The sequence below is a fragment of the Rhinichthys klamathensis genome, unplaced genomic scaffold (genome assembly GCF_029890125.1).
Source record: "Rhinichthys klamathensis goyatoka isolate OS25496 unplaced genomic scaffold, OSU_Roscu_1.1 h1tg000004l_1, whole genome shotgun sequence".
In the NCBI taxonomy this organism is placed as follows: Eukaryota; Metazoa; Chordata; class Actinopteri; order Cypriniformes; family Leuciscidae; genus Rhinichthys; species Rhinichthys klamathensis.
The window spans coordinates 3757052-4045409 of NW_026606557.1; the positions used below are offsets into that span (position 1 = coordinate 3757052).

Genomic DNA, 288358 nt, shown 5'->3' on the forward strand with positions numbered 1-288358 from the left:
ATTATTGTCGATCATTTCCTAAAGGGTTAGTTGCGTTACGTTGAGTAGGGGGAGGCTGCAGACCTGGAGCCGGCAGATATACGCCCCTGACAGTTTTACGCCCCGGCAGTTTTAGGACCCTGTTGTTCCTGATGCGTCCAGTAGAGGGATATACTGCGAAATAACATCATTAAATCGACGCTTAATAACCCGTCCATAGACTTGACAATTTTGTGTTTTTTGTTAATTTAAATATAAACGTTATAGTGTAGATCTGCACGGATTAAATTATCTGTTTAACAAAAAAACAAGGGGGGTAAACGGACATCAAAAGAGATTGAATTAGGGTACACAAATCAATGCAATATTACATTTTGTCAATATAAAAACATGTAAGGTTCTTTACAACAGACTCAATGATATTATTTGTTTTATAAACCTTTGAGTTTAAAGGTTCTGACATTTTCTTAAAGGAAGAAAAAAATGAACTTTATATCAGAGGAGAATATTCTAGAATCAGGATTACTTTGAATGGTTCTGTCTTTATGAAGATGAAACTTGCCCAGAAGACAAAGTAATAATACCATATAATCAAGTTTAACATCGTTAGAATTAAAATTTGACAAAAATAGATTCTGTCATTTGTATGTTAAATAATCTGCTAAAGTTATTGTTTTTTTAGCAATGATGCAACATTTATTATTTATAAACGATTAGCTCGATAGAGCTAGGGTAGGTAGATATCAATTCATTTATATATCAATGGATGGGTCTATAATGTATTTTGACAGGTTTCTGTTCTATCTGGCTTAAACTTAGCTAACCACGTGTAGGTTTAGCTTCCCCTATCTTCTCTACTCAATTTAAAATTAAAATTTTAATTTTCTTTTGTTGCCTGTCTTTAGCTTGGCCTCTTCTGGTAAGACTCTGTTTACTCCTTGCATTAAAACATACTCCACATGGTTTATAGAGCAATATTACAGTAGATAATGGAAATATGTGAATTTTTTTTACAGTCTATGGTGTGAACACACAAAAGACACATTTATAATAGGTATGTAAATCTCTCTCTCTCTCTCTCTAAGTAAAGAGTTAAACTGCACACTCACTCAAATACGTTAAAACACATTAAAAACTTTCCCCATATGGTTTGAATGGTTTGAGTTGTTTCTAATAAATGAGATGATCTAATTATCTCATTTATATCTTATATACATTTTTTCTTAAAATAGCTTACTGATCTGGACTCAAATGTAGGGTATGTGCACTTAATGTGGGTTTAATCATACTCTGTCTTTACCAAGTTCTCTTTAACTTGGATCTCATAAAGGTGTGTTTGCTTTAGCTACTTAAGGAAATACACACACACACACACACACACACACAGGGACAAGGTCAAATTCACCATGGATGTCCTTTTTAACTTTTTTAATGTTTCATTTTTTAATGTTTCATCAGTGAGCAGCAGTTAAAGAAAAAAAACAGTAAAAGAAGAGTGGCAAACCATAGGGGAGTCATCATAATTCATAAATGGTGTTAATAAATATTTTTTTGTGAACAACAATATTGTCTATATCTTCTATATGGCCCATGGAATTTTAGAAAAGGGATAAATTGTGTTTGTCTTCATAAAATGCTGTGTAGGACACTGTTTTGTAGCTGTATGATGACCAATAGAATAGTACAGCAGATATTTCATCGAGGATCCATATTATTACACGGTACTGCATGTCTAATGGGCTAAATATGGTTAATATCTAAATGTGACTTTATATAAATTCACAAAAACATATTTCACTCAGTCTCCTGTATATAAAAACCTACGGTGAATTGGCCTATAACTGCGGTAGGTCATAGCATCACCTGTCATAACACATAGTTGATCCAACTATATTTTTAATTTTTCAATTCACAAAAACAAATAGTCTTCTGTAGGTTGAGTGAAGAGAGTGAAGCCCAACTGAATATCTACAGAAAATTTAATCCGTGGAGATCTACACTGTAACGTTTATATTTAAATTAACAAAAAACACAAAATTGTCAAGTCTATGGACGGGTTATTAAGCGTCGATTTAATGATGTTATTTCGCAGTATATCCCTCTACTGGACGCATCAGGAACAACAGGGTCCTAAAACTGCCGGGGCGTAAAACTGCCAGGGGCGAATATCTGCCGGCTCCAGGTCTGCAGCCTCCCCATATAGGTCACGTTACGTTCTATCAGCTGCTGCGCGCGCTGATCGAAAATGAAGCGGTCTAAACCCTCTGGTGCACAGGGACGAAAACGGAGAAAGCAACAAGATAAAAAGAAAGCCCAGTATAGAGGTAAGTCTTCTCATCTCATCCATTAAGGTGTCAAATGTTCTGGGCATCGGGACAACCGGGAGATTCCCGCGGGCCCGACGTGCTTTTTGGGCTGATACATACATCTCATACTTTTATTTTTCTATTTTAGTCTTAACGGCCCATAAAACTCGTACATCGGTGACCCATTCGTTTTGTTTTGTTTGGCTTAATTGGCGGCGCTGGGTTACTTCCAAATATATAACTTACTTTCAAGTAAATTTGTACAATAGCCTACTCATGAAAGTTTCCTTTATTTTTCAGTGCATTTGTTTTACAATATAGCCTATGGCAATTACTGTCATGGGATTAATATTATATCTATTATTATGTAGTAGTGTAATGTAGACAGACACTGTAATTAAAAGAGGTTTGAATTTTTCTTTGTTCAATTTGCACACTGAATATGGTTTGGAGCTTTTAGTTTTGAACTCTCAAAGTGCACCAGATTGATGAATTTAACATTAAAATGCACAAAATTTTCTTACGGGGAAATACCCCCGAAACCCCCTTAACCTTGTAGCAGCCCATAGATTGTAATAATAGTAGGCCTATGGTGGTAGTTGTAATTTATCTACTAAAAGTTATTTATGGTCAGATAAAATATAGTTGTACAATGCAACTATGATACTATAAATATCCTTGAACGTTCTTTGTATCATTTGTATGAACAATTTATTGTTTAAGTCTTTGAGTAACTATAAGAGCATGTTTAGTTTAATAAATACTTATCATTTTTTAAAGGGAGGGGGGGGGGGGGGGGGGGGGGATTTGATCATCAAAGATCAGTGGCAAAGACATTGGTTAATAAAGTGAGATTAAATCAAAATTTTATTTTATTTTAATAAAAAAAAAAAAAAAAAAAAAATACATAAAGTATGTTTGTGTTATTTAAAGTCCCCCAGTGGTGAAAATCAAGCTTTTAATGTTGTTTATATGTGTTGTTTTTAATATGCTTTAAGACAAACCATGTGCAAATTCATAAGTCGACATCATTGCTGAGTATTTTCTCTTTAAAACTGAACCAAAGACAGTCTCATAAACACGGTTTGAAATCGCTGGTGTTTCTGACGTCACACACTATCTTGTAACCAATCAGGTCAACGTTTGATCGTCAACGATCACAAAACACAGTTTGGAAAATGGATTCATGATGTACTCGCCCATTATAGCAATTTTGTTAATTTTGAACACAAAAAAAGTTACGGACTGCAGTTTTAAAATAGCTTAGAATCAGCACAAATCTGTTCATTGTAAAACGATTCAGTCATAAAGTATGAACACTGTGGAGCAAGCAAGATTCATTTTAAAACACAGTTTAAATTGTAAGAGATTGAAAATAAAATGGATTGATTTATGGTAATAACCCTGGTTATGGTAAAACACACTCAGATTATTAGTTACAGAAATCTTGTGTTTCATTAATGCATGATTGACAAATATGCAATTCAAATACATAAATCTTAAATTTAGGCCTCTATCCGCCGGTTTCCCAGACATGTTAGAGCTGTTTTAACTAAAAGTATCTTGCACTGACACATCTTAAAATAAATCAGTGCCATTGTTTTGTCTCAAGTCTACTTTTTTTTTTTTTTTTTTTTTGGCACGTTTATAAAAGCTACTTAAAGGAGAACTCCGGCGCAAAATGAACCTTTGGTCTAATTACACATTGTTACCTAGTCAACCGTTATCTGAGATTTGTTTTCATGATTATCGAATGTAAATAGTTTTATCTCTAAAAACAGTTTAGCCTATAAAGCTAGTATAATGCTAGTATATTGGGCATAGTGTAATGACAAATAAAAATCGCTTGTTAATACCACTAACAAGGCTCAAAATAGCCCCACACTAACACGGTAGCATAATGAGGGTCCCTACCTTCAAACCGAAGCATTGAGAACTTTGTCAGTGTCCAGACAGTTTAATAAGAAGATATTTTATACATACAGTCAACTTCGCGTATACAGGCAGAAGCCATCTTTGAAAAACAGTCTCTACCAGTCGATCTACGAACGCCGATCCAAGCCTGCTGTTTGGCTCACCTTATCACAACTTATAGCTCGTTCACATCTCACCAGCGCACTTGGATCGGCGTTCGTAGATCAACTGGTAGAGACTCTTTTTCAAAGATGGCTTCTGCCTGTATTCGCGAAGTTGACTGTATGTTTAAAATATCTTCTTATTAAACTGTCTGGACACTGACAAAGTTCTCAAATGCTTCAGTTTGAAGGTAGGGACCCTCATTATGCTACCGTGTTAGTGTGGGGCTATTTTGAGCCTTGTTAGTGGTATTAACAAGCGATTTTTATTTGTCATTACTCCATGCCCAATATACTAGCGTTATACTAGCTTTATAGGCTAAACTGTTTTTAGAGATAAAACTATTTACATTCGATAATCATGAAAACAAATCTCAGATAACGGTTGACTAGGTAACAATGTGTAATTAGACCAAAGGTTCATTTTGCGCCGGAGTTCTCCTTTAAATGTCCTAATTAAACTAAGACCCTAACCAGGCCTATATGTGAGTGTACCAGAAGCAGCAGGACGTGCAATTCATTACTTGACCACTGGATGGCAGCAACTACCAAGTAATGTCCCTGAAACATGCTGTGTTACCGTAGCACTACTTGATACACAATAGGATGCAATGTGAAAAATTCCAGGCTTTCCTCTCACTTCTTTACATTTTCAAAGTTTAGTTATTCCTTCACAAAGCCAAATCATCCTCAGCCTTTTATGTGAGGAGTAGGCCTACAAGAAGGAGGTGTTTCATGTCCTGAAACGGACCCCTGTAAACCCGCGTCCCCGCCGAACGGATTAGACGACAGGATGACGGAGGAGAAAACTGCTGTCTCCAGGCAACAGCTTGTGGCGCACCGAGGCTATATCTCATGTAAACAAAACTGAGATGTCGATGTCGCATTCATCCCCTATATTGCCTCAAAGCAGGTTGCATTTCAAAAGGAAAAAGCATTGTTCACCTTTCCTCTGAAATTAAAAAGCTCAAACGCTCAAAGCTGATATTTCGCACAGAAGGGCGTAGTAGGGACTGAAAGAGACTTGCATTAGATTTCGACGTGGCCATTTAGGATTGAAATTGAAATGTCTCCATCTTCACGTAATTCATAAAGGTCATTAGCAATATGCGGCCCTGCTCACCCTATAATTGCATTTTCCAATATAAGATCTAAATTACTTTTGCAGGGCAGCGCGCATTTGAATTTCCCTAGTACAGATTAAATTTCACAAGGAGTGTTATTTTGAAGAGTTTAGTGAATTTATGAATGGGATTTGAGTCTGATTTGGAGCGCGCACGCCGTGACAGTGAGAGATTAATATACAAATTATGTAAACAGGTCATGCATATTCATCTGACAGACAGGTGGCTTGATTGTGTAGCGTTTGATTAATATTACTTACGAGCTACATTTACATGTGTCATCAGCCCCGAGGGTGATTTTGCAAGCAATTGAAAAATTATAGTTCTATGTTTATTCAAATATAAGAACTGCATTTATTCTTTCTTTGGTCAAATTTACACTTTTAGTCAAGATTTACAGTATAATGCCTAAATGAGTCATTCGTAAGTAGGCCTATATAAAGTCACCTTTTTTGTGGAATATTGCAGTGTTTTTTATAAATGATTTATCCGTACACGTCATTCTTTTTTCATTTTTTATATTAATTCATGTGCCCTCGTAATCTTTAATCAAAATAAATCCCCTGCAGATCTTCTCTTCTCTTCGTTTACCGGCGCGAGGGCGGGGCAAACTGTCACTCAAATGAAATAAACCAATAGCAAACCACAACCATCCAATCAATTCCACATGGACAAACTCAAGCCCCGCCCTACATTTTTCTTGTTTAAGAAGTCATTTCACTTATAGCCTATGTCACAATAGGTAGAAAACACTATCTAGTTACTATTACTTTAAGAGCACATGCATTTGTTGGCCCGAATTAGCCAGTGTTTATACAATACTGGCTAAATTATTAATTTAAAGTCAATTAAAAATGGTCCAAACTACCAATATATTATTATTCCCGATTAAAAGAAACTAATTCAGATGTGCCTAATTATTCAAAAACCATTTGTCGCTAATAATTGACATGGTTGAAACTCTCGATACTGTCAGCAAGTCTGGTCTGCTGTGAGGTTGTGATTTTTAGAGCACGAGTGAGTAGATGTGTTTTCATTACCACAGATTACCAGAAGGAATTATATTCAATAACATAGTATACTGTAGTGTAAACAATTATATGATCAATAAGTTATGACAACGTGTGTTTTTTTTTTACATTGCTTTAACTCATCAAAATAAGTTAAGCAATTTTCAAGAAAAAAATTAAGTTCAATGCGAGTTGATTGACACTGCAAAGAGCCCCTCAGACACCATTTTTAATTTGTTGTAAAATAGGAAACATAATGTAAACAGACTGCTGTGTGATAATGAATATGAGCCGTAACATTTTTTACTTTTACTTAATGTTTTTGTTTCACATCTTTACAGAACATGGAGTAAACAGAGATGAAAGTGAAAAATCATATATAGCAGAGGTGTTTGTGTTACTTTTGCTCAAGTTTTTATTTGACTAAAAGTAATATAAAATACACAGTATCTGTGTCACTAAAGAAGCCAATATATAGCCTAGCTTTAGTGGTTTTCTTGTGATTTGAAGCACTTGCCGTGTATCTCCACTAGATGGCGACAGAAATCAATAAAAGACAACTGAAGTCAACAGACTTGTATCGTCTGACGTAGCAACGCCGCAGACATGCATTGCACAGCCACAGATTAATTCACATTTATGAAGCGATCTGAATCTGCGTCGTTGAACTAATGGATGTTAATTGACTGCTAACAAACCACTGCACAAAACCAGCACCAAAAGTAGCATTAATGGTAAGTAGGCCTATTCAAGTCACTTGTATTTAGTCTATTATACACCGTTTACCATTTGATGAAACTATCATAGTTTGTTCAATGAAGCCCAGGCCTAACAGGCCTATTGAAGTGTAGGCTGACAACAACACGCGAAATGGTGACTTTATTATTTTAACATTTTTGATAATTTTGCAGCAATAGTATAATAGTACAGTACTACTAGTCAAAAATGTGCACACACATTAGGCCTACTATTCTTTTTAAGTCCCTTATGCGCATCAATCCTGCATTTAGGCTATATTTGATAAAAAATACAGAAAAAAAATTATTACAATTTAAAATAATAGTTTTCTATTTTAATATACTTAAAAAAAATATCATTTATTTCTGTGATGCAAAGCATTATATCCATATATACATATACCGTTCTCTCTCTCTATATATATATATATATATATATATTTTTTTTTTTTTTTTTTTTTTTGACCCCTGCCCCTGAGGAACTCTGCACGTCCCTGCCCTGGTTAGAGAAGAGTTTGAGTCAGGACAGTTGTGTATCACTGTGTCACCGCTAGATGGCAGCGCTTCTGTTGTATCATTTCAGCTGTGTTTACTTGAGCTGGCGGAGTAGTAAACATATTCTCATACATCTGCCGATGAATGACAATATCATGAACGGATAAACATGTCAGAAATTAAATGTTACATTAATTTAACTCTATGAACGTGACATTGAGCCTTTTCATGTTATACTGTAGTACAAAGGCAACACAAATCCGGATGTCCTATGTCAAGAGGTTGAATAGTTTAGATGAGCCTACCTATTGCACTAATAGCTTAGATTTAGCTCTACCTCAGTACAGCCGTGTCTTCTGGTGTGTCTGAACCTCATCTCTTATTTTCATGCACACCAGCGTTTAAACCTTTCCCACCGCTTGTATGAGCATCCCTCCTGCCCAACAGTGATGTTCAAGACCACTGTCCTCTCGTCTCTATGGTAACAGTGAGACACCCTCTCCCTCAACACACACGCGCACACACACAAACACAAACAGATTGATCATGTGCTCATGAGAGCATCTGACCCAAAGACCCCCTCTCTCTCTCTCTCTCTCTCTCTCTCTCTCTCTCTCTCTCTCTCTCTCCCTCCCTCCTCACCCAGCGCTCATTAACATGATTCCTCTGTGTCAGGCATCCATTCACCGTTAAAGTAACCTAAATGGAGGAGAAGAAAGCGACAGACATTCATTAATTGCGGTGTGGGGCTTCATTAGTGCGTCCCAAAAAGAGGCATGTGACACAATCTCCCCCTCAACAAGCCATTAATGAACCTGTGTCTAACTGCAACATTACTATCTATCTATCTATCTATCTATCTATCTATCTATCTATCTATCTATCTATCTATCTATCTATCTATCTATCTATCTATCTATCTGTCTATCCATCTATCTATCTGCTGGTCTGTCTGTCTGTCTATATCTATCTGTCTATCATCTGACCATTTCTATATCTATCTATCTATCTATCTATCTATCTATCTATCTATCTATCTATCTATCTATCTATCTATCTATCTATCTATCTATCTATCTATCTGTCTATCCATCTATCTATCTGCTGGTCTGTCTGTCTGTCTATATCTATCTGTCTATCATCTGACTATTTCTATCTATCTATCTATCTATCTATCTATCTATCTATCTATCTATCTATCTATCTATCTATCTATCTATCTCTCTGTCTATCCATCTATCTATCTGCTGGTCTGTCTGTCTGTCTATATCTATCTGTCTATCATCTGACCATTTCTATATCTATCTATCTATCTATCTATCTATCTATCTATCTATCTATCTATCTATCTATCTATCTGTCTATCCATCTATCTATCTGCTGGTCTGTCTGTCTGTCTATATATATCTGTCTATCATCTGACCATTTCTATCTATCTATCTATCTATCTATCTATCTATCTATCTATCTATCTATCTATCTATCTATCTATCTATCTATCTATCTATCTATCTATCTATCTATCTATCTATCGAGAATGTAGTGTCATAATGGAATTTATTTACTTATTTATTTGTTTTTTAGGAGAGTGACCGCTCCAGTCACCGTTGAATTTCACTGTATGTAAAAAAGGAGCCAGGAAATTCTGCTATATTTCTTTTTGCGAGTTTTCTTTTCTAATGAACTATTCCTTTAATAATTTTAAATTACAGTAACACGAGCAATAACAGAACGAGAATGGTTTTGCATTCTAAAATCAGGAATGATTGTCCTCTGTAAATCAGATATTTTTTTTAATAATAATAAAAAAAAATATTTAAAAACAAATGTTCACTCCACTAGAGAATATATAAGGCTGCATCCTCATCTAGTATTTACCCCAGTGCCTGAATGGATTTCATTTGTTTACTGTGAATTTTATTTTATTTTATTGTATCTCATTCTTTTTTCTTTTTTTCTTTTTTTTAAGTGTGACGCCAAAAAAAAAAATCTAAAGCAAAACAAGAGTAGATTCCATTCAAAGAATTGTATGACTTGATATTCTAGACAGGAAATCTGCATGTAAAATATCAGTCTAGTCGTGCGTGTTCAAGGTCGCACAGTGGCGCATTTCTGGAGAGAAATGAAATCCCAAATCAATCGGAGAGAAATACTGTCAGGCGGTGTCAGAGCACGGTCAGAAACGCAGAGATCTAGTCCTTTAATATAGACCGGTTGTTTAGTGTGATAGTTGCACTTCCGACTGAGATGAATGAGATATGAAGGTTGTTGTGCAGTGATATTGATGACTGCATTCTGGATTCTGATTTGACGGTTGGTAGAGAGACTATAAAGAAGTGGACTTGCAATTAAAGGCAGAAAGGTATTAGTATGCTGGGCTTATTTTTATTCATGACACAATCTGTGACACACACACATACACCTTATCTTGTCAGTGAACACACACACACACACACACACTTTCATAGTCACTGGCACTCTGCGTCATAAAAATCTCTCCAGCCTCAGTGTTTCTCCCCGGAGGAAAACACCTCGGGAGATCTCAGTTATGTCTTTTAAGTATTTACTTTATCTCAGATGTTTATCCTTAAATGCCTTATTAGTAAAAATAGACCCAAAGGAGATTTGTTAAGGCTTTTAACATAGCCTTTTAACATAACATAGCTCTGATCATTTGGTCTTTCATGTTAATTTTTTTTATTTTTTTGTGAGAATTTTGAAATATTTAACTTCCCTTCTGAAAAAATAAGAACACTTTAAGTACACTATTTTAAAACCAAATGTAATGACACTTAATGATAAGTGTCTGATGATAATGATAATTGACATTAAATGAAAATATATTATAGGTTAAATTATTATTAAATGCAATTAGTTGCACTTAATAGTGTTTTTTTTTTTTGCCAACTTAAGTACATCTTTGTATGTAATTTCATAATTATTTGTATTGTTTTTAAAATATATTTAAGGTGTACTGCCGAATGTACTGACAAGCATTTATGATAAAATAAAATATACTTTGTATGTAATTTCTACTGAAACTTGTATATATATATACAGTATTTTTAAATACACATTAGCACATTTAAAATATAGTAACTTTATAATTATGTAATATTTAATAACACTACAGTTAAAATTATAATCAAGTACTTTACATGTGCATTAGTATGTTGGTTGACTTATGACAAAAGATTTTTAAAACAATGATTTAAAATGTACTTGAAAGTAATATTTTGGCATTATTACAAAGTACTCTTTTAAAAAGTCCCATTTTCTTTCAAATATACCTTATATTCACATTCAATACAATTTAATTTTCACAAGTGACTGAAAAAAAGCTGAGCACAGTTTTACAATTTTTATTAAACTCTATCTTGAAACTTCAGGAGACATGAGAGAATAAAGATAACATGAAATGTCTTTAAAAGATGTATTTCCTTTTGAAACAGGAAGTTTATCAAGAGGTCATCCCTTAAAAAAACACATTTTTGTTCACATAACAGCCTTGAAACAAGTTTTGCAACTGGCTTTTGCTAATCAGTTGCAGGTGATAAAAAGGGGAGGTACGTTCTCCCTCTAGAGATCACCTGATTGGGCAATAATTTGCATACGCCTGTGAGTGCAGTATGAGTCATCGGCCGAGTACCCTAGCATATAAATGACCTCAAAACTCCCATTTAGATTTCACAGGGTCTCCATTTGTCCTCTGTTCAATTCTCAGAGCTGTCAAGAAAGAAATAATTTAAAAATATTCAAGAGATCTCGTTTGTGATCTTTATGGCTCTATCCTCATCTAAGTGAACTCTTTCAACTCCCGGCTCATCCACACCACACTCTCTTTCTCTTGACGCACACGGTGCATTTCGCCGCTCAGATGCGAGATCGCCAACCTGTGAGACAGCCTTTGAAGCTGACATCTTTCCCCTCCATCTCTGTCCTCTCTCTCTCTCTCTCTCTCTCTCTCCCTCTCTCCCCGCTAGAGCAGGTGGTCTCCCCCCTTCACAGATCAGCATTCACACACACATTCGCTGGCTTGCGAGCCCCCCTGAGCTAATTCCATTATACATTCCGTCTGGAAGTAAGAGAGGACTGCCCTCTAATTGCTTTCTTATCCCCCTGAGCCCCCTTTCTCTCCTTTACGCTCGTCTCTTCTCCTCCAAACAGAACCCCCAACCCCGTTCGGTCCACCCCCAGCCCCCGCCCCGCTCCGCTCCGCTCCGAACATGGCTGCAAAGGGAAGGAGGAAAGTGAAATAGAGCGAGAGAGACTAGGAGAGAGAGAGAGAGAGACAGGGAGAGAGACGAGTCTGCCACTGACAGGGAATATCTGCCATTTTCCGCGTTGCAAGAGGACCTGATCCAGAGGACCGGGATCCAGGCACAGGCACCGCCGCAGGTAGAGACGCACGCTTCTCCGCATTTAAGGCGCTTAATGTCAGTGCGAGCGGATGGATGGATGGATGAGTGCCTGGGACTGAGCGCTGCTGTGCGCCTCCAGAGCCGCATGCATGGGGACAGGGGGGCGTGTTGGATAACAGGCTGCACATGTGTTTGCCGTTGCGCTCAGAGTCTGATCTGAGTTCAGTTTAGTCCTGCACTACTCCCGTTCCGAGTATTGCAAGATAAACTACGGCACTGATCTCAAATCTGGCAACTCTTACTAGCAACAGATGCTGTACAATTATGTTTGTGTGTTGTGTTGGCGTCAAAACTGTATTTGGTAGCCTATGTGGTACGAACTCATACACTCCTAAAAAAAAAAATCAAGGCTCCAAAATAATATTTCTAAAGAGCATGTATTCACTATAAAGTGCACTGGAATGATTCCATGGATGTTAAAGGTTCTTCGTGGAACCGTCGATGCCAATAAGAAATCTTTATTTTCAAGAGTCGATGTGAGTATTTAAATATTAAAAAGCTCATTTTTAGTATTCAATCTAAACGTGAAACACGTGCAATTTGTCCATGGGTCCGCTGAAATGTGAGCTATATTTGGAACCGAAATCAAAAGCAACGCAAAACTATGACGTGCTCTTGTGTTTATATCGAAGACGCATTATGCAAATGAAGAGTGTGTTGCGCTTTATATGAAAATGTGTTTGTGTGATTCTACGAGTAAGATTTAGTGGTGAAAGCATCGTATCACTCATATCCATGGATCCGCAGACGAAATGTGTGAGGCAAAAATAAAAAACAACACAAAACTTCAGCGTTTAGGCTATTTCAGACTTGACATGCACGCGCATTATATGCAGTGTGTGTTGCGCTTTATATGAAAACTTGCGTTTATGTGATGGTTTTGTGATTGAGGTTTTCCGGATAGCATTGTATCGCTCGTATTGGTTTGTTTACATGCGTTTCGAGGGAATTCGTCGTGTTTTCCGTGTGTGTTGTTTTGCATGCATCATGTCCTTGATCAGGGAAACTCAGGGGTATAAGACAGCTCTAACCTATTAAACGCTGCACTGAGACTGCAGTGTCACAGCTGACTGATATTGATGCTCTGGACGGCCCCTCTCCGCAAGAATCCATTTAGAGACGTGTGTGTGTGTGTGTGTGTGTGTGTGTGCGCGCGCGCAGAGGGAGTGTGACTGACAGGCGGAGAGCGCGCTGTGTGTGTGTGTGTGTTGGTATGTGTGAGATGGACAGATACGGAGTGGAGAGGTGAGATGAATATGAAGGCGGGGAGAAAAATGGAGGGATAGCATGAATATATGAGTGAATTACAAAAGAGGAAAAATTGATACCAACATCTGCAATAACATACTAGACGCATCTACTGGAGAGAGAAAAAAAGGTCGCAACTGTATTCCCAAGGTTAAGAGCGTCACTCTGCATGTAAAATAACCCAAGACATCAGCAGACTATATCATGTGCCAAACGCTTGCTGGGGGAGGCGTATGATCACAATCTTCCATCACAGTATATGAGTCATATTATATTATAAATAAATTCCAGTAAAAATATGAGATAGAATGCCATATACAATTTGTAACATTTAATATTATTATATAATGTTATATTATTTAATAATATTGCATAACTATATCATATCACTGACTATTTTTGGATGATCCAGTAAATTAAATATTTCACAAATGAAAGATACTTCATCTTATTTGATTATTTTCTTTTTGCATTTAGAACGGGATGAATGCAAACCAAAATATAACTGTAAGCTGCCAGTAAAAAAAATATATATATATATATATTGATATATACCTATATTTACCTTAATCTATTTTTATTTTCCATTAAAATATTTAAACATCATTCGTATATGTTTGATATCTAAACAAGATATATTTAACTGAGAAGCTAAATATTCTGACATTTCAAAAAATATAGTTTACCTTTCCTACTCCACTGACATTAATGTTCTTATTTTAAATTACAAACCGTACTATTTTTGTTATACTTATGCTTAAAATGAAATTAAATACATATAGTTGAAATAATAATAAATAAATAAATCTTTTCAGACTCCAATGACATTCTTATTTTAGACACAAACCTTACTCTATTTTTACCTTGTGATTTAGGCTTAAAATAAAATAAATATAGTTGAAATAAATAATAAATAAGTAGTTTTAAGGATTAAGTTTTCTTACTCCAATAACATTATTTTAAGCACAAACCTAACTCCAATTTACCTTATGATTTATGCTTATAATGAAATTAATTAAATCAAATAATTTAAATAAATAATAAATAAACAAATGCATTGTTATAAGGATTAAGTTTTACACGTCTTACTCCAATGACATTCATATTTTAAACATGAACCTTACTCTATTTTTACTTGATAATTTATGCTTTAAAAATAAATAAATAAATACATAAATACTGGAAAACAAGGAAAAAATATAACGATTAAGAAAATGATTTTGCAATGCAATGCCTATTTTTTTTAGAAAATCAAATGAAAAATACCCAGCAAATAAAAACTTGATGATGCAAATCAAAAGATCAGATTATCATAAATGAATATTACTTGTGGTTTCAGAGCAAACCCAGCTTCACAAATAAACACGACACAGAGCTAAAACTGACATTATAATGACTCTGAACTCTGATTGGATGAGCCACATCAAAGCTGTTCCAAAATAGCTGATATAAACACTTCCAGCGAATTCTATATTAATGCGGCAAGTTGTGACGTTGCCCTGCAACCATAAACCCTAAACCCTGCTTCACGTTTCTGCCCTTAAAAACAAGTTCTTGGCCATCTTGACTGACTCTGTATTTGTGCAGTTTTCCATATTTTCTCATTGCTCTCATGTGTGAATAACATAACGCAGTCCTGCCCGTGTAAATACAGCTACACCGCTCATGCAAAACCTGTAAAAGCTGATAAATCATGTCTACCGCCGCACAGTATATACCATCACCTCGCCCAGCCCTACATGGTGCTATATCGTATTTTGTCAGTGACTATAGTGTTGAGGCTGATGCAATCCACTGAAACTGTCACACACCTGAGGGTCAGTCAGAGAACAACCATGAAAAACAGAACAAGAGAGAGAGAGGGGGGTATCGGAAACCGTCGGCTCTTTCAAGAATAGAAGGTGATGGGGAAAGAAATTAGATAGAGGCAGTGGGAAAGAGTAGACCGAGAGAGAGAGAAAGAGAGAGAGACGGATATGAGGTGAAGAGAGGAAAGACAGCACCCCTCCCCCTTCCGCTGTTTTCTAGGTGCGAGAGTCCTGAGCAACAATCTGGCACGGCTCAAAACAGATCCATAAGGTCAGGACGGGGCAGAGCGAGCGAGGGAGGAAGAGAGGAGAGGAGCGACGGAGGAATTATTTATCTCCAGATGCCGCTGTCTATGCAGCACTGGGCTCAGCAGTCTTTGCTCCGAAAGAGCGGAGAACAGGAAAGGAATGGATGAAGAGAAGAAATCAAACAACAAACTGGACGGGTCAGGGGGTCAGATGCGTGACACCGTAATGAATGGACGCCACGGGAACGTTTCACGAACGCGCCAGGCTCAGACGCACCAGAGATGTCTTATAACCGTGATGTCTTATATACAGTTGAGTGTTTGAAGTCGAAGTGTGTGATTTCTGCTCTAGTAGTGGCAGTGTACAAAATAATGATTGTTTCCTAAAAGGTTTCCTGGACACTCCCCCCCATCTGCCATTGGCCAATCAAACAGACAGTCCCGCCCTAAACTCAAAGCATTGGTTGGGTCAATGTGCACCACTTACATGATTTTATATAATATTATATAATATACATTTTTCAATTGTAGTCTCACTCGAGGAGAGGCAGGCTTGAATTTCGGCATGGGATTGCATGTATTGCACATCATTTTGCTCATTCCCACAGTTCTTGTGCAAAGTGCGCTCACATAAAGCCACCTCTCAGTACTAAATTGAGTTCTTTTATCGCTGCTTATTGCGCTTAAACAGTCAAATACACACAAAATCATGTCAAAATGCCGGTCTTGGTGAGTATTCACGTAAACACAGTCAGTTGTTTTAAGTGAACGTAAACAGTTGAGAAGGAAAACATATGCGTAACAGTATAATAGATCGGTGTTGGCTCTTAAAGTGACAGCAGCCTAATATGTCTGCTGCCAAATTATGAGATAATATTAAAAATATCTATATGGCAGCTTTCCCCCATGGTATCGATGTCAGAATTGTGGCCAGTGAAAATACTGAGTGGCTTGTAACTTTGGAAAACCACTAGCGACAGTGACTGGTGACCAATAAAGTTAGTCAAGCCCTGTTTGTACGGGTAATAAGGTAAAAATGATTCTTTCTCGGCACATATTGTTGGCTAAAACCTGTTCACACCAAGGACGATAACTATGATAACCATATTCTCAATATAAAAGAACTGCAGAGTTTATGCCACAACTGTAACAATAAGGCACAGAGAAACAATGTTGCTGATATCACTTTCAGAAGAACGCTTTTTTTCCCAGCTGATTAACGATAAAAATATTGACAGCCAATCAGAATCCATGCTGCTTCAAAGACCTCAAGCATTTAATGCGACAGGCGACAAAACTGCAGCACGAGCTTATTATAAACAGAACAATGTCGTCCACTGCTGTTGACGCTAATATAGTTATCTTTATTGATATCTTTATAGTTATCGTTCTGAGTGTGAACGGGCCTTAGTGTGTGATCTGGCTTGATCTCTCGTTTTCTGGGCCATTAATTTTGGATGTGCATGTTTGTGTAACTGTCTGTGTGTGGCTGTGCGTCAGGACTCATGCCCTGCTGTTGCTGTTTGTGTGCGTGTTTACACCCCTCATTTTCCACGTGTGTCTGAACATACACATCTGTGAGTGTGTGACGCGTGGCGTTGGTGGCATGCTGCACGTTGAAATCGCTTAGATGTCATCCTGCTCAGTGCGAAGGTCATCTAGCGTTTCTCCAAATAGATCCAGCCTTCATTTCCACTCCACAGCCGCTGTATTTACCAGTCCACTGGCCCAGAACGCTAGTGCACACACACATGCGCACACAAACACTCCTGCTTCCTGCCACGCCTCACTACTGACAAACCGATCGCTGAGAATCGAGTCCTTAATAAAAATTAAAAAAAGAGCCATTCATTTTGAGCTTAATTTGTTATGAAGGACGTATGTTTCCAGTGCTTTCCATGGCTTTAGTGTTTAGCGCAATTGTACTGAAACTGCATCACTCACGTGGGCAATACATGTTTGAGTCCAGTGGTTTCTAGGGTGTGAAGTGTTATCACTGATGAGTTGAAAGTATTTAATAATATTTTATTTTTTATTTTTTATAATAAAAATAAAAAATTGTTTAAAAAAATTCAAACTAATTTTACTGTGAAAACTGAAACAGAAATACATTAAATCGTTATGACCAGAGCTAAGTAAAATAAATGTAATTTTTAAAAGTTTATAGTTTCGTTTTTTAGAAAATATGAATGTAGCCTATATTGTAAAACTTTCCATTAAACATGATAATGCCACTATAGATCGCAATAACACAAGACTTTGACGATCATTTAATTTAATGCTGTTAAACGTTTTTTAAATGATACCAGTTAACTTTGGCAGCCCTAAATGAATAAAACAATAGTAAAATATTCTTAACAAACTTTAAATAATTATTTGTTTGTTTAAATAAAAACCCTGAAAGATAAATAAATAAAACATCTTAAAACGAAAACTAAACAAAACTGAAAATTCAAAAATCAAGCATAGCGTTAGTTGTGGCGGGTCACGTCAGTCAAGCTCGCATCAGCTGACTCTCAGCTATTTCCTATCACAGCATCCATAGATAAGCTCCTTCAGTGTTATCAGCAGCTGTCGTGTTTCTCAGGAGCCAATTACCCTCCTCCATCCCCAGCTCCTCCTCTCGTCAGTCAGGATTGGCATTCTGATTCCCCTTTGAATCAGACTAAATTCTCGAAATATGTTGTACATTAAAAATCTTGAATGAATGATATCTGCATATATTCATGCTGGTTCTGTTCTGTTTACCCTACGGGGGGTTATTGCTACTCTGCCTGCTCTTATCCATGCTAGGCTGCATGGATGCGCAGGGAGTTCTTGCCCAGAACGGAACCATACCGCCAATGCTAATGCTAATTGTCAATCGTATTTGATGATAGTGGTCCTGGCAGAACTGACTGGTTCAATCTGGTTACTAGGGTGTTCTGGTAGCTAGTGTAACCCCTCCGGTTCTACTCGCACTGCTCCGAGTGAGTTTCGAACCGCCGTTTCCTTGCTAACAAGGACGCTAATGACCACAGCCGCTAGCGTCAGTCGCCAATGCGCCTCCTGAGGCCAGGGGAGTGAGGTTTACACACACAGCTCTTACTGGCTGGCCTGAGTTAAACTAGGGTTACTCAAACGTCTCTCTGATATATTCCAATACATGAGTACAGTCCTTCCTTTAATGCAAGTCTTAGAGAGTTAAAATAACAGCACCCCTTCCTCAACAAGCCACGCGATGTGAGGTTCATCCATGTCCATGGCACAAATAATAAGCTGTTAGGGTTTAATATTTCGGGTTAATGGTTTAGAACAAACCCCTAACCCTAAGTATGAGCAACAATTATAGCCATGCATTACCAAGGACAGTAATAAGTGGAAAAGGGCATAGAAATCTTTGCATGTATGGCAAAGCTCAAATGTACCGGTTCAGGTGGGAACGCACAGGTTCAAGCCTCCGCAGAGACCGAGTGAAAGCATTTGCATGTGATTTATTTGTGTCCCAATTCTGACTGTATATGATCCATACCACATCCCCTCAGGAGAGACCAGCTGCACAGACCAATTTACCACCTAGCATCAGCACATCCCGGGCCACGAGTGTGCCGCACTATCAAGGGCACCTACAGGTGTGCGAGATCTCCAGTAGCGTTGTTCGATCTCTTCCGGAGTCCTCAGGGCAACGAGGGCGATTGCGTGGGATTTTTAACGACTCTCAGCGGCCGGTGGTAACAGATGAAAGGGGGAGGGAGGGGGAGGGGGAGGGGGAGGGGGGGGGGGGAGGGGGGGGGGGGGTGATTTTAAGCCGTACTGTTGCAGATGATTTTTTTTTTTCCCGTGATCACAGCAGCACAGAAGCGTTTGAAAAGTTCTGCGGCCTCAAACAGCCGTTTGAATTATATAACCGTTAGAAGGAGGGCGACGGCGCATAGTCTAACGTTAGCGTCAAGGACCGCACAACAAGGTACTATAGTCAAAAAGGGGTCTGCTTTTGAAAAGGAACCAAAAACTAATCCTTTCATAGCGCTACAAAAGCTGACAACTGTGTTGGTTTGATTTGAGAAGATCTCAAGGCTTGTCTTCACTAGCAAACACGATTAGTTCACTGTCTATAAGGATTGCTGCGTCAAACAGCATGTGTGTGTTGAGTTACATGCGTCTTTGTGTGTGTGTGTCGGGGTTGGCGAAGGAAAGAGACGAGCTCTTGGGGGACAACGTGTATCGGGACAGTAAAGTGGGCCATGAATACACATCTCTGTCTTAGATTTGGAAAATGCTGCAAGCCTCTTTAATAGTACAAAATATATACAGTAATTTCTCTGTCCTCTCCTCATTGCACATGGCAATAATCCTTTTCTAAATTTAATTTTAAAAAAAAATCATAACATTACATTTACTTGAGAAGCAAAATTGTGCAAGATATTAAGACCTGTTTTGTAAAATATAGCTTGAATTAAGAATGCATCTAATACAGTTTAGGGAGGTTCGTGCTTAAAACACACACAAAAAACAACGCCGACAGACAAGACACAGCAGGTTTCTTTTGATATGAAACAAAGTCTCAGCTTTCAAATTCTGTCAATTTTATTACAAAAGTCTGTTTTGACACTCTTAAATGTGGCATGACAGATCGCTGTAGCGGCACGTGTCGTGAACCGATCATCCATTCCTTGTTACCTAGTTAAAGCACCAAATAATCATGAATGAACATCAGAAGGTATGTTGAAAGAGACAGTACAGCTAACTGTATCATGTCTCGTTCGATGAGTGTTTCAAACGTGGAAAGACGTGAATAAAACAGATTGTGAACAATGTCACGTGAAGCCATTCAATGACCTAGTTACCTCATTATAAACCTCATTATATTAATTGAATAAGAATGAATTGTTAATTATAACCTTTAATGATGTTACTAGCAACTTAGGGTACGTTTACACGACAACGATAAGCTTAAAACTGAGAAGTACTTTCCTTTTGAGTTTTCCGCGAACAGACGACACCATTGTCAAAATCTCTATTCACACGGATCTAAAAACGCTGTATTCTGCTGCCAGGCCATTAGATGGCGATGAAACACTATAGACTGAACATGTAATACGCATGTGCGTGACGTCATCGTCTTCAGAGATTCGCGTTTTTGTTGTTTACACGGAGACCGTTTTCAAAAACGTGCATTTTGAAACCCGTTTTCAAAACTTTGCGTTTTCAGGCACCCAAAACGCCGTTGTCGTGTAAACGAATGGCCAAAACGCATAAAAAAGTTTTCCTTTTTTAGTTGAAAACGGTGCCTCAGTTGAGAGAGATTTGTTTCCCAGACAGCAACATAGGCCCTGTCCCAAATGGCGCACTTCATGCGGACTTTCGGTCTCGTGGACTTAAATTGCGCGTGCTCGCCGAGTCCGTAGGCCGTCCCATTTAGCATTTTAACGCTCTGAAGTGTGCTCAGCAGCGCCCCCTTTGTACCCTTGAAGCGGTCTTCCGCGAAGCCCGCATAGATGCAGGCTCCACGCACTTTAACTACCCAGGAATCCTTGCGAAAGGCCAATCAGACAACAGATAGGAGGAGATTTCGCTCACGGACAATTGTTAACATGGCTGAGAAGAGAATATTTAAGTGTAATTATCATTACGGTTTTTATGACAAGTTTATACAAACATTATGATCATCGACCAGTGGTTGATGTCTCAAACATAGGCTAATAATAGCGAGCTGAATAATACGATCGCATTATGATTCATTAAATAAATAGAACAGGATGTCAGGGCTTTACTGAGTCATATGTAAACACAACAACAATAGGCAGCATATTTCCCCGAACCTGTAGCTCCTGTCCATAACCACAATCCGACCGTCTTCCTGTTTCCGGCGTGACGATCGAGTCTGTCCCAAAAATACCTCTCAAAGCGCCCTCGCAGACTCGCGCTAAGGGCCCTATAGGTCTGCACTACATGACGTCATCGAAGTGTGGACTCTGAGGAAGTCCACAAGTCCGGAGTGTGCCATTTGGGATCGGGCCATAGTGTCGGCCCAGATCCGGCCCACATCTGGTACGCATTGAATCCACACGTACCAGGTGTGGGCCGGATCTGTGCCGACACTATGTTACTTTCTTGGTACCTCGAGAAAAATAAACATGTAGGCCCTACTGTACCTGATCTTTAGCCAAATGTATCGGTATTAAATCAAAATCAGAATCGAATCGCAAGAATTTGCAGCCCATGTATTTGGCTTTCAAAATCCACTTGGCTAAAAAAAACAAATCTGAGAGAGCACGTCTGAACTGTGCGTGGATACACAGGGCACCACCAGCAGCGGAAAACAATGCCCTCGGCACTTCACCGTCGGCAAAGACAATGGGTGCCCTGCGCCGCCGGCGCTGATAATGGTGCAGGCACGCTGCTGGCACACACACGCCGCGTCAAAACAGAGTGAAAGAGAGAACGAATGGGAGAACACTGCAGATGAAGGGACGCAGACACCAGAGGTGCCCAACCCACTGCCTGTCTGTCTGATGTGTGCGTCTGCGGCCGTGTGTGTAATTATGAGTGCGTGTGTAGGCTGTAGTGCTTCCATCGCCTGGGAGGGCCCGTCAAAGCGGACACCACGAAAGCTGGAGTGACAGAAACACACCCCTCCTCCACAAAAACACACGCATGCACAGGCACGCTAGCCGGCCAGAGAGCACACTGTCACGCCGCAGACTGCTCCCGGCCGTGTGACGCTAACTAGCCGCGCTTCCATTATTAATGTCAGTCATACTCCGGACACACTGGCGGCGCAGTTAGCCTGTCTGTACTCATCCGCGCACACACAAGGACACGCAAACATTCTCCTCTGCGTCTCGGCTTGCCTCTAGACTGCTAACACCCGCGTCCTGCTACAGGCGATCAGGGTGTAGAGCGCTGCACACTGTCTCTGGGCTTTTGTGCGGAGAAGTAGGCTATGCTCCAAAATAGCATCCTACCATACTACTCGTACTATTTGCAGCATTACAGAGCTTGCAGAGCTTGGGATTTGGAATAACCAAATAAGCTATTTGCCAAAATGTGCAGTATATAATAGTAGGGTACAACGGGGCTAAAGGCACACCGAGGTAAAAGGCTCCTTTGATTGTGTTTTCCTCTAAATCACTAGATAGCACAAAAACTTTTTTAAAGGGATAGTTCACTTTGAAATTAATTTTTGATGTGTTTTAGCTTACCTCAAGGGCATCCAAGATGTAGGTGTCTTTGTTTCCGCAGTAGTTTCAATTTTGATATTTTTAGGTCAAACCGTTCTTGTCTGCCAGTCATATAATGCAGGTCTATGGTCACCACCTCAAAGAGCATGCAGAGAAGTCCAAATTAAACATGATTTAATGACTCATAAATGTAAGTACACATTGATGGCCTAAGACACGAAACGAGCGGTTTGTGTGAGAAAACGAACAGTATTTATATCGTTTTTACCTCTTGCAACCACAGCCACGTCCAAGTGATCTGAGGGCGCGGGCGCTTCGGTCTGCGCAAGCGCCGGAAGTGATCTCTCGTGCGTGTACGTCACTCATTGTTTACACAGGGATTTCGGAAGCGTTACCTTTCACTGTGAAGATCTACACATATTAAGATATACAGGAAATCGCAATGGAAGACGATTTCGATATATCAACAGACAACGTTGATTTTTTTCCGCAACCGCGCGAGAGATCACTTCCGGCGCTTTCCGGCGCTTGCGCGGACAGAAGCGCCCGCGCCCTCAGATCACTTGAACGTGGCTGTGGTTACAAGAGGTAAAAACGATATAAATACTGTTCGTTTTCTCACACAAACCACTCGTTTCGTGTCTTAGGCCATCAATGTGTACTTACATTTACGAGTCATTAAGTCATGTTTAATTTGGACTTCTCTGTGCATGCTCTTTGAGGTGGTGACCATAGACCTGCATTATATGACTGACAGACAAGAACAGTTTGACCTAAAAATATCAAAATTGAAACATCTGCGGAAACAAAGACACCTACATCTTGGATGCCCTTGAGGTAAGCTAAAACATACCAAAAATTAATTTCAAAGTGAACTATCCCTTTAAGTTGCACGTGGAAATGTGTCTGATCCTTGAAAAACACGATCGCGATCAGCAGCGCAAAGTTGATTCTGATTCTGTTAAAATGTTGTAGATTTAAGTGGCAAACGAGAAGCGCCGAAATTATTGAATATATTTCGAGACAAAGGTCTTTTTAATGATTTTCAGTTTTGTTCAAGGTAATGAAAGCAACAGTTATTCAATATCGGAAGAATATGTTGCTGTGGGGTATTTGGGGTAAAAAGCGCTCCTGCTGTTTGGGCGAAAAGCACAATAATTAACATGATCATAAATATCTGGCTGACTTTTCCATTTGTTGTCATGACATGGTTAGATTCACATGGTTAATATCATATATTATATTGGGTGTCTACCTTAGAGAAAATCACCATATTTATAATGAAATCATTTTTTTTTTAAATATGATATTAATCATATCATATAATAAAATGATTTAATGTTACTACTGTAAATCAATATTAAATTATTATGGGATCTCATTCAATGCTTTCAGAATCTTTACTTTTTGAAATAATTTTGTTTTTGTGTTTTAAACATATATTTGTATATTAACATATTTTAATGACAGTATTTTTATTTTATTGATCAAAATAAACAGAAAATAGTGCAAACTTTGTTGTGTGATTGTTTTGAACAAGTATTAACTTAGACATTATTAAAAACATATTATTTTAGCTAAAGTATTTGTATCGATACCGTGTGCCTTTTGCCCCGTGCTGGTGAGCCTCCCTCGCCACCTCATACATTTATACGATTTTTAAACAAAATAATGTTCAATACAAAAATATTTTTCTGCAATCATACGGGAGGAGTGAAAAGCACATTTCTTTTCATAAGGTGTGGCTTTAGCCCTGTTGTACCCTATAGTGTATAATATACAACAAAGCGCATTTCATACTAACATACTACTATTATCATTTTTGTAGTATGAATATTGTGTATGAAGGGAGGTTGTATGCATGAAACACCCAAATAACCTTCAACATTTGCTAAAATGTGCAGTAAAGAGAACATAGGGCTATTTTAAGAGCACCATACTAACATACTACTCACACTATTTCTGCATTATGTACAGTATATTGCGCATGAAGAGAGTTTGTATGCATGGCATATCAGAATGACCTATTTGTAGAGGCCTAATATACAACAAAGCACATTGTAAATATGTTTGGAATTGCATACTAATATACTCTAATTATTTATATTGTGTATATTGTGCATGAAGGGTGGTTGAATGCATGGATTACCAAATAACCTACTACATTCGCCAAAATGTGTAAACTAGGGGAGCACAGCTATGGTTAGAACTGCATACTAACATATACTCCTAATGCTTCTCCAGTATGTATATTGTGAACAATTTTCTTTATGCAAGAAAATCCTAGATGACCTGGCTGCTACATTTGCCATACGATGGCTATGTTTAGAATAGCATACTGTACTAACACACTACTCGCATTGTGCATGAAGGGAGTACTACCAGTTTGTATGCATGGAATACCAGGATGACCTACTACATTCACTAAAATGTGTAGTATACAGCAGAGCACATTGAGGCCGTGTTTGGTATTGCATACTAACATTTACTATTATTTCTGCAGTATGCAGAGACCCATTTAATTCCAAGATGCGACACCTTTCACTAAATTAAGCATGCAACATGTGACAATAATAGCATACTTCTGTTTGAACTGTTTAGTTTATTGATGCACAATGCATACTAGTGTTCCGTTCAAAACTGTCATAGACAAGCAGGAGCAGCAGCAGACATGTAGTGACTGTGATTAATCACAGCATCTCTCTATCTCTCACACACACACACACACACACACACACACACACACACACACACACACACCTTTGTAAAGGACAGATGAGAGTATGCCATAGTGTTTTCATATGCCTATTTTCATAAGCCAATTCGTACACACGCACAGACACACACTCGGGATGACTGTATATATCATGCACACACACACACACACACAGATGCATCTTCAGAGTTAAAACGCATACACATACAGAGCAATCTAAAAAGACGCGCATTCATATTCAAACACACACAAGCACTACAGACAGCTGTATGGGCGGGGGAGGTAGAGAAAGCGGACGAATGGATGAGTGTGTGTCTGTGTGTGATTATGTGAAGAGAATGTGCTCTGTTGATAGATCCCCATGTGTGTGTGTGTGTGTGTGGAGAGAGGCAGACACAGCATTACCATGGCTGCTGTGAGTCATACTGAAGCCACACAAATCAATACTATAATCATCAACACAAACATCGTGTTCTTCACACTCATGTGCGCCCACATAAACACAGTTCAAATAAAGGTTCTTAGGTTCTACAAAGACCTTTGACTGTACGGTTCTTTGGAGACATACGTTGTATGTGCTTCAGATCAGTGTATTTGTTTGTAAGTTCTTGAAATGAAAATCTCTTTGTAAAATGAGTTTTAGTTCTAAGAGGAACCATAAAGCATAGCAACATGCTAGCACGAAGAAATGCCCAGCAACCACCTAATACACACCGACAACCACATAACAATGCCAACATCATGACATGCAAAACGCACACATATATATATGGATGAAATATACCTTATGTAATATACCAGTAACACTTTACAATAAGGTCTCATTAGTTAACATTAGTTAATATATTGACTAACATGAACTAATAATTTGTTACAGTATTTATTATTCTTTGTTAACATTAGTCAATAAACATACAGCTGTTCATTGTTTGTTCATGTTCGTGGTCAAAAGTTTGCATACCCCTTGCAAAATGTTAATTATTTTTAACAAAATAAGAGGGATCATACAAACTGTGTGCTATTTTTTTTTATTTAGTACTGTCCTGAATACGATATTTTACATAAAATATGTTTACATAATAGTCCACAAGACAAAATATAAGGAAACATGGTGCGTTAAGAGCCGCGGGGGTGAAAACTTTTGAACAGGATGAAGATGTGTACATTTTCCCGTTTTGTTTAAAGATCATCATTTATTTTCATTTAGAACTGCTAAAGAAGATACTTGCATGTTTCCCAGAAGACAAAATATATGCAATTTTACCTCCCAGACAGCAACATAGTGTCGGCCGAGATCCGGTACGCGTTGAATCCACGTGTACCAGATGTGGCCCGGATCTGGGCCGAAACTACTGTATGTTGCTGTCTGGGCTTGATCTTCAAATTCAAAAAGTTTTCATTGAATGCATCAGTGAATGTTTGAACCTTTTTAATAGTTGCGTTTGGGTCCCTCAGTTTGAAAAGATGGATCTCAAAATCATACAGTCACTGCTGGAAAGGGTTCAAATATGCAAAGATGCTGAAGAATTTGCATTTTTCTGAGGAACATTGAGCAGTTTAACCTCTCAGGACAAACAAGGGACTCAAGAACAACCATCACAAAACAAAAAAAACATTTGTGGGTCATCCAGGTAACGACACAGTATCAAGAATCAAGGGTATAAAACTTTTGAACATACCAAACATACCATTTTTATCAATTCAGCAATTTTTATTATTTATTTATTTTTGTCTTGTGGACTATATGCAAACATCTTTTAAGTAAAATATCTAATTCAGGATAGTACTAAATAAAAAATAACATGCATTTTGTCTGATCCCTCTTATTTAGCAGATTCTGAAAGGTAGCATATATACAGTAATGGTCAAAATTTGCATAGGCCTTTATATAAAGCCTTCAAAAAAAAAAAAAAAAAAAAATGTATACTTTTATGCAGCAAGGAAGCATTAAATTGATCAAAAGTAAAGTAATTTATAATGTTACTATTTAAAAAAAAAAAAAAAAGTTCTTTTCCAGACAGCAATACGGTGTTGGCCCACATCTGGGCCACATCTGCACATGTGGAATCAACGCATACCAGATGTGGGCCGGATCTGTGGGCCTGTCTATTCATTGAAGAATCCTGAAAAAAAAAAATGTATCACAGTTTCCAAAAAAAAAAAAAATTAAGCCACACAACTGTATTCAATAACCAGAAATGTTTCTTGAGCACCAAATCATTATATTAGAATGATTTCTGAAGGATCATGTGACACTGAAGACTGGAGTATGATGCTGAAAATTCAGCTTTGATCACAGGATGAATAAATTACATTTTAACATATATTAACATAGACATTTAAATTGTAATATTTCACAATATTACTATATTTTCCGATATTTTTTGATGAAGTAAATGCAGCCGTTGTGAGCGTAAGAGACTTCAATGCTCAAAAAGCACTGAATGCATTGCATGTTGTGTGTTGATTTTGTTAGCCGTCTTCACACACAAGCTTAGTCTGATTTCTACAGCGCGGTCAACGTGAGCTCGGCAGCCTCGCAGCAATTTACTGTGTGTGTGTGTCTCCTTTTTATCTCACACACACACACACACACACTAATAGAGCAGAAAACAGCACCTCTGCCTTCCCTCCACGTCTGTCTATTTTAAAACCACACATCTTCCCTTTCACCCTCTCTGTTTGACCCTTTTGTTTCCATGTCCCCCTTTCTCTTTCTTCATCTCATTTCCCCCATTTCTATCTATTTTTGCGCTAACAATTTCTCTCACGTTTCCCGTCTCTCTCTCTCTCTCTCTCTCTCTCTCTCTCTCTCTCTCTCTCTATCTCTCTCTTGTGCTCTCTCTATGACCCTGTCTCGCTCTCTCCCGCTCTCGTTCTCTCGTCTAGCTGCCAATTTTAACACTAAGCATCTCTCATGTGCATGCGCCCCACCATCCCTCTCTCTGATTCATTCCTCTCTTCCTCTAGCACTTGTCACTATCTCTCCGTTCTAAATGTGGCTCTGAAACCCTATCACCCCAATACGGCACAATAATTTATTCGGTGTTATGCTGAGAAGTGCGCGCTGGTCTCAGAGCAGAGGTGGCTGATGGGAATAGAGGTCCAACACAAAGCAGCTGATCTCAGCGCAGCTCCAAACAACAAAAGACTGACACTTTCTCTATGAACAACATGGAAACGGTGCCTTAGTATCAGCAGCTGATCTCAGGGCAGCTGTTAAAAAATGTCAGTTCTGTCATCGTTTACTCGATATCTTATGGTTCCATGACATTATTTTTTAACATTAAAGATATTTAGAAAAATGTCGGGGTCCAAAAAGCATTAGACCCATATTTAATGTTTTGTTCCACAGATAAAGTCATACAGGTTTGGAAGAGTGAAAAGATGACTGAAACATTTTTGAATGAAACGACAACACGCAGAAATGTTCTTTAAAGGCATATTAATAATAATAATAATGATGGGCGGGGATAAATCATTTGGTGTATAAAAGTAGGCCTATATCATAGTATAGCCTAGTAGAATCGGTTATAAGTTGGCTTCATTATGTTAATGAAAAACCTTCAAAATACTGTGTGTGTGTGTGTGTGTGTGTGTGTGTGTGTGTGTGTGTGTGTGTGTGTGTGTGTGTGTGTGTGTGTGTGTGTGTGTGTGTGTGTGTGTTGTGTGTGTGTGTGTGTGTGTGTGTGTGTGTGTGTGTGTGTGTGTGTGTGTGTGTGTGTGTGTGTGTGTGTGTGTGCGCGCGTGTGTGTGTGAGAGAGAGAGAGAGACAGCTCAATCTCATTGCTCTCATTAGGATTTCAGGATTTCACGCTTCGTTATACTCTTACTTTCTCTTTAATTATGTCACTTAAGAGCAGTAGCGTTCAAGCCTTTCTTCCCCTGCGATCTGACATTAACATGCGCCTCCACACACTCCACTCGCACAAGCAAATCAGCAGCTAAAAGCAGCACAAAACAAAAGGATAATGTCATTTTCTAGGTCTCTCTCCGTCCTTTACGTCTATAGCCAGCTGCGTCTCGTCGCCATTAGCGCTCTGTCCTCCCCCCATTTTCCAAGCCACCAATTCCCAGAGCCGAGACTGAACCCCACCTCCACTCATTCACGCGCTGTTTTTATCTATCCATCCTCCTCCCACCTTCATCAATCCAGTCTCCATGCCGCTGAGAGACCAAAGTCACAGGAACGATCATGCCACACACACACACTGTTATTTTGCTCGTGAGATGATGTCTGAATGGGGGGGTATTATGGTAAATTGTTGCACATATGTGTATGTTCGATGAATTTGCTGTACCTTCCGTTTATGTTTTACGGGAGCAGAGATGTAGTGTGTTGTACCAACGCAAACGCATTCTCATCCCAAGGCGTCATATACTGACGCTTTTGCCAAAGCGTCTACATCCAACGCACATGGCACCCTTTAGCGTCAATATAACACTTAGACCACTAGAAGGCGCCTTCTGGCCCATATATATTTTTGCGTCTCATATTGACGCTAAAGGGTGCCATGTGCGTTGGATGTAGACGCTTTGGCAAAAGCGTCAGTATATGACGCCTTGGGATGAGAACGGGCTGGTTGTACATGTTAAGTGCGCAAACACTGTAAGTGTGTGATGTATGTGAAATATCTTGCTCTATGTAGGCTAAGTCGCTTCAGTTAAAGTATCTGCGCTAGTATCTTGATGACGTTTGTGTGAAGCAGTGTGTGTAGGTAGGTCTGTGAGAGTTGTTGCACACAGATTCACACTCAAGCAGCCTCAAGTGGAGCTGTGTGTGTGTGTGTGTGTGTGTGTTTGAGAGAGAGAGAGAGAGAGTATGACGGAAGTATATGTATCCTTTCCACTCAGAAATAAATTGCAGATATGAATATATAAATGTACCGTTTACAAACAGCCATTCAAGTTTTGTTGAGTGAGATTTAGAGATTTCTTGTGAGATTGTGAAACAAGACTCAATATTGTTGCCTTTTAATATGAATATGTTAGCCATACTGTTATCTTTAAGCTAGTGTGCTCCAAAACAATGGCAAAATTTGCATTTAGAAAATATAACCATTCAAAACTCAGTCTCTCACTTCCGCCAATATGGATCAGTGATTTTGATGACATCACTCTGCACTTCAGATTTTCTATCCAATCAAATGCTCTCTAGAATCTGAAGCCCCGCCCACTACACTATAAATAGACGCTGAATCTGCGGCTGAAATCGGTCACTTGTTCACACATTTACTGTTTTCTACATGGAGAACGAAACGCTATTGGCAGGGGCTGTTCGATATCCTGTTTTCCCGTTTCATTGGAAGTCACGTCAACACGTTGAATAATCTTGCACGTTTCACGGCACTTCAGTGGGCCTGTTTTTTACTTGACTCCCACCTCCCTCTCTTCCAGAGACAGTCTAAAGGTGTTGTCACCTGGACGTCCAGCGGCTGATTACATTCCAAGTGTGAAACGCATGGTTTGCAGCTTCATGTTCATCTTCGCTTTTCTCTTGACCTGTTCACCCGCTTTCCCTGAATAGAGGGGTGCAGAGAAAAGGGACGAGTGGCGCATTCACTATTGTGCATTACATCACATCTGAATCTCGGTCCGTTTCTACCTCTCTCTCTCTCCTCCATCCCATTGATTAAATCACTCGATTTTCCTGGCAATACACAATGACACTGGCACTTTTAAATATGGAGATGAGGTAAAGAGGTGGACCACTGTGAGAACGAGCCAAGACTGAGAAAGAGAGAGAGAGAGAGTGAGTGAGATGGAAAAAGGTGGGGGGTTTGTTGTTGTGCATGCATGCATCAGACATTAGGAAACATAGGAAAATACGCTTCCCTGCCTTTGTGGAACAAGAGCCGCGATGACATCACTTTCCTCACAGTCGAGAGGTAGAGCGAGACAGATAGAGAGAGGTACGGGAGGGAACAAACCCACTTTAAGTGTGTCTCCTCTCTCCACACCCTCTGCTCCTCACATCAGTAATGGAGGTGATATTCGTGACAGGATTCTGGCTTACAGACTCTCAGTTCAGCCTCTGAATCTTTACGCAGTCCTTCCTCAATATCCATCGCTGACAGAACCAAGGTCACGGTCGAAATGTGTCTCTCTCTCACACACACACACACACTTTCCTTATAGAGTTTCTGAGCTAAGTCCATCCTAGTCTTAGCCTTAGATGGCACTCACGGATTTTTATATGATAAATGAAAGCAAGAGCTTTCTCAAAAGCGATCAATTACACGCACAAGTTTAGTAAGACTGGTTTACAAGGTACCATTCTGCTAAATGCATCTCTGAGGAACAACTTAAGTTTGATAAAAATGTGTGATGTTGATGTCAAATCTTTGACATTTTTGTAATTGCAAGTAGATGTTTTTGAGCACACCTAAAATGTACGTAAAAACCAAACTAACTGTGGCCCCGCCTCTTCCTGTTCAAGTGTGTGATTCTTGGCCAAAAATAAATTGCAAAGAGGACCAGACTTTTTTCTCATATTCAAACGATTATGCTACGCATTTTTGAAAGGCCTCTTGACCCTTGCGGGAAAAAAAGAAGTGCACTTAATTGTAATTAATGTGTAGAGTTTAATATCTTAAAAAAAAGTATTTTTAAAAACCTGTACTTGGAAATAATATAGAGTTAATGAAATAAAAGGCCACTTAAGTTTACTTAACGAGAGTATGGTGGGTTGTTTCCGCCAATGAATAAAAAAATAAAAAAGGTAATTGTGACTTTTTCTGACAATTCTGACTTTTTTTCTCCGAATTGCGTGATATAAACTCGCAATTGTGTGTAATAAAGTCAGAATTGCAAGATAAACAGTTACAATTATCTTTAAAATTATTTTATTCCGTGGCGGAAACAAGCTTCCATAGAGTACGCTTTCATTACTATATTTCTTAACACACCCAAGTCAACTTTTATAAATTGCACTTTGTATTAATGTCAAATTGAAAGTTTTACTTTAAATTTTAAATCACTTGTCATGTTTTAAAGAAGTAAGCTACATATGCTATATTTTGATTTGTTGGCTAAGGTGTGTAAAGAACTTGATAGAGACGCACTATTAATCGTTAAAAGATCACAATGTCGATTCAAACACCCACGCGATCTTATTCTTAAATGACAATGATTCTTCTGTCTATTAAACCTTCGACAAAATCACAGCGAACATTCAAATCTGCACTGCCGCTGAGCCAGAGAGAGCATTTGTCATATGAAACAGTGTCACAAACAGTCTTTCCAACCACACAGTATCATTATTTCTGTAAAAAATATTCATATTATCACAGAAATACAGGGATAAAAGTTTACAGTTTGGGTTTAACTCTGATGTCTGTGGTAGCGATCAAAATACAGCAAACTACCTTTTGAAACTAAATAAAGATTGTATTGATTACATCATTACACCAGTAGGTGGCGACAAGTGACTGTAAAAATGTGTCATTGAACCATTAATTCAAGAGATTTGTTAAAAAAATGCTGATTCATCCAGTAATAAAACAAGTGCATTTATTAATGAGTGATTGAATCATTCATTCAAAACGATTTAAAAAAAAAAATCATTCAATTTGACTGCAGCAATTAATATTTTGTCAACACCTCTAGTAAACTACATGTTATTTTGTTTAGTTGTCTATTTAGAATCGTGGGAGAATAGGGATCTTTATTTGAAACCAAAAATTTTATTAATTTATCCAGAATCGTGCCACTCAAGTACTTGTATAGGGAGTTTTCAGGGGTGTCTGATTCAATATTACATTTAAAGTTGATTTATTAATTGCAACTTCATAACAAATGTGTGATTACAACTGTGCATTTCAATAGAAAATACATCATAAATGCTTGTTGTCAGTACTGTCAGGATTCAGATAGTGGGAGTGATATTTATTAACAGAAGACAGTGCAAGATAGGGTGAGGCAGGAACAGTCCAAACAGAAGGGTCAACCGGAAACGACAGGACAGCTGTGGGTGACCGCCGAAACCAACTCCCGAGGACGTGACCAGGCCAGGCAGATGGTTGTGGTGGAGACAGGGCAAGGAACCATGAAGCAGAGATCGGATACTTGCTGCACACAGACCCTGAACCAGTCTAACAGCCAAGCAGAAGGAACCAGCAGGCAGGGAATCTCGGGAACCAACACAAGACAACAAGAGATTACAAAAACAAGAGCAAAATAAAAACTGGCAAAAACTAGAACACCAGAAAACAATAAGAAACTAACTGGAGCATTAGCAAAGGAAAAATAAAATATATAAATGAATAACTGGAATTAGTAAAAAAAAAAAAAAAAAAAGACTGCAACCTTAACGACAAGCTAAAGAGAAAATAAATAAAAGATTAGTTAACAAAGGCAAAAAACAAGAGGTGAACCAAAAATAAAGCTTGGAAGAACTAGAGCATTTGACTAAACATCAGGAACAAAGAAACTGGACCAAAGGAAAATAAATACAAAGACACTGACTGACAAGCTGAGCGATAACACACTCATGCCGAACCAGCAAAGACATGAGGGAAAGAGGCACGATATAAAGGGAACAGCACATGAGGATCAGGTGAAAACAATCAAGCAAATGAGGACTAAACAAGGGTGCGGAACCAGAGCAGGACATGGCAAACACAAAGACAAAGCCATGTGCTGACACACAACACACACATAGAGACATGAAACAAAGACATCACAGACAAGAGGCAGAACCCTGATTTAGCAAGTCACTTTAACCATATTTCAAAGACAATAGAAGTCATTATGCAATATACAAATCTAACTCTATTTAATATTGCTAATAACATGTAAAAACATTACATTTGTACTTAAGAATGGCCTATATTCTTTTAAAGTGTATTACTTCTATAGTAAGTCAACTCTTTGTAAAAGTATGCTAAAGTGTACTTTTTTACAAGCTAGTGGATGAACACCTCCTTTGAGTTTGGTCTTATTTTTGCATTTATATCAGACTTCTTATAGTAGCATCTATGTTTATTTAACCTAGCCTTTTACTCAGGCGACAGGTCACCCGTTATATTTGGTATTCAGGAGGTGTCAATGGGAGACGACAGTGTGATGGCGGTGATATGAGACTTATTAGTGGGAGTGTTTGTGTTTAAACTGCCTCCTCCTTTGCTGGAGCAAAAGGTAATTACTGCAACCCTACTGCACTGCGCTCCCAAACACCACACACACACACACACACACTACCAGTGCATGTCTATATGTGATTCAGTTTTAGACACACTGTCAACATGACACCAGCCAGCCTGCTTACCCAACATCAATAAACACACCCAATCTGGATCGATTGTCAAAACTGAAAACAGGAAGGGGGGGAAAAAAAGTGTCCTGCTGAAAGAAAAGAAAAAAACGAATAAGTAAATGGCGCTTTGCTAGTCTGGTTCAAGCTGGTCAAGATGGTCTCTCAGCCTGTTTTAGTTGGACCAGACTGACCAGCTGACAAGTGCCTAAAAGCAGTCTAAAGCCTCGAAACACACCATGAGCTTAACCTTGTGGAAAAGAAGTGTGCTTAATTGTATTGAATGTGCACTTGTAGTGTACTTCAAATCTTTTTCTTTTTTTTTGTTTAAACGGTACTTTCAGTTTATAATATGAATGTGTACTCAAAGAATGCACACTTTCATGAATGTTTCGTAACACACTTAAGTACATAGAAAACACATGAAAAGTACTTGATTTATAATTTTAACTGTAGTGTTATTATTCAATATTACATTTAAAGTTGATATGTTTTAAATGTTCTAAATTTCAACTTCATCAAATTTGTAATTACATCTATATATAAATACATGACAAACAAGTTTCTGTAGAAATGACATTAAAGTCAACTTTAGTTTATCATAAATGATGGTCAGTACATTGAAAATAAAATAAACAATCTTAAGTTAAGCTATTTGCATTTATTATAAATTTTAACTATAATACTTTTTTTTGTAAATAACATGCAATTATGCCTGAAAATATTCAGTTTGCACTTAAGTATATATTTTTAAGTATTTTATTTCAGTAAAACTTAAAGTATTCTAGAGTGTACTTCGTTTTCCCAAGGTTTTATTTTAAGTTGTTTTCTATGCAGTTTTGTTGTTGCGCACAAAGCAAATTAGCATACTACTAAAAAAAAAAAATACCAAAATATATTTAAAATACATTTCTTTCATACTAAGTATACTACAAATACATTTACATACTGACATATCACTTACTGAATTATAATTAAATTTTATTTGGAGTACTTCTTTATTGCACAATGCACATTTGGTATAATATCACTATCAGTAAGGATAGTATGATCTCTATAATATCATTCTTAAAATGCAAGATATTTAAAGTGTACCTGAAGTATACTTGCATTAGTTCCACTTTAGCACAATCAAATATGCTTAAGTTGGACCTCAGCGCTACATCCGGATAACTAAAGCGCATTAAGTACAAAATAGCTTGTTCCAATTTAGCCAATTTAGTACAATTGCAGGGTATTTATATCAAGTACATAAATATGTACATGTATTTGTAGTATACTTAGCATAAAATACATGTATTTCAAATACATTTTAGTATCTTTATCTGAATCTGCATCAAATGCACAAAGTTGCTCATGCGCTGTGACCTCCATATCGACCTTTTGAGACTCGCAACGCTCTCCTGTGGAAATCTGATTGGTGGAAGAATAATTAAAAATATGAATAATATTAACGAGGCAAGCCTTGCCACGGGGCTCACAGAGGAGGCTGAAAATATATCCTAAGTCATAAGAGCAATGTGCCAGCTTATTGACTTATGCCTGATCCAGCCTGCCTCAGAGCTGCGGCTGCTGTCTGCTTTATTGCTGTTCACCCCTCCTTCCCCTCTTGCAGATATTACACGGAGAGAGAGAGAGAGATCACAGGGGAGATGAGGCTGTGCGGCTTGGATGGATGGACAGATGCATTGATAAGGATTGCGAGCGCTACGGCACCAGCACTGAATGTCCAATCGCTTCTCCCTCCCTCTGTCGAGTTCCCTCTCATCTCAGTGGTCTCACTCCCCTCTCACCTCCTTTGTCCTTGCGCACGGCTGTATTTCTTACGCTGTATTTTTGAACAGCTTTAACATCTAATGTTGTCTGTTGAATAGGTTTAGCAAAGCAAAATCTAAATCTTTCCAGGCAGCCCCTACAAAATCCCTTACTGGGGGAGACGGTGAACTAAACCACTAGGCTAGTTTTATTCAGCAGGGTTGTTTACTTGGAATTTGGTCAGGTTAATCCTAAAGATAGATGGGATAGAGGAAGCTGTTGAAAAATAAACTTAATTAAAAATATATTCTATGAGAACAAGTCTTGTTTCAAAATGTTTAACTAGTTGCTTTTCAGCGTTTTGAATAAGAATATATCAAAATTGCCCCTGCTAAAACCAGCCTAAGCTGGTTGGCTGGTTTTAGCTGGTCTCCCAGGCTGGTTCATGGGACACTTTTTTTTTTAGCTGACCAGGCTGGTCTTAGCTGGTCAAGCTTGGAGACCAGCTAAGACCAGCCTAGATTGGTTTTAAAGTCCCCCCTGTGGTGGAAATCAAGCTTTTAATCTTGTTTATATGTCTATGTGGTGTTTTTAATGTGCTTAAAGACAAACCATGAGCAAATTCATGTCAACACCATTGCTGAGTATTTTCTCCTTAAAACTGCAGTGAACCAAAGACAGTCTCAAAAACACGGTTTGAAATCGCTGGTGTTTCTGACATCACACACTACCTTGTAACCAATCAGATCAACGTGTGATCGTCAACCAGTGGATCTCTGAGCTGGTGTGAGTGAGTGGAGGCGGGAGATCGATTACTCATTTGGATATCAATAGGACCGTATATAGTTAATGAGGCAAGGGTTTGAAGTTACATTCAAGCTATTTTAAAGGTGCATTGCGCACCTCTCTGAGTTTTTGCAGAACTATGCCCCCCCCCTGGCGACAAGCGAAACTGCCTTACTGTCTTTGTCTTGCGTGGAGTTTGCGTTGGGGTTTATGAACTACAAGCCGGTCTCTTTGAATCCATCTTCTACTTTTGTCGAAAGTTGACTGAAGTTTTGTCGCTCGAGTTGTCTTCGTTGATACGGAGAATGGCGGCGAATACACAAACCTGCCAGACATAGCCAGGGGAGCGTGAACGCGCATGACGTCACGCCCAGTCTCACGTTCCGGCCCGAATCCCTCTTATTTATTTTACTGTACAGGATTATAGAGGCAATCGCAGTGATCAGAGAAGGGCTCATTTAGCCCATCAGGCAATTGTTTAAGAATGTATGGGTTAGAAAAACGGGTATTTTTAACATGAAATGTTGCGCAATGCACCTTTAAGCCATGAAAAACATGTAAATGTCATTTTGGTGATCAAAGATGTGTTTTAAGGGGTACAATAATTGACTACTGGGCGACTTTAACATTTTTTTTTTTTCAGCAATGCCCAGACCCCCCTACAACAAATTATTTTGTAAACATGTCACCTTTTTCACCTCTTTTGTGAGTTTGCAGTTCTGTACATGGAAACCGAGCCAGAACTACTGATTAATACAATGATTTTTGTAGTGTTATACCTCTTTCCCGTCTCTGTTCTCCCCTCTCAGTAGTCTTGAGTGCTCTCTAATGTCTTCATGTCCATTAGAAGGTAGGTCGAGGCATCATACTGACAGCTATTTCGCTTTTGTGCTCCCGATCAAAACTGCCTCCATTTTCTAGGCGAGAGCGTGGCAGGAGAGAATTAGAGGTGGTTTGGGATGTGGTAGTGATGTTCAGGTCTGGACATATTAAGCCATAAAGCACTCAGTAGGTGTGTAGGAGTGGGTGGACATGGCTAGCAGCCACCGTTGAGACTAAAATGTTTACCGTTTTGTTTAGTAAGTTTTTTCCGTGACATCAATTTGATCAATTGGCGACAATTTGTTTGGTTTGCAATATGCTTTTTCCTTTGAAAAAAAAAACAGTGACATTGGCCTTGAAACCTGTTATTGTCTTGCCTCTAGGACAGGCAGCTCAAAATGAGCTCGCCGGTTGCCATGGTTACCTCCCCAGAGATGCGAGCGCGCTTGTTTATCTCTGGCCAGTGTGCGCGCTCAAGCCGCTCGGCGCGGGGGCAGGCGATCTCGAGCAGATGTGAGCGCTCAGCTAGAGGGAGCGATTAAAGCACACAAAATCAGCGAAACACGTCAATATGCGGCGCTTTCGCCTGCATTCAAGCGCCGCGTTTCCGCGGAAGATCAAAATAGCTCGAATTAAAAGATAACGAGAGCGACGAGCTTCTGTGTGCCAAGACGTGCTCTGTCAACACCGCGTGTGATTCAGCTTCAGCCACCGAGCGTGCGCGCACGCGAGCGCTGACGCACGCAGCCCAAAATAAGCGGCGTATAAAAGGAGGATGTGAAGTGACCGCAGTCTCTGAGCGCGGAGCCGCGCATCTGTCTGGAGGCGATAGATGTCAGATGTCGGAGTGTGTAAGGAGTCACGGGTTTGACCAAGCACAAACACTCACGTTTCTGCACAGATCCTCTGGTGCTTTCAAAAGACGCATCGCAGAGAGATAATCATGATGAGATGAAAGATGCCACGGATGGGAAGGAGAATGCCTATGATTTAAATGTTTATGTATGAGCTCTCCCGCTGTTTATCCTGGATTTCAGTAAGTAGTGTGGTACTGTGTGCTGCAAAATAAGAAGGTATTTTTATATAAAGGCAAGAAAGTACCGGTTCACTGCCGTGCCGTTCGTAGGCATAAAACAGCTGAAAGAAATGCCCTTCTGTTTCCTTCTGTCCCCCCAGTTTTTTTTTTTTTAGACAAGTACCTGTGAGGTTAGCGTCAGAGTCACCCTCCTAAAAATAACCGGCTTGCTGCACGGCAGGTCCTCCCTCAGGAACAACAGAGATGTCCTGCTGTGGCCCAGCTCTTCACTGCTGCCCTAATTCACACACTCACACTCACACACACACACACACACACACACACCATTCCATACTGTACCCACACACACACACATCCTTCCATATTGTACCCTCTTTCACACACACTCACACCATTCCGTACTGATACACACACACATCATTCCGTACTGTGCCCCCTCACACACACACACACACACACACTTGCACACACACACATTATTCTGTGCTGTACCCACTCTCTCACACACACACACACACACACTTACACACATTCGTACTTTATCCCCTCTCTCACACACACACACACATCTCACACTCACACACTAGTGAAATTGGCATCAACAGCATTTTTGTAGTTCATACAACTTTTAAAGTGTTCAGAGCTCCGAAGAGGGTAAAATGTTCAGTGATCACCTTTACTTTCAATCTTTTCTTAAGAACAATTGGAATGCAGTCACATAGTCTTATAAACACTTCTATGATACTGTTTTTTGGAGCTTGACAGAGGACCTCAATCAACTTTCATTTTATGGAATACGCCGCCAAGATATTAGAGAATTCACTGCAACACTTTAGTTTAGGGTCCTATTCTCACTATTTCAACTTTAGTTAGTGTGTAATTTTGCTGTCGGAGCATAAAAAGATCTGCAAGGTTACAAAGCTCAAAGTCCACTCCAAAGGGAGAGATTTTATTAAACAGAATCCACTTTCCAAGAACTACAACGAACGGCTCGTTTGGACTACAACTCGATTTCATAATGTTCCTCATTTAAATAATCCCCGCCCACGGAATACGCAAAAAAATGGGACAAGGCCTGGCTGAGCTGCATTAGAGAAGAAAGTGTTGTCGCTATGTCAAAGAGACACTGTTTTTTCCACAACATTTACAAAACTCATTTGTTTGACCTTCCTAAGGCTGATGAACTTAAGAGTGGTTAAAATAGATTTTAAACACTGTTCCTGATTATAACATGCACATTTTATGGAGAACAGTTTGTTTTCTGTTGCCTTGTAAGATGGTTCACCGGCGCTCCTTAGGAACATTAGCCATAGTTTTGTGATCGATTACAGTTTGTATCATCTTAGTTGTCCGACAAATATCATGATTAAATGGTGGATAACATCGTGTCTACAATGTATAGTAAAATTACGAAAAAACATACCACTCTGAAACTTCCTGTGAAGTCCGTGCTTGCAAAGTCTGTGCATGAAATCCGTCCCGCACGATCCTCTTGTTCGTTAACATTGTCAGGGTCTGAATCGGGCTCGAATTGGTTTGAAATTGAAGCCATCACTAATATTTACACTAGAGAAGAACTCACAGTTATGAAGGGGCGGGACATTTCCTGAACACGTGCTACGAGCTGCCAATCACAACACACTGGGCCAGCTAACCAATCACAGCACATTTTATATTTCAGAAGGAGAAGCTTCGTTGAAATCGGCGTGTTCGAGCCAGACTGGGGAGAGAGGAGCTGTAATAATGTAAAATATGTGAAAAATAATGTTTTTTGAACAATCAAGCATGAGAACATGTTCTAGTACACCCTAAAAAACAAAACCATGACTTCGTAAAAGGGCATAATTGGACCCCTTTAACTAGTTGCTTATTAGCATATGCATGTTACTAGAAGATTGGCTGTTTATTGGTACTTATAAAGCACATATTAATGACTATAAAATGACTAATCCCTTAATCCTATCCAATACCTAAACTCAATATCTACCTTACTAACTATTAATAAGCAGTAATTAAGAGTTTATTGAGGCAAAAGCCGCAGTTAATAGTTAGTTAATAGTGAGAATTGTACCCTAATCTAAAGTGTGGCCGAAATTACATATTTTGGTGAATTGCTTCTTTAACAATTGTATCGTTTTCTATACTCTTTCTCCTTACCCTCTGATCTTGGCATCACATGCTCTGTTTTATAACCTCTCCAAAACTCTCTAACAAACGTCCATCAGCCTCTCCGAGGTGTTATGGTAGTTGTCAGCCGAGTTACCACCTCGCCTCACAGACCCGTTTAAAAGCGTCCGGCACGACGGTCAGCTTGTGGCGTCTTCATGCCAGGTGGGCGATTCACTGCAGATGCCACATGATGTAGCAGCCGAGCTAAAGTGGGCAAGCTTGGCACCAGCTCCAGCCTCTGCGCCCGGGCGGTGTCGTTGTGGAGCCAGAGAGGCATCAGTATTACACGCTTCCTTGGTTCATCCCCACAGACGCGGGCGACTAATTGCACAAACTGTGCCAGCGCAGATGAGGAGTGATTTGGCGCTGATGGGATGGGCTAATACAGGCAGGCTGGAGGTAAGGAAGAAAATCAATGAGCTTGAGGGCTGAGAGAGAGAGAGAGCCACTCGCAGACAAAGTGTGAGCCCCTGTATGCCTGATGGAGTGAACACACACATATGAAACTCTCAGAGCTACTGACCTCACAGGCACAAGTGGATGTGTCACACGTATCTGCATTTGCATATTATTTATGAGATTACGTATAATTATTTGCGCTCCTGGAAATCAAACTCACAGACTTTGCTGTTTCTGGAACCTGCAGCATTGAGTTTTCACTTTTTTTTAATACTTTCTTTTGTATCTTCTGCCCGGTACACATTGTACCACAGATGAAAGATGACCAATCATGGCGATTTCTGTGGTCGTGGCTCCTAAACGTTGGTCCTACATCATACAGTGAGAGCGGTTCACAGACGGCCGTCGTCACGGTCTTGTGACCAAAGATTGCCTGCGATCATTTTCTGACTGTCAGACATTTAGTATGATCATCTCACAGTGTGTTTGCTGCTACGGCCTACGTCTACTGACTAGCCAATAAAAACGCAACATGAAACTTAAAACTACTACCTCGAGCTCCATTTGCAAAATTGGCATGGCAAGTTGGACTCTTTTCCCTTGCCATGACTGCGTCATATTCTCCTCTTTCGCTTCCTCCTCTTTTTTCAGCGCACATCAAAACCACAATTGCCAAAGTGCGATTCATCTTCCTCTATTTGTTCACCAATAGCACATGGCGATGACGGTTTTCAAAAAGCTTTTCATTTTTAAGAACATGAAAACAGCTTATCAGAAGGAAAAACGGTAAGAAACACAAAAATGTGCGTCCGAAATCGCATACTGTCTGATTAGGTACTACATTTGACGAGTAATGACAGTTTTATATGAAATCAGGACATGTCCACCATGTTTTGATTGTCGTGTGACCTACGGCGTCAGTTCCATTGTGTTGCTTCGCCGCCATTCACAACTCCAATCCCGTGGCCTCATGGGATAGTAAAGTGAACATCAGATGATGTGCACTTCAGAATCTCTGTGTAATCCAGTTACTTTTCACCTACTGTTTATGAACAGTGTGAATTCGGGAGTACTGTAGTATGTCCGATTCACAGTGTTCATAAAACAGTAAAATGGACAGTTCCAGTCATGGCTTCTGATTGGTCATTTTAGACATGCTAAAATATATGGTAACAGTTAATAATGCAAAAGTAAGGAGCCCCCCTAGTCCCACTTTGTCAAAAAAATTTATTATAACTATCTCGTGGCCTCAAGATAAGTAACTCGTGGCCTCAAGATAGTATCTCGTGGCCTCAAGATAGTATCTCGTGGCCTCAAGATAAGTAACTCGTGGCCTCAAGATAGTATCTCGTGGCCTCAAGATAGTAACTCGTGGCCTCAAGATAGTATCTCGTGGCCTCAAGATAGTATCTTGTGGCCTCAAGATAGTATCTCGTGGCCTCAAGATAAGTAACTCGTGGCCTCAAGATAGTATCTCGTGGCCTCAAGATAGTAACTCGTGGCCTCAAGATAGTATCTCGTGGCCTCAAGATAGTATCTCGTGGCCTCAAGATAGTATCTCGTGGCCTCAAGATAGTAACTCGTGGCCTCAAGATGTTCACCACAAGATAGTATCTCGTGGCCTCAAGATAGTAACTCGTGGCCTCAAGATACTATCTCGTGGCCTCAAGATAGAGATACTATCTTGAGGCCACGAGTTACTATCTTGAGGCCACGAGATAGTATCTTGAGGCCACGAGTTACTTATCTTTAGGCCACGAGATAGTTATAATAATTTTTTTTGACAAAGTGGGACTAGGGGGGCTCCGTACAAAAGAACCTTTCACTGTTATAGTTTACTAAGCTATATGACTTTATTATATAGCACTTTACTATATGGAACTTTAATAAATGAGGCAGTAAGGCTCTCCAGACTGTACTGTATTGTGCATTCAATGCTTGATTTGTAAATACTGGAACCAGAACAAGGACTGGTCAACTGATCAAGCAGTTTTGAGGAGGTGATAAATCCCGCATGTGGGGTTGGGAGATGAGGGAGTGTGTTTATTTCCAATCAACACTACAAGCAAGCATCCTAATATACCAACCTATCCCACTATAATCAACCGAGCTGATAGAACTGGAGCTGAACTGGCAGTGCGGTGTACACAGCTTTGTCAAGCTTTCCTGCATTGCAACGCCCGCTTGTTGGTTAGATTGAGTATAGCAGGTGCATTGATTGCATTGCCACAGTAGTAGTGAGTGTCCTAATAACTTGCATTAGCGTAAATGAATATGCAAATAAGATTATTCTGCAAGCAAGGATCATTATTTTCTCCTCTGAGGATTTAATATACACAATACTCTTAAGACATACTCAGAAAACAGCGTTCGTATGCATAAATGCCAAGATGTGAGACAGACAGACAACACATATGATGGCACATTTTACACAAGTCGCGACTTTTCTTCGTACTGTGACGTACATACGATATGCAGTGGATTATCGAAAGGAAAACAAAACTATCGTAAGGTCTTGGTTCAGTCAAGTCCGGCATACATTCCAACAGAGAAGTCTGCCATTTTACTGATGAATTAAAAATAAAATAAAATTACAAGATGGAAAAAACAAACAATCGTTCGCAATGAGATCAATATAATGCATTTAGAAAATACTAAAGATGGGTGAATTTCCATTTCACGCCAACTGCATCATTGCCTTTTGATTTACATGTTTAACCCTCTGGGGACTAAGCCCTTTTTGGTCCGTTTTCTCTATTTTTACATTTGGGCTTATAAACCATATGTAATGGAGATGGAATACTATGTGTTTGGTATACATGGATTCAGAAGACCCTAAGCTAACATAAGCATGCATGTAATGTGTTTATAAAGGAAGTATGAGTGAAAAATGTACAATAAACTAGAGAATTTCCAAAACGGAAATGAGATTTTTGTCATTTATTATTGAAAATCATACATCACACAAAACTAGTGAACAGTTTTTTAACAAAAAATATATTTGTCAAAGCCTTTGCTTGACAGACATGTGTAATTGTTAAATAAAATGTGTAAAGAACAATGAAAAATGTAACTTTATTTACAAATAGTCCCAGGCGTTTTTCTTAGAATTTTCTAAGCAATGCTTTCTCCTCGTCACTCTCCAGTAATTGTTGCAGAGTTTGTTCCACCGTAAATCGTTTACTGCATGCCATCATAAAAGTGCTAAAACAATAAATAATGCTATAATTGTATGTATATAAAAATATATATATTATAATTGTTCTGTCTCTCTCTCATATTTCTCTGATAATCCGCTCCGTAAGCCTCCGTTCGCTCTCTCTCCTTCTCTCCATTCAAAGCTGTTTGCGTCATATCCCTAACTATATAGTACCACCCCTTGCAAGGCTACAGAGTCCTCTGATTTGCTAGATACATCATGGTAACCTTCCTCTGATTGGGTAAGAAAAATATTTCTCCATCGGCAATTTTTCCATTGGTTGTTGCTTGTGGAATCTGCCAAACAACATCGATTTCATTGGCCTTTTACATTATGGTATTGCGCAACAAGGAAGTGTGTATATTTACAAGCCGGGTAAGTTATCACTGTTTTCAGCGGAATCTGAGGAAGACGGTAAAAAAGACCGCACCTCTCTATCATTAATAGTTTTTAAGATATTTACACATTTGTAAAAGTATGCCATTTTGGGCGGTTTCGCCCAATCCGTCCCCAGAGGGTTAAGGAGATATTATATGAACACAGAACAGGTCTTAGCATCAATATATGAGGTCATATGAGGGTGGGGATCCACTAAAACATGTATCTGACTTGTTAAAGCCTTGGTTGTGCCTAACAACACTCTTTAGTTGTGACTATTCACAATATCGCACTCCCTCTCATGCCTTATGGCGTCATTTTCATCTGAATCACATCAAAATTGTGCACAATATATCAAAGCACATTTACGTGCGATTGTAAGGTTTATATCCATGGCTTTTTACCATGTCTATGTCTGAGCTGGGGGAGGGGACACATCCGTGCTGTAGGTATTGTGGCCGCGGCCCGTGTCTGTAGGGGGGACTTGAGGCTTCAGAGCGAATCAATGCGTTTGAACTGAGGGATTGCAGCGGATAGGCAGCGCATAGCCAGCTGGAGCACGCACACCCACGCACACATGCATGCTGTCAGCCCGCCGCTCCCTCTCTCCCTTCACTGTCACCACCTTTCTTTCATGCAGACAGGACCGAGAAAGAGAGCATTTTAATGGAGGTCTCATCTGAGCTCTCTGAGGTGTTAGCAATGGTCAGTGAGATAGACAGAGAGAGGAGGCACCTATGACAACTGATGAAAAGGCTTCTCTCTTTTCCGATCTATTCTCAATGGAGGAATGCATATCTCTCGCACACAAGTCCTTTCTTTCACCTCATATGTATGCAAATCAAGCATCCTATGCAAATGGGACAGGCAGGCGAGGAAAGGGGGCTTTCAAACCTGCTGTGCCTCCAGCTTCCAATCAGTTATTCATGACGCACACGGCGGAGTGCACCTGAATCCACGGGTGAATGGAAACCCTGCTGCAGTTCCGCAGTCGGCGCCACGCCGCTCACCTCGTCGAACCGGCGATGATCGGCGTAGCTTCTGCCAGTCTTTGCATTAGTTGCTGGCATCTGCATCTGCTCCACGCCCTACAGCGGCACCATTGTCGCACCGCGGCCCTGAACTTCCTGCGTGTGATGTTAAGCTGCTTTCTCAGGCACGGCTGTTTGCGCCTTCTGGTGAGAGACTTAGCAGGCCGACGGCATCATTTGCTTTCACGCTTCAGAGCCACAACTCCCCCCACCCACCACCTCTACCTCTCTCTCTCTCTTTCTCTCTCTCTCTCGCATATGCGAGGATGGGGATCTTGTGAGGGAGAGAGTGTGTTCTCCTGCCTCAAAGCTCTAAGCTGTCAGAGAATGTGTGTGTAGACGTGACTCTTGCGTGGCGCCGTGTCAAAGCGCCCAACACAGGCGAATGCCAATGCCGTTAAGAGACCTTCATCTGAGCTGTATTCACAAGACCAGATTTGCATGGTCTGAATACACACATTTTGTGTATTCACTACTTGATCTGAATACACATATTTTTGTTGTGAATTAAAAGCCTGGTTCACCACCCCAAAAAAATGGAAATTCTGTCATCATTTACTCACCTTCATGTCATTTCAAAGACTTTATCACAAAATGAGATCATTTGAAGAATGTTCACGCTGCTCTTTTCCAATGAAAGCATACAATAACGGAACGTGCCATGTTTGAATATGCAGGAAAGCGAATGGTTATCAGTTATATCAAATACATTTTTGGTCTTTGCCACATGCTAAGGTGTTAAATGGCTTCGGAAGAGCTTCATGATCCCTAGTCATGCAATGCCTTTGTTTTATGGAGAAGAGCAACGTGAACATTCCTTTTGGGCTTTCTTTTCTAACCTGTCTCGTTTTTGTTCCATGGGCAAAAGAATGTCGCACTTGGTTTTGAATGAACTGAGAGTAAATGATGACAAAAATTATCATTCCTGTAACCATTCGAAGCACCAAGACGTGCATCATGAAAGTCACGCATAAATAATAATGTGAAGACAGTTACTGATTGTTGCTTGGGGTAAAAATACCTACAGATTGATGGTACTTCTCCAAGGAGACTCAGCTGTGATGATCTACTGGTAAAAACACCCAAACAGCAGTGAGTCAGGAGGCTGCAAGCCATACACTGAGCCGCTGAGTTAATATCCTAAAACAACCTGTCATGCACCACACACACATTTATCACCTAGAACACATGTATGTGCAGAGACAGCCCTAGAACAAACTACTACACACAAGCACACAACCCTCCCCTGAACACAAACAGGCATTCAAACACACTTCATCTCAGCCACAAACCCTCACAGCCGCTATTGGTATTTGGTAGAGTTGACAAAAATTACAGTGAAATCTCCAAAGCAGCTAGACTAAGGCCTGAAACAAACTTCACACAAATAAGCAAATTCGATTTCATACTTTATTGAATTGCAGAATGCGTCAGAGCACAATTTCTAAAATGCAAGTAGCCATTGCATTCTCATCATTGCCACAAGGGGCACTGTTGCAGGTCTTTGTAAAATATCTCAAACAACAAAGCAAGTTATGCTCACAAACTCTTGAAGTGTCTGGTTTAATGTTATATTATTCTGTTTTTCTTTCAAAGCTCAAATTTGAGAAAACACTTTTTTTGTGATGATGTAAGGGTGAAAAACAAGCAAGGCTCACTTTTTGAATGGGTCTTGAAATGCTTGAGGGAGGTTTTACACAACAGGGTAGGGTTGCACCAGCCGTTCATAAGTTCTTTCTTAAGATGGTCCACACTAGAGGCTTAGTAACTACTAGCCAGTTTGTAACTAACTATGTACTTTATTCCGTTGCACCATTTGTTCTTAAGGCAGAGTGTAGCTAGTAGTAATGCGTAGTCACATAATATTACGTTTACCCTCAATTATCCAATAGCAACCTTCAAATACGTGAGCAGAAGTTGTGTTGAAATGCTGTGAATTTCAGTTTATCCTTCACTCTAACTTCTTTTCCCTCCCGTTACTAACGGTAAAAATAAGTTTCCTTTAAAGGGATAGTTCGGCCAAAAATGATATTCAACACATGCATTACTCACCCTCAAGCCGTTCGAGATGCATATGTCAATCTTGTTTCAGACGAACACATTTTCAGTTATTTTAGAAAATGTCTTAGACATTTTCTAAAATAACTGAATTTTAGAAAATGTCTTAGACATTTTCTAAAATAACTGAAAATGTGTTCGTTTGAAACAAGATTGACATATGCATCTCGAACGTCTTGAGGGTGAGTAATCCATGTGTTAAATATCATTTTTGGCCGAACTATCCCTTTAAATACGATACTTAATCATGGATAACATAAGCGTTTTTATATGTAAATAACATCCAGAAACTGTATTTGAAACTAAATTTATAAGGATAAATAAATAAGAAATGACATAAGAAATGACATTTATTGATTATGACTGATTTTATTTGGCATGCACAACACGGACCGATGGGACAGATGCACACAGCGGCGCGCTGTTTAGGACGGGTTCGTGTTAAAGAGCCGCTAACAAAGTAATCTTTTCACACAATGTTCTGCAAGTGTAAATGTCAGAATTATCATATACAGTATGTCTAAAGAATTGAAGTCTGTCAGGTAAAAGAAGTTATCATTGATGCAGTTCAGTCTGTCTGCTATTTCATTCCAACCGTTACTCCTGATCGGAGGCTTTCATAAATATTTAGTTCATACGTAGAGTTGTGCTTTAACTAAGTTTAATGGTGCAAAGCGAAAATATTTAGTAGTGCGTAAGTTGTAACTTAGTGTCCATTTGCATCAAAACTAGGCTAAGTTGATATTTACGCTTAGTTGGTGCAACCGGCCCCCGCTGTCAGATGTCAGATCAGTGACATCAATTATATTTCTTAATACAGATCACCGCGCGCACACACACACATTTATGCACATGAAATTTTGAAGATGTTTATGAGATCTGTTGGTGAAAGAGAGAGAATACTTGCACAAGGACTGCGTTAAAAGGGTATAGAGGGCGGCAGAATGAGACAGGCAGATGCGAGACAGAGAACTGGAGTGCTATTGTGTAGACTTCACCCAGGTGCAGGGCACATCGAGTCAGACAGAAGCCACAGCTGACTGCTCCATTTTCCAAGCAGCACGGACACCACTGTCCTCTATCCACTCAAAAGAGGAGAGAGAGAAAGAGACATTTTCCCAGCAGGAGGACATGACCTTCAGTCTATCCCTGCACCCAGGCCCTTTATCTCGGAGTCGAAAAACACAGCCCTCTTTAAACCATGGCGCTTCGCTCAATTACGTTGCAGGTAATTTGTGTGGTATTGGGAATTAAAGTTTAATTAGGGCGACTGGAGTAATTTGGGCCTGGGTTTAATATAATCACGGTGAACTGGCTGCTTGTGAAGTGCCCTGATGTCAGGCTGAGGTAGATGAGATCCAATGCCGCTTTTCATCAACAAAGAACAAAGAATCCCGTCTCCCCCAGCCCTCTGCTGGCTTGGCTGAGATCCACCGGCACATTTTCACTCACCCATCCCTGTCCACACTCCCCCACCACACACCCCTAGCAAACAGCGGCGCAGAAGGTTTGGACAGAGACGGCAAGAGAAAAGGAAGACAAGAGAATTAAAAAGAGTGTGAAATAAATATGCCAAAGCCAGCACGTCCCTTTGTCTTAGACCTCATTCGCAAAGCCATGGACTCTCTGAGCATCAGAGAAAGCATTTCTGACAGAGCAATCGAATCTGTGGACACTTTTCAAAGAGCAAATCCTCTCCTCCACCACCCACCCCAGGCTCGGCAGGATAGAACGGCTTGTGCGCTCTGTCAAAGAGCATGTTGTTGCGTGGATGTGTGCATTTGCGTTCAGAAGGAAGTAAACACAGAGGCGTGTGGAGGAGGCGGTCAGCATTAGGGTCTAAAAGAAGCCAAACAATAGATCCCAAACAGGATTCTATAAGACATTGTGAGCCTCGTCCCAGAGTCAATTTGATTCCACTAGACGAGGATGCCAAAAAGAAAAGAGGGGGGAGAGAAATCAATGACAAAAGTGGCTGGCAATAACAATCTCCATTCCATATTCAACCATCCATCCCATCCTTGTCTTCTATCTCATTCCCACTTTGCCTGCAGTCTATCCCTTCACCCTGCTCTGATTTCATCCATACTGTCAGTGGATTGCTGAATGAGAGGCTTTTAGTGTCAGCCCATCTGGACTTTCAGAGCTAGAAAATTCCCCTGCTCATTCCTCAGGTAACAGGATGGTGGTTGATAAGGCAGAGAGTTGGGATGACATACATGGAGAATGAATAGACCGGTAACATCAAGGGCACCTTCCAAGAATCGCCCGAGGTTCAGTCGCAAAATAAAAAAAGACAGGCACAACTCTGCTACCCCCCAAACTTTGTCACGTATACTTCAATTTGTTTTCACCCATTTCTTCTTTTCTCCTTTAATTGTATTATAATGTCCTTTATTTCACATCCTTGACATGGCAACCTTGAATTGCAGCCAGTTCCATCACTCATCCTGCATTTACACCAACCTTAGAGCCAGAGCCAAGTGAGAGTCCATGTCAGCTGTCATTGCTGGAGAAGAGCGGCACTCTTTCTGACGGTTCTCTCTCCGAGGGGTGTGAGCCGAAATTAAGATATGCTACGCAAAATAGTTAAAATTGGCAAAATCTTGTGGCCTAGCTTCAGGGAAGTTCTGATATTTTGCTCAGACAGAGTACCATGACTGATATGTCCTTCCACTAAAACCACCTGTCTGACGATTATGGCAGGGAGGTAAACAGTGGGCTGATAGAAATTAAAGAGTAGAAAGCTGCCCCAAGGAAAATGCGATGGGAGTAACACATAATGGGCTGAGGTGTGTGGAGAAACATCGACTCTGTCTCAAAATGACCAAATGTAAATTCTGCATTTTGGGACATCATAGGCATGGTCACTGTGATTTTGCCAAGTAAGGCATGTTCCCGGATCAACATATTTCGTTGATCCGGGAACAACATTCCTGTCTGAAAATTTAGTCCTAACCTTATCCCAACCCCTAAAACTAACCCTACCCATAACATATCCCTAAAACCAGAGGGAAATGATAGGTGAATAACATTGATGTAGAAGCACCTAACCCTGGTTGCAAGCCTAAACTTGACAAACGGTAAAATGTGATTGGTTGATTTGAATGTTGTTCCAGGATCAACAAAGATGTTGATATAGGTACATGTTGTACTTGGTGAAATCATGCTCATCTTACAGTTCCAGAGAAAGCTCTATACCTAAACGGCATTTTTCACCATACAATTTGGTCAGCAGAGGTAGTGAGTTGTCTATGCAAACAACGTGTTTGGGCATCATAGCCTCATGCCAAATATTTTGGCATCAAAAGGTGCACGTACTGAGCTGAGCTAAGTAGCAGCCTTCGAGACAGCATTTTTGGGAATCATAGAAACACTGAGCCCCAATATGTGTCTAGGTAGGCAGCTTACTTGGTTTTGAACCATGGCCTTTGTCTGTCACCACTCTGCAGCCCCTGAATGCAACAACACACAGCGTCGTCTCAAGGTCACAGCCAGCGTGTCCTCCGCTTCAGGGTAGAAAGGTTAATCTGTAGTTAAGGTGGAGCCAAAAATTGGACTGAGCAGGGGTGTGGTGCAGAGATATGAAACAGAAAGAAAAGATGTGTGAAAGAGATATCGGTAGCGTGAGTGACACTGCGACCGCTTCGCATCATAAATTAGCCGAGCTGAAGAGGCACAGAACAGGAACAAGCGCAAAGTGGCGTGCCTCACAGGGAGAAATAAATGACTGTGCCCTTATTGAGCGCAGCAAGGCATATAGCATTTCAGGCCAGTAATGTCATTGTGCCTTTGTACCAGCATTATTGATGAAGTCTGTCTCAAAGAAAATAATCCCTCGGCACGCCAGCATTTGAGACTTCTCATTCCGTCTGAAAGATCAATGTAAGCGATCTTCGGGACGGAAAATGCACTGGGAGAACGAAACGCAGCGAGCGTGAGTGCGGGCTGGGGTGTCGAGAGAGTGGCCACAGCGGAGCGCTACAGCCGAGAGAGGCTGAGATCAAAGCTGAGCGCTGCTTCACTGGAGCGCAGCACTGGGAGACTAGAGTCTCACCTGCCGCAAAACCTCCCTCTCCCTGCATCTGCTGCATCTCACCCCTCTGCTCTGCTAATGCCCTCTCATGCACACGCAGACCTGCCGAGGAATATCAATCAGCCCCGCACCCTAATTTAAAACAGCTCTTTCTTTCAAAATGTAGAGTCGCAATTCCCCAGATAATACTATGTGCCTGGTTATATGCGCACATACCGGCAGTAGCTGTATCGGTCGTTCTCTGCATCTGAGAATAGAGAGATGTTGTGCGCCATCAGCAGTCGGCATTTATGTTCCTTTAGTCTGCCACAAAGCAGCTTAAAGCCTATCGTGCTGGTGCAAACATGCACTTCAATCTTATTTAGGTTTTATTCGGGCATTAGGGCTCTCGGAGAGGAGCTTTAGACTTGATTTACCTGCGCACCAACACCACACATCTTTCGCTTAGTATCACACACTCTAATGCACGGACAAAAAAAATCGATCACAGGGAGAGGGCTCTCACTATGCCTTACCCAGCACCGTCTCTGAACAGCTCTCATTTCAGACCCCTGAGGTGTGATGCCTTGGGCACCGCTGGCACAGATGAAATGGGCACCAGGCACCTCACTGCAGGGAGGGCAGGTTTGCTTTTTCACTCCTCTTAGCGTCGTCATGCCAACGGTGGCAGGTTTTAGCATTTAAAGGGCACTCTCTGCAGCCTCGTAATAGAAGAAGCAGTAAAGAGTATTCTGGGGGAAAAAAGTGTTGAGTGCAATTCGAAGCTAATTGGGGTATTTGTGTCTTCTGCGCAAGTCATTCAAAAGCATCGCCTGCTTCTGCAGCCAGACGCATCATCACATTGTGGATATTATGACTCATGATTTTCGAATGATGAGGCTGTCAGTAAAAAGGCATTTGAATTATGTGGGACAATGCCACATCTGAGATGGTTTAAGTAATCCTAAAAAAAGATTTATAAGCAGTCATATCTTTTTTTTCACTGTCTACTGACACAAATGAAGTATAGAGTAAACTCTTTAAAAATGTGTAACCACAGTTTAAAACTGATTTGTGAGTTTATGTTATAATAAACATATGAAAAAAAACTAAAATGTATAAAAACTACACCAATGGTTACTAATAATCTTACATTTCACATTAATTAAAGAATTTGTGTAAAAAAATAGATATTTTTAGTCATTAATTAGTGTGTGTGTGTGTGTGTGTGTGTGTGTGTGTGTGTGTGTGTGTGTGTGTGTGTGTGTGTGTGTGTGTGTGTGTGTGTGTGTGTGTGTGTGTGTGTGTGTGTGTGTGTGTGTGTGTGTGTGTGGAGTTTTATCTTTTTTAGGCCATTAATCACCATTTTAAGGGGATTCAGACCTTCGATGCCTTTAAAATTAGCTATTTTTTATCATGTGTTAATGTTATGATGCTGTCATAGTTTTCAAAACAAACAAAAAAGTAATAGACCACCAAAGTGTGCCATATGGTGTACATGAAAATGCTTGCAGCAAAGGAATTTTATCGAAAATTATGCAAGGGACATTTGAACTAAATTGGAAAATACATTTGTAATTAATGTAATCAAATGCTTAATGTAATAGATATGCGTATTTACTCTGTGTTGGAGGTAACCAAAACCAACAACTTTTGAAATACTGTGAAGAAAAACTGAATGTTCTGGACATTCCAGGTGCCCATTGCGGATAATGCCTTTAACCCTCATTTTCCGGATACTACTGTTTCTCGGTATGGTTCTGTTCTTTCAAAGGTCAGTAAAAAGCCGCAGTGATGTCAATCAAAATGACATCTCAAAGAGATAGACTTCCCGCCTGGGCAAGACAGACAGTCCAGTTGAAAGCCTCCGATCTGATTAGCATCTTTCATTCCAGTGTGAACCATTCAATGCAATATGAGCCATCTCTGGAAAACCAACACTCTTGTATAAGAAATGTATAACCCTAAATTATCTCTAGAACATGATATTTGCATGTAATGCCATTTGGATTCAGGTTATGAATTACATTTTAACTAAACAAACGCATCTAACTTGAATATCTGTGAGCGGGTCTTGCAGGAAACAGATTTTGGTCCTCAAGATCAGTTCTTGTCCTTAACGGACTGCGCTGAAATTAAATCGACCCCCTACCCTGACCTTCACTCCCACTTCCTTTCCTTCTTCCTTGGCATCTTCTTTCCTGACTCGATGTTTGCTTTGGTTGAAAGCTCCTTATGTGCAGATTGTCTTTCTTGTGCCTTGTGCCCCTCAATCTTATAACTAAGCTGTTTTATGAAGGATTCAGAAAATGCCAGAGAGCATGTTTATTGGTTTATTATTTTTCAAACCCATCAGTGTGAGAGTATTTCTTCACCTTTTTCTAAAACAAGGAATTTGTAATAATATAGCTCTTGACTGTGCTCCAAACTACAGCCTTCATAGAGCCTTCAGCATAATAAGTGACTGTAGTTAACATGTAGTTTGGACAAAGTTGCCTTAGATTTAATGCTAAAATGTATTTGAGATATTTCCCAGAGACCTTTCCACATTCCCTATACAATCCATAGTAAATGCATAATTGAGTCAGATGACTGTCCAACGCTCGATCTGAAAGTGAGAGTTAAACAGGCCTTTAGAGAAAGAAAGTTTATTGACTGCAATTGACGTAAACACACATGCAGATAGAACAGAGAACACTCTATTTATACATACAGTCACTACGTTAATGAATGATTTTGTAGTGATTTTAGTAGTAAAAGTCTCTTGGGGAATTCTGCCTCAAAGTACGTAGAAGCTCATTGAGCTCACAGCTGGCTTAAACATACCCCTCCACAGTCTCTTTTTCTGCTTCAACAAGCTTCAAAAATACAACATGGAGGAGAATGACGACAAACAACACCTACAAATCAAGTAACGGGAATATAATTTGTACCTATGTATCTTTTTAAAGTTGTCATTAATTCGCACCTACTTTACAGCACTGTGGAAGTAAGTTTGAGACACATTGCCATAGATTTTTGACTCATTCTGGATATGGGCCAGTCCATGCTGGTATGGTAAGCTCTACAGTAAGGGTGTCTTTGTCATTATTTGGTACCCCAGGAGACAAATTCTGCCCTCTCAGCAGACCTAGAAAACTTACTGTACCTTTTAGACCACGCTCTCAACAGATCTCTGGCTGTGTCAGCAACATAGCCACACACAAGTCTTTAATCAGCTGCACACAGTGGATCTGTCATGCAATATGTTCAAGCAGAATGATCTGAATGCCAATGATTCTAAAAAAAAAAGTCTTTGTTTTGCAACAAATTCAATGTGGGATAACTTAAACATATTAATGCACCTGTGCAGTTGCAATAATATGTGAAAGGGAAAGCAAGATCCATCATGTCACTTGCTCACTCTGGCCAGCTTGTACATTTCACCACATACTGTATGCATTTTTAAAGGCTTAAAACATAGATCCCGAGTGGTCTTATTTGGGTCACTGTGTAAACAAGCAGAGCAGCAAACAAGCAAAACTGAAGCAGTAGTGGATGGTGGGGCCTCTGGGGAGGGTGCTAAGAGGAGAGCACGTTGCTCTTGGGCCTGATGGCTTCAGACAGTGCGCTAGTGAGATGAATAATGTGTGTGTCTGATGGGACTGGGCGGCCATCCCTCGACAGGCCTACAGCACTGGAGTGGAGAAATAGAACAGCCTCCATCTATGCCTACAAAACACACACTTGCAACTTTGAAGTCATTGCTGAGAAGAGAATATTACCTGAATATCACATTGCCTACTGTATCAAATTACTGAGCAAGATATACGCAAATAGCACATGTCGAAAACAAATTCTGAGTAACACTACCTATAATAGATTCCTCTTATTGCACATGCACAATATTGAATATCATTTATTTTAATGAAACACTTCATGAGCCAATGATAAAATGCATGGTTTGTTTGTATGCATGGTCCTTGTGAATACATGTTTTAAAACCATGTTTGAGGAAATTAATAATAATGTAGCTGCACATATTATCACAGAGGATGAAACCACCAAAATGTGGAATAGATAGCTCAGATTCCTAGATTCAATATAATACAATAATGATTGATTGCAGCTGCAGTAAGGGAGAGTACAATTTTATAGTGCTCGTTGAGAGATGTGATTTGATTTTATGAATGATGTGTACATTATAATGTGATTTGTTTTAGGACAAATACAGCAATAAATTCAAATTAATTGAATGAGAGAATGATCACTGATAAGAAAATGAAGCCACTAAGCACAGCCTCTCTCTTTATATCTTTTCTCTCTCTTTCCAAAGAGCCCCCTAGCCGGAGTCATGCAGTCCTTCAGAGAGCGGAGTGGTTTCCATGGCAACCAGCACTGCTACCAGCAGGAACCCCAAGAATTATCGCGCCTTGAGAGTTATAGACATCATCAGAGCCAGTCCAGACAGGGCTATGAGCCACACTCTCTAGCTGCTGCAGGGTTGTCAACAGCGGGAGCAGGTTCTAAGGACTGTTATGGACAGCAGACCTATCCCGTCTACACCAGCAGCAGTGCTACTCAGACTAAAAAAACATTTAGAGGAGCCAAAACTCCAAACCAGCACATGCAGGCTGGCTACAGCAATCACTTGGGCCCTGGATACACAGCCCAGTATATTAGTGAAGGTCACTTGCAGCAGAAATGGGATGAGTCAGCTCAGATGACCCAATTTGAACAGGACATGGTGGGACGGCTGGAGTCTGGGGTCAGTGGGTCATCCCAGTACCTAGAGCAGAACATGCTAGCTATCTCTCAAAGTCAGTGCCATCTCCCCTCCCAGTCCTCTGCTACAACCTATACAAGTCCCCATCAACAGGGCCTCCCACCCAATCCAGCGCCATCTCCTTTAATGTATCCACAGGGCCACCTCCATTTCCCTCAGCACTCGCAGCCCCCTTCTTCATCTTCATCATCTTACATGGAGAAATGTAATACAATGCCACATGGCTACAAAGGCTATGGTATACCAACTAATGCACAGTACGGACGACAACTCAGCAATCACAGCAGTCTAAAGCAGAGTGGATACAGGCCTCAGAATAATTATGGTTATCAACAAACTCCATCAAGATCTGGATTTGAACAAGGCTCCCTGCAGGGAATGTCTGGTACACAGGAGAACCTTCAGAAATTCCAGCACTACAATCAGCCCCAGCAAAACTACTGCATTACAGACATTTCTGTAAGGTCACCAGAACAATACTACCAGACCTGCAGTCCAAGTTCCAGTCATTCACCTGCAAGGTCTGTGGGAAGATCTCCCTCATATAACTCTACACCATCCCCCTTAATGCCAAATCCTGACTCATTCCAATATGGCCAACCTCCCATTAATCCTGGAGCTTCCTCGTCCACAAGTTTGCAAGACCAAAATATGTTGATGCCTCCTAATACCCATTCATCACCCAGTGTGAACCAACAGTCCCAGAGCTATTCTGGCTCCATGAAAGAACGATTCTCGGAAAAGCTCCTCTCCAACCCCAGTTTGTGGAGCCTCAATGCCCTGACATCTCAGGTTGAAAACATCTCTAACAATGTTCAGCAGCTGCTGCTGTCAGAGGCCCTTATGGCTAACAAAAAGACCAGCAAGCGAAATCCTCCAAAAAAGGGAGAAGACTATAGAGGTCAGTTAAAGGGTATGGAAGAGTCATCTTGTCCTGATAACCAACATGGTCCTCCTCCACCTGATGCATATAGCATTCCCAGGTCCATGACATCAGAACTACAGGAGGGAGGATACTCTAGCAGCACTGAGGACCAGATGGACAGGAGCTATTACTATTTTGGTCAGGACAAAGGTCAAGCACACACCCAGACACACCCGCGTCTCAGCCTTGACACAGTGTCCACTTGTTCCTTAAACTCAGCTGATGATGTATCTGTTAGGTCAGGTGACTCAGTTCGAAGTCTCCAGAGTGTAGCCTCTGAAGATAATCTCAACTGTGACCCCAGAGTACAGAGAGTATTCACTGGAGAGGAGCCCAACAGCTCTCTCCGTTGCATTAGAGATGAGAGGTCTCCCATCAGTGTAACAGCTCCAAGTCCTATGAAACAAGAGAGTAATTCACCACCAGACATAAAGCGTTCAGAGAGTACTCTAAAGGAGAACTTTGAGGAGTCAGCATGGACTGAGAGGATGGTTGATGAAGAGGAAATTGGACAAAGAAAGATGTCTGCAGACCATGAGTGCAAAGGAGACGTCACTGAAAAGCAAGAGAAGTGGTTGGAGGATGAGAAAAGTCCTTCTTTATTTCATCAAATAAATAAAGCAGTATTAGAGGAAGGTTACTCATATGAAACAGAAACAAATATCTACCAAGGTCTGCAAAACAAATACAGTTTAGATAAAGGAAACTCAGAAGAGATGGACTGTTTTTCTGAACTTAATCACAAATGTAATGAAGGGACAGAAATAAAGTCAGAACATTTCAAATTAGAGCCACAGACCACTGTTGAAATGCTTGTGAAAACATCGCCCAGCAATTCAGGCACTAATCTGTATTTTCCAGATAAAGAAGAAAATTCAAAGAGTGAGAATTCAGTAGATAGCCTCACGTGCACTGAGGGACCAGTGGACACCCTTGAGGAGCAGCCGTCTGTCTTCTCCCATAATTCCACTGAGGTGAGAGATGAAAAGGAGAATCTGACAACCTCAGATGAGGTCATTAATAATAGAGCAAATACATCTGAGGAGATGGGAAACATGCCACAAGTCAACACAGAACCTGCAGAAAGCTTTAACCAGGATGCACCACACAGAGGCAGTGAAAGGAGGTCAGCCATATGTGACATTGCACCTCAGCCTCACACTGCCAAGAGTGGCTTCTCAGCTCTCAATGAGAAAACAACACCTTTGGCTCAGGCTAGGGATCATCACATCGATCGTAGTGATGCAAAGGTACTGGAGCCTGACTCTCCTCAGTTGCCAGGCAAGTCAATACTGCACTCTGCACCATCTTGGGCTGACACCCCACCCTCTCCCAAGAAAGGGGATGAGGATATGGAACCAGGGATAAGCTGTCCCAGTGCAGTGACTCCCTCAGCCAAACCAGAGCCTTTGGCCCCATCTGCACATACGAGAATGTTCGGTAAGAAACATGCACGGGGCAGAAGGAGACCAATGCATTCAAGTGTAGGAATCAGAAGGCAGTTAAGTGTAGAAGGAGACAGTGCTCTACCTTCTGCCCAAAATCCCAGTATGCCCTCCAGCAAAAGCGCTCTTATTCCTGATCAGATGGAAACTGCCCACCAGAATATAAGTAGTCAAACACAGAAACTTGTGACAGAGAGTTTACCATCGCGGATGTGCACTCGGTCATACGGTTCACAAAGTAGCCCAAAGGTCTGCCCTCAAGAGAGAAGGAAACCAGGTCCAAAGCCTGGTCCAAAACCAGGTTCAAAACTAGGTGTGAAGCCAGGTCCAAAACCAGGTCCAAAGGCTGGTCCAAAATCAAATATAAAACCTGGTCCAAAGCCTAGTCCAAAATTAATTTCAAAACCTGGTCCTAAACCTGAAGTTATGCCTAGTGTAAAACCTGGCCCCAAACTAAATTTAAAATGCACAGGGTCCACAAAAAATGCAAAGCCTGGCCCAAAACCTGGAGTAAAGCCAGGTCCTAAACCTGGTCCAAAATCTGGTTCTAAACAAGTCTCAAAGCCTGGGGCTTTAGCAGGAGAAATGCTTGTTCCAAAGCCAAGTCAAACCACCACAGAGTCAAAGCCAATTGAGGGGTCAGTAACTAAAGGTCCAGGTAGACCAAGAGGCATCACCTCCAAGATAAAATCAATAAAAGGAAATGAAAATATTCAGATTGACCATACAAAAGACCATACCAAGGAAACGCATGAACTTATTTTGCAAGATATGAGCACAGGATTAACTACGGACACACTTGTTGGTGTGGTGGACACCACTAAGGATGAAACTGTGGGTTCCACTTTGGAGTGCACTCTAGAAAGCAGTTGTGTAAAGTCTTTAGCAAGAGATCAAAAGTCCATGGTGCTGAGATCACGAAAACAAACAAAAGAAAAGTTGACTGAAGATAAGGAGCAAGAGAGTGATAAATCAAATGAGACACCTTCAGAAATGCTCTTGCACTCACAAATACAGAATGTTACTGTGGATCAGTCATGTAAGACCGAATCTTCAAATCTTGAATTACCTAAGCAGAAGGATGTATCTACAGAATCACTTCAACAACCAAATCAAGAGATCGTTTCCATCAAAAGAAAATACAGTTTACCATCATCAGACCCCAAAAAGAGGAAGAAAGGTGTGCAAGAGATTCAAGTGAAGACACAGCAGCCCCCATTAGATACAGTCACAAGAGTCTGTATTGCAAAGGGAAAGCGAAAGAGAGGACAACAGTTGCAAGCAGAATCTGTAAGCACCACTGTATCCGCTGAAAACCCTCCCACCGATGACATAAGTGACATGCCTTCTTTACCTCCTCAGTGTCCCACTAAAACCAAATATTTGCCTCCTCGGAAAGGCAGGGGACTTAAATATGAGGCAATGGTTCAGAAAATCACATCCCCAGGGTCCAAAAAGCAACCTTTAAATATTCAACCAGATATTGTACCAGATGAATCAACATCAAAATCAGTGCCACAGGTACCAGAGCCGAAGGAGACAATGAACGCCTCTGAGGTGACTCACGTGGAGGGTGAAATAACAAGTACAAGTACACAAGAGACCCAAAACACAGGAATTCAAACTCCAAGGAAAAAGAGGAGAACGTGGGCCACCGTAGAGAGCAGCGATGCACCAGATGTAGCCCTGGAGGCCGGGAGCCTAGTTATCAACACACCAAGACTAGCCAAACAGAGAGCCATTAAAAACAACCACGAGATGCATTTGAAGCAACGAAAGAGGAGAAGAAAAGGCACTGAACCACAAGAAAGCATACCCATTGTTGAGAAACAGGAGCCTAACCAGACTGTTATATTACCCCCACCTCCACCCTCCTCCTCTTTACCAGAAATAGGTGAACAGACACAGTATGAGGAGCAACCAACAGAATTTAGCTTACCACAAATAAAACCCAAACGAGGCAGGCGGCCATCACTCAAAAAGAGACAGGAGGAACTCTCAAGTCAAACAGAAGATGACAAAGTAAAGGAGAAAAAAAAGGCTGCCCCGAGAAAAAAGGTTCTGAATGTCCTCAAAGTTGTAGTGCGGAGACCAAAAATCAAGACAAAATGCAGCAATGATCTCCCCCCAACAGTGAAGGGGACATTATCAGACTTGCATCTAGCACTAGGAGATGGCAAATGTTCTTTCAGACCATATGTACACATTGACAGCCCTTTGGAGCTAGCATCTCTTTGTACCATCATCAACAGGCCTGAGGAAGAGCAGATGCTCAGCCAGGCAAGAAAAAAGAGTGCAGCTAAAATGAAAAATCTAGTCACTGTTACCAAGGCAGTATCAAACTCCTCAGTAATGCTCCAGGGGCCCTTAGTTAACAAAAGTCTAATTGAAAGGTGTCTAACATGCTGCCTATGTGGAAAGCCAGCAAATTACAGAGAGCTTGGGGACTTGTGCGGCCCCTATTATCCTGAGGACTGCATACCACGAAAAATGCTGTCTTCAACACACAGGAATGATTTCAGGCAAAACAGCAACTGTGCAAATGAGACAGAGGTCAGATGCATCGCAGAGCAGATCAACTCACAGAGTGCATGTGCGAAGGACGCCTATCAAGATAGTGCAAATGAAGGACACAGCTGGCATCCCAGGAGGGGGAAAAGGGCAATTAGGGAACCGTTAAGATCCCGCCCCACCTTGCGGATGAGATTCAAAAGACTGCTGCTGTTGCAGAGCAGACTTAGTGGAGCTTCTCCCCCTGCTGGTGAGGAGGGCAGTGGATCGGCTCTGCAGAGATTGCAGATGGAGGCTGAGGCGAAAGAGCACTGGGCTCATGAAGCTTGTGCTGTCTGGACCACAGGCATAATCCTGGTAGCAGGCAAACTCTTTGGGCTGAAGGAGGCTGTTCAGAAATCTGCAAATACAGTAAGTGTTTCATTTATATTAAACACCCTACATTAATAACTTCCTGAACTGTTAAACAAAAAAAGAGACAAGAGCACATCTCAGAACATGTTTGGAATAGCATACTCAGAAATAGCTATATACACCACATTGTATCCCACCACAATTCAACTGGAAACAAAATCAACTGTGATATCACCGTGACTTCATTCTAGACACCAACAAAATACTTTTTTTGGTTTTTTTTTTTTTACACATAATTATGTTAAAAATTCGATTCGATACACTACTGTATGAAACAGTATACTATTTTCATAAATTCGTACTCATTAAACAGTAAGCATTATATTAAGGTTCCATTCTAAACAGTGTAATAGAACATTGCTATTAATACTGATACTTATAAAATACTTTGAGTCTAGTGGCCACAGCATTATATTAGTTATACTATATTATCTGCAACTTGTGGTGGCTCAGGGGGCTGTGAAGGAAAGAGTCGATAATTTAGAGAGAAGCTCCTCAGGCCTTCTGTCTCATCACAGAAATGCTCCAGGTGCCAAGGGGAAGGAGCTTCCATCTGCTGCAGCTGGAAGAGCTGTACTCAGAGGTACCATTATGTCTGCGCCAAAGAGATGGGTAAGAGTTCTGACATATTGAAATGTGCTGTTTGTTTGTCTACAATATTTACAGTCCATCCAATGACTCCACCCTCCACATGAAACTCTGTAGAAACAAAACAGGGTATGCAAGCATGTCGCTCCGTGTACCGTCTGGTCATTTGATTTTCTACTTAAAGCTCCAGTCCGTAACTTTTTTAAGTTAAAAATAATCCAAAATAATTATATTAAAAAAAAACTTATTCTGCCAGTGGTCAAAACTATCTGCTTGCCATAGCTAGATTCAAAACGGTTAGCTTGTAATAATGATTTTAATTCCAGTGGTACTGGTGGGTTTCCGCGGGAAATTCGAGCATGTCTTTGCGTAATTACGTCACACCCGTACACATAAAGAAGGAGTTTCGGCTCCTTCGGCTATACTGCGCGTGACGAGATGTTTAGATGTATAGGCTTTTCTCGCAGCACTTTACATTATTAAACTTATGGCATCCAGGAAGATCCAAACAACAATCATCAGTGTCAACTGGAGATTCAGCAGTTATAAAACCCAAAAGACTTCGTACTTCGGATTTAAGGTGGCTAGAGAAAGAGAAAGAAACCGTCTCATGCGAACACAAGGATTTAACATCGGCGGGGCTTTTGAAAAGTGCGTGAACTCCGTGTTTTGAAGGGGTTCAAAACGGAAGAAGAGACGGCTTTTTTCTGCTGAACAAGTAAGACATTTCAATAGTTCAATCGTGTAACAGTACGTTTTCTTAATTCACACAGTTATGGAGTTTCCTTTGTTGTGCCTTTCTCGTTTTGCTATTATGGAGAATATGAATTCTGAACTACACAGGTAACCATAAAACACATTAAATTTAACATTAGTCACGCAATGCTGATGTTGTTAACATGAATTTGAGAACAAAGTAGGCTATAATTTGCACGGTTGCTGTAAATCGCGTTGATTAAATCTAACGAAGCTTATCATGTCGAATGCTTTTCCCCCCGTAGTTGGTCAGAACAAAAATGGATGTTACTTACTTGTTCAGAAGACATTTTCTTATGAAAATTCTTATGTTGGTCAAACTTTCAAAAAGTGAATCTGTGATTCTGTATGACAGTAGGCTATCCACACAGCGCGGTGACTGACAGCACCACTCGCCTCAAAGCACTGTGTTCATCCGCGCTGTTTCATGCCGATTTACAACCCACGTAAAGATGATAATTCCGCAAATCACTGCAGTTACAGATTTCGAACAGAGAGATGGCGACAAAGAGGAAAAGTTACGGACTGGAGCTTTAATAATAATACAATTTAAGCTTTTCATATTTTTGTTCATGGGTAAAAAATGAGATTATACTTTAATATTTATTTCGCATGTGTGGGTGGCCCTTAAATGCCCCTTCTCAACTCATTCTGTCTTTTGTATACTACCTTTCCTATCACGCAGAATAAGAGTTCATCTGATATACTGCTCTGCTTATTAGTTACAATAACGTTTCTTCATACTGTTTGGCTGTTGCATATATTTTTTGCCAATAGCCTACATCTTGTTTAGAGCACAACGACACACTTCTCTTGGAGGAGCCGGCATGATCCCTTGCATTGTCTCCTCCTCCAAAAGAAAACAGTGGGAAAAAAAAACATCAAATACTCTGTCATTTTTGGTCATACAGAAGAGAGTAAGACATCATTGGAAACTGTAAAGTAATTGTATACACTCACAATAACGACAAAACGATTTTGTAAAATAAAGAAAACAATGTGCTCTTTCTGCCGTCTCTGTCTCCATGAACAACTTTCTGAAACGCGTCACAAAAATGAACCGAAACTCAGCGAATGAACCTCACAGACATGTGCCTGTCTATAGAAAGTTTGAAATTACTACATAATGTTCTGATTATGTAATCCGTATGAAACCAATGAGAGGAACAGTTTGAGCTGATTATAATACCCAGCAGACTATTCATATGGTAATCACCCATGTGAACATGTAAACTATAGGTGGGTGATCGCCATCACCTCGATAAATAAAATCACCAAGCTTCATCAGGTTATCTGTTTTACGTTTCATCATTTTTGGAATAATTCACGCTGGGAATAAGCCTTAAATTTACCTCAGAGGAAGAACGAGATGCGATGCACGGCTTGATCCAGAGGTACTTACTTTTTTAATAAACTTGTACACATTCCACTAGTTGGGCTTTTCCCTAACTATATCCTACATGGAACACTGAATCGAAGGCATACTTCCATAATATCAACTTAAGGTATGGCAGGAAGTTTCTGACAAACAAGTAAAAACAACCAATGATACTTTTTTAAGTTTTTCTGTGACGTTTAGTTGTAGGTAAACCTGACAATGGTGCTGATAGAATACATTTTTTTTATTAAGTACTTCACCTAATTAACCTCTTTCGCTTCAGGCAAACATGATGATATCTACTTTACTTACTACAATTCTTGGGACTATTTATTCCTTTCAAGCACTCAACTGGAAGTGGCAGATATCCTCAGCTCTAGACAATATTAGTCTAGACAATAGTCTGCGAATGCTCTGTGGCGTGTCATCCGAGGCTGGAACTAGATTCCCTCCATCATGCATTGCTCTTTTCCATCAGAAATTGCCATCATAGAAAGTGGTGGTTACACCACTGGAGATGGGTCTAGTCAGAAACAAAAGTGCAAGCTGATCTTATATTGCGCTTTCAATGGGATTTTCTAATTTATGCCTTTGATTCTTCTTTCTTTTCTTTTTCCAGGCTGCACGTTTCAAGAAGAGACCTTCTCTATTAGATGTCCGGATCACAAGGTAAGCACACACTGGTGAATTGGTTTTGCACACAGCAACGGACATCTGTGATCTAAAAGACACCCCCATTGTAACCATGAACTTCAGTGTCCTTGTAACACTCTACCACATCCATAACAACAGCAAGGAGTGAAACTAGACAGCAGAGCACAGTTCCTCATCAGCACCATCTCTGAGGGCAACAGATGAGCCCTCAGCATATCTCACCCTTATCTGTCTGCTATTGACTGTGCAGCTCACTACTGACAGCCGAAATTAGTGAAGGGATGTGAATTAGACATTCTAGGCTCTCTCAGTCTCCTAGTTCCCCTTTAGGAGCCACAGACATTCAAGAGAAGAAAAAAGGAGACATTTAGAAGTGCTGCCTGATGATTATTACTGGATCTCTTTTACACTCAATGTCTTGGCTCTTGCATGAAGCAGAGAGCCATCCCAAAAACATACCTCATACTGATTTTGCACATCCCTAATCCTAAAACGGTTCTTAGAATGTTAAGGAACAGTTCCAGTTGTGTTTCCACTAGAGCTTGGTACGGCACGATTACAAACCGTTCTCGGCACGGTTGTCTAAATGGTCGGCTGAACCGTGCTGGTAGAATCCGTGAAGTGACGTCACAACTCAAAATTGGTCACTTGTCTGTTGCCTGGCTTCCAGTTTCTCTGTAGCTGGCTAAGCGCTCTATTTGAGCGACGTAAACCACAAAAATTAATAATCAAATTAAAAGAAATATCTGACCATTCTCCATAACGCGCTCGCTACACATCTCATATCGTGAACTCTTGCGTTACAAAGGCAATGACTGATGCTTTTGTATTAGATTCCAAAGAGCGGCCATTGTCAGCCCCACAGTGGGAAAATGAAACGGTAACCGTACCAGCTGGCCCGGATCGGCACGCAATGGAACGGTTACGCAAACGTTCAGCCCGACGGTGGAAAAGCGGCTTATGTCATTGTCCATCAGGCAAAAGAATCTGAATTGATTGGAAAGTAATAACATTCCCCTCCTCAACAATCCACATCATTATCACTCATATTCGTAAAACAATACGGCAAGGTTTAATACTTAGGGTTTGTATTAGGAAATGTAGGCCTTTTAAGCCAGGATTAGGCCTTAGTTCAGTTATTACATTTAAGTAGCTTTTATAAATGTGCTTTAGGAAAATAAACATTACTGGTGTGCATCTTGAGACAAAACAATGGCAGTGAGATGTTTTAAAGATATGTCAATGCAAGTAGCTTTCAGTTAAAACAGCTCAAACATGCATTTTTAGTCTAGAACTAGGCTTAAAACTTGTCTGTGAAACCGGGCAAATATTAGAAATGCTCACCTTAGCTTAGTTTCACATGCCTCTTCGTTCTTATACTGTTGCATTTGCTTGTGCATTCGCCACCTACAGGCAATCTGTGAACTACAACTGAGGTAGGTCAGGGAGCGAGAAAGGAAAAGCGATAGACTGAACAAGAAAGACCGAGAAAATGGGCATGGTAGAAAGTGAGAAAGAAAAATGATATTCAGCAGCTTCCTGTCTGAGACCGTGAGGCAAAACCTGGATGGAGATCAAAACACCCCACCCTCCTCTCTCCAGCTCTACCCCTCCCTTCCTCTTTCGCCCTCCCACGACAAAGGGAGAGGAGAACAGAATGAGAGAGAAACAGACAGACAAACAGAGCAGAGGAGAAAGTTCAGAACAAGCAGAGCACACATCAGCAGGGGGATCTAAGGGCTTTAGGTCTCTGGGATGCCAATTTGCCGCTTTAATGAAAGCGAGCGGTAGAGATACCACCCCCGTCAAGGTCTCCTAGGAAATCTCCTCCTCCTCCTCTTCATCTTCCTCTTCTCCTCTGTGCACACACGCACTCAGCGGCGAGCTCTCTTTTAGGTTCACGTGGCTTGAGAACATGACAACAGCAAAGCAGCATAGGCAGAGCTTTAAGTCAGGCCGAAGAGGGCAGCACAGCAGGCAGGGCAAGAGAAGGCTACCGTTCTTTGCCCTGTTCTTGCTATTTGCATTTCCTCAAGGAGATATTCTAGCCAGGCAACAAAACAAAAATTGTTACATTTTTTAGTGAATTTAGGTTCTGCATCAGAGCCGTTTTGCCATTGTTACTGAGAGTCGTCACGCATCTCATATTAAATTGGGTGCTCAAAAAAAATCAACACAGATGAAAAACAGTTAAATATATATATATAAAGACAAGGCCAATCACAATTCAGTATGCAAATGGTTGTAAGAAAAAGGACACAAAAGCAAATGTTGCAATGAAGTCATAGCAGACATTCCGTCAATGTCAGTCAAGAGATTATCTTAAATTAAAAATAAAATAAAAATTTAAAGTTCACATTTTAAAACTGGAAAAGCTGCCTGTACATATATGTAACTTCAAAGCAGATCATGTGAAGCACATCCAAACTTAACTGAAAATGGTGTTAATACCAGATTAGTAAACAGATTCTTATCTAAGTTAAAGGGAAATTCTCTCATTAATTACTCACCCTCATGCCATTCCAAACCCATAAGACTTTCATTCATCTTCAGGATAGAAATGAAGATCTTTTTAATGAAATTTGAGAGATTTCTGTCCCTACATTGAAAGCTGCGCAACTACCTTTATGACGCTTTAAAAAGTTCATAAAGAGATTGTAAAACTAATCCACATGAATTGAGATGGTCCTCACTGCAGAACATGAAATCCACGGGGAGGAGTCGGATCCAGATCCAACTCCTCCCACCTTACATATACCTAAACCTACCCATCTCCGCCCCCTGATCCCTAAACACACCCCTAATCCTTAAACCCACCCCTAATCCTACCCATCTCCACCTCTTGGATCTTGATCCGACTCCTCCCCGTGGATCTTATGTACTGCATTGAGGTGCTACTGGATGAATTGAGCGGTTTAGTCCAATTTTTCTTAAGAGACTTGATCGCTTTATAGGATGAAAATATTTAATTTAAGCTTTTATTCACAGATAAACATTGAACAGCGAACATAAACAAAAGCTCAACCGAACCTTGACAAACTGGATAAGCGAGAACAGACCTCTTCAGGAAGCTCAAACGTGCTGCGTAACACAGAATGAACCTCATTGGTTCTTGCTGAAGCTCAAAGGTGCAACACGAGCACGAACCTCATTGGTTCTTGCTGAAGCTCAAACATGCTGCGTAACACAAGAATGAACCTAAGTTGTTTTCACACATCAAACGAACATGCTTGAGCTTCAGTTTACCACAACTGATGTGTGAGTTGATGAATATTTAAATGTGAATAAAAGCCTAAATTCATTCTGTTCATCACAAAGCGATCGAGTCTCTTCAGAAAATTTGGACCAAACGTCTCAAATCATATGGATTAGTTTTACAATCTCTTTTTGAACTTTTTGAAGCGTCAAAGTGGTAGTTGTGTAGCTCATTGTGTAGGAGGGACAGTAATGGCGCTTTTCCACTGCATGGAACGGTACGGTTCGGTTCGGTTCGGTACGGCACGCTTTGGCGCTTTTCCACTGCATGGTACAGTACGGCTCGGTTCGGTACGGCTCACTTATGGCGCATTTCCACTACGGTACGGTACGGCTCGCTTCGGCTCGCTTTAAATGGTACCTGCTCTGTTGAGGTTCCAAGCGTACCGTACCGATACTAAATGTGACGTGAAAACACTACAGATCACTGATTGGTCAGACAGACAGAATCGTCACTATCAGCGTCATTGTATTTGCGACACGAGACACTAAACCCACTAGATTTAAATAGCCAGTAGACAACAGCCACCGCTGTAGCACCTGTTTTAAAACTACTTGCTTGACTTGCTTGAAGAAAAAAGAAAGAAAGAAAACTTCCATAAAAAAAGAAATGGCTGAATCGTGGACGAAGTGCAGACGTTCGTCTCGTTGGTTGCCGAGGAGCGGATAGTCCGACTATAATCCCACCCACTTTGAAGCGGTACTAACTGCAGTGGAAAAGCAAACCGAGCTAAAGCGAGCCGAGCCGTGCCGTGTCGAGCCGAGTCGTACCAGCAGTGGAAAAGCGAAGCGAGCCGAACCGTACTGAGCCGTACCGAGCCGTACCAGCAGTGGAAAAGCGCCATAAGTTCTCAGATTTCATCAAAAAGATCTTCATTCGTGTTTCAAAGATCGAAAGAACGAAAGTCTTGCGGGTTTGGAACGACATGAGGGTGAGTAATTAATGACAGAATTTACATTTTTGTGTGAACTGTCCCTTTAAGCAGTTCGCGCTGAACTAAGACGTTTGTTTGCAACACGAGAACGTGATGAATATCAATGCAGTCCTGCCTAACAAACACCGTTACCAGGGCTGCGGTTAAATCGCGCTGTGAGAGAGATACTGATTACCAGCGCTTTAAAGCAGAAGGATTAGTTCAGAGATCAGAGAGAAAGCGAGAGATTGGACCCAGAGCAGAGGAGGGAAAGAGAACGAGAGCAACAGCAAGCTGCGGAGGAGGAGAGATGCATAAAACAACTATAACATCCATGTCAGCGCAATTAGGATAGGAAACGGTCCTGCAGTGTTATTTTCGAGAGCGGGCCGGCTGAAGATCCCAACTCAGGGCAGCTTATATTATATTAAACATTTTTGTAATTATTATTATTAGTTAATATTATGTAAACTAAGTTAATTTAATTTCAGCAAATTTGTGTGTATCACATTTTTCGTCATTATCAGCATTGTATCAACAACCATGGTCTTACGTCAGTCATCCGATAATTTTTGGTTAATATCTTGTTATGAATAAATAAATCTATAATGACGTGCTTAGCATAGCATATGCCAAGACAATGAACAGAAGGGAAATAACAAGCTAGTTAGCCATATTGCTCTTGTGGTAAGTAATCAACTTTTCATGAAGGAGGCTCATTTGGACATTTTAAAACATCTTTTCAAATGTTGATATTATCAGACTGATGTTGAAATGATCAAACAGATGGAATGTTATCAAGAGGGAAAAAATTATATCAAATCATCAACGAATTCATTAAATCCGTTACTTATACCTTCTGTTATTTGTGCTGTTGTTTTCCCTCCAAAATAATGCCACTTCCTGGAGGATGATGTCATGTTAGTTAAAGGTATATTACGTAAGATTCACAGGATGGAAAGTAATATCAGGGATGCAAAATGACTGCGGATTAAAACAATATTCCCAAGTAAACATGTTTTGTTTGTAGCATTTCCATTCGAGTAAGAAAAAATGAACACCTGGAAAGCTAAATAGTCAAATAACTGTGATATTGTACCTAATATGACTTCCATCTTTAAAAATGGAGAAATCCATACATTAAGACACATGTGGTGGCTTAGTAATGTATATGAACGAGGAATGTTTCAGCAAGCCTTTCTCCACTCTTACGCATTTCAAATGGATCTGTTTTTCAGGTGTTGTAATATATACCGGCGCATGAAGACTGGTGAATGTCAGCTATGCAGTAGAACAAGGACATGCGTTTGCCTGTGTGCTGTAAGTTGCTGTGGACACAGAGAAAATCTAGGGCTTCAGTCGAAGCACAAAAATACTGTAGCAATACTCACCCAAGATCAGATCATCTCCGAATCCATCCGGCCCGGCCCAAACAGAAGATCCTTCATGATCAAAAGCTGAAAAAGGGGAAAGACACTTTTGTTATGAATCTGAATGTGCCATTCTTCCATTTTATTCCGTATTCTGGAGCGGATGTTATCAGTCGGGGACACCTGGTGGTGGATTTGGCCTGCTGCCCCGAGCGCTGGTTGGCACACGCGTGCTTCCGCTGTGGAAAGGGGGATTGAAATTTGAAGATGTCATGCAACACTGGATGTATTTCAATGGACACTTACATGTTACAAAGAAGAAAAAATGAAATTGTACATGGTGTGCTTTACAGGTCTAAATATTCTGATATCATGAGGAAAAAAATGCATTATTTTAATATACTGCTACTCCAAGTGTAGGCTTATTTTCATGTGCATTTTGAAGACAAAACAGCACCACTGAGATGTCCGACAGTGCATCCGGGTGGGAAAATATCCTGCGTTCGAACGGTGTTGGGGGTCACGCATTGTAATCAGAGGTATGTAATCGGATTACTTTTTCAAGTAACTAGTAAAGTAACACATTACTTTGAAATTTACAACAACGTATCTGAGCTACTTTTTCAAATAAGTAATGCAAGTTACTTTGTTTTCCTATTTATCGACTGAATTTGCATTTCCTTCAGCCTGAAGCCTTACTTTCCGTAAAAAGTAACACAATTAGTTACTTTTTGGGGGGTGTAACGCATTACTTTTAAAAGTAACTTTCCCCAACACTGCGTTCGTAATATGTGTATCAGCTTCTCAGAATTTATTAAAGGGATAGTTGAACCAAAAATAAAAATTCTGTCCTCATTTACTCAAAACCCTTATGACTTTCTTTCTTCTGTGAAATAAACTAAAATGCCATATTGTAGAGCAACAGCACATTTAAATTGAAACTTTCTTTAAATATAGGACTGATTTTTATGATACTTTTTTGTCATTTTGGAGCTTGACAACCCGAGTCTCCATTCACTTTCACTGAGTGGAAAAGGGCAGCTTGGACATTCTTCTCAAACACTCAAATGAAGAAAGAAAGTCACATGAGTTTAAAAAAAAAAAAAAAACATCTAGCCTAGATGAGTAAATAATGGCAAATTGTAATTTTGGATGACCTTTAAGCTTACAAAGCCTCAGCTCACTGAAGAGATCCATACCACAAACAGATTTTACATTTCTGTTCATGTTATTTGTGAAACGATGCAGAAGACAACGTGAAAAACTGAACATGAGAATCCATAATCATTTAATCCAGATGTATATGTGACTAAATACAGTATTATATGCTTCACTTCACTGCAGTATTACAGGTAAGACCGCGCGCATAGAGATGACAGAACCATCACGTAATTATTTGATTCCTAATTCTAAGTAATTGTGTATATAAGTATTTGATGCTGTTTAAATGTAAGATGTGATGTACTATTATAATTGTGTATAGTATTTCTTAGAGATGTTTATTTTCTATAAAACAAATATGTTATTGCTTACAAAAGTTATTAAAACAATGAATTAAAAGGACGGGTTTTTTTTATTGTATTTGTCCACAGCTCATATTGCAAAGTGTCTGTGTGTTTGGTATTTTCTTTTTATGTAACGCTGCTGTGAAATATGTGTGAACATGAACAGCTGTCTTTAGAATTGAGATCAAAATCACGTTTTGTTTTGTTTTCGTGCGTCTTTGTTGGCGCTCAACGCAAAGTAATTCAGTGCTATTATCCTTAAAGACGTCTCTGTCTCACAGCCAGTGGTCTGAAATTTGGAGGCATAGAGATCCTTCTTGCTTTCTTAACGCCTTTATTTACTCTGCTGGGGCTTCTCCTGTTGGTTTAGCGAGGTAGAAACAAACCTATTTCAAGTTGAGTTAGTCACATCTCAACACCCAACCACCAGCACACTTTCTGTGTTTATTTCTAGAAATTATACTTTTCCTGTATGAAAGGAATTTTCAACCTTAAAAGGTAACTATTTGCCCTCTAGTGGTTAAAAACAAAACTGCGCGCATATTGCGGAAGAACCTTGTTTTGGTTGTGCTTCGGCTCTGCGTGACTGTGCGGATGAATATTATTATCATACTGCTCATAACACATTCAGAGCTACAACAACCATAACGAAACGACCCTTCACTATAGATAATGCTTACAATGAACTATGTCAGAGAGCTTATGGTAATTTATCTGTTCAATAAAATACCTTACTCACCTAGGCCTATAATAAAAACGCCATATCTGCATCGCTTTTATAACATTTCAAATCCCTTCTCTCCATCTCCGAAAAGCCGAGCCAATGTTGATTATTGTTTTTCTCTGTTGCGTTGATTTCTTTCTTTCTTTCTTTTTTTTTTTACCAGTAAACTCCTCCTGGAATGTCCGTAATTTCCCGCGAAAAACATTAACCTATAGGTCCAAAACACTTATAATAGGCTTACCCTAGTGAATCAGGGTAAAACACCTTTTGGATGAGGGACTGATGATGTAGGCTATTTACTCATTATTTAAATTGTTAAATGTTGACAGTAAAAAAAAATAAAAAAATTGACAGTGTACCTTTAATTTTTACATCATATCGGTCATATACTAATTTTCGGTTAATATCTTGTTAAAAAAGTAAATAAGTTACTAAATAAAGCACTTATTTATATATTTTCTAGTAGACTATCAAAAGAATGTTAAAAAGTTGCCATGCATATAAAAACAACACTTTTTTCTCTAAATATATAAAAAAATAAATATATTTTTCAAAATAAATTTCTGCACACGCATAGCATAAAACATTTTCACTGTTACTTATATAAAACACCCGTCACAGTTTAAGCTTTCGGTTAAGATTCACCTTCATTAGGAAACGGACTCGTCTAAATGTGTCACTGTCGTAATTGTGTTATTCAACAGTTATAGCAAAAATATGATACTGGAATTTTAGCTTAGAGGTTTTAATTCACAAAATGATCCTAATTTTAGAACTACATTTATGTTGAACTAACTGGAATCGGCAAGAATTTTTAATGTTAAAAAAATAAACAAAAAATGTTAAAAAATTTTTTAAAGTCTCGTGTTCACCAAGGCTGCTTTTACTTGATCAAAAATACAGTAATATTGTGAAATATTATTACAGTTTAAAATAACTTTTTCTATTTGGATATATTGTAAAACGTAATTTATTCCTGTGATCAAGGCTGAATTTTCAGCATCATACTCCAGTCTTCAGTGTCACATGAGCCTTCAGAAATCACTCTAATATGATGATTTGATGCTCAAGAAATTTCTGATTATCATCAATGTTGAAAACCAAAGGATTTCTGAGGAAACCATGCCTTATAGAAAGTCCAAAAGAACTGCATTTATTTGATATTAAAATAGTTTTGTACCATTAAAAATGTCCTCCTGAATAACACGCCCTCAGACATTTCACACTAAAATACATTTCCGTTTTTCACAAAAAAATATTTTCTATGCTAATCGGGTTTTGCCCATAACATCAGGAGTCATCAGCATTTCATTACAAAAGACTTTTATTTACAATCTTAAGAATAAATCAAATAGAAGACAATATAGGATCTACTATATCTGCAAGTTGAAACACGTTTCATCTTTGAGACTTGATCACAAGCACTACAGAAAAGTTAGCGTACAAGTAGGCTAATGAATGTCAATTGCAAATCTCACGGTTACTGCGGATATAAAATGTGTCTAGTAATCAGAGTTCGTACAGAAACTGTGGCTAGAAATGAAATAGAAATATGGATCTCCCCCCTAACAAGAGCTGCAGGTATCAAATCGTATCTTTGGATAAAGATGTTAACGCTGATGTCTTTGCTTTATGATCAATTCTTCAACGACATTCGATGCGGATGAAATTATTTGGATATACCGACTCCAATGGAAGACTTACAACCAAACTGGTTGGAAATACAAATTAAACAGTGGATTCAATGGGCTCTTTTTGTCTGTAGGTGACAGTGCAGCCCACTCACTAAAAAGTGCAAATGGACACAAATCCAGTGAACATACTGTGGCTACGGGGAGAAACCGTTTTTTTTCTCTTCTTCTGCCGAACTACTTCAAATCATTCAAACCGGTTTGGTTTCAGCAGCGCGACAAAATCAGCCCCTCTTCAAATGCTGCTCACCTACAGCGTCAGACGAATCATAAATACACTCCGTTAAAAATATATACAAAGAAAGAACTTTAATAAAGCCTTAATTTTCTCTAATCAATATGCAGAATTCATCCCAGACGATAACAGGTAAAGTAGGAACTACTTTATTCAACTCATAGTTGAGAGAAGCACTTTTTTCCCCGTCCCCCTTCTGTCGTAATGTTCGTTTCTCTCAAAAGGTGCAAACGGTAAAGCAAAGCTCTACAATACATGTCCAATTCAAGCACCCGCTGGACCGGCGTCCAGCTCACCCCACCGAAACGCCATCTTGTGGCCAAAGTCAGCACTCACAGTGCATCGTTTCACAAAGGAACTGGAATGACAAAAACACCTTCCGTTCAATCTTTGTGTAGGGCGTATAAATAAGTTAAATAACTAATTTCATATCAAAAATGTCAAGAATATGGTCCCGTGCATCTTGTTGTTGGATATGCAGTCGTGAACTGTTGGGGAGAAAAACGAAAAACAACAAAACCGTCTTTGCGTTCCCGGATGTGGTTGACTGAGGCCTGAAATGAAGAGCGTGTTGATCCTCGACGGAGAGATGTTGGGGTGTGTTTGTAAAAGTGCTCTTGTGTGTTGGTGTGTAGTTGGCTAGGTGGACGTGACGGTCGTCCCGCTGCCGAGTTTGATGATCATCTGTTGGCAGTCGTGGAGGGTGCGCTTGTCGCCCAGTTTCTCTAGCGTGCGGGCGGCGTCGACCAGCATGCCCACCCTCTGGCCCGGGGCGGACAGGAAGGAGGGGGGCAGATAACGGCACGCCAGCATCACGGCCTCTGCCTGCTCACGCTGGCCTGGATGAGTCTCACACTCCTCTGTCACACACACACACACACTAAACGTAAGCAGGGTGCAAAACTAACATTCAATGGAGATATTTGCCTAATGGCTGATGACTTTATTAGTAACTGCAATACAATACATGATTACATTTTTTTTTAATTGAATGAAGAGATTCAAATTAAACCATCAATTAATACTTTTGTGAGCTGTGCATTTTTTTTTTTACCAATTTTCTTTTTTAATGGAAAATAATATATCATAAAATATACATGATATGATTATACATTATATAAATAGTAAACACATATAGATACATGTTGAAAACTGTTTTTACTAATTAATATATATATATATATATATATATATATATATATATATATATATATAAAAAACCTTTTCCATTTAAAATGTCTTTGTTAAAAATAAAATTGTTTGTTTGATATTTATATTTTAATGTATATATATATATATATATATATATATATATATATATACACATGTGTGTGTTTGTGTGTGTGTGTGTGACCAAAATAAAAGTGTGTTTACATATTATGTGTTTGTACTGTGTATAATTATTTTGTATGTATAAATACACATGCATGCATGTATATATTTAAGAAATATTTGCATGTATATACTGTATATATATTTATACATAATTTACATTATATATAAATATTTTGTATACAAATAATTTACATATTAATTAATTATTATACAAAATAATTTTCTTAAATATATACATGCATGCATGTGTGTGTATTTATATATACAAAATAATTATACACAGTACAAACACATATATTATGTAAACACAAACTTTTATTTTGGATGCGATTAATCATTGCCCAGCACTAATTTATATGTGTGTGTGTGTACGTGTGTGTGTATACGTGTGTGTGTGTACGTGTGTGTACGTGTGTGTGTGTGTGTGTGTACGGCAAAATACTGTTCCGTGTCAGCAATCATAGGCAGTCTGCATGTTTGGAGAAGCCGATGCCACCTCTATCCATAGTCTTTATTATTTCATAGTATTATTACATAGTATTTATTTATATATTCATGTGGTTGTGACTATTGTCGATGTGTGTATTGTCAGGTGAAAGATAACAGACTCTTTGTGAATATTTGGATGCTGTGTTGTTTTAATCAGTATTGGTCATTCCAAATAAAATAATCAAATGTGTGTGTGTGAGAGTGTATACACACACACACATACATATATATACACTCACCGGCCACTTTATTAGGTACACCTGTCCAACTGCTCGTTAACACTTAATTTCTAAGCAGCCAATCACATGGCGGCAACTCAGTGCATTTAGGCATGTAGACATGGTCAAGACAATCTCCTGCAGTTCAAACCGAGCATCAGTATGGGGAAGAAAGTTGATTTGAGTGACTTTGAACGTGGCATGATTGTTGGTGCCAGAAGGGCTGGTCTGAGTATTTCAGAAACTGCTAATCTACTGGGATTTTCACGCACAACCATCTCTAGGGTTTACAGAGAATGGTCCGAAAAAGAAAAAACATCCAGTGAGCGGCAGTTCTGTGGGCGGAAATGCCTTGTTGATGCCAGAGGTCAGAGGAGAATGGCCAGACTGGTTCGAGCTGATAGAAGGGCAACAGTGACTGAAATAACCACTCGTTACAACCGAGGTATGCAGCAAAGCATTTGTGAAGCCACAACACGCACAACCTTGAGGCGGATGGGCTACAACAGCAGAAGACTCCACCGGGTACCACTCATCTCCACTACAAATAGGAAAAAGAGGCTACAATTTGCAAGAGCTCACCAAAATTGAACAGTTGAAGACTGGAAAAATGTTGCCTGGTCTGATGAGTCTCGATTTCTGTTGAGACATTCAGATGTTAGAGTCAGAATTTGGCGTAAACCGAATGAGAACATGGAACATCATGCCTTGTTACCACTGTGCAGGCTGGTGGTGGTGGTGTAATGGTGTGGGGGATGTTTTCCTGGCACACTTTAGGCCCCTTAGTGCCAATTGGGCATCGTTTAAATGCCACGGCCTACCTGAGCATTGTTTCTGACCATGTCCATCCCTTTATGGCCACCATGTACCCATCCTCTGATGGCTACTTCCACCATGTCACAAAGCTCTAATCATTTCAAATTGGTTTCTTGAACATGACAATGAGTTCACTGTACTAAAATGGCTTCCACAGTCACCAGATCTCAACCCAATAGAGCATCTTTGGGATGTGGTGGAACGGGAGATTCGCATCATGGATGTGCAGCCGACAAATCTGCGGCAACTGTGTGATGCCATCATGTCAATATGGACCAAACTCCCTGAGGAATGCTTCCAGCACCTTGTTGAATCTATGCCACGAAGAATTGAGGCAGTTCTGAAGGCAAAAGGGGGTCCAACCCGTTACTAGCATGGGGTACCTAATAAAGTGGCCGGTGAGTGTATATATATATACATATATGTGTGTGTGTGTGTATATATATATATATATATATATATATATATATATATATATATATATATATATATATATATATACACACACACACACATACATATCAAACAAACCCTTCTTCTCTGATTTAAACAATTCTATTCAAACAAAGACATTTTAAATGAAATGAGTGACGAGAGAAAAGTAGCTAGAGATCACCTGTTCTGCTTCCAGGCGTGCGGCGGCGCAGACTGCGGTCCAAGAGCTGGTGTGTGCGTGTTGGACTGGCGCCCGCCATCAGCCGAGCTGTGGCTTCATGCAGGAACAACTGCAGACACAGAGAGAAACACAGCCATTGAGTTACACAGGGAATCAAATGAACCTACGCTACAGAACGACAGTTAAACCTAGTATGCAAGATCCATATCTGTACTTCCTTACTGAGCAAGTGTGCACCATTATTGTGCAAGCTATTTTGGAAGCTAATTTAAGCAGGTGAATATGTATAAGTAAGATTTTTTTATTTTTTTGAATTATAATAATTAATTATCCGAGCTAGAGGACGGGTGAAAACATGGTATGTGCCGTTTGTTGGTCATATAATATTTTGGTCGTACTGCCTGACCCAGGACAAGTTGTATGCAATAGTTTGCTTCAATAGAACATTTGTTAGTTGAATAAACTGGAGACATAAGTAAGAGCGGGTGTGTTTGGCGTGGACTCACCCTGCGCATGGCCGGTCTGAAGCTCTGAGCGAGCTTGCGGAGGGAGCTGAGGTCCTGCTGGAAGCCCTGCAGCTCCACAGGCGAGGCGGCCGTCGGACAGCTCTGCTGGGACACCACCTGCTGCTCCCGCCACACGCTAGTGCGCGTCACCAACAGCAGATCACACAGCAGCAACTGCACCAGCTACAACACACACATGCACAGCACATCACACAAGCTGCTGCAATCCAGACGAAAGCCTTAAGATATTTCTCTTTGAGAGCACAAATACCATCTGTGTGTGTGTGTGTGTGTGTGTGACACAGCAAAAACAACAAGCTCAAATAAAGAATATTTTAATGTGTTGTTAAACTACATTTTAGCATGTTAAAACCATTCACATTGGGTTAAAACATGCTAGCAATGTGCTAATTAATGCTAGAAATGTCTCTGTCTATCTATCCATCCATCCATCTATCCATCCATCCATTTCTATTGATCCAGCTATCCATCTAACCATTTCTGTCCATCCATCCATCCATCCATCCATTTCTATTGATCCAGCTATCCATCTAACCATTTCTGTCCATCCATCCATCCATCCATCCATTTCTATTGATCCAGCTATCCATCTAACCATTTCTGTCCATCCATCCATCCATCCATCCATTTCTATTGATCCAGCTATCCATCTAACCATTTCTGTCCATCCATCCATCCATCCGTCTGTCTGTCTGTCTGTCTGTCTGTCTGTCTGTCTGTCTGTCTGTCTGTCTGTCTGTCTGTCTGTCTGTCTGTCTGTCTGTCTGTCTGTCTGTCTGTCTGTCTGTCTGTCTGTCTGTCTGTCTGTCTGTCTGTCTGTCTGTCTGTCTGTCTATCTATCTATCTATCTATCTATCTATCTCTGTCTGTCTGTCTGTCTGTCTGTCTGTCTGTCTGTCTGTCTGTCTGTATTGCTTTCAAAACCTTCAAACTTAAAGCTTTAAAAAAATTCAAACTGTCTGGTCAGGCTTTCTCAAGTAAACAAAGTTTGATGTGAAAAACTTCTAGTTATAATTATTATTAAAACATTAAAACGTAATAAGACAGCACAAACACACTTTTAAACCAAAACATCCCACAAAAAAAAGTTTGTTAAAGGGTTCAAATGACAAAACAACAGAAACTGTTCAGATGAAGACAAAAAGCATTGTGACACATCGTGCCAGTGTTGTTATCGTTTACTAAAAACCTTGTTGTTGTGTTAACTGAAATATAGTTGAAATTAAAATACAAATACTAGATGGAAAAAATGAAAAGGTAGACTAACTGAAATAAGTGGAAGTTCTAAAATCATTCAAACAAACCGAAACTTAAAGACAAGCTAAAGCTAAATAGAAAAATAAAAACTAATAAAAAAAATGACAAAAGCACATCGAATTAAAACAAAACTAAAAGAAAAAAAAGAAGCTAAATTCAAAATATAAATAAATACTATAAACAACACTGGTTTGTGGTTGTCAAACATCATTTGAACATGTCCATAGACAATATGATGAACTCCTACCACAACCCCTGTGTGAACTTGAGGAGAACTGACTTCATACATCATCTCGAGACCAGTCGTTTATAAGCGTGGTCTGTGTGTGTGTTCAGGAGAGGCCCTGCGGCGCAGCTCTGTATTGCACTGCAGGAACATTGCACAGTTGAGGCACATGCAATGCAACTACAATGCACTACAGCCCTGTCCAAGACATAACACACACCAAACCGATGCGAGTCTAAACGCCGCGTGTGCCATTACCTTGTCTAGAGTGCTGCTGGTGCAGTGTGGGCCGAGGTTGAGGCTGTCTCTGAACAGGACGCTGGCTTTCTCGCAGTAGCTGAGGCTGAGCTGGTAACTCCCAGGTTTGACCAGCAGGGAGCGCACCGCTTTAAAAGTGTTAAGGCAGGCTTTGGGCAGCGGACTCCTGCAACACAAACAGGAAGCGTTTAGCACAGGGCCGAGCTAAAAGCAATAAACCCACACAAAGCGCACATCAAGTGAAGCGTTGTTCCCGGACGGCCGGTTGAAAGATAAACGGGGCTGTATCAACAAAACGCCGATTCGCCAAGGAAAACCACTCTGATGGGCAACTGATAACTCGTGCAATCTCTTTTCAACCAATTTTAACTTTATTTACTTGTGGTAATGATATTCTTAAAGGGAAAACCTGAGAGTGGCATTGAATAAAGTGTTTCAGTTGAGGTTTCCTGGAGACCGTGTCAAATGTCACTCACTCAGCGGACTGAAGGCTGAGGGGCAAGTGTTCCACCGCTGGGTACAATCTCTCTGCCGCCGCGTCATCGCCCTGGAGCCAGTTGATGACCACCACGGCCACCGACGACCACCATTTGGAGTGAGGGTCACAGCCTGGAGGTCAAAGACACGATGGTGAGATCACACACACACACACACACACAAAGTGACTGACTAACATGCGCTTCAATGGAAACACGCTGAGATGAATGCTGGGAGATATGAAATGTGCTGACTTGAACGGAAAGCGGAAATGCGAGTATATATTAAGGGTGCTCCAATCAGGATTTTTGGGGGCGATCACAGATTACTTTGGCCGATACGGATCACTGATCCCAGTCAACGAAACAAATAATACTAGGTGATAAATGGAAGGCTTCAAATCGACCCATTGCGTTTATTTAGCTCTTCTTAACAGCAATGTATTTTAAGTATAATGGAGATAATAAAGTATCATGAACTCTTTATTTATTGGCGTGCAACATGTGCAAAACATCCCATTCCCTCCCATAGAGGTGATTAGGAACAGCTTAGAGCTACCAAATATAGCATTCGAGTGAAATAAATAGTATAAATAGGCAGAACAGAAAGTAATCAAATGTAAAACCACTGGATAGTCTTCCCTGTATAAATTAAAGATAGATTAATCCTACTAAAGAGAAGTGAGTGTATTTTGTTGTTTGATTCACATTGAAACAGACGGCAGCAGGAATATTAGGCTGCTGTCACTTTAAGACTGAATGCACGGATCCAATATACTGATACACGTGCCACTTATTTCCCAGCTGTTTATGTTCACTTGAGATTAAGGGTGTCACGATTTCGATTTTAAATCGAAATTAATTAAAATCGAAATCGATCCAAATTAATTCACAATCGTCGATACTGCCACGCCCCCATGTCACGTCCGTTCGGCTTGCCAAGCGGAAAAAACACGGCGTGCTGCAAGTCTATGGTCTCCTCTAACTTAGCTACAGCCATTCAAAAGATAGTATGGCAACTGCAGATGCAGGAGACCCATCAACAGAACATGAACCCCTCCTCTTTCATTGAGGTCGCAGACTCGCAGGTGTGGAAGTTTTTTGGGATTTCCAGTGAGTAATGTTGACAACGTTCGCGCTTCAAAAAAGCCACAGTTTGCAGACATCCAAAGTCTCGCGGAAGTTCCGGGAGTCTCCCGCATATTGATATAATAATAGCGGCTCCCTGATGCACGTAAATTAGTTAAAAGGAATCTAGAGCGAGCGAGCAAGAGCGAGCGTGCGAGACAGAAAAAACTGAGGCACACACCTTGCGTGTGTGCCTCATGAAGCGCATGTAAGACAGAGAGCATCCTGATTGGCCGATTGATAAAAATCGAGAATCGAACCGTGACCTTAGAATCGAAAATGAAATCGAATCGAGGATTTGGAGAATCGTGACACCCCTACTTGAGATGTAACTGACGGTGTTTTAAGCAAATACTCACCAAACCGGGGCGTTTTGATATATTTCTGTGTGTTTTTTATCCGATTAGGCGTGAACCTGATGCTGAAATTTCACTTTGCCTGTCTGTGTTCCCCTTCGTCTCGGAGCGTGCGCACAGAAAGTCGCAGAAAGTGTACGAGACAACGGCGCGGCATTTACAGAATTTACTGGTATTTTGGTGCCGATGTGTAAACGGTCTCTAAAAAGCCAGAGCGCCGTTGCTCATGTGAACAGCATATGTGTGTATTTACCGGTAGTCAATCTGGTAATTTTACGGTAATTTACTGGGATTGCTGTGTGAAAGGGGCTATTGAGAACATGATCCAGGAGTGCTCAAAAACAGCAGCTCGGGGATGAGTGGAATCTAAAGTGATGGTACCTGTGACGGTGGCCATGTTGGATCCGATGGCAAAGGACTGTGTAGTGGCTCCTGCTGCGTCTGAGGCACTGGTGAGTAACTGCAGGTATTCCAGAGCGTCCGAGTATTCCCTGTCCAAACAAACACACACAACTCAAATTCACACTCAAACCACAAGATAAAGTGATACAACTGATTCAAAAGTGTATGCGGCACCAAATGTAAAATTAAGTGTAAGCAAATCCTCAAGTTTGTAATATTTAGCAACCGATGCTGCCAGTTAAACAAACATAAAAAAAAAAAAAAAAAAAAATTGTTTGGAAGAAAATCTTGTTTTACATAAATTAACCAAAGTCTACATTATGATTTAATTATTATGGCAAAAAGCTAAGTCTTCAGTTGAAATGTTATAGTATATAGCGTAAAATTTGCTAGCGTAATTTTGGACAAGCTTTAAATGTTTTAGACCCCGTAAATCGATGCGTACGGCCGTCTCAATCGGAAAGCTAGTGATTATAGCTTTCGGAAGCTAGTGATTATAGTTTATAAAGTTTTAAATATGAATATTTTTCATACACAAACGCATGGCTTCACTTCAGAAGGCCTTTATTAACCGCCTGGAGCCATATGGATTACTTTTATAATGGATGGATGCACTTTTTTTGGGCTTCAAATTTTCACCAGCCATAAACTCTCATTATAAAGCTTGGAGGAGACAGGATATGTTTTAATATAACTCTGATTGTATGCGTCTGAAAGAAGAATGTCATATACACCTAGGATGGCTTCAGGGTGAGTAAATCATGGGCTAATTTTCCATTTTTGGGTGAACTATCCCTTTAAGTGAAAGCAGACATCATCAGTATTATAACTGCACAATATAACAGATAGACTAGAAACCAGTGCAGTTCTATTTCCTATAGAGATTCGTGCAAACTAGCGCTGAGAATGACACCCACCCGTCCCCATCAGTGAGGGTCTTGTCGCCTTGAGGCTGTGCCACACAGTAGAGGGCCTTTTCCAACAGATGCTCCCGGAACGCCTGGGTCACCTGAGCCAGCGGGTCGACTGCAGACAAACGCAAATACACACGAGGGTGAGACTGGGGAATCATCATCACGAGCACGTTAAAGCCTGGGTTTCTCTGTTTAGTGCTGACCTGAGTTTCCTGCCTGGCTGTAGATGCTCTCTTTAGGGGTGCTGCGTATGGACCAGTCCTCGTCCACAAAGAAACGATGACCCAGAGGGTGACACAACCACTGCATGGCAGGAGGGACGCTGCCACTGGGCGAGAGACAGGCCTGCCGAGCGCTGCTTAAGAACACTCGCTGGAGAACATGAAAAGAAACATCATATCTCCGCTTACCATATGCAGCACAGAAACGAAATATGGACACATCATCAAAACAAGAGTAAACGAACAAAACAGTCCTGGATGAAAAGAGACTGACGCTGTTCCAAAACCTAGTGAGCTCTCTATGAAGGCAGCATTTTAAGCGGCACACGGACACTGGCGTTGCCAAGTCTGGTAGCATTGCTAGCATCTTGGCATACAATTCAAGCCCAGAATGCTCCACAACAAGCTAAAATAAATCCGAAGTCTGAATAGAATTCATTCAATCCTGGAAATTACTGATAAAAATACTACAATCAAGTTTCAAATGGACCATTTTACCCAGTGCATATTGGGCAAGTGTATACGTGATGTGCAGTTTTATGCTTGTTTAGAGGATCACACTGTTAGCTTAGCAACATGCTAATGGCAAGCTGCTCTGGGGCTGTATAACAGAAAGATCCCAACTCAAAATCATATCCGTTTAGTAGCCATGCTAATTTCACTTAGGACATTAAAAAAAAAAAAATCAGAAATTTCTGTAATACAGCTCCAGGTTTGACAAGCGTATCCTATTGAAGTCCATTTCTGCCACATAATTTAGACTTTTCCACGTCATCTTAAATCATATGAGACAAAGTTTATTAGAAGAATTATGATATACCAAGTCAAGTCATAATTATGACAAAGTCAAAATTGACATGCATATGAAAAGTCAAAATAATTAGAAAATAATTGATATTCTGACATAGTTAAATAGTAAATTATGAATTAGTATGTCATAGTTTTGAGTTTTTATCTCATTATCATGACTTGGTTTTACCCAATTATGGCCTAGTATGTCATAATTTCAAATTTTTGTGTCATAATTTTGACTTTTTATATCATAATTATGATTTAGTTTCTTATGTGTCTTCCGATCACATTGCCTTCCATAGTATACTCCATTTGATAATGTGCACGAAAACAGGCACTTGACACATGCATACTAGAATGTTTCATCCTTGTCCAGTGTCTGCGCAATTTCTCTCCAGAAGTTATGAAGGCTAAAAATGCCTTTGTACTCATTTAAACTAGAGTTGCGAATATACAGAGCATACGCGCGGTTAGGAAAGTCAGGTTGCACGTCTCTGCTAGCTTGCATGCTATGCTAGCGTACACATAAAAACAACACTTGAGGTTCCGTCATGATCAAGATTTGCATGTGTCTGACAGCAGTGCGGCTCACTAGATATTGGAGCAGGGCCTGTGAGTGTGAATGTGTGTGTACTAACAGTAGTGAAGTGAATCAGGCGGGGTAGACTGGTTTTAATCCGTAGGGCTGCAGACACACAGATTTCTGCCAGTGTGGCCACAGGAAGACAGTCTCCTGCACACTCGGCCAGGTTGAGAGCGCTCAGGGCCATGTGGATGGCAGAGAGGTGGCTTCCTCCGAGCTTACCTGCACACACAGATCAACATCAGGTGCAAATATGATTAATGGCTAGAAGACTTGTCAACACAAGCTTGACAAACAACAAACGACAGAACAGAAGTCATTGATTTACAGTGGAGTAGTTACGGAACTGCACGGATTTGCGATCAAATGCGTATGTGGAATTTTAAATCTAATTAAAACAGAAAAGCAACACTTTATTAAGCCTTTGAGCTTTTAATTAATTGAATCAGGTGTGCCATTTCAGGGTTAACACAAAAATATGGCCAGTCAGGGGGTCCCTGCAGGAGAGGTTGAGAACCACTGGACTAGACCATGACCACAATTTAACCATTAAAACGAGGGAATGAAGCGGCACAACTTGGACACGATTTAACGAAAACAAGGGAACAAAATTAATAAGTCTTGGGAATGAATTCTTAATTCGTGGTCACAGTATCTTTTATCTTTTTATTTTTCCACCCGCATGTCAAGCATGGGCTTTGTCTTCTTTAAAGCCAAATTATGTCAGAAAACATTTTCATAATTGTTAAATTACCATTTGCATTGATTAGCCCTACTATGCTTTCCTTTCAAACGTATTGGCGGTCGCTTGTTTTGTGTGGATATATTCGTAAATTCATTGCTCTGTCATTTGACCATGGTGAATTAGCGGAGGGTGACGGCTGCTTTTTGAACAATTTAAAAGTTCTGTGCGATGACCACTAAGGGGCCAAATACGACAATCGTGCGCAAATGTCAGAGATAATAAAAGGGCGGCTCAAGGGGCCATTCACACAGAACTTGTTTTTGCGGTTAAATGGAGGGCAGTGAAGCGAAAAAAAGCAAGGTCTAAAGATGCAGGTTTTTTTTAAGTTGACCTTATTTTAACTTGAACTGCGCGTTTTTAGAATCGTACGAGATGCTGCAAAAGAGACGAGCAAACGCAACAGTCAAACATGTCCGTCAAGCGCGTTTACATCGAAAAACAATGGAAAAGTAGTGCAGTGGAATGGAAAAATGCGTTCTGTGTGAACCTGCCCTATCAGTTGCTCTCCACAAGGTTACCTGATTCCTCTATATGCTAAAGCCACTTACCGGTCATGTGGAGTTGGTGTAGACGGTGGTAGACCAAGGCAGCATCACGGCAGCTCTTGCGGGCGTCTTCCTGAAGGGGGCGGTTGGAACGAAGGGCTCCGGCGCGGCTGGCTAGCCAGCGGCCCACCCACAGTCTCTGCAGACACAGACGCAGGGCGGACCACAGTACAGCACAGGTCAGGTCCAGTTGAGACGTGGGCAGAGGTCGACCAAGAGCTTTGAGACACGTCCAGAGGTTCTGTGAGGCCTGAGCAAAGTCTCCCTGCAGAAATACGTAAAGAATATTGCAGAAACAGAAGCGTAGAAAGGGATCTGGTGAACTTGGACTCCCAGATCTAATATGGATACGTGCGAGAGAGTGTTTTATACCCTGGCTAGATCCAGATCGGCCTGCTTGCGGTGTCTCCAGAAGAGGACGGATGATTCTGAGTGAGGTCTGGTCACAGGTTCCCCATACACGAGCAGTCGGATCAAAACTCCAGCGACCAGAACACCGTTTAGCAGCCACACCAGAAGAGTGGGCAACATCCAATCCATCCAGGCCCAAGAATCGGCTACACATATCAAAACAAATCAAATCTATTGTATAAAGTGCTGTATATATTTCCATATTCATCTAAATGTCGCTCTCTACAGCATTGGGATGTTCGCTAACAGTATATCGGCATTTCACCTTATATTATCCCTAAGCGAAGACTGAAAAAGCACTTTGCTGTGAGTATATATCGGGATCGTAAAGGTTTGAGTATTGGTACCTGCTTCCTGCATTGCTAGCATACTCCTTCCCGTGTGTCCTGAGACAGACGCCCCAGAGCTACTCCAGCCGCCACACAGCAGAGATGCCAACGGGTTGAAGGACAGGAAGAGCATGGTGAAGGCGCACAGAGCCATACGAGAGCGATCCAGCATTCCTCCAGCCCTCTCCACCACAGGCTTACACGAGAGAACAGGAAATGGTGTTAAACCGTGATACGCTTATTCTTCTAGGTTCTTGACCTCAGGCAAATTAATTATCCACTACACGCTAACACATTCAATTGCTTCATGACCGAAGCCAATTCATTGAAGGCATGACGGGAGAAGCAGATCATCGGAGTTTCTGCTACCTTGCTGTCTTCTACCATTGGGCTGTCCGGCTCAGAGTCGCTGCCGTGGTGCGAGTAGGTGCCGCTGGATTGAGGCGAGCCGATATCTGATGCTGGAGGGGTGGGGATTTCTGGTTTCACGTCCACCTCCATGGTCACAAGGTCCTTTAGAGACTCTGAGGAGGCAAAGAGACAGGTCAATGCAAAGACACCCACACCCCCCCCTTGTGAAAAAGAAGTGCACTTAAGTACATTTAAAAAAAATATATACTTTAAGAAAGTGTACTTTTACTCTAGTTTTAACACACTTAAAGGGATAGTTCACGCAAAAATGTTAATTAGCCCATGATTAACTCACCATCATGTCCACCCTGTATATGACATTCTTCTTTCAGACATTTTCTTCTTACAATTGGAGTTATATTAAAAAATGTCCTGGCTCTTCCAAGCTTTATAATGGCAGTGAATGGCCGTTTCTGTTTTGAAGTCCATAAAAGTGCATCTATCCATCATAAAAGTACATCTATCCATGATAAAAGTGCATCTATCCGTGATAAAAGTGCATCTATCCGTGATAAAAGTGCATCTATCCGTGATAAAAGTGCATCTATCCGTGATAAAAGTGCATCTATCCGTGATAAAAGTGCATCTATCCGTGATAAAAGTGCATCTATACGTGATAAAAGTGCATCTATCCGTGATAAAAGTGCATCTATCCATCATAAAAGTGCATCTATCCATCATAAAAGTGCATCTATCCATCATAAAATTGCATCTATCCATCATAAAAGTGCATCTATGCATCATAAAAGTGCATCTATCCATCATAAAAGTGCATCTATCCATCATAAATGTGCATCTATCCATCATAAATGTGCATCTATCCATCATAAATCTGCATCTATCCATCATAAAAGTGCATCTATCCATGATAAAAGTGCATCTATCCATGATAAAAGTGCATCTATCCATGATAAAAGTGCATCTATCCATGATAAAAGTGCATCTATCCATGATAAAAGTGCATCTCTCCATCATAAAAGTGCATCTCTCCATCATAAAAGTGCATCTATCCATCATAAAAGTGCATCTATCCATCATAAATGTGCATCTATCCATCATAAAAGTGCATCTATCCATCATAAAAGTGCATCTATCCATCATAAAAGTGCATCTATCCATCATAAAAGTCCATCATAAAAGTGCATCTATCCATCATAAAAGTGCATCTATCCATCATAAAAGTGCATCTATCCATCATAAATGTGCATCTATCCATGATAAAAGTGCATCTATCCATGATAAAAGTGCATCTATCCATGATAAAAGTGCATCTATCCATGATAAAAGTGCATCTATCCATGATAAGTGCATCTATCCATGATAAATGTGCATCTATCCATGATAAAAGTGCATCTATCCATGATAAAAGTGCATCTATCCATGATAAAAGTGCATCTATCCATGATAAGTGCATCTATCCATGATAAAAGTGCATCTATCCATGATAAAAGTGCATCTATCCATGATAAAAGTGCATCTATCCATGATAAAAGTGCATCTATCCATCATAAAAGTGCATCTATCCGTGATAAAAGTGCATCTATCCGTGATAAAAGTGCATCTATCCGTGATAAAAGTGCATCTATCCATCATAAAAGTGCATCTATCCATGATAAAAGTGCATCTATCCGTGATAAAAGTGCATCTATCCGTGATAAAAGTGCATCTATCCGTGATAAAAGTGCATCTATCCATGATAAAAGTGCATCTCTCCATCATAAAAGTGCATCTATCCGTGATAAAAGTGCATCTATCCGTGATAAAAGTGCATCTATCCGTGATAAAAGTGCATCTATCCATCATAAAAGTGCATCTATCCATCATAAAAGTGCATCTATCCATCATAAAATTGCATCTATCCATCATAAAAGTGCATCTATCCATCATAAAAGTGCATCTATCCGTGATAAAAGTGCATCTATCCGTGATAAAAGTGCATCTATCCGTGATAAAAGTGCATCTATCCATGATAAGTGCATCTCTCCATCATAAAAGTGCATCTATCCATCATAAAAGTGCATCTCTCCATCATAAATGTGCATCTATCCATGATAAAAGTGCATCTATCCATGATAAAAGTGCATCTATCCATCATAAAAGTGCATCTATCCGTGATAAAAGTGCATCTATCCGTGATAAAAGTGCATCTATCCGTGATAAAAGTGCATCTATCCATGATAAAAGTGCATCTCTCCATCATAAAAGTGCATCTCTCCATCATAAAAGTGCATCTCTCCATCATAAAAGTGCATCTCTCCATCATAAATGTGCATCTATCCATCATAAATGTGCATCTATCCATCATAAATGTGCATCTATCCATCATAAATGTGCATCTATCCATCATAAATGTGCATCTCTCCATCATAAATGTGCATCTCTCCATCATAAATGTGCATCTCTCCATCATAAATGTGCATCTCTCCATCATAAATGTGCATCTCTCCATCATAAATGTGCATCTCTCCATCATAAATGTGCATCTCTCCATCATAAATGTGCATCTCATCTCTCCATCATAAATGTGCATCTATCCATCATAAATGTGCATCTATCCATCATAAAAGTGCATCTATCCATCATAAATGTGCATCTATCCATCATAAATGTGCATCTATCCATCATAAAAGTGCATCTATCCATGATAAAAGTGCATCTATCCATCATAAATGTGCATCTATCCATCATAAATGTGCATCTCTCCATCATAAATGTGCATCTCTCCATCATAAATGTGCATCTCTCCATCATAAATGTGCATCTCTCCATCATAAATGTGCATCTCTCCATCATAAATGTGCATCTCTCCATCATAAATGTGCATCTATCCATCATAAATGTGCATCTATCCATCATAAATGTGCATCTATCCATCATAAAAGTGCATCTATCCATCATAAAAGTGCATCTCTCCATCATAAATGTGCATCTCTCCATCATAAATGTGCATCTCTCCATCATAAATGTGCATCTCTCCATCATAAATGTGCATCTATCATCATAAAAGTGCATCTATCCATCATAAAAGTGCATCTATCCATCATAAAAGTGCATCTATCCATCATAAATGTGCATCTATCCATCATAAATGTGCATCTATCCATGATAAAAGTGCATCTATCCATGATAAAAGTGCATCTATCCATGATAAAAGTGCATCTATCCATGATAAAAGTGCATCTATCCATGATAAAAGTGCATCTATCCATGATAAAAGTGCATCTATCCATGATAAAAGTGCATCTCTCCATCATAAAAGTGCATCTCTCCATCATAAATGTGCATCTATCCATCATAAATGTGCATCTATCCATCATAAATGTGCATCTATCCATCATAAATGTGCATCTATCCATCATAAATGTGCATCTATCCATCATAAAAGTGCATCTCTCCATCATAAATGTGCATCTATCCATCATAAATGTGCATCTCTCCATCATAAATGTGCATCTCTCCATCATAAATGTGCATCTCTCCATCATAAATGTGCATCTCTCCATCATAAATGTGCATCTCTCCATCATAAATGTGCATCTCATCTCTCCATCATAAATGTGCATCTCATCTCTCCATCATAAATGTGCATCTATCCATCATAAATGTGCATCTATCCATCATAAAAGTGCATCTATCCATCATAAATGTGCATCTATCCATCATAAATGTGCATCTATCCATCATAAAAGTGCATCTATCCATGATAAAAGTGCATCTATCCATCATAAATGTGCATCTATCCATCATAAATGTGCATCTATCCATCATAAATGTGCATCTCTCCATCATAAATGTGCATCTCTCCATCATAAATGTGCATCTCTCCATCATAAATGTGCATCTCTCCATCATAAATGCGCATCTCTCCATCATAAATGTGCATCTATCCATCATAAATGTGCATCTATCCATCATAAATGTGCATCTATCCATCATAAAAGTGCATCTATCCATCATAAAAGTGCATCTCTCCATCATAAATGTGCATCTCTCCATCATAAATGTGCATCTCTCCATCATAAATGTGCATCTCTCCATCATAAATGTGCATCTATCCATCATAAATGTGCATCTATCCATCATAAAAGTGCATCTATCCATCATAAAAGTGCATCTATCCATCATAAATGTGCATCTATCCATCATAAATGTGCATCTATCCATGATAAAAGTGCATCTATCCATGATAAAAGTGCATCTATCCATCATAAAAGTGCATCTCTCCATGATAATATCTATATCTAGATATGATCTATAGATGCACTTTTATGATGGAGAGATGCACTTTTATGATGGATAGATGCACTTTTATGATGGATAGATGCACTTTTATGGACTTCAATAAAATATATATACGGCCATTCACTGCCATTATAAAGCTTGGAAGAGCCAGGACATTTTTTTATATTACTCCGATTGTATTTGTCTGAAAGAAGAATGTCATATACAACTAGGATGACTTGAGGGTGAGAAAATAATGGGCTAATTTTCATTTTTGGGTGAACTATCCCTTTAAGTGCACTTTAATAACATCAAATAAGTTTTATTTTAAAGTACATTTTAAATCATGTTTTAATTATCTTCTGTTGTGATTTAAAGTACACTTATTTTGATGTGTTGACTAACATACTAACGCATGCCAAGTATAATTTTAACTGTAGTGTGTTATTAGATACTACATTTCAAGTTAACATTTTAAAATGTAGTAAATTGCATCTTAATCTTTACAAATGTCCTTAAAGATTATTTTAGTTTACCATAAATGCGTGTCAGTACATTCAGCCGTAACTTTAACCATATTTCAAAAAACAATAGAAGTAATTATGACATTACATATAAAAAAGGTGTACTGAAGTAAACAAAAAAAGATCAGCTAATTGCATTTAATATTAATTTAAACTAATACATTTTCATTTAATTGCAATTAACATGCAATTAAGTGTCCGAAAAGTATGTACTATTACCGTATATTATTTCCGTAAAGTGTCTATTTTCACAAAGGTCTTAACATAAATATTCTTAATTTAAATCCTTAACATTCTGGATACGTTAACATTAGCCAATAGTGGCGTTTCAGAGTTGGAGCAACTCATCAAGTACATGTATTATGAATGTAAAAGGGGTCCATTTTAATCTCATGTTGACTTTGAAGGTGAGCTTACTGTTCTTCTGGATGGACATTTTGAGTGCCATGTTCTCCTGCTTTAGTTTTTGGTTGGACTGCTGAAGGTAGCGGATGTGGTCAATGGCTTTTCTCAACACTGCAGACTTATTGAGCTGCTTAAAAGAGAATATTCATTTTAGAATGATAGCAAAGACATCTTAAGACTATCTTCCAGGTAAGATAAGAGCTGCAAAATCTGGGTTGAGTTAGATCATTCCATCAGGTTACCGGTAGTTTTCAGATGAATTTCAAGGGTCACTACCATGAGCAGTTTCTCTTGGTGACTAAATAACCAGACTTTCTCAGACAATGGGTCTACCTTAGCTTCCGTCCCAGCCACCAGGTCTTTGAGCTCAATAATCTTGTCGTTGATTGAGGAGCGGTAGCGTTTTTCAATGGCGTTATGGGCGGTGCGTTTCTCGCCCTTATGTGGCAGGCCGCCCGGTTTCCCGCTGATGGCGATGCGATTGATGGGCAGTTTCTCAGTGTCCACCATCAGTGGAACGGTGGTCAGGATGGTGCCTCCGCTCATCAGCGCCTGAGATGAGAGAGATACAGGTCGACAAAATAAAAACTGAGGTCTTCAGAAATGCCTTAAATGTAATGTGAGAGCCTTTTTAACTAAAAATAAGAATTTACGTTATTTAATTAACTTTGGCAAGGTTTAGATGTGACATTTAAGATCAAATGTCTTGAACATTGACGTATAGCACTACAATTCGATAGACGGCCAGTTTACACCAAGAACAGAGCAATAAATTGAAGCGAATCTGAGACATTTTTTAAACTTTGTATGGCGAAAATGTCTCAAATTTCAATGGGCTCAATTTCAAAGTTAAAAAATGTAGGAGCACATTAAAAAAACGTTTGTTTGCAATGAATATTTATCAAATAATGTGTTTTTCCTTGATAAAGGAAAGACATTTACAAGCAAAGTTATTTAGAATGCAAAATTTACATTACCGGTAGGTCTTTCAATACTTTTCAATACCAATTGAATTGAATAATTATGTAAATAAACAAATTATTGTGCTGATACTACTAAAATCTACACTGCCCAGCCAAAAATATTGCTTTTTGGATTTAAATGCTTAAAGGCAAATGCTTAAGAGTCTGTGATTGGATCATTATTGCAGTGATTCATATGTTCCTAGCATGTTTTATGTTTGGCGACAGTTCTTCTAACACTAACTGATGGCGTGTGTGTAGCTTTCATTTCTTAAACAATGTAGGAAGACACATCATGGTCATATTCCAGGATGACAATGTCCAGATTCATCAGGTTCAAATTGTGAAATAATGGTTGGGAGGGAGCATGAGGAATCATTTTCACACAAGAATTGGCACTTAAATTCATTGAAAGTCTTTGGGATGTGCTGGAGGAGACTTTACAGAGTGCTGGACTCTTGCACTGTCAATACAAGATCTGGACCAAAAATGTATGCACCTCTTGATGGAAATAACATCAACACATTTATTTCCATCAACCATTCTTTCACAATTTGACAAACATTGTAAACATCCAAACAGTGACTTTTGTTTTTGGGCCGGGCCAGTGTATAAATTGAATAATATTGGTTCAAAAATGTTCTTAGTCTTTCCATCCTGTTTACATTGCACAATAAACTGTATTAACCAAAATACCAATAATAACCAGGGGAAAAAAAACCTTTGCATAATGCAGTACTTTTAATTATAAAAAAATTCTGAAATACACGGGACTCTTAAATGTGAAATGTCTATGATTTAGTATATTATGCACTCTTACAACCATCTATAACATATTACAATATAAACACCATAAGTCAATAATGTCATCATTCATCAACAATAGCTCATTCGCAAAAAAAAACACACGACAGTGCCACATTTTTACTTTGAAATGTGAAGTTTGAAGTTTAATCCCATTAGGCCATATCTCGATTCCCATTTTTCCATCCCCTCAAGACATTTTGTTCTACCATTTAAGAAGCTGAATTTTTTAGGCCTTTAAGAACCCTTTTCTATGCATATACATGCTCCTAGATACATTTCACAGTCCGCACACATCTATCTTTAGTGAGGCGCTGGCACTGTCGCGCTCTTGCTGTGTTTGTGTACCTGTAGTGAGGTGTTCTGGATTGGGGCAGTGGATGTAGCCAGCGTTGTGATGCAGGGTGAAGCTACTGTTGTTACCATTGTCAAATCAGGCTTCAGAGTAGTGAGCAAGAGAGAGTCTGCCTTAATGAACTGCGGCTGCAACAAAACCTGCGAAACACACGGAGAACGCTCAGCACACACAATAAAAGGTTGCTTGGCTGTAATATGCAAATTATTGGGCATGTGGGGAGTTAGTGGGTCAATAAAAGCACTCACGGGAACCTGCTGAACCTGAGGGGAGATTGTCTGTGTGGGTGGGCTGGAGGCGGTGGTCAGGATTGGTGAAGCCGAGAGGCTCTGCATCTGTGCTTGGATGGCCATTGGTTGAACATTCTGTGGGGAGGCGGGGAGATTCGGGATTGGCTGAGGAGAGTTCTGCTGAGTGACAGCTGCAAGAGCCAATGAGATCATGAGAGGAAAGAAATGGCAAGAAATCGCACTAAGGGGCCATTTACACTACACTGTTTTCAACTAAAAATGGAAAACTTTTCATGCGTTTTGGCCCTTCGTTTACACGACGACTGAAAACAAAAACTGTTCAAAGTGCAAGTTTTTGAAATCGAAATCCGTTATCGTCTAAGTATAAACTACAAAAACGACGTGAATTTGTGAAACCGCGCAGTGTTTCTTTACAAAGTGACATCGCCTACTACTGGCCTGACATGAATAATACAGCGTTTTTAGTCGTTTCCACCGATCCGTGAGAACGAGGGTGGTATTGACAACGTTGTCGTCGCCTCTGCGTGGACAATGCAAAGGAAAAACTTCCCTTAACGACCGCTTTTAGAACATCGTTGTCGTGTAAACGTGCCCTACAACTCTTAAAAAAAAACAACAACTGAAAACAACAAAGATCATTAAAGCAGAAATCATAACCACCCTTTGCCACTTGAGGCAATATTACCACTGTTTGAAATCTGATGAAATGTGAACAAGCTGTCATATTCAAGAAGAGTTTAAGATTCAGTCACAGCAGTCTTCACCAAACGCCGTTACTCACCAGTCCGGTCTTAGCAAATGTTGTTGTTTGCCAGTTTCTCTTTTATCATGTATGTCTAGGGCCTAAAACTAACTTTTTGCCACATCTCTACCAATGGGCGGTGACTTAAATTTTACCAGCCATAAATATTTTTTTACCAGCCATGAAACTATTTTTGCCAAAAACAAACCAACCTTTTAGGTAACAGTGAAAATTCCCTTTTCATAAATAGAAACTTAAAAAGTAATCAAATGTAAAAAAATAACACTGCATAGTCTTCACAGATTAATCCTTATTAAAGTTACAAAAGTTATTCAGTCAAGAGCAGTGAGTGATTTTTTTCACCTTTGTTGTTTGATTAACATTAAAAACAGATTATTAGGCTGCTGTCACTTTAAGACCGAATGCACGGATCCAATATAATGTTACACGTGCGTTTTCCTTCTCAACCGTTTCCATTTCTTTAAGACATAACCGATTAGGCCTATGTTTACCAGTGACGGGCATTTTTTGACATCATTTTGTATGAATATGTCTGTTCAAGCGCAAGACGACATTAAAGGAGAACTCCGGCGCAAAATGAACCTTTGGTCTAATAAAACATTGGTACCTAGTCAACCGTTCCCTGAGATTTGTTTTCATGATAATCGAATGTAAAGAGTTTTATCTCTAAAAACTGTTTAGCGTATAACGCTAGTAATGGGGGCATATAATAAGTAAAAAGAAATCGCTAGTTTATACCACTAACAAGGCTCAAAATAGCCCCACACTAACACAGTAACATAATGAGGGTCCCTACATGCAAAACGAAGCATTGAGAACTTTTTAAGTGTACAGACCGTTTAATAATTAAGAAGATATTTTATGAAGACAGTCCACTTCGTGTATACAGACAGGAGCCATCTTTGGAAAACAGTCTCGACTAATCAAACCACGAACGCCATTCATACAGTTCAGCTCACTTAGCACGTCGTTCGTGGTTTGACTAGTCGAGACTGTTTTCCAAAGAAGGCTCCTTTATTTGCATATTATCTGAGACCCGGATTTTCTATTTTCACACAGAAAACCGGTACGGTAGTGGCATTTAAACCAGTATTACTGGTATTACAGTGCACCACCCCTGTCCTTAAGTATTTATATAAATTATGTAATCCGTATTTTTGTATAGCTTTAATTTTTACATTCTGTATCCTGCATTTCTGTTAAGTCCTGGCATTCCTTGTGTGCTTGAACAAACTAATCACTTTTTTAGACTTTATGAGCAATCAAGCTGTTCACAGAAATCTCCAGTTTCTCCTGATTGGATGTTCTGTAAAGCTTGCTTCTGTAATAATAATAACAGTAAGGGGGCAGGCAGAGGGTCACTTACTGTAACAACAGAAATTCATAACTCAATTCACCCGGACTGAACTTTGATCTACGCTAGTGTGATGTTGTCTTTTCTCTTTGACCCGGGGGAGACATTACCCAAGCCTCGCAACGATAAGCAGAATGAAACGCAATGATAAAAGCATCTGCAATGAAAGAATGTGCGCGGGCTTCTCTTACACATGAACACGAAGTACGATAAAAGGTCACTAGGTTTCCAGGACTGACAACAGGGACTTCCGTCTGCACCTTGAACTCAGATCGCCCTTTCATAGCGGATCACAACTACCTGAAAGGATCTGCTGACATGATGAGACTGGTCAAAGGTGATGCATTTTAATAGTGGCAGTCGTCATGTGCATTACTCATGTGAAGACTACATAATCACAAAGTTTTCATGAGTCAAGACACACACTTTCATAAAAGCACATATCTAATCAATCCAATATGTCATGACTCATGACTAAACGGATTAGAAACTAGTATAAACACTATGAAACTATGATAACAGTAGAATAAATGCTTAGCTCAAGCTGATTTAACCGCTATTGCCAAGCCAAACACAGTTTACTAAGACTATATTTGAAAGTTTCAGTATAACTTTGTTCATCAATATTTCATTGGATAGGAATCAGGTACTGCAAGTATTACGCAGGCGTAGTCCAACTAAAGACTGAAAAACGAAATGTCAGTTTGTCAAGCCATTTTTTTTTTTTTTTTTAAATGTTCTGATTTCATTCATCAATATATATTTTTTATTTTTCAACTAGAGAGTGACCACAGTATGTATGAACACAGTAAGTGGCCCCTAACATGCTACTGTATCATTCAAAGGTTTTTGGGGTGAGAAATTGAATTATTTTAAATTGTTAAAAATCATTATTATTAAAAAGTTTACAATTTAATACCCACTTTAATGGAAGGCTATTCGGAGATCTACTGGTTTAAGAAATCATGTAAAACATCAGGATGGTCTTATTAAAGTCACCTTCCTCACATTCTATCAGATGCTTTAGTTACACAGTAGTTACATATTAAAGACACGTAATAGAAAGTGTGGCCAATTAGCTTATCAGTTAACGGTGATTTACACCCTTTGAGATGAAGGGCCAATAGATAACTGACACACTTATGGTAAGAGAGATACGTTTTGTGTTCACTAGTAGCTCTCTTGCACATGAATGACAGAGTTTTATCTTTCACATTTGTGGGGCCCTATGATTTTCACAATGCAGAAAACAGACGTAATCACGTAATCCAGTCATAATCATGGCATTTACAGTATGAGGCGGAATATCGCATAATTAGGCCATTTTCGGATGCATAAATCCAAAGCAGGGCTGTCGAATGAACCAAATCTCGATGTGGACTAGTGTCTGTGAACATTAAACTGCAAAAAGACTGCTATTGTTATCTGAAGTCTGCATGTTCTGCGTATCTCAGTTTCGTCTACTACACATAATGAAGCAGAATGATCTGCTGTCTCAATATATCTCCAGAGCAGAGTCACTTCATTAAAATTTCATTACACTTCATTAAAACTGTCGTCAGATACACACAGAAACTCAAGTGTCTTCACCACAATAAACACGTCAAAATAAAAGTTTGGTTTAACTTAATGATGTACTACAGTAGAATGTACTTCTCAAAGTAATAATAAATAAATCTTTATTTAAGGAATTGCACACTTTTTTAACATGTTTTTTACATTTATCAGCAAACCTCTGTCGTGCAGAACTTTGTTTGCCAAAAAAATAAAATAAAGAATTGTTACATGTTCATTTGATTACATTTTAGCAGATTAATGTTTTTGATTTTAACGCCGTTTTTGCTAATAAATTGGTATTAAATTATAAATCCAGAAAATGTAAAACATTTATGGGGCCTTATTGTTGTAAGAAAAGGTTAATAAATTATTACAAGTTTCAAGAACTCAATTTATTTGATTAACAAATGATTAAGAAAATTGAAACCATTAAAATGGAATTGAGGAAAAAATAAAACGGATTTCATGGCGCCTTAAAAATTAAATATATATATATTTTTAATACAATTGAACAATTTATTAAAAGTTTAAGATTCATTATTTAAACATGCTTTCTGATTACTAAATATTTAATTATTTTATTTAACCATTAAAACGGTATCCAGAAAAATATAAACCGGAAAAAGAAAAAAAGAATTACGAAAAATCTCAATAGAAAAATAAATCCAAAAATTTATTTAACATTACAATTGAATGGAATTGAATTTGAATAATTAAAAAAAATATATATATATAAAATTGGGGGGAAATTATATATATATATATATATATATATATATATATATATATATATATATATATATATATATATATATATATATATATATATATATATATATATATATATATATATATATAATTGGGGGTAAATTATGTTTAGGGTCCTGCACATATTTCCGAAACACTGAAGAAGCATGGAGCTAATATAAACTCACCAGTATAAGCGTTCTGGATGGGGAAGGTGACCACGGGCTGCGGCTGCGGTGAGCTGAAGAGGACCTGCTGGGTAACGCCGAACACCGGGCTCTTCCCGGCCGGGGGGGACGGCTGGAGGCCGGGAGATGGAGCGGGCTGAGCTTTGGGCTGCGTGGTCTGCAGTGTCCCGGGGTTGGCAGGGGTGGAGCTCACCTGTGCCAGAGGAGACTGCTGGAAAGTGGGAGGGAGGAACACCTTGTCCGGGACGGAGGCGCTGCGGGTGATGGGGGGGCCCAGCAGGGCGTCCAGGTGCGGGCTGCTGCTGAGGATGGAGGAGGTGTTGGTGGGCGTAGAGGAGGCGGGTGGAGGAGAGGAAGGGCTGGAGAGAGGGGGGGCTGCGGGACCAGGAAACGAAGTGTGATCGAACAGACCCACAAACTCCATGTCCTGGTTGTTGATAAGCTGGAGCATATCTGTTGAAACATGGAAATAGACGGACACAGTGAGCAACAGGGGCGTCCTTAGGGGGCTTTAGAGGGCCTTGTGGTGAACGGACCAACCACAAACCCCCAATTTCAAAGCGACTGAGATCTGTGGATCCACAGAGCACACACAGTGACTCTTCCACCTAAGCCATGGCTGGCTTTCACTCAGTTGTAGGATGGAGACGGTGATCTGACTGCAGAGTGACCCATTACAGAGTTACATCATTCAGTGCGACTCCTCTCGCACAGAACCGGTCAAGATCCTGCGCTTCACAATGAATAAAACACACACATGAGAGGAAATCATGTCTAAACTATTAATTATGAACCTCAAAAACAGTCAAAATATCGATAATTAATAGCCTAATAATAGTAGGTGACCATTTATCGGGATTATGCCAGCATAATGACATGTTAATGATCCTGAATTATCTTGATTTTAAATAGGCGATTTACTTTAGACACACACCCTAAAGGCCTGTTCACACCGGGACGAATTTCGCGCGCGTTATTCGCCGACGTTTAACGCCTCGTGACTAAACAAAGGGCGCCAATGTGAGTGTTCACACCAACGCGTAAAACGCCACGCGTAAAAGCGTCATTTTTTTAAAAACGCCTCGGGTTCGTTTTTTTGGTTTGACGCGCCGCGTCAAAAACTATCCGACCAATGAGATTGGCGCTTTTGCTCACGTGTCTGGAGCTTCTGAAGTTACAGTAAAACACAACTTGGGGGCGCTCAAACACAAAACGGTCTTGCCGAGCACACATACGTAATGGCGAAGAAGATATACAGCGTCTACACTCTGCCGGGAAGAAATAAGACGAGGAAGATGTAAGGCTAGATGAGTAGAGCTGCTGGTCTTGTTGGTGTCTTTATAAAGAGACACCAACGACAATAAAGAACCATATAACAAACGCGACAAACTTGCTCTCTTCTTCTGAGTGACAAGCGAGTGTCAGAAGCGTAGTTGCGCAGCGCCACTTTGTGGACCGGGGTATTTCTGTTTTACATTAAGCGCCATCTAATGTCAGGGAATGAATTTGCGTGTTCACTCGGCTCATCGTCAGCGAAAATCGCTTGGGTGTGAACACAAAAAACGCGTTGAAAAACGCTGACGAATAACGCGAGCCGATATTCGTCCCGGTGTGTACAGGCCTTAAAAGGCACAAATTAATTCAACATCTTGAAATGAAAGGGGTTTTGTACATTATAGTTTGTTATTATCGGAACAAAGCATTATTATTATCATCATCATCATCACATTTTAATTAAACAACACATACTTATTTGGATCTGAGAGAAATAAATAAAAAGTATTTTATGCACAAATATATAATTGAATATATTATTCATGTTATTATTTTCTTAAATCATTATATTTTTTTAAATAACTAATTCATTGAAAAATATTGGGATATGAGAAAGAAATGAAAATAATGAGAGGAAAAGCAGTACAATTATTGTTATTAGATTATAAAATAATACATTATTATTGGGATCTGAAATAAGGAAAAAAAATGCACAAATATTCATGTTATTATTTTTTATTAATCAGAGTAGAATTATGTTTCAAATAAATAATATATTACAAATATTGGGATCTGAGATGTAGGAATACAAATAATCAGATTATAATCAGTATAATAATAATTATTATTATTAGATTATAAAAATAACACATTATTATTGGGATATGAAATAAGGAAATAAAAAGTATTTTATGCACAAATATTATATTTTTTATAATATACTTTTTTTTTAAATCAGAGAATAATAATTTAATTTAATAAATAATACATGAATAATATTGGGAACTGAGATAAAGAAAACAGAATCAGAGTATCTTTATAATAATAATAATTATAAAACAAAACGTTCATATAATTGGGATCTGAAATAAGGAAATAAAAAGTATTTTATGCACAAATATCACATACAATTGAATATTTTATGCATGATATTATTTTCTTAAATCAGAGTATAACCAGTATAACAACAATATGACTCATTCAATAATAACCATAATAAAGTTAGTGATGTTACTCTGCTGGAGAGTCAATGTAAAAAAAAAACTGAAGTGGTCAAAAGTGGTGTTTTCCATGCATGTGACCCCATATAACACTAGCCTCCATCAGTGAGCACAGGCATGGCGGCGGCCGGTGTGTTTGTATGAGGTGATCGCGCTCGACCAATCAGAGGCCCGGAAAGCGCCTCGCGCTAGAGGTTACTATCGGGCACTGTCCGCTTCAGCAGCGGGGTTTACTTTCGGTCAGACAACTACACTTCACTGTGAGTGGACCATTTGACCATTACAAAGGTGAATTACTAAAGCGTCTAATAACGCAAAGGACATACATGTAAATAAATACACAATTTCAGATATATTCAAATTGTGTCTAAATATGTTTAAATGCTTTTCGGTATGTGATACAGGACTGATGGCGTTTTTATATATATATATATATATATATGTGTGTGTGTGTGTGTGTGTAAAATATTTTTTTATTTTTTATTTTAAATATTCTAGTTCTCAGAGAAGTGTGTTGGAAGGGAATGGCCGATTGTAACCTCGTGCAACGTCACCAGTCCAGGATGGAGGGGGCGGGGCTTCTCACACTGCAACTTCTAATGAAACGCCCACAATATAATGACACCCTGTATTTTAGTCTCATTTTAATCAGATTTAACATACAATGCGTGCAAATAAGGGACCCATAGATGTGATATAGATGTGTTCTCCAAGCAGAAAAGTAACACACGCCCAGCTTCACTGACACCACCTGATCAGATGTGCTCAGTATGTTTAAAAGACGACACAACAAAACAAGCATCCTATATGACGACAAAGTGCAGATGTAATAGCTCATTTATTACAGATGTTTGTTTTTCCACTTGTATCGTTATTTTAAACACGTGTATGCGTCTGACAGCACCATCGATCAATGTTAATGTGTGTCTGCAAACACATGATTCACTTCGTCCAACCATATAACCTGCCAAACAGCACTGCAAGTGTAAACAAGCGGGCTCTTACCATCAATGTCGCTGAGCAGAGCCGAGTCAATATCACTCGGATCATGTAAAGACATACTGGAGTCCAAGGTTTCCAGCGACGGGTCGTCAAAAGACAGATTCATTGTCCTCGAATGCTCTTTCAAGCTGGCTTCAGAAGATTAAATCACTCACTCACACAACAAGCGGTATTCCATGGAAACTAGGAACTTCTTGCACTCATCGAGCAGGCAAATATGCCGGGGCATTTGTTGGCGTAGTTTTCGTAGGACACGTCCACTTGGTTTTCGACTAACTCAACTTTCTGGCTGATTCTGTCCACTACCTGCTCGCGTTCGTTTCCATACTGCCGCACAAGGCAAAGTTGACTTAAGAGTTTGCTTTGCACATTAGCATGCTAGCAGCGAGAGCCAGACGGCTGTGGGTGATTGACACGCCCCTCGACCAATCAGAACTCGCTCCTTTAGTTGACGAGTCTCCTTCACATGGCCTGCATTGAAATAAAACTGTCAAAAAAGTCACTTATTTGAGATTTACTTTTTACTGTATTTTTTATTTATTTAAGATAGAGTAGCGTTTGGATTATTATGATGTATCATTGTTGTTTTTACTTGTATTATTGTTATAGTATTATTGTATGTTATTTATATAAATGTGTCAAAGCTATTTAAACACGTTCATAATTATTTTCGACCTGTCCAGTTATTACGCTGAGAGTCAATATGAGTTAAAAGAGAATAGGAAATCGATATATTTTTTACTATAAAGTGCTGAATATACACCCCCGTTTTTGTTTACAAAATCTCACTCGGCAACTGCATGGTCTGAGCTTCAGTGGGCTTGTCTCAGTCAGCCAATCAGAGTTGAGCAGAGGTGGGCACTAGGACATCAGGTTAGTCTGAGCCGCAGTGATGACTCCGCCTGTAGAACCAGAGAAACCAACCAATTGGGAGTCAGAAAGCGAGTGGGGTGATATGACGTCACTCATGTGGCTCCGTGATTACATCATGTATTTCTCGTAGAATAAGGATAACATATATATATATATTATATATATATATATATATATGAACGGGGATTAATATGAAAAGCTGAAATAAAAACGAAGCTTTTATTGAAAGAAACAAACTAAAAATATCTTTATAAACAAATTAAATAAATCCAATATAAGAACAATTGATGCTATCCACTCGAAAAAATGAATATAAATACATAAATTGGTCAAGATATGAAGCAGGATGGATTGATAGTGTTTACAAAGTTAAGTCATTCTATATGTCAGTGAACTCACACACATAGATAACAACAAACAGAAGTGAAGTGGGTCAATGACCGGGAGTTACACCAGAGACTGACTGCAGGAAAACGGCTGAAACCAAGGAGCTTGAAGTTGAACATACGTGTAGTTATTATTATGGCATGTTCGTGAGGTGCATGTCTGCCTGTTAAAGACACACACACTCACACAAAGAGTCCTGAGGCTTCAGTCATTTCTCCATGGAGGTCTTCAGCAGCTGTCCAAAATGGCTAAACACTAAGTGCACTTACCACAAATTACTGGTCAGGAAATTAGCAAAAATTAAGCGAATGCACTTTGCCGTCTCAGAAAAACATCAAAGACAGAGGGACGTTTTTGGAATAATATGGGAAGTTGTGTGTGGAGTTATGAATCACAAAGTGCATGCATGGTGACGCTCCAGAGCGATGTCTCATTATAACATGCTGATTTGGTGCTAAGGAAACATTTATGATTATTATTAATGTATGTTAAACACGTTCACGTTGCTTCATATTTTTGTGGAAACTGTAATTTTTTTTCTTTTTTTCCAGGATTCTATGATGAATGGAAAGGTCAAAAGAACAGCATTTATTATAAATATAACTTTTTAGTAATATTTAATAATTTAATTATGGTCTTTTTTATCAATTTAATGTGGATGTGCTAAATAAAAGTATTAATTTCTTTTATCTTTTTCTTCTTTTTTAAAAAAATCTTACTTAACCCAAACTTTTGAATGGCACTGTATCATGATTTACACACACACACACACACACACACACACACACACGAGTGATTTCTGAAGGATCATTTGACACTAAAGACTGGAGTAATGATGCTGAAAATTCAGTTTTGATCACAGGAATAAATTACACTTTAACATATATTCACATAGAAGTTTATTTGAATTGTAATAATATTTCACAGTATTAAATGTTTACTGTATTTTTGATCAAATAAATGCAGCCTTGGTGATATCGAGACTTCTTTCAAAAGCATTAAAAAAACCTTAATGTTTTCAAACGTTTGACCAGTAGTGTGTGTGTGTGTGTGTGTGTGTGTGTGTGTATATATATATATATATATATATATATATATATATATATATTATTTTTATTTTTTGAGAGAGAGAGAGAGAGAGGATTTAAGTTTGTCATCTTACCCCAATATAACCATTGACAATGTGTCATTTTTATTTGTGATCTAATTATCATGTTATATTTTTATTAGAATAAAATTAGAAATCTGAATAGACATTGAACGTTTTTATTTGTTTTCAAATGTACTTAACTGCAACAAATATAATAATAAAACAATAAAATGTCATTTTCACAACTTCATGCCAACTACTTTTTCCATTTATCAGTTTTAAAATGTATAGTTTGACATGTTGACCTCGTGGAAGCGGCCGAAAAGCTCAACTGACAGTAAGACTGAACAATGTATTTTGCTGTAAAAAAAATAAATAAATAGTTAAATGTACTTTTTTTTCAAAGCTCACCTTACAATGATGGAAGATTTATTAGATCTGCTCGTTAAAATGAATCACGCAGGGAAATGTTTGCATTAAGCAAATGAATCACTTTAATAAAATAGTTTGGATTAAACAATAAATCTGACAATAGGAAACTTCATTACATGTCATTATTCTAAAATACATTTGAGACATTATGAGGTAAATAATCAAAAGAGTTAAGACTTTTAATGTCACACGATGGCAACACTCATCGAAGCAGTAAATCCAAATAATGATGAAAGCAGAGCTCTTCAGAACAAGCAGATATTACACTTTCAGAAGTCAGAAATCAAAAATAGATATCGCAGATTAACGTCAATTAATGCTGTTCATAGCTATATCTCGAATGGCCTTGGTTAAGAAACGCATCGCCATTATTGACTTTGCTCTGAACATGCTGCGATTTCCTTTCAATCAGAGCCAGTGACTTACACCTTCAATTCAAGTAAAGCACATACACACTCCTCCAGTGTTTCACACATTTAACTGCTGATTCGACAGATTTAGGGCAAACGGTGGATTGTTTGCAACAGGTTTCGATTAACAAAGTTCAAGCTCTTGCTCTTTAACATTTGAGGTCTTTGACTGTGAAACGCATCTAGCTGCAGTTAACTTTACATAAACATATAAGACTGAAAGTGCACATCTTCCTTCAAACATTAACCTCACTCCGACATGTAGCACGATTAAAACTGTACGGTACAGCTGTTAGCGACTGGAATGGAGAGGAAATCGCGTGGAAAATCTTTCATGACGACACACACACACACACACAAAAAAAGAGGGATGCAATTAAAGGTGCACTATGTAACTTTTGGCCCTCTAGTGGTTAAAAAACAAAACTGCACGCATTTTGCGGAAGAAAATTGTTTGGGTTGTGCTTTGGCTCTGCGTGACTGTGCGGATGAAATGACGCTTCACAATAGATGATGCTTTATAATGAACTCTGTTAAAGAGCTACATAAGCTACTTTATTTGTTCAATAAAATAAATTACTCCACTGTTGAGTAATAAAAACGCCATATCCGCGTCGCTTTACGACATTTCAAACGCCTCAGTTCTCGCCATCTCTGAAAAGCCGAGCCGATGTTGATTCTTGTTTTATTTATTACGAGCTCTTATGTCGCGTTCTTTTCGCAAGCAATGTACGCAATTTCACACGAAATCCATCCCACTAGGTCTAAAATATAAACACTTGCTTACAATAGTGAATCAGGATAAGACAAAAACACATTTTGATAGAATGATTGATGATGTATTGTCAATTTTGCTAATGTCAAAAAAGAAAAGAAAAAAAAAGTTACATAATGTACCTTTAAAGGGATACTCCACTTTTTTTGGGAAATAGGCTCATTTTACAACTCCCCCAGAGTTTTACCGTTTTTGAATCCATTCAGCCGATCTCCAGTTCTGGCGGTACCACTTTTAGCATAGCTTAGCATACATCATCGAAGTGGACAAGACCATTAGCATTTCTAAAAAAAAAAAAAAATGACCGAAGAGTTTCGATATTTTTCCTATTTAAACATTCCTGCGTAGTAATCAAGAAACTTCACTGCCGTACCATGAGTGCAGCAGGCGTAATGATATGACGCAGCGCCTGAAAATAGTTCCGTTGTGTTGAAGGTGGCCTATTTTCAGGCGCTGCGTCATATCATTACGCCTGCTTTTGAATCTGAATGGATTCAAAAATGGTAAAACTCAACATTTTAACTCTGGGGGAGTTGTAAAATGAGCCTATTTCCAAAAAAGTGGAGTATCCTTTTAAACATTTACACCAAGTTAATACAAACCATTAGTACTATACACACACTTTCCTACTGTATATACACATTTATGTATACGTATGGATACATATTTTACAAAAGCCATTAGGCGAATATAATTCTTGGTTAGGTCTAGCAAAGCAGAAAGCGAGACTTTCATTCATCTTTACTGCCGAATGTGCGGATTTTTCCTTATAGGAATCAATCAGGAATCTGACAATAAAAAAAAAGGATGCAGTAAGTGGGTGGATCTCATGAAGAAATGTGTGTCATATTTCACCCCAAGACAAAAGAAAATTGTGTAAAGCAAATGAAGTTTGACATTTACTGCGAGGTAAACGTGAAGACTCTTATTTTGTTGCTAAAATACTTTGTTTGAACATGTAGAGTCAACTGTAAGTACGCTAGAATTAACAATAAATTCATTTTAGTTGGTTAATTGCTCTGAAAAGTGTAAACACTGCTGGTCGTGTAAACACATTTTACAGTTAGGTAAGTTTCTTATGCTAATCAAGGTGATCAAAAATACAGTTAAAATAGTGAAATATTATTACAATTTAAAAGAACCGTTTTCTATGTGAATATATATTAAAATGTAATTTATTCCTGTGATCAAAGCTGAGTTTTCAGCATCATTACTCCAGTCTTCAGTGTCACATGATTCTTCAGAAATCACTCTAATATGATGATTTGATGCTCAAGAAATATGTATTATTATTATCAATGTTGAAAACGTATTTTCTTTTGATTTTGGGGTGAAATGTGACCCACACCTTTCTTGATTTAAATTATTAATTTTTTTTTTAAATGAGCCTGTTCCAGGAAATCATATATCATAATCAAAATTAAGATGCATATGTTTTTGTATCACTGTAGACACCTGGGGCCTCATGTATAAAACTTTCTGTAGATTTCATCCTAAAAGTGTGCGTACGCGCAAAATTCCCTTTATAAAACCCAATAAGCGGAAGATTATGCGTACATGCGTCTCCACCCCGAAATAACCATATAAGGAGCTTACACTATACATATCCTCATCTGCATATCATTTCCATATGAATATTCCCGTCCACCTGATACCATGTTTAACGGTAAGACATAAAGAAAATATTAGATACGGACTATAAATGCCATTATAGATGCAATCAAATTGGTATAAAATACTTTTTAATTTCTATTGAAATTAATATAAAAATATTGCAACTTCTGGATAATGATTTCATGACTGCGTAACTCATGGCATATTTAACCTAAATGTCTATATCAAAATAAAAACTTAAAAAAAAAAAATCATTCTGTTTACTTTATTAATTCACTAGCACCAGTAAAAGAGTGTGCAGTGTCCCTACACATATTTACGGCTAGTTTATTAGTTTTTTTAATCCCGTGCAGGTGGAAAATTGCGTACACGCATTTCAATGCCTTTTTTGTGCGTACGTATGTGCGCAACGTTTATACATCAGGCCCCAGATCTACACAGAGCCCCGCACATGACACGCAGACACAAATATATTTATATATTAGGGCTGTCAAATGATTAATCGCGATTAATCACATCCAAAATAAAAGTTTTTTTTACATAATATATGTGGGTGCACTGTGTCTAATTATTTTGTATATATAAATACACACACATGCATGTATATTTAAGAAAAAAATATTATTTATATATAAAATATTTATATTTATATATAATATAAATTATATATAAATCTATACAGTATATACATGAAAATATTTCTTAAATATATACAAGTATGTGTGTGTATTTATATATAAAAAATAATTATACACAGTGCACCCACATATATTATGTAAAAAAAAAAAATATTTTGGATGTGATTAATCGCGATTAATCATTTGACAGCCCTAATATATATATATATATATATATATATATATATATATATATATATATATATATATATATATATATATATATATATCATGGCCTTGAATGAAGAATTCATTCCCACGATTTACTAAATTCGTTCCCTCGTTTTTTATTTGAACTAAAACAAGGAAAGATAAATTTTACACCGCGGCCACAATTTAGTAAATCGCGGGACCAAATTATTATATCTTGCGAACAATTTAGTTAAAACGAGGGAAGGAATTTATAAAACGTGCCGACATATTAGTAAGTCATGGGAACGAATTGTTAATTAATGTCCACGATATACAATTTCCTTTTTGCTTAATCATGTGCGGGGCTCTGTAGATCTACCCTTTAAAATGCCCTCAAAGATAACGGCTTAGACAACCTCAACTGGAGTCGACGTATTTGAGCAAAAACCTTAATCGATGGAAATCAAGCTTATTCTTCTGTCTTTGGTAATCTGCACGTGATGATTACGAGAACGTGGCCATTATCCTTCACCAGACCCTCATAAGCACGAGTCGTCTCTCCTACGCCTGACTGAGATATGATGTGTTCCTGCTCTATTTACCACGGGGACAGATTGAGTCCCAATCCACAGTTGACTCAGCCCTACACAAGAACGGATGCACCACACGAAACCTCAACCTCACCGGAATGGCGATCTTTAAGACCATTGGTTCATTTCTGAACAATAAATACGAAACCAGACAGCTCTATCCGACTGCACATCTGTCATTCGAAAAGAAGGAGCTCTCTAAAGAGACTTATTCCGGCGGCTACATGTCGGCTTAAGCCATCGCTTGATCGCGCCGTTCAGCTTAAAGGTTGTGGTTAAAGCAGTACTGAAGCAGGATTCTCACAGTGCTCTATCAGAAGGGGGATGTTAGACCGAAGTCTTGCCGCCGCAGAACATCGGTAGGTGTGTTAGAGATCAGCAAGCGTTTGGAAGTTGGAGGGAATATGGTTGCGGTCGCTGGGCTGAACCGTCAGTTCTACAAGGCAAAGAGATTGTCCTCCGTCTGCTCGGTCTTCTTGCGGCTGCTGCTGGGTGCGCTGACGGGAGGCCTGGTCTCTACACCAGCGGCCAGAGGTGAAGCCTTGTCCGCGGCTTTCGCCCGCTCCGCTAAGAACTTGTCGAACTCTGAAGAGACACCAGGAGAACAACGGATGCCTTTAAAGGGATCGTTCACCCAAAACTGAAAATACTGTCATACCCTCGTGTTGTTTCAAACCCATAAAACTTTCGTTCATCTTCAAAACACAAATCTTTTTGATGAAATCTGAGAGATTTCTGTCCCTCCATTGACAGCCTATGCAACTACCATAGATATAAACACTAGATGTCGCCTTGGCTACGGCAGTTCATTGGAACGAATGCGTCAATAGAGCCGCCATCTTGAAACAGGGGAACCCCTCATCAGCGTCAATGTAGGAAAAGGTCTAACGGAAATAAAATCACCATTAATCGTCATGAATGCGATTTTCTAGCTGTTTTGGTTCGTTCCAACGGTCAGACATGTATTTATTATAGAGTCCAGAGAAATTAAAAAAAAATTACAAAATTTCACAATCTTGCTGTCTGGTTTTTAGATTTCGTTAGTGTAAACATCCATACGCAGCACAAAAGTCCAGCATCATTCATGAATTCAGCGTTACCTAGCTACTTCCTATGACAAGACCCCTGTTCCAAGATGGCGGCGGTTTTGAAGCATGTTTAGAACCCCAAGGCGACATCTAGTGTTTATATCTATGTGCAACTACCACTTTGACGCTTCAAAAAGTTCATAAAGGGATCGTGAACGGTTTTGTCCAAATTTTCTGGAGAGACGTAATCGCTTTATATGATAAAAAGATTTAATTTAGTCTTTTATTCACATATAAACATTGATCAAAATGGCGTCAAAGTGGTAGTTGCGTAGGCTGTCAATGGACGGGCAGACATATCTCCGATTTCATTAAAGGGTTAGTTCACCCAAAAATGAAAATTAAGTCATTAATTACTCACCCTCATGCTGTACCAACCCCGTAAGACCTTCGTTTATCTTCGGAACACAAATTAAGATATTTTTGATTAAATCTGAGAGGTGGATCACTCCTCCATAGGCTTCCTAAGGGAGTGAAACTTGACGGCCCAGAAAGTCATTGAAGAAAATGTTTAAATATTTCATGTGACTACAGTGGCTCCACTATAAGTTTATCAAGCGACGAGAATACTTTTTGTGCAGAAAAAAACAAAAATTACGCCGAAATTCTTCTTCTACTACACTTCTTCTACTTCCTCTGCTTGTAAGACGCGCGCTGTGTAGTAGAAGAAGAACGTCAGTTCCCGCGCATGCGTCCTGGAAATCTCTGGAAGTCGAATAAAGTCATTATTTTTGTTTTGTTTTCCGCACAAAAAGTATTCTCGTCGCTTGATAAACTTATAGTGGAGCCACTGTAGTCACATTAAATATTTAAACATTTTCTTCAATGACTTTCTGGGCCGTCAAGTTTCACTCCCTTAGGAAGCCTATGTAGCAGTGATCCAGCTCTCAGATTTAATCAAAAATATCTTAATTTGTGTTCCGAAGATGAACGAAGGTCTTACGGGGTTGGTACAGCATGAGGGTGAGTAATTAATGACTTAATTTTCATTTTTGGGTGAACTATCCCTTTAAAAAGATCTTCCATTTGTGTTTTGAAGATGAACGAAAGTCTTACAGGTTTGGAGTGACATGAGGGTGAGTCATTAATGACTTATATTTCCATTTTTGGGTGAACTATCCCTTTAAATGGAACTGTTTATTATCATATTTGATCCATCAGGGTCATAGAGTATGATACAGCGAGAATACGGAGCTCATACTCGTTTTATGCAGACACCCAAACTGAGCAAAAATATGCAATTTGGTGGATTCTTCTACGACCAAAAAGTACGATGAAATCATGATAGATTGTAATGTAAATCAGCGAGACCTTTTGTCTGCTCAGATTGTGTGATTTTGCCTCATAAATTCTCGTTGTGTCGCGGACAAGAAACACGTCAGATTACGCGTTGCTTCCCGACCAATCATAGCTTGCCATCTTTAGGCGAGAAGGCGGAATTAGTGACTGACTTCACAAGAGTGTAAACAAACAATGGCTACCGAAGTGGTGTGTCTTGTATTAAACATATAATGCAATCCAATATAATGATGATGATTGAGAGATTCAAGAGCCTGATGGATCATTTTTGATAATCACATTTTAACAAGATTTATAAATATATTGCTTCAGTCCAGTAAGTGTTCATCATGAAATAGTACTAACAAAATTAAAGGTATTCTTACGTTTACATTATACAAATCAGTAAAGATTTCACATCAAAAAGTGAACACACACGTGAACCACGACCTGAAGGAGACGTTTTACTATGATACTAAAAGGCCTTTTACATGCTTAACAATTTTAAGCTATCTATAGCTATGTTTCCATCCACACGTTTTTATCCGCATTAAGTGATATCGAATGAAAAATGCCTTATGGAAACAGTAAAATTCGATTGAATTTCATGAATATCGACTCAAATGAAATACGATCGGTCTCATCGGATTTTATCTTGATCGATATATGCCTTATGCGATAAACGCGGATGGAAACGTGCGATCCATTTTGCCTAGTAAAACTTTGTTCGCAAATGTTGGCTTGAATGTTGTTGCAATTCGGTGAGAAAATGAATGGAAACACCTTAACATGTCTCAAATCAATTCGATATACCAATTTGATCGCAAAACAGCATGTGACGCCATTACGCACAGGTTCTTATACGCTTTAAAGCCGTTTGATGGAAACACACTTTCACCAGCTTTATTCGCATGAGGTTTTTTACCGAACTTCAGATAATTTGATAGACAAGTGGATGGAAACATGGCTAATCGCACGACAGAAGGCATGTAGTAGATTGTGTACAACTGGTCAATTTGAAACGGCATTTCCAACACAATTTATGTTTCCGTAATAGAACAAATATATTTCGGAGTGAAACACAAAAGGCTAGACTTTAACAGTTAAAATCCACACATTTAGCTTTTGTATTGTACCTTCACTCGTGACTCCTTCTTCTGCCTCTTCCCCTTTCTGTTTCAGAAAACAACGAGAACAGCATTATTTACACGTCAGACCAGTCACTTTTATCATTTATACACCACATTGTGCCACAAACACAGAATGAACAAGTCGAACAACTACTTACCATTCAGCAATACAACCAGTTCACAACATGACATTATTATAGACAAAGTACATACGTATGCATTTTCCACATTATTTATGACGACAGATCAGTGTTGGGGGAGCAACTGACTGAAAGTAATGACGGCATTCATTAAAATCCATTGTGATAGTAGCTCAGCTGTTTTTTAATAATCTAGCTTTTTCATTAACATGCTAATATTTACAACAAATCAGAAGTGTAATATGACCAAACATTCTCCTATAATGTCCTATTAATAAGAAGATTGGGGAAATCAATGTTATTTATTATGACTTCATTTTAGGTTGAATTATCCCTTTAACTTCTTTAAAAAAAAAAAAAAAAAAAAAAAAAAAAAAAAACTGACCCAAAATTTTAAACATGTGTTCAAGTTTGATTATCAGGATTTTTCCAGCATTTAAAAAATATTTTGGTGCCCATTAATATGAATCTTTGTCCCGCCAAAGATGAATTTGATTAAATGGATTTTTTTTTAATCTTATGTATGTTTTATAGTTATATAGTCTACAGTTATATACTCTTATCTAACAATTACCCAAAGCCAAATGTCCGCTTAAATATCTTCATAGCATTTACTTCTTTTTTAGTAACTTGTAGTATTTCTAACTACCCGCCAATTAAACTAGGCCAATTAAATCAATTATTTGGCCATTTTCGAAACTAGCGATATCAGTTTTGTCAGTAAATGCGATGGTAAATTTAGCTGTTTTAGAACATTTCGAGTTAATATTGTTTACATTTTTTATTTAATTTCTGCAATTCTGTTTGGTAGAATTATGTAGGTTATCAATAAATTGGTATTGGCTATTAAAAAACAAACATTGCTCAGTTGCGTCTCGGAACTAATTCTGAATACCTGTAGTTTTCGTCGAAGTAACTTTCCCAACACTGTTCTATTGACATATATCACATGACATTTATTGACTTCAACAAACCACACAATTATTTGAATATCAGTACAAACACAACACAATAACCAACAGATGAACGAAAGCATCCGTCACCAGTGAACTGCAACATTCAACAGCATCACTCTAATCTGCATCTGAAGACGCTCCGACACCACCAACAACACACGTTCTGGAGCTTTAACTGACATCTTAAATTGGTAATAATTTATCCCTAGTTAATGTTCATTAGTATCATGTGAATGGGTGGTATATGGTAGACTGACAACATGATTGGTGGAAATGAATGATTAGTACTACTGAGGTAGGGAGGGAAAAAAAAATATATCCAAAAATAGAACAAAAAGGACTTGGATAAATGAAAGTGAGTAAGATGACATGGTGTTACCATGGAAACAAAAACAGAGAGAATGAAATCAAGGTAAAGAAGTCTCACCACATCGGCACAGAGCCACTCCTCAATGTCATCCATGACAGAGGACTGCGGTACGGGGATCTATGGAGCAAAGCCACGGACAAACCAAAGACCCCGAAAGCCACGAAAGAACAAAAAAAAAACATCCCGAACAAACAAAAACACAAACAATAAAAATCACCAGAAGGTCTGAGAGGAAAATAACAACAACAGAAAAATGCAATCAATGCCAAAGAGAGCCACGTGCCTCACACACACACACACACACACACGGCTTGCACATAGAGCTGGAGCAACACTGTTTCACATGCTGTGAGAGTGAACAATGAAAGGACGCTGAAGGAAAGATGCAGTGATGTGTGTGTCAGAACGAATGCCTTTCATCCATAGAAATATAGGATTATGATGAAAGAGATGGTTGCTTTTTTTAACATCAGCATCAGAACAGCGGCACAAGGGCTCCCCCTACAGGGCGCTATTTGTTGGACTTTTCGCACATTAGATACTTTATTGCGCAATCAAGCATTACAGCCACAAGACGTTTGCAGTGACATTTCTTCTACTGTATTTGTTGAGATCAAGATTCAGAAACGGATGGTCTTTATTGAAGAGCATTTAAATGGTCCCTATTATGCTATTTTAAATGTTCCTAATTTTGTTTTGAAGGTCTCCTACAATAGGTGCATACAAACAACAACAAAAAAACTTTAATTTTCTAATTATATACATTGCTGCATCACCTCTTTTCTCTCAGTGTCTGAAATGGTTCGATAAAGGATTCAGTCTCTCTAAACCTTTCCTTTCTGAGAGCCCACTCTGTTGTGATTGGTCTACTCTGCTCTGATTGGTCAGATGACCCAGTCTGTTGTGATTGGTCTACTCTGCTCTGATTGGCCAGATGTCCCAGTCAGTTGTGATTGGTTTACTCTGCTCCGATTGGTCAGATGGCTCAGTCTGTTGTGATTGGTCTACTCTGCTCTGATTGGTCAGATGACCCAGTCTGTTGTGATTGGTCTACTCTGCTCTGATTGGTCAGATGGCTCAGTCTGTTGTGATTGGTCTACTCTTCTCTGATTGGTCAGATGGCTCAGTCTGTTGTGATTGGTCTACTCTGCTCTGATTGGTCTGATAGCCCAGTCTGTTGTGATTGGTTTACTCTGCTCTGATTGGTCAGGTGACCCAGTCTGTTGTGATTGGTCTACTCTGCTCTGATTGGCCATATGTCCCAGTCAGTTGTGATTGGTTTACTCTGCTCTGATTGGTCAGGTGACCCAGTCTGTTGTGATTGGTTTACTCGTCTGATTGGTCAGGTGACCCAGTCTGTTGTGATTGGTCTACTCTGCTCTGATTGGCCAGATGTCCCAGTCAGTTGTGATTGGTTTACTCGTCTGATTGGTCAGGTGACCCAGTCTGTTGTGATTGGTCTACTCTGCTCTGATTGGCCAGATTGCCCAGTCTGTTGTGATTGGTTTACTCTGCTTTGATTGGTCAGATGGCTCAGTCTGTTGTGATTGGTCTACTCTGCTCTGATTGGCCAGATGGCCCAGTCTGTTGTGATTGGTCTACTCTGCTGATTGGTCAGATGGCCCAGTCTGTTGTGATTGGTCTACTCTGCTCTGATTGGTCAGATGACCCAGTCTTTTGTGATCGGTCTACTCTGCTCTGATTGGTCTGATGGCCCAGTCTGTTGTGATTGGTCTACTCTGATTGGTCAGATGACCCAGTCTGTTGTGATTGGTCTACTCTGCTCTGATTGGTCAGATGGCCCAGTCTGTTGTGATTGGTCTACTCTGATTGGTCAGATGACCCAGTCTGTTGTGATTGGTCTACTCTGCTCTGATTGGTCAGATGATTCAGTCTGTTGTGATTGGTCTACTCTGCTCTGATTGGTCAGATGGCCCAGTCTGTTGTGATTGCTCTACTCTGCTCTGATTGGTCAGATGGCCCAGTCTGTTGTGATTGCTCTACTCTGCTCTGATTGGTCAGATGGCCCAGTCTGTTGTGATTGCTCTACTCTGCTCTGATTGGTCAGATGGCCCAGTCTGTTGTGATTGGTCTACTCTGATTGGTCAGATGACCCAGTCTGTTGTGATTGGTCTACTCTGCTCTGATTGGTCAGATGACCCAGTCTGTTGTGATTGGTCTACTCTGCTCTGATTGGTCAGATGATTCAGTCTGTTGTGATTGGTCTACTCTGCTCTGATTGGTCAGATGATTCAGTCTGTTGTGATTGGTCTACTCTGCTCTGATTGGTCAGATGGCCCAGTCTGTTGTGATTGGTCTACTCTGCTCTGATTGGTCAGATGGCCCAGTCTGTTGTGATTGCTCTACTCTGCTCTGATTGGTCAGATGGCCCAGTCTGTTGTGATTGGTCTACTCTGATTGGTCAGATGGCCCAGTCTGTTGTGATTGGTCTACTCTGCTCTGATTGGTCAGATGATTCAGTCTGTTGTGATTGGTCTACTCTGCTCTGATTGGTCAGATGGCCCAGTCTGTTGTGATTGGTCTACTCTGCTCTGATTGGTCAGATGACCCAGTCTGTTGTGATTGGTCTACTCTGATTGGTCAGATGACCCAGTCTGTTGTGATTGGTCTACTCTGCTCTGATTGGTCAGATGACCCAGTCTGTTGTGATTGGTCTACTCTGCTCTGATTGGTCAGATGACCCAGTCTGTTGTGATTGGTCTACTCTGATTGATCAGATGACCCAGTCTGTTGTGATTGGTCTACTCTGCTCTGATTGGTCAGATGGCTCAGTCTGTTGTGATTGGTCTACTCTGCTCTGATTGGTCTGATGGCCCAGTCTGTTGTGGTTAGTCTACTCTGCTCTGATTGGTCAGATGGCCCAGTCTGTTGTGATTGGTCTACTCTGCTCTGATTGGTCAGATGGCCCAGTCTGTTGTGATTGCTCTACTCTGCTCTGATTGGTCAGATAGCCCAGTCTGTTGTGATTGGTCTACTCTGATTGGTCAGATGACCCAGTCTGTTGTGATTGGTCTACTCTGCTCTGATTGGTCAGATGATTCAGTCTGTTGTGATTGGTCTACTCTGCTCTGATTGGTCAGATGATTCAGTCTGTTGTGATTGGTCTACTCTGCTCTGATTGGTCAGATGACCCAGTCTGTTGTGATTGGTCTACTCTGCTCTGATTGGTCAGATGATTCAGTCTGTTGTGATTGGTCTACTCTGATTGATCAGATGACCCAGTCTGTTGTGATTGGTCTACTCTGCTCTGATTGGTCAGATGGCTCAGTCTGTTGTGATTGGTCTACTCTGCTCTGATTGGTCTGATAGCCCAGTCTGTTGTGATTGGTCTACTCTGCTCTGATTGGTCTGATGGCCCAGTCTGTTGTGATTGGTCTACTCTGCTCTGATTGGTCTGATAGCCCAGTCTGTTGTGATTGGTCTACTCTGCTCTGATTGGTCTGATAGCCCAGTCTGTTGTGATTGGTCTACTCTGCTCTGATTGGTCTGATAGCCCAGTCTGTTGTGATTGGTCTACTCTGCTCTGATTGGTCAGATGGCTCAGTCTGTTGTGATTGGTCTACTCTGCTCTGATTGGTCTGATAGCCCAGTCTGTTGTGATTGGTCTACTCTGCTCTGATTGGTCTGATGGCCCAGTCTGTTGTGATTAGTCTACCATTTACACCACATGTCAGAAACTAAACTCCCATAACCAAATCTGAAATTCAGCTTTGGATCTTCCTCTGCACTTGCATCACAGTGATACGAACAGTAACGATGGCGTTGGTTTTACCGCATCAGTTCTAGCCTGAGTCCTCATCCTTTGGAAGTGCAGACAGAGTGCATTTTCAGAGCAGAAAACAGCATCTTCTCGACATGTCAACAACACGAACCAAATCTCTTCCAGGCCTCAGCAACAACTGCAGTGTTTGAGGGTCAAAGTAGACGTTGTTCTAGAGCAGCCAATGAAGACCATAGGCTGGCATCATTCAAATGTGTTACAAACCAATGTAGGTTTATTAAGAAAGTAAGACTGAATTACTGATGACTCGTTTCAGGCAGTTCAGAATCGTTTTCTTTTGGGAGACTAACTTTATTTGTTGTGCAGTTTGATCTTTGAAACTTTGCAGATCTTTTACACTCACAAACAGCTATATTACACACTACATGAAAGACAATATCTATAAAATAAAATAAAGCATAATAGGGGCACTTTAAATACTACCAGTCCAAAGTTTGGACACAAATAATAAATTAGTTTTGTGGACAAATTTAAATTGTGCCAATGAATGAATTTCTTTACAAAACTAAAATGTATGTTTTTTTGGGGGTTTTGTTGGAATAGGTAGAGAAAGAGTAGCAGCAAGTATACATGTGAACTTCTTCAATACTGTTTCAAATTCAGCTCAGGATGTTCCTCATGAAGTTGGTCGAGAGAATAAAGTGTGTGAAAATAAAGTGAGTGCAAAATCTGAAATCTAGACAGAGTAAAAATAAATCAAAAATTGTTGTCACTACATAATTCCCATTCATCCATTAGTGTCTTTCAAAGTGTTGGTGATTAAACTAGTATCATAACATGAGGAACAGTAATAATAGAGAATGAGGAGGTGATACATAATATTACAATATTTGGTTATTTTTTTATTTTGGTTAAGATAAATCTGTTAGAACAGAACAGCTTAGAATAATAGGTGAAGTGGGTAGTTTTAATAGTAGAGAGGATGAAGATTATGAAGGAAAGGTTTTGACCACATGAAGGTTTTGATTGTATTTAAAGAAATTAATACTTTTTATTCAGCAAGGACGCATACAATTTATCAAAAGTGACAGAAAACATTATACGTATCTTTACCATTTCAAATAAATGCTGTAATTTTGAACTTTCTATTCATCAAAGAATCCTAAATAAAATTGTCCACAACTGGTTTCAACATTGATAATAATAATACATGTTGAGCATCAAATCCTCGTATAAGGAGGATCATGTGACACTGAAGACTGGAGTAAAATGCTGAAAATTCAGCTTTGATCACAGGAATAGATTACATTTTAAAACATATTGCAATAGAAAACAGTTATTTTAAATTGTAATATTTCACAACATTACTGTTTTTACTATATCAAATAAATGCAGCCTTGGTAATCATAAGAGAAATGTAAAAATCTTAGTTTTTTCTTACAAGTGTATTTTTGGTAAAAGTAAGTGTTCATACTGCTGGATGCCCTAAAGTTATTGATGGGCTTCACAATTGGCAAAACTGATCCCACATGGGGTGATTGCCACTAAAAACTAACATTCTTGAGGGGAAAGAGTGTAGGATCTCCATAATTCCTATTGGTAGTCGTCAGATCGTGTTGCAGCTCATTTGCATAATGTTAAACTTTGCTGCGTCATTTCATGCAACCTCATAATGCGATTATAGTGAGATTTAGGCATTATTGCGATTAAACTTTACCTTATGTAAACGCAATACTTCAATCAAATTGATGAGAATAAGCTCATAATTGCAGTAGCCATAATTGGGGGTAGTTGTGTTCTACACAACTGGGTTAGAGAGTCAGACTTGTAACCCGAAGGTCGCGGGTTCGATTCTCAATACCGGCAGGAAAGGTGCCCTTGAGCACCTAACCCCCAATCGCTCCCCGGGCGCCGGCTGTGCTCACGGTTTGCAGTGTGTGTGTGTTTTCACTGCTCCTAATGTGTGTGCACTAACTTGGATGGGTTAAATGCAGAGGACAAACTCCAAAGAATGGGTTGCCATGGCCTTCACGTAACTTCAGTAATATATGGCATTTTTAATCGTAATAAACAGGCATGTAAATATTTGAATTGCATCTCTTCCACTTTGATCAAAGAGTCCATGCATGTACACGAATGGCATTTTCATGTGCAGATTTGTAAACGTAAATGGCATCACATTCTTGGGGTCTGAGTTCATGTTAACGATGTTGCGCGACGAATATAATACAGTTTATTGATGATCGAAACATCAAAATGAAGAGATTTTAGGTGCGTCACTGCAAATACGTCCATAGAAATGTGTTTTTCTGTGCATTGGGGTATGTAAATAAAAATAACCACAATTCACGGTGAGTAATGAGAATAATGAAAATTGCATGCGTTTGCTTTATTGTGATAAAGTCCTTGCTCTGATTATTGGAAATAATCACATTATTGGAGCACATGTAAACGTAGTGAATGAAAAAGAAGGCCTTTTGGGGACTTTCTTCCTGCAAACCTCTATCAGGTGTGATCGTCTCTTAAAACGTGTACAGAATACAAGATCCAGAACCTTCCATGAGCCGAGGGCTGATTATGATCATGATTATGATCGTGTTAATTCATGTTAGAGTCCAGGGTCTGGCTAGTGTATGACGATGAATTCTACTGATTTTCCCCTGAAAAAAAGTAGTGCTGCGTCCAAAATCACATACTTTCTGAATAAGTACTACATTTGAATTTGAATATACTTTCCGACTTAAAAAAGTATGCTCTAGTATGAATATAGGTAGCATGAATGAAATTTGGACGTACTACATCCGAAATGTTGTTACTGTCATGTGACCTACCAGCGTCAGTTGCGTCGCCTCACTTCTATTGGGATAGTAAAGTGTCCATTGAATACACACTTCAGGAAGTAGTAGCTCATCCGGATACTTTTCGCGTACTGTTTGTCGAGTACTATATATTCAGACATACTACTGGTTTTCCCACATACAACATAGTAGGCAAGTTTTCGATTTCGGACACAGCATTGGTGTTTCCTTCTTGCGATGGAAATGAGGTGATGAGGTGATTCACAGTAAAAGGGACAGAGCAAAGAGAAGAGCCTAGAAACGGCCCTGGAACCATAGAAGAGTTATTAGAGATCAGAGATGTCGAGAAAAAAAAAAAAAGATGCTGACCATTAAGGCTCTTTCCATACAACGAAGAAAAAAAAAGTGGTCTTTTCAAAACCTTCATGGTGCTTTTGTGGTCACTACGAACTCTCGTTGTATAGAAAGTAGGGCTGGGTAAAAAATATCGATTTCTCGATATTAATCGATTCTCATTTTTCCGAACCGATATCGATTCTTAAATCTCAAGAATCGATTAGTCATTCTGTTTTCATTTGATGAATGAATGGAACATTGTAGCGCGCATCCCATCCAATAAATCGCAATAATCTTTGTGCTTTGTTACTATTGATACTAAATAAAGTCTCAAATTTCAAATTACGTCCATTTTCTTCCGAAATTCAAAAACATAAATAGCGTTTTGGCGCTGTGGCGTGAGATCGCTCTGGCTCAGCTCAAGAGAAGCAGCAGTAATAATAATAATAATACCTTAATAATACCAGTTACAGCGCCAAATAAACATGAATGAACGTCTGAAAGTGTGTTAAAAGATAGAGTACAACTTATTGAAATCCATATAATGTCACATGGAATCGCTCAATCAGTGTTTCAAGCGTGGAAAGACGTCAGTAAAACAGCTTGTAAACAATGTCATGTAACGTCACATTTACCTCAGAAAAACCATATGTGACCATAAACTCGTTAGTCAGCTAGAAAAATTAACTCTAGAGAGGAGCATTTTGCTAAATATATGCACCATATTACATATTCATTATAATTTTTAATGTTCTTCGATATTTAATGCATGTTTGAATAAATCTGGCAAGTTTTTATGACAGCCACCATTTAAATGTTTATATTTCATATAACTTTATTATTATAAAAATAAATAAAAGTGTAATTTAAGTGTTTGTATAGCTACAAATCAGTTAATTTTTACCTTCAATATTATAGTAGGCTAATGAAGCCTAGTGGGCTACAACTGACTCCCATAGTTTACAGCATTAGTTTTCCTTGAGAAAATTTGCCATGTATTGTACCTGATATCCAAAATAATCAATATTGAATAAAATCGAAATCGAATCGAATTGCAAGCTTGTGAATCGAAATCGAATCGAATTGTTAAATTTGTGTCAATACCCAGCCCTAATAGAAAGAGCTGCTTCGATGGAAAAAACCAGCATAGGAGTTTGGAATGACATGAGGGAGAAAACATTTTTGGTTGATCTCTTAACACATTCAAGTCGGCTCCTCCGCAAATCAAATCAGGCTTTTGAGAGAGCGGCTCTCCCTTTTACTGTGTGTGTGTGTTTTAGTGGAGGTGTAAGGGAAGGGACTGAGGTCAGGGCTGAGAGGACATCATGAGGGGACAGTGGTTCTGGTGAAATCCTCACCATTCCTTGGGTAATGAGCCAGCTGTCTATGGGCTCCAACTCATCGTTAGGACCTTTTACATTCGGCTAAATCAACAACAGAAAACACCGTACACATGTGAAGAAGAGCAAAGCACCCACCCCAATACAAGCACAGAGACATGTGGCCACCTCCATCTTCAGGAGAACTGAAGCGGGTGTCGTTTAAGGCCAGGGGAAATGTAACTCTGAGTCAATGAACTAAGGTGGATGGAGTGGGAAAACAAACAAAAAGAGAGGGGAGAGAGAAGTGTAAACTTTGACCCATGGGCTGATCGCTATGCATCGCACCTCTAATCCACGACGGTTATGTAACCTCGGTCGATTTCAACACAAAGTATGTCTGGTACAAGAGATCCAATCAGTCTAAAATTGATTTCCTAATAGCAGAGAATTTCAAGTCATACTGTATTGCCTTAATCATTATTTATTAAAAAACTAAATATTTCAAACAAACTGCTTCACTGCTTTAATAATTGAAAAAACTTGAAAAAAAAAACCCCCAGCCAATTATTTTAAAGAGAGGATCCAGATAATTTAGCCTTTTTATGGTAAGGTTTGTTCAATGATATAGTGTATAGTACTACCAAATGATATAGTACGAAAAACGTGAATGAATTAATAATTCATGGAATATTTTTTTTGAAATTTTTAACTTTGCCTTTATTTTTTAATAAATAATGATTAAGATGTGTAGTACACTTCATTATGTATTCAAATTCAAATAGGATTTTCCTTAATTTTATTCAATAATTTTCCTTATTCAAATAAGGAAAATTATACCAAATCCCATTTTTATAGTCATTAAATGTTAACTTTTCTTGAAAATGCTTGAAAAGTTTTTTTTTTTTTTAACCATATCAATCCAACATGAATAAAATGAGTTCTAAGAACTTGACATGCATTTTAAAAGGGTTTATCTTTTCTGTATCGTGGACTCTCTTATTTCATTTGTCATTGACCCTTAAACTGTGTTCGATGCTTTCAACATCTTTCTGCCATTAAGCTTAATGGCGGCTAATAGCAAACATCACAGTATTACTGTAGCAACAATAACTGTAGTGGTATTTGTAAGGAATATAACAATGTGCTCTTGTGCAGAGAGCTATTTTCAGCCGAACCAAACCCAAGCTAATCTGCCAGCACTTCTCCAGTCCAATTTGGGCATTAACAAGCTGTGGCATGTTGAAGACTATGGGAATATGTAATTTTGTGTTTTGGCACAGAGTAGTGTCAATATGAGTCAGCAACGACAGGAGCATTTTTAGGCTAAAAGAGACCATGCAAAGGTAGAGGACTATAAATGTGTTAAACAGAGTGCTGGCGGGGTGGCATATTTTGGTAGGCCAAAACCCAAAAAACGAGTTCGCATTTTAGCACTTCTGGTTCCATCGTCCTGGGGTCAATGGGTTCATTGATGTTGTTTTGGTGAAAAAAGGTCTGTGGTGAACACGAGCTTAAGATATTTTGACGTTTGACATAAAATACATCAGTAACACGTGCACTTTTGCGATTGTTTTAAAGCTTTTATTTGGCAGTTGCTTACAAGCGTCTATATGGGAGACAGAGGTTGAGATTAAACGTCATCGGACAGACAGGTAAACTCGTCTCCTCACTAGTCGCTTTCACAGCCTCAATGGGTCTCATTCATGAAACATTCGTAAATATACGAGTAAATATGCGAGTGATTTGCGCGTAAAGAGACCTTCCCGAAAACTCTTCTCCTGATTTACAAATACTTCGTAAACGTCAGATGTGATAGTGAAATGTGTGTGTGTGTTAATGAATTCCAATCAGTCGTAAATGGGATGCGTGTGCACATTCATTCTCAATTACCATAAATCCCGCCCATCAAATCCGACTGACAACTATATATGAGCATCATATTATGACATGAATGCGAATGAAAAAAAAATTCTCAGATGCAGAAATTGAAGTTTTATTATCAGAAGTTCATTCAAAACGCCACATTTTTTTTCAAGCGTACATAGTGGCGTATCGGGTCCTAAAAAAAAAGGAAGCTCGGCAGCATATTACAGATGCAGTTAATGGAGTTTCATCTGTTAATCGAACATTCCCAGAAGTGAGAAGAAAATGGTTCGACATTAAGCTTGACAGCAAAAAACGAATTAGTTCACTTCGGAAAAATAGTATTCAAACTGGAGAAGGACCGCCATCGCAGATGCTATTACTGGCTCTCATAATAAGAAAAAACGTATGTAATTACTATATATAATATTTTTTCAAAATGCTGTGCAAATATGTACCCGATTAAGGTGAATTAAAATGCAGCCTTATTAATGAGCAAAACGTTCGGGTGTTAAGCGCAGTATTTACGCGTGGCTGGGAGCAGGTGTAGATTTCTTGTGTACCGACTAACATTTGGAAAATACGAACATTTTAATGAATCCGAAAATTTACGCCAGAACCACTTTACACACGATTTACACACAAATTCGTTCTGCTCGTGTTTCATGAATGAGACCCACTGTGTTTATAATCGTGCTCATGCAAACGCTTCATACATTCATAACAGTTGTCTTCATTCGTGAAGATTATCAAGGTGAACAAAACTTGTAAGAGTCACAAGCTTTTGTTAGTAGCAGAGCTTATTTTCTGCAGTAATCCAAAATCCTATTGGGATTTTGTCATGGGAACCAGTGTGATGCTAACAACTGGGTCGGTTTACAAAAATACATCATCCCTCCACCACTCTATTTGCCATTCAAGACGAGTGCGATTTCCCATCTTCTGAGAAACAGTGAGGTCTTCAGCACACTAAAGCCCTGTTTATTAAGATGCGTTTTGGTCGATCGGATCACAAGTAGACGAGGGAGACACGTTCCCGTTTACACCTGATGTTTTAATCCGTCTCTTCTGTCCACTTTCAAACACTTCTGTCCTGATTTCATTTTAGAGGAGGGTCTATGGGTCGGTAAATCTATGGGCTTTTTCAGATCTTTTAATCTAATGGACAAAATAAGCTTGCGCAATTTACATACGAACACACACGGAAACGACAGAAATACACAGAGAGCAACAGCTTTCGTTTCTGCTCTGACAGATGCAAGATCACGCTGTGAGTGTGTGTTACAAATCAGGAATGGTGAGAGAACGTTGTGCTTGGTACATTTTTCATATTCAAACCAAAGTTGGGTCTTCAGCCGTCAAAGTTTAAATCCCGTCTGGCTGGCGCTCTTCCCATAATGTTTACGCATTAACTCAGTAGGCGGTCTTTAGTAGCAGTTTAAACATTCGACCACATGAGCGTTTACACTACGAAAGCAATGCGTTTTCAACTACCTCTGGAAGTGGTTGAAAGTGGACAAGCTCAAAACGTTTTAGACCCAGTTTACACCTGTATTTAGAGTCAATACCAGGAGTAAACAGGGCCTAAAAGTAATAACATGTAAGAACTGAGTGATCAGAAACACACAAAACCCAAACCCTTCATCACTATGAAAGTACAGAGAAACAACATGCTTTAGGAAACTCACCCCAGTGGCATTATGCTGTCTGATGTCTAAAGCAGACGCCAGGCTAACCAGAGCCTGAGGTTCCTCGTATATAACACTGGAAAACAAGCAAAGAAAATAGTTTAGAGTTGATTTTAAATGTGGTGTAGACCCCGCTCTTTTTCAGCGCTGCACTCATTGTGTTCTGTCTTCCTGTTCGAATTTCCACAGATCTTATGAAGCCCTCGATTTAAAATCTTCCCGGTCTACTGACATTTGTTATGACATCCGCTTCAAACATTACAATGCTCTTGATAACTTTCAATAACTCTACAATAAGTAAATCCACTTCACCAGCTAATCACTCTTCAACAGCGATGCCATAGAAATATACAGAAATATTAAAGGCAAAAGTGTAAAGGTGGCTGTGGGCTTGTTTCTCTGGCGCATAAGCTCTATAGTCATAGTAGTGGACACTCACTTTTTGCGCTGGTCAGCCAGAGAGCTGGACCTGGTGTGGGCGAACATGTCAAAGTCATCCTGAGGGTTGTGAGCGGTCAGAGAGCTGAGAGTGCCGCTGACGCTGTCTGCGCTCACATCTACCGGGAGGAAATCATCTTAAAGTCAACTTAAAGTCTTATAGAGGAATACAAGTAACATGTTAAATATTATGTTAAATACTACACTGTGAATGTTTGCATTGTTCAATGTACATGCTTTTTATGATGCTTTTAATGTCTCTCTGCCGAATGCAATTCTACACTTGCATCTTTTAAATATATTGTGTGTATATTGTGTACATGTTATACTGTGGGAAACTTTTTGCAACCTAAGAATTTCATTGCATGGTGTAAATCTGTGCATATGACAAATAAACATCTTGAATCTTGCTATACATACTTTTCGTTTGCAAAACGTATGTACATGTGGAACAGCACTATAAAATAAAGGGTAACACATTATTTTAAGGTGTCTTTGTTACAGTGTAATTATATATTTAAGTAATGAGTAATGTTAAGCAACTACATGTACTTACTCTAGGGTTTGGGTAGGATTAGGTTTTGGTTGAGGGTTAGTTGCATGTAATTATGCATAATTTACGGTTATTACTATGGTAAGTACATGTAGCATATGTAACAAGGACACTGTAAAATAGAGTGTTAACAAATAAAGTGCTAGCATACTTTTATCAATATGATTTTAAAATGTATGTGTTCTCCAGCCTGAAGTTGCCATGAATCCAGATGTGTTTGAGATCCTCACCAAGTCCTGCCAGCTGTGTGGAGAGGGAGGCTGTGTTTGCAGGAGCAGGAGCAGTAGTTGGAGCAGGAGGCTGCAGGGTGGATGCGGGTGTATGAGAGGGTGTAGCGCTGACCCGAGGACTGACCACGGCTGGAGAACCAGGACCCAGATCTATTAGATTGTCCTCCTCTGAAGCCTCATTCAGGACCTGTGCATTCACAACACACACTTACTTATCTAGGTTAAACAATCAGCATTACCTATTGTATATAATAGCATAATAAATGAATTTGCATCATAATGATAATTCAATTTGGCTTAAATAAAATAAAAAATCAGCCAATTAAAAAGCAGTTTTTGAATACCATTGCATTTGTATTTTTAATTTAAGCAATTGTATTTCAGGGACACTGTTGGTAGAAAAGATTTTTAAACATTAAAATTATGATTAAATAATAACTTATTAAATTATAGTAAATTATATAATTTATACCTTAAGCATATATATATATATATATAATACTTAAGTTATATTGGTTATGCAAGTATAATAGTATAACTTAAGCATGTATTTTTTTTATTATAATGAAACCATTTATAATTAATATTATGTATTATTACATACTATTTTACTTTTGTATATTTTATATACATGCTTAAGTTATATTATATTTACATAACCTATAAATATAATTAGTAAATAATGAATTAAAAGTAATGATATTAATATTAATAATAACAATAGTAATAATGTTTAAAGAATTCAAGTCTAATTTTTTTAACATAATTTAAATATTTACTAAATTAACATTTTTAAACAAATTCCTTGATTATTTGAAATGCATAATAATAAACAGCCACATTCACATACACAGGTGAGGATTACACTTTTATTGAAAAGTTTAATATCTTTTTTTAAAGGAAAAGCTGAAGTTGCAACCGAACTAAGGCCTATAATGTGCGTGTAAAGATGGGAAAAGGAAGACGACGTGAAATAATATTTTTATTTCTAGGGTCTAGAGCTCTAGAGATGTGATGACGCGGGACACTTTCTACATGACAGCGATGCATCATACTTGCCTCTCTCAGCTAAGCATCACGCAAACAATAAAATAAAAAAAAATAAAAAAACATGAGCAGGCGCTTAACAGACAAACATTACCACAAGGCATACATGTACCCTATAAGAAACAATATTCAACAACAACAACAAACACATAAAAGAGATGTGTTAATGAAAGTATGTGTTAATAAGCAGTTCTGCGGTGTCAAACTCACCCCATTGTTTTGTGCTGTTCTGCCCAGCCTGTATCTCTCGTACCTGTTAACACACAGAGCTCTGGTGAAATATCGAGATGGAGATGAAAGAAATGCTAATGTGTTTTCAGACCCAGCGTGCTCTGCTCTAAAGCAAAGCGAGTGAAATCAAAGGCAAGCCTGAGCCGACTCGAGCTGTCAGATAAAGGCTGATGAGGGGAACTCACCTCTCGTAGCGCAGGAAGATGTTGTTTAAATCGTCGTTGGCGTGTAGCAGCTCTTCGGTGACCTCTTCGTTAGACACGCGAGAGATGAGCTCCACTATCCTGTGCTGCATGGCTCGACATGTCCTGTTCAGCTCCTGAGAACGCATTATAGGAATACATCAAATGCATTATGGAACTAGACGAGTACAGAAAGGACCAAAAAACAAAAACATACTATACAAATATATAAAGCACGGGTTCATAGACGTGCATTGGGCTAAATGGGGTGTATTGTGTTGTTACACCCCCTTGTGGTGTCATGTAGAGCCAAAAATGAATAAATGCCAAATTAAATCGAATAATCATTGCTCTTAATGAATCCTCGTTCGTTTCCGCTGTTTTGTTTTTGTTCCTTGAACCAGTTCAGACCCCTGGTAAAATGTAATACACCATCACCAAAGCATAAATTCTCCGTAAAGGAGTGAGTGTAGTGGTAAAACTCGCAAACCTGTAGAAGTTCGAGATCAGAGGCTTCCTCTTGGCCCGGCACCATCTCCGTCAGCATCTCTGACATCACTTTAATATTCCCGCGCACAACGTCCAGCTCACTTCTCAGTCTTGCGATCTGTACGCACAAACAAAGCATTTCCAAATTGACTATAGATATGAACAGAAAAATATAACGGTGAAAACATAACTGGTGCCCAGTTTAGCCATAATCACATTAGATTATCAGTATGTTATATATGTTTTTATGTAGAATTGCAAATGTAAAAAAAAAAAAAAAGAAGAAGTTTGGTCAAAAGTTTGGCGTCAGTAAGAGTGTGTTTATGAAAGAAGTCTCTTATGCTCATCAAAGCGGAGTTTTATTTTATTTTTATATAGTGTAGATAGGAAAATGTATAGATGTTGTTTTATTTCACTAAAACCTTTACTTAGCAGTAAATCAGCTCACTAGGCCTCAGTTTACCTAATTTCAGCTTAACACATAGGGGTGTAACGATACCCTCATGTCACAATTCGATACATATCACAATACTGAACTCACGATATGATATAATTGCGATACGCCAAGACATATGGTAAAATGTACTGTTGATTAAAATGCTAAATTTGATATAACATTGTGGGTGTAAATGAAAAGGCTTGGACTTGGTGCTGGAAACCCAACTCACAGGACAATGGTGACTAAAAATATGAATGATTCTGAAGCTGAAAACATAATTATTTTAGACGAATATGCTTGCACTCTGTCACTGACTATATATATTTAAAATAACGTAGGCCACTTTTTACTGGTAACAAGACATTTGGCATTATCAGGACCCATAAATATTCCTCCATTACATTATTATACACTATATTCAACATTATATATAGTAGTTTAATGTAGTACTGACACTAAAACTCTGTTAACTTGAATTTTTCACACAGTAATTTTTAATTTTGTGTGAATTATGCACACTACATATTGTCACTATCCATGACACATATTGTTGCATTTTTGTATCGCGATATATTGTGACACGATATATACTGTTACACCCCTGACACTACTCTAAGGTGAGCTGTGACCTGCTCTGGGTTTGCTGTGATTGGTCCCGCTACGGCTGGGATCTGGATGGGGTTTAAGTCGGGTGTCGCAGCAGCTGCAGGTTTAGGGGTCGCCTGAGATGCTGTGTTGGGCTGCGTGGGCGCCTTGTACTTGTGAATGCCTGGATCCACCTCTGGGACTCCCTAGAATGACACGCAAGAGCAGATTAAGCGAAATTAATGTAAAAACAGATACGCAAGAGGCCTGAGAGCATCATGTTTCTCACCCGCTGGGGTGTATGGATGGGTGACAAGGCGTCCAGGTCTGCCATGGGAAACTCGATTCCTTTCCTCTTCAGCTCCTCGTAAATGTGCACGACTCCGGTGAGGTCTGGGCTACTCCTGAACGCATCTGCCCAGGACTGGGGTGAAACACAAACAAAAAAAGCTGAAAGAGCTGTCCCACAGGAAGTAGCTCTAAGTGTACACCTAACCGGGTATTATCAGGGAAAAGTCCGACTATTTTTCAGCAATTAGTAACACATGGTTCTTTAGCAGGTAACAGGAACCATGTATTTGCTGATTCTGGAATCCACTGCTGCTTCAATGTATATCTAATGAGTGATTATAATCACGGTATTAATCAATATTTTTCCTTCTAAATATCAAATGAGTTGAATGACTTCTCCAGGCTTGTGAGATTTTACTTTGCTATAGAAGTTACCATTACTGAAATGTTCTTTGCATGTATTCTCTAATGTCTGTGTTTGATATCTGAATGCAGTAACAGTGCTAGCTCATGTAGCCCGGCTTCCAGAAATGAAGTATGCACTTCTTTAACATGTCACTGTCAATACATAGATCTGCTTTTCTAGGGTACCCTGACAACTATGGTCATTGGAACCAATAGTTTAAGTGACCATTTCTTAGCTAAAGTCTTTACTTTACTGTTAGATTGAAGTGTATGAGAGAAAGAACGGTTGATCTTGATGTGTTGAGAAGACTCTCCTGTTTATAGTCAGAGCCTGGCCAAATCCAACCTTGAAGAAGCTGTGTGTCGGTGTGTGTGTGAGTCTTTTTGGTTACAGGTTAAGGAACCACTGGCATTATTGGAGATTTACTGATTTGTTGTTTGGGACAGGCTGGCGCCCAGCAACCCAAATCTGCGACCTGGAAGGTCAAGACGTGCCTAACTTCAGGGTCTGAGTGTCAGCCGCCTAATCGATGGAGATGTGCTTCAGTCTATCTGTATATGTGTGTAAAATTACTGTGTTTATCCATTTCTTAGCCAATCAGAATCATTCAACCTGGACGTAGCTTAGACCTTTGGTGAAGGGTGTAACTGCTGGGATCTTTGTAACTGTAAGTGGGGCGGCCTACGAACTCCTTGTGAGTCTTGAAGCTGACTTCTGCTGATGAAACTGCAAACTATCTTCAGTAAAACTTTGCTTCAATTTATTATAATTCTGACTCCGGGTCTTCATTCATCACATCTGGTTCTGGGTCTTTGACTGTAAATCCCCTTACATTGCACAATGAATTGTGTGAATCACTGTTGCTGATGGCCGTTCTTAATAAATATACAGTAGCCACAAGTGGAAATCATTCGGATCCGAGCAGATGGAAAAGGTTAAAGTAGTGATTCTCATCGCTTTTGACTGCTGTACCCCTATTGTCCACATCCGGTACTAAATTTCTCAGCCAATACCAATAGCCGATTATTCAGAATGATATCTGCCGATACCGATACAGATAGTTTGATTTTCTTGAGGAAAAAAGTCTCTTCCAACTATTGCTGTAAATTATAGCAGGAATCCTCTTATTTGATACATTACTATAATAATAGAGGTTAAAAAACTATTATATTCTGCTATTTATTTTCAGATAATATTTACACTCAAATAAAAACTGAAATGTTTGTATACAGATAATTTGCCCATAAGGTAGTTTTCATAAACGCCTGTCTTGAAACACTGATTGAGTGACATGATAAATTGAGAAGTTTTACTGTATCTTTCCTTCTGATGTTCATGCAGGTTTTTTCGTGCTATGACTTGTATTACAGTGGAAGAAAAAACTCTTCAGTTAAGAACGCCAAAATGGCTTTTATTGTTTGAATTTCGTGATAGAAATAGGCAAAATATGAAAGCTGAGACTTTATTCATATCAGAAGTAACAAGCACAAAGCTCTCTATGATTATTGGATGGGAGGCGCAGACATGGGGACTTGTGACTTGGTGACTTGGACTCGAGTCGACTCGAGTCGCTATTTTTATGACTTGTGACTTGACTTGACATAAAATGAAATACTTGAGACTTGACTCGGACTTGGAAGTTAAAGACTCGGGACTTGACTTGACTTGAGACACGATGACTTGAATGACTTGAGTGTTAATCACATCATGTTTTCAGTTTGAATATAAAATATATAAATTATTTAAAAAACAAACAAGTTGATCCAGCTGGAGCGCAGGCTGAGAATAGCGTTGTCATGACTGGATCACGACACTATCATCAGTCATGCCCTCTCGTACCTTACGCACACCACGCCCACTTAGACATCACATCAAAATGTCAGCCGGAGGGGTACCGAGGGTCATCGCTTTCGGCTTCAAGAATTATTCACAAGATGGCAAAAGACGAACAGCGCTTTGCAAGACATGCAACATTAACATTGCAGGCAGCCAGACGACAACCTCAAATTTCGTCCATCATTTGAAGAGCCATTCTGCCCAGTAAGTGCTTGTCAATTTGTTAATGTTATCTGGTTAGTTGGTAGTTAGCTAATGTAATAATAGCTAAAGTAGCCATTAACCCTTTCACAAGTAAGTTTAAACTATTCTAACTGATCCCCCAGCGTGAGGTTTTCTAGGCGACCGTTATTTAGAACCTGTCACTCATTTTAATGTTTCCATGGTGACGCGTCATTGCTTGTCACGTGACACAGCGCAATCATAACACAGCGCTGAATGAATGATGATCTGCTTTTATGTAATTTTTCCTGTTTTATTCAAAATGTTCACAAATGTATTAGCTATAACATGAAACACTGATATTCCGATTGTCAAAAATGTGGAAGTGGATGTGTTTTGTTGTTTAAATGCCTGTATAACATCGCATAGTTGAGCTGTATGTGCGAATGGGCGGCGCCATGTTAGTTTACAACACGTCAATTTCTCAACTTCTCACAAAATACATGAAAGTAAGTGACCGGTGAACTGGGAGAAGAATAGTGTAAAATGTAAAGCCATTTACACAATGTGTATCGGATATGAATAAAACGTGTCGTCTTATTATAATGGAAAGGATTATTACTGACGCTTCCATAGACATCAGTGTGTACATTTTTTTTTTGCTAGTAGGCCTATTTCTGTGTATTTAAATGTCTGAAACCTAAAATAAAAATTATGTGGTTGAAAACACTGATCAGTTGTTATGTATGACAGCACTGAGAGCGTATGTCTCTGGCTCAGTGCCAGCCAACGCGTTTGAATTCATTGATACACGAAGCAGAATAGTGGGTCATATGTCTAATGCTTTTTGAAAACTTAAGGCTTTCTTCTTCATAAAAGTAGTCAGACATCATCACATTTTTGTATACATTTTTATTTCTTTAAATTAGTAAGCTACAGGACACTGACTTTCAAAACATGACCTGCGCGAAAGAGAAAAGTGAATGAATGTGTCATTATACCCAAATGCACTTCCGAATGCGCCTCTTTTCATTTCAAACTAAACTGGTTTGAAAAGATCAAAATTCTGCAGGTAAATTTACAATAATAAGGTGACTTGACTTGGACTTGACTTGACCTACAACAGGACTTGACTTGAATTGACTTGACATAGCCTGTGACTTGACTTGACTTGCCCAGGAAAAAAAATACTTGGGACTTACTTGAGACTTGAAGGTTAAGACTTGAGACTTACTTGAGACTTGCACATGTGTGACTTGGTCCCATCTCTGGGGAGGTGCACTACAAATAACGTTTGGTGTAGTGAAAAACCATGAACCTGGCAACCCTGGCTTGAGCTAAGTTTTTTTTTACATTTTTTTTATTTTTTATTATTGTCGAGGTAACTTCGACCGCCCTAAATTCAACACAAGAGAGATTTTCCTCACAGTACAGGTTGCAGTCTGACACGTTTGTCTCTCTCCCTTTTGATTGACAGGATTCAATAAGCCCTGATCATTGGCTGTTTTTTAACAATCGGCCAATGGCCAACAGTGAAAATAATTGCTTTTATCGGCCGATACAGAGTCCTAAATATTTTTTTTTTTTGAGTGAACCCTGGTTCTTAACTTAAAAAAAACATGATTTTTTGTTGTTTGGACCTTATTTTAAATCCTTTTAAGTCAATTTAAGGCCCCTTAAGGAAGTTTGCGATTGGGTTCCGACTCCCTTGTTGAGAACCACTGGGTTAGAAAATGGCTGTAATTACCACATTTGGAAGAATAGATTCTCTAAATTTTACGGATATGCTTGCTGTCTAATGGTTAGATATTTTACAAGCTGAAAAACAATGTGACTATTGGATTTGGGAGGACGCAAGAATAGACAAAATGCATCTGCGCACTGTATACAACTCTGGAAACTGTCCGACGTCTACTTTACACTGAGTCAATCTGATCCTGTAATGGCTTCCAGTCAACTAGAATTAATGCAATTGCAAGTTGCCTCATAGAGCAGGTCCACCAGACCTAGTTTCCAGCCCCAGTGAAAGTGTCCATCGTCACAGGCAGTCTTCTAGCCCTACCACACACCCCACGCCATCAACAGTGGTTTCTGAAGGCCAATATCGCTAAAACAAAAGGAAGAGCTCAGGGGGAACCGAGTCATTCGCCTCTCACTCAGTTTACCTGAATCAGTGCCAGAACTTTTTCCTGCACTATAGCAGGAGGGTTGTTCTTCGGAGTGATGATTTTCACCATGACACCTTCGATGAAGTCTCTGTTGGCGATGTGGACGTGAAAACGGTGGCCACAGTTTTTCACGCAAGTCTCCAGCACCTAGAAAAGACAATTACATAAGAAGCTGAGATTATCGATCATTTAGACATGCCAAAACTAGCAGATGACAGCATAAAGCACTTCCAGCTAGCATAAAGCATACAAATAGTCACAAAAGACCTTATTTAAATGTCAAAATAGCCTCGGGCAGGCCTGGAGGAGAAGTACTCAGCCACCATTAACTATTAAAGGTGCACAGCATCAGACTGTAAATGAGATGTTGTTCCCCGACAGTATGAGCACAAGGGTTTATGTGAAAGTGAGGGAACTCACAGTTAGAGCCAGCATCACTTCACGGAAGTTCCTGTTGCCGTTGAGTCTCTTTCTCACCGCGCGCATGGCATCTTTGGGCCTGTTGGGGAAAACAGTGTACAAAAACACCAATGATACCAATATTACAATCCACACCAATGGACGATAACTAGGGGTGTAACGGTACATGTATTCGTATTGAACCGTTTCGGTTCGAGGCTTCCAGTTCGGTACGCATACAAACCGAACGATTCCTTGGACCATTTTTCCTGCCGACAAAATTTGCGCTGGCGCGACCACCACAACGTTGCGCAACATCAAATGGTAAGCGTAATGAAAGCGGAACGAAACTGCGCTACTCATTATTGTGCTTCACAGACCGTTTATCAGTTCGGACCAGCAACATCTGTGCAGCGCGAGCCGATCTCGATCAAGCGACACTGTCACTACACAGCGCTAAGAGATCCAGTAAAGAAAACATTTGAATTTGCCACTGAAGTTATAACATCGCTGCGAGATCTAGTGAGAAGCATTCACATTTCTCCGTTATTAACCGTAGATCTCTATTAGATCAAACAGCGCTGACGTGGACACCAGGAGAAACATTGTGCCGTGAATGATCTAGTAATACTTTACGTCCACAGACCAGCAACATTCACCATTGATTTAATATAGTAACACTAAATGTAACCAGTTTGGCTGGAATAGTGAAATGCTTTCAAGTACATCACACATCTTTTTCCAGCACATCAAAAGTCAAATATTATATAAATAAATATATATATGAAGAGTTCAGATGCAAAAGCCTCTAAGTGCCATTTGAAATTTTCTTCTAGAATGATCATTTTTATGAAGCTTGTATATTTAAGTTCAGTAATTTCACTCAAATGACAATTAATAGGTAATCTTCATTGCCATTTAAGTGAAATTACTGAACTTAAATATACAAGCTTGATAAAAATGATCATTCTAGAAGAAAATTTCAAATGGCTTTTGCATCTGAACTCTTAATATATTTAAATGTTATTTTTAATGTGATGACCAAAACATTATTTGTTCATCCTTCAAAGATGACCCCCATTTATAAACCTGAAAGTTTCAAGATGTAGGAAAACTCACACTTATTTAAAAAATATTTTTTCTTTTAACAAATAGGAAATTTCTCTGGCATTTCTTACTTTTTGCTGTATCGTAAACGTACCGAACCGTGACTTTAAAACCGAGGTACGTACCGAACCGTGATTTTTGTGTACCGTTACACCCCTAACAATAACGTTACGTTTATTCTAAGTGCATGCTTCAGTTATGTTCTGCCATAATTGCAGTGCGCACTTTGAAGAAAGAAGGATTTGATTGGCTTTCAAGGTTTTAAACTTTCATTAGTTTTGAAAAAAAAAATCCTCTGAGGCCCTGTCCACACACTAATACCTTTTTGTTTGAAAACACATCTTTTTCTCTCTGTTTTGGCCTTTCGTCCACACCGAGACAGTGTTTTTACCAACGAAAACTGAGCTCTTTGAAAATGCTCTCCAAAGTGGATACATTTGAAAACGCTGTTTTCGCGTTTTGGTGTGGACTGTGAAAACGTAGGTATTTAAAAAAGTTTAGTCATGTGATGCACGAATATTGAACCCATAGATGTACATGTTTATACCGGTATTGTGCCCGTTATGTGCTATTCACTGTCACACAGTTGCTAAAATATGTTACTTTACACACTCTTCATATCACAGTCCTGCAAAGATGACAGAAAATTCACTCGCATTTGCTGTCCTGCGGCAAAACGTGAGAGCAATTGCGTTTTAGACCAAACATTAAAATGGTGAGAGAGTGCGACCTGGACAAATCAGATCTATTATGCTAAATAAAATGATCCTGCCATTGCGTGATAACTTGATTATGTCTTGTTCTGTCTGTATAATCTCAGTGAGCTTTTATGAGGGTTTACGCATGCGCTGTACTAAGGTAAATTTAGCGTTTTCCGACGTTTCAGTGTGGATGATAAACGTTTGGAAAATGCTTGAAAACGCTAGTGTGTACGGAGAGTTTTAGAAGGTAAAATCTATCCAGATTAATGTAGACGTAGCCTGAGAAACTGTGGACTCCACTATTCTGTTAAGTTGCGATTTCATTAGCGAAATTTTGGCGAAATTTCACGAACAAGGAAGGTCCATTTTCTGTAGTGTAATGATGTATGAAGCACAGCTCACACGACTAAGCAGCTTTCTATTGGTCAACGCAGCGAATCTGTTTAACCAACCTGAACATGTTGCGAAATCGGTGAGGGGAATTTTTCGTCCTCAAGCGAATTTCACAATTGCATTGATTCCTAATTGAAATGACTTGATTTCGCCTGCAAAAATTGGTCGAACGTCAATAAATGTAAATGCTCCTTTAGTGTTAGAGCAGAAACATTTAAAACCTTATGTTTATAGTTATCGTTCTTGCTGTGAAAGGGCCTTAAAGGGTTAGTGATGCGAGTATATTCTACTGAAGAAGCTGTTGATGTATACCTACTATAACCAATTATTCGGTTTATTGCTCCCACTTTAGGGTTAGGGATTTGAACAAACCCCCAACGGTAGCTACTGAAGTTGAACTGATGTTTTTTGCGTCAGACTTTTTGCGTCTGTATTGTGTATTTCAGCACGATTGGATCATCATCAACCATAATTATCCAGGACCGTAACAATCCATTTTATAACATACAATTCAGCAGAGCAGTCTGTGAATTCTGGAAAGTAATTAAAAGACTCAATTTAACTAGACGCCACCAGAAAGCCAGTACTGAAAGCCCTCTTACAAACACACTCTAATTCAGGGCCTGAAAGTTAATTATCTCTAAGCTTACACGAGAAGCCAAAATTGAGTTGGTTTTTCCTGTGGTGTGATCAAAGCTCCCATTTCGTCCAAGTCAGATCTAAGGAGCTTTTTATAAGCAAGAACAACGACATCAGCTACTAAAAGTTGAACTCAATGTAAAGACATTTTAACTTGTGTACAAATTAATGAGATAATTTACTAACGCCATAGTTAAAAGAACCAACCATTATTTTTGTAACAGGGTGTTTCATAGATGGCCAACAAATGACTTGTCTTAAGAGGGACTTTGCTCAGACTCAAACTTTAGACCGGAGAAATGGAGGAAAGCAATATTAGCCGCATCCAAAATCACATTACCTGCCTAACTACTCTACTTGATATGAATGTAATCTGGACGTACTACATTCATAATGTCATTCACAAATTCTCCACCGGAAAGTAAAGTGTCCATTTGATTTAGTTTGACTATGAATTCAGACACACTAATTTCACGTTCGGCTTATCACCAAGTATATAGTAGGGAAGTTTGCGATTTCAGATGCAGCCATCATGTGCTGTAAGGTCAAATAGAGAAGAGGAACTATAGTAGTAATAATCTCTTGCATTATGGGAAGTACAAAATGGCAGAACTGAAAAACAAAACTGAAGGGGGAAAAAAAACTAAAACTGGGAAATTGAATACTAAATACTTGATGGTCACTTTCTATCAATCATATCTGACCTGACTATTCTTACAAAGTCCAAATGTACTCTTTGGCATAATCTGCATAAAAGGGCGTTTATGTAAATAATTGAATGCATAATTAATTAACAACAGGAAAGATTGTTTAAATTCTTGAAAACACCCACAACTTCTAATACAACAGGAAACAACCAGCCCAAACAAAGAAGAACACAACAGAGCCCTGTGTTCCCTCACACAGAACAGAGACGAGCCTGTAGTGCCAGTTTGACGGCAGTGTGAGAGAAAAAGAGAAAGTGAAGAATCATATGGAGCAGGAAAAGCTGTGGGAAGAACCTGTTTACACCTGGTATGAACATTCGTCTTGAGTGATCCAGTCACACTAGTATTCACTGAGCTGATTTCATGAGTATATTATACACTCCCGTGCAAAAGTTTGGGGTCAGTAGTTTATTTTTATTTTTTATTAATACTTTAATTCAGCAAGAACACATTAAATTAATCAGAAGTGACAAAAATATTTAGCAGCACTGTTTTCAACATTGATAATAATCAGAAATGTTTCTTAAGCATCAAATCATCATATTAGAATGATTTCTGAAGGATCATGTGACACTGAAGACTGGAGATGCTGAAAATTCTGCTTTTCATCACCGGAATACATTACATTTTAATATACGTTAGAAAACAGTTATTTTAAATCGCAATAATATCTCACAAATATTATTATTTGTACTGTATTTTTGATTAAATAAATGCAGCCTTGGTGCGCAGAAGAGACTTCTTTCAAAAAAAAATTAAAAACGGTAGTGTACATCATTTAATACATCAAATTAGGGATGCACCGATATGAACGTTTTGGCCGATACCGATAACTCTTTCTATTTGTAAGACGATAACCGATATATTGGTCAATAAATCTAAATCCAAATTTTTTTTGAGAGCCTGATCACAAAAACAAAAGTCTCACCATTAAAAGTCAAGTCCTAAGCACACAATTATAATGTTCTCATTATGATTTTATGCAGCCGATATGACAGACTTGCACTGCACGTTGCACTTAACTGTATTTATTTTCCTTTTTTGAAGTGATTCAAATCATATTTCAAGCAATTCAAAACCATCACAACAGTGCAAAGCTGAAGGTAATGATCTATTATTTATCGGCTTTAATATATTGGCCACATTTTCTTATTGTGCCGATATCGATAACTTTAAAAATGAACATATATCGGCCGATACCGATATGGTGGCAGATGTACCGTGTATCCCTACATCAAATGAAAGAAATTCATCCACTGAATTTCATTGTGCAGACAAAACTAGTTGTAAACATTCTTCTTTCGAAAGAAATTCAGGCGTTTTATTCTTTTCGACGTCAGCTGTAAACAGGCCAAGAGGAACTGTGAGAACCCATTACTGTGCTGGAGCTCAACGCTACGACAGCACATTCCCAGTCAGTCTGCTCTGAATGAGTCCGTGAGACTCGCTGTGAGTCATCAGAAAGATCGGTGCGCATGTGTTTGTGTGTGTGTTGGCCTCTCACCCTTCCTCGGTCTCATTAATGATGTCACAGATCTCCATGTTGAGTGTCCAGTCTTCATTCTGCAGGGAGCCATCTGTGGCTTTTTCTGTGAGAAACAAAATCACACACGGATCAGCAGGCCGTCTCAATTGCTGACACAAACTCACTTGTGAGTTCCAGACACATGACCACCACGTCTAGAGCTTGAGCTGCGTTCAAATGGACAGGGTCCCTAAGTAGTGTTCACTGCTCACTATTCCCTGAGCACGGGATATCTGTTAGAGTTCACTTCACTTGACAAAATGAGTTCATCGGAACAACACCCTGCAGCAACATCAAACATAGAGACAATGTACTTCTATAAATTAATATAGTATAAATATCATACTTTTATTCGTATGTGTATTTATATATTTATATAAATATATATTTATTATAAATTTCAATTAATATAATCTGTTATATATGAAAGCGCTAAATAGAGTGATCTGAAAGGTCTGTTGTGATGTTTGAAATTAAAATAAATGCAATTTGGTTATATTAGATATTAGTCTTTTATCTTAATTAACCGTAATCATGATATAGTTGCGTTGTAACTGTTGTGTCGGGCGCAAATTACACCTGGGATTAATTGAACTTTTTAAATATGGTGGAGCCTTAACTTTTCTCCACCTTTAGTCAACGTTCTTGCAGTATTGGGATGATGCCAATGCTGTTCGCAGTGCCCTTCGAACTTCGTTCACTTCATATTGAAATGGTGAAATACCCTGGGAAGTCCAGGGCACTTACAGTTGATTCTGGGGAAGCTATTTCAAAACTGTAGTTAGTAAGGCCCAATCCCAATTCTACCCCTTACCCCTTCGCCTTCCCCTACCCCTCACCCTTCGCCTTCCCCTTGACCCTTGAAACAGAGTGGCAAGGCGTAGGGGTGAAAATATTCCCCTAAGAAATGGGACACCACTACGCCTCCGTTAGACGTCATTATAAGTCGTCGCTAGCGCCTACGTCACAGGAGATGCGCCGATTCTTATCACAACTTCCAAGATATCGTCGACAGCTGCAGTCATCTCAGTCGCGTGGGTTACAGCTATTTTCTTGAATTTGACTTGTGAAGTTCGCCGAAAACAACGGAGACGACGATATCTTCGACGCCTAAGTTTGCTGGTGGATCAGTTTATGGTATGTATGATTGCTGCGGATGTTTAGTTGCAATTTTAACGAAAAGTTAGTTAACCACAACTCTGTAACGTTAGAAGCTCTAAGCCACATGTAAAATGGTGTTGTATAAACACGTTGGAGGTACAGACCTATGTTTTTATCCATTTATTTACTGTGTTAAATGTTTACAGGGTTTATACGACTCGATAACCACTCAATCGTACGTGATAGCCTATTGCTGTATTTGTTGTGTTTAGGACGGCCGGTGTGTTCGAGTCACTTTCGTCTGAGTTTAATTTAATTCTTAAAGAAAATCGGGATTGGCCCTATAAGCTACTAACAAAACATAGCTACCAATATTCAATCTATTTAGGATGGTATATTCTTTTTTTAATTACATAAATAGGGAAATCCATTTTTTCTCCAAAATAAAAATTTCTTTTTTTTCTTCTTTTTTTTTCCATTTTCTTTTTTTCTGTATTACGTTCACATCGCAGTATAGATTAAAAAATTTTAAAAAAAATTAAATCAATTGCAAATAAATGTGCAATTTGTCATTTCTGCACCGCTACTGTCATCGACATTTATTGCAAAGTATAATGACTGTTCTCAAAAAGGTTTCGAAAACACTGCCCCTGTCTGACATTGGTCGAACAAACGGATCTAGCCGGGATTGTGATAGAATGTTGTAAATTCTCTGTGCTTTAGTTGTCTGGTTTATCCAAAGTTTTCCTTTCAAACCATAGACTGTAAAAAACTTGCATGCTCAAGTTCACATGCGCATTCGCGTCCTTTTGTGCAGATGTAATTTTACTGGATATCATTTACTCTTCAGCTTTACCTGAGGCAGCTATTCCTTTTAGATGTTTCTTTTTCTTTTCTTTATCCACTGTAGCAGTGATATTTTTTCAAGTCATACGTTCATGTTTTCATAGATATGTTTTAGAATGTCATATTTTTATTAGTCAACATTAATTTTCGTAACAGTCTTAACATATTTTCATTTTCATGACTGACACGGCCCACCCCCCGGAGTACTCGAATACTCGTTTTATGAGACCCGTCAATGATCGAAATGAGAAATTGACAAAAATGCCCATCCCTACTAAGTACTGTCCTGTTACTAAAGCGGATTACAACAACAGCATTTATTGGTTCCGTGAAACATAGCAAAACCAAATCGCGTAAGGAGCAGAACCAACGCAACCTCGATGTCTGTTTTCTGGCCTTCCTGCTTCAGTCTCTCCAGCGCTGGAAAGCTTTTCTAATAAAACGCTGATCCTAAAGCTCTTGCCTGACCTTAAACCTTCATTTTCCAGTGATATTCTTTTGAGCTTTTTGTAATGTCTCTCAGCCATCTCTCTTTCTACAGCCTTTCTTCAAATCTCTCTCTCCTCTCACATGATTGGACATGCCCCTGCTGCTGATTGGCTCACTCTCTCTCCTCCCATATCATGAGTGACACGCCCCCTACCGCTGATTGGCTCACTCACTCTCCTCCCACATCCTGAGTGGACACGCCCCCTACTGCTGATTGGCTCACTCACTCTCCTCCCACATCATGAGTGGACACGCCCTCTACTCCTGATTGGCTCACTTTCTCTCCTCCCCCATCATGAGTGGACACGCCCTCTACTGCTGATTGGCTCACTTTCTCTCCTCCCCCATCATGAGTGGACACACCCTCTACTGATGATTGGCTACAAGTGTGGTTTGCTGCTCGGTCTGATCCAGTTTCAACGGCGTTTCTCAGAAATCACTTACTGCACCTTTAAAGTAGCTGAGATTAAACTTCCAGTCACTCCCCATCACTGCTAACCTGAAACACTCGATGAGTGGATCAGCATCTAGCAGAAGAGATTTCAGCTTTACTGCCACCCATCTGTGAGGGAGGCTTGACCTCAATTTACCTAGCCTGGATTATTACTCAATTGTCAGATTTCATTTTCCTCATTGCTTACACAAAAGTAGCACAAGATAAGGTTTAAATCTTATTCAACTACTGGTGCTCTTCAGGTCAAAAGGGGTCGGTTTACACAGTAATGGGACAGTGAGTGAGGAGTTACAGTTGTACTTTTAGCAAATTGAAATCCCCATTATGTGTTTCATAATACAACGGAAGAGTGTGATGAAATAATATCTAGTGTCACGATCTTTTGAAATCAGGTGTGAGGTAACTCGGGTGTGATTCTCGTACATGAGAGCTTACAGCTAAAATGTGCTTTCACACGTCTGACTGGCTTGTTTGTAAAGGGGACCGATTGAGCAAAATTCACTTTTACATGGTGCTTGTACATGATGTGTGTCAGTGTGTGTAAACAACCTCCCTATACTGGTAAAAATCCACCCACTCTTTTTTTTTATATAATCCCCATGAAACAGAAAAAGTGTCTCAAAATGAGCTGTCCCAGTTTTCTCCCTAGGGCAAGCCCCGCCCACGATGGGTGGCGATCTCTGCCCTATTAGCATAGATCCCGCCCTGAGTGAGCCACGCACAGGCTCCATTTTGTGAATCTTTGCAAATTGTAAAGCTAATGTTGCTGAAGTAACTATTATCTCTGAAGAGACCAGAGCTAGGCTATGTTTTAACCCGAAAACGCTCACCGTCTGTATAATTCATAAACGCAACTTTTTGTTTTGTTGTTGACCTGAGTATCTGAAGCATGTGCTGTAAAGGCACAGCCCTCTTCTGGAAAAGGGGGCGGGAAGCAACAGCTCACTGCATTTAAAGATACACACACTAAAACAGTGTGTTTTTGCTCTCACCCAAATAGGGGCATTTAGGGCATGCTATAATAAAGAACCCGTGGGGTATTTTGAGCTGAACCTTCACAGACATATTCTGAGGACAACTGAGGCTTATTACATCTTGTAAAAAGGGGCATAATAGGTCCCCTTTAAGCCAAGCAGTTTTAAAACAAACCGTTAATGGCACATTATTGAGGATGTACACTTGAGTGAGATTTCACTGTGGCACAACATGAAGCTGGCTTTGTTTCCTGGTGAGTGACTCAGGATAAGGGTGGGGACCGATGACAAATATAGCAAAGTAGAAATGATCGAGCAGGTGAAAATGTTCACAATTTGGCCATCGGCACATTCCACATTCAAAATTACTTCTGTTTCCTGTACACTTTCCTGTAGACATTTGAAAACCGTGCTGTCAGTTTCACCATCAGACACAAGTAGAATCTGGATTTTGTTTTTGGCACTTTCTGTGCTGATTTTGAGGGAAAATCTGTACAATCCTGTGGAATGGTTTTAAAAGCTGTAAAATGAAATTAAATAGCCTATATGATAAACAAGCAGAAAATACTTTTTTAAGTGTAATAAAGAAATAAATAAAGTATTTTTGCAACCACACAGTTCCTGGCCTTTAAAATTGAGAAACTTCAGTTGGTGTCTCTTGTAATTTTCCATTCAAACTATGCATGTATGTATTTGTTTGTTCTTATTTGTTTGTTTGTAATTTAGTTTTGGATTACCCTAAATTATCAATGCATATTGGTCACAATATTTGGATCATCATCAAGGCCTTTTACAGCGCAAGCGCCGATCTGAACGGTATCTAGCATGCCGTCTTTCTGTGCAAAAGCTGGTGTAAGCATGACAGGACAAAGTTGTGCCTTCTGTCAGTGCAGACCGCCAAGCTGCCCGGTCTTCCGCAAGGTGATGCCATTGATGAGGGTTGATGTTAAAGACATTCATGTCCCGCTTGACGACATCCTTAAAGCGGAGCTTGGGTCGTCCACGAGGGCGGTGTCCCACAGCTAACTCCCCATGGAAGATGGATTTTGGGAGACGTTCATCTGGCATACGACGTACATGGCCGATCCATCTGAGTCGCCTCCTCCGGAACATGGTATACATGTCACTGCTGTTAGTGAGCTTCAGCACGGTGGTGTTTGGGAGCCGATCCTGCCATGACAGGCCAAGGATCTGTCGTAGGCAACGGAAGTGAAAAGCATTAAGCTTGTGCTCCTGCCGCTGGTATGTAGGCCACGTTTCGCTTCCATATAGGAGAACGGAGAGCACACAGGACACATACGCGCACCTTTGTTTTGAGAGAAAGGTGGCTGTTGTTCCAGACGCGAGACTGAAGCCGCCCAAAGGTTGTTGAGGCACGACCGATCCTGGTATTCAGTTCAGCATCGAGGCTGTTGTTTGCTGTCAAGGTTGAGCTGAGGTAGGTGAATTTCTCGACAGCCGACAGCACTGTGCCATTGATGGTGACGTGAGGGGAAGCAGGAACGTTCTGAGCCATCACCACTGTCTTCTTGAGGCTTATGGTAAGTCCGAACTCTGTGCAGGCAGCAGCAAAAGAATTGCACATCTCCTGAATTTCTTGTTCAGTGTGAGCCACGAATGCAGCGTCATCTGCGTAAAGCAACTCGCGCACAAGGACGCATTTCACCCTGGTTCTGGCCCTCAGATGAGCCAAGCTGAAGAAGTTGCCATCATACCTAGTGTGCAGCAGAACCCCAACCGATTGCTATGCCTTTTTTATTTGTTTATTACTTTTTTTGTGGTGGGCTAGTGAAAATTTTGGAAGGGCAAGTATAAATTTAAACAACAGTGCCGAGAAAATTCCTTAGCATTGAGCTCCCTTTGCAGGCATCAGGGAGCCGCTATCAATATGTGGGGTATTTAAATCAGTTTTTAATGCAGGCTCACTTTTCACTGTTGAATTTAAGATCCCGAGAACTCGGTGTACAGGGAGCGGCAGTACTGAACACACATTTTTACAAGATGGGATATTTGTCAATGAGGCTCAGGATCTGTTGTGCACCAAATCCACCGACATCGTCAACTCTCCATACTGTCGTCACGTGATAAGTGAAACCTTAACTCCTGTTGCACTGTGCTGTGACTCTGCAGCTTGTGCTTTATGGAGCAAAGCAGATGCTATCAGTTTATAATTGTAGCGTCTGTTGTCCAACTGAACTAAATGGGTTTTATTTCTATTAGAAAAAAAGCAAAATAACAGTGGGGGTGGTGCCACTGTGGCCAAGTAATATATTTGGTGTATGGCTGAACACCGTGTAACACCGGTAACACATGGCACAACAACAAGCCTAATCCACAGCACTGGACATTAGCTTGCCAGTGCCAGTGAACTTTCCCTCAACAAACTGGGAAGTGTCTGGAGCATAACACCACTTTCACGGATGGGTGAGGCTGCTTCCTTTAGTCTGCCGAGCCGCAGGAAATACTTCATGCCTAATTCATACCCCTGAGCTGCTCTTCTATCAAACTGACAGATGTGTCGAGGCGGAGAGAAGACTACAGATACTGTCAGACACCAGAGCAGAGTTCATACCAGCCCTCTTCTTCCACTCCTGTCCTACAGCCTGTTCCTGTAGGCTGGCTGTGGCCTTATTGTTAAGACGACAGGCTGCATCCGAAATCGCATAGGCTACTCTCGGAGTAGGTACTTATTTTGAAACCCCACCAATTCATCAGCTGACTGAAAACTAGCGAGATTGCAAAATGAGCAGACAGAGCGAACATTTAGTCTTTACTTAAAGACTTCCAGTATCAATATTTGACCAATGTCAAATGTTACAGTGACCGTAATTTATCAATTTATGTCAGTAGTGCATAATTATGTTGCATCAAAGTGGTATTTAACATTTCACATATAGAGAGAAGACATACGTATTCAGTCACACCTGCTGCCATTTATTTGAGATCACATGAATGTACAAAACAACTCCATCAAGGCTTTTAAGTCCAAAGGCTTACACATTAAAAAAAAGATAGCCTATAAATTGTCTTTTATTATCTTATTATATAAAAGATAAAATATTAATTTTCCATGAAATAATGTGATGATTGCGATCTGAGGAGGTTTGAGCGATCTCTCCGTCACTCTTTACTGTTATCCTTCCTCAACAGAGGGAGCTCACGGACAAAAAGTTAACCGGAGTGCATGTTATGACATATGCGGATACATTAGTCTGGTATCAACAATATAATAAACCACAAAACCAATATGATTATAATCATATATGATTTGTCTACTTTCTTCAAGCAGTCACATGTATTTTCCATTAAAATATGTGTATTTATTATCGCAACGGTTAGCATACGTAGCCTTTAGCATCGCATAAATAGTATATTATGGTCACTTTAAGACCATTTTATGCCCCTGAATATCTAATCATAATATAATAGCATGATAATGCAAGTATAGGCCTACATTTTCAAACATTTCAACATTTGTAATGAGACGTTCGTAAACTTTGTTTTCCGCCTAAATAAAAGCTTGACTGCATTTTCCGCCAAAATTAAAGCTTGACTGCATTTTCCGCCAAAATAAAAGCTCACAGGTTATCTCTTTCATGTACAGAAAATAGACAAAACTAATTATGAAAGTTTAATTTATTTTTCAGTGCATTTGTTTTACAATATATGCCTATATTACTGTCATAGGAATAATATTATAATATTATTATTAGTAGTAGTCATAGTAGTATGTAGTGTAACGTAGACTGAGACACTAGCCTATATTGCAACTGAAGTCCCATTTAAATTCCAGGTACAAGTGAATGCACTGACTTTTTCTTTGTTCAAGTTGCACACTGAATATGGGTTGGAGCTCTTAATTTTGAACTTTGCACCAGATTTATGAATTTAACTTTAAAATGTAAAAAAAAAATCTTACACTCCTCCTTGAACTGCCACCTTATTGTGGTGGAGGGGTTTGAGTACCCGAATGATCCTAGGAGCTATGTTGTCCGGGACTATATATGCCCCTGGTAGGATCTCCCAAAGCAAACAGGTCTTAGGTGACGGGTCAGACTAAGAACGGTTCAGAAGCTCATTATATGAGACACAATCTATCAAGGACCGAGACGTCGCCCAGCATGGCACAGCCGGGGCCCCACCCTCGAGCCAGGCCCGTGGCTGGGGCTCGCATGCGAGCGCCTGGTGGCCGGGCCCCATGGGGGGAGGGACCCGGCCCGGCCCTCTTCTCAGCCCCGGTGAATGAGAGGGTCGCTTCCCTGCACCTTCAATTCAGGGACAGGTCTCTCACTGTTGTGTGTGCCTACGGGCCGAATGGCAGTGCAAAATACCCGGCCCTCTTGGAGTCTCTGGGAGAGGTGCTGGAAAGTGCTCTGACTGGGGACTTCAACGCCCACGTGGGCAGCGACAGTGACACCTGGAAGGGCGTGATTGGGAGGAATCAGTGCCTGTCGAGGCGGCAATACCCGAACCCGGTGGTGGACACCGGAAATAAGGGATGCCGTCAAGCTGAAGGAGGAGTCCTATCAGGCCTGGCTGGCTTGTGGGACTCCTGAGGCAGCTGACGGGTACCGGCAGGCCAAGCGGTTGTGGAGGCAAAAAAATCAGGCCTGGGAGGAGTTCGGTGAGGCCATGGAAAAGGACTATCGGTTGGCCTAGAAGAGATTCTGGAAAACCGTCCGGCGCCTCAGGAGGGGGAAGCAGTCCCCTAACAACACTGTTTACAGTGGAGGTGGGCGGCTGTTGGACTCAACTGGGGATATCGTCGGACGGTGGAAGGAATACTTTGAGGATCTCCTCAATCCGACCGACACGTCTTGGGCAATTCCATGCAAAGGTCATCTTTACCATGAAAAAATAAAGTTTTAACCAAAAGAACAAAACCCTTTTTAAGTTATCCATTTAGGTCTGTAATATACTGTATTAATGTGCTTTAACAAAAAATTTAAGAAAATTGCCTTGTTTATCCACCAGATATGAGGTGAGCAACAATGCTTAAATTACATTTTCAACCAGCCATATTTCATGCTTTCAAAAAAAGGTATCAAAGACCCCCCTTTTTAAACTTTATTTTAACAGTAAGCATTTTGCAGAAAGATGGAGGCATGCCTGAGAAATAAATATACTAATTTGGTCATAACAGCACTGCCTGTTGAATTTACAAGGGCTATAATAAAGAGGTCTTGACGCTTCAGTGCACTGTCACATCCATAACGTTTTAAAGGTTTAGTTTATTTAATATGACAATTATAAATGCAAATAACTTGAAACTTTATTTACAAAGCTAAATTATGTTTATGCTTATTAGGATAGACAATTCATCTCACTACTTTGCTCTGAACAACCATAATAATACGTTACGGACGTGACCGTTACGGACGCTTCATATTAAATTCAGACTATTGTGATCTGTTTCAAGACAGAAATGATTTTGGCCACTTCATTTCAAGTTTTGTTTTGTAGAAAGACTTTATTTAAAGTGAATTTAGTTTTATATAAATTGTAACTTAATTTTAAATCAAAGTTTCATCAACCAATTGCCTGGATTTAATAAATAAGCAAATATAGCATGGAGGTGCGATCACTTGCAACACGTAAACTTGAGGGCGTCTCATAACTGAACAGAATCATTTCAGACAGTCTTCTTAATGTGAAAATACAGCCATTATGCGTCAACAAAAGTGCCATGATGGTTTGATTGTTGATTTTCCAAACAGATTCTATGTATTTCAGACGCGTCACATCCATAACAGGGTTTTTGTCACATCCATAACGTTGGTTTTTCCTCATAATACACTTCATAAAAATATATATATTTTAAACATTGATATTTTTATGTTCAGCTAAGACCCCTTTATCATGTGGATAGCAATAATTATACATTGGATTTAAAAGTTCACAGACTTTAAAGGAAATCGAACAGTATACCAAAAACTCTGTCATTTCCCGTCACATCCATAACGCATGCATATTTTCCTTTTTTGGGGGTGCTTAAATATATTTTAGAAAAACATATTTTGCCTATCAATTCCCCAGATTGGGTGCTCTGAGAATATGCATTTCCAATTTAAATATTGTAAGAAGTTTTTTTTTTTCTGAGACATTTCACCTGTCATTATGAGTTCAAATGTAACATCCATAACGCTGGAATTACCCCTTCCATTGAGGAAGCAGAGGCTGAGGGCTCGGAGGTGGACTCGTCCATCACCCAAGCTGAAGTCACCGAGGTAGTTAAGAAGCTCCTCGGTGGCAAGGCACCGGGGGTGGATGAGATCCGCCCTGTGTACCTGAAGTCTCTGGATGTTGTGAGGCTGTCTTGGCTGACACGCTGAACAGTACCTCTGGACTGGCAGACCGGGGTGGTGGTCCCCCTTTTCAAGGAAGGGGACTGGAGGGTGTGTTCCAACTACAGGGGGATCACACTTCTCAGCCTCCCAGGGAACGTCTATTCCAGGGTACAGGAGAGGAGAATTCGGCCGATAGTCGAACCCCGGATTTAGTGTGGTTTTCGTCCCGGTCGTGGAACACTGGACCAGCTCTATACCCTCTAAAACCGGAGGGTAAGCGGAAGAAGATGGATGGATCATGGATGGAAAATATTCTTACAAGGGGGCATGTCACGAACCCCCTTAGAGGGACCGAGGTCCACCCATTACAGTTTAACAAAATCATGTGGGAAATACTGAACTGTTTTCAACATTGATAATAATAATAAATGTTTCTTGAGCATCAAATTATCATATTAGAATAATTTTTGGATCATGTGACACTGAAGACTGGAGTAATTATGCGGAAAATACATAATCTACATTTGTTCAAAGGAACAAATTACATTTTACAATATATTCAAATAGAAAACACTTATTTTAAATTGTAATAATATTTCACTTAATTACTGATTTTACTGTATTTTTAATTGAAATGTAGTTTATATCATTTTACAACTTACAGACTGTAAAAATTAAAAATTAAGTTTTAGCAGAAGAATGAGTATGTATGCTTTTTTAAATTTTTATTATAAGCATCACACTTCTTTTAAATGATCCCAAACCAGCCTCATTCACTTCAAGTAACTCATGATAACATTTTAAAAGAAAAAGAAGATGAAATTATTTTTTGCATTAATGTCACACATGCTGTCAAGTTAACTGAGCTTAACTTAACGGTCGACTTCTAATGGAAAATCCTCCAGTAATCTCTTCAAGAACATTTGTGGGGAGGACGAAAGGACGCAATAAGTAAACAAACAAGAGCAAGAAAATAAAACTTGGGACACTATTGTATGCTAGAAAATGGTAGACAGGTAGAGAAAGGGAAGTGGAATACAGGCAAGACACAGCGCGAGCTCAGTCCAGCTGGCCCAACAGTGCTAGTCTGGATCACGTGGACTTAGCCGTACCAACCTCAGCCAAACACCACACGGCCATACAGTCACACACATTGGAGACCTTAACACCACAGCCTGACCTGTATCAGTGCTAGCTGTAATGTTAATCAGTTGCAGTGCTTTAACTCTGCTGAATACAGAGTGGTTCATGAACAAATGACTCTTGATTCTCAATGATCAGGTTCTTTTAATGAACTGGTCAAAAAAATAATAATAATACATTCATGTTATGTTATGCTTTGAATCATGGAGTCTAACTGTCACAATCCCAGTGTTGTGCTTTTGTAAGGACTTTTAAGTGTTTTCTGTTTCTATTGTTTCTGTTCTCCCCTCTTGTGTTTGGTTCCTGGTTCCCCTTGTTTGTTACCATAGCAACACTGATTAGTTATTAATAGTCCCTCAGTTGTTTCTCGTTTCCTTGTCATCTTGTTAGTTTCCCTGTGTGTATAGCCCTGTGTTTTAGTCTGTGTTTGGGAGTCGCTGCCTTTGCGTTTTGCATTCTTGTTCCTGGTCAGGATTATGTTCCGCTCCTTGGTTGGATTATCTTTGTTTATGTTAATCTTTAATAGACTTTTGCTGCATATAGATCCTCGCCTCACCTCGTCTTTGCCACCATTGTTACACTAACAAATCCATCACTGAATGAACTGACTATATGAATATATCAGAGAACTTCCTGAACCACAAGTAGTTATTTTAGTATTATTTACGGTTATAGTATTTATTTTTAATGTATTTTTAATTATTTTCAGCTTTCATTTTAGTAATTTGTTGTGCTTTTGTGTGTTTTCTTTAAACTATTTCTATTTAATTTATTTATCTCAGTTTTAGCAATTTTAGAACTTCAAACTTATTTTATTTCAGTAGTTGCAAAGGCAACCTCTCTAATTTTAAAGAACTTTTTTTTAAAAAGTTTAAGTAAACTAAGTCAGTTTAGCAACATTTTTTTTTTTTTTTTTTTAGTTTGTTAACAGTACTTCCAGTTACTGTCTCATGAACCATGAGTTTGTGAAATGTTTCCCTGCCTATGCATGTAGCTCAAGTGGTTTCATATCGGGGAAAAAACAACTGTATACAGAGGTTCAATGACAAAATCTCACAAGAAAGTTGGCTGTCAGCATGATATTTTAGTAAAGCTGAACACTTAGTAAACACTTCAGATTCCAAAGCTACTTATGTTGAGACTCATTATTAAGTCCTTCTCGGCGAGTTCCTTAAAGTCCCCCTGGAGTCAATAATTCTATCCCATAAAACTCATCTTTGATCACCAAAATGACATATTTAAACGCTTTTTACTGTGAATATTTTTAATTCATGCACTAAAATAACATGAATGTAACTCTACACCCTTGCTTCGTTTAGTATACGTGGATACATGAATATGCAAATGAGTCCCGCCTCCACTCACTCACACAGGCTTGTCTTCAAGTCGATGTATCAGAATGATAATGCTTTTTATGTATCGCTCTCTACAACGTCGGACACATAACAGTAATTAATATGATTAACCTTTGGCTTGACTACGTTATCAAACAGCTAATAATGCTTTGCTAATGTTACACAAACCATGTTCCCGTTCGCGATCTCAGAGTCAAGACCGCTGCCTTCTAACAATCAGCATCCTTAGAAACGCTTTGAACAACTTCAAACGTCAGTGGAGAAAGGCATATAGTTCATCAAAACAACGTAATATAGGCCTACATCATATACATTATTCACCCGCTATATTGCTAAATCTACCAGATTTTTCTACCTGAACAGAAAAATATACCAGTCCAGAATACATGGCTACTCTTGAGACACTGCTTCAGACAGAGCGGTCATAGTTAATGATATGCTAAACCCCGCCCTTGTGACGTGATTGGTTACAAGTTAGTTTGCGACGCAAGGAACACCGGCAATATCAAACCGCGTTTATGAGACTGTCTTCTTTGGTTCACTGCGGTTTTAAAGAGAAAATACTCCGCAATGGTGTTGACTTATGAATTTCACCACAGGGGGACTTTAAAAGTTCATGCCTCAGTGGGCCAGTATCAATCCTGAATATAGTCCACTTTGGTCTGAGAGGAGGGGATCAAACACTTTTACCATCATCCTTTAATCTCTCAGAGGAGTCGGACAAACACTATAATCTTGTTGTCACTTTAGCAGGTAGCTAAAATTAAATTGACAGCCAGAAATGTCTGAGGTAACTATTTAAGTGACCTAAAAGGTACTGGACTGGTGCATCAGTACTAATCTAAAACAAAAACTAAAACTAATATTACAAATAAGCAATACCAGAATCCACAGTATAATACAGACTCAATTTGGTACCCATATTCAAGACACATGTGCCAAAACTGCAAGGATCTTAATAATATATTATAAATATTCAAAAGAAATATTATTATTTCTTGTTTAAAATAATTAAAACATAGCTTATTTACTGAAAAACACTATTGATGCCATTGATTTCATTGAATCTCGTAATGTTTATACTAATATAGTTATTGTTGTGGACACTGGTATTGACTTTTGTTATTGTCAACCTTGTCTATTTCAGAGCAGAGGTGCTACACAGGAAGTGAATCAGTAACTGTGAACTTGTGTTGCCCATATTGGTACCAAACGATCACTAGCTTGTTTTCCTCACTCATACTAAAGCCCTATATATTTGGATGGGACTAGTGTTGTCAAAAATATTGATATTTAGGCCTAGATACTGAAATATCTGAAACGGTTCCAATTCTACTTTTCTGTAGTATTGATACACCGATCATTCTCTCTGACGACGAAGTGACACACACACCGCCTCCTCTCATTCGCTCTGGTTGAATAGTGCTTGTATTGCGCATGATTTTAGTCATTGCCGAAGGTTTCATGCTCTCACCAAAAGCACGTGCAACACCGATCTATATAAGTGTCGCGCACATAAAGCCGCCTCTCAAACAGCTCGCAAGAGCCAAATTTACTTATTTTACATGGCTTATTGCGCTTAAATGGTCTAATACATACAAAATTATGTCCGAATGCCCATCTTGCCGAGTATTCAGGTAAACATAGTCAGTTTAGGAACGTAGATAGTTGAGAGAAAACGCATGCTGTGTAATAGTATATTGGATCCGTGCATACGCTCTTAAAGTGACAGCAGCCTCATAAACCTGCTGCCGTCTGTCATGATAATCAAAGAACAAAAAGACAAAGAGAAAATGACTGAATGACTTTAATTGTAAGCATTAATCGGCATTTAATTTTTACAATGAAAACTATTATGTTGTTATGTTATTTTACATTTGATTACTTTAATTTCTGTAGTATTTCTGACCTGAATACTACTGATAGACCCCACCTGGAAAAACTTAAAGCTATGTTTATTTCATTTCTCTCTTAATTTTCTGTATTTTTTTTTTTTATTCGTGTTATTGTATGCGATTTGTTCTTATTTTATTACTGGCTGTTTACTTGTCTTGTTTGTAAATTATTAAACGATTCAAATAAAGCCGTGCTGTTTGTAAGCTATAAGAACAAAATGACCCAAATTATCAAAAAATGATGAGATGATAAATGATCTGTATGGCGATATGGCAGTTTTCCGTGTGGAATCGAAAATGTTAACAAATATTGATATTTTTTAAGGTATGGTATCAAAGCTAAAAATTACAGTATCATGACAACACCAGATGTTTTCTAAACGATGTTTCAGTTACAATTCTTATCACTCAACGTCTGTGTCGAAGATCTTCCTAGGTAGGAGTGTGTGTTTTCTAGACGTGAACTACTCATTGATTAAAACTAATTTTTTATTAAAAACCAATTTAATGCCATTCAGAGTTTATCAAAGTGGCTGTTTATAATAAACGCATATAAGTGAGCAGAGACATCTAGACAAGTATCTTACCTGACACTGATATTAATATGAGCAGTCTTCACAGTTTCCACAATTTGGCTATATTTATTAGTTTTTAATTATGAATTTCGTCGGATGACATCCATATTGAAATGAACTGAGAGCATGAATGCTTGTTGCGCAAACAGAAAATTGGCATTCGGAGTGGACTGGATTTTTCAGAGGACCGTTGAGTTGAGTTGCCCGAAAAATAGTAGTTAATTTGCCCTGGAAAAATTGACATGGCAGATTCAAACAGGATTAAAATAACAAAGTTAGCCCGTGAAACACAAATTTCTCCATGAAAAACCTACCTGAATAGGGCTTTACAATAACTTTTTGGGGTTTGTAAGATTCCCAAACTATTGAACGGCAGTGTACGACTCTGAGACACTTCGTTTCCCATTCTGTCCTTTCACTTTCCTCCTGGGAAGCTCTGGTTCGGTCAGATACTGATGAAAGACATCTGCTTTAACAAAAGAATGATCTGCCTCGTAATGAAGCGCTGATCTGCTGAGATAATGTCCTGTGGTCAGCAGATCCTGAACCTGCCGGATCAACTTATGACCTACAGGCCCGAGGCCAGAGAAGTGCGCTGCTGAAAAGTAGTGAGCCATTGTTCGCAAAAAACCAAATCAAATCAGATTAGCGATAACGCAGTTTGCCCACTTATGATGCTGCGAACCCTGAGAGCGTTCCTTTCACTTGCCTACATTTCATTTAGCCTAATAGTCTTTTCCTAAACCTGTAATTTTCTCACATTTTCCAGGGTGATAATTAACAATCAATTTACGTGAACCTGGTGTAAGGCCACAGGAGGGATACTTATTTCAGTATACGTGTAGATTGAAAACAATATTGGAAGTCACTGGGGCCCGTCAGCTGTTTGATTACCCATATTCTTCAAAATATCTTCTTTTGAGTTCAGCAAAAGACTGAGAATTATGTTTGGAACAACTTGAGGGTGAGTAAATGATGAAAGAATTGTCATTTGTGGGTGAACTATCCCTTTAAGAGGTATATTAAAAGAACCCATTTAGATAATCCATGTCATGACAAACATGCAAGGAAGGCAACATGCAAATGCAGGGCATACAGAAAGACACTGCATCAGTTAGACAAATACAATATATTGTGGTCTCAGAGATTTTACTATGCGATGCCTAACTCTACATAGGAAAATGCACAGTGACCACACGCAACTTTGAAATGCAAATAAACTGCCATACATAGATTTCCTCGCAGAACCGCTCATGTAAAAAAGGGAAAGCAAAATCAGAGTGGTTAAAGATGCCACATGTGCACTAGTTTGCACAACCTGCACTGGCAACAACTGGAAAGTCACGTGACTGGAAAACGGTTGCTCTATGGCGGTTGTAACCAAGTTTAGGACCAGACATGCCAACACAAACTGGTTTTAAGAGTCATCAATCACTTCAACTATTAGTAATTGCAATCAAACCTGAATACTAGTTGCCAACAAATAAAATAATGTGTATGAGTGACTCACACACACGACAAAAGAACACATTCACTTCCACATATTTGAGAAATCCAAGGGGGTACAAATAAATGATTTCTTTATCAAAACGATGGGTTTTGATTTCTGAGTGAACTATACATGATTGTTGGGTGTGTTGGTAATCTGTAAATGACTGAGCCATTTAAATGCCTCCCATGTCACGTGTGTATGTGTTTCCCAAATGAAACATAAGAGCTGTTGGTTTTGAGTGATGTGTTTAGTGTAGAGAACTAGGCCTGCTGCGATAGTCGGTGTTACAAGGTCTTCAGCCGCACACCGATTTACATCGCTTTTTTTGTACAAAGACACATAAATAGAGATGAAAGACAAAATATTAAATGTCACAGATGTATATTTACGGAGTAGTCCAACTATTTTGTAGAGGGGGGTCACAATGACTATTTTCACCTGAGATCTGGAGCCAAATTGGAGGGGTCTAAAAATTGAAAAAGGGTCAAATTCAACCATTTTAACATGGAACTGCTTTGAGATTGAAGTCTATGGGACTGAACTATATAGGGCCTTAAAAATGAAGATTTCAAAAGAAAAGTGTAGCCTTTTAAGAATGAAAATCTAGAGGGATATTAATATCTCTTGAATACTTTTAGTTACAGCCATGACAACTTTAGAAAAATAATATGTATGGCACTCAGACAGGTATGTTCTATGCAATTGAGCTGATGAAAAAATATGAGATAAACGTGAGGTAAAAAAAAAAACAAGAAAACAAGTGCTTTTTGCCCTTTCTGAACTATCACTGTTGGCATATAATACAACAAAGATTGCTTAAGTCAACAGATTTTCCTATAATTGTCCAAAATAAATTTTTAAACCCCTGTAATTTGGGTCCAAATCTCACGTGAAAATTGTCATTTTGACCCCCCTCTACAAAAGAAGAGCGGATTACAAGTACATCTGAGAGACATTTAATATTTTGTCTTTCATCACAATTTATGTTTGTCTTTCTAACGAAAACATACCTTTGGTTGAGTAGTTGACACGGAATGACCCAATAATATTAATACAGAACATGCTCTGAACATTAAAAAATAAACCAACAACACAAACTGCTAAAAGTGAAGCAGAAATAAGTTCAGCAGCACAGATAAAACCAACAAGAATCAAAAAACTCCACAGTATAATCTATTCATACCTTCATAGTAGATACGGACTGTAGAAAAACAGTATGATATTGTGTGTTTACAGTCATTTTTGCGTTTTCCAATACTGTAAACTCACTATAAAACCAAGCTTTTTTCCTTCTTCTTTTTTACAGTACAATTGTAAAACCTTGACTAAAATTGCCAGTAAAGTACTGTAGTCTTTTACAAGAAATGTCTGAAAGTGCAGTAGATACATGAAAAGTCTTACTGTGAAAAATACTGTGAAAGAAATGCAATTATTAACCTGGTAAAAATCCTATACTAAAAAAATTGAAGTGTCGTGATCAAACTCAAGACACTTTTAGAATCTGTTGTTTATATATATATATATATATATATATATATATATATATATATATATATATATATATATATATATATAAAAGTGTCTTGATTTGGTGCCCTGGATATTGCCATGTTGTCATTTATTTTTCATAATTTTTAAACAGTATAGAACTGTTTTGCATATTCATGAACACGAATGTGACAGATTTTTTTGTTATAATGATGTACTGAGCAAAGTATTACATGATTGAGAGTAATCGATATGACATATATAAGTAGAGATAAGTGATATCTCCATATAGACTGAGTTTGTAACTCCTAAATTGTAAATGTTAGACAGAAGCTGCTCTGATTGAAGTCAGTGAGACTTCCTTCACACTCAGTCGGAGTGAAGATCTGCTGACGAAACACTTACTCTAACTCACTTATGAATTTTCAATTATAGATACAAATGATTAGAGTTTACTAGTAACACATGCGTTTCTACCGAATTAAAAAGGCTGGCTAGCACATCATCTAATGTAGCTAACAGTGATGACTGTTCACGCTCCTGTAGGATGCTACACACATTTCAAGCATTTTAAAACGAACAATGGACGAACATGGTCCATTAACTGTTATTAAAACATATTTCATTGAAGAACAGGCTACAATAAGCCGCTAACTCACCAATGCACTGGCCAACGGGAGTGCTGTACGGATTCCCTAACAAGAACTCCATCTTGATGACAACAACAATCCTCCGGTGGTGAGAGGCTGACGGACAGCGCGCCTAAGCCCCGCCCAGAGAGCTGTCTGATTGGTTTAAACAAGCGGAACTTTTCATTTATTGATCGAGGAAGCTGTCAATCATGGGCAAAGTCTTAACACGGCAGAGTTCCTTTACAAACTACTCTTAATGTGCAAAAACGTATGGAAACTACGTTATAAAAACATTAATTTATGGACATTATGGAAATTTAGTTTAGCAATAGCGGAGGCATTTTAGTACACGTGGAATATTTCGCTCTTTCTTCTAAATTGCCAAAAATGTCTTTTTAATTTTTTTCCATTTCATGAAGAATCCTAAAAAATTAAATACTCAAAAAATATCATTAACGTTATATGCCTGAGTATTATTACTAAAATTTATTTTAATTTCTAAAAGCTACGGAAAACTCCGGAAGTTGATGGCGGTATAGTCTGCGGTTGCTGAGCAACAGTGTTGGCGTCCAGCAGACGTGTACTTCAGTGATTATATTTCCAGGCAGGTCTGTTGTCAAATGAACGAGCTTTTAGTAATAGCATTTGAAATAGGTGACTGATACAGTGTTTTGACAGATTTTATGGGTGACAGGTCTGCAAAATAAGATTTAAGCAATTGTTTTCTATGCACTGACTAGGTGCTGCGGTATTGCACTGCTAATCACCGTTACTGCAGGTAATAAACGGGTCCAGTCGTCAGAAGCGCTGGAAAATGAGCTGGAAACAGGATGAACCCAACGTAATGGATGAGGAGATGCTACAACAAGCAATTGTTGAACAGGGACCTCAAGGGCAAGCTGGAAAAATAGCCAAGAAAGAGGGCATCCAGTACGAGGAGGTGCTTCAGCTGCGGTTGGACTTCAGGAGTAAGTAATTCAATTTATAATGTAAAATTAAACATTTTTTTTATTCAGGGTGAATCTCATGAAAACTTTCCTGGGTCATATTTCACCCCAAAATCAAGAGAAAAATAAGAATATATTTTGAATTATTGAAAAAGTGAAACCCACTTTATTAATTTATTTAGACATTATTTTCATGACAAGTAAAATACATCCCCCCTCTCACACAGATAACGTTTTTTAATCAGTGTTAAAGGGATAGTTCACGCAATAATGAAAATTCTGTCATTATTTACTCACCCTCATGTCGTTCCAAACCTGTAAGAAACAGAAACGAAGATCTTTTTGATGAAATCTGAGCGATTTCTGTCCCTCCATTGACATCCTACGCAACTAGGCCTAGCACTTTGACACTTTAAAAAGTTCATAAAGAGATTGTACAACTAATCCATATGAATTGAGCGGTTTAGTCCAAATTTTCTGATGAGACACGATCCGCATTAAATGATGCACAGATTTAATTTAGGCTTTTATTCACATAAACATTTATTAACTCGCACATCAGTTGTGGTAAACTGAAGCTCAAGCATGTTCGTTTGATGTGTGAAAACAACTGCGGTTTATTCTTGTGTTACGCAGCACGTTTGAGCTTCAGCAAGAACCAATGAGGTTCATTCTCGTGTTACGCAGCACGTTTGAGCTTCAGTTCACTGATCAATGTTTATAATATGTGAAAAAAGCCTAAATTCCTTCTGTTCATCATATAAAGCGATTGAGTCTCTTCAGAAAATTTGGACAAAACCGTTCAATTCATATGGATTACTTTTACGATCCCTTTATGAACTTTTTGAAGCATTAAAGTGTCAGTTGCGTAGCTGTCAATGGGGGGACAGAAAGTTCAACTTCATTTGAACAGTGATTGAAGGGTACAGAAGTTCAACTTCATTTGTGTTTCAAACATGAACGGTTTGGAACGACATGAAGGTGAGTAATTAATGACAGGATTTTCATTTTATTTTATTAATTTTTGATGATTGGTATAATTTCAATAACAGTTCATTGTACAAAAAAAGCATATATTTATTTATTTTTTGAAAAATATAATTAATATAAAATTGATGTTTTTTGTAGACATCCTAAAGATTTACCACCTGTGGCATTTCACCTCTCTAACAAAACTTCAGCTGGATAATAATGTTATTGAGAGGATTGAAGGGTTAGAAAACCTCACTAATCTGATCTGGCTGGGTGAGTTCAGACTGTCCGACTGATATCAAAAACATATCCCGAGTGTCTCCAAATACTAAGCCAGAATTCTTATATTCCTCAGATCTGTCATTCAATAATATTGACGTGATTGAAGGACTGGACTCTCTTGTGAAACTTCAGGACTTGAGTTTGTTCAACAACCGCATTTCTGTCATTGAAAAACTGGATACGCTGCAGAACCTGCACATCCTCTCTATTGGAAACAATGCCATTGCTCTACTGGATAATGTAAGCCAACTATATTTTAGATGATACATTTTTAAAACAAATGTGGAATCCCAGAAGGATGAAAATGAAATCATATCCAACCCTGCAGGTGCTGTACCTCAGAAAGTTTAAGAATTTACGCTCTCTCAACCTTGCGGGAAATGCCATCTGTGATGAAGAGAACTTTAAGATATTTGTGACGGCATATCTTCCAGACTTGGTCTATCTGGACTACAGACTGCTGGATGAACAAACGGTTAGTGAGACATTAATAAGTAACTTCTCATATATCCACAGCTGCAGTTGCTTAGCTTCGTTTTTCAGCTGACCACTTGTGAAAAAGAAGTGCACAAGCATAGTACCTATTATGAAAATATTATACTTTAGAAGAAAACACTAAAGTGCAAACTGAATGTAATGTTTTCTGACACTTAATTGCAATTAAATGTAAATTTTTTATAGTTTAAAATTTCAATCTATAATAAATTAAATTAGCTGAACTTTTCTGACTATTGCCCAATTTCACAGACAAGGTTTAAGCTAATCCTAGACTAAAATGCATGTTTGAGCTGTTTTAACTGAAAGCAACTTGCACTGATATATCTTAAAATAAGTCGTGCCATTGTTTTGTCTCAAGATTCACACCAGTAATGTTTTTTTTTATATATATATATATATATAAAGAACGTTTATAAAACCTACTTAAATGCCCTAATGGAACTAAGGCCTAATCCTGGCTTAATCTAAACCCTGTCTGTGAAACCAGGCATAGATCTGTGCAATTTCATAATTACTTCTATTTTCTTTTAAACATGGTTAAGGATTACCGCCGAATAAACTGACAAGCATTAACAGCGAGAACCTTTAAGTGATCAGTTCTTAAAATAACCATTATTTTTATTATTTATTTATTTTAAAACCTAAAAAAACCTTTTTCCACTATAGCGAACCTTTTGTGGAATGGAAAGGTTTCTGTGGATGTTAAAGATTTTTCATGGAACCATCGATGCCAATAAAGAACCTTTATTTTGAAGAGTGTAAACTAAAATACACTTTAATGTCATTTCTATTGAAACACGCATTTAAATATATTTGTAATTAATTACACACTTGTAATGATGAAGTTGCAATTTAGTACATTTAAAATATATGAACTTTAAAATGTCACATTGAATAACACACTACAGTTTAAATTATAATCGAGTACTTTACATGAGCTTTAAAATGTTAGTCAACACATCAAAATAAGTGCACTTATTTAAAGCATGACCAATAAAATGCTTTAAAATGTACTTTGAAGTAAAGGTTTCATTTTAAAATTATTGCAAAGTGCACTTTTTAAAAGTTTACTTAAGAAACATTCACGAAAGTAAACTCTCATTGAGTGCATTCATGTTTTATCTGCAAGTACGGTTTTTGGAAAATAATGAGATTCGAAATTACACAAGTGCACATTCAATACATTTAAACACGCATCTTTTTCATAAGTGAGGGATAGCTAACATTTGTCCTAATGTTCTGTTCATAACTCATATTTTTTGCGCCTACATATAAAGCGTGAAACTGCCTTTGCGAAGTATCAGTATGCTGTAGAAGAAATGCAACACAATGAGCTCCAGGAGCAGGAGGCAATTGAGGCTCAGAAGATCAGCAACGAGGAGCTTCAACTACACAAGGTGACCAACATCACCACGCCATCCATCTCATTCAAGCACAAGAACACTGATCGAGGTTTAATAAGTCAGGTTTACACTACAGCGTTTGAAACGCAGCACTGTTTTAAAATCTTCTTTCGTCACTGGACATACAAACTTATTATATACTCTTGACAGTGGTGAATAAATATTGCGTCCTTCTTTCACACAGGACGCATTCGTGGAGTTCTTAAATGGAGCTCAACTTTTCGACAGCATGTTTGCTGAGGATCCGGATGCAGAGAAACTGGCTCTCCTCCCCGGAATGGAAGCATTGCTGGAGACATATCCTTGTTATGAATGGCAAAATATACAAATCTGCAAAGTTACAAGGCACAAAGTCATTCCAAAGGGAGTTATTCTTAAGTTAGTCTTGAGTTTTCTCCCGGGAACGAACACGTCACAATATTCCTCATTTAAATATTTCCCGCCCAAGACATACGCAACATAAAGGGGCGGGGCCTAGTTGAGTTAGTTAGTAGTGTGTTAAAACCAACACATTCTCATCCTTTGGCGTCATATAGGTGACGCCATATGACATTTCGTCGAAATCTTACGCACATGGCATCCTTTAGCGTCAATATAACATGCACTGTTATGGGTAGGTTTAGGGGTTGGGTTACGGTTATGACGCCTTGGGATCTGCGTCTCATATTGACGCTAAAGGATGCCATGTGCATAAGATTTCGACGAAATGTCCGAAGCGTCACATGAATGACGCCTTGGGATGAGAACGGGCTGGTTAAAACTCACTGATTCAGCCAACCAATCAGAGCACATTGTGCTTTTCAGAAGTTAGGAGTTCCTTGAGACAGGAACTAAACAGGGGTGCATTTCCCAAAAGCATTATTAGCAGTTTTGGGTAAGTTACTCTGAAAAAAGTAATGAATTATATCCTAATTACATCTTCAACAGTGTAATTAGATTACTGTAGGCCTACTTATTACTGTCTCTCTAAAAAGTATTGGATTACTTATTACTAATTACTTTATAAATCCCATTAACTTTTAACCAGTTGAACAATACAAGGATAGACAAGAAACTTTACTTTTAATTATTTCAAATAAACATTATAGAATTGCATAAAGTATTCTTGAACCGACAAAGTGTGTAAAGAGAGAGGGTTACATTAAAAAAAAAACATACATTTTAGCATAACATTTTGATGTTAAATCCACTATTGTTTTACAAAGAAATTAAGAGTAATCCCTTACTTTTTCCAAGGGAAAAGTAATTAAATTACAGTTATCAATTAATCACACCCAACTATGGTTGCAAGTTCCGTCGTTATCAGCATATTTCAATGAGTCTGTGTTTCCCAAAACCATAGTTCCAACAAACATTCGCTAACAGCATCGCAAACTTGTGGTAAGAAGCAGAGTTTTTTGTTAAAATATCATGTGGACTTATCCTTATCTGCAGCAAAATAAGCAAACTGACATTCAATACAATCTCCATCTTTTATTTCGGATAAACACAAATGTAATTTACGTATTTTAGTTTGTCAAAGAGTAGTTTTTGAAGAGTGAGAAGGAGCCTATGATTGAATCTGGAAATAAAGCAAAATAATTGAGATAAATCAGTCCTCAGATGCCATGTCCGTAATTTATAGAACAAATCTACCATTGATACGGTCTCAAACGGATTCATTAAAAGTAGTTATTACTTCACCATGTGTGTGACATCATTAAAAACGTGATTGAACGACATATTCGCGACAATACAGTACAGTCGTGACGAGCTAGGGGATTTCTTCAGCAATGCATCGTATCTGGTAGTTAAACAGCGAGTTATGTCGTTGTTTCGGGAAACACATCCCAGTGTGTTGCTGACAGAATGGGAAGAGAGGTGCTGAAACAATGTCAAATATGTGTTTTTTGAACATTCAAGCATGAAAACCTATTCTAGTAGAGCTCAAAAGCAACATCAAGACTGTAAAATGGCCTCTTTAAGAGTGCAGATGAGGGAACGGCTGTTAAAAAGGACTCAAAATAATCCATTTACCTTGACAATCCATTTACGTTTAAGAGCAAAATGGAAGCTCTATGTGTGCAGATATTTGATGCGGGTTTGGCTCAGCTTGCTAGGAGAACGGCTGAGGTGGAATCCTTTTTTACCTGTTCCCACGAGGCAGTGGCTGACAATCAGCGCAGGGCCGCACAAACAGCAGCTGACTTTGAAAACTCCAGGAGGCAGGTTGGTTTCTTCAAGGAAAACCAGACAACCTGTTTCTCACCAGTTGAACACATCAAAATGCCCACTAATTAATTTCTGTTCTATTGCAGAAGACTGTGGAAATCAAACAGATCGCAGACACCGAGCTTCTCAAAGCTCACATCACTTCCTGCCACGAACAGGCTGACCAGTTCTCTGAAACCCTCATGAGTCTTGAACTGCAGCTGGTGGACCAACTGGAGGTCAGAATAAAAAGACCTATATTATTAGTGTAATATTAATTACGGAGCATATCACCTAGTTTCACAAATATGCTTCTTCTTTTTTTTAAAGGACATCTTCAAAGACTTTGAGAGGAACATCTCAGACATGGTTGGAGGGTTCATTGAATATGTGCAAGGGATATATCCTTTATCCAACCAAGCAAAACAAAAATACTTTTATTTTAAGGGTAAGGCTTCTTTAACTCTGACACACATTCGCACTGTGCCGAGACCTGGAGAACCAGCACCATGAACAACAGCTTGAGATCGCCTTGGCAACACTGGAGAAGGTGGTCAAAAGCGAGCTAGAGGAGGAAATACCGGATGATGTGGCAATGGTCAGTGGAAAACTGTCTTCATGATCACTTAATTTGTGTATATAGTCATGCATAATTAAGAAGTCAAAAGCCATCGTAACTACATGCCAGACACTTATTTTAGTACTGACTGATCCTTCGTTCTATGCTGCCCTGTAGCTCTTGGTGGATAAAGACACAGTGACCAATGCAGTCAGTGCTTCTCATGACACCCACCTGCAGAAGATTGATAACAGGGAGGATGAGCTACTGACACGGATCAACAGCTGGATGAGCGGTCTGCTGAAATCGGTACATGATTGTGAACACACTTCCTTAACAATATTATTATTTTATATTATATTATATTATATTATATTATGTTATATATCACGTTGTAGCCTACCATGCAGCTGTCCAGGATCAGAACGACCTTTTATTAAATAAAATGTAAATCTTATTTTGTTTGTGTTAATAGATACACAATGATGAGGTGAAGAGGAATCGCAAGCGCATCTCAGAGATCCAAAACTACATTAGTTTTGTAAAGGACGAGCTGGAGGACATGGCATCATCTGAGGACAATTAAAATGTTTCTCTTGTCAGATCCAGAATATATATAAAGCTATGTATGTATATATAATAAACAATTTTTGCTCATTTTGTTGTTACCGGTTGATGTAGTTGATGAAGTATGCAGCTGTATCATCTTTGTTTTGTTTATTACATTTTGAGATCGTCAGGTTTACAAGAATGTTGTAGGGTTTGTTTTTGTACATTATGCAATGCTTCCATCTACAGGCGAGTAAAGGTGCTGCAGAAATGCCATTTGTTGGCAGTGAGAGAGAGAGAGAGAGAGAGAGAGAGAGAGAGAGAGAGAGAGAGAGAGAGAGAGAGAGAGAGAGAGAGAGAGAGAGAGAGAGAGAGAGAGAGAGAGAGAGAGAGAGTGAGAGAGACAGAGAGAGAGCTGTACATTACATAAAAGGGCATTTCTCAAATGGGGTGTGGGCAGTTATATATAATTTAGAAATAAAGTTATATAAAATATTATATATATATATATATAAATGAATTTACAAGTCATTACAAGTTATCATAGCTAACACAATCCTTTCTGCCAAATATGTGTTTTATGTATAATTTCAAAAGTTAAATGTGTTTTAAATTGAGTGTGTGTATATATATATATATAGGCCACGTTAAACAGGTTTTATTGGCAAATTCATTGTTTAGAAACAGCTGTCACAACATTAGCGATTCTCTACATTTCTACAGTACCGCTTTCTTGCAATAGAACGGCAAATCCCATCATGCCTTTTCCAGAGTAGCCAATGAACACCCAGCGTCATTGTTCCCTGATGTTCGTCATCCAATCAGAGAACAGCATGCTGGATCACATGACTCGCTGTCGAGCGCCTTCATTCTGCTCTGAGGGACTCATCCGCGCGTCCTGCGGGAGAAACTCCGAAACTCACGCACTGCGCTGTCAGTGTCGCGTGTTCTTCTCTTCCCGGGTCTCGGATAAGCGACGCTCAGCTGTTTGAGTTCGGGGACTTCCCCGCAGAAGCGATCAAACATGCCGGTCCGTACCGACTGCTGTCAGGGCTCGTCGTTGGCCTGCATGGCCTCGGCCTCTCTCGTTCCGCCCCCGCCGATCAATACCCATCAGCCCGGCGTCAACACCTCTCTGCTCTACAGCGGCTCCCAGTTCCGCGGCCACCAGAAAAGCAAAGGAAACTCCTATGATGTCGAGGTGGTTCTGCAGGTAAACACTTTGCTCTCTGTGGATATGCTCAGTAAGAAGTGAGCTGCCTACCTAGGCATTCAAATGACTGCTGTCTGGGTAACGTTAGGCAGCTCACTAGGTTGTGGAACTATGAAGCCCAAAAATGCTGTTTGTTTGTTTGTTTATAGGCAGCCAGGTTTTGAGTCCAAAAATGCTGTCTAGATAGGGTGCTCACTCACTTGGTTGTGAAACTTTGAAACCCAAACATACTGTTTGTTTGTAGGTATGAACCTACTATGTAGCTTTCGAGTCCAAAAATGCTGTCTAGGTTGGGCGCTTACTACGCTGTGAGAATATGAAGCTCAAACATAATATGCTGGCTACCAGTTTGTCAGCTATTTTGGACACAAAAATCTACATAGTAGGCTCCCTACATGCGGTCTAGGTAGGCAGCTCACTATATAGTGAGAGTATGAAACACATATGCTGTTTGTTTGTATGTACTATGTAGCCAGCCTACTATGTCCAAAAAGGCTGTCTAGGTAGTTTACTTGTGTGATTACAGTGATCATTGTGCAATGTGTCTAATATTGCATGTCAGTGAATCTGGAGATATAATCAGTATGGATCCATTACCCATTTTTAAGTAGGGCATCCAGAGAGAATTGTGTCTTCATGTTTGAGTCCAGATTATTATTTTGAGAGATTTTTTTTGTTGAATGTTATTAACTGACCTGTTAGCAGATCTGTTCTTGTGGTCTGGAGTTGTGCCAAGTTCATCATTATAGTGATTTATTTTATTAAAACCCTTTGCTTCTGACCCACAGCATGTGACCATGGAGGACTCGTACCTGTGTGGATACCTCAAGATCAAAGGTCTGACGGAGGTGAGACGGGCTCGTGGTCAATGCGACCGCGTTTCTACTTCTGTATTCATACTGTCAGTCAGTGTGACCTGCAATATGTTGCTTTAGTCGGCTGTTGATCTTGTAAGAGTTTATGGCAGCTTGACATAAACATAAGCACTCTTGCCGTTTGTCTGAATGGAGATTCTGCTTTTGTTGTCTTGTTTTCTGGTTGCAAAACTGGAGCACAATAGATTTGGACTCTGACACCGACTGACTGACACACACTGAAATATTTAATCTTATGATTTTATCAAGATACAGAAGCTTAAGTCCACTTTAAGAAGCATAATGCACTTAATTTGGCAACTGATTTATTGTTCTGCTCTGCATCTTAGTTGCTGTGTGTCAACGGAAATATGAAGCAGATATGACACTGTCCGGTATCTTGATATTTGTGTAATTTTCCTGAAATTTCTTAAAAGCGTGATTAAAAAACATATATATTGTTTCCAGTCAATCTTCAAACAAGTAGATTCAAAATGTTAATGCAAGAACAAGAATGAAATATGCACCAATATAACAGTACAGGATAATAAACATAATTATACTGTTCAGAAGTTTGGGGTCAGTAATGTTTTTTTAAAAGAAGTATCTTATGTTCACCAAGGCTGCATTTATTTGATTAGAAATACAGTAAAATAGTAATATTGCAAAATATTATTACAATTTAAAAGAACTGTTTTCTGTATTAATTAGGGCTGTCAAATGATTAATCGCGATTAATCACATCCAAAATAAAAGTTTTTTTTACATAATATATGTGGGTGCACTGTGTATAATTATTTTGTATATATATAAATACACACACATGCATGTATATTTAAGAAAAAAATATTATTTATATATAAAATATTTATATATAATATAAATTATATATAAATCTATATACAGTATATACATGGAAATATTTCTTAAATATATACAAGCATGTGTGTGTATTTATATATAAAAATAAAATAATTATACACAGTGCACCCACATATATTATGTAAAAAAAACTTTTATTTTGGATGTGATTAATCATTTGACAGCCCTAGTATTAATATATTGTAAAATGTAATTTGATCAAATCTGAGTTTTCAGCGTCATTACTCCAGTCTTCAGAGTCACATGATCCTTCAGAAATCATTCTGATATGATGATGTGATGCTCAAGAAACATTTCTGATTATTATCCATGTTGAAAACAGTTGCGCAATATTTTTGTGGAAACCGTGAAACATTTTTTTTCAGGATTCTTTGACGAATATAAAGTTCAAAAGAACAGCAGAAATATTAAAAATAGAAATATTTTGTAACACTATAAATGCCTTTACTGTCACTTTTGAATATTTTAATGCACCCTTGGTGAATAAAACTATAATTTTATTTTAATCTTTCTGAAGGGCTATGTATATTTTTATTAAAACATTCTAATATATGACAAATAAATACTACATGCTTCAGTAAACATGGTTGGGTTACTAGTATGCGAGTGAATAATTGAATCAGAGTTTGAATCAATTATTTTAAATGGACACTTTGAACTGATTCATGGAAATGAATTGGACTTGCCAACTTTAATGACATAAGATAAATTATAGACGCTATTAAAAGAACATCACGTGACAAGGAAGTATCACAGACGACACACTCTTTAGAAAACGTATTGGCCAAATAAAAAGTGCATTGACATCATTGTGATGTTCACGATTTATTTTATATTGCCAGAAATATGTGTGAGACTATATCAGGAGTATATATTGAGTCAGACCACGTTATAAATCCCTGAAGGGGAAGTGTCCCTCATCCTACTCTATTGCTCTCTGTAGGAATACCCCACTCTCACTACATTCTTTGCCGGGGAGATCATAAGCAAGAAACGGCCTTTTTTAACCAGGAAATGGGATGCGGATGAGGATGTCGACCGAAAACACTGGGTAATAAATATAGATTCATTGTGTGCATACTGCATAATAATTATGAATCATTATGCATCATGACTCTAAACATGTTTTTCTTTTTTCTCAGGGGAAGTTTCAAGCATTTTATCAGTACGCAAAAAGCTTTAATTCAGATGATTTCGACTATGAAGAACTAAAGAACAGTGATTACGTCTTCATGCGGTGGAAGGTACGGTGTGCATTATGACTGAAAACATTCACACTACCGTTCAAAATGTCAGGGTCAGTAAGACTTTGTTTTAGTTTTAAAAGAAATTAATACTTTTCAGTATTATATTATACTATTCAGTTTCATATAAATGCTGTTCTTTTGAACTTTTTATTCATTAAAGAATCCTGAAAAGTATCACAGTTTTACACAAAAATATAAAGCAGCACAACTGTGTTTAACATTGATAATAATAATCAGAAATGTTTAATCACAACATCATATTAGAGTGATTTCTGAAGGATCATGTGACGCTGTAGACTGGAGAAATGATGCTGAAAATTCAGCTTTGATCACAGGAATAAATTACATTTTAACATAATTATACTAACCTAGAAAAAGGTGATTTTAAATTGTAATAATATTTCACAATATTACTGTTTTGTACTGTAGTTTTGATCAAATAAATGCAGCCTTGGTGAGATTAAGAGACATAAATAACATTTTTACTTCTTTGTTTTTACATTTTTACTTCGACATGTTAAATGCTGTCGTTGCATTTGTTTAAAAAAAAAAAAAAAAAAAAAAAAAAAATCTTACTGACCCCAAACATTTGAATGGTAGTGTATGTATACAAATCCATAAAAGCTGCTTTGTATAAATATTAGGGATGGGCATTTTGGTCAATTTCTCATTTCGATCATTGACAGGGTCGGGCGTGTCCGTCATGAAAATGAAAATTAATGTTGACAAATAAAAATATGACATGAAAACATGAACGTTTGAATAGAAAAAAATAACTGCTAGATTATGATGCATTAATGTTATCGAAAAAGAAACGTCTAAAAGGAATAGCTGAATGCGCACATGACCGATGATCAAAGTGATTCCAGGCATGACTGTGTGTGTGTGTTTCCAAAACCCCGTTTCACTTTATTTGGCCGGTCTGGAAGGCGAGATGTCTAACGCTAACAAATCAGAACTCAGGAACCGCCGCAATAACCAAACAGAAAAAAAAGAGAAATATATAGTTCGTTTTCATGATCAATCGTCGCTGTGACGTTCGAGTACTCGTGCCCATCCCTAATAAATATACAAATCTGGTGTAAATAATCCAAAACTCCTACTGTGAAATGTTGTTTGTTTGGTTCAGGAGCAGTTCCTTGTTCCAGATCACACGATCAAAGACATCAGCGGTGCTTCCTTCGCTGGCTTCTACTACATCTGTTTCCAGAAGTCTACCGCCACCATAGAGGGTTACTACTACCACAGAAGCTCTGAATGGTATATATCAAATAAAGATGAGTGTGTGAGGGTATATACAGTAGTCAACATGAATTTTTAACAATACCCATAACTTTGAACTTTTTTGATCCACTTCAAATGTTGACTACTAGTTTAATGTAGTTTAAACGTTAATGAAATGAGTCGTTCCGCACATCGCTTATATATATATACACTCACCGGCCACTTTATTAGGTACCCCATGCTAGTAACGGGTTGGACCCCCTTTTGCCTTCAGAACTGCCTCAATTCTTCGTGGCATAGATTCAACAAGGTGCTGGAAGCATTCCTCAGGGAGTTTGGTCCATATTGACATGATGGCATCACACAGTTGCCGCAGATTTGTCGGCTGCACATCCATGATGCGAATCTCCCGTTCCACCACATCCCAAAGATGCTCTATTGGGTTGAGATCTGGTGACTGTGGGGGCCATTTTAGTACAGTGAACTCATTGTCATGTTCAAGAAACCAATTTGAAATGATTAGAGCTTTGTGACATGGTGGAAGTAGCCATCAGAGGATGGGTACATGGTGGCCATAAAGGGATGGACATGGTCAGAAACAATGCTCAGGTAGGCCGTGGCATTTAAACGATGCCCAATTGGCACTAAGGGGCCTAAAGTGTGCCAGGAAAACATCCCCCACACCATTACACCACCACCACCAGCCTGCACAGTGGTAACAAGGCATGATGGTTCCATGTTCTCATTCTGTTTACGCCAAATTCTGACTCTACCATCTGAATGTCTCAACAGAAATCGAGACTCAGACCAGGCAACATTTTTCCAGTCTTCAACTGTTCAATTTTGGTGAGCTCTTGCAAATTGTAGCCTCTTTTTCCTATTTGTAGTGGAGATGAGTGGTACCCCGTGGAGTCTTCTGCTGTTGTAGCCCATCCGCCTCAAGGTTGTGCGTGTTGTGGCTTCACAAATGCTTTGCTGCATACCTCGGTTGTAACGAGTGGTTATTTCAGTCACTGTTGCCCTTCTATCAGCTCGAACCAGTCTGGCCATTCTCCTCTGACCTCTGGCATCAACAAGGCATTTCCGCCCACAGAACTGCCGCTCACTGGATGTTTTTTCTTTTTCGGACCATTCTCTGTAAACCCTAGAGATGGTTGTGCGTGAAAATCCCAGTAGATTAGCAGTTTCTGAAATACTCAGACCAGCCCTTCTGGCACCAACAATCATGCCACGTTCAAAGTCACTCAAATCAACTTTCTTCCCCATACTGATGCTCGGTTTGAACTGCAGGAGATTGTCTTGACCATGTCTACATGCCTAAATGCACTGAGTTGCCGCCATGTGATTGGCTGCTTAGAAATTAAGTGTTAACGAGCAGTTGGACAGGTGTACCTAATAAAGTGGCCGGTGAGTGTATATATATATATATATATATATATACTCTGTGTGTGTGTGTGTGTGTGTGTGTTAAATCAATGTATATCAAGATTAAACGTACATATTCTGAATATGTCGCCTAGTCCCAAGAACCCAATTTTTCTTTGTCACATTCTCATGATCAGGTATCAGTCTCTGAACCTCACACACGTCCCTGAACACAGCGCACCCATCTATGAGTTCCGGTGACACTGAAGTCCTCGCGTCACGGCAAGAGGGTGAATCTACAGCGGACGGGGCAAGTGGACATGAGTGAGAGAGAGGAACTGTCTAATGAACACGCCAAGGACTCGGCTGTCCTCTCCCCTCAGTGAAAGAATATAAGACGGAGGTACCGATGATGGAGAACTCTTTCAGGAGACCGTACGCAGGCCGATCAAGCGAGAGGGATTCGGGGATTCGCAACAGTGTTAGCGTTTTGGTTTTTCTTTTATGTTTTTGAGTTTTTAATGCTTCTGTCCTCCGATCATCTTAGAAAACCATTTTTTTATCCGTAAGGTTTGGGGATTAAGATCACAGTTTTTCAGGATGGAAGAGCCAATTTTTTTTTTCTGTTTGTTTTTCTGCCTTGTTATTTCATAAAACAGCATGGTCAATCTAGAAATTTTTGAAATTTGTTTTAATTTATTTTTAATCGTTCTGTATGAAATGACTGTGATCAGGACAGTGTATACAGACAGTCTATTACAGACGTATGGAAGATTCCCTGTGCGATATGATGGGTACAGAGAGTTGCTATTGTCTGTGGCTTGCTCGGCCCTCAGACGGGTTTTTTATTAACGTAAGGTGTATCATCAAAAGTCACATATATAGCAGCTGGGTCTTTCGCTTCTACGTGTGATATATTTTTTATTATGAAATGAAATGGAGTTGGGTGTTATGGAAAGAGGCATATATTATCCCATGGTGGTAAAGCTATTTGTAGAGCTGCTTTGGATAAAACATTTATGTCTGATTTTGAAAAAAACAACAAAAAAATTCTGTTGGTAGTTTTATGCTCCTTGTTTTGCTATGCAACCTGAAAAATCTCAGCTTGTAAGAATCTCAAGTATATGGAGGCTTGTTTTTCCCACAGAATAAATAAAAAAAATGGGTAATTGTTTAGGTAACTAATTTTTAATAATTTTAAATAATTCCGACTTATTTCTCGCAGTTCTGTGTACGTGTCTTGCAATTTTTATTTAACACGTTGTAGTTTTGATGTTGTTTTCTCAGAATTGTAAAATAGTCTAAAAAATCTGAATTCTGATTATATCTCGCTGAATTCTTGAAAAATTCTCACTTTTTCTTTGCAATTCTAAGTTTACATCTCATGATTGTCCTTTTTCTCACTTTTGTGAGTTTATATCTCACAATTCTGATTTGTTAACTCTGAATTCTGAGGAAAAAAATCAGAATTGCAAGATTTAAACTTAGAATTCTAGTTTTAAAAATAAAAGTCAGAAATGCAAGTTTTAAACTCAGAATTCTGGTTTAAAAAAAAGTCAGAATTAAGAGATGTAAACTCCTACTCAGAAATGTAAATTCAGAATTCCAGTTTAAAAAAAAAATCTAAATTGCGAGATGTAAATTCAGAATTCCAATTTAAAAAAAAATCTAAATTGCGAGATGTAAACTCAGAATTCCAATTTAAAAAAAAAATCTAAATTGCGAGATGTAAATTCAGAATTCCAATTTTAAAAAAGCTCAAAATTGTGGGATGTAAACTCAGAATTCCAATTTTTTTAAAAATCTAAATTGCGAGATGTAAATTCAGAATTCCAATTTAAAAGAATTCGAATACAAATAAAAAAAAAACTCAATTGCGAGATGAAAACTCAGAATCCCGATTTTTAAAAAAAGTCAGATGTAAACTCAAAATTGCGAGATGTAAACTCAGAATTCCAATTTTAAAAAAAAATCTAAATTGCGAGATGTAAATTCAGAATTCCAATTTAAAAAAGGTCAAAATTGCGAGATGTAAATTTAGAATTCCAATTTTAAAAAAAACCTCAGAATTGCGAGATGTAAACTCAGAATTCCAATTTAAAAAAAATCTAAATTGCGAGATGTAAATTCAGAATTCCTATTTAAAAAAGGACAAAATTGCGAGATGTAAATTCAGAATTCCAATTTAAAAAAAAATCTAAATTGCGAGATGTAAATTCAGAATTCCTATTTAAAAAAGGTCAAAATTGCGAGATGTAAATTCAGAATTCCAATTTAAAAAAGGTCAAAATTGCGAGATGTAAATTCAGAATTCCAATTTAAAAAAAAATCTAAATTGCGAGATGTAAATTCAGAATTCCAATTTAAAAAAAAAGTCAGATGTAAACTCAAAATTGCGAGATGAAAACTCGGAATCCCGATAAAAAAAAAAAAAGTCATAGATGTAAACTCAGAATTGTCATGTATATAAACTTGGAATTGAGAAATCAAGTCAGAATTGTGTGATTTTAAAAAGTCGCAATTTTCCTTTTTACATTTTTTTTTTTTATTTAATGGCAGAAACAGGCTTCCATGCAAGTATCTTATCACTTTGTTCACTTTAATATTCACAGCTCAGCGAGTGTTGATTGATATTCGCACCAGTGTCAGGTGGCGTGTCAGAACGCCATGATATCATGATGGATAAGCAAGTGTTTATGTCGGAGGGCTCAGGAAGATTTTTAAAAGCAAACAGTCCAGATGATGGAAAAACACTGTTCTTTTAAACTACCCATCGGCTTCGAGTCGTTTTCGACGGCCGTGGTCTACATCCTTCAAGGTCTAGCAACGCACAAAATGTAACGGCTGAGGCTTTGAGGAACCTTTCGTGAGGTGTTGGAAGTCTGGGAGAAACATTTATGATATATCCATTTAAGCTTTAGTCCAACCCTTTGCCTTAAAAGTCAGAGATTTGTCTATGAAACCACTTTTATAAGCATTAGTTTAAGCTCTGTACAGACAGAAAGACATATACGAATGCAAGTGTTCAGGTTATGAAAGTGTTCGAGGCGTTTGAAATGAAAGATTGCTGTACCTCATCCGCCAAAACCTCCTTTTTAATGGTAGACTAGTGAGAATTGAACAACAGGTTCACACATTTCATCCTAGCTATGTTGAGACGTCTAAATGACATTCTGTACACACAAAGCAAGCCGATACAGAAGAATTGATTTCCTTCCTTATTGGCTCATCACATGCCCAAATCCAGTTATTAATGCACATTATTTCACATGCAAAATACCTAAAACACACCCAATAATTGGCATGTTTTGCAAATATGTGTAAATTTGACTTGTCTTTTTTTGGTTTTTGCCCTATTTGATTTATTTTGTAAACATGGCTTCGGAAAGATGTTTATGAATATGTGGGATGATTTGATTGTTGCACCTAATAATCCGCAGCCTGAAGGTCAAGATTTATTTAAATAAATGCTAAGAAACCGAAAGGCCACTGCACATGCTGTTACAGTACAGATGTACATAATAGTGCCGTGGTGTACACGAAAGATTTAATTCTCTACAATTATGAGTGATCTTTTTATTGCCACAAAAGGATAAGAAAATAAAGACTATTGAACACAGATGCGAGTCGGTCTTTATGGGAGCACCGGATACAAAAATCAATTTCTAAAAAATGAAGGTTCTGAAAGCATTTTTTTATATCTTTTATTGGTTGTTTGGTTGGTTTTGCAGCGATGCTTTGGAAGCACCTTTCAGTGAACAGAACCATTTTGTTTTTGTGAAGAACATGTTTTACACTATAAAGAACCTGAATGCTGAAGGTTCTTCATGAAACCATCAATGTCAATAAAGAACCTCTATTTTTAATTGTGTATGGATAGGAATTCTGAAAGTTTTGATGCAAACTGCAGACAGAACAGGAAATGAAGAATGATTGTGTAATATTCTAATACACAAAGATATGTAGGCTACATTTTGGAAATGTAAGCAGCTCTTCCAACCGCTAGATGGCGTAGTATCATCTCTAGTGCATATACTGCACTGTAACTGAGAACAAACTACACATCATGCAGCAATACACTTTTAAACAGTTGTGCGCCACATTATCAAACATTCTCATTATGCCTAGTTTATTTGATCAAATGGTGCTCGGCTATGACAAAATACATTTTTGTTTATAAATAGCCTACATTACATTGAGTTCAGTCAAACGAGTCGAAACAGAATAGAGCGAATTTTCATCGTCATTGCTCCAGTCTTCGGCGTCACATGATCTTTCAGAAATCATGATTTGATGCTCAAAAAACATTAATATTGTCAATGTTGAAAACAGTTATGCTGCTTAATATTTTTGTGGAAAGAGTAGAAAGATCAAAAAACAGCTTTTACTTGAAATAAAAATCTTTTGTAACATTAACTGTCAGTTTTGATCAATTTGATGCATCTTTGCAGAATACTCTTTAAAGGAGAACTCCGGCGCAAAATGAACCTTTGGTCTAATAAAACATTGGTACCTAGTCAACCGTTCTCTGAGACTTGTTTTCATGATAATCGAATGTAAAGAGTTTTATCTCTAAAAACTGTTTAGCATTTAACGCTAGTAATGGGGGCATTTAGTAAGTAAAAAGAAATCGCTAGTTTATACCACTAACAAGGCTCAAAATAGCCCCACACGAACACAGTAACATAATGAGAGTCTCTACGTGCAAAACGAAGCATTGAGAACTTTGTAAGTGTACAGACCGTTTAATAAGAAGATAAAGAAGACAGTCCACTTCGTGTATACAGACAGGGGCCATCTTTGGAAAACAGACTCGACTAATCAAACCACGAACGAGTTCTCCTTTAAAAAAAAAGAAGAAGAAATAGCCTACTGACCTTCACTCGACTAACTTTTGAATATATATATATATATATATATATATATTCAGACTGTAAGTAGCAGGAATCAAGGAAGAGGGATTAATACTGAAGTGTGCTTTCCCCCCATTGTTAAGTTGGTGACGTGTCTTTGGAGTTTTGTCCCAATAGTTTATTACCTATAACTTACACTAGCATTTTTATCACTAAATTATGTCATGTGGCTACAGTAAAATGACAAAAATACATTTCCCAAGGCATTGCATGTTTCGCAATGTTCTTGACGTCAAAAAGCAAATAAAACTGACAAGTCTTTTTATTATTCTTTGAAGACAAGAGCGATTCATATGATTCACAACAGGAAGGAAGAGGCCAGTTAATATTTATCTTCCTTAAAGGAAGACATCAAGTTACAATAGGTTACATAATAATGTAAAACACGTGCACTTTGTGCATTATGCTTGAGTGATGTGATGTCAATGTAATGAAAACCTGTAAGTGATCTGAATAATGGGACTTCAGATGTCTGAATGCAACATTCCACAGAGGACTCGCTTTCAAAAGTTGCTCGCCTCAAAGGGGAGACATATCTCTGGGACACTCTTATCTGTGAAGGTGCTGACCAGCGGTGTTGGTATAACCTCGTTCACCTGCTTCACACCGCCTTTAAAATGCAATGTTAAAAGAAAGGCGTGATTTTGATCACAGCATAAATCTAAAAGATTCGTAACATAAAGCAAAAGAGGATTCTCATCTCTGTCATTGGTTTGGCCTCCCTTTTAAAGTCAAAGATACAAGTAAAATGTGCAGTGAACTCAGTTTTGTGTTACAAGAAAATGTCAGCAATGCTTGGCTAAAGAAAAAAAAAACTTCAGCTATTTGCCATTAAGGCAACAGTTCTTCTTTACATTAAGATTAAGTTGAAGTAGCTTACTAAAATTCAAATAAAAAATAAAACTTAATAAAAACATAGATTAAAATAGACATTTGATATAGAAATATTAAAATTATATATAATCTAATTCAAAATATTAACAAAAAGTATAATACATCAAGGATAATAAAATAACACTAGTTTAAAGTCTGCATGTTTCGTTTCAATTATGAGTTGTTTGCAAGTTTTTTTAAATGATATTTTAGTATTTTTGCATATTTATTATTTAAATGTCTTAGTGGTTTTCATATAGAGAAATGCTATTCCACTTGTATACTGCTTTGTATTATTATTATTATTGTATTTCATATGATTAAATACAGCATATTTGCCGTTAACTGCCCTTACCATATGTCTCAATATGAGGAAATACCAAAAACTCCCAAACACATTTAGGGGAAAAATGTAATTGATGTTCAACAAATAAAAAAACAGGTATCGGTCCCTTTCTTCAAAAACACTTATTGTTAATGATATGATACTGATTATAACCTAGATGTGCTCCCTGGAGGTGTTCTGACATGCTCTGGCATTTGTGCTTATTTCTGTTACTTGTAACATTTCCATGGCTAAAGTCTTATTACACTGTATTCAGGACACACAATGCTACAAAAATATGTGAGCAGCATTTATGTAAAAGTTTGTAGTTTTGATAAGATTACGTTTATGCGTGGTTTGTGAAAAAAAAAAAAAATAATTAGTCACCGAAATAAGGTCATGAAACCCATACTGATTATTTCTTCACAAGACTTTTGAAAATTGTATCACGTAGCCTAAAGTTTTTTACTTCAAAACAATGTGAAAATCATCCCGCTCACTCATTCACATAAAACAATATATTGATAAAAAAATTGTAAGACATGTTTTGTGTAAGAACGCTGTATGCAAGGAGGCGTGAATCATCATGAATATTTATGTTTTTCACACCTGGGAAGACAAAGACCCTCCCATAATGGCCCTATCAGGTGGGACTGTGAGGAAACTAGAACAAAGAATGAGGAGAGTTTAACTTTTTTGATTGTTTGGATTTATTTACAACTAGGGCTGTCAAACGATTAATCGCATCCAAAATAAAAGTTTGTGTTTACATAATATATGTGTGTGTAGTGTGTATAATTATTTTGTGTATATATAAATACACACACATGCATGTATATATTTAAAAAATATTTGCATGTATATACTTTATATATATTTATACATAATATTATATATAAATATAAATATTTTATGTATTAATAACACATTTTTCTTATACATGCATATGTGTGTATTTATATATACAAAATAATTATACACACTACACACACATATATTATGTAAACACAAAATTTTATTTTGGATGCGATTAATCGTTTGATAGCCCTATTTACAACACAACATTATCCAAAGATACATAACGAAGGACAAAAAGGCACATTATTGAGCACAATGATCTAAACAGAGAGACTTTCTGCCATTCCTGAAACAGTTCCTGTTCAACATACCTGTCTTTTCCAAGGTGTTTGATTTTTGATTTTATCATTTTATCATGTAGAGAGACTCATGAACATGTTTGAGGGGGCTTTCACACTGGCAGTTTAGTTCGGAACGGGGCACGGTTCGCATGAAAAATCGCTAATGTGAACGCTGTCATGGGACCCGGGTGCGCACTGGGGTACCGAACCCGAGACTACCTGGAAGAGGTGGTCTGAGTTCGGTTGCTCCCGAACCGTGCCGCGGTTCGCGTGAATGTGAAAGCAACACGGACTCGGGTGCGCACTTGTTCAGGAAGTAAAGTAACCTGCGCATGCGTTTATAGCTTATTGTGATGTTTTTAGTTCAATAAAACGCTTGTAAGGGATGATAGTGTTGATGATTTACCTTGGATACGAGCGAGAGTGAGCCTGCGTGCAGGTTGGAAATCCACTGTCTCCTAAAAAGAGTCCGTTTGTAAGCAGCAGAAGTCCACCTTATGTGACACACGCACAGTAAACCTGTAGTGTTCACTCAACTGCGCATAATAGCAGCGAATTAATAAAAAAAAAAACAATATTGACCCACGTTCTGTTTTCTATCATGCGCCGTGCACGTTTGCGATGACGTCATATGCACGCAAACGCACCAGGGTTCGATAGAATCAAGTTGAGTGTGAAACCAGTCCAGACCAACGCTGCGGGGGACGCCGGGAACAAACGCGCTCGGGCTCGAACCGCAGCAAACGAGCCCAGTGTAAAAGCCCCCTAAGTCAGCAGGAATCATCAGTGGCATCAGGGGGCTGTTCCATAAATGAAGCTTAAAAAAGCGGGGATTAAACTCTAAAACCGGACTTGAATGAGCCTAACAAATAAATTGGGGCTAAAGTGGTTCCATAAAAGGTAATTGAAGTTCACGCAATCTCACTAATTTGATCCAGGTTTATCTAGTCTAGAGAATTGCGTGTGCACGCGTTTCTGAAGCAGCCCTAGCCTAGAGGTCGATCGTAGATCAAACCGATCCACCATCAAACAGCGTATATTTTGTGCTGTTTTATGCGTTTGTGACATGTTTTTTCCCCCCTCAGTGCAAAAATGACATTTTACAGTTATATTCTCCATCTGTAAATGTTAGAAAGTCGTGCAAATGTATCCATTTTGCTGCTAATCTTCATATTGAACGAGCGCTGCTGCGCGCATGCGCGCCAAATAGGAGCGCAATAATTCTGACTAAAATTAATGGAAAATTGGAAAATTAATATGCGATATTTTATAACACTAGAAATATCTTCTAATTATAATAATTTCTCTTTAGGATATTGGATAAGTTGCAGTGAACTTCTAGCTCATTACACTCATATATTTTATAGGTACTTCTAATAAAAAAAAGAAATTGAACATAAGTAGCCTAATTCAGGGAAGATTTTTTTTAAGAAACTAAATATATAAAGATACAAAATATAGTTTTGGGTATAGGACCTATGCTACTTTATAAAGATGATATTTACTTATTTAGAATGCTGAGAATTATAGCTTGCAATAATTTTTTTGAGAAAGCAAGAATCCCCAGTTTTAAATGAGTGGTTAGATTTAGTTTCTAAAGTACATTATGGAGAGGATAACATTAAATTAAGAACAAATGTATACATTTTGAAAAGATATGTGCAACTCTAAAATCAAAGAATATTCCATAAAATAAAGGAATATATATTGGCCTACATTAACTACATTTTTATGTAACCTTCCCTTTTATTTCTAGTTATTTGTTATTTTATTTATTTACTTATTTAATATTGAATATTTGATATTTAAATAATATTACTTGAATAACTATTAGGAATTATGTGTCATTCATTATAAGAGTTTGATATATGTGAATGTTATATTTTTATTAATATTTATTTATTGTTTTATTTATATATATATATCTGTTGGTATTATCACAAAAGAAAAAAAAGTAGAAGGAAAAATAAGGAATATTTATTGGGGGAAAATATGATGTCTTTAAAGGAACTGTCCATTTGTATAATTGTGTTAAATGTGTTTGAATTGAAAGACATAATAAAGTACATAATATATATATATATATATATATATATATATATATAAGAGACAGTGTAGAGAAAGAATTCTCTAACCGAGGCACTCCTTAATTAAAATGTCTTTATTACAAAAATGGCATGTCCTAAACGGACAACTTTAAAACGCCTTAAATATGTGTCTATATTGTCTATATTGTAGCCTTATTTAAGTTGATTTTCTGTATACTGTGTATTTATAAAGTCCAATAATGGTATTAGAGACTGTCAGTGTTAATATCATTGTGTTCTTGTCGGTCAGTGTTGAGGATCTGTGTAACAACTGAGGCTTAGACTGACAGTTAGCCTGCCCTGGACCAGGCTAGTTTCCCAGCAAGTTGCCAGGGTAACTGAGTTTGAACTTTTTTAAGTTTGATTTATGAACCCGAATCTACCAAAAATAAGCCTGACTAACCGAAATAAGCCTGGCTTATACTCTAATCTTGGTTTATGGAACAGCCCCCTGGTCCCTGTAAATATTTAAACATTTAAAATAATAAATAATAATAAAAAAACTGTGAAAACGCTGATATCAGGAGAAACTATAGGGCTGCACGATTTGGTGAAGAACATCTAATCATGATTTTACTGGTGAAAATTGGATTTAAAATTCACAAAAATAAATAAATAAATAAATAAATAGTGTTGTGCCTTTTAGGCATTACTTGTAGGGCTGCATAAAATAATAATAATAATTTTACTTTTACAGAAATGCAGGCGGCCTATAACAATAAATCAAGGAACACTTCAGTACAGTACACTAGAGAAACATACAGTGGGGAGAACAAGTATTTGATACACTGCCGATTTTGCAGGTTTTCCCACTTACAAAGCATGTAGAAGTCTATAATTTATATCATAGGTACTCTTCAACTGTGAGTGACGGAATCTAAAACAAAAATCCAGCAAATCACATTGAATGATTTTTAAGTAATTCATTTGCATTTTATTGCAGTTTCTCTTTAAGAAGCCCTCCTGTTCTCCACTCATTACCTGTATTAACTGCACCTGTTTGAACCCGTTACCTGTATAAAAGACACCTGTCCACACACTCAATCAAACAGACTCCAACCTCTCCACAATGGCCAAGACCAGAGAGCTGTGTAAGGACATCAGATACAATTGTAGACCTGCACAAGGCTGGGATGGGCTACAGGACAATAGGCAAGCAGCTTGGTGAGAAGGCAACAACAGTTGGCGCAATCATTCGAAATGGAAGAAGTTCAAGATGACGGTCAATCTCCCTCGGTCTGGGGCTCCATGCAAGATCTCACCTCGTGGGGCATCAATGATCATGAGGAAGGTGAGGGATCAGCCCAGAACTACACGTTAGGACCTGGTCAATGACCTGAAGAGAGCTGGGACCTCAGTCTCCAAGAAAACCATTAGTAACACACTACGCCGTCATGGATTAAAATCCTGCAGCGCACGCAAGGTTCCCCTGCTCAAGCCAGCGCATGTCCAGGCCCGTCTGAAGTTTGCCAATGACCATCTGGATGATCCAGAGGAAGAATGGGAGAAGGTCATGTGGTCTGATGAGACAAAAATAGAGCTTTTTGGTCTAAACGAACACAGTGTTTAACAGTAAACACGGGTCTAAACATTATAATATTCATCATGTTAGTGTAAACACTTATACTACTTTTATATCATGCTGTTTTATATAATCGAACATAAAAACATCCTCGTGTTGTACATGCACATTTATTTAGCATTGAATGGTTGCCTACCTGTCTATAGTTCATATTTTAACATGTTTCCGTCGATTTCATACATTTTATTCTAGCAACAGTTCAACTAGGCTACAATGTGAAGTTTGTGCAATGTGCAACAATAACACGCTAACTAATATAAGTGAGAAATGTCTTACCTTTAAAATCTTTCTCATCTTCAAATCGTGTTCTTTTTCTTCTGAGGTCAATCCAAGGTAAACTCGTAGCATGTCTTCCAAACTTGATGAAAAGCAGAGGAATGATGAAGTGTGATTCTTTGTTTAGAGGTAATGAGGGCGTTTATAGGTTCAAGTTCCTTCACATGGAGGATTTGCATGTGAATCACTGTTGTGCATGTGGGTGTGGTCACATTAGAGATAATGCGTTTGAGAATCTCGTTGCTTTTATACGGATTACTTAAACAGAGAATATTTGTTTTTGATAGGATTTGCGTCATTTAAAAATAGAGACTTCAAGCTTTGTAAAGAAATATATCTCATGTATGTGTGGCAAGTATTCGCTAAGTTACAGTTAATTTTCTGTCGCGTTTCAGAATGAACTTCACACTGAGAGAGACGGCAGAACGCTCATCATGGTTTTTTTCTTTATTTTACGAAAAGCAAAACATTTTGTCTTTATTATAAGTGCATAAATAAAAGTACACATTTAACAGTTTTGAATATAACACTCGCCTGTATGACAAAAATCGTCAAATGTTCAATCATGACAAAAAGTTATTTGAGTCTCTTTCGCACTGTTAAGAAAAAGAGCGAGACAATCGCACCGGTGCGACTGCCGACCACGATTCAACGGTTGATGCCGTAAAAATTCTGCAGCAGAGCGATGACATCTCAGATTATCATCTAGTCTTGTGTAGGTATCGGTATCGTTATTGTTATTGATATCGTTATGGAAAATTTTTGCCCAATCCTAGTTAAAAGGCAAGCAACTCCACAGCAAGCTACCTTGCTGTTATCCAGACTAAAATTCAGTCATGCTTGATGAACCGACACGGCATGTAACCGACTCACCCACTTGCTTAGCTGAGACTAAAGCAAGTAGTAAGACCGTTTTCAGAGATAGGAGCTTAATATGAACACTCTCCAGAGGTTCAAACGGGGCTTGAGTTAAAGGATTCAAAACCATGGACAAGTCCCATGACGGCACCAGCCGCTGCGACACTGGTTTCAAACGCTTCACAAAACGGCATATAAGAGGGTGCCGTCCCACTGAAACTCCTCTCGAAGCCTACATGACAAGCCGAAATAGCAGCCAAGTAAACTTTAATAGTAGAAAACGCTCTCCCATTGTGCATCAAGCTTTGCAAAAAGCAGAGTACATCACTCACCGCGCACTGAACGGGAATAACTCCTTTACGAGTACACCAGTCCTCAAACACACGATATCTACAGTATGGCCATACAGTGAGCGCATTGATGGGGCTCTAGCGCTTTGGATAGTGTTTATAACCTTTTGCGGAAGCCCGAATACGTTTAAATTTAACCCTTCACGGGCCAGACACAAAGATCGACTCGTTCCGGGTGTGGGTAAAATATCTGCCCCCCTGCTTGTGACAGCAGGTCCCGATGCAATGGGAGCGGTCAGGGGTTTCCCTGAAGGAGCTGGACAATCTCTGCCAGCCACAGCCTCCCCGGCCAGCGAGGGGCTATCAGAAGGATAGATTATTTGTTTTCTCTTACTCTGTCCAGGGTGGGAGAAATTAGACTCTGCGGTGGGAATGTATAGCAACACGTTCGGCCATGGATGTGCCAGCGCATCCATACCCAAAGGCACATTTTCGTCCCTGAATAAGACACATTCAGCGGACACTTTGCCTTTGCCTGCAAGGCGAAGATATCTACGGCAACCCTGCTTACAACCCCCAAAACCGATCCACCACCTGCGGCTGGAGTAGCCTACCCATTCTCCGTATTACGGGTTTCCCCTTTAAGGATATCCGTTCTAGGGATGGGCATTCGATTAAATTTTCTTAGTCGATCGTCGGGAGAATTAACGATCGACTATCGATTAATCATTAATATTTTTTATATATTAAAATTAATTAATTATTTAACTTTTTATAAATTAAAAATGCAATGAAAATACAAAAATACAGCGTGTTTTTCCTCGATGAGATCTTTATTACAAGATAATCAACTTGCGGCAGTTAAACTGGACATTCGGCTAAACTTGAAATATGCGCTGCGGTGCTCTAAAAAGCAACAAAACCTGCAGCTGCGAGTTGGCGTCCTCAAACAGAGACCCGATCGTTTGTTCCAAAATAATAATAAAAAAAATCATGTTAAACAATAACTTAACCAAAAACATAATAATACTCAATGTAACTCAAAACTATCCAAGGTACGAAGTCGAGAAAGAGTGTGAGAGAGATTAGCCTACCTAGCAACAAATTAGGCTACTTAACAAAGCCTCAAAAAAAATATCTATTAACTCACATAAAACTTCTGCACCAGTCTACTGATTTTTGTTGAGAAAGATAAGCATGTTGATGACATGGACTGGGCCTGGGGTCAGACGCGACCGCAACATGGTGACCGTCAAGCCTCGTTTATACTTTTGCCTGGCTCTGCAGCGTGAGTCTCCGCAAATGGACGAGGCGTTTATACTCCACGCGCTCGCCTGTAAAACGCCGAATACCGCAATGACGTCATTTTTGCCTCGCGCACCTTTGCTCGTGCTTGTGCGGACGCGTCGAGGTCGAGTGTAAACAAACTCTTCAGTCCAGCCGCCGAAAACACCCGCTCTGAGGGGACTGACGTTGCCGGGATGCACAGGTACCTCTGCGCTAACTTGACCAGCCCGGGAAACAACTTATTCCGTTCACTTTCCACCCGTCTGCAGTGGTGCAATCCAGCGGTTCGTTGCTTCAAGCACTAGGGTAGCCAGAAAAGAGTAGGGGTGTGCAAAAAAATCGATTCACATTTGAATCGCGATTCAATCTTTACCGATTCAGAATCGATTCATAGAATTCCAAAAATCGATTCATTTTTTTTTATTTTTTATGGCGTGCACGGGTGGAGTGGCAATCGGGTGAGTCGGGACTTTTACCAGTGGTCCGGTAGTGTTTCGAGGCTGCGAGGGCCGGTCTGATAAATAGTTATACATTGCAAGTTCTTGCCGCCCGCTGGTCAAACTGTGCAGCCTCTCTGCTCAACCCGTGAATAAATGCATCGATCCGCAGATCTTATGTTTGAGTTCTGTAGATCTGTTGCCAAGCGTGTCCGAGGTTACGGGTTCTAAAACCACACTCGTGTTTTCTCATAGTGTTTTCTCTCTCTCATCAAAACCGAATATGTTCATCACGTTTGTGAGCATTTTATTTTGTGATTTTACCGGAGTCTCCACAACGGCGATAGATTAAAGCGCGCGTCCGAGTGAAGACTGCGCGAGCCACAGAGAACACTGTATCCATGACACTGATAGCAGCGGCAACGAGCGCTCAGCTTGATTTCAAAAACAACAGATCTCTTATTTAATAGCGAACTAAATAAATGCTCTGCTAGTTAACTGGAGATACCCGCAAATTACGCCTATGAACGACTTCACTGGATCTAAACAAATCAATCTAACCATAGATGTTACCAGTAGCGGTGGCTTTTTTTTAATCTATTTAAAATAATTTCGCAAGGGTTCTATGACATTAGTATATATTTTTAGGAATTTCACTGTGCCCAGTCGAGTTCACATTTCAACAGTCAGCCTGGTAGCTGAAGTAGTCCTTAAACCACATTTAGCATAATTGTTTGTTTGATCTGACTACAGCACTTTAAAGCTAAATGTAAAAGCTTCTGTTTAAGTTTTATTTTAAACTTGAATTAAATGTAAGCTGGCCAAACCTTGGCACTTTGCACTTTTTAGTTGCAGAAGTTTTTATTTTTGTATGAAGTCATATAAAGTAATATCAAACTACATTTAATTTGCTGTGTTTTTTTCTTTTAAATTGTGTCTACTGCAATCAATCACAGGAAAAAGTAAACTACATTTATATACTGCGAATCGTTTTTTGAATCGAGAATCGTTTTTGAATCGAAAATCGATTTTGAATCGAATCTTGAGACAAAAAATCGGTATCGAATCGAATCGTGACATTTTCTGAATCGTGCACCCCTAGAAAAGAGTCTCTGGGTGTGCATAAGAAAAACTGGGTGTGCCACATTTATTGTCAGATTAATGTGCAATAAACCCAGACTTTGCCTATCTCTAACTTTACAGAATAGAATGGGCTGATGTGTAAAACTATAGGCTACTCAGCGCCAAATAACCATAATACTATATAAAATATAACTCAGGGCTCGACATAAAGCCTCTTCATGTGCTTGTCCTTCGAACAAGTAAATCGGTCACTTGTCCAAGTAAAAAAATTACTAAAAATGCAATAATAAAGCAATATTCTCATCAGTGTTGAGTCAACTTTGACATATTTAAATCTGCATATTTATGATATTTTAACTTTTATAAAGAGCATTTTTCCTTAATCGTTTTAAATATAGCCTATGCTTCATCTTTCATTTTAAATTCTTAAATTTGATCAATAAATTAAATTAAAATAATAAGACACTGGCTGCTACCAATCAAATTAAATAATTTACAGTGAAAAATTACAATGGCATTAAATAATGTTATGAGATTGTTTTAAATGTTTTTTGAATATACAAATATGAAATATTGGAAAGAATGATACTTTTAAACACAAAACTAAACCACCAATAGGTGGCGGCAGATCGCCGTCTTACTGAGTGAGTCGTTGAGCCATTTATTCAAACGATTCTTTCAAAACGCTGAATTGTTTAAGAATGAGGCATTTGTTTAATGGGCCATTGAATCTTTGACTCAACCGATTCATTCAAAACGCTGAATCATGATTCAGTAATGCGGTTATGTGTTCTGGTGAGATGTGCTGTGGTTCTGCTGTGATCTTTGTTTGGAACTATTTTCGCTGCTCAAATACAACAAAAAACAGTCAATATTTTGTCTAAAATGTAAGTGACTTAATATTAATTTGTTTATTAAACTGTCATATCATATGAAATCAGTGGTACATTTTCAATCGTGATGGTATTGCACTTGTGGTTGTGTGATGTTGCTTAACTGTGTCATATCATATGTTATAAATATAAGAACTCCACATGAATTTTTACCGCTGTGCATGTTCATTAAGTTTCTTTGTGTGATTTGGGCTCATTTGTTTCCATTTCTCATGAGGCACGAGCCTCAACAGCGCAACCGTGTTACCGTAAGACAGTCAGAGGCTGTTTGCGGATTGGTTAGCAGTCCAAATGTCGGCAGATTTTTTTTAACGATAACAATTAAAACATTTAATTACATTTTAAATTAACAAATTGTAAGTAAATAACAATAGGTCAAGTTTAGATTTTTTTTTTTATATCAAGACTTAAAAAATTATTCTGGACTATTTTTAGGTGTGCCAGCTGCCACTGTGGGTGGCACCGGTGTTCTGACGATTCATGCTACCCATCGAGATTTGCTACTTAATGGTTATGCGCATGTGCAGACGCACAGTTTTTTTTAACAAAAGGTACATTTTCATGTGTTATATTGTAATTTCCCTTTAAAAATGCTAACTAGCAGCATATGAATATGTGTACGGTCAGCCAGCTGAACAATAATAACTGAAAGTTTCAGTTACTAAGGAAAAGTGTGCTTTGACAAGTCAAAGATGAATATTTGATGATAATTTTTCATTTTCACACCGTTTTAAAAATAAAAACAGTAGTCTACAGTATACAGTAGCTACTCATAACTTAGAATTGTATTATAATTGTATTTCATATAATATTAATCGACATTCTGTGATCGATTCGCGTTACGGTAGCATTTTTCGACAAGGCAGCACAAATCGTCAGAACACCGGCACACCCTGGCACACCCGTGGCTACGCCAGTGGCTTCAAGGCTCACATTACGCAACGCAACCATATTACATTTACATTTACATTTACATTTAGTCATTTAGCAGACGCTTTTATCCAAAGCGACTTACAACTGAGGACTAAACCAAGCGAGTCATCGTGAAGAGGCAAAAGCAACGCAAGAAGTGCTAAAAATACAAAGTTCAGACATAGCTCGGAGTAGCATAAGCCAGGCAAGCGAGGATTTAGAGGAAAGGATTTTTTTTTTTTTTTTTTTATCGATAACAAATTAACATGATCGACGAAATTCTTAATGATCAATTATCGATCGTCGATTAATAATGCCCATCCCTAATCCGTTCCTAAATTTTAGGACTCCCGGTATGTGCGTTGTAAGCAGTGAGCTAGAGAGAGAGAGAGAGAGCGCGCCATTACATACAGAAGGTATACACCCTCACACAACAATAGAAACAACATAAATGCCAATAAAAGCATTCAGTAACATGACAGAATTCAGAAATTATGAGAATTTTTTTTTTATGAAACATCTTCATGAAAATAAAATTGAAGTTGGCATTGTATCAATCTAGAAATGCACTGCAGCTAAAGCCACATGTCTGACCATGTTATACTTAAAATCTGAAGATGATATGCCTAAAACTCTGTATTTAGGTAAATGTTTTTCAAGATCATGTCATATGACTTTATTTATTAGCTTAGCTCACCATCAATACATGACAATGTATGAGATTAAAACCATGTTTGTGCTCCAAACTTACTTTATAACTCAAGTCGAGTGTTCTAAATAACATTTTTAGGGCTGTCAAATGATTAATCGTGATTAATCACATCCAAAATAAAAGTTTTTTTTACATAATATATGTGGGTGCATTGTGTATAATTATTTTATATATATAAATACACACACATGCTTGTATATATTTAAGAAATATTTTCATGTATATACTGTATATAGATTTATATATAATTTATATTATATATAAATATAAATATTTTATATATAAATTATATATTTTTTCTTAAATATACATGCATGTGTGTGTATTTATATATATACAAAATAATTATACACTGTGCACCCACATATATTATGTAAAAAAAACTTTTATTTTGGATGTGATTAATCGTGATTAATCATTTGACAGCCCTAAACATTATACATATAATCTATTATTATGAAAATGCCTGACATGGCTCGAAGAACACAGGTAAGTCAAATATCATTGCAAAAATGTTTATTGTCTTCATAACGACATAATCTGCATGTTACAGCGATCTGTTAGCTCTGTTTGGTCGGGGATTTGCAAGGGGGTAATCCATCGACCGGAAGTTGAAGCCGGCCGGGTGCCGCCATGTTGTAGCAGAACTTCACTTGCGTTAGCATTTCCATTGACTCCCATTCATTTTGGCGTCACTTTGACAGCGAATAACTTTACATCTGAGGCGTTTAAAGACTCCATTTGTCCATTATTTATTTCTAAAGAAACACGACAATGTATAAAGTGCTCCATTACCTTCTATGTTACATTATGGCCCCGTAGAAACAGTTTTAGTAAAAATAGGCTAACGATTGTGTCATAACCACTCGACTCTCTGTCGCGCTGTACAGAAATTACCGTACAGACAGGAGGAGAAGCTCGCAGGCAATCGGGGGGACGTCCCGTCAAGGGAGAAGCCCATAGATAATGAGTCCATAAAAGCAACGGAATACTTACTCCCGCTCACTCACGCCAAATAACTCTTTGCTCAAGTTCCACGTCTCTGCAAGATTAACGTGGGCAATTTTCACGCACAGCTACTAGAAGATTAACGTCTGTCAGACAGGTTGCTCACGTCATCAAGCTTAGTTTGAGTCGGTTTGAGTCTGCGCGTCAGGAACGGAAGTGCTCAGAAATCGCTAAAAATGGGCTTCAACTGTCTCAACTGAGTTCCAATGAGATGGCTCTGTCCATTTCTTATACTGTCTATGGGGATTTGGGATTTCATGCATTGTCGAATGCTCTTCTTCATGTGTTTCAATGTTCAGTAGAGCGCCCTCAGGCTGCTGCTGGTATGAATTGAAAACACAGCACATCAGTAGGCCTATACAGCGCTCATAATGATTACATCGACGCATTTGGCTATAAATTCAATAAAATATTATTCCTGTCAATAGAAATCTGATGTAAACTGAGAATATATCAATATTTCTCCAAATCTGCACACTTTTGAGCTAAAAGCCGCGAGGGCCGTTGTTTTGTGAATCGCTGTCATGACGACAGCACAGGATTTTTTTTTTATGAATGGGAGTGTATACCCTCAATATAAATTTCTCAGAATACAATAGTGGTCAAATACTGAAACGTGAGTCTTATATCTTTTTAATGATGTATAGTTTGTCAAGGTAATAACAATAAATCTTATAGTAACTTTGAACTATTAAAAAAAAAACGCTTCAGTGCGCCGATGCACCTGAGTGTCGTTCTTCTGTTGGTGCTGCCGTTACATGCTTCTTGCATATGGAAGAATTCATTGGACTTTAATATTTGTAACCCACAGAAGACAATCTACAAATGTGTACAATGATGCGCAAATATTTCACTATCTGCAAATGTTTATATTTACATTTGTGATGCACATATCCACAAAAATACAGGGTGATGTGTACAACACAAAACTGTTTTTACACATTTGCAGATTACTTCCTGTGAATTTGTGGGTCACGTTACATTTGTAAGTTCCTTTTTACACATTTGTGGAATTTTGTCCAATGTGTACTGCAGAGATATGTAAATAAACATATACACAAATATCTCACAACCTAAAACATGTATTTTTACATTTGTGTTGTGTAAAATCATATTCACGAAAATAATGTGTGATTTGTAAATACACACAATTTAATCTGTACAAATATCTTTTTATTTCACATACAAAGTGTGATTTACGCTTTTGTGGATCCATTTCTACACACAAAACTGTTTTTACGCATTTGTGGATTGCTTCCGGGATGTGGGGTGTGTGGTGTGTGTGTGTGGGGGGTGTGCGTGTGTGTGGGATATGTGGGGTGTGTGGGGTCTGTGGTGTGGTGTGGTATGGTGTGCGTGCGTGTGGGGTGTGGGGTGTGTGTGTGTGTGTGTGTGTGGTTATTATTAATTGAGACGCTTCCAGTGGACTTTGACGCCGAGCTAGGGACGCATCAAAAACGTGGCGCTGACGCTCGGCGCCGTAGACGGATCCAGTGGATTTTAGGGGTAAGGCGTACGTGTGAGAGCAGTTAGCCACACCAGCAGGTGGCGGTAGGGGCCGTGTACGTTTTGATAGTTTGTTTTCCAGTTTGAAACGAAATAAGCAAAACGAGAAAACGGCGCCTTATTCGTTTTTTTTTTAAAAACGAAAAAACGAGATTTCGGCTTGATTTTTCGTTTTTTAGTTCACAAGCAAAAAACGAATAAATGACTTTAAAATTCGTTTTCCACATGTGGGCGGTCCTGAGACGCCCCCTTCCGCCGATTGGTCAAGCAAATCTGAGCATGTGACGTCATCAGTCGTCGCTGAGGTCTGTTCAACAAAATAATAGTCCTAAAAAAAAACAAAATAATAGTCCTCTACTATGGCTACCGATTCTTAAACTGTACAGGGCAGCAGGCCCTATTGGGCTTATTTCTTCTGTGCAACTTTAGAAATATTAAATATTAGTCTTCCACCAGCCCGTTTATTTTAGCTGCGGAGTTAAATCTGTTTGGTGAAGCTGCGCTTGACAGCGGCGAGCGGGAGAGGCTCTGACCAATGTTCAGTCAGCAGTCACAACTTTTCTTTTAGACAGTATACGCTCTGTTTTGACACGGGATTGTGATTGCAAATACTGTAATGCCAATCGGCTGAGGGTGGGTACCGATGATGGTGAAATACATTTTTACTGAAACTGTAATCATAGCCGCGACCCGCGAGAATGATTGACAGGACGATAGTGGAGGCAATTAAAAGCGCAATGTGACTTCAGTTAACAAAAACACAATTAAAAAAGTCTTTAATATAAGTGACTTTGTCTTTGTTTTATTGTTTTTGTTGTTTTTAATCAAATTATTGTGAACCACAAACCGATCGAGCCTTCGTTTTAAAGGGTGATTTCCAAATATATTTTATTTATTTGTTATAACGTTAATATTTTATGTCACCTAATTAGTTTGATTATAGTATACGCAAGTTTTTTTAGTGTGGGGTGTGCGGTGTGTGTGTGTGGGGTGTGTGGTTTGTGTGTGGGGTGTGTGGGGTCTGTGGTGTGGTGTGCATGGGGTTTGTGGTGTGTGTGTGGGGGGGGTGTGCGTGTGTGTGGGGTGCATGGGGTGTGCGTGTGTGTGGGGTGCGTGGGGTGTGCGTGTGTGTGGGGTGTGTAGTGTGGTGTGTGTGTGTGTGGGGGGGGTGTGTGTGTGTGTGTGTGTGGGGGGGGGGTGCGTGTGTGTGTGCGGGGTGCGTGTGTGTGTGTGGGGTGTGTGTGTGCGGGGTGTGTGTGTGTGTGTGTGGAGTGTGTGGTGTGCGCGTGTGTGCCTACCTGTAATTGCGTGTGTGTGGAAAATTACCTAGCTAGTCTTTGTGTGTGTGTGTGTGTGTGTGTGGTGTGCATGTGGGGTGGGGTGTGTGTGTGTGGGGGGGGTGTGCGTGTGTGTGTGTGAGGTCTGTGGTGTGGTGTGCGTGCGTGTGGGGTGTGAGGTGTGTGTGGGGTGTGAGGTGTGTGTGTGGGGGGTGTGCGTGTGTGTGGGGTGTGTGTGGTGTGTGTGGTCTGTGGTGTGCGTGTGTGTGGGGTCTGTGGTGTGTGGTGTCCGTGCGTGTGTGGTGTGTGTGTGGTCTGTGGTGTGCGTGTGTGTGGGGTCTGTGGTGTGTGGTGTCCGTGCGTGTGGGGTGTGCGGTGTGTGTGTGTGGGGTGTCTGGTGTGTGTGTGTGTGGGGTGTGTGGTGTGTGTGTGGGGTCTGTGGTGTGGTGTGGTGTGCGTGCGTGTGGGGTGTGCGGTGTGTGTGTTTGGGGTTTCTGGTGTGTGGGGTGTTTGGTTTGTGGTATGCGTGGGGTTTGTGGTGTGCGTGCGTGTGGGGTGTCTGGTGCGTGTGTGTGGGATGTGTGGTGTGTGTGTGGGGTGTGTGGTGTGTGTGTGGGGTCTGTGGTGTGGGGTGCGTGGGGTTTGTGGTGTGCGTGCGTGTGGGGTGTGTGTGTGTGTGTGTGTGTGTGTGGGATGTCTGGTTTGTGTGTGTGGGGTGCGTGGGGTGTGTGGTGTCCCTGTGGTCTGTGTAGCTAGCTAGTCTTTGTGTGTGTGTGTGTGTGTGTGTGTGTGTGTTTGTGTGAACTGGCAAATGTGGTTTACAAGGACAAAATGTCAGGTTACTCACCAGCATTACGAGGACACTTGGGTTTATGAGGACATCTCAGTGTCCTCATAAACCTTAGGCTATATATGTTATTTTCAAGCATAAATAGATGATTATATGGAGGATTTATGATGACATCTCAGTGTCCTCATAGACCTTAGGCCATATATGTTATTTTGAAGCATAAATAGATAACCATATGGAGTTTTAAGCATTTTCAAAAAATGACCTTACAAACCATGTTGTGTATGTGTAAATTGTCCCCGCAAACCAGGTTATTATTTGTATGTTTTTTTTTTTTTTCACCAGCCATCATAGTCACAAAATAAAATAATAAAATAACATCACCACTACTCGGCCGTTCTAAAAAAATAAGAACGGCCGAGTTCTTATTTTTTTAAAGGTCCAAAAAAAAAAAAAAAACTCTAAATGAAAAGTATGTTACAGTACACTCAAAGAAGTTGTGCAACTGCAAACTCAAAGTCAGTGAGAGATTCATTCTGCCTTAGCATCATGTCTTCATGTTGGGTCTGACCTGAGTCAAGTCAAGTCCCCTTTATATCTATAGTGCTTTATGCAATGGAGATTGTTTCAAAGCAACTTTTCAAGTGATGACAGGAAAATGATGATCAGTAATGCAAATACTTCATTTCAGCTGTACAGCAGCTTAAAAAGAAAATACTGTCATTGTTCAGCTGAAGTCAGATCCGTGTTAATTTAGTTCCATTGCTAAGATCATCAATTATTACATAAAATAGTTTATTTTATCTATAAATGCAGTTCAGCAGAAAACAGTGATGTCATCATCCAGGGGTGAGTTTCCCAAAAGCATCGTTAGCCAACTATGGTCACAAGTTCCGTCGTTATCAGCATAGATCAACGAGTCAGTGTTTCCCGAAACTATCGCCGTAACAGTCGTGACTAGCAAGTTGACTTCTTCAAAAATGCATCGTACTATGGTAGTGAACCAGCAAATTCTGTCATATTATGGGAAAAGCATCCCTGCTCAATTCAGTTCTCATCCAATAGTGTCAGTGCAGTCAGATAAATAATATTGCTGAATAATATTGAATATTGTTGAGGACATCACAGGCATCCAGTCTTGACAACATTCTCCACACCTGCTCTTCCTCCTCATCCACCACCTCTTACACACACTCTTCCTCGTCTCTCTCTCAGATTGTTTCCATCATTCAGCGCACCTGTCACAGTCTTCGTCTGCACTGTTCTGTCTTGTTTGCACTACATCTCCCAGAATCCCTCTTGTCTCCACACCTGATCTCACTCCCTCATTTCCTCGTCATCATCTGTCTCACCTGTTTGCACATCATTAGTGTTCATTGGTTTGTGTATTAAGTTCCCTCTGTTCAGTCATTCCTTGTCGGTCTTTGTTTATACGTCACCTTTGTGTGTATGCCTTAACCTGATCCTGGAAATAGGAATAAATCTATGTTTGAATTGGAACCTGTCGACCATTGTCTTCTTCAACCCGCACATACCCGTGACAGAAAGACCGACCACCCTAAGTTGGACGATAGGGTAAGAATTCTCGTCCAGGCTGAGAAGAACCGACCATAAAGAAAGGAAAAAAGGGAAGATGGAGAGCTGGAAGCAAGCCTTTGTGGGAACCCGCCAAGCTGTGTTCCGTGGGAACCGTGGAGGTCACAGGGGAGGATATGGGCGATATAGTCCAGTTAAACCAGAACCAGTCATCTGCACAGTTAAGTTTAATTAAGTCGCCCGTCGGTGTATGAATGAGTCAAGTCAAGTCAAGTCACATTTATTTATATAGCGCTTTTCACAATACAGATTGCATCAAAGCAGCTTCACAGTGATAACATGAAAGTAGTACAACACAGTTCAATAATATTGTTGAATATTAAATATCCCCAACTAAGCAAGCCAAAAGCAAGGCGACAGTGGCAAGGAACCAAAACTCCATCAGATTGGATGGAGAAAAAAACCTTGGGAGAACCCAGGCTAGTCAGGGGCCAGTTCTCCTCTGGCTAACAATCATAGGGTTTCAAAGAAGCTTTACAGTAAGTGCATATCAGAAAGTACCTGGAAAAAATACATTTAGTTAATCATGTAATATTAAGGGGATAACATATCGCCGGCGTTGAGTCGTCTCTTCGCAGGCGTTGAGTCGTCTCTTCACAGGCGTTGGTCTTCTCATCACAGGCGTTGGGGCATCCGAAATCCCCGTGGGAGGCAGGATACAAAACTGGAGCCTACGAACGCCATTTTTCTCGGGACAAGCGTCCCGAGATAACAGCAGAAAGGCAGATGGGAAATAATTAGCATAGCTGATGTTCATAATGATTTCCATTACACGGGAGTAGGTGTTAGAAAACCATAATCTCACAACTCTCCGCAACCCAAACTCTCCGCAACCCAACCGCAACCATACGGACCGACCCGTTTGTCTATAAGGCTGTCGAGCCCCACTGGTGCGTTAAGCAGTTTCAGTGGCAAACGGTTCCGTATGGCATAGCAGAGGACTAAAAGGTAAGCATTATGTGAATGCTTGACTAAAGAGACACGTCTTTAGTCTAGTTTTAAAGTGTGTCAGCGAGTCAGAGCATCGGACCGTATCGGGAAGGCTATTCCAGAGTTTTGGAGCTAAATGCGAGAATGCCCTCCCTCCTTTCGTGGACTTCGATATCCTAGGAATGACCAGAAGCCTTGAATTTAGTGATCTTAGAGAACGCGGTGGATTGTAGGGCGAAAGAAGGTCCGTTAAGTACATAGGAGCTAAACCATTAAGGGCTTTATAGGTCAGTAGTAGTACTTTGTAATTGATACGGAACTTAATAGGTAACCAGTGCAGAGATGATAAAATCGGTGTTATATGATCATATTTTCTTGATCTAGTAAGAACTCTAGCGGCTGCATTTTGGACTAACTGTAGCTTGTTTATTGAAGATGCAGGACAACCAGCTAATAAAGCATTACAGTAATCTAGTCTCGAGGTCATGAATGCATGAACTAACTTTTCTGCATCAGAAACAGATAGCATGTTACGTAATTTAGCAATGTTTCTAAGGTGGAAAAAGGCTGTTCTTGTAACATATGAAATATGATTTTCGAAAGACAAGTTGCGGTCTAGTATAACACCCAGGTCTTTTACTGTAGTGGAAAAAGTAACAGGACATCCTTCTATATTAAAGTCGTATTGTAAGAGGTTTTGTGTGTAGTTTTTTGGACCAATAAGTAATACCTCCGTTTTATCTGAATTTAATAGCAGGAAATTACGCGTCATCCAGCATTTTATATCTTTGAGACATTCTGTCAATTTAGATGAGGTAATGTTTTCATCTGGTCGTGATGAAATATATAATTGAGTGTCGTCAGCATAACAGTGGAAATTAATTCCATGTTTTCTTATAATATTACCAAGTGGCAGCATATATATTGAGAATAGCAGAGGGCCTAGCACCGATCCTTGCGGTACTCCGTAGTCTACTGACGTTAACTTTGATTTTCCCCCGTGTAAAGAGACAAAATGATAACGGTCAGATAAGTACGATCTAAACCAGCTTAATGCCTGTCCCTGAACACCAGTGTAGTTTTGTAGTCGATCCAAGAGTATTTTATGATCTATAGTGTCGAACGCGGCGCTAAGATCAAGTAGGACTAGTATTGAGATACAGCCTTGGTCAGAAGCTAAGAGTAGATCATTTGTAATTTTAACTAGCGCAGTTTCTGTACTATGATGCGGTCTGAATCCTGACTGGAATTTTTCATAGATATCATTTTCTTGCAAAAAAGAGCACAGTTGAGCGGATACAACTTTTTCTAGTATTTTGGACATAAATGGAAGATTTGAAATGGGTCTGTAATTTGCTAGGTTATTTGGATCTAATTGCGGTTTCTTAATGAGAGGTTTTATTACTGCCAACTTGAATATTCTTGGAACATGACCTAAGAATAAAGACGAGTTAATAATATTGAGAAGAGGCTCTTCCACTACAGGTAACACTTCTTTCAGTAGTTTAGTGGGTATTGGATCTAATAAACATGTTGTTGGTTTAGATGCAATAATAAGTTTATTTAGCTCTTCCTGTCCTATCGTTGCAAAGCGGTGTAGTTGTTCTAGAGGGGCCATAATTGAGGTTGAAGCATAAGAGACCATAGAGGATTGTACATTTACAATTGTGTTTCGAATGCTTTCTATTTTCTCATTGAAATAATTCATAAAATCATTACTACTAAACTGTAACGGTATATTTTGCTCTGGTGATGTCTGTTTATTTGTTAGTCTAGCCACGGTGTTAAATAAGAACCTTGGATTATTTTGGTTATTTTCTATTAGTTTGCGGAGGTGCTCAGCCCTGGCTGTTTTTAGAGCCTTTTTATAACGTGACATACTGTCTTTCCACGCGATTCTAAAGACCTCTAAATTAGTTTGTTTCCATTTACGCTCTAGGTTACGAGTTTCTCTCTTGATATCATGCGTAGCACTGTTGTACCAGGGTGCTTTAGTTTTCTCTTTAACCTTTTTTAATCTAATTGGTGCAACAATATCTAATGTACTAGTGAAAATGGTGCTCAAACTGCTAGTCATTTCCTCTAGTTCATCTGTTTGTTTGGGTTCACTAAGCAGCTGAGATAGATCAGGTAAGCTATTTGAGAATCTATCTATAGTGATTGGAAGGATTGTTCTGCCTGGTCTATAACGTGGCGCAACATGACATATTTCAGCAGTACGTATTATGCACGTTACCATGTAATGATCAGTGACATCATCACTTTGCGGTATAATATCTATATCAGTTGGATTGGTTCCGTATGATATAATTAAATCTAGTGTATGATTTAGACGATGAGTGGGACCACGGACGTTTTGCTTGACCCCAAAGGAGTTTAATAAATCTGTAAACGCAGCCCCTAACGCATCATTTTTATTGTCTACGTGTATGTTAAAATCTCCAACAATTATTGCTTTATCGACATTGACCAATAGATCCGAGAGAAAGTGTGTGTGTTAAATGAGTGTGTGAATGGGTGAATGTGAGGCAAATGTAAAGCGCTTTGGTGGCCATTGGGTCTGTGAAAGCGCTATATAAATGCAGTCCATTTACCATTTACCATTTAAGTTTAATTACGAGTTTGATGACTTCACCGATCTTCCTCCTCTCATCGGTCCAGATGTGCCAGAGCCCTCTTCGCCGCTGGTCCTGTCCAGCTCAGAGGCCTCTTCGCCGCTGGCCCTGTCCAGCTCAAAGTCCTCTTCGCCACTGGTCCTGTTCAGCTCAGAGCCCTCTTCACCGCTGGTCCTGTCCAGCTCAAAGCCTTCTTCGTCGCTGGTCCTGCCCAGCTCAGAGCCCTCTTCGTCGCTGGTTCTGTCCAGCTCAAAGCCCTCTTCGCCGCTGGTCCTGTCCAGCCCAGAGCCGTCTTCGCCGCTGGTCCTGTCCAGCCCAGAGCCGTCTTCGCCACTGGTCCTGTCCAGCCCAGAGCCGTCTTCGCCGCTGGTCCTGTCCAGCTCAAAGCCCTTTTCGCCGCTGGTCCTGTCCAGCTCAAAGCCCTCTTCGCTGCTGGTCCTGTCCAGCCCAGAGCCGCCTTCGCCGCTGGTTCTGTCCAGTCCAGAGCAGCCTGCACCACTGCTTCTGTCCAGCCCAGCCAAGCCCTCACCGTTGGTTCCGCCCAACCCAGCCAAGCCTGCACCGCAGCTTCACGTCGCCTGCCCGCCTGAGCTTCCCTGCACGCCTGCCGAGCCTGAGCTTCCCTGCACGCCTGCCGAGCCTGAGCTTCCCTGCACGCCTGCCGAGCCTGAGCTTCCCTGCACGCCTGCCGAGCCTGAGCTTCCCTGCACGCCTGCCGAGCCTGAGCTTCCCTGCACGCCTGCCGAGCCTGAGCTTCCCTGCACGCCTGCCGAGCCTGAGCTTCCCTGCACGCCTGCCGAGCCTGAGCTTCCCTGCACGCCTGCCGAGCCTGAGCTTCCCTGCACGCCTGCCGAGCCTGAGCTTCCCTGCACGCCTGCCGAGCCGGAGCTTCGCATCACGCCGGCCGAGCCAGAGCCTTCTCCGCTGGTCCCGTCCAGTCCTTCAGAGCCTTCTCCGCTGGTCCCGTCCAGCCCTTCTGAGCCTTCACCGCTGGTTCCATCCAGCATAGCCGGGCCTTCACCGCTAGCCCAGCCAGAGACTTTCCACGTCCCGTCTGCCCACCCTGAGACTGTCCACGTCCCAGAGCCTGTCCCAGAGCCTGTGATTCCCCCCAAGAAAGTTTTGGGGGGGGGATATAGGCCGCCCGAAGGGGATTCTCCGCCATGGCCGCCCGAAGGGGACTCTCCGCCATGGCCGCCCGAAGGGGACTCTCCGCCATGGCCGCCCGAAGGGGACTCTCCGCCATGGCCGCCCGAAGGGGATTCTCCGCCATGGCCGCCCGAAGGGGACTCTCCGCCATGGCCGCCCGAAGGGGATTCTCCGCCATGGCCGCCCGAGGGTCCGACAGCTCCGCCCTGGCCACGCCCACAGCCTGCTCCGCCCTGGCCGCCTGAACTTCCTGATCCACCCTGGCCGCCTGCACTTCCTGCTCCGCCCTGGAGGCGTTGGACTCCTACAGGCCACGCTCTCGTCAGCCTCCAGGGCGCCCACCCCCCCCCCACCCCTATTGATGTTATACGGCGCGAGGTCGCGCCTATTTGAGGGGGGCGTTATGTCACAGTCTTCGTCTGCACTGTTCTGTCTTGTTTGCACTACATCTCCCAGAATCCCTCTTGTCTCCACACCTGATCTCACTCCCTCATTTCCTCGTCATCATCTGTCTCACCTGTTTGCACATCATTAGTGTTCATTGGTTTGTGTATTTAGTTCCCTCTGTTCAGTCATTCCTTGTCGGTCTTTGTTTATACATCACCTTTGTGTGTATGCCTTAACCTGATCCTGGAAATAGGAATAAATCTATGTTTGAATTGGAACCTGTCGACCATTGTCTTCTTCAACCCGCACATACCCGTGACAGCACCCTTGCCAACTGTGCACTCTGAACTGGCCTATATTTCGTACAGTTGGTTTGATCACATCATTAGAAACAAGTGTGAACAATTTGAGTCGTTGTGTGTAAAGGATGACAACTGTGTTTTAGTTGTGTTTAACTTTTGCCGCTGATGTTTTCCATTTTGCAACACAGCGAGAAATGTGTGTTAGTGATTTAGAATGTGTTTAGAGTTTTGCAATAAGAGTGCATGAGATTTGCAAACAGTGATTTAACTACCTGAACTTGTTTAATGTTTTACAGAAAGAGTGATTTATTTCACAAATTGGTTTAAGCTATTGAGAATTTGGTTCAGAGTTACAAGAAAGTTTTTTCATTGTATTTCATGATTATACATAGATTCCTTAAAATGATTGAGATGTTAAATATATTCTTCTCAAATATATTACTGACAAAATAAATATATGATCACAGCTTGAAACCTGATTTGGTATTCATTTATCAAAAACTGAACATGTTGTTTTAAAAGATTTAGTAACATAGGCTATATACAGTAGAATTACATTTTATTTGAGAGCAAAAAATATATTTGATGCTATCCCTTAAACTCAATACATATCCAATCATCAATTTTCTTCACAAAAGTCCAGTTCATTAAGAGCAATTGGTCAAGTTCAACAAATCTCCTGTATAATCGTGAACTAAATTATTCTGCACATAAGTGCTGTATTAATATAAACCTATATAATTATATTTTTCATAAAGTAAGTGAAATAAAACGACAAAACTAAACTGAGACCAACCCGACCCTATGGTAAAATAAAATTTTTTTTGATTTTGGTTTTTATGTGATGTATTCATTTTAATGTATTAATGAAATATTGTGAGTAAATGTGGCATTTGAGATCTAATTCAAGAGTTCACACGTACATGAAACTGAGCTCGGAAATTTGTCCAGAACCCAGAGTCCCGTCCCACCCCACCCCACATGCCCTCCTCCCCCTGACTGGGATATAAACCAGCCAAGAGTGAGGCGATGGGGTGGTGGAGGGATGCTCTGAAACTGTCATGGGACAGAGGTGAGGGAAGGCTACAGGCTTCCTCTTGTGCTGATTGGTTGATTACCTGAACATGCTCCTCCCGAACTTTGTCAGAAAAGTCATGCCCATGACGTAGGTGTAAGTACCGATCCAGTGTTCAAACGAATGTGCAAAGATTAAATCAAATGCCCTTTACAAAAGTAAAGGTAAAACAATGATCGGTAAAACAACGATTTTGAAGTTGGAGGAGAAAATGAAATGTCGCCAGCGAGTTTTTCGCCACTGGGTCGGTATTTCCACCTGCGTGACCTTTCCGCCGTGATGACGTAATATGTCATCTACCGCAGAACAGTGCAAGAAGAGCATATGTGGTTAAAAATGATATATAAAATAAATGATTCAATAGATAAGATGTATTCCTCGGCTGGGATCATGTAGAGCCCTTTGAAACTGCATTGAAACTATATTAATTTGGACCTTCAACCCGTTGGTTGTCATTGAAGTCCATTAAACGGAGAAAAATCCAGGAAAGTTTTTCTCAAAAAACATATTTATTTTTGACTGAAGAAAGAAAGACATGAATATCGTCATTCTGAAGCAAACTAATCCTTTAACATTACAAATACAGACAATAATGCTTTTTGTCAGAGACTTTAGTCTAAAATGGGGTTGTTTTATTTATAACAATACCAATAATGATAAATAATACCTACGGTGACTAATATTTAATAATAATAATTCAGTTTGTGTGTCAGCTCAATCATGGTATAGGAGGACATGTTTAACATTACTACAAATACAGACACTAAAGCTTTTTGTCTGATACTATACTCTAAAATATATATATTTTTTGTAGTAGAAGTAGTAGTACTACTACTAATAATAACCCTAATGCTAAATAATACCTACGGTGACTAAAATTTAATAATAATAAGTCAGTTTGTGTGTCAGCTCAATCATGGTAGAGGAGGACATGTTTAACATTACTACAAATACAGACACTAAAGCTTTTTGTCTGATACTTTACTCTAAAAAAAATATCTTTTTTGTAGTAGAAGTAGTACTACTAATAATAATAATAATAATACCAATAATGATAAATAATACCACCGATGCCTAATATTTAATAATAATAATATTTCAGTTTGTGTGTCAGCTCAATCATGGTATAGGAGGACATGTTTAACATTACTACAAATACAGACAATAACACTTTTTGTCAGAGACTTTACTCTAAAATTGGATTATTTTGTAGTAGTAGTAGTAGTAGTAGAAGTAGTAGTAGTATTACTAATAATAAACCTAATGCTAAATACCTACAATGAGCAATATTTAATAATGAGAAGTAATTTTGTGTCTCAGCTCAATCATGGTATAGGAGGACATGTTCAACATTACTACAAATACAGACAATAACACTTTTTGTCAGAGACTTTACTCTAAAATTTGATTGTTTTGTAGTAGAAGTAGTAGTAGTATCACTAATAATAAACCTAATGCTAAATACCTACAATGCGCAATATTTAATAATGAGAAGTAATTTTGTGTGTCTCAATCATGGTATAGGAGGACATGTTCAACATTACTACAAATACAGACAATAACACTTTTTGTCTGAGACTTTACTCTAAAATTGGATTGTTTTGTAGTAGAAGTAGTAGTAGTATTACTAATAATAAACCTAATGCTAAATAATACCTACAATGAGCAATATTTAATAATAATAAGTAATTTTGTGTGTCAGCTCATTCATGGTATAGGAGGACATGTTCAACATTACTAGAAATACAGACAATACAACTTTTTGTCAGAGACTTTACTCTAAAATTGGATTGTTTTGTAGTAGTAGTAGTAGTAGTAGAAGTAGTAGTAGTATTACTAATAATAAACCTAATGCTAAATACCTACAATGAGCAATATTTAATAATGAGAAGTAATTTTGTGTGTCAGCTCAATCATGGTATAGGAGGACATGTTCAACATTACTACAAATACAGACAATAACACTTTTTGTCAGAGACTTTACTCTAAAATTTGATTGTTTTGTAGTAGAAGTAGTAGTAGTATTACTAATAATAAACCTAATGCTAAATACCTACAATGCGCAATATTTAATAATGAGAAGTAATTTTGTGTGTCAGCTCAATCATGGTATAGGAGGACATGTTCAACATTACTACAAATACAGACAATAACACTTTTTGTCTGAGACTTTACTCTAAAATTGGATTGTTTTGTAGTAGAAGTAGTAGTAGTATTACTAATAATAAACCTAATGCTAAATAATACCTACAATGAGCAATATTTAATAATAATAAGTAATTTTGTGTGTCAGCTCATTCATGGTATAGGAGGACATGTTCAACATTACTAGAAATACAGACAATACAACTTTTTGTCAGAGACTTTACTCTAAAATTGGATTGTTTTGTAGTAGTAGTAGTAGTATTACTAATAATAACCCTAATGCTAAATACCTACAATGAGCAATATTTAATAATGATAAGTAATTTTGTGTGTCAGCTCAATCATGGTATAGGAGGACATGTTTAACATTACTACAAATACAGACAATAAAGCTTTTTGTCAGAGACTTTAGTCTAAAATTGGATTGTTTTGTAGTAGTAGTAGTACTACTAATAACCCCAATGCTAAATAATACGTACAATGAGCAATATTTAATAATAATAAGTAATTTTGTGTGTCAGCTCAATCATGGTATAGGAGGCCACGTTTAACATTACTACAAATACAGACAATAACACTTTTTGTCAGAGACTTTACTCTAAAATTGGATTGTTTTGTAGTAGTAGTAGTAGTAGTAGTAGTAGTAGTACTGATAATAACCCTAATGCTAAATAATACCTACAATGAGCAATATTTAATAATGATAAGTCAGTTTGTGTGTCAGCTCAATCATGGTATAGGAGGACATGTTCAACATTACTACAAATACAGACAATAAAGCTTTTTGTCAGAGACTTTAGTCTAAAATTGGATTGTTTTGTAGTAGTAGTAGTACTACTAATAACCCCAATGCTAAATAATACCTACAATGAGCAATATTTAATAATAATAAGTAATTGTGTGTGTCAGCTCAATCATGGTATAGGAGGACATGTTCAACATTATTACAAATACAGACAATAACACATTTTGTCAGAGACTTTACTCTAAAATTGGATTGTTTTGTAGTAGAAGTAGTAGTATTAGTAGTAGTAGTACTAATAATAACCCTAATGCTAAATAATACCTACAATGAGCAATATTTAATAATGATAAGTCAGTTTGTGTGTCAGCTCAATCATGGTATAGGAGGACATGTTCAACATTACTACAAATACAGACAATAAAGCTTTTTGTCTGAGACTTTACTCTAAAATTGGATTATTTTGTAGTAGTAGTAGTAGTAGTAGTAGTAGTAGTATTACTAATAATAACCCTAATGCTAAATACCTACAATGAGCAATATTTAATAATGATAAGTAATTTTGTGTGTCAGCTCAATCATGGTATAGGAGGACATGTTCAACATTATTACAAATACAGACAATAACACATTTTGTCAGAGACTTTACTCTAAAATTGGATTGTTTTGTAGTAGAAGTAGTAGTATTAGTAGTAGTAGTACTAATAATAACCCTAATGCTAAATAATACCTACAATGAGCAATATTTAATAATGATAAGTCAGTTTGTGTGTCAGCTCAATCATGGTATAGGAGGACATGTTCAACATTACTACAAATACAGACAATAAAGCTTTTTGTCTGAGACTTTACTCTAAAATTGGATTATTTCGTAGTAGTAGTAGTAGTAGTAGTAGTAGTAGTAGTAGTATTACTAATAATAACCCTAATGCTAAATACCTACAATGAGCAATATTTAATAATGATAAGTAATTTTGTGTGTCAGCTCAATCATGGTATAGGAGGACATGTTCAACATTACTACAAATACAGACAATAACACTTTTTGTCTGAGACTTTAGTCTAAAATTGGATTGTTTTGTAGTAGAAGTAGTAGTAGTAGTAGTAGTAGTATTACTAATAATAACCCCAATGCTAAATAATACCTACAATGAGCAATATTTAATAATAATAAGTCATTTTGTGTGTCAGCTCAATCATGGTATAGGAGGAGATGTTTAACAACTACAAATACAGACAATAAAACTTTTTGACAGAGACTTTACTCTAAAATTGGATTGTTTTGTAGTAGTAGTAGTAGTATTACTAATAATAACCCTAATGCTAAATACCTACAATGCGCAATATTTAATAATGATAAGTCAGTTTGTGTGTCAGCTCAATCATGGTATAGGAGGACATGTTCAACATTACTACAAATACAGACAATAACACTTTTTGTCAGAGACTGTAGTCTACAATTGGATTGTTTTGTAGTAGAAGTAGTAGTAGTATTACTAATAATAAACTGTAACGAATCACACAATAATAATATACATAAAATGTATTTAAGGGGGCCGGAAGGCCAATTTAGCTCAAAAGGAATGATTCATCGATTTGCAATGAATCTTGACCGAATCACTATGGAACCGAGCAAATGACTCGTTTAGAGTTCATTTGAACGGGCCGTAATTATAACCTTGGCAACAGATATGAATATCCAATCTATAGTGAAACACTATGTATTAGCAAGGTAACTTTAGATCGACAGTACAAGACATTAAATGTGCAAGCACAACACAAGGCAAATATCTTTTCAAATATATTGACGACTTTATTAACTATTCTAAACACATAAAACTAAGGTATAAACACAATCACACACACACATTCATACAAGGCGCAGAGGAAGAGAGAGAAAGAGTGAGTTTTCAGAGTGAGATGCACTTTGTAAGACATGACCTGAACGAACCACCAAGCATTAATTTAAACCTTCGTTTCTTAGACAGGTTATTCAATTTACATTTAAAGCACCAGTTAGTTAGAGTCTGGAGTAGCTGCTACTTGCTTGTCTTTGCGTTGCTTAGGGAGTTCCCTTTTTGCGGTGCTTCGTCGAAGGGGTTTCCCGACCGGGTCCGTGTGGCTGGTTGTCTTTGAAGTGCCTGGATGGAAGTTTCTGAACAGCCGGTCACGTGTGGTTGGCAGGCGAATAAGAGTCTTTACAGTTTGAAGCGCGTTGCAGGAGAGACGTTTAAACGAACTTCGCAGCAACTTAACTTTGAACCGAGACTTTTACGAAAACAAGAAAATAAAGGAAGAAATGAAAGTAAGACGAGTTAGATGGCTTGAATGAGCTGTTTTAACCCCGATCTTGATGGGTTATTTGTCTGCTGGTCTAATTTGGTCTGGTCGATGTAGAAGCGTGCGAACACGCTCTTTGGTGTTTTCAGAGAGAAGCATGAACAGGAACACTCTTTTGCTGTTGCTAGAGAGAGGCGCAAACTTAGTTCAACACCGAACCGAACTCAAAACCCCGAACTGCTCTCTGAACCGAATTTCTTTTTCTTCTCCCTCTAACTCCTTTGTTCGGGTCTTTAACTTAAAGTTAGTCCGACCTCTTTTGGAGAATTCTGACCAATGAGACAATGGCATCATTTTAGGAGGTGGATCGAGTTCCTAGTTATCGTTATCTGGGATCTGCTTGGGTTCCAGCACTTAGCAGAGGACAAGAGACCCCAGTTTAAACATTATAGATTATTATAATCATACAAAACATTTTACACAGATTTCAAACAAGCCACCTTTTGAATTAAGGGCATACGATTCTTTTGATTGGAAGCACGATACCCTTTCATCCATACACACAGTTATATCACAATTACATGATTTATATGTGATCTACGCATAATACAAACATGAATTGTAGGAACAACAAGAATTATGATGTTTGATTAAGTCCACGGAGCATTGTTCTGCGTGAGTTTAAGTCTGTGTAAGTCTGTCACGCTCCGAATGAAAGCATGGTCTGTTTTACATCGCTGTCCTGCTCGGCAGTGGGGATGCTGAGGGAGGTCAAAGGTGGTCAGGCCCCTTGGTGGTCAAACCTCGTCTCACCATTTCTGAGCAGCTTTGTCTTGCTTAAGGATGGAACAGTGACAACGTTCTTCCTGTTTAGGCTTATCTCTTGGGCCATAAAAGTCTTCTCTGGGGGGTTTTCTAGACAATTTGGAGCCAGTCTTGTGACTTTGGAATGTGGTATTCAGATCCGAAATGCTGAGTCACATTTGAATGAATCCCATGAGAGATTAGAAAGATTAATTTGTGTTTGGTTCATCCTTAAAGTCTCTACATATTCCCCCCTTCGATCGATGATGGGTTGAGAAGAAGACATCATTGAACGCTGGAGAAACAGAAGAAGCAAACACACACAGCAAACAACACGGCAACCACCTCCAAGACTGGTCACTTTACTGGTGCAGGGCATTAGATTATCTAGGCCTAAAACAGGTTCACTCTCTCAATGTAGTCAATCATGTGGAAAAAGTTTAGTTCAATTTTAGGACCGTTATTCTAGTTTGTTTTAAAACGGTGATTGATCAACTTTGTGACTAAATTTGATTTGTTTGTTTTATTCTCTTCTAAATTGTTCTAGGTTTAGACCAATTTACCTTTCAAATTTTGATTCGAATGATGCAGGGAGTTCTCTAGGCTAACATTCGTCAGGCGTGGTGCGTCAATCCTTATATGGTAACCTTGACCCTTATGGGGTAACAGGGATTTTACCTAATAAAGGAAGAAGAAAGGAAGAGGTAAAACAAAACGAAGCAGTTGAGTGACTCCTGTATGGCTACTGTTGTGCAGTGTCAGGTGTCACAATGTAATGAGAGGGTTATACTTGTTGGGTGTATTGCTACATGTTTCCTATGGAAAGGATAGCTAAGTCAGTGTTGCGATTTCCGTGTCTACCTGTGGGAAGAACATGTTTGTTGAATGTTTTTCACGGTAGCTGTGTTTAACTTGTGTATGTTAGTGGTACAGTGTAGTGTAGTGCATGTACTGCATGTATGTCAGATCTGTCTCAGTCTGTTTTGCTCCCCCCTTTGCTTGATGGCTTAGCTTTGATGGGCTTGTTGCATCTTTGCCTTGGAAAGGGATCTTCTGTGATCTGCTGGGGGTCAGTCCAGTAAGGCAGGAAGTTCTCTGGCAGACATTGGGAGGTGGTTTGGCATGGATGTGTGAAGCTGTAGTGCAAAACGTGGTCTCCTTTGTTGCCTTCCTCTTGTGATGCCTTCTGGTCGTGACAGATTTCTGACCTTCTGTGCTTACTGTCGTTGCTGTAGCACACACATGGTTCTTGAGTTTGGAGCTTGTGGTGTGATCGGTAACCAGGATGGTGTTTCCTGGTACCTCTGGGTGTTTGTCAGTGGTTGACTGTGAGAGACCACTTTGTTCTGGGTTGTTGTAGAACAGGTGGTCGTCTCGGGAAGGTGTACAAGGTGATCACTGGTCTTCTGTGTTCAGCTTGTCTTTGATGAACACTTGCAGTTGCCTCAGTAGTTGCTCCATGTCTTCTGAGGGGAGACTGTCGTGTTCTTGGGCACACTCAGTGTGGTGTTTGGCTGAGTGGCGCGGAGGTGGGTTTCGTTGTCGCTTACCCTCATAGAATGCTTTTGGATGCACTCGTTGATTCCAGTTGTTTCCTTCTGGTGGGTCCCATGACTTTTCCATGTGGTTGGAGTGGTAGCTGTCATCGGCATGGGAGTAACGTCCTCTGTGCTCCTTATGAAGGACTGGGGAGTTGTCATGCCACTGGGTGTCTTCCAGTGCAAGGCTTGTGTCTTGGCTGATGGAGTTTAACACTGTGGATGTTTTCAAACTTTTCTTTGAGGCCATCTTTTGTTTGATGTAGGCCTTGTGTGTCAGGTCACGTAGCTGTTGAATTGTCATTGTGCCTGGGCAGGCCATGATGCCAAGATGATGACTCAATCCGGGGTGCAGGTTTCTCAGGAAGAGGGTTTTGAAGTTCATATCCTCTTCAAGTTCAGGTTTGCTATGTGCACCTAAGTAAGCTTGTCGAAAGCGGTGGTAGTAGGCTTGGGGAGTCTCTTGTCGACATTGTTTGGTTTCCAAGGCGATTAACACACCGTGTTCTGACTCTGGACCTGTAAATTCTTTAATCAGTGTCTCACGTAGTAGCTGGTAGTTTGACATGACATTAGCAGGTTGTCGGTCTAGAAAGCTTCGTACCTCTGGACTGGATGTGGATCTGAGGAGGTAGAACCTGTCTCTGTCAGTCATATGGGGTCTCACCTCTAGGTGGAAGTCGATATCTCGGAGGTAGGCCTGGATGTCGGGACCCTCTGTGGAGTTCGGGTTGAACTGAGTGATATTCTTAACCAGCTGGTTGAGATCTTTAAAGGTCATCCCATGTGCAGCTTTGGAGTCTGCCTGGATGGGCTCTCTTCGTTTGTTAGCAGGGAAGAGTTCTGTGGTGAAGGCCGGTGACGTTTTGGGTTGTGGCCATTCACTTCTTTCACTGTATGCCAGTTCTTGGATGGAGGACTCTGTTCTGCTCAGCAGGGGTGATGCTGAGGGAGGTCTCTCCCTTCTTGGCTCTGGTTTCTGTTGGAAAATGTGCTGGAGTTCATCTCTGACCGCGTAGAGCTCATCGTTGGCGTCGTCTCGCTGTTGGGTCAGATGGTCCATTTCAGCGCTGCACCTTTCCAGGTGGTCTTTCAGAGCAGTGATTTTAGAGTTCTTACTTTCAATGTCAGCTTTGGCTTTCTCTAACTGATGTTCAGCAGACTGGAGTTGGTTTACCAGGTGTTTCTGGACAGTCTTTAACTCTTGTTTGTCACGTTCAGTGACTGCAAGGGCTTCTTGGAGCTTGTCAACTTGTGTCTTGGTTTCTTGCTCCGCTTCGTCGGACACTTTGAGTTTGTCTTGAGCTTCACCTTTGAGCTGGTCTTTGCAGTGCTGAGTGTGCATCAGCTCTCTCAGGAACTCGGTGGTCTTGGAGTCATCCTGGACTTTCACTTCAAGCTTGTCTATGCGGCTTTGGGCACGTGTCAGCTCCTCCTGAAGGTAGGTGACATGCTGGTGGCTTAGGTTTAGCTGGGCTGTGAAGGCATTGCTTAGGGAACAGGTTATTTTGGTTAGTTCCACATGGTTTTGGTTTTGGCTTGAATCGTGTGTCAGGAATCTTCTCAGAATTATGATTATTATTAAAAATAATAACAGTTCAATTGTCTTTGGTGTGAGGCAGTCTGTAATGCCTCTGAGCCAGGCGTCCACGTCTTCCCGTTGGGCAGTGGGGTTTGTCGTCCACGACATGTTGGCACGCTTGGTGAAGAGACTGACACAGATCTGTGTGTATAAGCCTATATGTGGTTGAACGGCTAAGTGTCGTTTCAGTAATTGTACATCAATAGTGAAGTGTCGTGATGACTAAGTGTTGGTCTAAGTGTACACAGTGAGGCTAGTGATGCGAAGATCTCGTCACTCAACTGGGTAAAGTAAAGAAAAAGAAAAAAGGTTAAAACAAATCTCAAATGGAAAAAGTTTTTTTTATAGGGGGAAAATATTATTTTTGTAAATATTTCCTATCACTGAAAAGCTGGTTTCAACTCGTGATGTGAGGACTTCGTCGCTCAACTGAGTAAGGGAAAAAGAGAGAAAAGTTAACCAATTTCAATGAGGGAAAAACAAAAAGAAAATTATTAACTAGGGGAAGTATTCATTTCTCATAAATGTTTCTTATCAATGAAAAAAAAAAAAAAAAAAAAAAAAAATCTGTTTCCAGAAAGGTAAACAATATTATTGCTTATGTTTGCAATGAAAAATACAACAATAATAATGCGGATACCTCTTTTCTGAGTTTGACAGGATTGACACACACACCTTCAGTTGGACCGCTTACAGCAGTTTACAGCAGGGATGCTTTGAAGGCGGAGTTTGCTCAGCACTTGTCTCTGTTACTTGATCTTGGATAAGATATCAAAGTTTAAATTGTGTTTACAAATGCAGGGAGAGTATGAAGACACAAGAGGGTTTGATTAAAAATCAAATACCTAATAATCTGTTTGTTGGGAAAGATTATCTTTGTCTCTTTTTTTAGAGTCGATTGATGGTTCTTCCAGGTTTGTTCCCTACAAATGTGAAGAATAAGGTGGAATAAAGCAGGACAGAACAGGAAAGACGTGAGGAAGAAATGAAGCAAGGAGGTTGGATCCCGCTACCTTTAGGTCTACCACGAGTATAGAATTGATAGTTGAGGAACAACTAAACACACAAATAAACTTTTGTAAAAGATGATTGCCTCTGGTTTATTTGAAACTCGTATGGAGATGGTAATGTCCCCTATTGAAGCGTCCCGAAAATGAATTAATCAAATATAGTGGTTAAGTTTATAACCAACAGGACGAAAGGATAAAACGCAATGACAATAATGAGCAAGTCTGAGTCTAACACTATTTTTGTAATAGTAAAAAAACAACTTTCAAACTTTACTTTCAGAATTCTTGAGTTTCAAAGACTTATTCACCTAAAGTGACTAGATCTCAACGAGAAATGTAAAAATTATGAAAATTATGTCATTAGAATTATTACAAAAATAAATCTAGAAATCATTAGAAATGATCTGTCTAGAAAAGGTAGAATTTCAATTTTGTTTAATATTTCCTTGTTCTTTAAAACAAATTCGAAATTTGACAATTAATAATCATAAACCAGTATTTTCCTTTTACTTAAAGTGTGAGAAAGGTAAAATAAGAAAAACAAGAAAGGACCAACAGGTGTGAACGTCGAGGTGTCTAAATGGTTAAATCACTTTAACGTTTTTCAAACAGACACTGTAGTTAACCGCTGGGGTTAGTATTGATAACAGTAACTGATGCTAAAGGCTTTAGCACAGGCCTCAATGCAAGCAACGGCCTCTCTTAGCTTAGCGTAGCGTTTGTTTACAACGAGGGTTGGGTCAGAGTTCACCCGGAAGCGTTGGCTAAGACTTCCGTGTCACGATCGTAACTATAGCGACCAAACGAACGCTAGTGGGCGAACCGGGAATTGCAGACAGTTGGAAAACCGTTTGTTCGAGTTCCATGCAATATGGGAGCATTTCACACTGTTCAAATAAGATACACCACTCGTAGCTGGGTTTACGACGTGGGGCTTCACTCAATTTGTTTGGAGTGATATTAACTTTAAGCAAGCGACAGCTTTGCGGTATAATAGATGGAACGATGGGAAAATAGCGATCTCGAGCGGATCGTCTCTGTGCAAGTTTATCTGGGCACACAAACAACAGCGTTCTTCACTGTTGGTTAGTTTCAACGTCAAGCTTTACTTGAACACAATAAAAATAACTCTTATTCAACAACACTCGCGAGTGTTTACACGAGAATTCATTGAACAGACACCACCATACAAGCAAACATAGACAAACAGCTGTTTATTTCTGGGATTGCAATGGGACACGCATTGACAATCAGATAAATATAACTGCTTCTATGTTTATCACGGGTCGCAGTGGAACACGCACTGTGAATCGGATATAAAAATATATAACGTTAGATGAACACGCTTGTCGCTCTGTGAGGAGAATATTCGTTCTTATATGGTTATTTTAATTACTGCAGTTTGATTTCGTTCAGCCCTCTAACTGATATAAACACACACACACAACGTTATAGCCCTTCTAAAAAGACTCTGGAACACGCAGACGTCGATCAGCTATAACGAGGTATTTCTGGAAATTGAGGAACACGCCCAATTCTCACCTTATTGTTGTGTGATATTTTATAACTTGGGTTATTTTACTGCAGTTGAAAAATAACATATATGGAGGCAGACAGACTAGATTAGCAGCTTTCTCAGGGGTGCGTCTCTCAAGCAGCAGATTCATTCAAACAGGGCGCGCGCTGCGCGCTCTCCATACGTCACACACAGACTTTCAGAGGTTCGGATCTCGCATCCGAAACAAAATGAAAAGATAAATCTTGATATATGCTTACAATTTAGGTTGAACTGCCCGCATTCTCCACCAATTATGTAACGAATCACACAATAATAATATACATAAAATGTATTTAAGGGGGCCGGAAGGCCAATTTAGCTCAAAAGGAATGATTCATCGATTTGCAATGAATCTTGACCGAATCACTATGGAACCGAGCAAATGACTCGTTTAGAGTTCATTTGAACGGGCCGTAATTATAACCTTGGCAACAGATATGAATATCCAATCTATAGTGAAACACTATGTATTAGCAAGGTAACTTTAGATCGACAGTACAAGACATTAAATGTGCAAGCACAACACAAGGCAAATATCTTTTCAAATATATTGACGACTTTATTAACTATTCTAAACACATAAAACTAAGGTATAAACACAATCACACACACACATTCATACAAGGCGCAGAGGAAGAGAGAGAAAGAGTGAGTTTTCAGAGTGAGATGCACTTTGTAAGACATGACCTGAACGAACCACCAAGCATTAATTTAAACCTTCGTTTCTTAGACAGGTTATTCAATTTACATTTAAAGCACCAGTTAGTTAGAGTCTGGAGTAGCTGCTACTTGCTTGTCTTTGCGTTGCTTAGGGAGTTCCCTTTTTGCGGTGCTTCGTCGAAGGGGTTTCCCGACCGGGTCCGTGTGGCTGGTTGTCTTTGAAGTGCCTGGATGGAAGTTTCTGAACAGCCGGTCACGTGTGGTTGGCAGGCGAATAAGAGTCTTTACAGTTTGAAGCGCGTTGCAGGAGAGACGTTTAAACGAACTTCGCAGCAACTTAACTTTGAACCGAGACTTTTACGAAAACAAGAAAATAAAGGAAGAAATGAAAGTAAGACGAGTTAGATGGCTTGAATGAGCTGTTTTAACCCCGATCTTGATGGGTTATTTGTCTGCTGGTCTAATTTGGTCTGGTCGATGTAGAAGCGTGCGAACACGCTCTTTGGTGTTTTCAGAGAGAAGCATGAACAGGAACACTCTTTTGCTGTTGCTAGAGAGAGGCGCAAACTTAGTTCAACACCGAACCGAACTCAAAACCCCGAACTGCTCTCTGAACCGAATTTCTTTTTCTTCTCCCTCTAACTCCTTTGTTCGGGTCTTTAACTTAAAGTTAGTCCGACCTCTTTTGGAGAATTCTGACCAATGAGACAATGGCATCATTTTAGGAGGTGGATCGAGTTCCTAGTTATCGTTATCTGGGATCTGCTTGGGTTCCAGCACTTAGCAGAGGACAAGAGACCCCAGTTTAAACATTATAGATTATTATAATCATACAAAACATTTTACACAGATTTCAAACAAGCCACCTTTTGAATTAAGGGCATACGATTCTTTTGATTGGAAGCACGATACCCTTTCATCCATACACACAGTTATATCACAATTACATGATTTATATGTGATCTACGCATAATACAAACATGAATTGTAGGAACAACAAGAATTATGATGTTTGATTAAGTCCACGGAGCATTGTTCTGCGTGAGTTTAAGTCTGTGTAAGTCTGTCACGCTCCGAATGAAAGCATGGTCTGTTTTACATCGCTGTCCTGCTCGGCAGTGGGGATGCTGAGGGAGGTCAAAGGTGGTCAGGCCCCTTGGTGGTCAAACCTCGTCTCACCATTTCTGAGCAGCTTTGTCTTGCTTAAGGATGGAACAGTGACAACGTTCTTCCTGTTTAGGCTTATCTCTTGGGCCATAAAAGTCTTCTCTGGGGGGTTTTCTAGACAATTTGGAGCCAGTCTTGTGACTTTGGAATGTGGTATTCAGATCCGAAATGCTGAGTCACATTTGAATGAATCCCATGAGAGATTAGAAAGATTAATTTGTGTTTGGTTCATCCTTAAAGTCTCTACATATTCCCCCCTTCGATCGATGATGGGTTGAGAAGAAGACATCATTGAACGCTGGAGAAACAGAAGAAGCAAACACACACAGCAAACAACACGGCAACCACCTCCAAGACTGGTCACTTTACTGGTGCAGGGCATTAGATTATCTAGGCCTAAAACAGGTTCACTCTCTCAATGTAGTCAATCATGTGGAAAAAGTTTAGTTCAATTTTAGGACCGTTATTCTAGTTTGTTTTAAAACGGTGATTGATCAACTTTGTGACTAAATTTGATTTGTTTGTTTTATTCTCTTCTAAATTGTTCTAGGTTTAGACCAATTTACCTTTCAAATTTTGATTCGAATGATGCAGGGAGTTCTCTAGGCTAACATTCGTCAGGCGTGGTGCGTCAATCCTTATATGGTAACCTTGACCCTTATGGGGTAACAGGGATTTTACCTAATAAAGGAAGAAGAAAGGAAGAGGTAAAACAAAACGAAGCAGTTGAGTGACTCCTGTATGGCTACTGTTGTGCAGTGTCAGGTGTCACAATGTAATGAGAGGGTTATACTTGTTGGGTGTATTGCTACATGTTTCCTATGGAAAGGATAGCTAAGTCAGTGTTGCGATTTCCGTGTCTACCTGTGGGAAGAACATGTTTGTTGAATGTTTTTCACGGTAGCTGTGTTTAACTTGTGTATGTTAGTGGTACAGTGTAGTGTAGTGCATGTACTGCATGTATGTCAGATCTGTCTCAGTCTGTTTTGCTCCCCCCTTTGCTTGATGGCTTAGCTTTGATGGGCTTGTTGCATCTTTGCCTTGGAAAGGGATCTTCTGTGATCTGCTGGGGGTCAGTCCAGTAAGGCAGGAAGTTCTCTGGCAGACATTGGGAGGTGGTTTGGCATGGATGTGTGAAGCTGTAGTGCAAAACGTGGTCTCCTTTGTTGCCTTCCTCTTGTGATGCCTTCTGGTCGTGACAGATTTCTGACCTTCTGTGCTTACTGTCGTTGCTGTAGCACACACATGGTTCTTGAGTTTGGAGCTTGTGGTGTGATCGGTAACCAGGATGGTGTTTCCTGGTACCTCTGGGTGTTTGTCAGTGGTTGACTGTGAGAGACCACTTTGTTCTGGGTTGTTGTAGAACAGGTGGTCGTCTCGGGAAGGTGTACAAGGTGATCACTGGTCTTCTGTGTTCAGCTTGTCTTTGATGAACACTTGCAGTTGCCTCAGTAGTTGCTCCATGTCTTCTGAGGGGAGACTGTCGTGTTCTTGGGCACACTCAGTGTGGTGTTTGGCTGAGTGGCGCGGAGGTGGGTTTCGTTGTCGCTTACCCTCATAGAATGCTTTTGGATGCACTCGTTGATTCCAGTTGTTTCCTTCTGGTGGGTCCCATGACTTTTCCATGTGGTTGGAGTGGTAGCTGTCATCGGCATGGGAGTAACGTCCTCTGTGCTCCTTATGAAGGACTGGGGAGTTGTCATGCCACTGGGTGTCTTCCAGTGCAAGGCTTGTGTCTTGGCTGATGGAGTTTAACACTGTGGATGTTTTCAAACTTTTCTTTGAGGCCATCTTTTGTTTGATGTAGGCCTTGTGTGTCAGGTCACGTAGCTGTTGAATTGTCATTGTGCCTGGGCAGGCCATGATGCCAAGATGATGACTCAATCCGGGGTGCAGGTTTCTCAGGAAGAGGGTTTTGAAGTTCATATCCTCTTCAAGTTCAGGTTTGCTATGTGCACCTAAGTAAGCTTGTCGAAAGCGGTGGTAGTAGGCTTGGGGAGTCTCTTGTCGACATTGTTTGGTTTCCAAGGCGATTAACACACCGTGTTCTGACTCTGGACCTGTAAATTCTTTAATCAGTGTCTCACGTAGTAGCTGGTAGTTTGACATGACATTAGCAGGTTGTCGGTCTAGAAAGCTTCGTACCTCTGGACTGGATGTGGATCTGAGGAGGTAGAACCTGTCTCTGTCAGTCATATGGGGTCTCACCTCTAGGTGGAAGTCGATATCTCGGAGGTAGGCCTGGATGTCGGGACCCTCTGTGGAGTTCGGGTTGAACTGAGTGATATTCTTAACCAGCTGGTTGAGATCTTTAAAGGTCATCCCATGTGCAGCTTTGGAGTCTGCCTGGATGGGCTCTCTTCGTTTGTTAGCAGGGAAGAGTTCTGTGGTGAAGGTCGGTGACGTTTTGGGTTGTGGCCATTCACTTCTTTCACTGTATGCCAGTTCTTGGATGGAGGACTCTGTTCTGCTCAGCAGGGGTGATGCTGAGGGAGGTCTCTCCCTTCTTGGCTCTGGTTTCTGTTGGAAAATGTGCTGGAGTTCATCTCTGACCGCGTAGAGCTCATCGTTGGCGTCGTCTCGCTGTTGGGTCAGATGGTCCATTTCAGCGCTGCACCTTTCCAGGTGGTCTTTCAGAGCAGTGATTTTAGAGTTCTTACTTTCAATGTCAGCTTTGGCTTTCTCTAACTGATGTTCAGCAGACTGGAGTTGGTTTACCAGGTGTTTCTGGACAGTCTTTAACTCTTGTTTGTCACGTTCAGTGACTGCAAGGGCTTCTTGGAGCTTGTCAACTTGTGTCTTGGTTTCTTGCTCCGCTTCGTCGGACACTTTGAGTTTGTCTTGAGCTTCACCTTTGAGCTGGTCTTTGCAGTGCTGAGTGTGCATCAGCTCTCTCAGGAACTCGGTGGTCTTGGAGTCATCCTGGACTTTCACTTCAAGCTTGTCTATGCGGCTTTGGGCACGTGTCAGCTCCTCCTGAAGGTAGGTGACATGCTGGTGGCTTAGGTTTAGCTGGGCTGTGAAGGCATTGCTTAGGGAACAGGTTATTTTGGTTAGTTCCACATGGTTTTGGTTTTGGCTTGAATCGTGTGTCAGGAATCTTCTCAGAATTATGATTATTATTAAAAATAATAACAGTTCAATTGTCTTTGGTGTGAGGCAGTCTGTAATGCCTCTGAGCCAGGCGTCCACGTCTTCCCGTTGGGCAGTGGGGTTTGTCGTCCACGACATGTTGGCACGCTTGGTGAAGAGACTGACACAGATCTGTGTGTATAAGCCTATATGTGGTTGAACGGCTAAGTGTCGTTTCAGTAATTGTACATCAATAGTGAAGTGTCGTGATGACTAAGTGTTGGTCTAAGTGTACACAGTGAGGCTAGTGATGCGAAGATCTCGTCACTCAACTGGGTAAAGTAAAGAAAAAGAAAAAAGGTTAAAACAAATCTCAAATGGAAAAAGTTTTTTTTATAGGGGGAAAATATTATTTTTGTAAATATTTCCTATCACTGAAAAGCTGGTTTCAACTCGTGATGTGAGGACTTCGTCGCTCAACTGAGTAAGGGAAAAAGAGAGAAAAGTTAACCAATTTCAATGAGGGAAAAACAAAAAGAAAATTATTAACTAGGGGAAGTATTCATTTCTCATAAATGTTTCTTATCAATGAAAAAAAAAAAAAAAAAAAAAAAAAATCTGTTTCCAGAAAGGTAAACAATATTATTGCTTATGTTTGCAATGAAAAATACAACAATAATAATGCGGATACCTCTTTTCTGAGTTTGACAGGATTGACACACACACCTTCAGTTGGACCGCTTACAGCAGTTTACAGCAGGGATGCTTTGAAGGCGGAGTTTGCTCAGCACTTGTCTCTGTTACTTGATCTTGGATAAGATATCAAAGTTTAAATTGTGTTTACAAATGCAGGGAGAGTATGAAGACACAAGAGGGTTTGATTAAAAATCAAATACCTAATAATCTGTTTGTTGGGAAAGATTATCTTTGTCTCTTTTTTTAGAGTCGATTGATGGTTCTTCCAGGTTTGTTCCCTACAAATGTGAAGAATAAGGTGGAATAAAGCAGGACAGAACAGGAAAGACGTGAGGAAGAAATGAAGCAAGGAGGTTGGATCCCGCTACCTTTAGGTCTACCACGAGTATAGAATTGATAGTTGAGGAACAACTAAACACACAAATAAACTTTTGTAAAAGATGATTGCCTCTGGTTTATTTGAAACTCGTATGGAGATGGTAATGTCCCCTATTGAAGCGTCCCGAAAATGAATTAATCAAATATAGTGGTTAAGTTTATAACCAACAGGACGAAAGGATAAAACGCAATGACAATAATGAGCAAGTCTGAGTCTAACACTATTTTTGTAATAGTAAAAAAACAACTTTCAAACTTTACTTTCAGAATTCTTGAGTTTCAAAGACTTATTCACCTAAAGTGACTAGATCTCAACGAGAAATGTAAAAATTATGAAAATTATGTCATTAGAATTATTACAAAAATAAATCTAGAAATCATTAGAAATGATCTGTCTAGAAAAGGTAGAATTTCAATTTTGTTTAATATTTCCTTGTTCTTTAAAACAAATTCGAAATTTGACAATTAATAATCATAAACCAGTATTTTCCTTTTACTTAAAGTGTGAGAAAGGTAAAATAAGAAAAACAAGAAAGGACCAACAGGTGTGAACGTCGAGGTGTCTAAATGGTTAAATCACTTTAACGTTTTTCAAACAGACACTGTAGTTAACCGCTGGGGTTAGTATTGATAACAGTAACTGATGCTAAAGGCTTTAGCACAGGCCTCAATGCAAGCAACGGCCTCTCTTAGCTTAGCGTAGCGTTTGTTTACAACGAGGGTTGGGTCAGAGTTCACCCGGAAGCGTTGGCTAAGACTTCCGTGTCACGATCGTAACTATAGCGACCAAACGAACGCTAGTGGGCGAACCGGGAATTGCAGACAGTTGGAAAACCGTTTGTTCGAGTTCCATGCAATATGGGAGCATTTCACACTGTTCAAATAAGATACACCACTCGTAGCTGGGTTTACGACGTGGGGCTTCACTCAATTTGTTTGGAGTGATATTAACTTTAAGCAAGCGACAGCTTTGCGGTATAATAGATGGAACGATGGGAAAATAGCGATCTCGAGCGGATCGTCTCTGTGCAAGTTTATCTGGGCACACAAACAACAGCGTTCTTCACTGTTGGTTAGTTTCAACGTCAAGCTTTACTTGAACACAATAAAAATAACTCTTATTCAACAACACTCGCGAGTGTTTACACGAGAATTCATTGAACAGACACCACCATACAAGCAAACATAGACAAACAGCTGTTTATTTCTGGGATTGCAATGGGACACGCATTGACAATCAGATAAATATAACTGCTTCTATGTTTATCACGGGTCGCAGTGGAACACGCACTGTGAATCGGATATAAAAATATATAACGTTAGATGAACACGCTTGTCGCTCTGTGAGGAGAATATTCGTTCTTATATGGTTATTTTAATTACTGCAGTTTGATTTCGTTCAGCCCTCTAACTGATATAAACACACACACACAACGTTATAGCCCTTCTAAAAAGACTCTGGAACACGCAGACGTCGATCAGCTATAACGAGGTATTTCTGGAAATTGAGGAACACGCCCAATTCTCACCTTATTGTTGTGTGATATTTTATAACTTGGGTTATTTTACTGCAGTTGAAAAATAACATATATGGAGGCAGACAGACTAGATTAGCAGCTTTCTCAGGGGTGCGTCTCTCAAGCAGCAGATTCATTCAAACAGGGCGCGCGCTGCGCGCTCTCCATACGTCACACACAGACTTTCAGAGGTTCGGATCTCGCATCCGAAACAAAATGAAAAGATAAATCTTGATATATGCTTACAATTTAGGTTGAACTGCCCGCATTCTCCACCAATTATGTAACGAATCACACAATAATAATATACATAAAATGTATTTAAGGGGGCCGGAAGGCCAATTTAGCTCAAAAGGAATGATTCATCGATTTGCAATGAATCTTGACCGAATCACTATGGAACCGAGCAAATGACTCGTTTAGAGTTCATTTGAACGGGCCGTAATTATAACCTTGGCAACAGATATGAATATCCAATCTATAGTGAAACACTATGTATTAGCAAGGTAACTTTAGATCGACAGTACAAGACATTAAATGTGCAAGCACAACACAAGGCAAATATCTTTTCAAATATATTGACGACTTTATTAACTATTCTAAACACATAAAACTAAGGTATAAACACAATCACACACACACATTCATACAAGGCGCAGAGGAAGAGAGAGAAAGAGTGAGTTTTCAGAGTGAGATGCACTTTGTAAGACATGACCTGAACGAACCACCAAGCATTAATTTAAACCTTCGTTTCTTAGACAGGTTATTCAATTTACATTTAAAGCACCAGTTAGTTAGAGTCTGGAGTAGCTGCTACTTGCTTGTCTTTGCGTTGCTTAGGGAGTTCCCTTTTTGCGGTGCTTCGTCGAAGGGGTTTCCCGACCGGGTCCGTGTGGCTGGTTGTCTTTGAAGTGCCTGGATGGAAGTTTCTGAACAGCCGGTCACGTGTGGTTGGCAGGCGAATAAGAGTCTTTACAGTTTGAAGCGCGTTGCAGGAGAGACGTTTAAACGAACTTCGCAGCAACTTAACTTTGAACCGAGACTTTTACGAAAACAAGAAAATAAAGGAAGAAATGAAAGTAAGACGAGTTAGATGGCTTGAATGAGCTGTTTTAACCCCGATCTTGATGGGTTATTTGTCTGCTGGTCTAATTTGGTCTGGTCGATGTAGAAGCGTGCGAACACGCTCTTTGGTGTTTTCAGAGAGAAGCATGAACAGGAACACTCTTTTGCTGTTGCTAGAGAGAGGCGCAAACTTAGTTCAACACCGAACCGAACTCAAAACCCCGAACTGCTCTCTGAACCGAATTTCTTTTTCTTCTCCCTCTAACTCCTTTGTTCGGGTCTTTAACTTAAAGTTAGTCCGACCTCTTTTGGAGAATTCTGACCAATGAGACAATGGCATCATTTTAGGAGGTGGATCGAGTTCCTAGTTATCGTTATCTGGGATCTGCTTGGGTTCCAGCACTTAGCAGAGGACAAGAGACCCCAGTTTAAACATTATAGATTATTATAATCATACAAAACATTTTACACAGATTTCAAACAAGCCACCTTTTGAATTAAGGGCATACGATTCTTTTGATTGGAAGCACGATACCCTTTCATCCATACACACAGTTATATCACAATTACATGATTTATATGTGATCTACGCATAATACAAACATGAATTGTAGGAACAACAAGAATTATGATGTTTGATTAAGTCCACGGAGCATTGTTCTGCGTGAGTTTAAGTCTGTGTAAGTCTGTCACGCTCCGAATGAAAGCATGGTCTGTTTTACATCGCTGTCCTGCTCGGCAGTGGGGATGCTGAGGGAGGTCAAAGGTGGTCAGGCCCCTTGGTGGTCAAACCTCGTCTCACCATTTCTGAGCAGCTTTGTCTTGCTTAAGGATGGAACAGTGACAACGTTCTTCCTGTTTAGGCTTATCTCTTGGGCCATAAAAGTCTTCTCTGGGGGGTTTTCTAGACAATTTGGAGCCAGTCTTGTGACTTTGGAATGTGGTATTCAGATCCGAAATGCTGAGTCACATTTGAATGAATCCCATGAGAGATTAGAAAGATTAATTTGTGTTTGGTTCATCCTTAAAGTCTCTACAAAACCTAATGCTAAATACCTACAATGCGCAATATTTAATAATGAGAAGTAATTTTGTGTGTCAGCTCAATCATGGTATAGGAGGACATGTTTAACATTACTACAAATACAGACAATAACACTTTTTGTCAGAGACTTTACTCTAAAATTTGATTGTTTTGTAGTAGAAGTAGTAGTAGTATTACTAATAATAACCCTAATGCTAAATAATACCTACAATGAGCAATATTTAATAATGATAAGTAATTTTGTGTGTCAGCTCAATCATGGTATAGGAGGACATGTTCAACATTACTACAAATACAGACAATAACACTTTTTGTCTGAGACTTTAGTCTAAAATTGGATTGTTTTGTAGTAGAAGTAGTAGTATTACTAATAATAACCCCAATGCTAAATAATACCTACAATGAGCAATATTTAATAATAATAAGTCATTTTGTGTGTCAGCTCAATCATGGTATAGGAGGACATGTTTAACAACTACAAATACAGACAATAAAACTTTTTGACAGAGACTTTACTCTAAAATTGGATTGTTTTGTAGTAGTAGTAGTAGTATTACTAATAATAACCCTAATGCTAAATACCTACAATGCGCAATATTTAATAATGATAAGTCAGTTTGTGTGTCAGCTCAATCATGGTATAGGAGGACATGTTCAACATTACTACAAATACAGACAATAACACTTTTTGTCTGAGACTTTACTCTAAAATTGGATTAATTTGTAGTAGTAGTAGTAGTAGTAGTAGTAGTAGTAGTATTACTAATAATAACCCTAATGCTAAATACCTACAATGAGCAATATTTAATAATGATAAGTAATTTTGTGTGTCAGCTCAATCATGGTATAGGAGGACATGTTTAACATTACTACAAATACAGACAATAACACTTTTTGTCAGAGACTTTACTCTAAAATTTGATTGTTTTGTAGTAGAAGTAGTAGTAGTATTACTAATAATAAACCTAATGCTAAATACCTACAATGCGCAATATTTAATAATGAGAAGTAATTTTGTGTGTCAGCTCAATCATGGTATAGGAGGACATGTTCAACATTACTACAAATACAGACAATAACACTTTTTGTCTGAGACTTTACTCTAAAATTTGATTGTTTTGTTGTAAAAGTAGTAGTAGTATTACTAGTAATAACCCTAATGCTAAATAATACCTACAATGAGCAATATTTAATAATGATAAGTAATTTTGTGTGTCAGCTCAATCATGGTATAGGAGGACATGTTCAACATTACTACAAATACAGACAATAACACTTTTTGTCTGAGACTTTAGTCTAAAATTGGATTGTTTTGTAGTAGAAGTAGTAGTATTACTAATAATAACCCCAATGCTAAATAATACCTACAATAAGCAATATTTAATAATAATAAGTAATTTTGTGTGTCAGCTCAATCATGGTATAGGAGGACATGTTTAACAACTACAAATACAGACAATAACACTTTTTGTCTGAGACTTTACTCTAAAATTGGATTGTTTTGTAGTAGTAATAGTAGTATTACTAATAATAACCCTAATGCTAAATACCTACAATGAGCTATATTTAATAATGATAAGTAATTTTGTGTGTCAGCTCAATCATGGTATAGGAGGACATGTTCAACATTATTACAAATACAGACAATAACACATTTTGTCAGAGACTTTACTCTAAAATTGGATTGTTTTGTAGTAGAAGTAGTAGTATTAGTAGTAGTAGTACTAATAATAACCCTAATGCTAAATAATACCTACAATGAGCAATATTTAATAATGATAAGTCAGTTTGTGTGTCAGCTCAATCATGGTATAGGAGGACATGTTCAACATTACTACAAATACAGACAATAAAGCTTTTTGTCTGAGACTTTACTCTAAAATTGGATTATTTTGTAGTAGTAGTAGTAGTAGTAGTAGTAGTAGTAGTAGTAGTATTACTAATAATAACCCTAATGCTAAACACCTACAATGAGCAATATTTAATAATGATAAGTAATTTTGTGTGTCAGCTCAATCATGGTATAGGAGGACATGTTCAACATTACTACAAATACAGACAATAACACTTTTTGTGTGAGACTTTACTCTAAAATTGGATTATTTTGTAGTAGTAGTAGTAGTAGTAGTAGTAGTAGTAGTAGTAGTATTACTAATAATAACCCTAATGCTAAATACCTACAATGAGCAATATTTAATAATGATAAGTAATTTTGTGTGTCAGCTCAATCATGGTATAGGAGGACATGTTCAACATTACTACAAATACAGACAATAACACTTTTTGTCTGAGACTTTAGTCTAAAATTGGATTGTTTTGTAGTAGAAGTAGTAGTATTACTAATAATAACCCCAATGCTAAATAATACCTACAATGAGCAATATTTAATAATAATAAGTCATTTTGTGTGTCAGCTCAATCATGGTATAGGAGGAGATGTTTAACAACTACAAATACAGACAGTAAAACTTTTTGACAGAGACTTTACTCTAAAATTGGATTGTTTTGTAGTAGTAGTAGTAGTATTACTAATAATAACCCTAATGCTAAATACCTACAATGCGCAATATTTAATAATGATAAGTCAGTTTGTGTGTCAGCTCAATCATGGTATAGGAGGACATGTTCAACATTACTACAAATACAGACAATAACACTTTTAGTCAGAGACTGTAGTCTACAATTTGATTGTTTTGTAGTAGAAGTAGTAGTAGTATTACTAATAATAAACCTAATGCTAAATACCTACAATGCGCAATATTTAATAATGAGAAGTAATTTTGTGTGTCAGCTCAATCATGGTATAGGAGGACATGTTTAACATTACTACAAATACAGACAATAACACTTTTTGTCAGAGACTTTACTCTAAAATTTGATTGTTTTGTAGTAGAAGTAGTAGTAGTATTACTAATAATAAACCTAATGCTAAATACCTAAAATGCGCAATATTTAATAATGAGAAGTAATTTTGTGTGTCAGCTCAATCATGGTATAGGTGTCACGGTACGGTTACCAAAAGTGAAGGAGAGGACTCAAGTGCAGCATAAGGGGTATATTTATTAACAAAACACAAAACAAAAACCCACGAGCGGGAAAACATAAAAGATAAAACAGAACCAAACTAGAAAACCAACCTGACAAGGAACAACATAAGCATGACAAGGAAAACCGGGGAAACATAAAGCAAAGATCCGACAAAGACTGCATACAAGGGGAGACTTATAAAGGGAACAAATCAAGAGGGAAACAGGTGGTTGAACTCAAACAATAATCAGGTAACGAGGGGGAGGGATCAGACAATGACATGAGCACATGGCCCAACATAACAAACACCCAAGTGTCACACAGGACAGGACAGACACGTGACACTACCCCCTCCCTACGGAGCGGCTACCAGACGCTCCATCCGGTGGCACGGGAGGGACACACCAGGGGGGCACGGGAGAGACAGGAACATAGGGCGGCCAGGGCGGTGAAGAGCCCTCGGGCGGCGAAGAGCCCTCGGGCGGCCAGGGCGGTGAAGAGCCCTCGGGCGGCCAGGGCGGTGAAGAGCCCTCGGGCGGCCAGGGCGGTGAAGAGCCCTCGGGCGGCCAGGGCGGTGAAGAGCCCTCGGGCGGCCAGGGCGGTGAAGAGCCCTCGGGCGGCCAGGGCGGTGAAGAGCCCTCGGGCGGCCAGGGCGGTGAAGAGCCCTCGGGCGGCCAGGGCGGTGAAGAGCCCTCGGGCGGCCAGGGCGGTGAAGAGCCCTCGGGCGGCCAGGGCGGTGAAGACCCCTCGGGCGGCCAGGGCGGAGACGGCCCATCGGGCGGCCAGGGCGGTGGAACAGGAGCAACCACCGGCTCAGGAACTGCAGCAGGCACCGGCTCGGGAACTGCAGCAGGCACCGGCTCGGGAACTGCAGCAGGCACCGGCTCGGGAACTGCAGCAGGCACCGGCTCGGGAACTGCAGCAGGCACCGGCTCGGGAGCAGCAGCAGGCACCGGCTCGGGAGCAGCGGGAACAGACACCGGCTCGGGAACAGACACCGGCTCGGGAACAGACACCGGCTCGGGAACAGACACCGGCTCGGGAACAGACACCGGCTCGGGAACAGACACCGGCTCGGGAACAGACACCGGCTCGGGAACAGACACCGGCTCGGGAACAGACACCGGCTCGGGAACAGACACCGGCTCGGGAACAGACACCGGCTCGGGAACAGACACCGGCTCGGGAACAGACACCGGCTCGGGAACAGACACTGGCTCGGGAACAGACACCGGCTCGGGAACAGACACCGGCTCGGGAACAGACACCGGCTCGGGAACAGACACCGGCTCGGGAACAGACACCGGCTCGGGAACAGACACCGGCTCGGGAACAGACACCGGCTCGGGAACAGACACCGGCTCGGGAACAGACACCGGCTCGGGAACAGACACCGGCTCGGGAACAGACACCGGCTCGGGAACAGACACCGGCTCGGGAACAGACACCGGCTCGGGAACAGACACCGGCTCGGGAACAGACACCGGCTCGGGAACAGACACCGGCTCGGGAACAGACACCGGCTCGGGAACAGACACCGGCTCGGGAACAGACACTAGAACAAACACAGTCGCAAAGACAGACACAAACACAAAAACTGGGTCAGGCTCAGGAACAGGCACTGGCTCTGCCTCCGGCTCTGGAACGAGCACCGGCTCCGCCTCCGGCTCAGGAACGGGCACCGGCTCCGGCTCAGGAACGGGCACTAACTGTTCCACTGGCTCAGCCTCCGGCTCGGAAACGGGCACTGGCTTTGCCTCCGGGTCAGAACCCGCAGACACTGGCTCTGCCTCCGGCTCAGGAACGGCTGAGACTGGCATATCCAATATCCGAGCCAGACGCTCCAGGTAGTCCCCGTTCAGGAAGGCAGAGGAAACAGGGACAGTCTCTCGCTGTGCAGACGGGACGGGGACAGTCTCTCGCTGGGCAGACGGGACGTGAACAGTCTCTCGCTGGGCAGACGGGACGGGAACAGTCTCTCGCTGGGCAGACGGGACGGGAACGGTCTCTCGCTGGGCAGTCGGGACGTGAACAGTCTCTCGCTGGGCAGACGGGACGGGAACAGTCTCTCGCTGGGCAGACGGGACGTGAACAGTCTCTCGCTGGGCAGACGGGACGTGAACGGTCTCTCGCTGGGCAGACGGGATGTGAACAGTCTCTCGCTGGGCAGACGGAACGGAAACAGTCACTCGCTGGGCAGACGGGACGTGAACAGTCTCTTGCTGGGCAGACGGGCCTTTCCTCCTTCTCCGTCCGCGACGGCGAGAAGCAGGTCTCGAATTGTCCCCATGGACCGATGAAAATTTGGTTGAGCAAAACGTAGCGATGAAGTAGTCCGGGCAATCCAAATACTCGTCATCCATGTGATGATCAACCAGATTCGCCCAGTAAGACTCCTCGTCCTCCATGCTGCTGAGTCCCTTAGTGGTCGGATCTTTCTGTCACGGTACGGTTACCAAAAGTGAAGGAGAGGACTCAAGTGCAGCATAAGGGGTATATTTATTAACAAAACACAAAACAAAAACCCACGAGCGGGAAAACATAAAAGATAAAACAGAACCAAACTAGAAAACCAACCTGACAAGGAACAACATAAGCATGACAAGGAAAACCGGGGAAACATAAAGCAAAGATCCGACAAAGACTGCATACAAGGGGAGACTTATAAAGGGAACAAATCAAGAGGGAAACAGGTGGTTGAACTCAAACAATAATCAGGTAACGAGGGGGAGGGATCAGACAATGACATGAGCACATGGCCCAACATAACAAACACCCAAGTGTCACACAGGACAGGACAGACACGTGACAATAGGAGGACATGTTCAACATTACTACAAATACAGACAATAACACTTTTTGTCTGAGACTTTACTCTAAAATTTGATTGTTTTGTAGTAGTAGTAGTAGTAGTATTACTAATAATAACCCTAATGCTAAATAATACCTACAATGAGCAATATTTAATAATGATAAGTAATTTTGTGTGTCAGCTCAATCATGGTATAGGAGGACATGTTCAACATTACTACAAATACAGACAATAACACTTTTTGTCTGAGACTTTACTCTAAAATTGGATTATTTTGTAGTAGTAGTAGTAGTAGTAGTAGTAGTAGTAGTATTACTAATAATAACCCTAATGCTAAAAACCTACAATGAGCAATATTTAATAATGATAAGTAATTTTGTGTGTCAGCTCAATCATGGTATAGGAGGACATGTTCAACATTACTACAAATACAGACAATAACACTTTTTGTCTGAGACTTTACTCTAAAATTGGATTATTTTGTAGTAGTAGTAGTAGTATTACTAATAATAACCCCAATGCTAAATAATACCTACAATGAGCAATATTTAATAATAATAAGTCATTTTGTGTGTCAGCTCAATCATGGTATAGGAGGACATGTTCAACATTACTACAAATACAGACAATAACACTTTTTGTCTGAGACTTTACTCTAAAATTGGATTATTTTGTAGTAGTAGTAGTAGTAGTAGTAGTAGTAGTAGTAGTAGTATTACTAATAATAACCCTAATGCTAAATACCTACAATGAGCAATATTTAATAATGATAAGTAATTTTGTGTGTCAGCTCAATCATGGTATAGGAGGACATGTTCAACATTACTACAAATACAGACAATAACACTTTTTGTCTGAGACTTTAGTCTAAAATTGGATTGTTTTGTAGTAGAAGTAGTAGTATTACTAATAATAACCCCAATGCTAAATAATACCTACAATGAGCAATATTTAATAATAATAAGTCATTTTGTGTGCCAGCTCAATCATGGTATAGGAGGACATGTTCAACAACTACAAATACAGACAATAACACTTTTTGTCTGAGACTTTAGTCTAAAATTGGATTGTTTTGTAGTAGAAGTAGTAGTATTACTAATAATAACCCTAATGCTAAATACCTACAATGCGCAATATTTAATAATGATAAGTCAGTTTGTGTGTCAGCTCAATCATGGTATAGGAGAACATGTTCAACATTACTACAAATACAGACAATAACACTTTTTGTCTGAGACTTTACTCTAAAATTGGATTATTTTGTAGTAGTAGTAGTAGTAGTAGTATTACTAATATTACTAATAATAACCCTAATGCTAAATACCTACAATGAGCAATATTTAATAATGATAAGTAATTTTGTGTGTCAGCTCAATCATGGTATAGGAGGACATGTTCAACATTACTACAAATACAGACAATAAAACTTTTTGACAGAGACTTTACTCTAAAATTGGATTGTTTTGTAGTAGTAGTAGTAGTATTACTAATAATAACCCTAATGCTAAATACCTACAATGCGCAATATTTAATAATGATAAGTCAGTTTGTGTGTCAGCTCAATCATGGTATAGGAGGACATGTTCAACATTACTACAAATACAGACAATAACACTTTTTGTCAGAGACTGTAGTCTACAATTGGATTGTTTTGTAGTAGTAGTAGTAGTAGTAGTAGTAGTATTACTAATAATAAACCTAATGCTAAATACCTACAATGCGCAATATTTAATAATGAGAAGTAATTTTGTGTGTCAGCTCAATCATGGTATAGGAGGACATGTTCAACATTACTACAAATACAGACAATAACACTTTTTGTCAGAGACTTTACTCTAAAATTTGATTGTTTTGTAGTAGAAGTAGTAGTAGTATTACTAATAATAACCCTAATGCTAAATAATACCTACAATGAGCAATATTTAATAATGATAAGTCAGTTTGTGTGTCAGTTCAATCATGGTATAGGAGGACATGTTTAACATTCCTACAAATACAGACAATAACACTTTTTGTCAGAGACTTTAGTCTAAAATTGGATTGTTTTGTAGTAGTAGTATTAGTAGTACTAATAATAACCCTAATGCTAAATACCTACAATGCGCAATATTTAAAAATGATAAGTCAGTTTGTGTGTCAGCTCAATCATGGTATAGGAGGACATGTTCAACATTACTACAAATACAGACAATAACACTTTTTGTCTGAGACTTTACTCTAAAATTGGATTATTTTGTAGTAGTAGTAGTAGTAGTAGTAGTAGTAGTAGTAGTAGTAGTAGTAGTATTACTAATAATAACCCTAATGCTAAATACCTACAATGAGCAATATTTAATAATGATAAGTAATTTTGTGTGTCAGCTCAATCATGGTATAGGAGGACATGTTCAACATTACTACAAATACAGACAATAACACTTTTTGTCTGAGACTTTAGTCTAAAATTGGATTGTTTTGTAGTAGAAGTAGTAGTATTACTAATAATAACCCCAATGCTAAATAATACCTACAATGAGCAATATTTAATAATAATAAGTCATTTTGTGTGTCAGCTCAATCATGGTATAGGAGGAGATGTTTAACAACTACAAATACAGACAGTAAAACTTTTTGACAGAGACTTTACTCTAAAATTGGATTGTTTTGTAGTAGTAGTAGTAGTATTACTAATAATAACCCTAATGCTAAATACCTACAATGCGCAATATTTAATAATGATAAGTCAGTTTGTGTGTCAGCTCAATCATGGTATAGGAGGACATGTTCAACATTACTACAAATACAGACAATAACACTTTTTGTCAGAGACTGTAGTCTACAATTTGATTGTTTTGTAGTAGAAGTAGTAGTAGTATTACTAATAATAAACCTAATGCTAAATACCTACAATGCGCAATATTTAATAATGAGAAGTAATTTTGTGTGTCAGCTCAATCATGGTATAGGAGGACATGTTCAACATTACTACAAATACAGACAATAACACTTTTTGTCTGAGACTTTACTCTAAAATTTGATTGTTTTGTAGTAGTAGTAGTAGTAGTATTACTAATAATAACCCTAATGCTAAATAATACCTACAATGAGCAATATTTAATAATGATAAGTAATTTTGTGTGTCAGCTCAATCATGGTATAGGAGGACATGTTCAACATTACTACAAATACAGACAATAACACTTTTTGTCTGAGACTTTACTCTAAAATTGGATTATTTTGTAGTAGTAGTAGTAGTAGTAGTAGTAGTAGTAGTATTACTAATAATAACCCTAATGCTAAATACCTACAATGAGCAATATTTAATAATGATAAGTAATTTTGTGTGTCAGCTCAATCATGGTATAGGAGGACATGTTCAACATTACTACAAATACAGACAATAACACTTTTTGTCTGAGACTTTACTCTAAAATTGGATTATTTTGTAGTAGTAGTAGTAGTATTACTAATAATAACCCCAATGCTAAATAATACCTACAATGAGCAATATTTAATAATAATAAGTCATTTTGTGTGTCAGCTCAATCATGGTATAGGAGGACATGTTCAACATTACTACAAATACAGACAATAACACTTTTTGTCTGAGACTTTACTCTAAAATTGGATTATTTTGTAGTAGTAGTAGTAGTAGTAGTAGTAGTAGTAGTAGTAGTATTACTAATAATAACCCTAATGCTAAATACCTACAATGAGCAATATTTAATAATGATAAGTAATTTTGTGTGTCAGCTCAATCATGGTATAGGAGGACATGTTCAACATTACTACAAATACAGACAATAACACTTTTTGTCTGAGACTTTAGTCTAAAATTGGATTGTTTTGTAGTAGAAGTAGTAGTATTACTAATAATAACCCCAATGCTAAATAATACCTACAATGAGCAATATTTAATAATAATAAGTCATTTTGTGTGCCAGCTCAATCATGGTATAGGAGGACATGTTCAACAACTACAAATACAGACAATAACACTTTTTGTCTGAGACTTTAGTCTAAAATTGGATTGTTTTGTAGTAGAAGTAGTAGTATTACTAATAATAACCCCAATGCTAAATAATACCTACAATGAGCAATATTTAATAATAATAAGTCATTTTGTGTGTCAGCTCAATCATGGTATAGGAGGACATGTTTAACAACTACAAATACAGACAATAAAACTTTTTGACAGAGACTTTACTCTAAAATTGGATTGTTTTGTAGTAGTAGTAGTAGTATTACTAATAATAACCCTAATGCTAAATACCTACAATGCGCAATATTTAATAATGATAAGTCAGTTTGTGTGTCAGCTCAATCATGGTATAGGAGAACATGTTCAACATTACTACAAATACAGACAATAACACTTTTTGTCTGAGACTTTACTCTAAAATTGGATTATTTTGTAGTAGTAGTAGTAGTAGTAGTAGTAGTAGTATTATTACTAATATTACTAATAATAACCCTAATGCTAAATACCTACAATGAGCAATATTTAATAATGATAAGTAATTTTGTGTGTCAGCTCAATCATGGTATAGGAGGACATGTTCAACATTACTACAAATACAGACAATAAAACTTTTTGACAGAGACTTTACTCTAAAATTGGATTGTTTTGTAGTAGTAGTAGTAGTATTACTAATAATAACCCTAATGCTAAATACCTACAATGCGCAATATTTAATAATGATAAGTCAGTTTGTGTGTCAGCTCAATCATGGTATAGGAGGACATGTTCAACATTACTACAAATACAGACAATAACACTTTTTGTCAGAGACTGTAGTCTACAATTGGATTGTTTTGTAGTAGTAGTAGTAGTAGTAGTAGTAGTATTACTAATAATAAACCTAATGCTAAATACCTACAATGCGCAATATTTAATAATGAGAAGTAATTTTGTGTGTCAGCTCAATCATGGTATAGGAGGACATGTTCAACATTACTACAAATACAGACAATAACACTTTTTGTCAGAGACTTTACTCTAAAATTTGATTGTTTTGTAGTAGAAGTAGTAGTAGTATTACTAATAATAACCCTAATGCTAAATACCTACAATGAGCAATATTTAATAATGATAAGTCAGTTTGTGTGTCAGTTCAATCATGGTATAGGAGGACATGTTTAACATTCCTACAAATACAGACAATAACACTTTTTGTCAGAGACTTTAGTCTAAAATTGGATTGTTTTGTAGTAGTAGTATTAGTAGTACTAATAATAACCCTAATGCTAAATACCTACAATGCGCAATATTTAAAAATGATAAGTCAGTTTGTGTGTCAGCTCAATCATGGTATAGGAGGACATGTTCAACATTACTACAAATACAGACAATAACACTTTTTGTCTGAGACTTTACTCTAAAATTGGATTATTTTGTAGTAGTAGTAGTAGTAGTAGTAGTAGTAGTAGTAGTAGTAGTATTACTAATAATAACCCTAATGCTAAATACCTACAATGAGCAATATTTAATAATGATAAGTAATTTTGTGTGTCAGCTCAATCATGGTATAGGAGGACATGTTCAACATTACTACAAATACAGACAATAACACTTTTTGTCTGAGACTTTACTCTAAAATTGGATTATTTTGTAGTAGTAGTAGTAGTAGTAGTAGTAGTAGTAGTATTACTAATAATAACCCTAATGCTAAATACCTACAATGAGCAATATTTAATAATGATAAGTAATTTTGTGTGTCAGCTCAATCATGGTATAGGAGGACATGTTTAACATTACTACAAATACAGACAATAACAATTTTTGTCAGAGACTTTACTCTAAAATTTGATTTTTTTGTAGTAGAAGTAGTAGTAGTATTACTAATAATAAACCTAATGCTAAATACCTACAATGAGCAATATTTAATAATGAGAAGTAATTTTGTGTGTCAGCTCAATCATGGTATAGGAGGACATGTTCAACATTACTACAAATACAGACAATAACACTTTTTGTCAGAGACTTTACTCTAAAATTTGATTGTTTTGTAGTAGAAGTAGTAGTAGTATTACTAATAATAAACCTAATGCTAAATACCTACAATGCGCAATATTTAATAATGAGAAGTAATTTTGTGTGTCAGCTCAATCATGGTATAGGAGGACATGTTCAACATTACTACAAATACAGACAATAACACTTTTTGTCAGAGACTTTACTCTAAAATTTGATTGTTTTGTAGTAGACGTAGTAGTAGTATTACTAATAATAACCCTAATGCTAAATAATACCTACAATGAGCAATATTTAATAATGATAAGTAATTTTGTGTGTCAGCTCAATCATGGTATAGGAGGACATGTTCAACATTACTACAAATACAGACAATAACACTTTTTGTCTGAGACTTTAGTCTAAAATTGGATTGTTTTGTAGTAGAAGTAGTAGTATTACTAATAATAACCCCAATGCTAAATAATACCTACAATGAGCAATATTTAATAATAATAAGTAATTTTGTGTGTCAGCTCAATCATGGTATAGGAGGACATGTTTAACAACTACAAATACAGACAATAACACTTTTTGTCTGAGACTTTACTCTAAAATTGGATTATTTTGTAGTAGTAATAGTAGTAGTATTACTAATAATAACTCTAATGCTAAATAATACCTACAATGAGCAATATTTAATAATGATAAGTAATTTTGTGTGTCAGCTCAATCATGGTATAGGAGGACATGTTCAACATTACTACAAATACAGACAATAACACTTTTTGTCTGAGACTTTACTCTAAAATTGGATTATTTTGTAGTAGTAGTAGTAGTAGTAGTAGTAGTATTACTAATAATAACCCTAATGCTAAATACCTACAATGAGCAATATTTAATAATGATAAGTAATTTTGTGTGTCAGCTCAATCATGGTATAGGAGGACATGTTCAACATTACTACAAATACAGACAATAACACTTTTTGTCTGAGACTTTACTCTAAAATTGGATTGTTTTGTAGTAGAAGTAGTAGTATTAGTAGTAGTAGTACTAATAATAACCCTAATGCTAAATAATACCTACAATGAGCAATATTTAATAATGATAAGTCAGTTTGTGTGTCAGCTCAATCATGGTATAGGAGGACATGTTCAACATTACTACAAATACAGACAATAAAGCTTTTTGTCTGAGACTTTACTCTAAAATTGGATTATTTAGTAGTAGTAGTAGTAGTAGTAGTAGTAGTAGTAGTAGTAGTAGTAGTATTACTAATAATAACCCTAATGCTAAATACCTACAATGAGCAATATTTAATAATGATAAGTAATTTTGTGTCTCAGCTCAATCATGGTATAGGAGGACATGTTCAACATTACTACAAATACAGACAATAACACTTTTTGTCTGAGACTTTAGTCTAAAATTGGATTGTTTTGTAGTAGAAGTAGTAGTATTACTAATAATAACCCCAATGCTAAATAATACCTACAATGAGCAATATTTAATAATAATAAGTCATTTTGTGTGTCAGCTCAATCATGGTATAGGAGGACATGTTTAACAACTACAAATACAGACAATAACACTTTTTGTCTGAGACTTTACTCTAAAATTGGATTATTTTGTAGTAGTAATAGTAGTAGTAGTAGTAGTATTACTAATAATAACCCTAATGCTAAATACCTACAATGAGCAATATTTAATAATGATAAGTAATTTTGTGTGTCAGCTCAATCATGGTATAGGAGGACATGTTCAACATTACTACAAATACAGACAATAACACTTTTTGTCTGAGACTTTACTCTAAAATTGGATTGTTTTGTAGTAGAAGTAGTAGTATTAGTAGTAGTAGTACTAATAATAACCCTAATGCTAAATAATACCTACAATGAGCAATATTTAATAATGATAAGTCAGTTTGTGTGTCAGCTCAATCATGGTATAGGAGGACATGTTCAACATTACTACAAATACAGACAATAAAGCTTTTTGTCTGAGACTTTACTCTAAAATTGGATTATTTTGTAGTAGTAGTAGTAGTAGTAGTAGTAGTAGTAGTAGTATTACTAATAATAACCCTAATGCTAAATACCTACAATGAGCAATATTTAATAATGATAAGTAATTTTGTGTCTCAGCTCAATCATGGTATAGGAGGACATGTTCAACATTACTACAAATACAGACAATAACACTTTTTGTCTGAGACTTTAGTCTAAAATTGGATTGTTTTGTAGTAGAAGTAGTAGTATTACTAATAATAACCCCAATGCTAAATAATACCTACAATGAGCAATATTTAATAATAATAAGTCATTTTGTGTGTCAGCTCAATCATGGTATAGGAGGAGATGTTTAACAACTACAAATACAGACAATAAAACTTTTTGACAGAGACTTTACTCTAAAATTGGATTGTTTTGTAGTAGTAGTAGTAGTATTACTAATAATAACCCTAATGCTAAATACCTACAATGCGCAATATTTAATAATGATAAGTCAGTTTGTGTGTCAGCTCAATCATGGTATAGGAGGACATGTTCAACATTACTACAAATACAGACAATAACACTTTTTGTCAGAGACTGTAGTCTACAGTTGGATTGTTTTGTAGTAGAAGTAGTAGTAGTATTACTAATAATAAACCTAATGCTAAATACCTACAATGCGCAATATTTAATAATGAGAAGTAATTTTGTGTGTCAGCTCAATCATGGTATAGGAGGACATGTTTAACATTACTACAAATACAGACAAAAACACTTTTTGTCAGAGACTTTACTCTAAAATTTGATTGTTTTGTAGTAGAAGTAGTAGTAGTATTACTAATAATAAACCTAATGCTAAATACCTACAATGAGCAATATTTAATAATGATAAGTAATTTTGTGTGTCAGCTCAATCATGGTATAGGAGGACATGTTCAACATTACTACAAATACAGACAATAACACTTTTTGTCTGAGACTTTAGTCTAAAATTGGATTGTTTTGTAGTAGAAGTAGTAGTATTACTAATAATAACCCCAATGCTAAATAATACCTACAATGAGCAATATTTAATAATGATAAGTCAGTTTGTGTGTCAGCTCAATCATGGTATAGGAGGACATGTTCAACATTACTACAAATACAGACAATAAAGCTTTTTGTCAGAGACTTTAGTCTAAAATTGGATTGTTTTGAAGTAGAAGTAGTAGTAGTATTACTAAAAATAACTCTAATGCTAAATAATACCTACAATGAGCAATATTTAATAATGATAAGTAATTTTGTGTGTCAGCTCAATCATGGTATAGGAGGACATGTTCAACATTACTACAAATACAGACAATAACACTTTTTGTCTGAGACTTTACTCTAAAATTGGATTATTTTGTAGTAGTAGTAGTAGTAGTAGTAGTAGTATTACTAATAATAACCCTAATGCTAAATACCTACAATGAGCAATATTTAATAATGATAAGTAATTTTGTGTGTCAGCTCAATCATGGTATAGGAGGACATGTTCAACATTACTACAAATACAGACAATAACACTTTTTGTCTGAGACTTTACTCTAAAATTGGATTGTTTTGTAGTAGAAGTAGTAGTATTACTAATAATAACCCCAATGCTAAATAATACCTACAATGAGCAATATTTAATAATAATATTGCAATTTTGTGTGTCAGCTCAATCATGGTATAGGAGGACATGTTTAACAACTACAAATACAGACAATAAAACTTTTTGTCAAAGACTTTACTCTAAAATTGGATTGTTTTGTAGTAGTAGTAGTAGTATTACTAATAACCCTAATGCTAAATACCTACAATGAGCAATATTTAATAATGATAAGTAATTTTGTGTGTCAGCTCAATCATGGTATAGGAGGACATGTTCAACATTATTACAAATACAGACAATAACACTTTTTGTCTGAGACTTTACTCTAAAATTGGATTATTTTGTAGTAGTAGTAGTAGTAGTAGTAGTATTACTAATGCTAAATACCTACAATGAGCAATATTTAATAATGATAAGTAATTTTGTGTGTCAGCTCAATCATGGTATAGGAGGACATGTTCAACATTACTACAAATACAGACAATAACACTTTTTGTCTGAGACTTTAGTCTAAAATTGGATTGTTTTGTAGTAGAAGTAGTAGTATTACTAATAATAACCCTAATGCTAAATAATACCTACAATGAGCAATATTTAATAATGATAAGTCAGTTTGTGTGTCAGCTCAATCATGGTATAGGAGGACATGTTCAACATTACTACAAATACAGACAATAAAGCTTTTTGTCTGAGACTTTACTCTAAAATTGGATTATTTTGTAGTAGTAGTAGTAGTAGTAGTAGTAGTAGTATTACTAATAATAACCCTAATGCTAAATACCTACAATGAGCAATATTTAATAATGATAAGTAATTTTGTGTCTCAGCTCAATCATGGTATAGGAGGACATGTTCAACATTACTACAAATACAGACAATAACACTTTTTGTCTGAGACTTTAGTCTAAAATTGGATTGTTTTGTAGTAGAAGTAGTAGTATTACTAATAATAACCCCAATGCTAAATAATACCTACAATGAGCAATATTTAATAATAATAAGTCATTTTGTGTGTCAGCTCAATCATGGTATAGGAGGAGATGTTTAACAACTACAAATACAGACAATAAAACTTTTTGACAGAGACTTTACTCTAAAATTGGATTGTTTTGTAGTAGTAGTAGTAGTATTACTAATAATAACCCTAATGCTAAATACCTACAATGCGCAATATTTAATAATGATAAGTCAGTTTGTGTGTCAGCTCAATCATGGTATAGGAGGACATGTTCAACATTACTACAAATACAGACAATAACACTTTTTGTCAGAGACTGTAGTCTACAATTGGATTGTTTTGTAGTAGAAGTAGTAGTAGTATTACTAATAATAAACCTAATGCTAAATACCTACAATGCGCAATATTTAATAATGAGAAGTAATTTTGTGTGTCAGCTCAATCATGGTATAGGAGGACATGTTTAACATTACTACAAATACAGACAAAAACACTTTTTGTCAGAGACTTTACTCTAAAATTTGATTGTTTTGTAGTAGAAGTAGTAGTAGTATTACTAATAATAAACCTAATGCTAAATACCTACAATGAGCAATATTTAATAATGATAAGTAATTTTGTGTGTCAGCTCAATCATGGTATAGGAGGACATGTTCAACATTACTACAAATACAGACAATAACACTTTTTGTCTGAGACTTTAGTCTAAAATTGGATTGTTTTGTAGTAGAAGTAGTAGTATTACTAATAATAACCCCAATGCTAAATAATACCTACAATGAGCAATATTTAATAATGATAAGTCAGTTTGTGTGTCAGCTCAATCATGGTATAGGAGGACATGTTCAACATTACTACAAATACAGACAATAAAGCTTTTTGTCAGAGACTTTAGTCTAAAATTGGATTGTTTTGTAGTAGAAGTAGTAGTAGTATTACTAATAATAACTCTAATGCTAAATAATACCTACAATGAGCAATATTTAATAATGATAAGTAATTTTGTGTGTCAGCTCAATCATGGTATAGGAGGACATGTTCAACATTACTACAAATACAGACAATAACACTTTTTGTCTGAGACTTCACTCTAAAATTGGATTATTTTGTAGTAGTAGTAGTAGTAGTAGTAGTAGTAGTATTACTAATAATAACCCCAATGCTAAATACCTACAATGAGCAATATTTAATAATGATAAGTAATTTTGTGTGTCAGCTCAATCATGGTATAGGAGGACATGTTCAACATTACTACAAATACAGACAATAACACTTTTTGTCTGAGACTTTACTCTAAAATTGGATTGTTTTGTAGTAGAAGTAGTAGTATTACTAATAATAACCCCAATGCTAAATAATACCTACAATGAGCAATATTTAATAATAATATTGCAATTTTGTGTGTCAGCTCAATCATGGTATAGGAGGACATGTTTAACAACTACAAATACAGACAATAAAACTTTTTGTCAAAGACTTTACTCTAAAATTGGATTGTTTTGTAGTAGTAGTAGTAGTATTACTAATAACCCTAATGCTAAATACCTACAATGAGCAATATTTAATAATGATAAGTAATTTTGTGTGTCAGCTCAATCATGGTATAGGAGGACATGTTCAACATTATTACAAATACAGACAATAACACTTTTTGTCTGAGACTTTACTCTAAAATTGGATTATTTTGTAGTAGTAGTAGTAGTAGTAGTAGTAGTAGTAGTATTACTAATGCTAAATACCTACAATGAGCAATATTTAATAATGATAAGTAATTTTGTGTGTCAGCTCAATCATGGTATAGGAGGACATGTTCAACATTACTACAAATACAGACAATAACACTTTTTGTCTGAGACTTTAGTCTAAAATTGGATTGTTTTGTAGTAGAAGTAGTAGTATTACTAATAATAACCCTAATGCTAAATAATACCTACAATGAGCAATATTTAATAATGATAAGTCAGTTTGTGTGTCAGCTCAATCATGGTATAGGAGGACATGTTCAACATTACTACAAATACAGACAATAAAGCTTTTTGTCTGAGACTTTACTCTAAAATTGGATTATTTTGTAGTAGTAGTAGTAGTAGTAGTAGTAGTAGTATTACTAATAATAACCCTAATGCTAAATACCTACAATGAGCAATATTTAATAATGATAAGTAATTTTGTGTCTCAGCTCAATCATGGTATAGGAGGACATGTTCAACATTACTACAAATACAGACAATAACACTTTTTGTCTGAGACTTTAGTCTAAAATTGGATTGTTTTGTAGTAGAAGTAGTAGTATTACTAATAATAACCCCAATGCTAAATAATACCTACAATGAGCAATATTTAATAATAATAAGTCATTTTGTGTGTCAGCTCAATCATGGTATAGGAGGAGATGTTTAACAACTACAAATACAGACAATAAAACTTTTTGACAGAGACTTTACTCTAAAATTGGATTGTTTTGTAGTAGTAGTAGTAGTATTACTAATAATAACCCTAATGCTAAATACCTACAATGCGCAATATTTAATAATGATAAGTCAGTTTGTGTGTCAGCTCAATCATGGTATAGGAGGACATGTTCAACATTACTACAAATACAGACAATAACACTTTTTGTCAGAGACTGTAGTCTACAATTGGATTGTTTTGTAGTAGAAGTAGTAGTAGTATTACTAATAATAAACCTAATGCTAAATACCTACAATGCGCAATATTTAATAATGAGAAGTAATTTTGTGTGTCAGCTCAATCATGGTATAGGAGGACATGTTTAACATTACTACAAATACAGACAAAAACACTTTTTGTCAGAGACTTTACTCTAAAATTTGATTGTTTTGTAGTAGAAGTAGTAGTAGTATTACTAATAATAAACCTAATGCTAAATACCTACAATGAGCAATATTTAATAATGATAAGTAATTTTGTGTGTCAGCTCAATCATGGTATAGGAGGACATGTTCAACATTACTACAAATACAGACAATAACACTTTTTGTCTGAGACTTTAGTCTAAAATTGGATTGTTTTGTAGTAGAAGTAGTAGTATTACTAATAATAACCCCAATGCTAAATAATACCTACAATGAGCAATATTTAATAATGATAAGTCAGTTTGTGTGTCAGCTCAATCATGGTATAGGAGGACATGTTCAACATTACTACAAATACAGACAATAAAGCTTTTTGTCAGAGACTTTAGTCTAAAATTGGATTGTTTTGTAGTAGAAGTAGTAGTAGTATTACTAATAATAACTCTAATGCTAAATAATACCTACAATGAGCAATATTTAATAATGATAAGTAATTTTGTGTGTCAGCTCAATCATGGTATAGGAGGACATGTTCAACATTACTACAAATACAGACAATAACACTTTTTGTCTGAGACTTCACTCTAAAATTGGATTATTTTGTAGTAGTAGTAGTAGTAGTAGTAGTAGTATTACTAATAATAACCCCAATGCTAAATACCTACAATGAGCAATATTTAATAATGATAAGTCATTTTGTGTGTCAGCTCAATCATGGTATAGGAGGACATGTTCAACATTACTACAAATACAGACAATAACACTTTTTGTCTGAGACTTTACTCTAAAATTGGATTGTTTTGTAGTAGAAGTAGTAGTATTACTAATAATAACCCCAATGCTAAATAATACCTACAATGAGCAATATTTAATAATAATATTGCAATTTTGTGTGTCAGCTCAATCATGGTATAGGAGGACATGTTTAACAACTACAAATACAGACAATAAAACTTTTTGTCAAAGACTTTACTCTAAAATTGGATTGTTTTGTAGTAGTAGTAGTAGTATTACTAATAACCCTAATGCTAAATACCTACAATGAGCAATATTTAATAATGATAAGTAATTTTGTGTGTCAGCTCAATCATGGTATAGGAGGACATGTTCAACATTATTACAAATACAGACAATAACACATTTTGTCAGAGACTTTACTCTAAAATTGGATTGTTTTGTAGTAGTATTATTAGTAGTAGTAGTAGTAGTAGTAGTAGTAGTAGTAACCCTAATGCTAAATAATACCTACAATGAGCAATATTTAATAATGATAAGTCAGTTTGTGTGTCAGCTCAATCATGGTATAGGAGGACATGTTTAACAACTACAAATACAGACAATAAAACTTTTTGTCAGAGACTGTAGTCTACAATTGGATTGTTTTGTAGTAGAAGTAGTAGTATTATTACTACTAATAAACCTAATGCTAAATACCTACAATGCGCAATATTTAATAATGAGAAGTAATTTTGTGTGTCAGCTCAATCATGGTATAGGAGGACATGTTTAACATTACTACAAATACAGACAATAACACTTTTTGTCAGAGACTTTACTCTAAAATTTGATTGTTTTGTAGTAGTAGTAGTAGTAGTAGTAGTAGTAGTAGTAGTAGTATTACTAATAATAAACCTAATGCTAAATACCTACAATGCGCAATATTTAATAATGAGAAGTAATTTTGTGTGTCAGCTCAATCATGGTATAGGAGGACATGTTCAACATTACTACAAATACAGACAATAACACTTTTTGTCAGAGACTTTACTCTAAAATTTGATTGTTTTGTAGTAGAAGTAGTAGTAGTATTACTAATAATAACCCTAATGCTAAATAATACCTACAATGAGCAATATTTAATAATGATAAGTCAGTTTGTGTGTCAGTTCAATCATGGTATAGGAGGACATGTTTAACATTCCTACAAATACAGACAATAACACTTTTTGTCAGAGACTTTAGTCTAAAATTGGATTGTTTTGTAGTAGAAGTATTAGTAGTACTAATAATAACCCTAATGCTAAATACCTACAATGAGCAATATTTAATAATGATAAGTAATTTTGCGTGTCAGCTCAATCATGGTATAGGAGGACATGTTTAACATTACTACAAATTTAGACAAAAACGCTTTTTGTCAGAGAAATTAGTTTATAATGGGGTTGTTTTATAAATAACAATACCAATAATGCTAAATAATACCTACGATGACTAATATTTAATAATGATAAGTCATTTTGTGTGTCAGCTCAATCATGGTATAGGAGGACATGTTCAACATTACTACAAATACAGACACTAAAGCTTTTTGTCAGAGACTTTAGTCTAAAATTGGATTGTTTTGTAGTAGAAGTAGTACTAATAATAACCCCAATGCTAAATAATACCTACAATGAGCAATATTTAATAATAATAAGTAATTTTGTGTGTCAGCTCAATCATGGTTTAGGAGGACATGTTTAACAACTACAAATACAGACAATAACACTTTTTGTCAGAGACTTTACTCTAAAATGTGATTGTTTTGTAGTAGTAGTAGTAGTAGTATTACTAATAATAACCCTAATGCTAAATACCTACAATGAGCAATATTTAATAATGATAAGTAATTTTGTGTGTCAGCTCAATCATGGTATAGGAGGACATGTTCAACATTACTACAAATACAGACAATAACACTTTTTGTCAGAGACTTTACTCTAAAATTGGATTGTTTTGTAGTAGAAGTATTAGTAGTAGTTGTAATAATAACCCTAATGCTAAATACCTACAATGAGCAATATTTAATAATGATAAGTAATTTTGTGTGTCAGCTCAATCATGGTATAGGAGGACATGTTCAACATTACTACAAATACAGACAATAACACTTTTTGTCTGAGACTTTACTCTAAAATTGGATTGTTTTGTAGTAGAAGTAGTAGTATTACTAATAATAACCCCAATGCTAAATAATACCTACAATGAGCAATATTTAATAATAATAAGTCATTTTGTGTGTCAGCTCAATCATGGTATAGGAGGACATGTTTAACAACTACAAATACAGACAATAAAACTTTTTGTCAGAGACTTTACTCTAAAATTGGATTGTTTTGTAGTAGTAGTAGTAGTATTACTATTAAAAAACACTATTAAAAAGTGGAGACCCATCGGCCTTAGATAATTATCGGCCAATTTCCAGATTATCTGTCTTGTCTAAACTATTTGAATCTCTTATAAATGAGCAACTAAAACTTTTTTTAGCTGATAACTGTATTTTAAGTTCAACTCAGTCTGGTTTCCGGAAAGGACACAGTACAATTACGGCTGTAACCTCTGTTACAAATGATATTGTCAATGCTTTAGATGGCAAAAAGTCTTGTGCTGCTCTATTCATTGACTTATCTAAAGCTTTTGACACCGTTGACCATATTCTCCTTATGCAAAGATTGCAAAACATAGGTTTTAGTAGCACTGTGCTAAACTGGTTTTCTGATTACCTGAGTGGTAGAACACAGTGTGTGACACTAGATAACTGTACCTCATCATTGCTAGAAGTAAAAGTGGGAGTCCCCCAGGGATCAGTTTTGGGTCCTATTTTATTTTCTATTTATATAAATAATTTAGGTGTAGGTCTGATTCAAGCAAAGGCTCATTTTTACGCAGATGACACTATTTTGTACACCTCTGCTACATCATTGAAAGAAGCAATTTATCATTTACAGTCTGCCTTTAGTCAGGTACAAAAATCTTTGGTAGGATTAAAATTGGTATTAAATGCTAAAAAAACCAAATTAATGGTCTTTACACGTTCACATTCTCCTATGGATTTCACTATTTTAACACAAAGTGGTACTCCAATAGAGAGAGTGACTTCTTACAAATACCTAGGTATTTGGATTGATGATAAATTGTCTTTTGGGGTCCATATTGAGAGCCTTTTAAAAAAACTCAGACCTAAGTTAGGTTTTTATTTTAGATTAAAGAGGTGCTTTCCTTATTCAGCAAGGAAAAGGTTGGTGCAGAGTTCATTCTTAACAGTTTTGGATTATGGTGATTTAATTTATATGCACTCTACCTCCTTTTTATTAAAAAAACTAGATGTATTATATCACTCTGCCTTACGTTTCATTACAGATGCAACAGCTAGGACTCACCATTGCACTCTGTATGAAACTGTACAATGGCCCTCCCTCTTTCTCAGAAGAAAATTTCATCTATTGATTTTTATTGGCAAAGCACTAATGGGTAAATTACCCATTTACATTTCAAATTTACTTACTTACCAAAACAGTAGTTACAGAACAAGGTCGTCAAAAATTTTTTTATTAATTATTCCATCAACAAAAACAGAATTTGGTAAAAAAGCTTTTTCATCATATGCACCAAATGTATGGAATGAACTTCAAAACACTTTAAATTTAGAATCACATCCATCTATTCATATTTTTAAAAACCTTTTAAAGTCAACTTTGACTGAACGGTGTAATTGTTTTAACTAGGTACCATTTAATTTATATGTATGTATTTACTTAAGTTAAACAAAATGTCTTGTTTGTATATGTATAGTTTATGTATAGAGATTTGTTGTGTAGTATGTAATTTTTTGTCCTTTCTTTTTTTAAATGTTTTTTTCTTTGCAACTTTTTGGCCGCCTATCTTGGCCAGGACTCCCTGGGAGAAGAGTTACTGTAACTCAATGGGACTATTCCTGGTTAAATAAAGGTAAAAAAAAAAAAAAAAAAAATACTAATAATAACCCTAATGCTAAATACCTACAATGAGCAATATTTAATAATGATAAGTAATTTTGTGTGTCAGCTCAATCATGGTATAGGAGGACATGTTCAACATTATTACAAATACAGACAATAACACATTTTGTCAGAGACTTTACTCTAAAATTGGATTGTTTTGTAGTAGTAGTAGTAGTAGTACTAATAATAACCCTAATGCTAAATAATACCTACAATGAGCAATATTTAATAATGATAAGTCAGTTTGTGTGTCAGCTCAATCATGGTATAGGAGGACATGTTCAACATTACTACAAATACAGACAATAACACATTTTGTCAGAGACTTTACTCTAAAATTGGATTGTTTTGTAGTAGTAGTAGTAGTAGTACTAATAATAACCCTGATGCTAAATAATACCTACAATGCGCAATATTTAATAATGAGAAGTAATTTTGTGTGTCAGCTCAATCATGGTATAGGAGGACATGTTTAACATTACTACAAATACAGACAATAACACTTTTTGTCAGAGACTTTACTCTAAAATTGGATTGTTTTGTAGTAGTAGTAGTAGTATTACTAATAATAACCCTAATGCTAAATACCTACAATGCGCAATATTTAATAATGAGAAGTAATTTTGTGTGTCAGCTCAATCATGGTATAGGAGGACTTCTCATTATTAAATATTGCGCATTGTAGGTATTTAGCATTAGGGTTATTATTAGTAATACTACTACTTCTACTACAAAACAATCAAATTTTAGAGTAAAGTCTCTGACAAAAAGTGTTATTGTCTGTATTTGTAGTAATGCTAAACATGTCCTCCTATACCATGATTGAGCTGACACACAAAATTACTTCTCATTATTAAATATTGCGCATTGTAGGTATTTAGCATTAGGTTTATTATTAGTAATACTACTACTACTACTACTACTACTACTACTACTACAAAACAATCAAATTTTAGAGTAAAGTCTCTGACAAAAAGTGTTATTGTCTGTATTTGTAGTAATGCTAAACATGTCCTCCTATACCATGATTGAGCTGACACACAAAATTACTTATCATTATTAAATATTGCGCATTGTAGGTATTTAGCATTAGGTTTATTATTAGTAATACTACTACTACTTCTACTACAAAACAATCCAATTGTAGACTACAGTCTCTGACAAAAAGACTAGTTTTTTGTGTGTCAGCTCAATCATGGTATAGGAGGACATGTTCAACATTACTACAAATACAGACAATAAAACTTTTTGCTGCTCTTTCTCTGTCTTTTGCTATTTTTCTCGGCCTCACTGTAGAAGTAACCCTGCGTTACTTAAAAGAACGTGACGTAACTCCTTGATAGTGTTTATCGCGAAAGTTAACCTGCGCGGCCCCGCCCACTAAATCCAGTGAGGTGTTTAGAGGATGAGTGTAAAAAGGAGGAACAACAATCAAAATAACTAACGTTATTACACTGACGTATAGAACTCCCGCTTAAATTACACTGACGTATAACTCCCGCTTAAAGTTTTTGAAAAAACTCTGCCTACTTTGCTCTGGCATAGCGCAGCGCAAATCACGTTGTATCTGAAGAACAACGCTGAACCCAGCGGCCAGTGCCACGCATTCCGCATCCTGGCCCTTTAAAAAGCTCTCTCCCTCCTGTACAATGCTGTCGGATCCAAATATGGTCATTTCCTTTTTATCAGCAACCAAACGGGAAAGTAAAAGGAGGTATTTAACTCTAATGCGCAATCTCATTGGCTGATGCCAATTTCTGATGCCCGTTTTCTCAAAATGACTTTTGTCTCATACCCCAAGTCCGAAATTTCCACTTCAGTAGCACCTAAACACCAAACTTTCCGGTCTTGTAACAGTGCATAAACATTAACATTGTAACAGTAACATAAAAAAATGCTGCATGGACGGACAACCCAAAACATCAGGGACTTTGTCCGAAACAAGGGAATACATCTAAAGCGAAAAAATGCATTACAAAACGTTTGATCTGTTCAGAAAAAAACTTGATCCAAAGGAAAAAGAACTGAGGTTTTTTAAAATTTTATTTGAAAGGTCTGTGATATAGACACTACACCCAATATTGGAGAACCAAATCTGCAGAAATTATGAATAAATACATTTTTGATTTAATTTAATCCTGAATTACCCTTTTCTTTCCTTTATTATAATATATATAGTATATTATATTATTATATACACACACATTTATTTATTAATTTGTGCAGGTTTGGTCCTCCATAAATATTTGACAGTTGAGAGGTAGCGGTGTTAAGCAACAACTTATTAAAGTTCAATGAGTTATTTTTTAAATATTTAAAATTAATTCTTAAATATCTATGGAATAGTAATTTACGAATATACTTGTTTTAATTTATGTGACAAGTGATTATTTTAAATTTAAATGTTTTTATTGTTAATTTTTATTGTTATTAATGTTTAATGTTTAATTATCTGTGTAATGAAATAGTGACTGTGTATACATACATTTTATTATTTTAAAAGATGTGTTTAAAAGATGAAGTAATTAATTAGCCCAAAATACTGTTGTATTTAAGATTTTAGATATTCGTTGAAATAAAAACATATGTTGTCTAATGTGTTGTGTTTTTGCATAAAGATTTGGATAATTTATTTGATCGGTTGCATAGAATTAGGGAAAATCACGATTTAAGAAAATCAGAATATGATCGCAGGAACATTTCAAAACATAAAGATGGCACAATTAAAATTGTATGAAATATCACTATTTAAAAGGTTAAAAACTATTTACATCTTAAATTTAATATTAATATTTTCGATTGCTAAACGACAGTGAGCACAACTGGAGCTACATGTGCAAAACTCTAACTACAGTCTGCACTACCAACAGTCACCTGAGCTAAACAGTTCACATCACCTGCAAAACTCATTCCAAGCAGCAAAACTCATTCCAAGCAACACAACTCTTAACACACGGCTCAAAACAGGCTCAGTGCAGCAAACACTGCACACAACCCTCACTGAGATAACACACACTGCACAACCCTCACTGAGATAACACACACTGCACAACCCTCACTGAGATAACACACACTGCACAACCCTCACTGAGATAACACACACTGCACAACCCTCACTGAGATAACACACACTGTCACTCAGAACACACTGAGAGTAACAACACTAGCATCAAACACCAATACAGAAAATACTAACTTTTCATCTTTACAGTTTGAAAAATTTCAGTGAGTTCATACAAAGACTTTTCCTCAAAGAAGAGTGACATTCTTTCACATGATTTATTTACATTTTAGAACAGAACAATTATTTAAGGTAAATGAAAATTAGCAGTTTGCTTCAATAGTCTGTAATAATTTATGAAATTACAGTAATGAGAAAAAAAAGGTAGAAACTAAAAGTAGCCTACAATTCGAACAAATAATTGAGGGGCTAATCCTGCCTCTCTCTAGCATCAGGCCACAGGTGTTCATCAACATTACATCTAATGTTCTCTCTTGCCATGCACCTGGGGAAGAACCTTCTGGAGTGCCTTATCCATCCCTGGCAGTCCTCACATCCGGCATAGCCCTTATTTCATCTGAAATAACAGCTCTTTGTCTTCCTCCACGCATCTGCCCTCTCCCTGCCACCCTTCTCCCTCCACGAACCCGTCTTTCTTGTTCCATTTCCAAAATTAGTCTTTCTGAGCTCTGCCTATATATATATATGTGTGTGTGTGTATGTGTGTTCACTAACAAGACTAAAACAAGACCCCTGCTTAGCCTTTCAGCTGAAATTGCAATCAGCAGTGTTTGAAAGGCACAAGGCTGAAATCTATTCTGTTTTGAATGTGTGGTTCACAGTTTTGACAGCAGTGTGTTAGCATTTGAACAAAGTGCTGTAAATCCACAGTGTTGTGCAGGTTGTGGTTAAAGTCATGGGATAAGTGTGTAGAGTTTTGAAAACTGTGTTCAAGCAATAAAAAACGAACTAGAGTTTGGCCCACATGAACTGCTGCTGTGCAGACTGGAGTTAGTTTTGCACATGTAGTTCCAGTTGGGCTCACTGTCGTTTAGCAATCGAAAAAAAAACTGTAACTTGATCAATGGGCTCTATGCACGGCGGTATTTCCGGTGAAGGTCTAAGGATGCTGGATTACTTCCGCCGATCGTAGAGTCCAATGCTATACCGAGAATTTATATTGGTTTTTATACTCTATTGCTATACTAAAGTAGCCTGGCTCCGCCCTCCTACGCACTTCCGCTCAATTTTATTTTCCTTCAGTACTGCGTCTGGGATTGTGCTGTAGACTTTGGTTTCCAGAAATAATTTTTTTACCGGTCCAATCAGCGAACAGAGGGAGTGGCTGAGAACGATGACGTTGATGTAGCGCGTCAGTTTGAGTTGGAGTTCAGTAATGGCAGCGGAGAAAAACGTGAGAAAATCTATTCGGTCCGTTGTTGCAAAACTGCCGAATATCCAGAAGTTAAAGCCGGAGCAAGATCAATGTTTGCTAAGTGTTGTTGGTGGCCATGATGTTGTGGCCCTCCTCCCCACGGGGTTCGGGAAAAGTTTAATTTTCCAGCTCACTCCGCTAGTGGTGAATGAGTTAGCTAAGGCGAACGATAGGATGCAAAGCCGATAGTTGTTGTCGTCTCCTCTTGTTGCACTAATGGAGGACCAAGTGAGGGAGGCAGAAAGGTTAGGAGTTGGTGCTGGGCAGCTCGGTGTGCACGATGATCACTGTACAGCATTTGCGGCAGATCCGAAACGACCGCAGCGGCGTATTGTTAATGATTACACCCAGCTTCGACAGTTGACTGAATACATCACTGTCCTTAGTGTCAAATATACATTTAGAATTTAGAATTGTTCCTTGAACTCTTAAATTCGATGAACAAAACATGCAGCTCTCGTTGACAGACATCTTATTCTAAACATAATCCTCTGATCATTCGGACTTGTTTTTTTTATTGCTTAAAACAATACACAAGTAATAACAGAAAACATAATACAAAAACAAACAAAAAATAATAATAAAAACAAAACAAAAATAAAACAGTAGGGGGATAATATAAAATAAACATGAACAAGTTAAGAGAATTACATGACACTGAAAAAAGGAAAATAATTACAAACAGATAATGTTTTTAAGGCTTTTTTTGTTCTCAGACAACTTAATTGAAAAGAGGTATTTTTTAAATTCTTTCACAAATATAAGAAAGAGAGGTTTAGCATTTAGATATTTAGATTTATGAATATGGAATTCGGACTTGTTGTTTCCAGCCGGTTTCGGCGCATGACATACGTCACGACCACACGTTAGCGATTGGCTATGGCAGATCCTGAGTGACGCTGGGCAGATCCAATAGTTTTGAACTTTAACAGAGAACCCGCCTACAAGGAAGTAAACGTTTCTCAATGGAGCGAGGCCAGACTCTCTGTACAAATGAAATGTACGAGAGTCTGGTAGAACCAGGCTAATACTAAAGAAACGTTAGTCACAAAAACAGACAAAACAGACACTCCTCATTTTGTTTATGCTTCTGTGTTTATTATATTAAATAAACATAACTATATATAAAATTACATCTAAACGTATTAAAGTTTAGTTTCAAAGACGAGAGGACAGTAAATTTTGAAGACTCTGCCATAATCCCGTTTTCCTTGGTTTTCCTCCGCTTTAAATCTCCCCAACCGGAAACGCACGAGCATCCTTGCGTCAAACGCGGAAGTTATGCGTGCATATAGCCTATTATGTCCTTGTAGACAGGCAAATGGTCAAATGTGTGTATTATAGACCTCATAAACCATGATGTCCCTTTAAACCATGATTGTATGATGACCTTATAAACCTGTGAAATTTCTGTAGCACTTCCTCTCGATGATATACATTATATTCTAAATATGAAGTCGGATGTATCTTATTGATCAATAAATGAAGCCTTTTGCATAACTGTATTGATACCCTGATGCTGGGAAAGGAGTGTCCTTGTAAACCATGGTTAATCCTAACTGTCCTCATAAGTACTATTTGCCAGTCTGTGTGTGTGTGTGTGTGGTGTGCATGTGGGGTGTGTGGTGTGCGTGCGTGTGGTGTGTGCGGTGTGTGTGTGTGTGTGGGGTGTCTGGTGTGTGTGTGGGGGTGTGCGTGTGTGTGGGGTCTGTGGTGTGGTGTGGTGAGCGGTGTGTGTGTGGGGGGTGTGCGTGTGTGTGGGGTGTGTGCAGTGGCGGTTCTAGCCCATTTCAACTGGGGGGGCCAAGCTGGGGCCAGTTGTACTGTTAGAGGGGCCAGTTACATTTAGACCTTATTGTTGTCATATCATTTTCTGCACTGCTGCAGGCATTAACAGGCAAAATACTGTGTTTATAATCATTCAACAATGTATTTGCATTTCCATTATATTTTTACATTTGCATTACATATTCAGTATTAGTCACAGTAACTGTAATAGACATGATGTCCTTCTTTCTCTTCATTTTGAGAACTATAGAGCAAAAGCAATGGGGACCAAGAAGCTTATTAATTCATTTACTGAAAATAACTGACTTGATGTCTAACCGTTTACAGGGTTCCTGCACACTTTTTAGAGTCCAATTTAAGGCTTTTTAAGACCTAAAGAAATCAAAATTAATACCGTACATTAGAGGTGTGCAATATTGACAAAAATATATTTCAACATTTTCAACATTTTGTTAATAATTAGATAATATTTTACTGATTGTGTTTTTGTGCTGGTGCCATGGCTGGTTTAGGCCTGTTGTTGACAGCTGACTCACGAAGATATTCCTATTTTTCATATTCTATGCAGTGGTCGATTCACAGCAGTGACAGAAATACATTTTTTAATTAAGGGGCAATATTTGCCACCTTAAATTGATTTCCAGGGGCATTTTCACCTATATATGGACATTTTTTCTAAACTTATTTAGAGTTATGCATCACCTTTTATGTCAAATACTAACATTCAAATTATACAGTAATTATACTTATTTATACAATAATACTTAATTATACAATAATTATACAGTACCACTGTTACCAGTCAAATTAATTAATTCAATCAAAATCCATCTTTGCAGTGCAGAGGTGACACAGAAGTGGCATTAATATATTTACACTCCATTTACAATTGCATAAATAAAGCTATGAGATTTTTTTCAAGTCAATATTTAAATATGAAATTATTTCTAAGTTTAACGTTTTAATTAAAGGATACTTTAAATATGAAACTAAAACCGCCAGTAGGCGGCGGCAAGTCCCTGTAAGAGGGATTCATTCATTCAAACGATTTGTTCAAACGGCCGATTTATTCGGGAAAGAAGCAAGTGATTCGTTCAAAACGCGGATTTCAGTCAAGAAATCATCGCTGTGTTGCATTGAGACTCACTACGGTTTCATTATGAAATTCTAGTCGGCGAAATAAAGGGAAAACAAACAATATTGACAATATTGTGTCTAAAAAGTAACTCCCAATGTTAACTTATTGTTAATTTAACTGTTGTATAACATAAATATCACAGTTGCAATTGTGCACGGGAAAACGGCACTCTTGCTGATGTGATATTCTAATATAAGAACATAATATGATATAAATATAAGACAAAAACTAATTTGGGGACATAGCCTACCTATGAACTGCACACAGCAGTGAAAGGACGATAGACAAATGCTATGTCAGCTCACAGTGCCTCGTACATACCGTGAAACTTCAAATAATAGCCGAGTCCCGAATAGACGCCTGTCTCTTTTACACGCCTGGTGTGGCGACAGGTTTGGGTACATAAAGGCCGGTCTCAAATAGAAGCCGGGTCTGTTTTTAGTTTCGGGTTGTATTTTATCTTCTAAAACCCGTCAGAGCGTCCGCTTGCTGCGCTTGACAGTGCATAACGAGCAGAGAGAGAGAGAGAGCGCCCCGGCCGCGCGCGCGCACTCACCTCTTCAAACATTCTGCCGCGATTCCCGCGAATGTGATGCGAATTGTCACGTGAAAATGCAAATCCACAAAGATAGAAAAATAAAAAAATAATACACATACAACGATAGCAAAAAACAGTTTTGTAAAAATTATTTCAAACTCCACATTTAGGGGGGCCACAAGGGGGGCCAAGCTTTTTGTCACAGGGGCACTGGCCCCCCTGGCCCCCCCTCTAGAACCGCCACTGGGTGTGTGTGTGGTGTGTGTGGTCTGTGGTGTGCGTGTGTGTGGGGTCTGTGGTGTGTGGTGTCCGTGCGTGTGGGGTGTGCGGTGTGTGTGTGGGGGGTGTGCGGGTGTGTGTGGTGTGTGTGTGGTTTGTGTGTGGGGTGTGTGGGGTCTGTGGTGTGGTGTGCGTGCGGTCTGTGGTGTGGTGTGCGTGCGTGTGGGGTGTGCGGTGTGTGTGTGTGGGGTATCTGGTGTGTGCTATCATAAATGTCAGGACCTGTACAAGTATGTGAGCCATGAAATTGTAGATCTGTCACTTGTCAAAGACCCTTCCCAGAGTATTTGGATCTTGTTTTCTTTTGTAATGTCTTTCAGATCCAAATAAAAGTATTCAAATGTTGGGTGTGCGTGTGTGTGGGATGTGTGGTGTGTGTGTGGGGTGTGTGGTTTGTGTGTGGGGTGTGTGGGGTCTGTGGTGTGCGTGGGGTTTGTGGTGTGCGGTGTGTGTGTGTGTGGTGTGCGGTGTGTGTGTGTGGGGTGTCTGGTGTGTGTGTGTGTGGGGTGTGCGTGTGTGTGGGATGTGTGGGGTGTGTGGGGTCTGTGGTGTGCGTGGGGTTTGTGGTGTGCGTGCGTGTGGGGTCTGTATGTGTGTGTGTGTGTGTGGGGGGTGTGCGTGTGTGGTGCGTGGGGTGTGTGGTGTCCGTGGGGTCTGTGGTGTGTGGTGTGCGTGCGTGTGCGGTGTCTGGTGTGCGTGTGTGTGTGGGGTGTGTGGTGTGCGTGGGGTGTGTGTGTGAGGGGTGTGCGTGTGTGTAGTGTGTGTGCCTACCTGTAATTGCGTGTGTGTGGAAAATTAGGTAGAATTAGTTAGCTAGCTAGTCTTTGTGTGTGTGTGTGTGTGTGTGTGTGTGTGTGTGTGTGTGTGTGTGTGTGTAAAATTAGGTAGAAAGTTAGGTAGCAGCAGAAAGTAAGGTAGAACAGTTAGCCTTTGTGTATTAGCATGTAGATACAACGGGTTATCCCACCGGTCACTATTGTTGCCGGTGACATGTTTGTAAGTTCTATGACCACATTAAACAAAGTTGAGTAATTGCAAATGCATACTACACACCTTAAAAATGATGTGTACCAAAAATCTATGTCCTATCTTTATGTTAACATACCTTACTAATCTTTTCTTTGGGAGCTTTCTTGCTGCCATCCTCTTCTCTTGGCACAAACAGGAAATAAACAGCTCTGGTCATGTGACAATTTACAGTAAACATGCGACACTGCACATATTTCATTGAGACCCTTTATTATTTCAATATCTGCTGGAAATGCACTGATAGATCATTCAGTAACATTTTTATAGCCTTAGAAATGAAAAAAAAAATTACGGTCACTATTGTGGGATTAAATGGCTATAGGAGAGGAAGAATTTGTCACGGGTCTATGATGGAGGACTCAAATCCAGAACGAGTGTTAACAGGTCTTATTGACAAACAGTAGACAGAAGACAGGATGTGTTGGGAGAGGTGAACAGTCCAAACAATAGGCAGGGATGAGACACAATGACAGCCGTAGAAACTAGCCGAGCAGCAGTTGTAACTAGCAAGATGACTGAAGAGCTGGAGAGTAGCAATGGCAGAGCAGAATGAGACCTGAGAATACTAGCAGTAGCCAGACAGGAAATTCCAAGTACTTCAGCAAGGCACTAAGGGATCTCAGGCACAGCACCAGGCTTCCTCCAAAACCAAGAGAGTAAGCAGTCAGGGATGCTCTGCTAGTGTGACGGAGTACACTAGCAGGACAGGAACTAGAGACACAGAAGACAAGACAGACAGGACCGATGGCAGGACTAAAGCACAAAATACTTCTACAAATAAAACACTGTAGACTTTAGTAACAAGAAACAAACTATGTAGCACAGAAGTACACAGTAGTACAACATCTAACGAACTGGCAACACATGAGGGAAAGAGCACACACATAAAGGGAGTTAACAAGAGTAACAGGTGAGAACACTCAGACAAGGAACAGGTGAACACACTCACGTAAACGAGGACTGAAACAAGGGAGCAGAGAATATGATGAACAGGTGACAACACTCATACAAACGAGGACACTCAGACAAACTAGACAAGAGGGCGTGGTACAGGGAAACAAGGAGGCAGGAACAAAGGAGCACATGGCCAACACAAACAAAAGCTCATGTTCAAGCACAACACAAACATAGAGACATGAAACAAAGACAACAAAGACAAAGCTGCCAGAGCAAGACCCTGACAGAATTTTCTAAACTCGTCAAATCATCTAAATCGACAACATGTATGTTAGACCCTATACCGACTAATCTACTGAAAGAGATGCTTCCAGAGGTCATAGATCCTCTTCTTACTGTAGCTCTGTTGAAATTATATCTATATTATTTTACTTTTCTTCAAAATGTATCTTGATATTGGGTTGTTTATATATTTGATTTATGTTGTATATCTGTACTTCTCACGTGTATTAAAAACAAGATTTCATATTGTTAGAAGTGTATAAAGTTTTGTCTAGGCTCTGATTGGGTATTTCACATGTCCGTTTGGTTTGGAGAGTGATGTGATAGGCAGAGGGGGCGGGAGCAGTGGAGTGAGAGGAGAGGTGACGAAGAAGAGCGGGAAGAAGAAAAACAGAACGAAAACGAGATTGAGTGTGACGCAGTTACGATTTGAGTATTCAGTTGCTTTTACTAATAGTAGTGAGTCTATGTAATTTCGTACAGAAGTTAAAGTGTTGATCTCCTACTTTAGTTCATCGTGAGTGTGTGCCGTGTATTCTCGCGAGTCACGAATGTGACGCACTTGTTATTCACTAGTGATTTGAGGTAACCGGAGACTGAGATCCTCCGGCCACGTTGGATTTCAATACCAGGTAGCGCTTCAGGTACCCTGGATTGCCTGGAAGTTCCCCTGGCCTCGTTGGATTCCCCGATCGGGAACGCATGGCGAGTGATGATCTTTTTGCCCGGTGCAGCACGGTATTTTCTCCTTCCTGACGCTCTCTGCATTGATCCTTTTTTTTCCGTGGGACTGTGATCATGACAATCGTGAGTAGTATTTTTCATTATTGTTGGCTCTAGTAAGAGTGAAGCGCCGATTTGTATTTTTTCCGCCCCAACGCACACAAGCGTCGTTCAGGCCTGCATCTCATTTTATTTGTTTACTTTATTGGGACTATTTTTGACCTTTATATATTTTTTCAAGAGCCTGGGCCCATTGAAGGTTAATTACTGACAGAAACTAAATGTAAAACTATGTGAAAGTGTTGAATATACTCCATCAAGTTAATCGTGAGTAATGTAAAGTTGTTTATTGTGATTCATAACTTGCTTTGGAGGTTCATTTCATAACTTTAGTTGATTGTCAAGTAAAAGAGAGACAAGGGAGTATTTGAAATTGAGTCTTTATTCATTTTTTATTTATTATATTTACATTCTGTGATTTTACTGATTTCTATTCAGTTTCCCTACCATAAACTATTACTACATCAGTAACAAACCTAGGGCACTCTAGATAATGGTACGTATAGAGTGCTACATATATATTGGAGGCACTGCTGAGATATTTCCCCCCATTTTTCTACCGTATAGTGTGTAATTTGAGAGACACATATTACTCGGTATGGATATTCCCAAAAATGTAACCATTGGTGAGCTAAATGATTGGTGTGAGGGTTAAGGAGTTAACCCCTCCCATGCTTTTGTGTTAAGTGGAGTGCCCACTGATTTAGATGTATCAGACATCGAAGAATTGGCACAAACTGTAAAGTTTTTGGGAGAGTTTGAGTAAGGGATGAAAAATACTACTCTCAAACGCAAAGTAAAATTGTGCTGTGTGAGTGCAGGCAGCCAGTAAGCCCAGATCATACCCCACCTGAGATCCAACCTCCTAGTGGAGAAATTCCCTGGAAGATAATTCTACTTACCCCAAGAGAGTCAGATCAGTTTTCTGATAAATTTCGCAAGTTATTACAAGAGGAAGGCAAGACTATGGATGATGTCAGGGCTCTTTTCTCCAACGATCCCCTGCAAGGAAGTTCACCTGATAGTATCATCCGAGCAGTTGGAGATCTCCTTGAGAAAACCATGAGACCCAGCAGTGATACTAATGCTTTCAGACACTTGAGGACATTTTCTGGGACCATTCCCACACCTCCCGGCGAAGAAAGCCTTGAACATTGGCTGGCTCATGCACATTTAATGGTTGAAGAGTGTAGCTGTTCCAACCGAGAAAAACGCACAAGGATAGTTGAAAGCTTAAAGGGTCCTGCTTTAGATATAATTCAAGCAGTGAGGCTAGACGATGCAGATGCAACCCCTACTGGTTATTTGAAGGCATTGGAGAATGCTTTTGGTACACCTGAGTCAGGGGAGGACTTGTATTTCGCCTTCAGATCTATGCACCAGCAGTCTGGTGAAAATCTGTCTGATTTCTTGCAAAGGTTGGAGAGATCTCTTAGAAGAGTTTTGCACAGAGGGGGAATATCTCCCCAACGCGCAGACCAAGTTAGGCTAGAACAGCTTATTAGAGGTACCACACAATCTGACATGATATTGGTGCATCTACGACTAAGGGAGAGAAAAGAGAAGCCTCCTACCTTTTTGCAGTTGTTGAATGAAATCAGAGAGGAAGAAGAATACGAAGCCTCGCGTCGAAAACTGAATCCTACTGTAAGACAGGTGCAGGCTAGTAAAGAGATGAAGTCAAGTTCTTCTGAAATTCAAGAGCTGAAAGCCGAACTCAAAGTGTTAAATTCTAAGTTGAAGAAAAGAGACACTGAGGCTGAAACAAAACTGAAAAATTGTCAAAAGCCAGTTGAGATTGAAACGGAGAATGAGGTTCAGATTCTGCAGAAACAAGTGAAAAAACTCCAGGAACAGCTTAGTGTAATGACAGTGTCACCAGGTATGTCTGTGTCTAGAGAGTTCCCAAGAAGTAGACTGATCTCATGAAATGGCGTATGTATGACACGCCAATTCGTATTTCCATTTTTGGCGTGCTATCAACACGCATAATCGCTTTTCAGCGTGTTTATCAACGCCGTTGACTTAACGTTATTACTGTATATATAAATATATGACCTACCCCAACCCCGTCCCTAAACCTACCCGTCACTGGGGTTAATACCATTTATGAGTCTTCCCCTACCATCCTAGGAAAAAAAATATTGCTCCACAAATGTAAATATACATTTTGCTTCGTTTCACTCGGACATTTAACGGCGTGTTCATACACGCGGAATCACTCGGACATTTAACGGCGTACACATACACGCAAAAGATGACGGTTAATTTCGGCGTGGACACACACGCGGATAGCTCAAAATGCGTATAGATAACACGCCACTTGACTTGAAAGTGGCGTGTATGTTTACGCAAAGTCATGATGTCATGTTGCAAGAAGGGATGGCAGAAGCAAGCCTAATAGTAACAGGAAACCTCCGTTACCTCCTGAAACTTCTGATTATTTCTGTTACAGATGTGGCGAAGACGGCCATATTGCCACTCATTGCAATTCTCCTGAGAACACTGCAAAAGTCATTCAAAAGCTGATCCGTGCTCTTCGGAGGGGCAGGGGTGGAAAAGAACCAGCGTCTGCAGCGGTAGAGAACTTTTCTGTTCGTCAGGGAAAAGTAGAGTCTCTCAAGCCAAGTCACTTACCGGAGGGGTTAGTGAGACCATCTCCTCTTGCTAGTGTCACGCTTGAAGGTCAGCAATGCAAAGCCCTACTGGACAGTGGTTCCCGTGTCACCATAGTGTTTGAAAGTTGGTACCAGCAGCACCTTTCACATGTTCCTCTTATGCCCCTGACTGACCTTGCAATATGGGGTCTCAGTGATTCCACTTACCCTTACAGTGGGTATATATATGTTGAATTGGCTTTTCCTGAAGTCAGATCACTCTCCAAAGAGAAAATTTCGATCTTGGCACTTGTATGTCAAGACCCCAAAAGTCCAGATCCGGTTTCAGTCATTCTTGGCACAAATACTTCCAAGCTTAACACTCTGTTGGCTCACTGCAAAGAGTTGGTCAATAGCAGCACCATCAATTCGCTGAGAATACTTCCTTATGAGTTGAATGTTACCAAACCGTCTTTGACATCCAGCAGCAGAGTATCTACTGATGTTGTGGGACTAGTGAAATGGGAGGGTCCCGGACCATTAACTATTCCTCCTCGCAGTACTACTTATGCTGTGTGCAAGGTCATGCCCCACCAACCTTTAGCCAATCACATTCTTCTAGTGGAGATGCCGGAGGATGGTCAACTTCCTGCTGGGGTCCTAATACCCTCTCTTGTGATGACTCCTTCTGTTGTGAATGAAGATCATTTCCTTGTACCCCTTCAAAACGAATCTCAGAAGGGAACAGTGATTCCTATCGGGACTCTAGTGGCTCAAGTATGTGTGGTAGACACTGTCACAGTGCCACAGAAATCAGTTTCCACACAAAAGACCCTAGACCCTAGCTTGTTTGACTTTGGCGACTCTCCAATTCCAGAAGTTTGGAAAAACCGCCTTGTTAACATTCTGTCACAGAAAACTGGAGTTTTTTCAATAGATGAATGGGACGTAGGACTAGCCAGTGGGGTGAAACACCAAATACGACTCTGTGATTCAAAGCCATTCCGAGAGAGATCCAGGCGTATAGCCCCGGCTGATATTGAGGATGTTCGCCGGCATATACAGGAACTGTTGGCAGCCGGAATAATCAAAGAATCACGCAGTCCTTACGCTTCCCCCATAGTCATTGCAAGAAAGAAGAATGGCCGAATACGCATGTGCATTGACTATCGCACATTGAACTCACGCACAGTGCCCGTGCACCATGCCACGCATTGATGATGTGCTTGATTGTTTGACGGGCAGCAAATGGTTTTCTGTTCTGGATCTGCGGAGCGGATATTACCAGATTGCAATGGCGGAAGAGGATAAGGAGAAAACAGCGTTCCTTTGTCCATTGGGGTTCTACCAGTTTGAGAGGATGCCTCAGGGAATAACTGGAGCTCCTGCGACATTCCAACGATTGATGGAAGCAGCAGTTGGAGACATGAATCTGTTACAGGTACTGGTTTATCTGGATGATTTGATAGTGTTCGGGAAAACCCTTGAGGATCATGAGGAACGCCTGTTGAAGGTACTGAAAAGGCTAGAGGAGTGTGGCCTAAAAATTTCAATCGATAAGTGTCAATTTTGCCAGCCTCAGGTGAAGTACCTTGGCCATATCGTTTCTGCAGCTGGTGTCTCAACAGACCCTGAAAAAGTGAAAGCCGTTCTTGACTGGAAGAAACCTGTAGATTTGAAGTCACTACGATCCTTCCTTGGGTTCTGTGGGTATTATCGGCGTTTTATTGCCAATTACTCATCCATTGTCAGGCCCTTGACGGAGTTAACTAAGGGTTACCCACCGACTCAGAAAAGGAAGAAATCTGGTAGTGCGGAGAAGCAGCAGTACTTCAAGGAGTCAGAACCCTTCGCTGAAAGATGGGACAAAGTCTGTGATGATTCCATTGAGAAAATCCTACATTGCCTCACCAATACCCCTGTGTTAGCTTTCGCTGACCCAAGCAAACCTTACATCCTTCATGTGGATGCGAGCCTGGATGGGTTGGGTGCAGTGCTTAATCAGGAATACCCTGAAGGTCTCCGTCCCATTGCTTTTGCCAGTCGAAAGCTGAGTACGTCAGAACGTAATTATCATATACATCAGCTAGAATTCCTCGCTGTGAAATGGGCTGTCGTGGATAAGTTCCATGACTACCTTTATGGAGCTAAGTTTACAGTGAGGACAGATAACAATCCTCTCACCTATGTGCTGACAACTGCCAAACTTAACGCCACAGGCCATAGGTGGTTGGCTGCGTTAACTACGTATGATTTTGATGTAGAGTACAAACCAGGAAGAAGCAATGTGGATGCTGACCTTTTGTCAAGGAATGCTCAGGATTCTCAGGATGAATGGGAGAAGATATCCCTTGCTGGAGTGAAAACCCTTTGTCGGCAGGTTTGCGTTAGTATGAATGACACCTCCAGATTTATAGACCAGCTTGGGGCATCTCCTAAAGCCATCCCAGATGTTTTTGCTTTTCCAACACAAGTTGGTGTTAGTCCACTTGACCAGTTAAGTAGAGGTGACTTGACAAAAGCACAGAGATGTGATCCCGCCATTGGGGTTGTGATGAAACATATAGAGGCTAGGAAGTCCATGTCTGATCTGAAAACACAAGATCCTGTCCTCATGATTTTTCAGCGGGAGAGTCCTAAGATCCAGATGAAAAAAGGACTTCTATACAGAATCATCCAAAGATCTGGAAAAGAGGTGTGTCAGTTAATTCTACCCGAGCAGTACCGGCCTATGGTTCTAAAAGCTATGCATGATGACCAAGGACATTTTGGAGTTGAGAGAACCATGGTTCTCATAAAGGACCGGTTTTATTGGCCCAGGATGGCATTTGAGATTACACAGTACATCAAGAATTGTGGTAGATGTGTCGCTCGTAAGACTGTGCCACAGAGAGCTGCACCCTTACAGCAGATCACGAGCACCGGCCCGCTTGATTTAGTGTGTATAGACTTTTTGTCTATAGAGCCGGTGTAGCAAGGTTCAGGGAAGAAGGAGGCGGGAACCAGAGAACAATCAAATAAAACTTTATTTAAATGAAATAAACAAACAAAATACCTGCCAGCAGTCCCTCACGGAACTGCTGGCTACCGAAAATAAAATATAAATACCTGCCAGCAGCCCCTCACGGACGACTGCTGGCTACCAAAATAAAATATAACAAAATACAAACAAAAGCAGGCCTGTTCCTCTCTCGATCATCCACCCCGTCGCTCCCCCTTTATGCTTCCGCTCCGTGAGAGATGCGAGACCGGTGTGCTTCACAGGTGCTGCTCATTAGCAATCGCACCACTGGCCTCGCGACGTTCTCTCACGTCCCTCGGCCATCCTGCTCACCACAGCCGGATTCTAAAGGAATCTCAAATGTGCTAATAGTGACAGATCACTTCACCAGATATGCACAGGCCTTCATAACTAAAGATCAAAAGGCTTTCACCGTGGCAAAGGTCCTGTTTGAAAAGGTCTTTGTGCATTACGGATTTCCTAATCGTATCCATTCTGACCAAGGACGCGATTTTGAGAGTCAGGTCATTAAAGAGTTGTTGGGAATGTTGGGTATCCATAAGTCCAGAACTTCGCCTTACCACCCTCAAGGAGACGCCCAACCAGAAAGATTTAACCGCACGTCACTGTCCATGCTTGGGACCCTCGACCCCGACAAAAAGTCAAGGTGGAGTCAGTATGTATGCCAGCTGGTCCATGCATATAACTGCACCAAAAATGATGCCACTGGTTTTTCGCCATACTATTTGATGTTCGGTCGAGAGGCTAAACTGCCCATTGACTTGTGTTTTGGAATATCTCCTGATGGTGAAGATGGTGTGAAATATCATCAGTACGTGGGTCAAATGAAACGTGAGTTGAGAAGTGCTTATCAGCTGGCCATGGAGGAAGCCTATAAGAATCATAAAAGAAACAAAAAACATTATGATTCTAGAGTCCGAAATCAGACTCTCGAAAGAGGTGATCGGGTGTTGGTGCGTAATCTAGGGCTCACTGGAAAACACAAGTTGCAGGATAGGTGGAAGCCATTGCCTAACCTGGTAATAGAAAAACTTCCTCACCTACCTGTTTACAGAGTAAAGTCTGAACGGGGATTAGGCGTTGTGAAAACATTACACCGTAATCACTTACTGCCAATTGGTTATCTGGTGAGGATGCCTGTGAATGTTCCCAAAGCACCACAAAGTAGGATGCCGATGACTCGAGCACGAGGGGTTGAAAGATTAAGAGGATCAAACAATCCAAGTTCAGCACAAAGTGGTGACCATGAAGAACAAGATGAGTGGAATTGTGAGTCTGAAGAGGAAGATCTTTATCCTGTATCACAATTTACCTTTCAAAGGACTGGGTTAGGGGATAGTACAGTTGAGTCTAATAAAACCTTACCTGCTCCAAGTGATACCCCGGTTGTTCCTGTTGAAGGATATCCAGTTTCAGATGTATTTTAGGAAGAGAACTAGTGATTTGAGGTAACCGGAGACTGAGCTCCTCCGGCCACGTTGGATTTCAATACCAGGTAGCGCTTCAGGTACCCTGGATTGCCTGGAAGTTCCCCTGGCCTCGTTGGATTCCCCGATCGGGACCGCATGGCGAGTGATGATCTTTTTGCCCGGTGCAGCACGGTATTTTCTCCTTCCTGACGCTCTCTGCATTGATCCTTTTTTTTCCGTGGGACTGTGATCATGACAATCGTGAGTAGTATTTTTCATTATTGTTGGCTCTAGTAAGAGTGAAGCGGCGATTTGTATTTTTTCCGCCCCAACGCACACAAGCGTCGTTCAGGCCTGCATCTCATTTTATTTGTTTACTTTATTGGGACTATTTTTGAGCTTTATATATTTTTTCAAGAGCCTGGGCCCATTGAAGGTTAATTACTGACAGAAACTAAATGTAAAACTATGTGAAAGTGTTGAATATACTCCATCAAGTTAATCGTGAGTAATGTAAAGTTGTTTATTGTGATTCATAACTTGCTTTGGAGGTTCATTTCATAACTTTAGTTGATTGTCAAGTAAAAGAGAAACAAGGGAGTATTTGAAATTGAGTCTTTATTCATTTTTTATTTATTACATTTACATTCTGTGATTTTACTGATTTCTATTCAGTTTCCCTACCATAAACTATTACTACATCAGTAACGAACCTAGGGCACTCTAGATAATGGTACGTATAGAGTGCTACTTACTATCATTAATTCATCTTTAATTCATTAGGATACGTACCAAAAACTTTTAAGCTGGCTATGATTAAACCGCTTTTTTTTAAAAAACGTAACTTGATCCTATGAATTAGTCAATTACAGGGCGATCTCGAATCTACCTTTTCTGTCAAAGATACTAGAAAAGGCAGTATCTTCACAACTGTGTTCCTTTTTAGCAAGAAATGATATCTGGGAGGATTTTCAATCAGGATTTAGCATAGCACTGAGACAGCTCTCATTAGAGTCACAAATGATTTGCTCCTATCATCCGATCGTGGTTCTATCTCTCTATTAGTGTTACTCGATCTTAGTGCTGCATTTGACACTATTGACCACAGCATTCTTTTAAATAGACTTGAAAATTATTTTGGCATTAGTGGAATTGCACTAGCATGGTTTAAATCATACTTATCTGACCGTTATCAGTTTGTAGCAGTAAATTAAGAGATGTCTTATCGATCACAAGTTCAGTATGGCGTACCACAAGGCTCAGTACTAGGACCGTTGCTGTTCACTCTGTACATGCTACCCTTAGGAGATATCTTTAGGAAGCATGGCATTAGCTTTCACTGTTATGCTGATGATACTCAGCTCTATATTTCTTCACGCCCTGACGAAACTTACCAATTCACAAAATGAACGGAATGCATAGCCGATATAAAAAATTGGATGACTAGCAATTTCCCACTACTAAAAAAAAAAAAAAACAAGAGATTCTAATTATTGGACAAAAAAACTTCCTCACGTAATAACCTAGAATCAGGGTCGGCGCCACGAGGGGGCCCCAGGGCTCATGCTGTTCACTTTTCATAATCAACAGATGGGAAAAAAAACATTATAAAATTTTAACAAATATGAAACTAAATGCGCTTATTTAATGGCTACAAGTAGGCCTACAGACTCTCTATTTGTACAAATTGCTGCACATTAATTTAATTCTGAATTTTGCACACATAGCCTAAGTTGAAAGGCATTTTTTGTGCATAGTAACACATATCTGCAACATTTATCAAGTTCACAGATAATTGTGCGTGCATTTATTAATCATTATGATACTAAAATCATAATAAAGTGCTATAAGCAATTATTATTGAGGGTGGGAGAGGTAGGCCCCCTCGTTCCGTATGTCCTGGCGCCGACCCATATGACACCAGAATCTCGCCGGTAATTTTTGCCTACTTTTTCATGAGTACTGTGAATTCAGAAATACTTCTTTTGTCACATACTGTGACTAATGTATAGTAGGAAAGTATGCGATTTGATTTCGGATGCAGCCCAGGTTTGATAAACAGGATAGCACAGAGTGCAGGAAATGAGGTCACAGTGACATCAGACCAGCAGAGGGCGCCAGAGACTGTGAGGAAAAACAGCATTGATTAACAACATCAGAGCTCACACTAGCCCTGAATATACAGGGCTAGTGAAAAAATAATAATAATAATTTAAAAACCGTATTTAGGCATTTACAATTCATATGTTATCAGGGACAGTGTGTAAAGTTGTCTGACAGGTTTTTTATTATCTTTTAGTCATGGACCCCCAAATATGATCCCCCTCATGTGAGGGACCCCCATCCTGAAATGTATACACTATACACAACATTTTTATATAAGTCTAAAAATTACTTTCTATTAAGTTACATTTATTATATATATATTCAACTCACTCAATGTACTGTTAGATGTATTTTTTTATGAAATTTTTATTTATTCAAGGCCTATTTATTATTTATATGAATATTTTCAAAAGATTAATAACTAACTAAAAGTTGTCATTATTTTAATTACATTTTTATTTATGTATTATTTATTTTATTGAAATTTATATATTTATTTTAGTCTTATTTTTATTTTTTTTATTTTTTTTAAAACTTTTCCACAGACCATGTCACTCTTCCGGTCAGGTCCCCGGTTTGAAAACCTCTGGTCTAACACAATTTTATATCATATAATGTATAGAAACGTCAACTATTACACCTGTTCCTAAGATCAACAAACACAAGAGCTTGATGACTAACTACCAATCTCACTAACCTCTCTGGTGTGTAAATGCTTTGAAAGGCTAGATAAAGGTGTGTAATGATACTCAACAGTTATTCAATCATTTTAAATTCACATATTAGTCCAATAAGATAGTAGATGATGCAATTTTAACATTGTTGCATCTTGTTTACAAAAATCATGTGAAAATGTAAGAGAAAATAAGAGACTCTGAAACATCTCACTGTTACTGATTCATCATGCAGCTCAAAGTATTATGGGTAAAATCTCTCTATTCTGAAACATCAACACAGTTTCACTGATGATCCAGAACCAACCCAAAACCCAGGATAGAGCGGCTGAGTGAATGTGGTCTGGACTGTGTGGATGAGGCTCATTGTGTCAGAGACGCTGTAGAAGGACAGAGTTCCTGCACTGTGATCCACACACACTCCTATTCTTCTGCTGATGGACTTAACAGGGAGAACAGTCTCTATGTTATTGTGCCAGAATGAGTATCTGGAGGAAGAGCAGAACAAACTCCAGGACTGATCATTACATCCAAATCCACTCTCATAACCCCAACCCTTCCTGCTGATGCTCTTATATGACACTGATATACACACACTCCCACTCCACTCAATCTCCCAGTAACAGCGTCCACACACACTCTCTCTACACAACACCTGACGCCACCGATCAAATCTGTCTGGATGATCAGGATACGACTGCTCTGTGTCAGTGTCAGTAATAACTCTGTTCCTCTCAGACAGACGGAGGCGTTTATTCACTGTGTTCAGATCCAGAGAGAGCTGATGAGAATCTGATGGAGAGAAACACATCAGAATCAGGAATTATGAATCTCTCTGATATTTTAATGTTTCTGAACTCTTCATGACTCAATGTTCAATGTATCATCAGTGTCTCAGTACAGCTGATCAGATATCCTGTGCAAATCATCATTTAATTATTAAACTCTTTGATCATGATTTATTTCTCCTTCTACAGGAAGAACATGAACACATTCAGTGAGTTTTTCTGCTTGTTTCTTAGTGACTTACATTGTAGGAAGTCGTTCCTGGTCTTGGGATTCATGTTGGTGAATGTGACTGTGGAAATAAACATGAACAGTGTGAAGAGAAATGACAGATAACATGTATCCATTTCTAAGACGTTTCTAATCTGATATTAAAATATTAGATGATGGAGGACTCATTTCTGAGAACAGATTAATCTCCAGATGCCTCATTTATAAAACACTCGTATCGGATTCAATCCTAAATTCCAATTCTACGTCAAATATGTATACTTCTAAACCATCTAGGGATGTTTGTGGCTGTTCTGTAGAGTTGATGCACTTGCTCATGTTGCACTTGAATTAAAGATGAACTGTGATTTATAAAGTGGGATTCATTTAGGAAAATTATTTGTGCGTATGGATGTTTTATAAATCATAAGAACATTTCAGAAACTGTTGTACGTTCACATTTCGGATCATTCTACACACGTCTGTATAAACGAGCGCAGGACTTTACCTCCGTCTGAGATCTTCTTGATCTCCTCTTTGCAGAAATCCTCCAGTTTGTCTCTCAGCTGACGGACAGATTCTCTCACGCCATTAAAAGAGGAGAGAGAACCGAAGGGAACGTCGGGTTCGTCTGTAGATTCAGGAGGAGCTGAGAGAGACTGGAAACTCTACAGAAAACAGAAATCAAACCTCATCATCTCCACACTTCAGCCAATAACCTTCACTATATCAGATCTGTGCGGCTCTTGTAGACTTGACTTCTCTTCAGTGACTCGCTTCAATCCAGCACTTTCACAAAATCAGACACTTTCTTCTCTTATTCATTATGACATTAATTTTACAATCTCCTGTTTTTGTCACTTTCACTCCTTGTGAAAAAGAAAGTACACTTTTAAAAAGAATACCGTACTTATAACAGAAATAACATACTTTAACAAATATAAGTGCAGATTGGAAGTAATGTTTTAAGAAACTTAATTCCATGTTATTTGCAATTAAATGAATGTGGAATAGTTTACTTTTTGTATTAAATGCAAATAGCTGAACTTTAGAGTGTTTTGTTGTTGTTGCTCTGCTTAAGTTGGTCTCATTCTGCTCTCATGAAATGTTTCTCTGTGAGTCTCTTGCTCAAGTCCACTATGATCCAGTTCTCCTAGATCTCTGTTACCTGCAGGAACTGGATGTGATGGTGTGTGTGTGAAAGCTGCTCCAGCTCAGCGTCTCTCCTCCTCAGATCATTGATCTCCTGCTCCAGTCGCTCCAGTCGTCCTTCAGCTCGACTCACTGCAGTCTTTTCCTGATCTCTGATCCGCTGTGTCGCCTCAGAGAGGCTTCTCTCAATGGAGCGGATGATCTCAGTGAAGATCTTCTCACTGTCCTCCACTGCTGTGTGTGCAGAGCGCTGTCACACACACATCACAATCACACAGTGAGTTCAGTGAGTCCAAACTGAGACGTCTCACACTTCTCTTCTTCTCCAGACTCACCTTATGAGACTCCACATCCTCTCTCAGCTGATGAAGATCTTTCTGTCTCTGCTGGATTCTCTGACGGATCTTCATCTGCGTCTCCTTCAGCTGTTTCTGGAGGACACACCAATAACAGGGAATGACACGTAAAACTACAACCACAAAAGAAAGTTAAAGTTACATAAATCCAGAATTGATGGAGTGGTTAAAGATCCAGCATGGTAAGGATATACTGTAGGATCAAACCACAGATTCATAGTTTCCTGAAATGAGATTATGAATGAATATGAAGCCAGTGTCAGCATTATTTCAAATATGAATTCACCCTAAAGTTTTAATTCTGTCATCATTTACTCGCCCTCATGTCGTTCCAAATCTGTGTGAATTTCTGTCTATTGCGGGACACAACAGAAGATATTTTGAAGAATATCTCAGCCATAAATATGGTGATGCATCAATAACATCAAACCTCACTGGTTATTGCATGTCCAAGTCACATGACTTAACATCATGATGTCATGACACAAGCACCAGTGAAGTTTGATGTTTCTGATGTCACCATATTTAATTTAGGCTCGTATAAATGAGTTGATCAATGATTTGATTTGATTTGATTTGTGAATCAAAATTAGGCTCCTAGTTTAGAAAAAACATACACTTGACTTTAGCATTCTTATTGAAATAATATACTTTAAAACAACAACTTAAGTGTGAACTGAACGTAATGTATTCAGACACTTCTCTGCATGATTAAATGAAAATGTATATGTTTAAATTTATATTAAAAGGTTAACTTTAGAGTGTTTTTTGAGCCTCTTAAGCAGGACTTTGACATATGGTTAAAAATTACCGTTTACTTTACTGTTTACTGACAAACATTTATAGGAAATGTATTTAAATATATTTGTATTGGCACAGTTGTAATGATGATGTTGCACTTTAATACATTTAAAATATATTAACTTTAAATATGATATTGAACAACACACTACAGTTAAAATTATTAAGTACTTTACATGAGCTTTAGTATGTCAGTCCACACATCAAAATAAGTGCACTTCTTTAAAGCATGACAAAAGCTCATTAATCTGAAATATTAATTATGATTAAAATGTCCTTTAAAGTAAAAACAATAATAATTTGACATAACTTTTTATAAGTGTACTTAAGTTTGTTAAGAAACAATCATGAAAGTGTGCTTTCTTTAAGTGCACTTAAGTAGCCTTTTATTTCATGAATATTATCTGCAAGTACAGATTTCAAAATATAGTTTTAAGATTTGAAGTGCGCATTCAATAAAATTAAGCGCACTAGGTTTTTAAACCACTGGAGTTGTTTAAATTACTTTTAACTTTGTCTCCTTTTTGGAGCTTGAAACTTTTGTACTTTCAATGTTTAGGCTAAAATAGTTGAGACCTTCTTCAAAATATCTTCTTCAAACCGGTTAGGAACGGCATGACGGTGAGTAAATAAAGACAGCACTTTCATTTCTGCGTGATCAATCCCTCTCAGCTCATACCTGTTTCTCGGTCCTCTGCGCTGCAGTTGATACAGTGTTGTGGTTTTTATGTTCATACTCCTTACACCACACACAAATGCATTCTTGATCAGTGATACAGAACATTTCTAGCTCTTTATCATGTTTGCGGCAGATCATGTCCTGCAGTCGTCCAGTGGCATCAATCACTTTGTGTGGTTTACGAGAGTGAAATTCCTCATGACGGTCAAAATGAGTTTGACAGTAAGACTCCTGACACACCAGACAGGACTTGACGGCTTTGTGTTTTCTTCCAGTACAGACGTCACACTCCATGTCTCCAGCTCCAGCGTAACAGTCAGCAGGAAGTTTAGTCTTCTTCAGTTTCTCCACCACTTCAGCTAGCATGGTGTTTTTAGCTAAAGCAGGTCTTGGACTGAAGGTCTGTCTGCACTGAGGGCAGCTGTAGACTCTCTTCCCATCCTCCTGATCCCAGCAGCCAGAAATACAGATCTTACAGTAACTGTGTCCGCAGAGGATAGTCACTGGATCCTTCAGGAGATCCAGACACACTGAACACATGAACTCATTCTGATCCACTGAAATTCTGGCTTCTGCCATTTTACTGCATTAATACAGAGAGACACAAACACACAACAGCTCAACCAGACCCGTCGCCAGACCTCAGTCTTAAGGGGGGCATATAATGCATGGGAGGGGACAATTATTATTACCCTACATATTTATAATAATCGTATACTCTATTCGCGCAGCACGTACCATCACGTAAAACATAACCAACAGCAATATGACCAGGTAGCCTATAGCCTACACCACATTACATAGAAGCAATCATATACATATATGAAGCTAGTATTTGAATGATTTTACCATAGTTACAGTACATCAATAACACATAGCGTGTGTCGTATTGCCTTACTTGGTCTGTTTTTCCAGAGTATTTGTTTCCTGAAGTTCTCTCTCTCTCTCTCTCACACACATTTACTCATGAAAGGAAGGGCACAATCTGGGTGTCATCATGCATCATTTTTAAAGTTTATTTCACACTGTCCATTAGTTCCCCCAAAAAAGGTCACTGGGTAAAACATCTAGAATGCAATGATACATTTGCCATTATATTTTGCTTGCAAAAAACTACAGGTCTATTTTGAATGGCTGTTAACAACGAAGGATGCACTAGTTAACTGACTATGTTAACTAGTCAAATCCTGACAATATGTAGCTATTTCTGAGGTGTTGGATAGCCCCGTCCACTCACTGGTCCAAAGTCCCGTTCCTCATAACTGTAGACTAACCATTAAAAAAATGCTTTAATTGGAACATTTGTACCTACATATTCAAACACAGTCTTAGCTTAGAACAATTTTCTCCAGCATGTTGTTTTGCTGAACCATTTAAAACCTAAACCAGGACACCTCTCACCGTGCTAGATAGTGCTGATTGACTTCTTATAGCTTTTCCCCAGTGGAGCCGGTGAATAAAATGCATAATTGAAATAGGAAGTGATTATGTTCATGTCCCTGTTTCGGTTCGGAGAGGAAAGTGACCTCCTGACCTGTTCTTATAGTAACGAGGAGGTAAGCGGTCCCCAGTCATTCGGCAATGATGACTAATGCATAGATTAATGACTAATGCTGACTGCAGCCATGATTGATTGCCTATATTTGTAGAGGCCAGAGTACGTGGAAATCAATTTACACGTAACAGACGCCTCACGTCTAACGCGAGAGAACATATTCTGAAAGTAATGGAAGGGTTTCAGACTTCAGAGCTGTTCGAACTATTTTCTGTCCCCGACTAATCAGATGCAACTAGGACTATTTTGACACAACGGACTTTATTGTAAATGGCTCAATCCCCAGTTATTACGTTCCACCAACCTATGTATTCATACATATAAATGCAATGTTCTCCTGCTCATATGACAGATTAATTTCCTCCTCCCAAATGGCACCAGCAATTGGCCCCATTACACAAGGAGGAAACCAATTATATGAAAGACACGACCTCCTAATGTGTCTGAATACAAACATCACAACAGTCGTTGAATGTAGTAATAGACAGAGGTCACGAGCACGTACCTCAGAGCTCTGGGCTGCGGAGAGAGAAGAGCGACAGATGGCCGAGCCACATCTGTAACAGCAGTACGGACATCATGTTGAAGGCAGCAAAATGGAAAAAATGAATGGCTATTAGCTGACTTTGCTCATTTAGAGCTTTGCTGATTTAAGGCCATACATAAGTGGTTCTTAATTGTTTTTGCTGGATGATTTTGTACTGGACAACAAGTAGCCTATAATTTTACATAGGACAAATTATTATTTTATTTTTTTACAAAAGTAACAACATTATATTTTATTATATGACTTTTAATATATATATATATATATATATATTCAGCAAGGATGCATTAATTTGATCAGTGACAGTAAAGACATTTATAATGTTACAGATTTTATCAATGCTGTTCTTTTCAACTTTGTATCCATCAAAGAATCCTTCATCATAGTTTCCACAAAAATATGAAGCAGCAAAACTGTTTTCAACATTGATAAGTGTTTTCTGATCATCAAATCATCATATTAGAATGATTTCTGAAGGATCATGTGACACTGAAGACTGGAGTAATGATGCTGAAAATTCAGCTTTACATCACAGGAATAAATTACATTTTACAATACGTTGAAATAGAAAACAGTTATTATAAATTGTAATAATTTCACAATATTGGTATTTTACTGTGTTTTGGTAAGCATAAGATACTTCTTTAAAAAAAAGTAGTGTATTTATTATATATTTCAATTGCATTGGTCATGAGAGCTGGGACAAAACAAAGAAAAAAAAGTGAATTAATCAGTTCAAAATCCATATTTTCATTTCATATCATATTTATGTATAAATCACTTCATAAAGCACTTAGGGTCCGAGTAACGCTTTGCAGTTCTTTGTTCAATTTGCACCATCAAAATTAACCAAATGAAAAATTGGCTTCGAACTTTCATTTTCCATTTTTTTTTAATAATTCACAAACGGATAATTGTCTCTCAGTTTAATTTTCAATTCTACAAGCTTGGGTTGTTGCGTCCGAGTCTGGTTTTTGAACAAACATAAAAAACTTTAGAAATGATTTTCCATTTCTCTGTGTTTTGCTCGCGGTTGGACCGTACCAGTTCCGCCGGGGATGGAGCGGGGGGTGCACGTGGATGCATTTACGCAGAGCGCTGTAGCGTTATGTATATGGCACGTGTGAGTCTGACCATGAAATCATTTAGTGCAATGTAATTTAGAGTGGATGTTAATGCGCGAGAGCGACTCTCTGCGCAGGCGAATTCACTCTCACCAAGAGCATTGTAGCCTACTCACGACTGAAATTCTTTACTTTGGAATTAACAAAGCATTGGCACATCCTAACATTTTTTTAATAAAAATGCTGGCGAGAATGCTCAAATCAGCCAAGAAATTTGAGTCAATTACTCCATTTTTAAATTCTTTATTATTACAAGGACAATGCATATTAACATGACAAGTCAAAATATGCCAGAGTTAGCCAAAAGGCTAGTTTTCATCTGCAGTCCTAGGCCAGATGTACAATAGGCAACCTAAAAATACATTGTAATACAACAATTTAATTAAAACATAACAGAATACAACAAACCATACAATTTCCAAAACCCCAAAAAATATCAATGTTGACATATTTGCATGCTAAAAAGCCAAGTTTTAAAAGAAGAACGAAATTCATTATAACTATTTAATTCTCTAACTGATGTTGGGATGTCATTCCATTCTTTTGAGGCTTTAATGGAGAAGGCAGACTGGCTAAAAGCGGTTTTCCTGAAATTAATTACACAGTCCCTTCTAAGTGAACCTCTAGTGAGACGACTGTTATCCGATCTTAAACTCAGAAACTCACTAAGAGGTGGTGGGGCCAGGCCATTAAGAATTTTATAAGCTAAACAGCCATTTGAAAACTTAACAAAGTTTTCCCAACTCAACAATTTATATTTAGATAAAATTTTACAATGATGAAAATGACGTGGTTTCTTATCAAAACATTTTAGCGTTTGTTTATATAAAGTCTGTATTGGTAGCAAGGTGGAGTGTTTAGCCTGAGACCAAGTAGTGAGACAATAATTCATATGTGAGAATATCATAGAGTGCATAAACATTTTGGCAGCTTGGGTAGACATTGAATTCCTGATATATCGAAAATTAGATAAATTGTATTTTATTTTCTTGACAGTTTTTGAAATGTGAGAATTAAACTTAAGTTTGGAGTCAATGATAATACCAAGATATTTAAATTCTGAAACAATTTAATTTTTTTACCGGTAATAAATATGTCCGGATCAACTGCAGAGTTGGGGGTTTTACTAAAAAACAAACCCACTGTTTTGGAGAGATTTAACTGAAGGCTACTGTGGTTTAACCATTCACTAATTTTAACCATAGCATTTGTAAGTTTGGATGCCACTGCTGCTTTTGATGTTCCATGTATGTATAAAACAGTGTCGTCTGCATACATTTGAACTCTCACTTCTGGGCACGCACGCGGCAAGTCATTAATATACATGCAAAACAAAAGGGGGCCCAATATAGACCCTTGGGGCACTCCAGTGGACAACTGAAGAGGTTCAGATTGAAAGCTGCCAATACGTACAGTTTGAGATCGTTGAGAAAGATAAGATTCTACCCACTTAAGAGCATTATTTGAAAAATTAAAATGAGATAGTTTAGACAGTAAAATATTGTGATTAACAGTGTCAAAGGCTTTCCTAAGATCTAAAAAAAATAGCTCCAACAAACTTGTGCCTATCAAGCAATGATTTAATATTTTCGATAAAAAAACAGTTCGCTGTCTCAGTGGAGTAATTTGACCTAAATCCAAATTGTAATGGATGAAGGGAACATACCGAGTTATTCAAGTGATCCCTAATCTGTTGAAACACCCATTTTTCTAAAACCTTAGATATTACTGGCAGAATGCTAATAGGTCTATAGTTGGAAATAATTTGTCTGTCTCCTGATTTAAATAAAGGGGAAACAATAGCTAATTTCCAAGCATTTGGGAATTCCCCCACAGAGATCGATTGATTTATAATTTTTGTGATCGGGATAATCAATGACGAGCCTTATTCTTTCAACATTGTATTATCCATACCAAAGACATCTTTCGCTTTAGAAATATTAAGTGAACTGATTAAAGATTCTATATTACTTTCGGTAGCGCTGGAAAACACAAGGCTGTGCTCTGACGACAAGATAGGGTATTTACTAATATCTATGTGTGAGAAACCCTGTGCAATAGATGCCACAGAGTCTCCAAAATAGTTGTTAAAAGCTGTAGCAACCACGATTGGATCAGAAATACTTTTCCCATTTAACATAAGATCAACAGGTTTTCTGTCTTTATGTTCCTGCCCCAGCAATTTATTTAATTGATCCCAAATCAATTTTGAATTGCCCCCTGCATTGTTTATAATAGTCAGAAAAAAATCAGCCCTTGACTTTCTTAACTGAGATGTAACTTTATTTCTCAACATTGCAAAACGGTGTTTATCAGTACTTAATTTAGAATTATTAGCCTTTTTTTTTGCAAGATCACGTTCTTTCATCATATTAAAAATTTCAGCAGTAATCCATGGGAGACTATTCTTATAATTTCTGTTTCTAAATTTTTGGGTAAACTCCTTAATAAAATACTGCAGTCTACTTGTAAGCACTGTACTTCCATCATGTATATCTTTCCCAGCTAGCAAATTACTCCAGTTAAACCTGTTTATTGTATCTATAAAATGACCCCGTACTTTGTTGGGTATTCTAGATACTTCTTTCTCCTTAACAGTTGAAATACAAAACCTTCTGCTAGTTAACTTTCTAGTTACCAGAACTAGATTATGGTCCGATAGTCCTGTGATCATATTAAAGGATTTTGTAATTCTTTCTGGCTTATTGCAAAAGATTAAGTCAATCTGCGTTTCAGTATTATGAGTTTTTCTTGTAGGACCCTTGACTACCTGTGTTAAATCAAAATTATCACATATTTGTTTAAGATTTTTCCTGGCTACTCTATCTTCCCAATTAACATTAAAATCCCCCATTATTAATACCTCTTTTTCAAAGTTGCATCTTAGAAGCATACTACGAAAATTTTAATAAAAATCAACTTTGGCAGAGGGAGGGCGATAGATTACAATCAAACTAAAAAACATTTGTGGCGATAATATAATTTTCAATCCAATACATTCCAAGTCACAATTTGACAAGTTAATTTCCTCACATTGACTGTTATTTTTTAAATACACCAAAACACCACCACCTTTAGATCTCACTCTATCATTTCTATAAATTTGATAACCTGGTATGGTGATAGCTGCAAAGGGTGAATTCTCATGAAGCCAGGTTTCGGACAGACATAAGAAATCCAAATTAGAGTCCATTAACAAATGTCGAATTTGTTCATTTTTAGATATGAGACTACGTATATTCAGGTGACCACCAAATAAGCCCTTTGGTTTTATGCTGGGGTCCCATAATATTTTACAGTTGCTGATTCGATAGAATTATCTATAAGATTGTTTTTAAGGGGTTACACAATTTTGCCACTTAGGTTTATGCTGGAATTTTATAATCCATCTAGATCTTTGAGATACCAAAATAAAAATATTCTGTGTTGTCAGAACAAAATACAAACATAAGGGCGGCAAAGCATTTTCCCATGTCAGAACCAAACTTTGGAATGAGCTCCCTCTTTCTGTAAGGTCAGTAAAATCACTACTGAAATGTAAGGCCATGTTAAAAACACATCTTTTAAAGACTTCCTGGGCCTCTTCATATGATGGGTGTTTGATCATTACCTTGTCTATGTTTTTTTTTCTCTATACTCTTATTTGGGTTTAGTTATTGTGAAGCACTTTGGGCAACAGCTGTTGCATTAAATGTGCTATATAAATGAAACTCTTCAGGGAAATTAATTTGTTTTTCCATTTATTTATTTGTTAAACAGGGAAAACATCAATCGTAAAAATCAACACTGTTAACTGCATGCATGGCCATTTTCTTTATGTCCAGGAGGACCCCCCTTAGAACCAGGACATTGGGCATCAGGGTGAGTTTTTTGACAGTTTTCAGAACACACTGCTGGCTTTGCCGGTTCAGCCGCATGCTTCACTGGAGGCTTTGCTGGTTCGGCCACAGGGATCAGTACAGGGTCTGGAGGACCCCTCTTTGGGCCAGAACATTGGGCATTAGGGTGAGTTTTTTGACAGTTTTCAGCACATACTGCAGGCTTTGCTGGTTCAGCCACAGGCTTCACTGGTTCGGCCACAGGCTTCACTACAGGCTCTGGAGGGCCCCTCTTGGGGCCAGAACATTGGGCATTAGGGTGAGTTTTTTGACAGTTTTCAGCACAAACTGCAGGCTTTGCCGGTTCAGCTGCAGGCTTCACTGCATAGATTCAGATAGTCAGCTTTAGTCAGTCCGTTTAGTAACATTTAGGTCTTAGATGTACAGCACAAAACACGCAAAGCATGAACAGTACGTTTTACTTACAGAAAGAATTGTATTTTAAGTATTATTCATCTATTAAATTTGTAAAGCAATCCTTTGCTTGAAACGGTGCTATCGGCTCAATACTTTTGACACAATGATAAAATAAGACCAACTGATATAACGAGAAAGCCGACTCAAACACTAATAGAACATAAATACCTGTATATGGAGCCATACACTGACGTCCACATCCATTGCTGCAACATTTCTCATTGTTGGGACAGTCACGGTCATAGGAACACAACTCAGCACAATTTACTCCACCAGATTTTGAGCTTGGACACTGTCCCGGCTTTGCTGTGATACAAACATAACAGAAACATACAGTAAATGAGACTTTCAGCACTCAGTGATATGAAAAAGTGGTTAAAGATCAGAATAGGTTTTACAAGAAAATACTAGTTCAGTCTTTTTTACTTTATAGCTTCACATTTAGTTAACATTGTCCTCCAGAACAGTCTCGATCACAAGTACATCCTCCACGGCACGACCGTCAGCTTTACCAGACACTACAGGAGTGTTGTTGTAATATTTTCATTATTTGTAAGTCAGGTGTTTTGCAATGTCCATTTTTCCAAACTTAAAAATATTTATGCATTTATCTGCTTCAAATCAAGTAGAAATACCATTTATAACTAAATGGTCGATTAGTTTCAAGACAGAGTGCCGTGCCGTTACAACCTACCCCACTATTGGTGAGGTGTGTTATAGAAGCACAATGCAGATAGAAGATATCCAGTTAATACGTTGTTCATAAGTTTACTTTTACAACTAATTGTACTGTACATCATATTTTGAAAGGCACTTATTTATGCATTTATTCGGGCTGTGAAATGAAGCTAAAATATCTTCTCACCTACGACTCCAGCGTGGTTTGTGCTCAAACATGCAGACAGACACACTAAAACAACACTCAACGAGCAGTACACTCGAGATGTCATCCTCTCGACCTGCGATCTCACAACAATCAACTCTGCTAGAAGATGCACTGAATTAGTCAGCCAGGGGAGACAGTGAGGCACACAAAACTAACGTTACACTGAATAGATGTGCTGCTGAATCCCTTAAGATAAATTGCTGTCTAAAGATTTATAGATCCAAGGAAGTCTGGGTAACTGCAACCCTGATGAAACTCACCTGCGTGTAGCTTTCTAGCCTAATCTTGAAGACCATGATTAGCTTGTTCAGGTGTGTTTGATTAGGTCTGGAGGAGTGGAGCTGCGTTCACGCCAGATGACTGTTATGTTCTAGGTGGATAGTAAGTACGACACCGTATATCTTCAATGACTCGTATTTATTTCCATCTTAACCTCACATTAGGGATGGGGGAAATGAAGCCTCGTGAATCAATGAGGCTTTCCCCTGACTGTTCCGGGAAAAGATTCAAAGCTTCGAGAGTGTCGAGAACAGCGCCATCTGGTGCTTATTTAAAATAAAGCAGCCAGAAGCCTGTGTTAAAAGCTCTGTCAGATGAAGCAACCACAACACACTCCATAATTTCAATGTTATGTGTAGAAATAAAAAGCCTTACACGTTTGTGTTTGATTTGTCCATTAATAAATACATTATTTTACCCATTAAAGTGTGACAATAAAATATAAAATGAGCATATGATTTAATAAGATTTAATGTAGGCCTACTCTCTCTCTCTCCACACACACACACACACACACACACACACACACACACACACACACACACACACACACACACACACACACACACACACACACACACACACACACACACACACACACACACACACACACACACACACACACACACACACACACACACACACACACACACACACACACACACATATAGTGAATAAGGACATTGTGTGATAGGATCATCTGTTCATCTGACACTTGGCAGTGATAGTGCTTATGTAACTGAATGACAGAAAGGTGATAAAGATTTTAATTATTCTGTAATGCCAATGTATATAGATGGGGGTAGACATGTTTCTGCATTCTCCAGTATTCAAGTGGATCTTCAGCTCTTTGTATGTTTGTCTCTGTAAGGTATTTATCCACTTCTACGATCGCATCAGAAGTGGCATTTGAGCTTTGTTTGCGCTGGTCTACAGCACTGTCCAACAGAAGCCAAAGGTTTCCACCTCAGAAGTGTGAGGATACATTTTTTTTGTTGGGAGTGACTGTACATGTACATTGACTGAATATAAGACACATCAACGGTCAACAATTTTAGAATACAATGATAAAAAATAAAATAATACCAAATAAATAAATAAATAAATATTTCTTTATTTCTTTTTTAGAAATGCATTCATACATTGGAAGCTATAAGCTCAAAATATTCCCAGTTAGGGGAAGTCTTCCTTTTTTTGGCTGTTCCCATTGCTGTAAATACAAACCCGTCACCAAACACCCAAATACCAACACCAAATTACCTAAAAAACACCAAAAGTGCAACGATCTTACAAAAACAAAAAGACACAACAACAACAACAAAATAATAAGTAGTTTTGGTTATTTAAATGTAATGTATTGATTAACTTTCAAAGTACAGCACTCTCCTCACAAACCCATCAACCAGACTGAGCCAACAAGGACCTTCGAGCCTTCTGACCATAGCTTCTGACACCCAAAGCGAGACACGCACCTGATTGGACAGAAAGTGAGGCTTCATTTGTCATCGATCACGTGACCTCTGGGAAACCAATACACCCCCCGATACGGGGCTTCAATAGAAATTGCTTCGCTTTCGCGATACGCACATCGAAGCTTCAGTGTCATATGTAACATCACTACCTCACATGTGTTGACCGTAACTCTCATGTCTAACCCTTTACTTCTTCTTCTTCCACCCCCTCTTCTAACCTCTTACAACACAGCGTCTCTAAAGGTCGCATTAGGAATTACAGTATAGAACACAACATTTCCCCTCTTTGTGAAAACATTGTTCTTAACCCAACTAGAAGGAAACATGTACTCTGAATAAAGTAGTTGTGACAACCTAGACAACTATCCAGTAACAGTCCGTATATTATATTCAATGTATATAAAACAGTGACATATCGGTTACCTAACTCACGACATAATACAAGAACGGTCAGCATAAACAGTCAGTTGACATTGGAACATCTTAATAACCTTTCTTTACTGTTACTTCAACCACTATTATAAACCAAGACGTGGTTAACTCTCTCAGAACAGTTTTTCTTTCTTGATCTATACTTGCGCAACTTGGATGTAAACAGTCCTGTTTAGTGTATCTCATAGTCCTTGTGCCAAACAGGCTTACGTCTCATACGCGGGACTTTCACAGCACTATGTGTAGTGTTGTGTGTTGGCTGCGCTGTGTTACTGGCACAGTCACTCAATTCAGGTGAGTATGACAGGTGAGCAGCATTCCACTTTTTTCCATCACTGAGCAGAAATGTGTTGGTTCCCACTCTCTCCTCTACTCTTACCGGAGCAGAAAATCTAGGATGACCTTTTGGGGTTGCACGAGGAAGTCTTATTCTCACTCTCCCTCCCACACCAAAGAGAGGATTGCGAGCACCGCGTCTGTGATCAGTGTATAGTTTCATTTTGTCCTGTTTCTTTTTTACATTTTCACGGACCGCAGCGAGATCACATTTGCCCTCCCCCTGTAAAGGCAGGATGTTAAGCTTGGTTCGCATCTTCCTCCCATATAAGAGCTCATATGGTGACACACCCGTAGTAGCGTGAGGGGTTGCACGGTACACCTGGAGCCACTCTGTAACGGCTTTGTTCCATGGTTGTGAGTGTTGAATGGCTGTCTGGATACAACCTTTCAGTGCACGGTGAAATCTTTCAACAGCACCGTTAGATGCAGGATAGTACACAGATGTACGGATGTGTTTAATATCTCGTTCCTTCAAAAACTCGGCGAAGGCAGCTGAGGTGAACTGTGTACCATTGTCCGTAACAATACCCTCTGGGTTGCCATGATGACTAAAAACTGTACTCAGAAATTTTATAACATCCACAGTAGTTGCACTGCTAGCAAATGCAAGCTCAGGCCACTTGGAGTGATAGTCTGTGAGTGTTATAGCATATCTGCAAGCAGGGGTGGCGGTTTCAAATGGTCCGACTACATCCAGACCCAGTTTTTTCCACGGACCCTCAGGAAACTGAACTGGCTGCAGAGGTGCTGGATGCGTCACAGCAGATTTGTCATTGGACTGGCAGGGAATGCATGAAGCGATAGTTGACTGGACCTGAGAGTCCATTTGCGGCCACCAGTAAAGATCCCGCAACCTCTGTTTTGTGCGGACTATTCCCTGATGAGACTCGTGTGCCAAGGAAATCAAGGTGTGTCGTAGGGCTACAGGAACTAACAACCTTGTTCCTCTGAAAATGAAAGCATCTTTCACGGCAAGCTCATCTCTAGGGTTGGGTACCGAAACTCGGTGCCAATAGGGAACCGGTTCCGACGTAAACGGTAGTAACCAGACCGAATAAGAACGACAATTTCGGTGCCTGATTTCGGTGCCTGACTTTTAATTAGGCACACACGCACACACACACACACACGCACAGTCTCTTCTGTCTCGCAAGCGCGCTCTTGCTCGCAAGGTTTGGCTGCATTTCACGTGTAAAATTACGCGTCAGAACGCCCTCTGGGTGTGCCGATAGTCTGAATCCCATATAGAATCAAGCCAATCCATTGGCTAATGGCGCGGGCGCCGCATCGATGCACTTACGTCCTCATATTATGTTGGCGCGCACGCGCGCCATCTGCTCCTCAGATTTCTCTGCCGAAAAAGGAAGCTGGTCGGCAGCGCAAGGAGCTTGGCAGCGTCTCGTTCCCTATTGAGAGAAATGTTACACCAGTAACCAGAGATGTTCTCTTTCATAGGTTCACTCAACGCTGCGTAGCTAAGAAGCAGTGGATTTGTAGGCTGCTGTATCACGTGCCGTTTGAACTGACGCGCTACAGCGATCTGTCACATTTCAAAGAGCCAAACCGTTATTTATTGTGTGAATCTCGTAAAAATATTGACACAATCTGACAGCTGTGGATTTGTTCCATATCAAAAGTAACCTTCTCTGTCTTGTCTGTCGGTGTCCTCTTTGTCCGCGATTGTTCTCTGCGTGAGAAAATGGATGTGTGGCGTGAGAGCGTGTGAAAAGGGTCAATTGCGTGAGAGTTGGCAGCTCTGCTAGTAATCTCTATTAATCTCCAGTATTATTACATTGTTTGATACAATATTGTTTTATTTGAT

General features: G+C 38.7%; 7 protein-coding genes and 1 long non-coding RNA gene across 12 annotated transcripts; 4 read left to right on the plus strand and 4 right to left on the minus strand.

Annotated features, from left to right (window-relative positions):
- Positions 1 to 56527: 56527 nt before the first annotated feature.
- Positions 56528 to 71621, plus strand: LOC130085679 (retinoic acid-induced protein 1). Its single transcript, XM_056251582.1, has 4 exons — positions 56528 to 62288; positions 62810 to 62903; positions 65633 to 65682; positions 71075 to 71621. Exons 1-4 carry the CDS (start codon positions 56565 to 56567, stop codon positions 71081 to 71083), a joined length of 5877 nt encoding a protein of 1958 aa, XP_056107557.1. The 5' UTR covers positions 56528 to 56564; the 3' UTR covers positions 71084 to 71621.
- Positions 71622 to 75306: 3685 nt separating this feature from the next.
- Positions 75307 to 104435, minus strand: srebf1 (sterol regulatory element binding transcription factor 1). 2 transcript variants are annotated; one of them, XM_056251604.1, is made up of 19 exons: positions 104048 to 104435; positions 100548 to 101000; positions 95936 to 96108; positions 95681 to 95827; positions 93900 to 94118; positions 93579 to 93693; positions 88375 to 88529; positions 88024 to 88201; positions 87638 to 87822; positions 87269 to 87530; positions 86031 to 86197; positions 84583 to 84751; positions 84383 to 84491; positions 83445 to 83554; positions 81580 to 81712; positions 81104 to 81269; positions 79342 to 79524; positions 78836 to 78944; positions 75307 to 76221 (listed from the first exon to the last, which is right to left on the minus strand). In XM_056251604.1, exons 1-19 carry the CDS (start codon positions 104148 to 104150, stop codon positions 76001 to 76003), a joined length of 3357 nt encoding a protein of 1118 aa, XP_056107579.1. In that variant the 5' UTR covers positions 104151 to 104435; the 3' UTR covers positions 75307 to 76000. The 2 variants fall into 2 exon arrangements, with proteins under 2 accessions (XP_056107579.1, XP_056107571.1); XM_056251596.1 differs by having other exon boundaries at positions 93579 to 93696.
- A 6689-nt stretch (positions 104436 to 111124) lies between these two features.
- LOC130085707 (TOM1-like protein 2) lies at positions 111125 to 161119 on the minus strand. Of its 4 annotated transcripts, XM_056251623.1 has the most exons (16): positions 161022 to 161119; positions 142243 to 142327; positions 137213 to 137291; positions 136790 to 136939; positions 132219 to 132353; positions 131974 to 132135; positions 130907 to 131023; positions 130420 to 130553; positions 130214 to 130256; positions 128957 to 129143; positions 128175 to 128292; positions 127736 to 127811; positions 124221 to 124286; positions 116044 to 116103; positions 114527 to 114563; positions 111125 to 111609 (listed from the first exon to the last, which is right to left on the minus strand). In XM_056251623.1, the coding sequence occupies exons 1-16, from the start codon at positions 161071 to 161073 to the stop codon at positions 111461 to 111463; spliced, it is 1650 nt and encodes a 549-aa protein (XP_056107598.1). In that variant the 5' UTR covers positions 161074 to 161119; the 3' UTR covers positions 111125 to 111460. The 4 variants fall into 4 exon arrangements, with proteins under 4 accessions (XP_056107598.1, XP_056107605.1, XP_056107614.1 ...); XM_056251630.1 differs by lacking the exon at positions 124221 to 124286 and having other exon boundaries at positions 111126 to 111609; positions 161022 to 161091; XM_056251639.1 differs by lacking the exons at positions 116044 to 116103; positions 124221 to 124286 and having other exon boundaries at positions 111127 to 111609; positions 161022 to 161090.
- A 595-nt stretch (positions 161120 to 161714) lies between these two features.
- On the plus strand, positions 161715 to 168448 carry drc3 (dynein regulatory complex subunit 3). Its single transcript, XM_056251668.1, has 12 exons — positions 161715 to 161962; positions 163070 to 163186; positions 163269 to 163435; positions 163524 to 163670; positions 164971 to 165090; positions 165281 to 165393; positions 167130 to 167304; positions 167394 to 167525; positions 167617 to 167687; positions 167761 to 167884; positions 168023 to 168154; positions 168321 to 168448. The coding sequence occupies exons 1-12, from the start codon at positions 161809 to 161811 to the stop codon at positions 168429 to 168431; spliced, it is 1563 nt and encodes a 520-aa protein (XP_056107643.1). The 5' UTR covers positions 161715 to 161808; the 3' UTR covers positions 168432 to 168448.
- A 779-nt stretch (positions 168449 to 169227) lies between these two features.
- gid4 (GID complex subunit 4 homolog) lies at positions 169228 to 176182 on the plus strand. The gene is made up of 6 exons (XM_056251659.1): positions 169228 to 169607; positions 170396 to 170455; positions 172287 to 172394; positions 172486 to 172587; positions 173720 to 173850; positions 175377 to 176182. The coding sequence occupies exons 1-6, from the start codon at positions 169419 to 169421 to the stop codon at positions 175438 to 175440; spliced, it is 654 nt and encodes a 217-aa protein (XP_056107634.1). The 5' UTR covers positions 169228 to 169418; the 3' UTR covers positions 175441 to 176182.
- Positions 176183 to 177607: 1425 nt separating this feature from the next.
- Positions 177608 to 178798, plus strand: LOC130087223 (uncharacterized). The gene is made up of 2 exons (XR_008807339.1): positions 177608 to 177965; positions 177998 to 178798. It is a non-coding gene; the product is annotated as an uncharacterized LOC130087223 (long non-coding RNA).
- A 92960-nt stretch (positions 178799 to 271758) lies between these two features.
- On the minus strand, positions 271759 to 276225 carry LOC130085744 (tripartite motif-containing protein 16-like protein). Its single transcript, XM_056251679.1, has 6 exons — positions 275608 to 276225; positions 274107 to 274202; positions 273788 to 274021; positions 273128 to 273287; positions 272654 to 272701; positions 271759 to 272415 (listed from the first exon to the last, which is right to left on the minus strand). The coding sequence occupies exons 1-6, from the start codon at positions 276184 to 276186 to the stop codon at positions 271898 to 271900; spliced, it is 1635 nt and encodes a 544-aa protein (XP_056107654.1). The 5' UTR covers positions 276187 to 276225; the 3' UTR covers positions 271759 to 271897.
- A 6397-nt stretch (positions 276226 to 282622) lies between these two features.
- Positions 282623 to 284137, minus strand: LOC130084954 (WAP four-disulfide core domain protein 5-like). The gene is made up of 3 exons (XM_056250501.1): positions 283994 to 284137; positions 283297 to 283434; positions 282623 to 283032 (listed from the first exon to the last, which is right to left on the minus strand). Exons 1-3 carry the CDS (start codon positions 284076 to 284078, stop codon positions 282623 to 282625), a joined length of 633 nt encoding a protein of 210 aa, XP_056106476.1. The 5' UTR covers positions 284079 to 284137.
- Positions 284138 to 288358: the final 4221 nt, after the last annotated feature.

Coding starts and splice junctions, on each gene's coding strand:
- LOC130085679 (XM_056251582.1), top strand. CDS start 56,565: ATGCAGTCCTTCAGAGAGCGGAGTGGTTTCCATGGCAACCAGCACTGC. Junction 62,289..62,809: donor TTCAGAAATCTGCAAATACA/GTAAGTGTTTCA, acceptor GTCTCATCACAG/AAATGCTCCAGGTGCCAAGG. Junction 62,904..65,632: donor TGTCTGCGCCAAAGAGATGG/GTAAGAGTTCTG, acceptor TTCTTTTTCCAG/GCTGCACGTTTCAAGAAGAG.
- srebf1 (XM_056251596.1), bottom strand. CDS start 104,150: ATGAATCTGTCTTTTGACGACCCGTCGCTGGAAACCTTGGACTCCAGT. Junction 88,202..88,374: donor CAATGGTAGAAGACAGCAAG/GTAGCAGAAACT, acceptor CTCTCGTGTAAG/CCTGTGGTGGAGAGGGCTGG. Junction 87,531..87,637: donor CCGATCTGGATCTAGCCAGG/GTATAAAACACT, acceptor GTATTTCTGCAG/GGAGACTTTGCTCAGGCCTC.
- LOC130085707 (XM_056251623.1), bottom strand. CDS start 161,073: ATGGAGTTCTTGTTAGGGAATCCGTACAGCACTCCCGTTGGCCAGTGC. Junction 136,940..137,212: donor AAGTGATGCTGGCTCTAACT/GTGAGTTCCCTC, acceptor TGTCTTTTCTAG/GTGCTGGAGACTTGCGTGAA. Junction 111,610..114,526: donor AGAAGGAGTCACGAGTGAAG/GTACAATACAAA, acceptor GTGTCTCTTCAG/AGTTCGACAAGTTCTTAGCG.
- drc3 (XM_056251668.1), top strand. CDS start 161,809: ATGAGCTGGAAACAGGATGAACCCAACGTAATGGATGAGGAGATGCTA. Junction 167,305..167,393: donor TTGAAAACTCCAGGAGGCAG/GTTGGTTTCTTC, acceptor GTTCTATTGCAG/AAGACTGTGGAAATCAAACA. Junction 167,688..167,760: donor ATTGAATATGTGCAAGGGAT/ATATCCTTTATC, acceptor ACTCTGACACAC/ATTCGCACTGTGCCGAGACC.
- gid4 (XM_056251659.1), top strand. CDS start 169,419: ATGCCGGTCCGTACCGACTGCTGTCAGGGCTCGTCGTTGGCCTGCATG. Junction 169,608..170,395: donor ATGTCGAGGTGGTTCTGCAG/GTAAACACTTTG, acceptor TCTGACCCACAG/CATGTGACCATGGAGGACTC. Junction 173,851..175,376: donor TACCACAGAAGCTCTGAATG/GTATATATCAAA, acceptor TCTCATGATCAG/GTATCAGTCTCTGAACCTCA.
- LOC130085744 (XM_056251679.1), bottom strand. CDS start 276,186: ATGGCAGAAGCCAGAATTTCAGTGGATCAGAATGAGTTCATGTGTTCA. Junction 274,203..275,607: donor CGCAGAGGACCGAGAAACAG/GTATGAGCTGAG, acceptor TGTGTCCTCCAG/AAACAGCTGAAGGAGACGCA. Junction 273,288..273,787: donor ATCACATCCAGTTCCTGCAG/GTAACAGAGATC, acceptor TGTTTTCTGTAG/AGTTTCCAGTCTCTCTCAGC.
- LOC130084954 (XM_056250501.1), bottom strand. CDS start 284,078: ATGACATCTCGAGTGTACTGCTCGTTGAGTGTTGTTTTAGTGTGTCTG. Junction 283,435..283,993: donor AAACCACGCTGGAGTCGTAG/GTGAGAAGATAT, acceptor TTTGTATCACAG/CAAAGCCGGGACAGTGTCCA. Junction 283,033..283,296: donor GTGTATGGCTCCATATACAG/GTATTTATGTTC, acceptor GAATCTATGCAG/TGAAGCCTGCAGCTGAACCG.